The sequence below is a fragment of the Vicugna pacos genome, chromosome 2 (genome assembly GCF_048564905.1).
Source record: "Vicugna pacos chromosome 2, VicPac4, whole genome shotgun sequence".
NCBI classification, from domain to species: Eukaryota; Metazoa; Chordata; class Mammalia; order Artiodactyla; family Camelidae; genus Vicugna; species Vicugna pacos.
The window spans coordinates 99,971,020-100,259,377 of record NC_132988.1 but is presented as its reverse complement, the minus strand read 5'-3'; the positions used below and the strand labels follow the sequence as shown (position 1 = coordinate 100,259,377).

At 34.7% G+C, this 288,358-nt stretch overlaps 2 long non-coding RNA genes across 4 annotated transcripts; both read right to left on the bottom strand.

The window, feature by feature from the left end:
• Window positions 1–100,279: 100,279 nt before the first annotated feature.
• LOC116284031 (uncharacterized) lies at window positions 100,280–103,828 on the bottom strand. Its single transcript, XR_012078883.1, has 3 exons — window positions 103,769–103,828; window positions 101,740–101,789; window positions 100,280–100,444 (listed from the first exon to the last, which is right to left on the bottom strand). It is a non-coding gene; the product is annotated as an uncharacterized lncRNA (long non-coding RNA).
• An 18,210-nt stretch (window positions 103,829–122,038) lies between these two features.
• On the bottom strand, window positions 122,039–287,532 carry LOC140700471 (uncharacterized). 3 transcript variants are annotated; one of them, XR_012078872.1, is made up of 5 exons: window positions 287,391–287,532; window positions 277,797–277,910; window positions 206,969–207,003; window positions 187,644–187,746; window positions 122,039–122,441 (listed from the first exon to the last, which is right to left on the bottom strand). It is a non-coding gene; the product is annotated as an uncharacterized lncRNA (long non-coding RNA). The 3 variants fall into 3 exon arrangements; XR_012078878.1 differs by lacking the exon at window positions 122,039–122,441 and adding an exon at window positions 161,114–162,204; XR_012078881.1 differs by lacking the exon at window positions 187,644–187,746.
• Between the last annotated feature and the right edge of the window lie 826 nt (window positions 287,533–288,358).

The window sequence follows — 288,358 nt, the reverse complement described above, 5'->3', positions numbered from 1 at the left end:
AAAAGTATATGATGAAATAGTTTCCAGGAGATGTACCCAAATTGTAAAACAGCTGGAAAGATTAAATATTAGAGGAACAATTCGGCAGTGAATGTAGTGCGACCACCCCCACTGCAGGATGGAGCACACTTGGATGCCTAAAGGAAATACGCATTCAGAGTATTATCGCACACTTCCTGATTTCAAAATGGTCAGTCTTTAAAAAAAAAAAATGCATGTGTAACTAAGAAAAATCCGTAAGTCATACCTGTGGGCAAGCCCATCTTACCAGGAATACTTTTACCCTTTTCATGAAAATGTTTAAAACAGGAGATCAATGTGTATTGTGTCCACTTTGGAGTTTGCCTCCCAATTTACTAAATATTTTCCTAAACTATATTTACTTTAGATTATTCTAGTGGCAGGCATATTTCCATATAATTTATATTAAAAATGAAATGAAACAATAAAAAATGGTATCATTTTGAAGCGCCTCTGAATGCTCTTCTACCATTTGAGAAAGACTTAACTCCATTTAGTCTCACAATAAATCCATTAAGTAGATGCATTTTCCACTTTATATTATAGATGGGTTACACTGTCCAAGTTTAAAGAGCTAGGAAGTTGTGATCTGTAATTCAAATACACATATTCTGTTCCAAAGCCCCCTTCAAACCACTGCTCTACATTGCTATCCAAATATAATACTTGAGTTATTAATGATCGCAGTGATAATACTTGTGCACACACACACACACATACTCATAGCTTATTTTTCTTCAAATTTCTCTTTTCTTTCTTTCCTAAAGGATTTTCCACTTCTCTTCCCATTTATGGATACCCAGATATGTTCATGTTCTCCCGACTTTACCTAAGGCTACTTTATATTAGTATTGAAATAATAAGATAAATAATACATGAAAACAATCAACAGAATGAATATATAAGATAAAATTTAAGTAATAAAACAAATACTTTTGAACTTTTCACCCAACAGGAATTATATTCATATTTTCTAATCTGTCCAGCTACCTCCCACTATTATACAAATAACTCATCAAAGAATTGCATATTTTTGCATTGTACAATAAATATATGATATTCACATATATTCCTAAAATATATACCCTCATTTTGCTAGTCAATAAATTAGAGCTTCATAAAATACAGTATCATATTCTAGTCGCTATCATGTTTCTGAGATTCATTCATGTTGCTTCACGGTTCTTTCTTTTCACTTCTGTGTACTATTCCATTAGGCCAGGAATTAGCAAGTTTTTCTGTAAATAGGCAGAAAATAAATTGTTTGGCTTTATAGGCATATGGTCTCTGTTGCAACTACCCACTCTGCTGTCATACAGAAAAAACATCTTAACCCAATTTATAAACCAATGAGTGTGGCTGTGTTCCAAAAAAACGCCATTTACTAAAATAGGAGGCTTGCCTGCTTTGGCTTGTGGTCCATAGTTTGCAAATTCCTACATTGCATGAATATGGCCAAATGTAGTTATCCCTCCTCCTGCCTGTAGATACTTCTGTTGTTTCTAGTTAGCTATTATGAATGATTCTTGCTATGAACATTTTAGCATAAGTTTCCTGGCACATATGTGTATGCTTAGAAATGCAATTCCTAGATTTTAGTCATGCATATTTGTCAGGATAAAGCCATATTTTTTCTCAGAGTGATTTTTAGTAATTTTCCATATCACTAGAGTGTATAAAAGTCCCTGTTGATCCCCACCCTTGCCAAAATGTGGTATTGTCAGATTTCTTCATTCGCTCCTGTCTAGTGAATATAAAATTGTATCATATTGTGGTGTGAATATTCATTTCCATGAATGAATAGCTCATATTTTTATTTATTTGTAGACATTTTTTTCTTTAAAATAATTATAGATGTCCTTTGACTGTTTTTGTACTTGATTTTTCTATTTTTCCCACTGAATAAAAATATTATAGAAGTAATTCCTTTCCCAGTTATGTTTCAAATATCTTGTTTTGGGTTGTGGCTTATCTTTTTATTTTCCATATAACTTATTTCCATAAGCAGCTCCTGGTATTTCAGTTTATCCAGGCAATGTCTTTTGTATTTTCATTGTATACTTTGTGAAAACACAGCTGTTAAGGTAGTCATTACTGGCTTCAAATTTGCTTTAAATCTTTAATCCATCTGGAATTATCGTTTCCAAAAATAAGTAGTTTTCTTTGTTAAACTGAAGTTTCATCTTTTCTGTTTCATGTATTATTGGTTTTATTTTCATTATCTTCTGTTCTCTACTCTTAGTCTATTGCTATTTCTAACTTCTTTTTTTTTTAATATAAGATTTAAGGCTTCTTCAGATTTCAGTTTCAAGTTGGCTCAGGTCAGTCTGAGTCCTCAAAAAACATGGGCCTTGACTTTTTACTTAATTGGATCCCCTTTTTATATATGCCCATGTTTACTTTCAAAGTAATATGAAAATTCTTTTTTAACATATTTATCAATACATAAAATTTTGTGCTATGTAAGAGGGGTTTCTATATACAACATCTTGGATGGAGTTTGCACCATAATTTCAAGAGAAATTATTTGAAAAAATAAACTTTAGTACTGTTCATTTTACCCTAGCTCTCTCAGAATCTTTGATAATATTCCACAACACCAAAGAAATATCGGACATTTGTACCTATGTGTGACACTCTGAATGTCTGCATTCTCCTCAAACTTGTACATTGAAACCTTACCCCTCAATGTGATGATAGTAAGAGGTGGGGTCTTCAGAAGGTAATTAGATTTAAATCAGGTCATAAGGTGGAAACTTAATGATGGTGTTTGTGTCCTACACTCCCTCACACCATACATAAAAATAAACTCTGAATGGCTTAAAGACTTAAACAGAAGACAAGATACAATAAATCTCCTAGAAGAAAACATAGGCAAAACATTCTCTGACATAAATCCAAGCAATGTTTTCCTAGGGAAAGCTATGCAGGCAATAGAAATAAAAGCAGAAATTAACAAATGGGACCTAATTAAACTTACAAGCTTTTACACAACAAAGCAAACCATAAGCAAAACAAAACGACAGCCTACAGAATGGGAGAAAATATTTGTAAATGATGCGACTAGCAAAGGTTTAATTTCCAGAATATATAAATAGCTCACACAACTTAATGAGAAAAAAACAAACAACCCAATCCAAAAATGGGCAGAAGACCTTAACAAACAATTCTCTAATGAAGACATACAAATGGCCAATAGGCACATGAAAAAATGCTCAATATTGGTAATTATCAGAAAAATGTAAATCAAATGAGGTATCACCTCATACCAGTCAGAATAGCCATCATTCAAAAAATGCTGGAGAGGCTGTGGAGAAAGGGGAACCCTCCTACACTGTTGGTGGTAATGTAGTTTGATGCAACCATTAAGGAAAACAGTTTGGAGATTCCTCAAAAACCTAAACCTAGACTTACCATATGATCCAGCAATCCCACTCCTGGGCATATATCTGGAGAGAATACTAATTCAAAAAGATACATGCACCCCAATGTTCATAGCAGCACTATTTACAATAGCCAAGACATGGAAACAACCTAAATGTCCATCAACAGATGAATGGATAAAGCAGCTGTGGTATATTTATACAATGGAATACTACTCAGCAATAAAAAAGAATAAAATAATGCCATTTGTAGCAACATGGATTCACCTAGAGATCATCCTTCTAACTGAAGTAAGCCAGAAAGAGAAAGAAAAAATGCTATGATATTACTCATGTGTTATCTAAAAAAAAAAAAAAAAAAAAGGAAAAAAGAAGACACTAATGAATTCATCTATGGAGTAGAAACAGACTCGCAGACATAGTAAACAATCTTGTGGTTTCCAGGGGAAGGGGGATGATAAGAGATAAATTTGGGAGTTTGAGATTTGCAAATGTTAGCCACTGTATATAAAAATAGATTTTAAAAAATTCCTCTCTATAGCACTGGGAACTATATTCAATACCTTATAATAACCTTTAATGAAAAAGAATATGAAAATAAATACATGTATGTATGTGCATGACTTTGACATTGTGCTGTACACCAGAGGCTGACACATTGTAGCTGACTATACTTCAATTAAAAAAAAAAAAAGAGGAAGCGATACCAGGGCTCCCTTTCTCTGCTATGTGAGGATACAGTGAGAGAGCAGTTGTGTGTAAGCTGGAAAGAGGATACTCGCCAACAACAAATCTGTATACATCTTGATTCTGAACTTCCCAGCCTCCATAACTGTGAGAAATAAGTTTCTGTTGTTTAAGCCACTCAGCCTTATGTTTTGTTTTGTTTTGTTTTTTATCATAAAAGCCCAAGCTAAGAAACCAGACATTTTCGTGTGGGAACGTTTCTACTCTCATTGATGATAGACTTGATCCCCTAAAAGCCCCTGTGGGTGACCAATGTCAGAACTTCTGTACATAATATGAGCTCACTGGATTCAAGATAATTTTAAAAAATGCATCTTATATACCAACAATTACAGTACATATACACATATGTTGTTACTATTATTTATTGATGATTAAAGACAAATTTGCTCTGGAGAAAAATATTTCCTTCTTTCAGTAACTTAGCAGATCTGAGCCTAAAACAGAACAGACTAATTTTACCAATTGGTTTTCAGAGGCCTTCCCTTTCTTACAGGGACAATCCTCCAACCAGAGTGCATCTTTTGTTGCATAGTCACATAGCTCCCGGTCCACCATCAATACAGAAACTCGACTTGGTCATGGTCTACATCTGTCAATAGTCTTTGCCCAGCCTAAACTGTGATAGGCTGAGAATTTGGGTGATTGTGCCCACTCTGGTTTTTTTGCTTATCAGTTTTTTCAGAATATATGTGGTTTGCATAACACATGCAAGAAGAAAACATTTAATGGCATAGATAAATCTTTAAAATATGTCATACGTGGTAGCTTAATTTAAAATATAATACACTGATGCACATGGATGCAGATAAATATTTATATCTGGATAATTCCATATCAAATGTTAAAAGTGGTTTTTTTGTGTGATTTTGTGTATTTTCCAAATATTTCTCTGATTGAAAACTTAGTGCTTTATCTATAATAAAAATAAACAAGTATGTGCATTTTATAACAAATTATATAGTCAAATAGTCCCAATTTAGTATTCTACCTTCTCAAAGTCAACTCTTCATAAGTGATTGGATTCTAGAAGTTTCAAATATTTTGCTAGTAGGAAGATACGTGTCATAACTCTTAAATATCCTAGTGGATATTTTTATTGGCTCAGGACTGACCATTTCAGAACCTGAGGACGTTTGGCATCTCAGGGTTTCCCTCAAGAGAATGACATAAGAGCTTATTGACATATATTTTCAAATATTTCCTGGTGGTCAGTTATGTCCCATCCAAACTGCATCAGTGAGTCACATTTTACAAGGAGTCTGTAGACAAACAAGTGCAATACTTTTTGAAATATCTTACCATTTTTTTTATGTTCTCATCACCATAATATCACTGATGTTCACTCAATAAAATAGGAAAGGGACCTTGAAATGTTGCAGTGTTTAGCCTGCCTCAATACTCTGTGATCAACTTTGCCATATCACAATTTGCAGACCTCTAAGTAGGTCATATCTCTAAATAATTTCTTGATATGCCCCTGACAAGCACTGCCACTGTTAAATTACATAAATTTTCTGTAACATAGAGAAAATATACATTTAAAAAACTTTTCCCATGTATTCACTTTCTCTCAAGAGCCCATATGTGACTGCAGTCAAAAATGTGTTTAGATTGGAGCTAAGATATCCTAAGGCATTTAACTGAGATGAGAAGAAACATTGTCTCGATGTGATTGATACTACATAAGCCCATGTTTCTTAAGATACCCTATTTATAGGAAAATAAATTCACTGTATATAAAACCATGGTTTAAGTGTATGGGCAGAGGCAGGGATGGCAGTTGCCACAAATTGGAGCAGCCATTTTCATTTTTTAACCTGTTCTAAAATTCTAAAATCAAGACTTTGATTTGTTTTGGTCTGCAAGCATGTCTCCCCTCCAAAGTAATAACTGTAACATAATCACCACAGCTCTAGATCTAGACATATGAAGTGTTCACTGTAGTACTGCAAAGTATTTTATGTATTAATTAATATGTAGAAAAATATTACTTTTTGAGTACTATTAAATTAAGGTATAATAAATAATAATTTTAGTAAGTGGTGGGAGTTTGTTACTAATATGATAGTGATTTAACTTGGAATCAATCATTTAGACATTTCACACTGTAATAGGGAAGAACAAACAAATCTGACTTCATATTAGATTTGTTTCTCTAACTTTTGTGTTTTATTGCCTTTGCTACAAGTTAATCATTCAAGGGATGTTGTCTATAGCTTAAAGTATACATAATGGGCCATCTCTGGGAACCCTGCCTCCCATGCCTGAGCATTAAGCTAAAATACCTTTGTTTAGCTCACAGGAAACATCTTGACCTGACCCACCTGCAAATGGCTGTAGAAGGAAGAAATTAACACATCCCCTCTGGAGTCAGTTCAGAGCATGATGCTAAATATTTTCTTAAATGTTTTTAAGAAAATCATGGAGATTTTGATAGATTAAATGTTGAGCTTGAAATAACAAGATTCAAAAATTGACTCCTTGGTTACTGGATAAAGAAGCTGTGGTATGTATGTGTGTAGATGGAATGGAATAGAATACTGCTAAGCCATAAAAAGAATAAGATAATGCCATTTGCAGCAACATGAATGGACCTGGAGATCATTCTAAGTGAAGTAAGCCAGAAAGGAAAGGAAAAAATCATATGATATTACTTACATGTGGAATCTAAAGAAAAAATAACAAATTTGTTTACAAAACAGAAACATACATAGTAAACAATCTTATGCTTACCAGGAGGAAAGAGAATGGGAAGGAATAAACTGGGAGTTTAAGCTTTGCAAATATGATCTAGTATCTATAAAATTGATAAACAAGTTTCTACGGTATAGCACAGGGAACAATATTCAATATCTTGCTGTAACCTATAATGAAAAAGAATGTGAAAACAAATATATGTTTGTATATATATGACTGAAACATTATGCTGTACACCAGAAATTGACACATTGTGAACTGACTACACTTCAATAAAACAAGAACCGCCCCCCCCAAAAAAGACCCCAACAAAATTGACTCCTTGCAATTTGATGGAAGCCCAAAACCTACACAACTTGGGGGATGACGCTGGCAACAACTGAGTTAAGGCAGGCAGCGAGAGAAACACGTGTAGAAGGAAGATCAGGAATTATATTGGGGATGTAATGACTGAGAGGATTATTAGACATGCCTTAGACAGTTTGCTATCTGAGTTGAGAGTTCAGGACAATGCCTGGGCTGGACTTCATCAGAGGACGCGGAAGCTCCCTAACAAAAGGTAGAGGAAAAAGGAGCCTGAGGAGCACATTAGTGCCATCACTGCTACATAATCACAGTTGACCGCTGGCCTTATAAATCTAAGTACATTATACGAATCTCCTCTGCTGTCTTCTGCAAATGGAAGTTTCTCCAGGAGGATCGGCCTTTCTCCAAATAAAAAAGGTGATGCTGGAGAGCAGGTGCTTAGTAAATTTACATTTCCATAACTAAGAACTGTCAATTGGTTACATTTCCATAATAAAGAAATCAATTGATTTCTGTCAAAAAGATACAAAATTTGCTCCAAGGAGATTTGATGTTTCTTTGAAAATGTTAAAAAGCAATACTCTTTCCATATCTGGCCTCTGCAGCCAATATCGACCTTGAAAGGTTAAAGTACATACAGACATATTAACATGTATAAGTAAAGATACATATGTATGGTGTGAGATGTGCATATATTTACACATGAACATATATATATATATACATACATATACACAGAAGTACATAAATGTTCACAATTAAGAGTTGAAACCTAATTATTTACATGTGCATACTCAAATCAGCGAGTAAAATCAGCTAGTGGGTGAAATCCAAATATTGTCTTTATTTTCTAATTAATTTTGGCACCTTTAGATGACTTCCTCATTCCTCAACATTTTTCAACAGTTAGCTTATAATTTTATAACTACAGTGTTAACTCATTAGAGAAAATGAGTGAAGGTGATTGCATTACAGAAATGGTCAGAAATTAAACCAAATATGACTATATAGACGGGGACATTCAGATGTTACGAAAGCATTATATGTGATAAAAATAGTTCTTTTACTTAAACTTTCTTGTATACTGTAGATAATCTTACTGAAGTCTGAAACAGTTTTCTGAACAGTCAATTTTTTAGTATAAAATTACTACTGTTTTAAAGTATAGTTTCTTTAGAATTATGTGACTTTATGATAAATCTTTGAAATCTGTGCTCAGATGAAACCAGTTGATTGCAATTAGAAGAAGATTTGTTATTTTTGCTATAAGTTTAGAATTATTGGCATTCGTAGTAAAAACTCAAAACATGCTCAGACCTACTATAGATTTAAATGAAAATATGACTATCTCTGGTCAAGAGAAGCCAATAGATTTGCAAAAATTTAGCAATCAAGTTAGTAAACAGTGAAAACACTGAAGAATTATTGGGTGATAGTTGCTTTTCAACATAGCAAGTTATTTTTAACAGATTTGTTTATGAGATAAAATTTACATAGAATGAATGATATAGATACAACTAAAATTTTTTGACAAATGTTTACACCTATTTAACCAACATCCCAATAGGACAGGGTACGTTTCCATCCATACAAAGAATTCATTCACACTTGGCTCACAAAAGTTAATCACTTTTCTAATTTCTAGCACCAGAGGTTAGTTTTGCTTATTTTGAGTTTATATGAAAGAAATTATACTGTATGTACCTTGGATTCTTTAATTAACAGAATGTTTTTGAGAATATTTTTATCTTCATTGCACTGTAGAAATTATAAATTTACTTTTTATTGTTAATTAGTATTCCACTATATGAATATTCTACAGTTCATCACTTGTCCTGAAGATAGGCATTGGGATTATTTCTGGATTTTGGCAACAATAAGTAGAAATGTTATGAACATACATAGGTAGTCTTTTCTGGATAGATATTATGACTTCTGTTCAGTAAATACCTAGGAGTAGAAATTCTGAGCCCCAAAATAAGTGTATATTTAACTTAATAAGAAAATGCCTAAGAGTTTTCCAGAGTGTTGTCTAAATTTACATTCCTTCCAGAATTATATGAGAATACATTTTGTTCCACATCTTTCTCAATACTTGATTTTTTCACTCTTTAGAATTGTCTTCTATTTTTAAAATTGTAATTATTCTAATGGATGTACTATGTATCCATTATAGTTTTAATTTTCATCTCTCCAATGATTAAACATATTGACCACCATTTATTTACTTACTTGACATTTGTAAATCTCCCTTGATAATCTTTATGTGCAAGTCTTTTGCTCACTTAAAAAAAAAAAAAAGCTAATTTCCTTGTCTTTTTAGTTTTCAACTGTAAAATTTATTTATATTTTCTTAATAGAAACCATTTCAGATATATGCATTACAAATATTTTCTTCCATATGTAGCTGTCTTTTCATTTTCTTATGATCTTTTTAGATACATAGACATTTTCCACTTGGGTGATATACAATTTAATTTTTTCTCTTATGATTAGTTCTTTTTGCATCCTCTGTCAGAAATTTTTTCCCATTATGAGACGGAGAAAATATTCTCCTCATATTCTTTTATTTCTAGATACGTTATAGATTTGTTTTTATCTTTAGGCCTGTGAAATAATCTCAAACTGATTTTGATGTATGTTATGAGATAGGGGTTGAGGCTTTTTTTATTCTAGGTAAGTATGTACTTGTTGCAGTATAACTTGTGGAAAAAAAAAAAAAACCTTTCTCTATTTCATTCCTTTTCCTTAGCCCTAACATACAGGCTGAATCTATTTCTGGATACTCTATTCTCTTCCACTGAGCTATTCATCTGTAATTATGCCAATGACATGTTACCTGGAACACTGTAATTGTATAGTAAATTGTGAAATCAGCTAGTGTGAGTATTCCAACTAGTGTCTTTATTTTCTAGATAATTTTGGCAATTCTAGATTATTTCCTCATTTCCCTACAATTTTGCAATCAGCTTAGAAATTTCTATAAAAACAATTATTGAGGTTTAAATGCATATGTGTAAATATATTTAACTATAATTATGTACAAATATGTTTAGATATAGATGCAGAGCTCTCTTTTTATATCTATCTAAGAAAGATATATCTAAGATTTATTTCTGAGATAATATTATATTGTTAGCAAAATGGAAAAAGAAAGGAAAAATGTTATTATTCACAGATGATAGAAATTTTGATCAGAAATTGGGCTGTTTAAATTACCCTTTTTTATAGATCATAAAACTGAAGCAAACTAGGTAAATTATTTTGTTGTTTTCTTCTTTCAGCTTCTCAGCATAACTTGAGGTTACAGCATGGAGGTACTTTTCGGTCACAGGGATGGCTAATGGGGGAATGTTTTCTTAACCCCATCTGGTGTTCTTTCAAATTATTTGCACATGATATCTCAAGTCCAGGTTGCTGGAATATCATAACTCCAAAATCAATATGACACATTTGGAAAAGAATTCGTAATGAAGGAGGATTAATAAAATGGCCTCACTTAGGCTAACAGATTGCTTATTCTTATGCTTGCCCTTAAAACGTCGACTGACCTGACTGACCGGTTGCTACTCACGGTTCCATGCCCACTGTTGAAACTAAAGCTACTGATCTTACTGTTTCTACTTTATTCCAGTAATTGAAAGTAATAATCATGCTTGGTCTCTGAGTCCTTCTCCAAGGAGAAGGTCACAGGACTATAACCTTACAAAACAGCCTGAATTGCCCAGAAGACCAAGCTTAGAGTACATACAAGATAAAGAGATCTAACTGCTGGCCTCTATAGAACTGGCCTCCTGGAGGCATCATGATGCCATTCTGTCTTCTGATGAGAAAATGATTCTGTTGACTGTTATCGATGCTTCATTGTTCGAGCTACGGCTGTATAACTGCTCCACTTCATCTCCAAGGTGGGTTCGCAGTTTTGAAGGCACTAGCCTGCTGTGGGTCCCCTTTGCCCGGCAAAGCAATAAAAAAAACTGCCTCTTTTTTTCTAAGCTCCAAGACCTTGTCTCTGAGTTATCTGGCTCGTCAGGGAGAGGGTCCGATCTTTCAGCAACAGTAATATTCCAATTAGTATATTCTACTCCCAGAAAATGGTGTGTTCTATGTCTACTGTTCAGTATCCTCTCTCTTTCTTATACTTTTTCCTATTCTATGTGTCTGAGTCATTACCATCCTTCAAGTCAAGTTTAAAATTCTCAATGATTTTTTTTTTAACTTGGTGTTTGTTATTGACATTTGTTAGGCAATGATTTGTATGCATCTTTCATTTTTAGCAACAAGAGTCCTGTGTACGGCAGGGAAACAAGAGCAATGTCTTAAGGAATTATCACCCTCACATATCACCAGCAAAACCTCATATCTGGATACCTGGAAAATAAATATTGATTAGATAATAGTAACGATGTAACCATGGCTAACATTTATGGTTTCTCCACTATTTCCAGACATTTTGCTAAATTTCTCTTTCAGTTTATGACTCAGGTACTTTTATTGTGCACATTTTTAAAGTGAGAACACTGTTCAGGTTCAAGAATTTGCCCAGTCCCTAACTCTGATAGTGGAGGAGTTGGGAACAAGCTTAGTCAATTTGACTTCAGGATTTTATGCTTAGAACACTAGACTATAGAGCGTCTCATGATAAAGTGTATCATTTCTTTTAAATTTTGGCTAAAAAGGACTGCAAATTTTGTTTTTATTTGGATGTATACTTTTATATACCTCCCTTTTTAATGTCAAGCAAAATTGAAATCTCCTCATGTTAATTATACTAAAAGTACAGCCTAAAAGTTAAGAGTCATGTTTTATTTGGCGGACTCAAACCCCTTCGAGCCCAGGATGACAGCCTCTCAGGAGGAGCTAGGATATATAGGAGCTTTACAGCACAGACCAGGTAATTGAAACATTAAAAGATTACTTGTTAACTAAAGAAAACCAGGCATCTCAAGTTAAAGAATTTAGTGCTTTTCTATGTATGGGAGGAAGCAAACCTTTGGGCTCATTGAATTTATTCCTTTGACAAGCCCCTAGCTATCTAGGGCCAGTATCCTGTCCTTTCTTATTCTGAGTCCCCTCAGGGTGCACTATTATGAGTGGCTGCAGAGGCCGGGCTGCAGGCTTGTCTTCCCTGGGGGGTGAAGCGGCTGCCACTGTTGACTTGATGGCTTCAGCATTCTTTGTTTACTGATGTGGTTTGCAGTATTTCATTCACAATCTTTCTGACTAGTAATTTTCATTTCTAACTTATATTGGGAGAAAGAAGGTGGCATTACCATTTTTAGTATGAGCCTACACTTAGGTGGTTTAGACTGTTGGATTTCTGTTTGCTGAAAATATAAAAGGGAAAAATATTCAGATAACCTTCAAGGTTTAATAAAATATTGCTACCTTTTTAATGTTGATATTGGTGATTTAACATAGTAATAGATTTGTTGAATTTTTTAAAATAGCATAAACAATGCAATTTTTTGTTTGTTTATTTCTAAATTTTAACCTTGAGGGTTTTTTGGGGGGAGGCATGTAATTAGGTTTATTTGTTCATTTATTTATTAATGGAGGTATTTAGGGTTGAACCCAGGACCTCATGCATGCTAAGCGTACACTCTACCACTAAGCTATACCCTCCCTGCTGTCCATTTATTTTCAGAAACCCCTGCATGCATAGCCAAATACCCTGCCTTCCTTCCAATAAAAATGCCTGAACTGTCGGTACCTCTCTCTGTGGACGACTCTTCTCCTTGGGCCCAGGATCGCAACCCCTCTTGGCTGATCAAGAACGTCTCTCCAGGTATTTCTCCTCTCTCTTCCACATCACCGTCTTCTTTCCATTCTCATAAAATTCTGCCTCGTCTTAGACACATGCTGATATTTAATTCCAAACATAACCACATCCCTCCTCAAACTCCTCAAACGCTTCCCACCTGTCTTCGTTTCCTGCGGCTTATGTAACAAGTTACCACCAATGTGGTTTTTTAAAAAAAGCAAACAACAACAACAACAAAAAATGTATTCTCTTAAAGCCTGCAAGTCAAAAGCCCCAAATCACTTCACTGCGCTAAAATCCAGGAGTTAACAGGAGGCCCGTGGGCAGTATCCCTTCCCTAGCCTTCTCAAGTTACTAGAGCCACATTCCTGACATTTCATGGCTTGTAGCCCTTTAACTACATCAATAAAGCCCACAGCAAAGAGTCTTATTTCAGGTGTCACAGTGCTTTCTTCCTCTGCGTCAAAGTACCCCCTGCCTCCCTCTTCTGAAGACCTTTGTGGTTACATTTAGGGCCAGTGTGGCCAATCCAGGATAATCGCCTCATGTCAATATCCTTAATTTAATCACATCTGGAAAGGTCCTTTTGCCATATAAAGCAACATTCATGGGTTCCAGGGATTAGGACCTTGATATTGGGGGTTGGGGGGTTGGTGCATTATTCAGTCTTCTCTCAAATATTAAAGAAATGTTAAAGAAAATATCCTTTTCTGACCTCCAACACCTTCTCTGACCTCATGTGCTACCGCTCTGAGATTTTGTCACTGTCCTCTGAGTGCACCAACTTCCAGGAAGTTCCCATTGCATACCTTCTGTGCTTCTACTTCAGGGCCTTGGCATATGCTGCTTCCTCTGCTCTGAATGCTCTCTTAGGTAACCACTGGGTAATTTCTTCAATTTCCATAGATCTCTTCCACAGTGTTGGATGAGCACAGATTTCCCACGCCAAATAACAGTATAATAACATCTCCCCCATCCCCATTATTTCCCTGACCTGGCTTCTTCTTTCTTCTATATCATGATCATCCCTCAACATATAAATACTTCTTGTTTGTCTCTCCCCACTAGACTAGCAGCTCCCTGAGGGCAAGGATAGTATTGGTGTTTCTGCTATGTCTCCAGTGCCTAGAAGAGAGCTGACTTGTTGAGTCAATATTTTCAAGTTCACAGCTCCTGGAGTTGCAATTCATATTCCTCATTCTACAAGAAAAACATGAGCATTATGGGTCAACATAACTAAACTGACAGATAAGTAATTTATTTTGGGTCAAAGGGAAGTCCAAAAAAAAAAAAATCACAAAATGGATAAATCACTCTGTTCACTCATAAATCATACAAATGTTTAGATTATAATTTACCTCTAGGAAGCATATGAAAAACGTAAAGAAAAACTGTGGTTACATATTAATTACTCAAAACATTAACTCATGACACAGAACCCTGAGGACATAAGTACTTTATTGCAATTACCATTTTATTCCAATAGGATTATAAATATAGTGATGAATTCTAGCTTTATATGCAACATAAACTTGAAAGGAAAAAACTTTTGGAATAAGCAGCATAGTATTTGGATTCAGATCATTCAGTTTAGGTAAAAGCTCTATCATTTATTGGTTATTTGAGCTCTTCTGCAAGTATTCTAGGGGGAAAAAAAATCTCTTTAAGCTGTTAGCCCATTTCCTCAACTGAAAAATGATAATAAAACACCTTATTGGTCATGAGATGAAGTTAAATCTCATACATGAAACTGATTTGTAAGCTGTAAATTCCAACACTGGTATTTTTACTAAAGAAATAATGCATTTCTATTCTTAATGTTTCTCATGGGTTTATTGATTTTACTTATTCAAAACATAATCTTATTCAAAGACTGATTTTATAAACTACAGAAAAAAATGAGTTTTTAGAAAATCTCTCAGATTGAATCTAAGAGGTGGTAACCAATAATATTGGTTATTTAGATGTTCTGAATACTATTATATTGCTTTGTGTATGTTATCCTTTATCCTGAAAATTAGCCAGTTTTATAAAAACAATGGAAATCTATAGGTACTTTATTTTCCCAAAGACACAGCAATAATTATAGATTAAATCTGTGAAGTTGAGCAAATCAACTTGTTTGACCCACAACTTATATTCCTCCCCACCCCAATTATTAGTTAGGTTTCCTGAGATACTGGTGGTCTAAGCATTTCTATATAACAACAAACTTATCAATATTTTTTCCCTTTACAGTTCCCAAATACAACTTAGAAATATTAAGTTAATTGCAATCTGTCTATATTTTCTCCAATGCCCATTTTTTTACTTACACAAATACATAGTTCGGAATATTCACTTTTTCCACATGCTTGTGCAGAAACTGTTGTGTTATAGATGTTGTCTTCCTCTCTCATTGCAATGCCGTCACTTAGAACTGTAGTAAAATTCTCCATGTATGCACATCTGTGTGTTTGCATGTGCATGTGTGTGTGTACACATGTGTGCGTGCACACGTGTGCAAGCATTTGGGAGGAAGAATTTCTTAAACTTAATAAAGTGAGAATAATCATTCATAATCCTTAAAATAACTGAATCTAAGAATAAGTGTTGCCAAAGAGTCAGATGAGACATAGGATCAAGGAAGCTCCACTGGATAGATGTTAGTTTCAGGTAAATTCATTCTCCAAATTTTAAATTTTTAAAAATAAGGGAAGGATATGGCTTAAAACTAATTGTTGAGACTACTAATATTTTTGAAAACCAATAGATGAGCAATGCTTCTTAAGCTTAACCCCTTAGAATAAAGCAAAGTTTGAAACTGTAACAGTTTCCTCACCTTTTACTAACTTGGCTCTAGGAAGATGTTTTACGATGTGCTCCATAGCATTTTTCAAATATGAGGAGAAAAGTTGTTATAATCACTATTTTTAATGAAGCAATCCATTTATTATTACCATTCTCCTACTATGATTGTTATCATAATTATTAATTCTATCTAAAAACACAGAAATATAGCAAACATAAGTGGCTCTAAAAGAATTTCTGGGGAAATTCCATATTATCAATAAGTAGCTCTTGGAAATTTTGGGGGAAATCCCTTATTATCTATTTATTCTTCAGTACAGATTTAGTGATTTATAGAAAGATATACAAATGTAGATTTTAATTGTTAGGAAATATTAGAAAAATCATAACACATTTTGAAACTGATTAACCATAATTATCAATTTTTTAATGAGGATCATCTTTTCTTCAGATTTTCATATAGACCCCTTATTTAAAAAAAAGAGTTCTCACCATTGCCCATGGTCTATAGATCATTAGTAAAGAACTTCCTGGAGAAATATATACACTACATTTTCTCTGCCTTTTCATAGTATCACTTGAGAGATACAGAAGTCCCAAGTCTTCTTTTTTTAATTTTTTTTAATTGAAGTAGAGTCGATTTACAATGTTGTATTAATTTCAGGTGTCCAGCATAGTGATTCATTTATTCATATATATATTTAGTCCCTTTTCATCTTCTTTTTCATTATAGGCTATTACAAGGTATTGAATATAGTTCCCTGTGCTGTACAGTAGGACCTTGTTGTTTAGCTAGTTTACCTACTTTATATACAGTTATTGGCATTTACAAATCTCAAACTCCCAACTTATCCCTCCCCTCCCCTTTTCCCTGGTAAGCTTACAAAGTCTCATTTTGAAGTAAGTTTGGAGTAATGCTTGCAGAAAATGCTATGGTTTGATTTAATTTAGCAGAAAAAAATTTTTAATGTCAAATCTAGTTTTCAGAGGACTATTTTCCATAAGAATTAACAACTAAAGCACCCTGACAGAGACTAAAAATTTTGACTTAGTTGACCTACTTCTTGCCAAACTATTTTTGGGCGTGTGTGTGTGTGTTTTATTTAACTAGGAGATTTTATATATTAAATTGAAGATAATAGAATCATGTAGTAGTCCAAATTTTCACATAATCCCAAGTACTAACTATAAGGGAAACTGTATCTAGATCAAGGGAATATAAAAAATTTCATGATCTATCTGAGGGCCTGGACAATTTCATACCCTCTCTGTTTTTCATAATGTCTATAATATAGAGCATCATAATACATGTTAAATAATATGCATGAAACTGAGTAAAGTGTGGGTCCTGAGTTAACTTGTTTTAGTATCTGTTCTTATAATAACATAACATTAATATTTGGTGTATACAATCACCAGTAAAATGTTATGTGTAAAAGTTATGTAGAAATACTGGAGTATATTTTTTGAAAAAAGGCTGCCCACAGAAAGGCTTCTTGTACTATACTGCAGTTAGCTTCTGAACTTCAGAAACCCTAGGCAGGGAAAATTTGTGTCAAGTGATGGATAGTGACACACGTGGTGAAAATCAGCTACAGTGCAGTGTGTAGTCTGTATCACACTTTGATTGCCCTGTCACCTCCCACCTGCACAATCCCAACACACAAGGCAAGAAGGGTTTTTTTTTTTTCTTTTTGGACCTTCAAGAATTAGGTTAGGCAAGGAAAGTTCCAGATTTTGAGGGGAAAAGGCAGTAAATGTTAGAAGCTAGCCTCCTAATATTCCTGATGCCCATCTTCTGGGAGGTTGTTTGGATACTTAAGTGTTGATCACAGGCTACCAGGAGGGTAGCCAACATTTAATTCTGCTCTCTCTCCCCACAGTTAAGAGCGGTGTCCAAGGACACATCAAATCATAAAAGGTTACCTCCTGAGCCCCTTGTGTAATCCTCTCTCTAGAAACATTTATGCGACCCCTCAAAATCCTAGGGCCCCTATGCATAAATTCAGTGTTTGGGCTTAGGCTCTCCAAACTAGGGAGCTTAATCAGCAAGACTTGCGTCATTATTCAGACACTCTTCCCTCCGCTCTTTTCATGCTCCACTGTGAACTGAATCTCTGACATCGTGTTTCACCCATACCCCAATCCCCAGCTTCAGTAATTGAGGTTCAGTTTATCTTCACGCAACAACATGACATCAGACAAAAGCACTACTTTCTTGCTTCGCTTGCTTCTGTTCGGGTTGCTCTTGTTCTCCACTCATCCCAGAGGAGGTGGTCTCCCTCCCCAGGATGTGGCCACAGAAACAAGTCACAAGAACACAACACCAGTTGCACAGAATTATTATAGGCACTAATTTCAAAAAGAGTAATCAGATTTCTCACATGAATGGTGTGATTTCTTGATCTCTAAAAACAAACAAATAAACATATAATGTGTACTCATACTAGAGAAGAGCCTTCTCCAACCTATTTGGGGACAAGAGCAGGTTTAGAGAATAGATTTCAGAAGATGTCAACAGGTAGTTTCCCACCCTCCATATACAGGTGAGTACTTCATTTGCATCCTGCCAAACTTAAGAGAAGATGGAGAGTTTTTTGGTTTTTTGTTTTAAGCCAGGAAAAACGTTTTAAAATGCCTGTGAGACATTCCTAATTCCTTATGGAATAGTCATTTTTTTCAGATGTGATTCTCTTTAAAATCTAGAGACATAAACCTAGTCTACATTAATCTGTGGGGCATTTTAAGATCTAGAGATTTCCTGAGAGCTTTCAGACTGCAAGGCTTAGAGAAAATAAGTTTTATATTGCTTTCTTGTGGTAAATTTTGCCATCCTGTAGATCATATATTAATCTCAATCTTTTGTCTTATAATAATTGTGAAATTATAGATAAAATATAAGAAGGATTGAACAATGTAATATCATTTTAAAAAGATATCTATGATTAATTACCTATAACTAGGATGACCAGAGAAACCATAAAGCCTGGTGTACCTGGGAAAATCCTGTGGTTCTGGCTTAGTTATTAATAATACCCTCTTTCTTTCTCAAAGTCATGGTTAGGGTGATAAATTGTATAGCCATTCTGCCTGTAACTCATTAAAACAAGTGTTCTCAGCCTCTATTCTCCATTATTTTTATTTTGGTTTTCTTCAGGAGTGAATTATCTTTTCTTTGTTTCTCTTTTGTCAGGTTTTTTTTTTCAGAAATATTAAAAGAGTTATTTAGTAATATTGCTGTTGAAATAAATTTATAGTCTTTGCTCTTTGAATTACTAGCATAGGCCTATCATTTATATTCTAGTTTAGTAAAGAAACAAATGCTGAGCTGAAGATTACAATACAAATATTTAGTTTAGGCCAACTTGGCTTAATGTGAAAAATTAAGAAAATGTATTAATGTTTTTCACTACATATGTGTGTGTGTATATATACACACACACACAAATGTATGTGTGTGTGTGTGGAGAGATAGAGACAGAGAGACAAAGAAACAGAGACTGAGAGACAGAAAGATAGAGAGAAAAAGACCAGGATACAAATATACTCACATATATATCCTAGAGGGAGTGGGAAAATATTGGTCTATATCTAAAAACATTTAGCACTACCTCTAAAAATATTTTCTTTTTTTCTTAATATTAAGAAGGCTCTTGGAATAAACAGCTTCAAAGCACAGCTTGAAATGGATCAATTGTAAGGAACAGAGTAGCACACTTATGTTACCACGCACAACTGTGAATAAGCTTCCAGACAGCTAAAATGTGTCATTTAGAAGGAATGTGTCTCATTTATCCATTGTTTGGAGTGATTGAAATACATTGCTCTCACCCAGCTCCTTGGCAAGTGTTTCAATTAAGTGGGTACAAAATTTATCCTAGTGCAGTGTTCTATTATTCTGCTCTGTAGTATATAATTGTATGTGACTTTGGACTTGTAGAGGCCCTCCTGTTGTGGGAAAAATAAAATAACACATCTCTTCTAAGGTAATAACCGTAACTTTTCTCAGTGGAAACTCTTGTTTGGTAAAAAGCCACTGATGCTGGAACCACAGGGCAATTATTTTCACCAATGTATTAGAAAATAATGGGAAATGTATTCAGCTAGTGAAATTTGTAATCAGCAAAATATTAGTCTGTGCAAAACAGAAGCAAAATCACATGGAAGATGGCGCTATCTGATATTTTTGGCATATAAATGATGTCTTTGTATTGGAGATGAATCAGAGGTAGACTAAAGATTATCTAGTACTCACAACTCCCACTGGCCTTGAAGTAGTAAGAATTTAAACTAAAAAAAAAAAAAAAAAGATTTATCTTGTTTTTTTCCACGCTGTACAGTAACATAAATTTTGTGATGCACTCTAGTGTCCTGGGAGCCATTCAAACGAGGTTATAAGTTTACTGCTTCACTGGATGTTTTCAACCTATTACTTATGCTCCCTAAGTTTCTTATTTTCTTAACATGAGGAACTTAGAATGTTGGAGTAATGTGTGGTCAATTTTTAAAATCTAATTTATATTCTTTTAAAACTCATACCACACAAACACATACATACACACACACACAAGCAGGCACATGTACACACATGCACAGATCTTGGAAGCAGATCATGCAGTTTCATATGTATGAAAATATATCTTGCAGAAGGTAATAGTAGAAGGACGTTACACTGGAAATCAGCCTTGTCAACAGGCCAGCTTGTACTTGACTAACTCGGCTTCTTTTCTGAATCTTTATTTCCTCCCCATTAAAAAGAAAGAGTTTGTAAACATCTAAGTATTCTTCAATCTTTCTATTTGATCTAGGAATGATTTACATTTGAAAATAATGTATCACGTTAGGGTAACTCCTCTTGTTTCAGAACTTCTGATAAGTTTTGTCCATGGTATGTCTCACTTTTTTTTTTTTAATGCTTTTCAAGAAAATATCATGAAAGTTAACAGATTTTTGCAAAACTCAAACTTGAGTTTCACAGTACTATACTTTCCATGGGCAGGATGGTAAATCACTAACCAAATATTTTTACATTGTAATGATTATTCCTGGTAGTAAAATGGGAACTTACGAGCTCACCTAAATGAGATCTGAGGGTGAAACAGGGCACACGAAACAAGAAGCTGACACAACAGGAAGTCTTAGGGTCTGGTCCTCACTTTAAAAAGCAACTTCCACCACACTGCCAGCTGCTTTTGCTGGACATTTCTATAGCAAGCACTATTTATTATCAATAATTTATATTCTAAATTTAACTTCCATTTCACCATGTAGACTAAAAGTATCCTTATCATGGACTTCTAATTTTTATGATAGCTCTTATAAACTATCCTTTCCCACAAGCCTAGACATTTTCAGACTCAGATCGGATCAGGTATGAATTTTCTATTTGTTTCAGGGGAAAACAAAATCTTTGTGGGATTGTTGGCCAAAGTCACGTAACACAACTTACAGAGTCAGAATGCCAACAATTGTTTTCAGTGATTTCAGAGCTGAGCCCACACTTTGGGCAGCTCTTATTTTTTAGTGCTTTGGCACTTTTCATATTAAATTTGAATACTTTGTTACTTTTCATATTGAGAGTATCCTTTAGAGATGCGAGAGTTTCTGTAAATTACAATATAATGGCCCAAATTCTTTATTCTTCTCTGTAGCTACACCCTTTAGAATCTGACTTTAAATCTTCTCCCATGCAGAGTCTATTTCTCCTCCGCCTGAATTTGGGTTGGCCGTGTGCTTTACTTTGGTCAATAGAATTTAAAGGAAGTAATGCCACGCTGCTTCCTAGGACTCAAAATGACTTACATGCTTCTGCTCAGTGTCTTGGAAACCTGAATTGCTGCCGTGGAAACAAGCTTGCACAAGCAAGCTGGAGGATGAGCGTCCTCTTGAAGCAGAGGCCAAGCTAGACCAGCCCGCACCCAGCCCACCCAGCCCAGCAAACATTAGAAGACATGCCTAGCTGTTCCCACATCCTCCCCTCCAAATTTCCTCCCCTTAGAATAGTAGTTATTTTAAGTCACTAAGGATTAGAGTGCTGTGTTACATAGCAAATGCTCACTGGTTTTGGTTCAAGAAGATACATCGTTTCACTGGAAAACTTTGGGGGACATTAGCATACCTGATTTTACTTGTTTAATACGTGGAAATCTCTGCCTTTGATGGAATGGTGCTATAGAAAGGAGCCAAGATGTCAGAGGCAAAATCTTTGTATCCTGTGATGAGTGAAAATAGCTGAAATTGTTTGAGAAGGATTTTAGCCGTATCGGCATTGCGTTTAATGGTAGCATTCGGTAACTCCAGTAGCAGTGCAGGCATTTTTCAATGGAAAGGTAAGTTATTCTGAGTCTAGTGAGTATGCTTGTAGGTTTCCAGTTTACAGGATGGGAGGTTAAAAAAAAAAGACAATGGGGGCAGCATTCTTGCCATTCAAGAGAGTAATGGGTCAAAATTCATCAATATAAGGGAGATTTGCCAGGAATTTTCAGTGTTCTAAGGGGATCTTTATAATTCCTCTGTAAATCCCTACCGAACAAATCTATACTAGTTCTCTGCAAGACCTGTGGTAGGTTTCTACAATGCTCTTAAATGTCAATTTGGCATTGGAAACTGCTGTTTCACAGCAGAAATGGAAAGCGACCATCATAGTTATGTTGAGAAAAGTAATAATTTGCAATTCAAGGGAAGCTTAGACTTAAAAAAAAAAAAGACTTTCTCATGAGGTTTTAATTCAGATATCATTATTAAGGAGAATAGAGTATGCGCTGTAATAGAATTCAACAGCTTTCTCACTGAGCACTGCTTTCAAGTGTTCCAGCAAATGGATACAGTCATTATTCTATCAAAATAAACATTCATTGACTAATTATACAGTTCAGGACATAGCCCTGAGCTACTTTGCATAGTATAAAGTTAGCTTCTTTGAAGTCTCAAAAATATTTGCTTTGTTTCAGACCTTCTGTGCTTATGTCGGTGAGTCACTAACTCTGGTTCTGGCTGAACATGATAAATTTCAGCTGGAAAAAGGCATAAGCAAGAATGTATCATGGATGCTCTTCGTGACATTAGAGACATTGCCATTACTACTATGTTTCTCATGTTAGTTTCTTAGAAATATTTGAAGTCTATTGAATATTTGAAACCTATTTGAAGTCTCCAAATGATTGTCCATTTCCATGATATTCTGTTCATTCAGAATTTATTCATACTACAATGCTCAATATCTAGAGAGAAAGCCCCACATGTAAATCTATATATATATTCATTTATAAACAAATATATAAGTGTTTGTTTATAAATCAAATGTGCTCCTAGTGTCTCACTGAAATTAATTCCAATATTAGCACATTTAGATTTAATAAAACATTACTGTGAGTTCTTGATAAATGTTTTTCACTAATTCATTTTGAGAACATTGGTATTTAGTTAAGTACACAAAATAAGATTTTTTATAAAATATGTAAAATATATGAAAACACACAATACTAGTTTTTCAGGAGAGTTTGAAAATAATCTTATAATGGTACCAACTGTTAGTATTATCCATTGGTAAGGTAAATTAATTCAGCATTTTGTGTCCATTTTTGTTCACAAATACATAAGCAGAACAATTTATGTACTTATTCATACTAAATTAGCTTCTCATATCATATTATTTTCCTTACATGATATTCATGGCATTTAAATTAGCTCTTTTTAACAGTAATAGCCATTAATATGAAAGTATTTCTTCTTTTAAATCAATTATGAATCCTTATAGTATGTTAGCTGAGTCAAATTAAAACACACACCCATAAACACACACATTTAAAACACACACCCACATACACACACGCGAAATGATTCAATTCAATATCCTTTCATAGCTCGATCTGCTCCATGTATAGGACCTGGAAAAGTGATATTTTGAATGTATCAGGGTATCTATTTCCCCATATCTCTTTTCTCTCACTAGAGCATTTTTGTTCTTGCATGGACATCCAAATACTATACTAAATAATTTAAAATATCTTGGGGACAAGAACTAACAGATACAGAACAAAAAAAGGAGGCAAGAAGATGTTCCTGCATTAGCTGGAGGCCACATCCATGAGGCTTGCAGAGGTCATTGTCAGCGATGTTCTGAGAAAGCAGGAGAAGGGAGGAGGCATGGAGGAAAACATGAAAAGCTGAAGTATATTTGGTGACAAAGAGAAAGCTAGAGAACAGTTACCTCATTCACTTCTTTTTTTTTTTAATTTTATTTTGAGTTATAGGTCAGTTTACAATGTTGTGTCAATTTCCAGTGTAGAGCACAGTTTTTCAGTTATACATGAACATACATATATTCATTGTTGCATACTTTTTCACCATGAGCTATCACAAGATCTTGTATATTTTTCCCTGTGCTGTACAGTATAATCTTGTTTATCTATTCTATATATACGTGTCAGTGTATACAAATTTCGAACTCTCAGTCTGTCCCTTCCCATCCCCCTCACCCTGGCAACCAAGTTTGTATTCTATGTCTATGAGTCTGTTTCTGTTTTGTATTTATGTTCATTTGTCTTTTTCTTTTTTTTCTTTTTTCCCTCATCCATTTCTCATTGTCTATACTATAGCTCTTCTTCCTGTAAGGACCAGCTGAGTTTTGTAACCATTCAATAACAAAACTATTCAAATAAACTATTTGAAGCAGCCAATCTTCTGAAACTAGTGTGAAAAAAAAGGTAGCTTTTAACAGATAGTCAGATTTTATTGTAAGTGGGTCATTTTGTTGAAAAATGGTTGATTTAAATATATGTATGTGTATATATATCAAGAAAAATATATATTCACAAACAAGAAGTAATTGATTGGATAATTCTCTGCATATTTGAATTATCTATAGCAATGCCCCCTCTACTTTAATGTCAGTTATCGAGTGTTGATTCCATTTTCAGACAGTAAACAATTTTGACAATGCTATCTATGATGGAATGTAGAAATGAATCAATACTTTTCAAAGGAAAAAATCTCATTGTTAGCAAAACAAGCTTATTAAGCCTAAGGTTATTTCCTGTTGCTTTCAACTTTTGAAAAATGCTAACACTGCCAACTAGACCTTCCTGTAAAATTGGAAACAGACTGGTTATAGATATATAAGCCGGTGTTACTGTGTCAGCAATTTCTAAATCTGTATGGGTGCTTTCATTCCAAGTATAATCAAGGCCAATCCTGTACCAGCCAACACATCTCGGAAATGTTGTACAAAAAAACTTATGGGTATATCGATAATGATTTGCCCGTGCCCTTTACAGTACAAAGAATCTCTTAGGAAGCAAAATGTACAGCTGCTTCAGTGAGAGGATACAGGATTATTCAATCCAAAGTACTCATTTATAAAGTGCAATTCTAGACTGAAAATACAGATACAAGAAAGTGGTCATCATCTAGTTGTATGTTAATTCATTTATTTATCTTTGTAATTATGAGTAAGAAGCAAGATATCTATTAAGTGCTTACTGTTTGTAAAGTATTCTTAAAAGGAAATTCTATCATTAAAGCTTTCTAGTCTACTAGGAAAAACCTTATAAATACATAAATAAATATAATTTATATTAGATAATTTAAGTCATCTAAGAGGGATACAGTGAAATAAACATTATGTTAAGCTAGATTGTATGGTGGTAATAAATTACTTGAAATCTAAGTTATATAAAACAACAAAGATTCTCATTTCCCCTGAGGGCCAGCTGGGAGCTATTTTTAATCCAATTCCAGGAGCCAGGCTTACAGAAAACCTACCCTTAGCACCATTACCTGTGGTAACCAAAAAGAAAGAAAAGAAAAGAAAAGAAAAGAAAAGAAAAGAAAAGAAAAGAAAAGAAAAGAAAAGAAAAGAAAAGAAAAGAAAAGAAAAGAAGGAAGGAAAGAAAGGAAGAAAGAAAGAAAGAGAGAAAACAAACTGTGGAAATTACTGAGTTGTTGCTAAATAATCTGCCCCAGAAAAGAAACAGTCTCTTTTGTGGATCTTGCCCTCAAATAGTCACAGGAACTCTTGTAACCACAGAGCTACAGAAACAGAAAGTTCAGGCTTTCGTGCACTGGGAGGCTAATAGAATTAATTATTAAACATAAACAACTAAGCAGAAATGCAACGACAAGTTGCACTTGATCTGATCTTCAAAGGTGAACAAGAATTTGCACACATGGATTTGGAGAAAAAGCTTTTCCAGGCAGAATGTACATCATGGGTACAGGAGGCATACTGTGTTCCGAGAACTTCTGAGAGCATCACTCAACCAGTTACATGTCTGATGCTAAAGAAAAATTGCACTGGACATTTGTGAAAGTTGGCAGGGTAGATTTCATTCAAACCACTGCAGTAAGGGAGAGATTCCGCTATAATATGAGCTCAGCTCAACTAAGACAAGATGACTTAAGGGAAAACATAGAGGCCACAAAAGGGGCTACAGGGAAAATGGAAAATTACAGAGGGGTGATAATGGAAAACTAGTGCAAATGGTTTGGCATTAGGGGTTGGGACAATGTGCATTTGGTGGTTTGTCAGCATTGCATCATTTTGAGCAAAAACTCAGCACTGGGGCTGGGGTCATCTTTAGGGACACAGGCTAGTGCAGGCGGAGGCCAGGCTAAATTTGGTGAAGTCTCAGCTCAGTGTTTGAACAAATTCTCTAGGCCATGAGGGAGTTTATAGCTCACTCTGATAAGGACAAAAAGCCTGCAAAATGTAGGGATCAGATCATAAAGTAACGGTGCCTATTTAATACTTGAGGACTTTCATAAAAATTTGGAGGAGAGGAGAGTCATGGGGTTTGAATTTGGATTTAGGAAGGTTGATATGATGACTTTCATGTGATGAGTTAGAAGAGAAATGAAACCAGAAGGAGAACGACCAATTTGGATGTTAATAAAATCTATGGGAGGGATTATTAGGAAACGAATGGGATACTGTCTTAGGAAAAACCCGTTGCTCACTGCTTTCCTTTACTCTCACACACAACACTTTTGACACCAGAGATGTAGGGTTTTTCCCACACAGACCAATTCTCCAATACCAGCCGGATACCCCACAATTCAATTCAGTTCTGACACTAAGCAGAGTAAGCACAGGCAGACTCCACAGATTAAAAGCCCCATCCCACAAGACTGCCCCCACTCCAGACTTAATCACAAACAGTAAGTCCTCATCTTACCCATAGGTTCTGTCAGATGTGGGTAAAAAGCGCATGTTTCCACATTCCCCAACACGGGTTCAATAATTTGCTATAGAGTAGATCACAGAACACAGGAAAATGGTTTACATACAATTGCTAATGTATTACACAGGATATTTTAAAGACACAAATGAACAGCCAAATGAAGAGATACACAGGGTGACGTCCAGAGCCTCTTTTTCCCTTCGAGTTGACATATGCCATCCTCTAGACAATCAGCAACAGAAGCTCTCCAAAGCCTGCACTTGAGGGATTTTAATGACGGTTTCATCACATAGGCATGATCAATTATTAAATCTTTTTCCAGCCCTCTACCCTTCTCTGGAAGATGAGGGCTAGGGCTGAAAAGTTCTAAGTTTCTAAAGATGGCTGGTCTTTCTAGTGGTGAATCGCTCCCCTATTCAGAAGCCACCATGAGTCACCTCATTAAGACAAAGATGCTCTAATCATCCAGAAAGTCCATGGCATTTAGGAGCTCCGTGTCCGAAACTAGGGCCAAAGATCAAATATGAGTAGGAATTAGTGGCAGATATTTTTTAATTTTTAGCAGGTAAAAAACCTGAGATATCATGTAATTAAAATGATAATGATTTGGGGGACGAGGGAAAGGGGACAAATCAAGGAGAACTTGAAATTTCTGAGCCTGCATAATTGGTAGAAATGGTTGTAATATCATCATGAGAACTAAGGAAAAGAGCAAGAGGCTCAGGTGTGAAAGTAATTTCTGTGCTGTGAATTAATTTTAAACTTTCTGCCTTTCCTCGTTTCTTTGTGATCAGAGCCGCCCGTTTTTGTTTCCTTGCTCTGTGCAGTATTACAGAAGAAATGACTGATATCCTCAGGTCTGTGGGCACTGTCTCCAGCTGTACCTCATCTGTGGATTCAGCTCCCACCACACAGACCTGTGGGATTCCAGCTCTGGGTGGGTGAGTCCATCCCCTGGGCCCTGGTACCACCGCTTCTTCCCCTTGTCTCTCCAGCCTGGTGGTTCTAGTGCCTCCTGGGGTTGGCATGTAATCAGCAGATCGCTTCCTTGTTCCTTGTTGGCTTCTCAGCTCGCTCCTGCGCTTTGTGAAAATTTCACTTCATTAAATTCCCCCAGTTTGAAATGACAGGCTGGTTTCTGTCTTCCTGGTTGGACTTTGAAATTCCACCTCTAAACAAGCTCTGAAAACGAAACCATAGACTGTAACAGTGGTTCATAATATATATGTGTGTGTGTGTGTGTGGGTGTGCGTATGTGTATCAGAGATGGGAGAAGAAGGGACTGAACAGAGGAGACCACAGATCCATTTTGGAGTCTGAGGGCAGCTCTAGACCCCTCCATTAGCTGGCGTGGGGTCCATAGCTGTTTATATATGAATATATATGAATACACATACACACACAGATAGACTGACAGACATATACTCACAACAGTTTTCAACATAATTAGAAAGTCTCACTGAATGGTGATCCACGCACCTCTACTTAATAGTCCTTGTAATTATTAAGAAAGATTTAAATATCTTGAAAATAAGTCTATATTTTATTATGTTAAACATATTAAAATACATATTATAAAATAACAATAATGCTATTATATGTATTATAAAACTTATAGGATTTTAATATTACCATTACAAGATCACAGAAACACAAAATATCAACATGCAGAAGGAAAAGTCAAGATCACCCAGTCCAACTTCATTTTTCAGAAGAGAAAATGATGTCCACATTTGTGAAAAGACATGCCGTAACTCCTGAGTGGGTTAGTGAATGAGAGAGACGTAGCTGATGCCAAGATCTTTAAATTTCTCATGAACATTTCCAGGTCAAAATATGGCAGCTAATGGCTTCTTGTTTTAGAAATATAACAGTGCAAAGAGCTCTCAGTGTCCTGGCAGAGTTGATGGAGACACACAAGGGCATGAAGGGATCCTTGACATTTTGCAGATTCTTAGGTCAAGATAACAGTGCACACCTGTAGCACAGTGTCATCTGCTGCTCCCCCAGTGTGGAAGAACACTTACTCTTTGCTCTATGAAATTATCTCCCCAGAGGCTGCCTTCTCTCAAGGTCTTCTCTTGAGGCACAAAAGTAATGAAAGAACAACTGATTCCATGTATCAGGGTGGGTGGTCGAGGGGAGAGAGGAGAAAGAATTGTACAAAAGGGAACAGATTTTGTCACGGGTCTCCTACATACAAGGGGAGAAATTAAAATTGCCACTGACTATTGCAGGTTTTAGTCCTAATTTATTTAATTTGATAGCTGCTTTAGTTATCCACACTGTTTAAATTTACTAGGTAATGTGGCATGAGAATCTAACACTGGACCAGAGGTTCAAATATGTGGTTATATGTGAGATTACTGAATTACTGAATTATTCTAAGTTAAATTCATGCTATTACCTCTTCTTCACCTCATCTTCTCGATGAACTCTTACTCAGTCTTTAAAATCCAGCTTAATTCTCATCTCAACTAAGATACATGCCTTGACGTTTGGTGCTGAGCTCTGCTCCCTTCTTTCACACCCGCACAATGCCTTGTGTGCACCTCTGCTCTTGCACTCATGACAGAGTTCCGTGGTCACCACCTCCTTGTCTGTTTTCCTTACCATGATGTAAGTCACACCGGTTTGGGGCTAAGTTTTATTCATATCTGTGTCCCCAACATATTACGTAGTGTTTTTCACACAGTGAACTTCAGTAAGTACATATTAAGTGACTTAATAAAATGATAAAAGGATAATTGAAGGGCTTTGAGCAGAGGAATAGAGTAGCCTAATATGGTTCTTCAATTTTATTATTGAAATTAGCCTACTGTTTACTTTGACAATGTACATTCATACTGATCCATTTTCTCCCTTTTATACAGGGCCCATGTATGTCTACCATCATACGGTATTTCTTCAAAGGTTTTAAATCTATTCCATCAAATATTATTTTAAAATATCCCAGGATATTTTTTATATCTTTTTGCCATTTTTCTCATTTAGGTTCATCCCAGGGAGCAGCCTGATCACTATAGGGGCTACAATTAATAACATAGCAAGTAGTTCGATGTGAAAGAAGAGACATTCTTCCTAATGATACTGTTTTTTTTTTTAACTTCAAGCACTAATCACAGTAGTTTGTTTTTGAAGACTCTTTTATCATGTTCTTCATTAAGATTTCAGTCCTTAACATCAGCCCTAAATTCTAGACCTCCATTTGTGCACGTACAAGTCTAACTTCCACCTGCTTGTCTGTCTCTTCTGGTCTCACTACCATGTATCATTGGCCAGTAAGTGTGTGTCTCCTGTTCTGCCCTCTTCTCTCTCTTCCTCCCTCTCTCTCTCTGTCTCTCTCTCCCTCTTTCTCTCTCTCTACCTATTCCCCACTTCTCTCTCTCCTCTCATATCTCTAGAGAGATATCTATCTATCTATCTATCTATCTATCTATCTATCCAGTCAGCCTTTCATATGACCAGGTTCTACATCCGCAGATCAAAAATATTTACAATAAAAACTTCCAGAAAATTCCAGAAAGTAAAATATGAATGTGCCCTGCTTGGACAACTGTTTACACAGCATTTACATTGTATTTACAACTGTTTACATAGCATTTACATTGTATTAAGTATCATAAGTAATCTAGAGATGATTTAAGGTGTATGAGAGGATGTGTGTAGGTTACGTGCAAATACTATGCCAATTTATGTAAGGGACTTGAGCTTTTGAGGATTTTGGTGCCCACAGGAATCCTGGTACCAATAACTTCCCTACAGATATTGAAGGACACCAGTATATAGAGGTATATAAAGAGATTATGTATCTATCCAGAGAATCCTTTGTTTCTGTATATATAGGAGAAATAGAAGGAGAGAAAGAGGGAGAGACAAAGAGAGAGAGAGCCACAGAGAGAGATACAGAGACAGAGAGCAACATATCTTTCTATTTACCCTTCTTTCTATTTTTAATCTCTCATTTTCCAGTAGAAGAAAAGTGTGCATATATACACATTGATTCAGAGGATGTAATAAAGCTGAGGGGATGATGGTGATATGTAAAGCAGTAGGTATGTCTTTGATGAAACGTGAATGAGGGAGTAAAAGAAATAAGACTCAGTAGGGCTCAGTATAGATCACTAGTCAAGAGAGTGAAAGAATATGTAAGGATTCAGGTAAATATGCAGATATAATGGCATAAAGTTGTGGGGAAGCAGTGTTTTTGAGGACTTTTCTGTTTGTGTGTCACTCCCCCGTAATGGTCTTTCTATGAGACCTTTACTCTACAGAGAAGAGTAATGTACTCTGTAGAAGCTCCACCACTCAGCATCATGTCGTTCAAGGGGACTCACCTGAACCTCCACTCCAGGGCAATGTTGCATCAAGTCCCATCACCTTTCCCGTGATTTCTTTTTCTACTCTGTCTGTGGACTTGGGTTCTAGGGGAAGATGTCGAATTTTGAGGGAGCTTCTACCAGTTCAATCCTCTTTTTATAAAATCTTTGATATTCACAAAAATGGGAATTCTGGCTTAAGTATATCATACATTAATTAATTTTATGGGCTTTCTGGTCAGTGTGAATATTGTGAAATCTATGAAAGTCTGAATTATTTATAGATCCTTTACCACAGTCAGTGCATTCATAGGATGTTTTCTGTCATCGTTTCACTAAGGAAACTGAATACAAAGCCCTCTGGCTTTCACTTCAGGGGTAAAAATTGGAGCATAATTAAAGAGAAATAGAGGCATCAATCTGTATGTTTCAGGTTTTCAAATGTTTTCCTGGGTCAAAACAAGGTTTCATTAGGCTTTGTTCCACTAATAAACAGGGAGGTGCAATAAATCTGAGCTGCTGTATTTCACCCTGACTCTTGGCTAATTCTCTGAGGAAGGGGTTACAGAGGGTGGTCTTCTCTTCCAGGAGCATCTCCAGTCTCCAGCACTTCTTGCTTTCTACCTTGGAATTTAATTTTTATATACACTGTTTCCCAAGGTGTACTGTTTTTCTGGGATGAAGGGATAAATGATGCTGACTTGTAACAGTGTACCCAACACTTTAGATCACTATCGTCTTCAGTATGTTCATTGAGGTATGATCAAGCTATTTCCCTTCACTTTAACTGACACTCTCTGCATGTTCGTCCAAATCATCCTCACCAACAGTTGGGTCTGCAGCTTCAACATGTGGAAATGAAGAACACATCTGGCACTGAGTAAGCCAGTATTCTAGCAAATTCTAATGTATTAGCTATTAGTGCTATCACTGTCTGTCAAGGCAGAAGCGAAGGTCCCCAAATATTTAACTTTTCATTAGCAAGGTATTTTGTGTAATCATTGTTTTAATCACATAACACTACTTATTGCTTATGCATGATATACCAACATCATGGAAGACATCTTTCTAAGGACTAGAGGTGTATAATATAAAATAAGAGTGTGCTTTATTTCAAGGAGTTAACAATTACATATCAATGACTTTAACTCTAGTGTATATTTGTCTCTCTTACTGGCCTTGAATTTTTATGTTAATGTTGCCTATTTGTCATTTTGGGAGCCAACTCAGATGAAAGACAATTACAGCTCAAGAAAATTACCTATACACACTGACACAATTTTTTTTTAATCAAGAAACAACTCCATCACTGTCTTCCATGTTTATGTAAATTGGCTAACCACACAGTGAGCTTACGGGGCCTATCACTCCGATGATCACTTAAGAAATTGTCATGGATACATTTGGCAGAATAGAACCATCCATATTATCACATTTATACCATTGATGTTTTCACTGTTTCTGCCTTTGTTGCTTGGTTCTTAAATCATAGTTAAATAATGACAAAGTCCACAGCCATACTACTTTTTATGTGTTTCCTTAAAACAGAGAACACATTATTTGTACTCTTGTAAATATTTTTAAATACAAGATCTAAAAAGAAAAACAGATCTGGTATTTCAATCAGTATAAAACACAGATTCATTTTGTGTCTGTTAGCTATGGGTCTGCAACCAAACACCCCAAACCTTAGAGGCTTGTAAAGATAAGTATTCTTACTTACTGACTAATTGTTCAGCTGGGGTTCTACCTCAAACTGCTGACTCACTGGGCCAGCTCTGCTCAGACCCCTGCTGGCCTCGCTTAGGTTTAGTTCCAGGCCATGGGTTCGGTTCAGGTCTAATCTTAAGTGCCTTTGATCTTTTTGAGACCAATCATGCTGCTTAGCATGTCCTCACCATAGAGGCAGAGTGCAAGAGAGAAAGCTCAGTGCATAAGCACATTTCAAGCCTTGGCTTGCATCACATCACATCTGCTGATAGCCCACAGGCCAAAGCAAGTTACAAGTTCAAGCCCAAAAGTGAGGAGAAGATAAATGCTCCTCATGTGGAAATAGCATGCCAAAGGACATTCTAATACACACCGTAATCTTCTCTGAATTCCACTCAAAATTTCCCCACTAAAAATTAGAAGCTTAAGTTAATTATAATGGTTAGCAATAAAAAAGAAATGGCCTTTTGAGTGGCCTCACTGACTTTTAACACAGTGCTGGTCACGTATTAGGCATTCTCTAAATGTTTACTGGCCAGCTGGTTGGATGACCTGGTGTAAGACACATAGATATGTCATCAATATAATAATGTCCAACTAAAAGAAAGTTACATTCTTGTACCAAGAACTGGGTTGTTTTTTCCACACAGTTTTAAAAAGAAATATGCATATAAAATATAATATATACTATAATTCACTCAATTCACAATATGAAACACAGCAATGAAGGTAATATTCCCACTGGACATTCCCTATTGACATTCTCTAATGTATTAACTCTCCTGGAAGGAGTTGCATTGATTCTTAGATATTTAATTAGATTTTCACTAATGGTATAAACACAATATGAAAATTCACTTTGATTTGCATTGTCATTTAGAATCACTAATCAACTGAGAGGTATGAATAATCATGGCAGGGGACTGAGATTTGAGCAATGAGGGGTTTTTAAAATATACTTGGTATCATTAGATGAATATATAGTCTCAATTACAGAATATGAAATTCCATTAAATTATCCCACATGAGTCAATGCCCAGAGGAACATTTTTGATCAGGGTAGAATAACTCATTCTTGAGGACCTTAGGATGGCAAATTTCACATTGTAATGGAAAGTCACTTCATGAATACTCCTTATTCCCTCACTGTAAAAGGCAGGATCTGTTATTCGCCTTCACTGAGAATAAAACTTGAAAAAATAAAAAGACTTTGGATTTAACAACTTGAAAAATCCTGTACTTTTTGCTTGCTTTGCCAATGTTTTTATTTATAATTATTAGTAGTAAAAATCACAAAGTCACTTGGGATCTATGTCGCTTTTTGGGGGGGGGGTATCAGCTAAATGAGCTAAGTATGCCAATAATATGAATCTTTGCCCACAACACACACATGTGTGTGTGCCCACACAAACACAACACAATATATCCACATATCCTCTTTACTACTATCTATCATAGTATAAAATCTCCCAAGTTTAGGACCAAAGTCATTGTTTTGAACTCTATGTCTCTGATGAAGCCACAGAAATGATTTCTTCACTGCCTCTCCTATGAAACATTCATTGTCAAATACTCACACCGCTCTGTAATTACCGACTACGTGTCTTTCACTGTCTTAATAAGACCACATATGCCAACATCAGGCACTGTGGTTTGAATCTCAGTCTGTGTACCATGTCCATACCAAGTACTAACTCAGGTTTGTTTAAAATCTATTTTCTGCAATAGGGCCATAGATTTGATTGGAATAGTCTCTTGCAAAGTCTCCTTTGATTTTTGTTTAAAATGAATTTCTGATTTCTCAGTTGCATTAGTTATGATTAGGTTTGCAAACCCAAATGGATTTGGAACACACCATAGTCAACATTTGTATAACTGAATCATAGAAATATGTGCGCAATTGGTAAAATATGTACCACAGTGGATGGGGTAAGTATTCAGTTGTATTATAAAAAACAATAATAAGATAAAACAGGCACATGAAAAGTTTAGTAAATTATACAAAAATTTTATTTATGATCTATATAATTTTTCTTACTTTACCTGAATAATTTTCTTTTTTCATTTATCAAATGATGGGATTAAGAAAGATAATTCTGAAATTTCTCTTCACTTCCAAGAAAAATATAGTAGAACTTTAAAAATCTATACATTAATGGCATTTGCTTTTTTGCATACTCACTTCCTACATGTTTCTGGCCAGAAGTAGAAATGACTGCCTTAAATGTGTGTTAGTTTCCAGTGTTCATTGAAGTAAATAAGTATTAAAAATAATAACTATTAAAAACTAAAGGCACTGAATTTTCTTCCAACTAATTTTATCAGAGCAGCAGTTACATAAGATTCAAAGCTATATGTATAATTTTCTTGGTGGTACATGCACTTCAGAATTCCATGTAATAGAATTTGTAAGCTATCCACCTCTTTGTCTGTATATGTCACAAACATTAAACTATTAACATATCATCTTAGAAGTCACAAGTAAGGATTCAGTTAACAGATGATTATTGAATTTTTTTTTGTCAAATGTGTGTACTGCACTGTATAAATTTGAAATCTATAATCATAGACTATGGAATAAGCAGATATAGACATGACAAGTTAGGCCCACACTGTTTCAAGAGGTCTCTGTTTTTAAAAGTTATTAAATATTTATTTTCAGAGGTTGATTTGTTTAGGTGAACCATTTTAAAATACATTGTCACAATTACTTTGAAAACAATGATATTTATTATTATTCTGATTTTCAGTGTATATTCACATGTAATTCCCACAACTATGACATTGAGTGGCTGAAGCAAAATCAAACATTTTAGAAATAAAGAAATTAAAGGGCAGGAAAAGTAACTGACTTGCAGCACTGTTTTTGCACTGTCATCTTGGCTAAGCTAGAATAGTTTACAAGAATCCTCTATTCTATGCGATACTTTGTTAACTGGCCCAAACAAGAATTATTTTTCACAAATTTTGGAAGGGGAAAGTAAAGCAGCTCGTCTGAAATCTGTTATTTCAGAGGTACGAGTAACAGATAAAGAGATACAGGTGGATTCTAGCTAGTTCTTGCTGTCTTTGACTCCACACCCACCTCATCTTCCCAAATGGAAATCCTCCTGGCCAAGAGCCACTGAGGCCCAGCAGATCTGAGGAGACAGCAGCTTTCCATGATCTTTTTCACCAGGTCTCCTTTGCAGGCCCACTAGGGCAGCCCAGACTGCTTTATTGCAAAGGATTGGTTATTGATTTTTCTCTGATCCTCCAATTCTCCCTTTTAGAATTCTATGACCCCAGCAATACACACAGTTTGGGGAAGTGCTATCACATATTTAACCCCTTTTTACATAATACTCGTACTTGTTTTCATTTTCAGATTGAATCTGACTGAGACAGAACTTTGATGAGATCACACTGCTATTCAATGTCAGTTTTGAAAATCAAATATTTCTTACTATTACTCAATCTTGAAAGAAAGAGTATTTCCAAAAAAAAAAAAAAAAGAGGAGTTGTGAAGGTATGTATTTACTAAAAAAGAAGTTGGGAGCAAGGAATAAGAGGCTTCAAGAGAGACAGAAGTGAGAAAAAAGCAGATAATCTAGCAGAAGAGAATGATTCATGCTTAAGAATGTTTTCATGGAGCCAGTGCTGACTACCAGGTGGCTGGTTATATCAGAAACTACTGTTTATAATTGATACCATGGAAAACTTTCAAAGCTTCATGCCCTTAACATTCATTGAAGAGAAAAATGTCCTCATTTTGTATATAGGCTATATATTCTCATATATATCCCCTGAATTTCAGTGGATTAAACAATAAAGATTTAGAATTTACTCTAGCAAAGTCTGTAGCCAGATAAGAAGATGAACTGTCCCACAACCAGCAACTCAGGGATTCAGAGCAAGGAAAGTACTGCCATCTTGAAGCAGCATCACATGGAGCTTACTGCCTCCCTGATGGGCACCTCAGAAAAAGAGGCACCTGCCAGGCCACTGCTGGTGTTTCCATGCTTTGTGCCAAAATTTATACATGCAAATTCCATTCATGCCACTGGACAAAGCTAATCACATGGCCTTAATGATCTTCAAGTGGATAAATAATGTACTCTTATTGGTGCACAGAAAGGAAGACAATGAGATACTGGTGAACACTCATAATATTCTTTCCATAGAGCTTAATATTTGAGATAATTTTCTCATTAATAAAATGGAAGGCAATAATATTCACCTAATAGAACAATTAGGGGATCAAATGCAGGCATATCGCACTCAATAATAATAGACATTATCAAAGTCATCATCATTATCATCATCACTGTTCTCTATATCTCTAGTCTTTGATAACATGTATCACTAAGGCTGATAGATTTTGACAAAAAACATAGAATATTAGAGCTGGAAAGGATTTTAGAAATTACTTACTCTAGTCCTATCCTTTCATTTATGAGAATAGAGAGGCCCATCAGTTAAGCGACCTACCTGGGCCCAAATCTCCTTAGCAGCAAAATTGGGAACAAATATCTAAGTCCAGTGTCCTTTGTTCTCAAGACAGGGAAATTACAACATTCTATCACGCATAGACTGAAGACGTCCCACTATCTTTCCTATACTGCTAAACCTGTTCCATGTTACCTCTGCTTATTGCACTCCATTCATTAATTGACATTTTGTAATTAATTAAAGTCTTCCCAAAGGTGCCAGCTTAATGATTGTATGAGCATGGGAGAAATATGTTGCTATAGTAAAGCCCTTATTGCCTGAGCAAATATATTTTCCAATTCCTAAGAACTAGCCACCTAAAGAAATTTTGCTTACTGTGCCAAAAATTAGGGATTTTGATGGGGGAAAATGAATTAGAAAAAAATTAAAAAGTGAAACTGTTAATAGATCAATAATGACTTAAAATTGTCATTATTGAAAGAAGGTAGTGTTTGACTTATAATGATACAAATGATTTTTTATTCTCCCATTTCCCCAAAAATAGCAAAAAAAAAAAAAAAAGATGCTATTAGAATTATATGGCTCAAAAAAAGCTTACAGAACTCAAAATCAAGAACATAACTAACAATCCTGCCATTATGAACTTTCTTTGGGGAAGAAATTTGTACCATCTGGACATACATGATTAAGATCGAAAAGGTCAGGCAACCAAAGCACATTAACTTGCTTAATAAATGGATAAAACATAAAATGCTAAATGCCAAAATGTCAAAATTCCACTTCAAGTTTAGAAATGCTATTTTAAAAGACTTTCCAAAGCATTTTACCACTTTTTCTATGAAATCAAAAATTTCTTTTTAATTAATCACCTACAGAGAAATAAGAACCTCATTCAGATTCACAAAAAGACCAACCAAGAAATTATGTTTGCTATATCCATGGCATGTTGCTGACACAATTGAGAAAAAAGAGACAGTGATGAGAGAGAGAGAGAGTGTGTGTGTGTGTGTGTGTGTGTATGCATGTGTTTGGGGAGGGGCAGGAGGTTAGAAGGTGAAGTAGACATCGAACAAAGAGTCTTTGTTTATGGTGTTTTAAGCTTAACAGATAATAAAAACACTGATGTAAATTTATTTACACTTGCTCTTAGCCAAAAGGCCAAGAAGCGATGATGTAAATTTATTTAAATCTGAAATGTTTCATTATTACAAAAGAATGGAAATCAAAATGCATTAAGGTTAAAGAAACTTAGATGCTCAAAATAGAAAGATGTGTTACATAAATGAACTGCATCTAAAAACTGTTATTCTCATTAATGTGCATTAAGAATCACAATTTCAATTTGTCAGTTATTCCTCAATGAAGTCAAAAATGAAATTAAAAAGTCACAATACACTATGCTCTATCTTATAGAACAGAATGGGTCTTTAAGCAGAACAACCTTCCAGCAATGAATGGGGGAAGTACACAAGGCAGAAGTCAGACTAGTTAGGAAACCACTGTAGTTGACCAGGAGAGAATGTAAAGGGTTCTAAATGGTGGGTTTATTCAAGAATTATGAAGGAGATAGAATTGACTGGGCTAATGTCCTATTTAAAAGTAGGACATGAAGTTGAGAAATACAGATTGACTTCCATTCAAGATTCTTGCTGGTGTAACTGAGTCAAAAGAGTGACTTACACCAAAAGGGAGAGTAGGGAAGAGATAAGAAGACAGGGAAATGCACCAAGTGTACCGACTTCAGCGGTAGACATGCTGGGTAATCTGTGCCTGGTTTAGAAGGCACGTGCGATTTGGGTATATAAATGAGTACTAGTTTAAATCACAGCTTTTGATATTATTCCAAAAATATGTGTAAGGTCGATCCGTAAGAAGACCATCATTTTAGGCATTACAGGGGATGGTAAACCCAAATTATTAGGGACCCTTAAAGAATCATAAAAAAGATGGAAGATCCTGGAAAGAATAGTGAATTTGACAGAGAAAAGGAAAGGTAATGTAGTAATAGACAAGGCCTGCAAAGGACCACAAAGCAAGCGGCTTAGACGGCAGCAATGGATTGTTCTGGAGGCTAAACGTCTGAGATCTGGGTGTTGGGGGGCCGGTTCCTTCTGGGGCTTCTCCTCTAGTTTCTGGTGGCTTTCTGGCAGTCCTTAGCATTCCTTGGTGTGAAGTAGCATTGCCCCGATCTCTACCCTCATTTTCACGTGGCATTCTCCCTGTGTCCATGTGTGTCTGTGCTCAAACGTGCCCTTTTCACAAAGACTCCTCTCATGTTAGGTTCGAGACCCACACTGGTCCAGCATGATTTCATCTTCACTAATCACACCTGCAACAGCTCTGTTCCTCACATTCTGAGGTAGCCAAGTTTAAGACTTCAACCTACAAATTATACAGGGACACAATTCATTCCATAACAAGATTCTAGAAAAGGCAGCTGTCGAATAAAAAAAAAAATTCAGAGATCTAAAGCACAGGGCAAATTAAAAATGTCCATTAAATATGAGAACTAGTGGGGAGGGTATATAGCTCAGTGGTAGAGCGCATGCTTAGTATACACTGGGTCCTGGGTTCAGTCCCCAGTATCTTCACTGAAATAAATAAATAAATACATACATACATACATACCTCCCCCCATTAAAACAAAACTAAAAAAATACGACCACTAGGAAAGTCATTTTTACTAGCCAGTTTCAATTGGTGGTAGAGGCCGATGTTGAAAATCATTTATTTAGTTTAAATGATAAACTTGAGACAATGAATTTAAACTCTTGTTTAAAAAGTTACTTGAATTTGAAGTGAAGGTCAAATATGAAGCTGCAGTTAGAAGAGACAGTTTGATCTTGCATCAAATATGGGAAAAAAATAGGTGTATCGATCTTTTATTTAATTTGGCCTACCTTGAAGTCTCTTTTGAGAAAGAGTCTCGTGGAGATAGACCTGGCCTGCCTGGATCTATTTCTGGAAGTAACATGGTCTAGTAGAAGGAGCAAGAGATTTGGAGTCACAAGATTCCCTGTGTGGTTCTGGATCTGAAATCTAAGCTGTGCAAATTTGAACATGTTTATTGATCTCTCTTGGACTCACTTCTCTTAAATTGTAGATAATAGCATTCCTGCACCACAATGTTATGAAAAATCAAATATGATTATGTTAGCTAAATATACTTTTTATCAAAATATTATATGTTGTATATTATTTTTTATATTGTCAGCATCATTTTATTCTAAGTCTTATGTTCCCTCATATTAAAATTATTTGTGGCAACTATAAAGCATTTATAGACATTTAGAAAATGCAGAATTTGACTTCCTCTGATTGCCAGAGCATAGGAAGTATTGTTAGAAACATAACCATCTTTCCAAAATACTACATCTTTCTGTCTTAATACTAAAGTAATGTTTTACCATAAAAATGTGTTGTATTGTGACAATGGCAGAAACAAATCGTAAGAAACCTTTATGAACATCACTCAAGACACAGAATGTGCCAACCAAATGGATGGTAAAGCAGAAACATTTTTGTATTTAATAAAATAGTACAATCAAATTCTGTCACATGGACACTAACCCTCAGGAAATATTAATAGCTATTATACTCAATTTGTAATTCAATAAAATGTAATTTTATATCCTTTTTAAAATCAGAAAATTCTAATAAGAAGGATTGATTAAATTAGATGTGAGCAATGACAATGATGACATAGAGTAAATGGGAAACCACAATGGTGTTTCAATCACAAAAGCCCTCAGTATTTACTTCCCCAAATTGAAAGCAGATACGCCATTTAAAGATTGACATGAAATTTTTGGAATTGTGATTTTTCTCATCTTAAAATGCTCCATTTGTTCCATACAGTGAATTAAAATGTGTTAAATTTATATTGTTTTCCTACGACATCAGTTTGTCTGACAGACTATAACACTGCATAATTAGTCAAAAGTTTTATTGAATTAAACGCAGCATCTAAGGATATATATATATTATGACTTACTAAAAAGTAGCTTATTTTTATTTGTTGGGTATACTTTGTAAGGAAAGTAATAACCTATCAAGTCGTATTCCAGAACATTCTGTGCCTACCACCCTCTACAGCCACCCACAGGTGGTGTGATTGCCCTGATCACCTACTCCGATTACCCTGCAAGCACTCTGCGTGTAAGGAGCATCACCTCAGTGTTTTGTGTACGAAAGGGAAACAAATCTTCTTAGTGCTGTGCTTAGACATTTACTCTGAATCTGCCATTCTACCCAGTGGCAGAATTCTCCAGCTGAGCATGCTGTGGAGTTTCCTATGGAAACCCTCATCTCCACCCAGCATCTTCTTTATGTGTGCATGTTAGTGATCAAAATGCTCAGGTATGCTTCTGCCCGTAAGTACATGTATTGAGGAACACATGAAAGAGGAAGTACCCTCAACTCACTTGTTTTATTGATTGAGTATATTTACAACTTGTCTCTTTCCCAAAAAAGGTGGAGACGTTTCCCTCTGTTTTCACTTTAAATGCAAGTTACTAAGGATTTATCTCCTGGAAAATGGGAAGAATGCATTACTCATCTCTACACTAAAGTGTATAGTATAGTATAATAGAATATAACATTATATATAGCATATATGATGCGGCATGTATAACATAACATATACTGTATGTGGCATGTGTTTGTGTGGTGAAACTGTTCATGCTGGTTGTTGAAGTACTTGTCATCTTTTGATTTTACTATGGGCATCTGGGGGTCTGAAACATGTCATAATTTCATCTATATTTTGTTCTTTCCTAAAGGAATTATCAGGACTAACAGAGATCTTGATATGTATTAAGTCAAATCAACATTTATTCAATGAAGAGCATCATCCAAATATATTTAAAATTAAAATACAGCTACCTGTCCCATGCTCTAAGCACAGCCTCAAAGGAATGAAAAATAATTATAACAATCACATAACATCCCGAGGGCCTTCAGTGTCGAGGACTGAGCAGTGTCTAAAGTTTCTTCAGAACACACTCCAACTCTTTCACAATAGATCAACTTTGCTTTTGGCATCTGAGAAATATTTTCTCCTCTGAGTGAGCAGCTGACTTACTGAGAGCAAGTGACGTGAGAGCAGAGGAAGGCAGGACACAAATGCCTACGCTCGGTTCTGAAACTCATTTTTCTTTACTGTGAGACAAGGGTTGAGAGTCATAAAACTACAGGTTTTTAAGAGGATTTACACTGACTCTTTATTAAAGCAGATGTGAAAGAGACTGCCAGTTATCTATCACTTGATGTCCACCGCTCCTTTCCTGGGTAGAAATGATACTTGTGCTTATCTGGGAACATTTCCCAGCGTGCTTTGCAGCTAGATTTAGTGACTGAATTGTAGTCAGTCACATGTAAAAGTAACTGTTATCTTGTTCTTTGAGAGCAGTTTTAAAGGGTTTTGATGCCTTTCTTCATTCTTCTTTTCAGTTGCCCAGGACACGTATGCACTGGCTTGAGGAATCAGCACATTGAAAGAACTTGGAAGTGGAAGCCCACCTCCATCCCGCTGTCCTTCTCAACAGCAGCGCAGTAGGACTGGCTCCTGACACTGTGCTGGCTGTGGGGCTGTCATTACAGCTTAACCACCCCCCTCGCCAGAGAACGCGACCTACCTCGTCACAGGACTTCACACTGTTTAGGATGATGACACGCATTCCGAGCCAACTTTAGGATTCCTTTTTTGGCGATCTCCTACTGCTGAAAAGTGAAATGTTCACATCCCAACTGTTGTCTGCTGACTTTGGCTATTCTAAGTGCCCACTACCAGATTGCCATGCTCTTCTCTCATTTCACATGTTCTGCTCTGAATGAATATCCATCCCTTTGTCATCATTTTGTCTAGTTTTGCAATACTTTAACTGTTTTCTTAATTTTTAGTTCCACCTCCTGTATACAAGGAACATTATCCTGGAAGACGCTTCCCTGAAACCTCAATTTCAACAGGCATCTTTGGACAAGGGTTCTGCCCATACAGTGAGAATAAGCAATTATAACCTTAAAAGAACATGGGAATTCCAATGTCACCGATGTCACCCCATGATTCTTCTGTTTCAGTCAATAAATAACATGTACCTTTGATGATGACTACATGACCAGGCCACTCAAGATGTCTCTCTCTTGCTCTCTGTCCATCTCCTGCTTGACTGGTGCCTGCTTCACCTACACCTGACCCATGTGACTGATCTTCCTTCATAATTGCCCCAGGCCCCAGCTAATGACTGTTCTAGATTTAGATCAGAACTCTCCACCGCGCTTATCAAAGGGGTGGTGAAGGACACGACTCTCTGCTGATTACCCTGGTAACCGATGAGTCGACCTGACATCAAGTCCCCTGTAACTGGTAACTTCTTCCCCTCCCAGGAGCAAAGACTGCCACCACGTTCTGCCCTCCGTCCCCCCCACACGGCGGGATGTTGCTCCAGGACCTTGCTTCAGATGTGTAAGATCACCCTATCCACTAAACTGTTGATTGTCTCTGTTGCTGACTCTGGGCTCTTAGGTCTTGGAGCAGGGCTTGCAAACCTGCAGGGTGCTGTTCAACGGCGACATAGCTAATTAATACCCTCAAGTAAAACACTTTGTTTATATAAACATAATGTAGCTAGCAGCCAAGTTGGGTTCAAAAGAATAGGAATGTATGAAGACCAGAAGCAACCTTAGCTCTAGGGTCCTCGGAAAGCCCAGATTCAGTGGAGTACTGTGGTACAGCACAGGCTTGTGGGGAGAACTAAACAGCAGACAGAGCTTTGCCCATCTTTTACCTAATTCTCAATAATTCCCTCTGATATTGGACCAACCTGGCATGTGACCATGTCCATTCAAATACTATCTCTTTCTGAAACTTTTGTGAGCGTTTCAGTGCACACTCACGTTAATTATGATGTTTCACTCATGATGCCACTTACACCTATCTTCATCTTGCATTGCTTCAAAATACTGAACGTCTGTAATTACTCTAATTATTTGTGTTGCACTATTTCAGTTGTGATGGTTATATGTTTTCCCAGGTTTATCTTCTTCTCTTTTAAAAATGTCTGCTCAAGCAAAATGGATCTACCCAGTGCTTCACAACGATACCCTGTGCACTTTGCCTTCCAGGAATGTTACTTTAAATATTCTATTTGAAGAGTTTTCTCTCTCTTCTCACTCTGTGTGAATAGTGTTCATCCTTCAAAAGCCAGTCAATGCCAGCGACTTTGAAAGAGTCATTCCTCTCACAAAAGAGTATCTGACCTTGTGAGTATGCTATTTCTCAGAAAGAAAAAAAAAAAACCATGAATTTGCATAATTTGTTTGGAAGTTTCTATATGCAGGCATATCTCATTTTATTGCGCTTCACTTTACTGTACTTTGCAGATACTGAGTTTTTTGTTTACACATTGAAAGTTTGTGGCAACCCTGTCTCCAGCAAATCTACCAGCACCATTTTTCCATGTTGTGTCCCTCTGTCACATTTTGATAATTCTCTCAATATTTCACATTTTTTCACTATTATTGTATTTGTTATGGTGACCTGTGATCTTTGATGTTACTATTGTAATTGCTTCGGGGTGCCACAAACCCCGCCCACACGAGATGAAAACCTGATTCACAGATGCTGTGTGACTGACTGTCCCCCATCTCCCTTTCTTTTCTTGGGCCTCCCTATTCCCTGAGACACAACACTATTTAAATTAGACCAATCGATTGCCCTACAATGGCCTCTAAGTGTTCAAGTGAAAGGAGGAATCAATCAGTATTTTACTATCAATTGTTATTTATTGTTATTTTAAGAAATTGCCGCAGACATCCCAACTTTCCGCCACTGCCAGCCTGATCTGTCAGCATGGAGGCAAGACCCTCCACCAGTAAAAAGCATTGTGACTTCCTGAAGGCGCAGATGATGGCTAACACTTATTAAAGTATTTTTAATTAAGGTATGTGTATTGCTTTTTTAGATATAATGCTATAGCAAGCTAAATAGACTACAGTGTAGTGTAAACATAAATTTTATATGCACTTAGAAACAAAAAATCACGTGGCTCATTTTATTGCAATATGTGCTTTATTGAGGTGGTCTGGAATTGAACCTGCAATATCGTTGGGGTATGCCTGTGTAGCTTCTATCATCTATTTAATTGTGTCCCCAGAATCTGTTTTCATATCTACCCATGTATCACTTAGTTTGTAAATGCTAAGAAAATTAATTAAATTTGAGGTACCACTTCACACTTACCAGGATGGCTATCATAAAAAAAAAAAAAAAAAAGAAAAAGATGGAGCATGGACGGGAGGATGCCAGAGCCTGTCCAGAGCGTGTGGAAGCTGGGCAGGAGTGGGTTCCCCTGGACCAGCACCCCGAAGAGGAAGATGGCCTCCAGAGGGGGCGGCCGCCTCCGCTGCTGCCACTGGGCAGGTGAGCCTGCCTGGCGAGTGGAGGCTGCCCGGGACCCTGGACATCGGCTCCGCGCCTGCCTTCCGGGTCACAGGCGACCTGGGGCGGAATAACGGCGGTGGGGGGGGGGGGTGAGGCCTGGGCCTTTGGGAGCTTGTGGGCCTGACCTGGAGATCAAAATCTTCCAGCGACCACAGCAGCGAGAAAAGACAGATGTGATGCAAAGCCTGGAGAACTAGACATCCAAGTGCTCCAGGACCGTGGTGCTCATCATCCTCCCAGATGGCCTCCTCCTGCCCCCGGCGCCCTTCACCAAACTGTCCATCGTCAGGCTTCCAGTGGGTCCAAGGAGGTGTGTGTAAAGTTCAGCTGACGGTATATCACCCAGTGCCATTTGAACTCCATGTGGAAAACATGGCTACCACACCACGGTCTTCAGTGTCTTCAGTGACTGTGCCCTGGACCACCTCCCGGGAAAAAAGTTGAGCAGCTGCACATGGAGGTCATCCCTGCTCTGCCCAGACCGCGGATCAGCACCTCTCTGCCCAGGGCTGCACACTCACTTCCTCTGGTGGTGAAACATCTACCAGCATGTCAGTGCCGCTTTGCAGCAGAGAAACTCAGCACCTGCTCGTTAAACTGGAAAACACCGGGATGGAACCCCTGGAGGAGCTGGAAGTCACCTCAGAAATTCTCACCAGCAACAGATGATGTCACAGTACTTTTACTTGCTGTAAGTGAAAACAAAGAGCAAATGGCAGAACTTCCAGCGAAGAAAGAGGCAAATATACCTGCAGTCGATAAGCTGAAAAGAACCTTCATGTTTGCTGTAAATTATGAATCGCCACATATGGTCAGGTGTCTTCTTCAGCAAGGTTCTGATGTCTTTTCTCAAGATATGTATGGATGCACTGCAGAAGAATACACTCTTACTAGTGGTTTTAATATTAATCGCCAACTGACTGCTGACTATAAAGAAGAAGCGACACCTAAAACTCCTTCTCAAAATAGCAACCCAGCGAATGAGATGATTCCTTAAGCAGCCTTTGCAACAAACCTGATGTTGATGATTCATGGCCTTCAACAGATGATAAAGTCTCAGATTTTGATACCAAGAACATCCTGAAACCAAGCTTAGCAAAGCGAATTTATGCATCTCAGCAGTCCGGGAAAAACAATATGATGTCAGCATTGAAACTAGAAGAGCAAGATACAGAATCTCTCTGGGATTCTGAGCATCTTCTCCCAGGAGCACACTGACAGCTCTGTCATCTTGCATCTAACGCATCCCCGGGATGGGCCTCCAGGAAGAGGCCCTGCAGGCACCATGGCAGGCTGGTCTTCTCTCTTCCACACTCCTCTAGCAGCTCCCCGTCCTTGGGCATCATGCAGTAGTGGCTGAAGTCCAGAACTTGAACTTGACTGGGAAAACCACGTCCATTCCAAAATGCAGCATTTTCATCTTTTGGTTGGGTGAATATTGGTCCCCCATAGATAGGAGTGATAACTACAAGATTCAGAAGTGGAAAGAGTTATCCATAGTCTCAAATAATTTAGTTCACATGTTCAATTTCAAAAGCAGGAGCTCAGGTATGTAAGTAAATAAATCACATGGAATAAAAATGTGGTTCTAAACAGGATAGAATGGGGAGATTGTCAGAAAGCTGCCTTTTGCTGAAGTTCAGTGCTAACACTGTCTTTCTCAAACTATAAACTCAGTAGGAACTAATAATCATTTCACGTGGAAAAATCAGCTATCCAAAGTAGCTTGTACAGTAAATGCCTGTTTTACACGTTCAACACTTAATTGGAGGAAAAAGCAATGCAAGTTGATTCAGTGTAGTTTTTTAAAATCTCAACACATATTTCATTGTCACAAAATAAGTATTAATGCATTCCCCTAAGTAAAAAAAAAAAAAAAAGATAAGCAATAACAGGAAAGAATGTGAAGAAACTGAAACCTTCATACATTGCTTGGAGTCGGGGGGGGGGAACGTAAAATAATGAAGCCACTTTGTAAGCTAGTTCTTCAAAAAGTTAAATAGAATTATCACATGATCCAGCAATTCCACTGTTAGGAATATGCCCAAGAAAATTCTTAAATTATGTCTAAAAATTTGTACACAAATATTCACAGCAGCATTATTCATGATAGCCCCATGAATAATGGAAAGAAGCCAAAGTTTATCAACAAATAATTGGGTAAATAAAATACGGCATACCATAGAATACAATATTATTTGGCCATAAAAAAGAATGAAGTGCTGATTATGCCAAGTGAAAGAAGTCAGACACAAAAAGCCACATACTGGATTATTCCATTTATATGAAATGTTTAGAAGAGCTAGGACAATAGAGACAGAAGGTAGGTCAGTTATAGTCAGGGGCAATAATCAACTAACATATGGTTGAATGGAGGACTGACTGAAATACAAATAAAGGGATACTTTGAAACAATCCAATCCAATTTTCCTCTTTTTTGTTTATTATTTTTGCTGGCCTTTTTTTTTTAGTTTTTTTTTTTATTATTATTATTGAAGTAAAGTCAGTTTACAATGTTGTCTCCATTTCTGGTGCACAGCATAATGTTTCAGTCATATATGTATACATACATGTATTTGTTTTCATATTCTTTTCCATTACAGGTTACTACAAAATACTGAATATAGTTCCTTGTGCTATACAGAAGAAACCTGTTCCTTATCTATTTTATATATAGTAGTATATATAGCTACAAACTCCTGATTTATTCATTCCCACCTCCTTTCCCCCTAGTAACCGTAAGTTTATTTTTTTCTGTCTGTGAGTCTGTTTCTGTTTTATAAATAACTTCATTTGTGCCTTTATTTTTTATTGTTTTTAGATTCCACATATGAGTGATATCATATAGTATTCTTTTTTTTTCTTTCTGGCTTACTTCACTTAGAATGACAATCTCCAGGTCCATCCATGTTGCTGCAAATGACATTCTTTCATTCTTTTTGTGGCTGAGTAGTATTCATTGTATAAATATACCACAGGTTCTTTATCCAGTCATCTGTTGATGGACACTTAGGGTGCTTCCATGTCTTGGCTATTGTATATAGTGCTGCTGTGAACATTGGGGTGCATGTAGCTTTTTGAATTAGAGTTCTTTCCAGATATATGCCCAGGAGTGGGATTGCTGGATCATACAGTAAGTCTAGTTTTAGTTTTTTAAGGAATCTCCATACTGTTTTCCATAATATCTGCACCAAACTACATTCCCACCAGCAGTGTAGGAGGGTTCCCTTTTCTCCACACCCTCTCCAGCATTTATCATTCATGGACTTTTTAATGATTGATTTTGATTGTGTGGCCATTTTAACAATATTAATTCCGCCAATCCAAAAGCATGAGATATCTTTCTATTTCTTTGAGTTATCTTTAATTTCCTTAATTAATGTTTTATAGTTCTCGTGATATAAGTCTTTCACCTCCTTGGTCAGATTTATTCCTAAGTATTTTGGTGTTTTTGATGAGATATTAAAAGAGATTGTTTCTTTACTTTCCTTTTCTGATATTTCATTGTTAGTGTAAAGAAATGCAACTGATTTGTCTATGTTAATCTTGTATCCTGCTATCTTTCCAAATTGTTTTATCAGCTTTACTAGTTTTTGTGTGGAGCCTTTAGGGTTTTCTATATAAAATACCATGTAATCCACATTTAGTGACAATTTTACTTTTCTTTGAATTTGGATTCCTTTTATTTCTTTTTCTTGTCTGATTGCTGTGGCCAGGACTGCCAATACTCTGTTGAATAGAAGTAATGAGTGTGGGCATTCTTGCCTTGTTCCAGATTTTAGGGGGAAGGCTTTCAACTTTTCACTGTTGAGTATTATGCTGGCTGTGGGTTTGTCATAAATAGCTTTCATTATGTTGAGATAAGTTCCTTCTATGCCCACTTAGGTAAGAGTTTTTATCATAAATGAGTTTTGAATTTTATCAGATCTTTTTCTGCATCTACTGAGATGATCATGTGATTTTTGTCCTTTCTTTTGTTGATGTGGTGTATCACATTTATGGATTTGTGTATTTTGAACCATCCCTGGGATGAATCCCCCTTGATCATGGTGTATGACCTTTTTTATGTGCTGTTGGAGTCTGTTGGCTAATATTTTGTGGAGGATTTTTGCATCTATGTTCATCAACAATATTGGCCTATAATTTTCTTTTTCGGTAGTGTCTTTGCCTGGTTTTGGTATCAGAGTGATGGTGACTTTGTAGAATGAGTTTGGGAGTATTCCTTCCTCTTCGGTCTTTTGGGGGTATTCCCTCCTCTTCAGTCTTTTGGAAGAGTTTGAGAAGGATCAGTATGAGTTCTTCCTTGTATGTTTGATAGAATTCCCCAGTGAAATCAAATGTAAATTTTCTTTGCATTCTTTGTAGGATGTGTTACAGCCTATATGACTACTATTCTAAAGCAAATAGATACAGTAATGGGTTAGCATACTTAAAAAATAGGGTAACCACAAATCAAAAGCAGGGTACACAGACCTGCTGTTGATGCCAAACCCACCCCAATGTGCACCAGATCTCCGCTCATTTGTCTTAGAGGCACAGGTCCACAAAGGCACCAAGAGAGCAAATCCACCACCCCTGCCTGGGAGTAGAATCACATCAGTCCCACCTGTGATGTTGCAGGGCCTGAGCAGGGGTTCATGTTTCAGCCCCTCCTCTGCCCAGGAGCCAAGCACCAGCAATGGTGTCCCTCCAGAGGAAGCGGAGAAGACGGCTGTGACTGAACCCCATCTCTCTTCTCACAATAATGCTCACCAACACTGGTGCAGAGCCAACACCCGCTGCGTTAGTGGAAATGGCAGCCATGGCCAGGCTGCAATGCACCCCTCGTCCCAAATGCAATGGCGCTTTCTATGGAGGGACCCAGACTGATCTGCACTCTCTTCGAGCCACAGCCCACACCACACTCCAGCCTCCTGAGGCTGCCTCTGTGCAGTCAACCCCAGTCGTCTCCCCAGGCTCGTCCATGGAAGCCCGAGCTCCAGCAGCCCAGCCCAGCCTGTCCCCACCGGCGTGCGTCTCCGGCTGGGGATCACAGTGACCCTCTCCGCTGCTTTCTCTCAGTTCTGTCTGCCAAGCTGCTGCTGCTGTCTCCGCTAAGCCTCTGAAGCTCCCTTTCTGTCCCCGTGGATCTCGCTGCTGGAGAGGGGGCTTCCCAGGGTGAGCGCGCTTTTCCTTCTATGCTGCTCTCTCTCTGTGGGACACATCATGCACCAATTTCCATTTGCTTTCTTCCCTTCGCTCCCCACCGACCTGGTTTTGTGAAGCTTTTCTTGTATTTCCAAAGTAAGAGACATTATGCCAAAGTTAGGGAGTTACTCTGTGCGAATTGTTCTGTATTTATATATAATTTTTGGTGTGTTCATGGGAAAGGGTGAGCTATGTGTCCTTCTACTCCGCCATTATGGCAATCCCTTTGCTGGACTAATTGACATATATTTTCTTAACAAATAACACCCACTGTAAGTGCACAGCAGTGATACGACTGTCCACTGCTATGCTTCCCTAAAGAGTCATAAAGAATGTGAATGAATCTGCACTTAAGAGTGCAAGTTTTCAGTCTTTGATCTCAATTTCTCAGAGGCATTCCCTGCAGTTGCAGTCAGGGCCTTGGCCGTGTGGCCGTCTTTAAAACTGCATAGATCCAATCAGTGAGTTTATCGATGTTGAACAACAAGAACCTGTAAACAGAGACGGTTGAAGCTGTCAGTTTACTGATAAAATCTTGCATGAGTAAGCAATTGAAAGTCTCCTGCAGTCAGCCTTGAAGAGCAATCTCTGGTAAAATGGCAGAACTTCTTAACCTTTTTCTCCCCGTTTTCAGCCCTAAAGAAGTCAAATACAATGCCTGGGTTTGATTCACTTCAGTTATTCACAAGAAATATCCGTGCACAAAATTTTGCAAATGATGACTCAGGATTAATATAAATTAAACAGAAACAAAATATGAGGTCAGGCTACGGCCAAAGATGCTATTTTAGATACCGAAAGCTAAAATTTAATACAGAAATATCCTATCGTTTGTTTCTAAAGTTAGTAAATGGAAATAATTCACCTTATCCCACAGGAAAACCACAGCATTTAGATATGAAGATACAAAGATATCTGAACCCTTTTTAAGACTCGAATAAGCTGAATCATCCATAGAAGCAAGTAACAATATTGCCAAGTACTACACTTCTTTCCATTAAAGGCTTTTTTTAATTTGCTCATGACAGGTAGCTGAAGTATATTTTAAATTAGTGTGTTATTTTTTCTTTCTACTTTGTTGGTAGAGATTTCATATCCTTTCACTCATATCAATGTTTATTGAACATGCAAAAGCATTGCAGGGAAATGAGCAAACTGCATAAATGATGGTCATTTATTGAGATGGCCAAACTCCCTTAGCCAAGAACTTCCTTTAGCATAGTTTAATTTAGTATAGTTTAATTTTGTACAGAGAAACAAAGCTGACCTCATGCTTGCGTTTTAGGATTTGCACGTATACAAGTTTAATAAAACAGCATAATCCTATTTGTATTATACTATCACAGCCTTTCAAAAGTATATCTCAAAAAAGTAACTATTTTTATTATTAAGAGATGTCCCAACAAGATTGATAAAAAATGACGTCTAGAACAGACTGTGAAATAAACATTTTAAGGAACAATTAGGCCCTTTGTCCCATTCAATTCCCCGTTGATTAATTTTAACTACCATTAATTGAATTTCTCTTCAGCATACTGGGTAGAAAATATCTTAAAATAAAGTCTTTTGTACAGACATTCTGTTTTCTATTTTTCCTGTTACAATGGCAGAGTAAAGAGACATTACATCCTGAGTGTTTGCTGGTGATTATTACAGTTACAGGAAAGTAGGTAAATGATAAAAATAAATAGCAGTAAATATTTGTTTAGTCAGTCTATGTTTAAGCAAAGAGTGTTGTCCAGATGTAATCAAAAGTCAATGGTTTAAAATCTTGGTTCTTCCTTCATTATTTATGTGTTCACGGAATATTTATTTGATCTTTCTAAACCTTGATGCTTTCACCTTGAAAAAAAAAAAGCTAAACTAAATTCTGGGGATAATAGAACCAGCGTTGGAGAATTAAGGAAAGAATTTATTTTAGGGCCTGACACACAACAGTTTGTCTACAAATCCTCCCTTCCTTCCCTTCTTTTTCTCTTTTGCTCCCTCTCTCCTTTCCTCCCTCCCTCTCTTTCCTGCTTTCTTCTAATTCCTTCCTGATTTTAATAATCTGATTTACTAGCCAGTAGGACCATTTTACCACCTCAGTAGATCTAGTCATCCACAATTATAGCCATCTTATTCTACATTACATTAATGTGACAAGCACACATACAGATTACTTTTATCAAATATGTAATTTATTATAGTTTTGATTTTAAGTTAATTGGCCATTTAATTCAGATTGTCCATCATTTCTTAGAAGTCACTGAGTATTCTCCCCAACACTTAAATGAGATATGTAACCAATGGAATTTTTTCAACAGAATAGGGAAATTGAGTTTTAGAGTGTCATGCAATACTTTTGTGGATATTTATTGATAGAATTTTGTAAGATCCTTGTTATGTAATGTATACAGTATACATAATTTTTTTTCACCTGTCAAAGAACTCCAGGCTTTGAAAAGAAATGTTCAAATGGATCATGTATTAAACTGCATTGGCTGCTTGATCCTTATGAGAGCATGTTAAGTCATTGCTGCTTATGGTTTTACCAAAAAAAATCTGATAAATTTAATTGTGATAGGTAACAACTAATTGATAGATTATGTGTTATCACATAACATAGAATGAATAATGCAAAAAATTCAATATGACTACTTTTACTCTACTGAAGGGTTCATACTGACAACTACCTTCTACTTACACAATGGTTGCATTTAGTTAACTTGGAAAACATCATTTGGAAAACTCAAGGTCCTCGGGTGCCAGCACCTTTATGCACAATTCATTTTCATAATTCATGATTCAAAGAAAGTTGCTCCAAGTCGAGATGAGAGAATCTGTTAATCAAACTTGACAGAGAGCTAGAGGGAGGCATTGCTTCCAGGTACTTTTCTTTCTCCAAAGACACACAGGCATTTTGTGAACGAGATACTTCTGTTGTTTTTGTTTTCGAGTTAAGATTTTATTGCTGAATTCTAATCAAAATGCTTTATTCATTTTAAATTTGTACTGAATGAAGGGAAAGTCTGCACAAGATGGATTGGTTAGATTGAACCCTGTATTCTCTTTTGACAAGTGTATGTCCCTATACTTTTGCATATAGATCAAGAACAATACTTCAAGACATTCTCACCAACAGCACGCAGTTCTCCGATTTGGAGTGCCTTGTTTTGCTTTTAATTTGCATTTAGAGTGTATCTTATTCTAGCTGGGAAGTTGCAGTCTCACTTCAGTAAGTGGAATAGTGAAACTGCTTATACGTCTGAAATCGTTACATGTTGGTATTACTGTGTCTGTTGGGGAATGGGAAATAAGTAAGCTTAATAAATTGATTCAATTTTGAGTGTTTCTGAATTTAATGAAACTTAAATTGTACCAAATGATTCTCGACATTTTAATTAGAGGCTAATTTCAGGTCACTGAATTGTTTTACTTATATCAGGGCATCACAGATAGGATAGAATGATATGTTGTAATGTTCTGGATACAGTTATTTTAGTTTTCACACTAGTTAAAAAGTTTTATCTCCATCTCCACCAAGGACAGAGGGACAAGAATCCAGTTGTTTAGAAAATGATACATTTGTTGACCATCTGCTCTCGTGCATAGAACTGCATGATCCTTTGCTTATAAAAAGGAATTATGCTCCTTTTTTTTTTTCTGTGCAGATTAAGGACAAGTCAGTAGAGAAAAATATTAATGCAGACAATTAGAGGGCAAAAGCAATATGATTTGTTAATTACTACAAGAATGTAAAATAAAGGTGAAAAAGTACATCAGTGAAGGTTAACCTAAATCTTGAATTGCGAAACAAGCTATAACCATGTAATTAAGCTGAACTACTTACAATTGTTCAAATGCTTTGAATTTTTTTATCTCAAATCCATTGCTCAGAATGTTCTTCCCTGTGTCCTATTAGGTTGTTATTTATTTTGAAGGTTTTTCAGAATTTCTCTGTGTTATCTGTCTGTAAGTCTCCTCTGAACTGCCCTCAGCAGAATTAAATGTTCCCTCCATTGTGCTCCATCAGAAGCTAGTACATAATTTTATTACATAAAACTGTTCAGATACTTGTTTATCTCTTCAGTTTGACCTTAATCCCCTAGAAGCAAAGCTTTGTTCTGTTTTTTTCTGGATCTCCATTTCCCAGTGCATGCTCCCAGATTTTATTCCTCTACTCAAACCTTACTGTTGAATCTAGACGGGAAGTATCTTCTCTAGACATTCTTTGGGAGAACCTGTTTCTATGACTTATAACTGCAGCCCAAGGCACCTCTCATTATACCTTCAACTCCAATCTGGTCACCTCCTCTAAAGTTTGACTTATATTCAACTATCTACCTGACATCTCTGCTGGAGTGCCAAATAAATGTCTCTAACACGTTTTGTAAACTCATCTCACTTTTTCCATAAACCATGTCCCCTATCTGTTTTGCTGCTTAAGCTCAGATTTTAGGGGTCTTCCTTGATACTTCTCTATTCCTTGTTCTTCACGTAAAATATACCACCAATTCCTGATATTATACTTCCAAAAACCACCTTCTTGATCTTCAGCATCATGGCCACCACCCAGCATCTTCTAATATCTTTCTCTCCTTTTTTCACTGAATCTCATTTGCACTGGACTCTGGTGTACTGAAGACTGTGACTTTTATCCATCCCAGTACTTGTATGTGATGCTATTCTGTCAGAAAAACACGAATCTGAATTCTTGGGCAAGGCTATTTCCTTCTCTTCCCTCAGCTCTCAGGTTGCTTTGCTTCTCTAAGGACAATACTGGGCTGCCCATTCTATATTAGAATCCGCTACCCAGATTGTTTTCTTACAGAGCATTTGTCTCTTTCTTAGCACTTAAAATCTCATAATTTTGTATTCATGTCTGCCTTTATTATATAATATTCATTTCCCCATTATAATTTAAGAACCATGAAGACAGTAATCATATCACCATTAGGTACCAAACATGCAGCACAAAGCCAAGCACATAAGAACACTATAAATATTTGTTAGATGAATGCATAGATTGAGAAAGAATGAAGAGAAACACTATAATCAGAAGAATAGAGGATGCCAGAATGCAAGCTCTGTGGAGGCCAGATTATTTTGCTTTAATCATTATATCCCTTTGTCTAAGGGCATTCTGACATGTTATATGTGGTTCAATATTTGTTGAATAAATGGAAGAATTTAGAAGACAATGCTTAAAGCCATTTTGAATGACAGCATCAATGTCAGGATACAGGTCCAAGAAAAATAAAATTAAATTCTTTCACATACTTGAGACACTTCAGTGTTTACAAAATTTCTGCTAAGTATATTCACTGCCTTATCAATCAGTGAATAAAAGGGGTAGGAGCAGTTTTTTGGGTCACTGTATACGATAATGTAATCAAGATAATGAAGACGCAGAAATAACTTAAAAATCAAGGAACAAAGTAATAAATGGACTATCAGAACGGCTTTCATGGAGAAGGGAAAAAAAACAAAAAGCACTTGTTTCAAACTTTGATCTGTAACAAAAGCAAAAACAAGAATTTCAAAAAAAATTGAGGTATACATTTGATATAAAACTTTCATAAAGATTGGTTTTCTGTCACTTCATACAATAGTTATCCAACTACAAAACTGTACAACAGTTTTTGCATTTATTTCTTCTCAAAGTCTGTGCTGTAGGCTAACTTCTATCCCATTTCTGTTTCTTTTCACTCTCTCCATAAGACGACGGAAAAGACTTCTAAATAACCACCGCATTCAGTCAGTTCACAGTGGAGAAAACAAAAAAGTGCACAGCATAAGGAACTAAATCAGCATCTATACTTTGTGGTAACTTTCAGATGGTAAGCAACCCTCAATCTATTTTAGATTCTATTTTAGGAAAAATGAGAGGAGTAAATCTGATATAATTAAATGTCCCTCCAACTAACTTTCAGAAAGACACATAAATAGATTTTTGAAAAAATTAACATAAAAGCATAATTTAAATTATAACTTTAAAAAGGCTAAATTTAATCCTAATTAAGCTACACATATCTTAGTATAATGTTCAGTGAGGATTTCATTAAATAAGTAATTTCTTCTAAGTCTTCTCAAAAAGCCAGGGCATTATATTGCTTTTCATATGTTTAATGATACTTGTTTTGTGGTGTACTCTGACAGACACTTAAAAAAAATTCCCCTTATGGGCCCCAAGATCCCTGACATCACCAGGAAACGATTCATTTACAACTTGGGTAACAGACGAGCTTTGTAAGCAGTGATTTGAGGCTATTGTTAATAACAAGGTGCATGAAAGTTTCTTTATAAAACTAAAATTGTATAATAAGGGAGGCTTTATTATAGTAAATGGTAAATGTATTATATAAATTGTTTCTCGGAATCCCACAGTGGGGACCTGGGCCTATTGTTTCCCTTTAAATAACAGATACTTCCCTAAGTCGTTTGAAATCTGTTGCCTGTAAATTTTAAATAGGACAGCATTATTCTGTTATAATAGAGTAGTTTGAATTTAAGCACAACCATTCTGTTTCAATTATAAAAGTGTCATTGGGATTTAATTACACAATTTGAAAGACTGAGAATAAAAACTACCTGCATGTTCCTGATCTGGGAGGGAGGGCCTGGCTCCTCTAGACCAGGGTTTCTGGACTTTGGCATTACTGCCGTTTTGGATGGGATTGTGTGTGTGTGTGTGTGTGTGTGTGTGTGTGTGTGTGTGTGTGTGTGGTGGGGGAGGGGAGTGAGAAGGGATACTGACTTGTACATTTTAGGACATTTAGCAGCATCTTAGACTAGATCTCAATAGCATTGCACCCCTAGTGCGGCAATCAGAAATCTTTCCAGATCTTACCAAATGTCCCATGGGAGACATACCCCAGGTAGAGACCTATTGCTTTAAAAAAAAAAAAAAATCCCTGAGCAACCCACCTAAAACCCACTTAAAAGCATAATCCTTCAGCCTCTCTTTCTTGGAAACCTGGTGGAAACAGATGATGCTTTCTCACCAGTGCCACAGCTGTCACCCATCCTGGACACCGCCGCCTTTGTCTGCAGTAGCAAAGCTGAGATATTGAGCTCAGGAACTCACTGCCAAGCAGTGACCAGTCTCTCCTCTCTACAAATATCATGGACTCAAGTCAGGAGACCTTTATCCTTTACCCTCTTCCTCCACCCTCTAAAGTAGATGGACGTAGTAACACATGTGCTTTATTCAATCCATGTTTTCTGTTAATAGCTACGTTAGAGAAATGAAGCTGCTCCTGTTGGCTCAAAACCTGATCCCCATCCATACATGGAGGGCAAAGAGAGACCAAGAAACAGGCAAGACACTCCAGACTGGTAGGAGGCAGGTGTGATAAGCAAGGGAAGTAAGTTACACACGAGGCTTGTCTGGGGCGGCTGCGAGACAAACAGATTTCTGAACCTGCCTGCCAGAATCTTAAAAGTTTATTTAGAGGCCTTAACTGGATCCAGTCACATGTAGTTTCCAGATGGGCTCAGTGACACATTGCTCTCTCAAGGCTGTGTCCTTGAAAACAGCTCCAGCTGTGGGAGAGGTGGTCAGAAGGTACATCGCAAGGGCAGGCGAGGGCGTGAGGAGCCTCTGATTGGTGGGTCCAGCTCGTGAGTCAACTGAAGTCACATCCTCTCGGTGACGACCTCCAACAGCTCTTAGTTTCCTTTTTGAAGCTCAAGATCAATCTTTACCTACGCCTCTATTAAAGACCCGTGTGTGTTAATGAGCCAGGCCTGCTGACATTTTATATCTGTTTAAAAGGCCGTGGTGAGGTGTCCTTCCATGGGCCAAATGATGCCTGCGGATTGTGATCACACATCACCATAGGTCCACAGTTTCTGCTCTGGAGAAAATAATAAGTGGGAACAGTGCAGAATCCCACCTTTAGATGAGCTGCCACCTTCAGATGTGGCTGACAGGGGACAAGGTCAACAAGCAGGCTAGTCCACTCTCATCCATCCTCACTACTAAAGAAGCAACCGCAACTCAGGGTCTTAGAATTTCTAGATGGGTGAAGGAAGCCACATTCTGGCTGGGGGGCATGAACAGTGAAATTAATATCTAGATACCATTTGATATTTAATTTGTTAGGGAAAACGTATTGAAATAACTTTGTCTAACTCCTGTTGGTCAGTGTTGTATCAGTTATTCTGTGTTGAATAAAAGAAACACCTGGAAACTTAACAACTTAAAAAGATAACCAGTACTTCTGCCAGTTCTCCAGGTCAAAGGAAGTCACAGGCAAGCTCAGATTCACAGGAGTGAGATGCAGATTCCACCTCTTGATAGGAAGTGCTATAAAATATGCTAGTCATGTTTTTGGTCATTTTCTTAGATGTTCTGAATTTCATTCATTTTGCAGTTAAAACAATTAAATGAGGTGTTTTGCAGAGTAAGAAAATACCCTTAATTTGAGCAGGAGCTATGAAATGTACGATACAGAGGTGCACATTGTTTATAAATGATTCTATTTGAAGAGCAGGCATGGTGCCAAAGCCAGGAAGAAGGTACTGCTTCTAGGGAAATTGACTGCAAGCCTTTTTTATACTTATTTCTTTTTCTTCCTTTATTATCCCCACCCAAATTCTTGACACTTGAATGTCTTTGGGTGGTAGAACAGAAGTAGTATTTTTTTTAAATAAAATTGAATAAATATTTTACTATGTCCTCTTACACAGTTCTTTGTAATAGTCATCTATAGATTCATTTCCTTTTAGAGGAAACCATGATTCAATTAATACGCCCAGGATCTTTTTAAAAATGTTTTTGGTTCATATTCAGGTAACAGATGCTTAAGTCTGTGTAAACTACATAATTTTCTCTCTGCCATGCCAACAATTATAAGCACTTTGCTTCTGGCTTATTTCCATAGCTTTTAAGATATAAAAAAATCTATATTATATCTTTTTATATATGGTGTGTGCATATTTGCAAACATACTCTTCACATGGAGATTTTGCTTGTAAGCTTAAAAATGACCAAAATATTTGTATAAAATTATAGACTTAGGAGTCCTATAAAGTTTGCTATTCTATGATTATATATATATTACATATTGTTCTCTTGAAGAGATAAGATATATTTACAGAAGTACTATAAGACTGTAGATCAAAGAAGAAAGGCTTATGTCACAAAGAAACAAAGCACAATAGGATAAAAGGACACGAAGAAGGGACATACGGAAGACTGAAGCCATGAAGAAAAAACAAGAAGAGTAGAAAAGAGGATGAGGAGGGGAGTGATATAGAGTAGTAAAAAAAAATAACAAAAAAAGCAATGTATTGTTTTCTTTCCTCTTTTTCATAATTTTGTGTGATTTTACTCTTTCCAGAGCAAGCCACACAGTAACAGATACCCACATTCAATTGCTGAATCCTCAAGCATGTTCTGAAAGAAGCCATAGTTTAAACTGTGGGGGACAACAGCATGATTCTGTGGACTTGAGCTCAGGTCTGGTCCTAACCCGACATTTACCATCTGAGATGAGTTAGGGAAGCCTCCCTGATGCTCATTTTCTTCAAGAGGAAATTGAACAGGGTAATAGCTCCCTGTTAGTGTCAGTGTAAAATTTGAATTTCTTTTTTTTTTTTTAACTCAATCTTTTTTGAGGGGAGTGGGGGCTGAGGTAATTTGGTTGGGTTATTTATTTATTTAATGGAGGTTCTGGGGATTGAACCCAGGACCTCGTGCATGCTGAGCACACACTCTACCACTGAGCTCTACCCTCCATTCTCAAATCTGAATTTCTTGAAAAATTAAAATACGTACAGAACAGTATAATGGTCCAATAAATGGTAGATGTTTTACAAATATACACCAACATATTTTTGAGGAACCACTTTCTATTCTGTTTCTGGTATACATGAAATTTTTGTATTTGTAGCAAATAAAATATATGTAGATACTTGAGAAGTCAACCTCTCAGTTGTTTTCTTTGAGCAAACAGGGCAAGACTGTTTAAAACTTCAGGGATGCCAATAAATTTCAGTTTCATCTTGCTGATACTTATGTTTTTTGACAAAATCAAGAGTTCAAGAAATGTTAGTGTAAAGTTGACTCACCAGTACTTAAATACTTAAAAAGTACTTTTTTCCTCTTGCTCATCTGGATTGGAACCACCTCCTTTCCACTCCTTTATCTCAAAGCCTTCATAATTCAGTTCTCACATTGATTCCTTTGGATATCTTTCTCTGACCTCATCAAGTACGTAGTGTCCTATCCCTGTGTCCAGACAGCTTGTTCATAAGACACACAATGTTGGAGTAGTGTGTGTGTGTTTATGTAAGTGAGGGTGTGTATGTAAATTGTTTTAGAAATTATCTAATAGATAATATCACTGCCTTAGAGAAAATGCTCTACTGGACATCAGTTACAAGTAGAAGAAAACCTAAGACATTTTCATGGCTAACTTAAGCCCATATTATTCCTTCTCACTCACACCATAAAGCCTGTCATGGTTTTCTTCAATCCCACTAACATTTTCTCTTCTTTTTCTCTCTTCCTTTCTTCCTCTCTCTCTCCCTCTTCCTTCGTTCCTTTTCTTATTCAATTCTTTGGAAACCTCAAGCCACTATCCTCTTTGGAAATTAAGCCTGACACTTTCTTTCCCAATATCCTGTCATTGCTGAGTGTCCATGAGTCACACCCCAGCTTGAAATGTAACTCCCTAAGAGAAGCCATTTGGAACACTTGCTCTACAGTAGCCATGAAAACGTCCTCACTCTATACCTCTGCCCCCTTATTTCTTCTTTACTTTTTTTTTTTTTTGCGTTCTGAAATTACTTTACTCATTTTATTTCATTTAGAGTATCTCTGCCAGTTAGAATGTAAGTTCTTAGAACGCAAAAATTCCACAGCCCTTTAGTATAGAGAAAATGCTTGATGAATACATAATATATATATTTGAATGACTAAACTTTTAATCAATAGATGAACAAATATATTCATGTGGGCTGGAGAGGGGACAGGGAGACACACTCTGACTTGCTTCATTCATAATTTTTTCTTAAAGAATGGGTGAGTTGTTTATCTCCTGGAACACATCTAAGTCAGTGTTACACTCCTGTGTGTGCGTGGGAAGGAAGTTTATTATCACTTCACTGAATGGCTCACTCGAGTCTCCTTTTATCCTGAAAATGTTTAGATAGCTGCTGTGCTACAGAGAGAACGCGATAGAGAAAACTGCCCACCACTTGGTTTATTGCCTTCCAACTCCGTTATATTTTTCAATTTAAATCTGAGAGATAATCAATACACTGGGATGCGTTCCAGATGTGTTTTTAAGACCATAAAGTGTAAATGTGATATGACCTGAGGTTGGGGGAAAAAAAAACAAAAACAAAAAACCTGTGTAGGGAGGTGTCAGTGAATTTCAGTGGCATCACTGAGCAGAAGTAGCAAGGAGGATTTTGAAAGTGGAGAATGCAGCTTTTTCCTCGGGGCGTTCTAAGCTTTAGGCAGTTTCTGCTTTTTTTCTCTTCCAAAAATATTAAAGGATCTTACCAATGTTATTCATCATTCTTAGAGTAATTTTATTTTCCTTATTTACCATGGCTGATTCTACTAGAACCTGAGCTAACCCACTACAAGGCAATCATTCTGAACAGAGACACAGTAAATTACCACAAGGTATGGGTCAAAGCAGTTTTGAAAAAAAGTATCTATTTTATTTGGGAAACACCTCAAAGCCAAATTGGATTAATTTTCTTCAGGAAACAGAAAGTGTTATTTTAGTTACCTGCTTAGACATCAGCCAAATAATGAAATTATAGATAGATATATACGTGTATGTATATAAAGTCCTACTCTTCTTTTCTTCAAATTTCCTAGACTTTCTATGAAGTCTTTTCTATCAGCTTCATTATATTCTCCCTTTTATGCACTTATCTATAAATGAAGTGTTATTAGGAAATTACCAAATGCCAGGCACTGATCTGTAATGGTGAATTCGCAGGTCCCTAGCCTCACAGAGCTTAATTTCTATTGGAAATTATCAGCTGGCTTTTAAGGGCACTCCTGACATTCCAGCATTCTTTCTTGGTGCTTTGGTGGGTATTATGTTGATATCATTCCTCATTTGAAAGACAAAGGGATTAAGCCTCAGAGCCTGTAAATCACCTTTTCAAGATCATCAAACTGGTAAGTGTTAAAAATGAGATTTAACCCCATCCAGGCTGCCCACGCCCAGTGCCTAGCTGCCAAGCTGTTTCTCCTTTTTAGCCTGGACTTGCTCTTCTAATACATACTATCTATGCTACTCACATGCTTCCTTGTGTTTTTAAATAAATTTAATATTTTAATGGTGAGAACAATAAGTAACACAGAAATTTGGAAAATGGAAAAAAATACTCGTATTAACACCATGTTATAACTATTATTCTCTAAATATTCTCATATGTTTTAATCTATAAACACTCGGAATCATAGGACATGAGCAATCTCACCTCCTGCCTTTTCCATTTTATTATAATTTTTCTATTACGTTACATGTAATTCACATACATTTTATTATAATTTTCCCACAATGCCACACAGAGCTCATAGTCATTATTTTTAGAGGCTGCTTAAATGCCTATTGGGTCGATAGAGCATAATGTAATTAATCCCTCATTGGTAGATGGTTTACTTCATTGGAGGGAAGAACCCCATGATTTAATCACATAAAATGGCCTTTGGAACTTCAATTCAAATTAAATTAAACATGTACAATTGTTTGACAACTTTATGGTAGCTAGCCTTCCAGGTACTATGGTCTGTCTCCAAAAATGTACCTCAACAAATATTTCTTGTAGCCTACCTTTCACTACTCCCTGTGATAGGTCTTAAGGATGTTGAATTGGTGGGAAACAGTCTAAATTCAAGAAGCTTCTAATCCAGTCAGAGGTGACAGAAATCCAAAACAGTATGAGCTAGAACATATAAAAATGCACCAAGTCTAGTAATGTGGTGTTGATGAAAATGGATGGCATAGAAAGGGCTTCTGGAAAAGGGGACATTCACACAGAAATCTGAAAGTGGCAGAAATTGGTTGCTTAGTATGGTTCATTTGCTGCTCAGGCTGCTCTAACAAGATACCACAGATTGGGTCGCTTAACCAACAGGCACACTGATTTTCCTGCAGTTATGGAGGATGGCAGTCTGATAGCTAGTTGCCAACAGGTTGGGCTCTGGTGGACCTCTCTTTCTGCCTTGTAGAAGACAACCTTCTCTCTGTGTCCTCACATGTCCTCTTTTTCGTGTGTGCATGGAGAGAGAGACCCGGTATCTTTTCCTCTTTTGATAAAGACACAAGTCCTGTGGGATTAGGGTCCTACCCTAATGACTTAATTACCTCATAAATGTTTTATCTACGGCCACAATCACGTTGCAGGTTAGGACATCATATGACATCATATGAATTTTAGAAAGACACAATTCAGTCTATAACAAATCAGGAGAAGGGTGGAGATGAAGGATGAGATAAGTCCTGAGGAAGAGAAGGGACAGATAGTTAGATAAACAGACAGGTAAAGTTCGTCAACCATATGTTTAGAAAATAGCTTAAAAAACTGAAGATGGGGAGACAAGAAACTACTAAAATAACTGCATACTATCTTAAAGGAGATTAAATTGAAACTTCCAACAAAATTAACAATCACGCTTTGAACAAATCACTTAAAACAAGACAGGAAGTCAATTATTTAACAGCATTTCTAGTTTTTAGATTTGCTTCTAGCCAGGGTCAAATATGAATAATTAACTTACTTGATTACAAATTCATTCTGAATAATCTGCTCATATTTTTTTAAAACTGTAATCATAAAATGTGAGAGAAGAGAATATACAGAGAGAAGAAAGAAGGTTGTTAACAAGAAATATGTACCTCCAACAGAGGTCTCTAAAGAAAATAAACTAAAATTTTGGCAGGGGCAGGAGGCTGGAATAAGATTATAGACTCAGATTCTTCTCTTGACCAATATCTGGACAAACTTGATCAGATTGATAAAGAGAAAAAGATGACACCTGCCTTAAACTTATTATCTAATAATGATGTACAGATGTTTTGAAAGGCTGTCTATATTTTGATATATGAAATCTCTTACTGTATTATGGGAGTTAAGAGTTCAAAAAAGCTTCCTTTGTGGACTTACAATATAGGTTGATATGACAGCTAAATTTTTTACATATTTTTAGAAAATGATTTATTATATACAATTTTAAAGCTTTAATTTATAAAACAGCTGGAGGTGGCAACCCACAATAAATTAATCTATTATGAATTATGAAATTATTAACTAGCTCGACTTAAACATCTGTGGTTCACAGAAATTACATGGAACTACTTATCAGTGCCATTTCTCCTTTCTGCCTTACCTAACTCCATTTAATGAGTGGGACTGGCATATCTTTGTCATTACATAGGGAATAGAGTATGTGCCAAAACATAAGGCTCAGGGTTTAAAAGTTACATTGCATGAATATTTATGAATACACTCTCTAATACACAAAAATTCTAAAATACCTGAATAATTGAGATTTAGTATTCAACTTGATAAAGTGAGAAAATGTTAGCTTTAAATTTAAAATAAAATAACTATCATTTCTTAATCTGTTGGATTGTATTAACAGCTTTACCTCCCCTATTTAATTTAACTGTTCAAAATATTTTATTAAAAATATACTGAAGAATGCATGGAAATTCATACTGCTGGTAAGTTATAAAGCCAGAATTTGAAATCAAGTATGTCTGATTCAAGATGTAAGGCTCATTTTGCTCATCTGCAAAATTGAAAAAAATACACCATGTCCTCCTTAACTCACATTATACTGAGGTTCAAATGTAAGAGTGAAAATATTTTGTAAATTGTGACATTTAGTAGTTGTACAATTATTTTATTTGGGTGATGGGTGATGGCTACTGAGTACAAGCTAATAACATCTTAAAACTCATATGTGCGGATAGTTGAGTTAGAATGAAGTTCTTGAGTGGATTAACGGGAACTACTGAAAACTGGTATTGTGGTTGTTGTTAATTTCATCAAATCATGGAAGAAGCAATGCTTGAAAAATCCTTAAGTTACATAAAGAAGGTAGATGTTTTGTCCAATTCCAAATCAACATCCCATCCTCCTTTTAAAATATATGACTAATTCCCAGCTCACTTTGCCAATTTTTTCCAAATCTCTATGGCATTCTCTTCTGAAGTGTTGCTATATGAAAAGCTTCCTGGATATCTGTTTTCTATTGTTCTAGAACTTATCCAAATATTCATTTTCAATTAACAATTCCTATCTCTATTTCCTAAGGCTGCTCTATATAACTGCATCTATGAAACAAGAGTGATCATGGACTTTGCTTATTTAAGTCACAAAACCCTTCCACTAATTATTCTGCAATTAGCAATGTACGATGAAGAAGTAAGTTCTTAATATTTGGTTGTGGTTGACAATTATGATGACAATGCAACTTACCAGCTCGCTGGGAATATTCAGCCATGGAAATAAGACCCCTGTGTCTGGGGCCTGACGTAATGGACCATATTGCATTCATATCTAACACCATGTGGCGGCCCTCTATAATGTAAGTGGGAAAGTAAGCGGATAACTGATAGAGACTTTATGCGTGGATTAATGTCTTTGAAAAATGTTTATTAGTGTATTTGCACCTACAATATGTCTCAAAAATGTAGGTAATAATCTACTTCCTGGAACAGCACTGAGTACATATATATATGTGTATATATGAATACATTTACTTACTTTCACATCCACACACCCACAAGCAAACACACAAAGTATCCATTATATATATATTTATAAACTTATATAGAGGACTTCCTCTTTTCATATGTGAACTACCCACATGGTGTCCTATTTTTAAAACACATTATGTATATAAGAAGGACTGCATTACACATATCCATATGTGGGAGCCTAAGAGATTACCAATCTTTTTTGAAATAAGACTATTACTCCATGGTCTATTATTTCTAGATCCACACCTCTCTTCTCTACTGTCCTGTGAAGGGGAAAGTGGAGTGTGTGTTGGAGAGCAGAGGTGGATGACAGGCCTTAGTAAATCAAAGAATGAAAACTCATCTTTTTGGTCCTTAGAGATGTGACATACAATTTAACCACATTCATCAAAGAAAAACATTTAGGAAGAATGTTAAGTCCTCTGTAGTTCTGTTGTGATGTAAGTTGAACTTTTTTATTGCTTTATGCTTTTTTTGAAAAATGAATTTTCCTCATAGAAGAAGTCTGCCCTGCCTTGGAAAACAGCTTGCCATCAGGCATGGTCCCAAGATATTTACAAGCATGATACATTAAAGGGAAGAATTGTGTATACAAGTCTTTGCAAATTCTCTCGGATGAAGCGCAAGAAGGGTTTGATTTGTACGAGATTCTACTTGACGGCAAACAGGGCAGAGCTATCGCGTGGTTCCCCGGAGGCTTACACCCAACAGCATGAAAACTTGGGAGTCGGCCTGCATTGCCGTCTCTGATGACTGCAGAGCTCAGTCACATTTAAGATTTGATACCATTGGCAAGATGTCTCCAGCAGCCATTGACTAATATGGAGTAAAAATGTCTTAATCTCCAAAAGATTGCTCCCTTGTGAAGTACATTACTCTAGTTGCATTAACAAGCTAACTAGGTACAAGGTGAGAATATAAGATCTTAGAACTAAACTCTGGTTCATGTATATTCAAAAGGTAACAGGATAAAAGCAATGTATAGACTAAGAAGAAACAGGGAGAGAGTTGCCATGTTTGGACACCTAAAGAAGACTGAAATTTAAGAGAAAGAAGTATCAACCCAGTGTAAAAAGCCAGGGCTCGTTTGGCTTTAATACTAAGTTTGTCATTTGTAAGTACTGTGATCTTGGACAAGTAAATTAAATTCTTAATGTGTGTTTCCTTGATTGTAAAATTGGGTTAATAATGATACCTAACTCATGGAATTACCAGGGAGGCTTAAAAGGATAAAATATATAAAATCATTAGAAAAGCATGTAGACTTTTATACTATAGTTTTATGTTATTATCATTATCAAAGTCATTAAAATTAAGACTTAAAAGTGATCATTTTCTTTACTTTTCTATGTATAACTTTTGCTGTTATCACAATTTATTTCTTAACATCTACATTCAGTTCAGGCTCTAAAGAGAAAAGACTAAAATTTTTCTATTATTTTAAAGGATTAATAACACATTCTTTAGAATGGAGAAAACCCCGGTGAAACAAAGTCTCTTATCCTTTATCCTAAAATGACCCACTAACATAGTAACCTATGAGTTATAGAGAATTTGGTAAATCTAAAAACTCACCCTGCTATTTATTTTAACAACATTAAATTAAGATGAATGCAAAGATTTTCTAATTTGGAGATAAAGATGAGAGATGCATCAGCATATGTTTGGTCATTGAAGCCAAAAAATTAGTCATTTTGGACATTAGGAAATTTAAATCCTAGGACATTACCTAACATACAACTGCTAAACTGACACTAAAATGCAAACACTGTATGAAGACTATCAACTGTAAAGCTAGTATTCATAAATACTAAGGACTTCTCTCACAATAATTCAGTATTTTTTTCCCCAAAGTGTCATGAAGGATAGAGCATTTATCAAGACTTAATTGTAGTGAGTATCAGGATTATGTGTTTTTGTGAAATCCATTAATGAAATATAATGAGATAATCTATAACCACTGATTTATTACTTCTCCTGTTATTTGATTGTGAATATGGGGGATAGAGAATAAAAGTTAATAAAATTTCATTCATGTAGATGCAACAGCATTCAATCTCAATATCCCAAACAAGTGGTTCAAATCAGACTGTCATATAGCAGATCACTGATGTGCTCATCCAGGTCAGTGACCTCAGCCTTTGTCGCCTTGGCAGTCGTAAAAACCCTCAAGCCCTTGAGAGGCAGATATGTCCAAAGGCCTGTCTCATATAGGTTGATTTAAAATCTCATGTATCTAGAATCAATTGGAGAATTTTCAATAAAACTAAAATTATATAGCAGTTTTAAAAGGAATTTTGTTATCAGAGGAAACATAGCACTAATGAGACAGAAAAAAAAATAGTAATAAAAAGAATGCCCTGCATTTACTTGGCATTTGTTTTGGCTATTTAGATTCTGCTTTCAAAGGATGTCCATGATGATTATTTTTCTTTATTTGTTTTTGTTCAAATAGGCTCTTCATTTGAAAAACTCTCGCAATAACTGTGCAAGCTCTATGTTTTAAATGTGCGCCTCACTGACAACAGCAAAAGAGGAAGAAATGGTCACTTAACTTGAAATTCCACAATAACATAGCACATCCATATACAGATGATTTTAAGAGCTGAATATACGTTGTTCTGTTTGAAAATTATTGTACTGACAGAATTTTAATAATAATATTTTAATTAATGTGTGATGAGAAGGAAGTCTGCATTTATGGTACTTGTACAATATTCACTTTGATTTCATGTCTTTTAAAAATATATTTTCTACAATAACATATTTGGTTCATCGACAGTCATTTACATTACTCATTAGATAATAAGACATGAATAAAATTGTAGTTAAATGCATAAAATATCACTACATGAGGCAAAAATTCTAAGATGAATGTATTAAAGGTGTCTGCCATTCTGTAAGATACTCCAACATCTCTGATATTTTGGGTTACCATGACAACATGAAATTTGTATACTACCTAGCATTTAAGAATTTATTTTTTATCCTTATTTGATTTTTAACGTATTAAATGATAATTATCCATATTTATCTGTTATATATCAAAATAACAAAACATTTGAGCACTTTAAAATGTTCTAATAAATTATTACATATAAATATTATTGTGATAAATTATATAGTCACTGTTTATGAAATTATAATAAATTATATAATTAATAAAACATACAGGTATATAGTTTTCTGACAAATCATTAAAATGCTATAATAAAAGACACAAAAAATGTATGGCAAATGCTTTACCCTTATAGAATACTTCTTTATTCTTAATAATACAAATAATTCTCAGAATTGACAACAGCCTTGATATTCAACAATTTAGTCCATGCACACACATACAGACATACACACGCACACACTAACAAACAAAAAACATACACTGGCCAACATTAAGTGCTCCTTCTTAAAAAGACAGTGTCATATCTAACACTTGTTTTGTTGTTCTGTTGGTTGAAACTCTCCCATTAGGGACTTTGCTTTATTGGTAACCCTCTTTTCCCAAAACACCTTCACAAGAAAATGGCTGATTCAACTGTAGTTAAAGAATTTATGAGTCATGTGTACATACTTGTTTCTATTTTTCATTTTGTGCAGATCAATGGAAGTCAGCAGTTATGATACTTAAAAATCTAAAAAGCATTAAGTGCACTACCACATAGTAGGTCCAGAAGTGTTTCCATGTGTGTTTATCAGCTCTACTTATACAAAAACCTACAGCAAAACCATTCCAAAGAAGGGCTCCATTTTACCTCCTGCTCCTGGGAAGGGGGTGGGGGCATTTAGCTTGGGGGGCAAGTCAGATTAAAATAAAAGGTAAAGAAATGGAGCACAGTCTTCCACAATGCCAGAAATAATATAGCCCTTGTTTAGAACTACTACTTCTTAAAGGCTGTGTGAAAAGCAAGAACAACAACAAACAAAAACTATTTGATCCCAACAGCTTGCCTTTCACTCTTACTTGTCTGCTAAAAACCACAAATGAATTGTAATAAGGATAGATAATCAGTGTTTTTAGGTGACACCTTAAACTCAGAAAATGACCCATATTCAGTCCAATGTGCTTAGTTTGCTAGACATTGGCTTTGAAGAGACCATAAGAGAAAATACTTGGTGTTTCAGGGAACATTATTCCTTCCTGACGAAAGGGAGAGTAGTAAGAAAGGTCTCCTCCACACACTTCTTCCTTGCTGCTTTCAGATGTTGTTGACTGAGGATGTGATACTGAAACTCCAGTGCCATCTGATGAATGGAGGAGCAGCCAGGATACTCAGCAGAATGCTTGGAAAGGATTCTATCATTCCATCACCGGAGCACCCTTTGCGGTATTCCCTACTTCTAGAATTTCTATTAAAGGAAAGCATGCAAGTGCCTACAATTGAAGCCAAAATTATTCAGATATTCTGCAACTCGAAGGCAACACATCCTCACTGAGTCAGATGCCCACTTGGAAATCAGATTCAAGATTACACATGTTTGTTGCTTTTCTCCATTCTCTTATTCCACCAGGAAGCAGCTTTGGTTAATTTGTAAAATCAGAAAGAGTTTGAAGCCATAGGAAATATATAAATGATGATGGTTATGAAGATTGCTTGCCCTTGTTATGCCTGTTTGTAATTTTATCTGGTACCCTTCTTTTCTCTATTTCACTTACTTTTACTGCTTCATTTTCATGTGCTTTATACTATCAATTAACAGCAATTCATATTACCATATTTTGTTGGACAAGATAAGAAATTACCCATGCTAATCCAAATAGCATAAAATTCAACTATCATTGAGAACACATGTATAGCATATAATTTTTTGCCTTATGTTTAATCTTTGAAATTATGCTCTATTTACCATGATATTAACATTACTTGGATTCCTTTACTGGTGCCAGTTGAGGACAGAGAAAAGACAAAGGTAGAGAGAAAACATTTAGAGGAAAGTCAGAGCATATCACAAAAATGCAACAAATTAGAAAGCTAGAAGGTTAACGGTAACTACTTAATACAATTTCATTCATGAGAAAGCTAAGGATGAGAGACATAAAGCAGTGTCAATACCTGGTGGTGGTATAGTCAAGAAATGAATCCAGGTTCCTACTTATTGACATGGTCCTCTCTTGCATTACATGGCTTGCTTTCAAATGGAGCATCTTGGATGTAACTTGATTTGCCCTGTTGATAAGCCAAGGCAAGTTAGCCTTACCCATGTAAAATATTAAATGAAGAGATGGATGCAGAAATGAGCTGAAAAAAAAAAGAGGGAAACTAAAATAGCGATTTTATTCAAAACAGTACAGATAGATTTTCTTTTTAATCCTCTCTTCTCCCAATTCTCCTATTTATGTATTACCTCTGGGCATTATCTTATTTAATTATAATTACTTGTTGATGTCTTCTTTTGTCTCTGTGTATTTTTTTAACCCTGGTCTTTATATTCATGTATTAATTTACCAAGAATATAGGCCAGGCATTTTTCTAGGAAGACTGCCGTAAATAAACTGACATGTTGTTCCTTCTTTCACTCTAATGGGAGAAATAAATAAATATATAACCAAACAAATAACAAATAAATATATAACCAAACATTGGGTATTTTCTATGTGTCAGGCACTGTTCTAAGCCCTTTAGATAAAGTAACATTATCGCTATCAAGGATTTTTATGGGTGATGAAAAAATTTTGAGGAACTCTGAGCAAGTAAGTGGCACATTCAGATTAAAAGGATTAGTTTGACTAATAGCCTCGAAAATAGCATAAAAGGCACTAAAAGTGAAAGAAGAAGAATCAATAAAGATTTGGGCTTTAACAGCAGAGGTGGTGAATGGTGGTCAGTTTTTTTTATATATGTATCACAATTTCCTAGACACTGGATGTGAGGGTTGGAAATAGCCTAGAGTCAAGGCTGACTTCAAGTTTTTTGACCTTAACCCATAGGTAAATGAGAGTGCCAGGTACTGCAATCAGGAAGCTTAGGAAAGAAACAGATTTGAGGATAGGATAAACATGCAATTTGTGAATCTGTAACTTTGAGACACCTGTTTTTCCTACATTGTCTTATGCAGTAGCCTCTAGTACTTAGTAGAGACCAAATTTTATATTTTATTTAATCTATTGAATTTAAACTTAAATTTAAAGCTGCTACTCAACCCACTGAAAATTTTTCTTTGTATTTGGATCAGCTTGGTTTGTGACTCTACTTTCTGAACTATAAATTTTATAAAATCCAAATACAGATCAAGTAATTGATGAAAATTTAGTATCTGAATTGGGATATCTTTTAAGTGTAAAATAACACACTGGTTTTCAAAGGTTTGAGTTGAGTAGACCATAAAATATATTGTCTTCCATTCATCAGAGAGACTGAGATTGGAGATACACATTTTGAAAGCATCAGTAAAAGCATGGTGTTAAAGCTTTGGAAATTAATCATTTGATTAAAGAGTGTGTTTGGTCAGCAAGGAGTAACATCTTCCTGTGGGTTGACGATGTGATCGTGGAGAGCACCTGGCTTTTTCAGATGAGGTTTGGTTTGCTTATTATTGGGGGATGGGTGGAGAAGGAAGGGAGAGGAAGGAGAGCTTTTATCCTCTTCGATTTCATACAATCTTCGAAAAATAGCTAGATGCTTGGATTTTAGTCCTTTTCACCCACCACTCTTCAGTACGTCAAGACCAATTCTGACAAGATAAAACCAACACTCAAATCATTTAGCTAATTTTCAAAAATTTTCCCAGATGAGTAGTGATTAATTAAGATTAGGATTTATATACATTTCAATGTATAATTTAGCAATGATTCCATTATCCTCGGGGTGACCAGATGTACAGGTTTTCACAAGCCTGCTCTAGTTAGCATCTTCTTGTTCAGTTTAATTATCAATAGTATTCCTTTTCACCCTAAACTGTTTCCTGATTCAGATGATAAATTATGTATTCACCCAAATTATTCTACTGTTTTTCTTTAGTCTGATGAACCAAGGGTTTTTTTGTTAGTTTATTTCATCTGGCTTTCTGTTTTTGCTAGTATTTAGTTTTTTGGTTTTACTTTGTTTTATTTTATATTATTTTATATTTCCTACTACCTGTCATATTGTTTTCTGTTCATCTCCACCACATTACTTTAATTACATCAATTCTTACTTGGACTATGCAATCAGATTCTCAACCAGCATTCCTGCTTCCCCATCTCACCACTCTAATCCAGTCAACACTGCAGGACTGATCTTTCTAAAACATTATAAAGGAAATAAATGTGAAGGATTTGGAATGGCAGGAAAAGAAGAGATTCAATGTAAGGCAGTGGTGGAGGTGACACCAGCCTCATAATACTCTGACATTTAAATTTGACCTTGATAAAGAGACAGACGTTTCCCTATGGGGGAAAAAAGGAAAAGAAAAGGCAGAGATTCTGATAAAGAAGAAAAGAAAGTAAAACTAGGAGAAGGTTGTAGACCTCCCTGACATACGACTGTTCAGTTAACGCTTTTCTGCTACAAAGCTCTTGAACATTTTTTTAATCTCTTCTCAGAAAATGATTAACTTTTTTTGCAGAATAATGTTTATTTTCACCTAAATGCATACTGAATGCACTATAAAATGTGATAATTCAACAATATGATTCCAAACAAAGACACACTTAAAAATGAAAAGAGGTTTCTAGTGACAAGGTATTTAGCTTGTACAATGTCACATGGGGCATCTTTGAGTTACCTGCCATGTTTCGATGAACCCGAAGCAATTTACTTTCCTCTACCTATGCCAACTGAGACAGGTAAAAATGTAGCATTTTCTGCAACTCCTCTATCTGTTTTGCATATGCAATATTTTCAACTATTTTTAAAATCCTCTCTAATATAGCCTGTATTTTTTCCTAAGCAAGTTTTCTGTGTTGTAACAATATTTAAGGGCTGCTTGCTTGTTTGTTTGCCAGAACAACTGACACACTAAAAGACTGGACACATAAACAAGGAATAATGTAACTTTCTAAGAATGATCCCTTTGCTGCTTTTATCCACCAACCATGAGTCATTTATTCTTTTTTAGTGAGGATGTCATACCTTCAGTAGAATACATGTTATGAAAATAAGTTTCTAATTAATAATTTGAGGGACCAGAGATTCTTAGCATGTAAAAATACTAAATGTAGCCACTCCTTCCAAAAATACACACCAGACTCATGGCATCATTGAGGTCACCTTCACTACGGCATGGGTGTAATGAGGTAGGCAGAGTAATTTGGAACTGGGAGATCAGAAACGGAATCTCACTTCTGCTAAGAAGATCCCCAGAATAGGGACTTTCTTTTATTTGCTGCTGTGTTCTAGCATCTAGACCAAAGCCTGACTTTAATTAGCACTAAATAAACCCTGATGAATGAACTCAAGGATACCAAGCACAACAGTTCTTCAGTTTTTTCATCTCACGTTAAGGGGTCATAGCAAAGAATTCTGATGTTCCAACTGCATCCTATATTCTATAGTTCAGCTAACAAAACAATGTTAAATGTTATTTTTGTTGCCTATCATTTTTCCCATACCATTCTTCTTTCCTTCCTTCCTTTCCTTTCTTTCCTTCTCTTCTCTTTGCTTATTTCTTTTATCCTCTCCATCTTTGTCTTTTTTTTTCTTTTTCTTTCTTATTAATACCTTAAAGAAAGTAGCACTGAATCTTTTCAAGTTTAAATGGCATGAGTGATCTTTGCTTAGAAGCAGATGATAAGCAGTGGTCCAGAAAAAAGGAAACATGGAGCCCTTCTCTGCCTTTCAGAGAAAGCACAGAACACAGAAAACACTTCTTTTCACATAGAAAAGGAAAGGCTATCAGCCCTGAGACACAGGGAGGCACTGAGATACAGGTACCCTTCTGCTTTTCGAAAGTTTGCTTTATGCCACTGAGACAGGAAGGGGGCAAGTCACAGCCATTCCAGGAATGATACAGCAATTAACATCAAAATGGTGGACGGTTCAACCTCCAGTAGGCCCTGAGGCTCAAGATTTGACTTCTAGTAGACCTTGAGCTCAATATACACTCATGGTAATACATTAGCATGGTAAATAACATGCCCACAGGCACCATGGCAGTCCCAAGGCTAGCCACGGAAGGTCAAAGAGTGGGAAATGACCGACTTCCCAGGAATCCCAGCCCCTTCCCCAGGCTACTTAGACTGGCCCTTCCACTTTTTAGCATATGGAGGCACCAAGCCCATAAAAACTGGCAACACGGTGCTTCACAGCCACTGCCCCCTCTCTCTGCCTCTTCGAGACGGCCCACACTCTGTCTCTGGGATATGTACCTACTTTTAATCTGAGCACACAACCCCCACACCTCGTGGCCTTTCTCTTATCTTTCAATGCATCTCTCTGAATAAATCTACCTTTACTCAACTGTGGCTCGCTCTTGAATTCTGTCCTGCACGAAGCCAAGGACCCGCACTTGGCGGGGCACGTCCCAGGGGCTCAGCCGAGACCTGGGACACGGCCTTCCTCACACCCCACACCTGTTTTCCCGCATCACCACTTTCACTTTCACGGAAGGCCTGCCTTAGTACCCGTTTTCCCCAGCCAAAAGAAATTTGAAGAGGATTTTTGCTTTTCGTAAAAAGGCAAAAGTTGAAAATAGTGTTCAGCATTTGCTTTGCAGGGAGCCGGTACAGAGGCAGCGTACACTCCGCAGAGAGGGGCACAGCCAAGCTTCTTCCCTGGGACCCACACTCAGCATCTCAGCATCAAGCCGCCATAGCTTTGAACTGTGTCTGAGCGCATATGTGTTCTATCTGGATTTATTTTGTGCATCCCTTAGCGAGATGTGTCCTAAGGTAATTTGTTTGCTTTATGCCATTTCAGCTTAGGAAGGTTTCAAAGGAACACTTTATTTTAGACAGTGGGGGAAACCTGTATTACTTTCTTATATTTTTATGTTACCTATTTTTGTTCTAAAAATCTCTGGCAAATTTTAGGTCTCTGCCATGAATGCAGACTCTTTCCTGACACATTTTCTGTCTTTGATTCATTCTATTACTACAAAACCATTTACTTTATAGAGAACCCTGCATTTGGGTTCCAGATTATCTTCCTATTTTAGTTTTTATCTAGAATGGAATTTATAGCACATTTCTGTACCTGTTTCCCTTGCCCACTTAAAAGTCAAGCAGTTGATGGCATGTATACTTATAATAGGCATTCAATTTATAGCAATGTGGTGAAAAATAATAACTGAAAGAAATTCATTGTTAACAACTGAGTTTTAAATTTTTCATTATTTCTAATTTGGGGAGGTATTTTGGGAGTATACATTGTATCCCTGAAATCACACTGTATAGTAAAGGTGTGCCTCTTTGTTTCCTAAAAATGAGTATTGTTTCTGCCCAAATCAGATATGTGGACCAGTTTTTGGCTGCAACAGCATCTGATTTCTCTTCTATTCATCTTGTTATAATTATACCTACCAACTTATCTGTGCCTTTTAGTGCACTTAATACCATAGCATACCAACTTAGAAACAGCAAAAACAACAAAATGTTTGAACAGAAGGGCAGACAGGCAGTTGATGTGTAAAGGAAGACTTTAAAAACTCAAATGATGTCTCAGAATAATGGCAAAATAATTCCTTGTAAGTGACTACATGTGACTGACAAGCTCTACACCCATTAATTTCCTGCTCTTTTCTGTAATTTTGAAAAATTGTATGCTTTTTATCCTTACTTCCATTTTTTATTTCAGTAGAAAGTTTCTTTACTGTTTTCTTAGCAATAATTTATACATATAAATCACCACAAAAGATGACTCCTCTGCTCTTTTATGTCATTTAAAAATATATATTCATTTATTCAATGTCTTAATGGTCACTATTGCCCGACCCCTAACATTATCAACTTGCAGCTAAGTCATGTTATTTCCTATTAGCTGTTTTTTCTTTTTTTTATTCCTGTTTCTTTTAGTCTGTTCAGATCCCTATCATCATAATTTACTCAATTGTAATAAATTCCTAGGTGTCTTCCTCTCTCTAGTATTCCATATTTTCACTCCATCTTGCAGTCTCCCTCTAAATTCACCTCTTCCCAAAGCCATTCATATTATATCACATTCTAAATTATTTTATTCTTATGCACTGAATAAAGTCCAAATTCTCAGATTGTGTGATATTGATTAAAGCTATATTCCCAATCTCTCTTATTCAGTATTCTCAGCAGAGGACCTTGAAACAAAAAGATCCAAGTGCAATGCTTAGGAACTGGTCAAATTAACAAGAGTAGAGAATGAGATGTGGATTCAAATGGAAGGCAGCCAATAAAGTACACATTATCCAGCAAGTTGCCACTGTGTGCACTGGGGCTTATTAATCCATGTGGAGGTCTTTGGGGATGAGTGTAGGATATTTCTCTCTGTGTGTTTCCATATAAGGGGCAAGAGATGTGATCTTTATCCATCCAATGGATGTAATAAAAATAATGATAAATTTAGTGAGTCTTTATCTCCAGTAAATAGAAAGTAAAAAGTACATACAAACAGTGTGGAGATTTCTCACAAAACTATAAACAAAACTACCATATAACTCAGCAATTCCACTCCTGGGTATATATTCAAAAACAAAAACAAAAGTGCTAATTCAAAAGATACACACATCCCAATATTCATAGCAACGTTATTTACAATTGCCATGGTATGGAAGCAACCTAAATGTCCATCAACAAGTATTTGGATAATGAAGATGTGTTACACACACACACACACACACACACACAATGGAATACTACTCAGTTATAAGAAAGACCGAAATTTTGCCATTTGCAGCAGCATGGATGGACTTGGTGGACAATATGCTAAATGAAATAAGTCAAAGACAAATACTATATGACATCACTTTTATGTGGAATCTAAAAAATAAAACAAACTGGTGAATAAAACAGAAAAGAATATATATATTTCACAGATATAGAGAATGAACTAGTGGTTACTGTTGGGGAGAGGGAAGTGGGGAGGGGCAATATAGGAGTAGGGGCTTTTAAAAAAAGACTTATCATGGTATTATATGGACTCATGGTGTGAAACTTTTGAAAATTTTAAAACACTATAGAATTTAAAGAATCATTTAGTTACAATTAAGTTAAAAATAAAAACTAATAATAAATTAAATTTGTTTTCTTGCAAAAAAAGATAAATTTAGTAGGTATTTAACTTTTTTTAGGCTCTGTGTTAGGTACAGTCATATGCATTAGTTAATTTAATATCACAGAAAGCCTGTGAAGCTGGTATTGTTATTTCTGTCCCCATTTCACAATGTTTACAGGTATTAGGTGATGTTCAAAGTTCAGGCACACATTCAAAATTTAAACTCAGATGTCTGTCAACAATCATGTCAATATTTCATCACTGTTCGCTGTGCACTGCTTTTGATAATGGGCTTTAGCTCTTCACCAGAATCATAGAAAGTACCAGAAGTTTTATGACTTCATGTAACATTCGGTGGCTATGCATGTGATCAAGCAGATGACTTACTGTCTCCTCGATTTCTGGAATTAGTTCATCAGTCTTGGTTTTGTCTATGTGTATTGCAAGCTTCCTTAGGACAGTGGCAATTTTTGCATATTATTGACAAGGTTCAACAGTTTAATATATAATTGGTTTCTAAAATGTTGTTCTATGATATTAATGATAATTTCATATTTCATATGTTACTGAAAAGTTGCATCTAAACCTTTTATATCTGCCACTTTTAATGCAATTTTTTCTAATATTACTATGTCTACTATAACTTTTTGAAATTTCATATCTATTGGATTACATATTTTTTATAACAGTTTTCAACTCAGTGACCCTACACTGTATGTGCACATAAAAATACATGCATCTATAATGTTATGCATCTATTTTATTAAATATATGAAAATTAAATTAGAGTGCCTTCTTAAAAATGCTTATTTTTAAAAAAATTTTTGAAAGCTTTACTAAAGTATACTAATAAAAATATACTATAATAATTCTATGTTAAGGAAGTTCATATTTTATTTTTGGCAGCAATAATTCGCTATGTATCTTTGTAGCAGTCATTTATTTTCTATACATATAAAGAAGCAATACAGCAAGAGCATGAAAAGACACAATTGAATGATTAATAGATATGTACAAAATTTTTTATGAACTTGGCTTCCTTCCTCTGTTTAACAATGCTTATGTTATTTATAAGATAATGCAAATATTCCCACATTAATTCACCACACTATCCTTTAAAATATGAGAAATTGTTAAATGGGGTGAAAAATGCACGACATTTTAAAATTAAGCTATTATGCTAAGTTTATGCAAATATGAATATTACTAGCTAAAATAATAATTTTAAAATATTGCTTTTGAAATGTTCATTTCATTAGCATGCATATTCCTCTAAAAATCCTGCACTTAATATTGTTATTTGGAGATAATACAGTGATTTTTATATATATGCAGTAAATGCTTCATTTAAGTTGCACTTTAGCACATGAGACAAAAGGGAAAGGTTCTCAGATTTGGAGGCATTTTCAAGTAGAAATAAAATATCCATAATATAATTTTCTTTTGTATTTGTTCAGTTTGGATGGTCAGAAAATATTGTGATTTAAATCCTGAAAATAGCAAATAGTGTGGGCTCTCTGGTTTAAATCTATTTTCAAGAAGAAATATTTTAAAGAAAAGTACTCACAGTTAATTGCAATGCAGTTGGTATAATATCATTTTACTCCCATCCCCAAATCCTGTTCAGACAGCACAATGATATCACCATAGTGCTGGAGAGAGAGCTAAAATGTTATCACTGTCAGACCAGGGATTTTACCTAGTTTGTTCAATGTTGTCTGCTTAATGTCTAAAATACCGCCTGGAATACACTAAGTGCCAAATAAATGTTAGTGACTTCTAATTTATTTGAAAAGATACACTCAAATGTATGCTTGATTAATACCACTGGATACATCTGCTTTTAAAACTGATCCTGTTGCTAAACCCTTTGAGACCATTTTTTCCCTCTGCATTCATGCATTTTGAAGCAAATATATTGAACATTTACTTCATGAAATGCACTATTACAAGGCCTGGAAGTATAACATATTGTTACATTGACAAATATCCGAGTTTAAAATCCATTGAAAGTGCATAGAAAACAAAAACAAAAAACCAAAAAAATGGTGATAATACATCTAGGAAGAAAAATAAATCAGAGAAAGAGAGTTCCAGGGACAGGAGGTTCCATGTAAGGATCTTTGGAAGGCTAGACAAAGTTTCACGAAAAAGGTGAGCACTGAGTAAGTACCTAAATGAAATAGATCGATCCACAGTAATATCTTAGCCAAGAGCATTCTAGACAAAGAGAAACAGAAAAATACCAAACTCTCAGGTAGAAACATGTCTAATGTGTTCAGGGATCAACCTGAAAACTCCAATGGCTGGACTAGAATGAAAGGGTTCCGGAAATAGAAGATGACAATTGACTAAGGGTTATATCCTTAACACCAGCTACTGACTTTGGAATTTTAAAAGAATAGGCAATTTAATATGCTTAAGTCTTCAAAAGAGAGAATACCTGTTTGCTTCGCAAGGTGCCATTAGGTCCAGATGAATACCTGCATACATGAAGAAACTTGAAGCGGCAGAGTTGCAATGGCGATCAGGACTACAGACTTTGAAATCTCAGCCATGCTAGCTGGTAGTTGTGTGACCCTGAGTAAGTGATTTAACCTCTCTGGGCTTTAGTTTTCTCAATCCGAAAATGGGGACGATGGCCATGCCTCATAGATTGTTGGAGCATGAAATGAAATATGCACATGCTCTCAACACTGGTAAAGAAATGCTCAACACTGGTCTGGTAAAGAAATGCTCTAAAAATATGTGAGGTTTTGTATTGTTTTAGATTTTAAAAGTGACAATAATACAGTAGTAGTTCTGGTAGCATATGATTACAGAATCAGAATGGCGGTTTTAAGAGTCACAAAAACGATGAAGATGTAAGTCATTTATGCAAATATTCTCTTAGTATTCAGAAAAAACAATATAAGTGAATCCCATTAACTACACCTGGAGAAGCATGTTAATGATATACAGGGGGTGTGGGCTTTTGAAAGAGACGACAGCGACTCCTAGGCAATGGCAAGGACTGAGGGAGAACAAGCTATGCTAAATGAACCACATAATGGAATTATTTATTACAGAGAAAGTTCTAAGAGATGCTGTAAGAATTGCGTATCTTAATTTTATTTAAGTGTTAACAGATCTTTCATAGTATTATCTTTATGAGTGGACAATGTTAGCCTATGAGGAGACTAAGAGTCACAGAGTTGTTTTAGCTTGGATTATCCCGGAAGCATTCTGAGACAGAGATTTCAGCGCAGGTGATTTCCTGCGGAGTGTTCAGGGAGAGAAACTGCTGCAGAGAGTGGAGCCAGCAGGGGCCAGTGGAGGAGGGGGCAGAATTCTGGTAGAGTCGCGCTGGGGGCCTCAGCCTATTTCCACAGGGAGCTCTCAAGCTAGGACGGACATTCAGGATTGATCTGGCTTGAGACGAGAGGGCCAGGCCTTTTTAATCCCACATCAGCCAGCCATGGGTGTGGGCTGCTCAGGAGGGAAGGTCCTAACCCTAGGCCAGGCAGCTCCTTTGGGCAAAGGCAATTCCCAGAGAGAATTAGCTCAGTCTGCAGCTGAAAGTCCTGGAAGCTGAGAGAGGAGGGGCTGGTGAGCGCTCAGGTCCTGAAGAGCTTATAGAAGAGACAATCTCTCCACATCCTCCATTTGGCCTCCTGGATTCTGTCCGGGCCTTTTTCCAACATCTCATTTGGAAAACATTCTGATAATGCAGAATTCAGATAATTAATTAATTAATCAATCCTGGACTTACTGGATAATATTACAAGAAAGCAATTATCTTAGCAGTAAGCTGCTGAAATTAGTCATGTAACCATAAATATGAATGCGAGATATAACATATAGATTGAAAAACTAAATGACAAAAATAAGATAGCTTGATGGCAAAATATACAACAAACCAAAGCAAATCTCCTGTAGAAGTAAGTATAGGATACCAAAATTCCAGACTACAAATTTACAATGCATAATAGCAATATAGCATCCTTGTTAAAGAATGCTCCTCTGCTTATACACCCTGCCCTCGTCAGAGCACATGGAAAAGCCTGTGCGGTTCAGAAGGAATCGGATCCGAAACTGGAAAAGTCACTCCAGCGCCTGCACACTTAACCCAGACCACACAGCCTTCTCAGTGTGAACAATCCAAATCTGTAAACTTTGCCGATATAACCTTGACCAAATTACCTAAGAACCGGTTTGAGATGTCCTTAAAATTTCTGTTTGTATTCTACCATACTTGTATTTCTTATTTTGATGAAACAATATATGCACTTTAAGTATATTAAGATTATGTTACTTTTATTTTATATTATAATCCCTATTATGCTAGCAGAGTATAATATAAAGAATATGTGACTATGTTATTATTAAATTTGGAGGTGAGTACATACGTTTTCCTTTTGTAATTGTTCGACAGACCATACATGTACATTTTAACTTCTTTTTCATATGAATACTATGTTTAATAATAAAAGAAAATAAAAGAAATACGAACAAGTAAAACAAAGAGCATGTAATTTCCCATAACCCCAGGCTGTAGAGATAATCATCACTGGCACTTTGGAATAAATCTTTGTATGTGTGTATCAAAAAATGTGCAGTATTTAGACTTTATAATCTGCTTTTCTTTTTTTTTCCACTTTGCATGTCACGATCCTGTTCTTATGCCAGTGAACATTTGCTAACAGCCTTATCTTAATGACTGAAGCGTATTCTACTCTATGAATTTACCATAATATATTCAATAATGGATGTGCCATTTATTCATTCTGCTGGACATTCAACTTATTTCAATTTTTATGTCCACTATAATGCTTTAAGAAGCAATCTTAAATTTAAAGATTTTTGTGCATCCCTACTATTTTCTTAGGATACACTTCTAGGTATGTAATTGTTGAGTCAAAGTGGATCAATGTTTTCAGGGCTTCTTTTTAACATCTGTAATTGCTGGTGTTGTTAGTAAAGTCTGATCACTCCTGCATCTCTGTCAGCATTTTAACTCACTCTTACCTAATAGAAGTCCACTTGAACTAGGAGTAAAATAGCAATCCCTAATATGAAACAACTAATATTCATTGAATTCTGTAGTTGGTTGTGTGTAGCATCTCCAAGAACTTCCTCCAGGACTTCAGGATTTTTTCCCTGGCTGCTGGGAATGTTGCTAGTAACATCTCACAGCGATCAGCCTGTTCTGGAAATTGGTGGTGCTGAAGGCTCTCTTTCCTCAATGTCGTATCTGTGTCCCAGGAAGAGCTAACCCCTGAGGACTAGCTGATGTTGGAGTATAAAATACCAGTCCTTACTAGCGTGATACACTGAGACCCTTTCTGACTAAAAACGCTTCTCTCACTTCTCCCCTATGTGTTCATCCTCATAGTACTTACTACCCGTCCTGCACATAGTACTTACTACATGTCCTGGATGCTAACCCCTGTCTCAGAGCTGGCTTTCTTGTGAATGCGCCTTGAATCACGGACCTACCATGGGCAGGTACAGTGTTGCGTTTCATATCCACTTTCTCATTTAATCTATTCAATAATAGATAGACGGTATGATAGGTGAAATCGGCAGTATGATTACAATGTTCACTTTACAGGTGAAATAATCTCCAGCTGTTTAAACAGCTTGTCCTAGGACAAGCCATCCAGCTAGTGAAGCCAGGATTCAACACCAGGTATCTGACCCCAAAGCCCATGTACTTCACGGTACTTCCTCTGAACTCACACTGAACAACACAAATTGATAATCTTAGTACTTCAAGAACAGTGAATAATGTTTGTGCTCCATTGTCCTCCAGGCTAATTTGGAGTCTTTCCTTGCTTTTACATCTCCTCATTTTGATTTACATTTAACTCTTTAAATACCAATCACTCTCACTAAATAGTAAGTTCCCTAAGGGCAGTTAGTAACATCACTCATAATACAGTGTGCTCTATGAGTAAACTGCATTTGAATAAAAGAGTGAATGTATTTGCCCATATTCATTTAGATTTATTTATGCTAAATCAGGTCTACAATCTGGTCTAGACAGATTTCTATCTGATCTGGCCACCAAAGAACAGGCTGTTAAATAATTCTTCCTTGATCTCAGCTCAGATAAAAAGTATAATTATCCTACAACTGGAAAAAAAATAATGGATAATTAACTTTATTGTGTTACTAAGTCTTGTGTAGATTAATATTCCACCTTTTCCCTAAACTTTCCACTCTCTAATGTCAATGTAGAGTTCTTTATAAAAATTGGTGCATACTGTCTTATCATTTTCCACTTCATATACTTTGATCACATGCCTTTTCAGCTTTTGTCTTTTATCTCAAACATACAACAAATAGATTCCAGCTGTCTGGAAATTGCCAGGCACTACACAAACTAATGGGAAATTCAAAATTGTAAAAATTTTACCATTACTATAAAATATGTTATATTTTCTCTTTAGATTTTCACTTTTTATTCAAATGATTATAAATCTACCTTTGCAATAGAATATCATGCCCTATGTGTTGTTTCTGATTTGCCACCAAATTTTATTTTGGCGATACTTAGAATATAATTGCTATATTTTCAACAGTACATTTTAAAAATATTATTTTATAGAAACATATAATGATAAGTTAGTCTCACTTTGGTAATATTACTAATTTACTCATAAGACTTTAAAATAACATTAACATTTTTCTGAATGAGTAACTGCTACTCAAAATTTGTAATGACTGCTCAATTGAGGGTGTTTATATATGAAAAAATTATTATTTGACTATCAAGTACAATTTGATTATAAATAAGATTTCATTTATAAGAGAATTTGAATGTGAGTTTGAGGTAACAGGATTTGAAGCAGGAACAAACTAAGAAGAGACAAAGAATCCAATGCAAATCAGTTATCCAGCAATGGGAGTAGGTCATTAGAATTGACCTTGATGGTGAACACTCTTCCAGTTGCATGGCTGGAAACAGTGCTGCCATTTCCACAAGGATTTGGTTGCTCAACTTTTCTCTTGATGCCTGATCTCATGACAGAGATTCCACTTTTCCTTATATCCACGTCTATTTTTCTAATAAATGCCCTGTTAGTTTTGGTAATTTTAGCACTCTATGTTCCCTGCAATCAAAACAGCCCTACAGAAGAATGCATGTCATAGCAAGTGTATTATTAACAGCTATCACTTTAGAATGTGATCTTTTATTGCAACAGTAGATTTTGCATATAAATTATGCTGCAATAGTGGCAATGGTTGCATGCATATTTTCCACCAAAGGATAAATCTATGTATATGTAAAGTTGGATTCTAATTGGAATCACACTAATTTAACAGCTATAGAGTTATTAGCAATCACGGCTGATGAAGAGCAGTGTATCAGCTTCTTGAGGCTGCTGTAACAAATTACTACAACCTGAGTGTCTTAAAGTAACATTAATGTATTCTTCCACAGTTTTGGAGGCCAGAAGTCTGGAATCAAGGTGTCTGCAGTGTCACGCTCCCTCCATAGTTTCTAAGAGGGCATCCTTGAATCTTCCAGCTTCTAGTGATGGCAGATGTTTCTTGTTTTGTGGCCATCTCTTTGAAATCCTTGGCTCCATGGCCACATTGCCTCTCTTCTCTCCAAAATTAACTCTGTCCCTTTATTTATAAAGATGCCTATAATTATATTAGAGCCCGGCTAGATATACAGAATAAATTGTTCCTCTCAAGACCCTAAACTTAACTCATGTCTTTTGCCATAAGTGATGTGTAAAGTTCACTCTTTTAACAGATAAAATAATATTCACAGGTTCCAGGGATTAAGATGTTGGACCTCTTCTCTTTAGGGGCCACTTTTCAGAAATAATAAAAATATCACTTCCATTTAAACTTTGAAGTTATTTTGATCAATGTGATTTGAAAACCTTGTCTCTTGGCAATGTTAACTAAATCACAAAGCTAATTCTGAAAGATGCATGAAGGTTTGTCCACTCACTGCTCAAATCCTTTATTCTCTCCATTTCATGCTACACTTGGACTAAATCCATTAAGCTAAATGACCATAAACTATCTTAGGTTTGAAATATTAATTTGTGATTTATACTCTCTTTGATATGAAGGATTTCTTCCTAAAGTTAAAATGAACATTTAGAAATATATATTTAGTAATATTGAAGAAATTATTAAAAATACAAAGTGGTATGTCATGATTTATTAATTACTTTTATATTAGCAAAACTTTAATGTACTGGTCTTAAGATTTTATTTAAAAGATGAGAATTTAAATGCTTACTTTTATTTAAAAATTTTTTTTGATAAAACAACATGATGTTGAACATGATATTGATGATAACCAACATTTATGGAGTGAAAATAAAGATATTGTTACATATCTGGCTAAAGAATTAAATCCTCACAGCAATTAAGATAGTTACATCCTATGGTTTTCACCATTTTACACACACACAAAAAATACAGAATAGCGCAATTAAATTATTTGCTAAAGGCTGTGAAGTAGTAAAGTCGTTTGGCGGGGATTTGAAGTCAAATAGTCTGTTTCTAGTGTCTGTGCTTTTAGCTACTATGTTATGCTGTAAACTGATTTGTTTTCAGATATCTGTACTTGCAGTTCATTTCAATATTCCAGAATTGGTATAGGAAAGTTCATGTGAAAATGAGTATTTATTCTTCACAAACGGATTCATCCTAGAGCATAAATAAGATATATTAGATATTTTACATATTAATATATATCTGGAACTGATAGCTGGTGTGCGTGCATGTGTGTGTATGCATATAAGTGTGTAAGGAAACCGTAACTGTGTTAAACACTTATGTTTATCCCTAGAAATCAATTCATGGCTATTTCACCATAGACCATAGCCAGAATAAATCCTAAATCTTTTAAGTAAACTGCTATACATGTATGTATCATTGTTGAGTTTTCAACTGGCCAAACCACATATTGACAAGAAGTTTAATTTTTTTACTTTATGATATATAAGAAATTCTGTTGTATAATTTTATTAATAGCTTATAATTCAATAAATCTAATAAATATGGACCTTTTATATAATGAATTATAAATGTAAGGAGAACATATTGATTCATTATTAATTCTTGCCAAACCAAGGAGATGCTTTTATGTGAAGAATATCGATAATGTAAAAAAATCAACTTGTGTAGTAGGAAGCAAATATAAAATGATCAGAATAAATAAAAAATTAACATTATCATTGAGAATTTCTCCTTTTTTATATTCCCCACTCTTTACATTGGTTTTATATCTGTATCTTGATCACATTCTCCATTCAGTTTTTACTTAAATAAAAATTTTATTAAGTTTAAAAATAAAAAAATAAAAATAGGAAAAAAGTAATTAGTATTAGAAATCTACAGAATGTTATTAGAAATCATTTGCTACATTTATTTAAGAAGACACAATCTAATTTCACTTATCCTCAGTGTTAATTTAGTAAATTAATAAAATTATAAAAGCCCCTTTTCTATGTTAAAAATCAATCAAGGTATCAATTTATCAAAGAAAGGTTAAATAACAAACATTACATTGTGCAGAAAACTACTTGATCTCAAATCCATTTTTCAGATCTCAGCTGCTGCAAAAAATTATTTTTCAGTCTCTCGAGGAAAATATAGAAAAGTTAATTGTGGTGGTTAGTTACTGCATTACAGTTTTGAGTACAACTTGAGGTCAATGAGTAACAATTTCCCAGAAAGATAAATTTCATACTCTTGTTAACAAAAGGATATGTAATATTCCTAAAGTTCTTATGAGAAATATTTGTCCAAAAGTCCTAGCTGTTTAATGTAAGAACAAGAAACAGAGGCAATCAGCCCTTTGAACCCACTGCAATTAATAAGGGAAGCATGCTCTACCTCAGGAAGGCCTGTAAAAGAAATAAACCACTGCCTCACGTGAAGTTAGCCCTTTGATGGAAATGCAGATTAACCTTGTTTTTTATATCCTCCAAAGTGGCAAGGGGTCATTCGATGTTGTGAGCCATTTGTAAAAAAGAAATCTCACAATAAAAGGGGTGAAACAGTTATAGCATCATCTGAATATTCTAGTCCTTGGATGTTTTAAATAGAGAAAAGAAAAAGAAAAGTAAGTATCAGAATGACTTGATACCATCTCAAAGTTTCTACGGTAGTAGAATATTAAATTTGCTGTTTAAAAAATATACATCAATAAAACAAGCCTAACCCAATTAGCTAATACACAAAAAATGTAACATTATTAAAAAATAAAATATTTACAAAAATATAATTACTTGGCAGTTACTGTATCCCAGGAACATGTGTTATCCTGTATTCCTACAACAAACTTCTGAGAAGAGCAGTATTCTTGCTCCGACTTTGTAGCTATAAATCCAGGCACTGTATGATTCATTACTTGCCCAGACTCACTTATTCATTAAATGGGGAAGGTTTTGGGTGGGTGTGCAGAATGTGAACAGACACATCCTATCAATGCACCTGTGCTTTTAACCACTGCATCCTCCAGCAAATGAAAAATAGCCTTACATGCAGATAACACAGAATACATAGAGGCTGCTGTTGGCTCCCAAAAGTTAGAGGACAAAGAGTTTATTGAAGGCAGCTTTATTACATGTTGCTTTTTTTCTCATGCCTTTTTTTTTTAAAGAATTATTTTTGTAACTTATAGAATTATTAATTTCAAACTTCTTATGTGGCTTTTTTTTTAACCAAAGGTGCATAATATGTGTCTCCAGTAAATAACACTATTTTTGGAGATTTGAGATGCCTACTGAATTCCATTTTCAGGTTTGTTTTGGGGAGGTAGGGTGATGACAGGTCCTTTGAGGCAGGAAGCAAAGGTTACATTAATCCTAGTTCTACAAACTGTGAAATTAGAAATACCTAATTTTTCAGAATATGTTCTTCAAAATTGTTGAACACTGAGACTAAACTGTTACTCTGTTTATGATTCTACCAAATGGAGGTCTTACTGATCATTCTTCACTTTTAACCAATACCATTTCAATTGATGTCCATATTTACAATCAAGATGAGCTGTAGGACACTGGCACTCATGCTCCCCATCATTAAGGACTGAGTTCTCAGTATGGTTAGATGGGAAACACAAGTTATTGTGATATAAGAAGTAAAAGTGAAAAAATTACATATGACTTTATTGGTTAGACCAAAGACCTCATACATTTTCAAGCTTCATGACTAAATTTTAGCAGTTATTGGCATTGTCTTAAATAATATACTATTTATCTTAGGCTGATATCTCTGACTGTTAATCCTGGGAAGATGTGTGCGGGAGAATTACTGTAGAGTGCTTTGTGGAAAGAAACCTAAAGGAGAGCAAGGGAAGCAGAACTGAGCTAGGGAAGTGGGGGTTGGATTTGAACCTCACTGAAGTTACAAGGGAGATCTCAGCCAATCCCATCAGATTTGTTCTGAATTGATGCTTTGACAGTGCCTTTTTAGCCAGTATGGACCCAGTCACTGAATGTGAGCTAACCCCAGGGCCAGGAAATAGATGAATTGGAGTTGTCAACTACCAACACTCCTGGCAGCTGGAAAAACGAGAGCATGAGTCTTAAAAAGGAAATCTGGGCAGCACCCAGCAGCATCCACTACTACATTATGTTTTCTTTTAAATCCCCCAAAGATTTTGTAAACATTTTTATGGACAGGGGCAGCCATATTTCTTTGTCTATAGAACCCAAGAATATGTTAATTTCTAATTACTTCAGTGGGTGTTAGATGGCAGTTAGGAGGAGGTGGGTTGTGAGACGTGGACAGTGCTCAAGACCATGGCCAATTCAAGCAACGAGGAAACTAAACAAATCCTATCCACTAAATACTATACATTCAATGATCTTACAATGCTTGACTTACAATCCATATGTAATGTATGTCCTAGTAGTTTTTGTTTTTAATTAAAAATTAAAGTTATCTAATCCAGCACTCACCTTTCTACATGGAGAAAACTGAGACATGGAGAAACTGAGTCATTTGCCCAAGACCACACTATTGATTGTTGCTAGTGGCAGAAATGGTATCAGACTCTCTAGAACTTCCTAAGTGTGGTCATCACAAACATCCCCCCCAGTTTTTCTTTGTCAGTTTTTTTCTGCTTGTGGCAAAATATATCTTCTTAAAAATACAGAGTGAGGCCAGAGAGATCATATAACTTCCTCAGTCATTAATTTACGAACTTGAAAACTTTATGTCAATACATTTAAGAAACAAGTGAAGAAACCTGTCTTAGAGGATAAAGGCAGCCATTAATTACAGGGTTTCTTTTAATGTCAGTGTGAAAACATCCATTTAAATCTCAACCTCTCTCTCTCTCTTTCATATATGTATGTACATATATGTACACTGGTGTACATACATAGTATATATGTATACACATAAAGTAATATATGTAGTGCACTATAATACAAAATATGGAAAATAACAAATGTTGGCAAGAATGTAGAGAAACTGGAACCCTCATACATTGCTGGTGGAAATGTTAAATGGTGCCTCCCCTATGGAAAGCAGATTGGCAGGTCTTCAGAATATTAACACTAGCATTACCAAATGATCTGATAATTCCACTCCTAAGTATATACCCAAAATAATACAAAATATGTACTCAGATACTTACACACCAATGTTCATTGCTCCATTACTCACAATATCCAAAGGTGGAAGAAACTCAAGGGGCCATTGACAGATGACTAGGTAAACAAAATCTGGTATATACATACAATGGAATATTATTCAGCCATATGAAAGACTGTAATTCTGATACATGTTGCAACATGGACTTTGAAAACATTATGCCTAGAGAAATAAGCCACACAAAATAGGACTAATATTATGTGATTCCACTTACATAAAAGATCTAGAATAGGTAAATTCATAGAAATGGAAAGTAGATTAGAAGTTTTTAGGGAGAGAGGGTATGTGGGAGTTATTGATTAACGAGCAGAGTTTTTGTTTGGGGTTATGAAGTTCTGGAAATAGATAGTGGAGATAGTTGCATAACATTTTAAATGTAAATAATGCCACTGAACTGTATGCTTAAAAGTAGTTAAAATGGGAAATACTGTTATGTGTATTTACCACAATAAAAAAGTAACTGTGACTTGCTTTTGAAAGTAGTATATAAGATCCTGAAATTTCTGAGACCGCATGCTTGGTATTTAATGTAATAAAAACCTTCCATTATAATTAGATTTGACCCTTTAGTCATTTTGACCCTTTAGTAATTCAGTAAAGTATCACATCCTCAGTATATTTTTCTCCTTAATGATGACTATTTTTCTTTATTTTTTTCTCTTTTGTGAATAGGGTCTTAAGAATGCCTTATTGTAAGTACATTATAACGTATCAGGTTTTAAATGTTGTATATACATAAATTTTCTGTCCTAGAACTTCAAATTACAGGCATAAATTGCTGAATACACTTAATATGTGGAAATGTTTTATTTAAAGAGAAACCAAGAAGTAGAAAAGCCTAATTTATTTTACAAACTCTGGATATTAGATTTTTCCCCTTCTCCTTGCACAGTCTCTGACCAGTCTCTAATCCTACTGTAGATCTTATTTATCCTCTAGCTTTCCCACAATTCTATTCATCCATCGCCACACATCAGACTTGAAGCTTTCTTGGGCAGCCTTACTGCAGAAGACTTGTCCAGGTCTCCTGCTCCAGAGCTTTCTCCCCTATGCTCCACTTATAACTCCATAACTTCTAGTTACACACAGCAATTAGGCAATCCTTTCTTAAATAAAATTTTAGAGTGTCTCCAATGTTCTGAAAACCTCTTAGGTTTTCCTGTTGCCTCTAGGATTAGATTTCAACTACATAAATTGAAATACAAATCCTTTAGACTCTTAACTAACACTCCAGTCTCATTTCTCTTCCAGCTTCCCGTTAAGTGAGACACTCAGCTGTTTTCAGTACTTGAATGATGTCAAGCTCATTCTCTTCAACAGTCATACTATTCGCTCTCATTAAATACCTTCTCCTAGGGCATTCTTCACATCTCAGGTTAAATAGCTCATCCTCTTAGGTAACTGTGATGCCTGATAGACGGCAGTACGTGTTTCTGCTTTGCGTTCCCATTTATATTCAATTTTATTGCAATTATAAGTTTAATTGTTTTTCTGATCACTAGGTGGTAAGGTATGTTAGGCCAGATACATAGGCCTAAGTGTATCCCATGTCTCTTGTTAACCTTTTATACCCATGGCATATAACTCAGTAATTGGGAAATACTGTGTTCAATGAATCTTTGTTTAATGAGAGATTGACAACAGGCAGGCTGGTTTCATACAAATTGGCTTGGTATATTTGACTGAATGATATAAAATTTTAAAATCCTTATAATCCAAAGTTTGTGTCCCCCCTCCCCCCAAAATTCATGCCTTGAATTTCTACTGCCAAGGTGATGGTATCAGGAGGTTGGGTCTTTGGTAGGGCATGAGGGTAAAGCCCTTACGAATGAAATTAATGTCATTATAAAAGAGACCCTGCAGAGCTCTCTAGCTCCTTCCGCATGTGAAGACCCAAGGAGAAGGAGAAGTCTACAACATGGAAGAGGGCCCTCACTTGACCCTGATCTTGAACTTCCAGCCTCCAGAATTGTGAGAAATAGACATTCCTACTGTTTATAAGCCACCCAGGCTGTGATACTTCATTATAGCAATCCAAACAAAGACAATTTTTAACAGTTTTTGGTTCACAATGAATCTATTTCCATGGTCTGGTACCTGCCTTCTCTTACCTCACTACAACTTCACTACATATCTGTATCCAGGCATACTACAATTATTTCAGGTCTTTCATGGGGCCACATTCACTCTTGACCCCAGGCTCTCCCATAGGCAAATTTTTATACATAGCATGTTCTTCAGTTTCTTTGCTCCTCCAATCTTTTAGCTCTAAAGCATCATTATTTGTCAAGTTCTTAATACTGAACACACTTATAACCACTAGGATACCATATGTCTTCCCATTTATATTGCAGTGCTTACCTATTTTGCTTACCAATATATTTAGTGCCTTCTAACATAGTGGATGGTAGAGAGTAAGACCCCAATGATTATGTATTGATTGGAAGAGAATGAAAAGAATCCTTGAGATAACTATATCCAAAATGTAGAGAGTGATGGACAGCATAGGATGTATATTTTACATGATGGAAAATAAAGACTGTACCACCATGTGGTATCAGTCTCTAATCCCTTCTCACTAAAGACACAGTAATACTGTTTGATAAGTGCAGTTAAGGGCTGATCTCTATAATTAGTTCCAGAGATTCTTTCTAACATTTCTATTTTCCTTTGTGCTATATTGACTGGTATGGTAGGGAACAATTTCTTCCTAATTTGTAGCTCTTGTTATCAATTATATATAATTCTATATCTTTCCCTTGAGCCCTCAGAATAGTTGTATAATACTCAATTTCTTTTTAAATGGTATAGAATATATTTATATATGTTCAGGGGGTAATTAATTTCCTTCTCAGGATGCTCTAAAATTTTAATGTTGTTTTTGGTGGTATTATTACAGATTTTTTTTTTTTGTGGTAGGGGAAGACCCTGTTCTTCACACTGCCTGACTTAAAAAATAATGGATTTGCCATTTTTCCAGATTCATTATAATTCTTATTTACTGCCACTAATTTATTAAGTATTCATTTAATTCATAATGTATTGAATTGACTAACTTTTAAAACCGTTCATTTACTAATTATAAATTTACTAATAGTTTCAAACCAACATAGCAATAACTATTATTTGTTTAGCCTTTTATGTGGAAGCAACATGCTAACTGCTTTACAGCATTATCTTGTTTGTCATCAAATCCAAGTGTCAGATACTATTAATTGTGATATATTACTGATGAGGAACTCCCAATGAAGTGATGCAGTGGAAACAAGACTAAAATCCGGATATGCTCATCCTTTTAATCATTGTACTACATTGTCTCAAAATTAAAGGAAAAATTAATGAAAAAATGTTAATTGTTAAAATAAGATAGATTTGCAAATGTAGTCCTTTCTAAAGTATACAGAACACGTGCTCTGGGCAAGAAAAATCAGGGTCATGCAGATAGAATAAGAGGGCCCCAATGACTAGAAACTCTAGATATGCATTGAAAGCAATTTATTCTCATAAAATCTTCCTGTTCCTCATATACTGTCAACCTTACGGTGGTTTTTGAATATACATTTTAATAATTGCAAGTAACATATAATTCACTAGGCTTTGAAGCATACAAAGCATATAGTTGGTTTACATTTGCTAAGTATTTTTTTTACAGATTAATTTACCATAAGAGAAATAAATATATTAAGTTCTAAATAAAGTATGACCCTATTTGGATATTCCTTAACTTTTCAATATAATGAATTTCAAAGATCTTTACTCCTCTCGAATTAACTTACTACATTAAAATCTACTGTTTGTGCTGAAATATTTAGCTTTTCAAATCTCCATCTGTATCTAAGATTCTTAACAATGATGCTTTTGGTAAGAGTAATTATGCATAGTCAAGACAGGAGACCCAAAATCATAAACCAAAGCACATATCCATGCGATACGGATTTATTTGTTAATGTTCTAGACAGGTTGAGGGCAAGTAACACCAAATGGGCTTTGGCTTGGAAGGCAGATTCTGAATTGAGATGAGTGAAACGATGGCTGGGTTTTAAAACGGAACTTATTAGCTAATGCATACTAACCCACCTAGAATGCTGCCCCATTTCTGATAATGGCTCTGGAAAAATTGCTAGAAGTGTCTTTAATGTTTATGAAAAACATTTTCCTTGTTACTGTCATAAAAATCAATATCTTCATTGATAATATTTCTAATGATGTCAAACAATAAATACAAAGATATTGAAAGATTAAAATGATAAACGTAAGACTTTAGAACTTCCTTTAAAATAACATTTGGTCTCAACTATCAACTTTTGTACTTCAGTAGCTTAAAATATATACTCAAACAGGAAAACCTACACTGGATTTGGTATAGAACATAAAGGATATAGGAAAACTCAACCGGGATATTTGACACAGCATTATGGAAATGCTAGAGTTCTTTACTTCATTGTTTCCTTTGATTTTTATTATTTTCCTTTTGTATTCATTTGCTTTTGATGTACTTGGTGTTTTTTTTTTTTACTGTTCTGACTAGCTTAAGTGACCTTGTCAACAGTTCAGTTGTTGAATAAGGCAAAGTGTTAGTTATAGTGTGAAAATCTGGTGTGCTGTCAGAGAAGGGCAAGCCATTAACTTTCAAATTTCAACTTCCCGTGTTCCATTGCTCAATGATGGCTGAAAAGCCTCTCATGTGAATTACTATTAAGGGTAACATGGCATATGCATTTACGAAGCTTTGTAATTATGCATGATACAAACCTTCATCATGCAAAATCACGCCTTCTGTTTGTGGTGGTGTTTTTTTTCTTTTAAAAAATATCAAACGCCCTGTTAATTATAAAGTATATGTTATTTTCAGAGATATAATGCAGGACAGGAATGCATCCTATAAGAAATGACCTAAAAATCCCAAGTCAAAGAAGGCTATTTTCAAATTTTTGAAGTTGGGAACAATCAGAGTAAATTATGTTACTGATACAATCCATCTATGTCAAAACCTTTGTATAAACAAAATACTGGCGTGTATGGAGGTTCACAACCTTGCTTCAGAGTAGAGTGGCTGAAAACAGCATTGCAGTAGTCATGCAAAATATTATGTAAAGACAGAGTGATTATGTGTTATTGTTCTGTCTGTCGAACCAAAGCATTCTCATTAGATTCCGTGGTTATAGGGAAAGTATTCTAAGTGCTCTTAGAAACTTTGCAACATCTGTGGAATGTGTAATTTCTGTCATTTTAGGACACTTAGGTATCAAATGTTATGTAGTTTTCAGGATTATTTTGAGATCCTATTTACATAATATGAGAAGGTATGGAAATAAGATTTTTTCCCAAAGAGTTTCGAGTAGAGAAACATAACAATATATAAGTTTTGAATTTAGTATTAGTGGCCTAATGCTGTGTTTCTCAACCTTGGGACTGTTGACATTTTGTGCAGCAAAATTCTTTTTTGTGGGGGCTGTTCTGTGCATTGTAATATTTAGTAGCATCCCAGAAATTCATTTACTAGGACAAGTAGTACTGTTCCCTTACAGTTGTGGCAATGATAAATGTCTCTAGACACTGCCAAATGTCCCACTGGGATCAAACGATGTCAGATGAGAACCACTGGACTAAAGCAATGTGGGATAATTTTGTCTGTAAAGCTGAAAAAGATGTAAAGGAATCTCGATTCTCGTTAACATATGTTCAGATACGATCTCTTTGTTTTTCTCTCTCTTCTGTCTCTCTTTTTGTTGCTTCACCTGGAAGATAGTAACACTGAACTAGAGAATAGTACTGAACATCAACCTGTGTTCTTCATATGTTTAAGGTTCCCACAAATGTGATTCAAATTTTTAATATTCTTTAAGTAATACTAAAAGTGTAAAAGCAAAAAGTTTAGAAGTTTCTGCTCAACTCTGATATGTACCAAATACTGACATTTTGTAAACACTCACTTATGCCATCATTTTTGTGCTGACTTGAGAAATTAGGCTTCTTCTCCTGATAACTCTGTGCATGTGATACAACTTCTTATAAACATGTAACTGAAAAGAAAGGGTAACATTCTATATTTGGCTTTTTTATAAAGACAGGTGCATGTAGGCCCAATTATATACACTTGCACTGATCAGCTCAGTACGAAGCACATGAGACCTGGCTAAACTCAATGGCAGTTAATTCTCAGGGATCTGTGCTCTTTGCCACCTAACTGTTAGCTGAAATTAAGAATTTTCTTCACTCTTTTTCTATTAATAATATTAAAATATAATTGGTGTGCTTATTTGTCAGCTTTGAGAATTTTCTGTTATGACTGACCAGGCATGAGAGAAGTTATTGAATCTTGAAATCGAATACAAAAATCTCCTACTTCCATTTCAAACTTCTCTGTTTGTTTAAGTCTACAGTGCCTCGAGGGTGCCAAAGGTCCTATGAGAATGATTTCCATTTGCTTTCATTTATCTATGTGGATTCCTATTTTTCAATATTGTGTAACTGGAAAAATAAGAAATAAACTGGATACTGAAACTGATGGAAAGCTACAATTGTCTGCCATAACAACCACGGTTAACATGTATTCACCAAAACGAGCTCACTGTTTTCAAGGATTGATTTCATATGCATATAGTTTAAACTTGAACTTGTAAAGTAAACTGATTCTAATGAAGCACCCACTTACCTGTTTTTTGATATTAGAGGACTACTTAAGTTTAATGTGAAAAGTTGTTCCACTTTTAAAAGTATTTGAAATTCACATCTTTAGACTGAAAAAGTTCTAAGTTTCTATTATTTCTGTGCCAGGAGTTTATAAACTCTGAAAGGCATTTGAAGAACAAAAATGGTTTTCTAAGATCTTGGTTCTTATATAACTATTTTATTAAAATAACTATCAAGCCATTCATCTGAAATTTTGTGTTGTTGTTTTAAAAAAAAATGGTAAGGAGTACAGATATTGCATTTTTATTCAATCCAGGGTAATGGGTTTTGGGGCATGACTGATACCAGATGGACCAGTGACTTAGGTTATCTTCTCCTTTGCCACAACCTGTAAATACTGACTGTGTGTTCAGAACTTAACTCCCAATTGTAAATAGATGCCAAAATAAACCATTGTCACATGTTATATTTATAAAAGCTCTAGCCTATAGCCAAGGATGGTGAGAATTATTTTTCTGCAGGTGTCTTAGCAAGTACAGATGGTGAAATCTACAACTTGCTCCTTACCACTTTCTTTCAAGGGAAACACACCCTAGTGAAGTTTTCACTTTAAGACGTCCTTTAGGAATTGAGTAAGTTGAAACCGCCTGAGGGAATGGATTATTGAATGTTTTCTTCACAAGATATTAAAAACAAAAAGAGGGAGTCCTTTCAAGACGCTGCAGTAAACAGTTTTGGTCTCTTAATGGAACACCTATTTGCAGCTGTTATCCCTTGCTTTCCTGCAAAAGACACAGGAAAATAAAGAATAGAAGCAGTACAAAAATAGACATATGTGTATGACACGAGGAAATCACTGTGAGCTGCCTGGAAAATAATGTAGGTCCCATTGTGTGCAATGGTTTAGTGTCTAGGCTTTAGAATTAGACAGATCTGATTTTGGATTCTAGATTTGTTTCTGCTAAACAAGAATAGTGTTATCTGCTTTCTCTGCTGAGTTGTTAATATATGATTGCTAAATTTTTTGAATTTCCTCATTTACCCATACACTCACCAATACCATCGGTGTTATTACTGCCATTTTACAGATGGTGAATCTGAACGAGCCTCAGAGAGGCTGCCTAACATCACAAAACTAGTTAATGGAAAATCTCGGTTAAAGGTTAGCTTTGTTACTTTCCCTTTCCCAAGACTTAAGCAAAGAAAGAGGAAAACAATTGGAAGAACAAAGCACAAAAAGTTTTATGGTGCAAGCCCCCATTCTGGGGGCACATCCAGCTGTCTGGTACCCTCCCTCCCCACTTCACCTCAACATTTTATTTTAAGGCTTGATCTTTTACCTGTTTAATGTACCTCTACTCAAATAATCCCTTTCTAGCATTGCTTTCACTAATTAATTTATTTTAAAAGGCACCACCACCATCGAAGCTTTCCAAATGCTCCATTCCCAAAACCTTAATCAGTTTTAGTGTTTTTTCCCACAGGAATTTTCACTCCACAGGGAAAAAAATATTTTGTGCCATTTTACTAACACCTAGAACAGTTCCTTCACCGTTGTTGGTGTGCAATCAATATTTGCAGAATCAACTCTGAGTTCTAAGAATAGTGTGTTCTCGCTATCTCAGAGATCATGCTCATATAAACCATTCAGAATCAACACAGCTAATCGGAGTGCTTTCATTCTACTTAAAAAGAGAATGGGAAGAGTCACGTGGAAGCTGTTTAGTGGGTACAGTATCCCTGGAAAGAAAGAGGTAAGCTGGAGACTGCTTTACTCCCTTAAAGCCAACAGAGTAAAACCTTTAAGAGAATCACTTGTAAAGATTAGTTGTACTTGTAAGAATTAAGGACCAAAGACTGGTATTTGGCTCCTATGTTGTTTATCTATTTAGCCAACAGCCCTTCTGATGTGTCCCTGTAAAATCTATGGAACCCGAGACAAGTGGGGAGACATGCTGGGGCTGACAGGGTGGCAGAGCTGAGCCGCCGTGAGGAAGATGATTGGCCACCAACACTGGCTGGGAAATTGTAGGCAGGCGTGGGAATTCAGTGTAGTAGTGCTGAGTTCCAAAATGCAGGGAAACTTACGATGGGAGGGGGCCTACAGAGCCTCTCTGAACCACCCATGCACGTACCATCAAAGAGCTGGCATTTGGGCATTTCTGCCAGGAAGGAAACTGAGTACCAGGGATGATCAAGCAGGAGAGAGCTGTCACTTGAACTTGTTTAGTAAAGAAACGTTTGCATTTTACATTGTTCCTTCTCCACGTCACAATCAATGGAGGAGCCAGAGATTAGAAGAGGGAGTAAAGTCTGTTTTACAGCCCAAGGATCCCTTCTTTCCTCCATTCCAAACAGCAAGGACTTCCACTTTAGGCTTTAGTTGGGGGAGAGAAGGAAATAAAACTTTAGAGATTGAGACTGAAATTAAAAACAAAACACATTTAAATAAGAGGGGTGGGTCTTAATCATCATACTGAGATTTGCGAATTCAATTCAGATGTCATTATAAAGCCACCAAGTGTTGCTTTACTAAGGATAGTTGTGATAATGATGGCTATTAGAAGAAATAGACCCTCAATATTTAAAAACTACTGAGTTTAATATTATAGCTACAATGAGATCAACATATTAGTTAGACACCATCTCTCTCAGTAATAAAACAGTTCCTTGCATCTTTGGCAGATATTTTGTTTTGTTTTGTTTTGTTTTGTTTGTCTTTCAAAGGAGATCTAAAATCACAGCCTGAAACATTGGTTAGAGGTCCGGTCTATTTTATCTCCTTAAAAAGAGAGTAGCATGATCAACACTAGAAATAACTAAGAATTTGTTTTCAATAAACCAGGCTATCACTGTAAAAAAAAAAAAAAAGAGAGAGAGAGAGTGGCCATTTTAATGTTGACGGATAAAAGAAGTTATTTCTTTGTTAGTATGCCTTAGAGGATATAACAAATCGAAAAAAAATCGAATAAAAAATTCAAATACAAGTTGATTCTTCTATGAGCCATGTTGCATTTTAAGATCTGTTATAACTATATTGATGATTTGTATAGATGCAGAAAGACAATTTTATGGGGTATCTCAGTAAATTTTTCTTGAATGAAAGACAGTTCTCCATACCTTTGCATTCTTAATAAAGCAAGAACTGCTTTAATTGAAGAAAAAGAAAAACAAAAAAAGCATTGATTTTAGGCTTTATGTTGTCCTATGATTAACATTACTGCCTGCGGTCTCTTTGTCTGCCACTGAGGTTGCTTAAGCCATCAGAATTAGCCCAGAACACCTGGACAGCATGAGGAATGGCCATCCCATCACATTTAAAATGTTTTTTAAAATACAGCAATCATTTAAATGGACACTTTACCCAAAGAATAATTTTAATGCATTAAAAAATAAAATGGGTAGGGAGGAGGAAGTTCTGAGTAGTGGTAAGTGGAATGAACTTTTTCTCTTGCATTTATGTGTAACTATCTGACATTTCAGTTTTGAAGTTTCAAAGTGCATGCCTTCTTTCTAACCAAATACTGTTTCTGTTTGAAACAGTAGTGATAATTTCAAAGTTATAAAGTTATTCTTTCATGATGGACATCTTATAATCAATGTGTAGTTAATAATAATATTTTATACTTGGCAATATTTATCATAAATCATCAAAGTGGTTTAAAGACTTACTTATAACATTGAGGGGCAATGGTTGGCATTATAATTCTTTTTTCTTTAACCTGTGGGGAAAAAATTGAAGTTGAAAGATGTTAAATCTTTTTTAGCTTCACAGAAGAAAGGTGGCACGTAAATACAAATTATCAGTGAGTGATTTATTTTTAATTCACAAAATGAATCAGTAGGGAACAGCTGTTAATAGAAATAAAATATTTGACTCAACTCTCCTTACTTTTACAAAATGAGTTGTTCATAGTTATTTCTTTAGTGGCAGGGGTGGTGACAGTGGGAGAGTTGTTCCAATTTGGCAAAGTCAACACTCATAAAAGAAAACATCAACTTCTTTCTCTTCATTTCAATGAGACATCAGTTTCTCAAAGAAACTCAGAGTATTTAGAAAATTTAAATTAGGTTAAATGTTACAGATTTAGTTTCTTTATTCATAATACTAATTTTATAATAGTAAATTTGCATGTTTTAATAAACACATTGCTAAGTTCTAAATTTAATTAGTATTGAGTATAATTAGAATGGGCCTTTTAAAATATATTTATAGGTCATTTTATCCCAACTATCTCCCATTTTGCTAGAAATCATACATTTTGAACCCTTCATTAAGCTTTTGAAGTTTTATTTATTTTTCTAGATTTTTACATTTCAGTAGAATTATACCAAGAATATATTTGATAATAAAAGCTAGAGTTAATTCTCAAATTAGGTGAATTATTGTCATCTAAAGTTGACAAAGGGAAAGAGACTTGTGGGGACATCAGTGAAACTTGAAATGGTGGAAGGGTTCTGAAAGGGAAAAAAGTACATTTCTGTGACAAATTTGCCTAAACTCAATTGTAGACTCTAAAGGACATCAGACAATCTTTCTTATTCCCTACTCTGTTTGTAGCAATTAGTAAAATATCTGTCACCAAATAAATATTTGTTGTGTAAACTACAAGTGAATTCATACATACACTTTGCAATCAGGTCAGTCTCAGTATATGATTTCTTCCTCTAAGTTGTTTATTAAGTCCACAGGGGAATTAAATTTAGTTTAGCATCTAGCTTTATAACTATGTTGAAGTAATCTAATAATGCTAGAACTCAGTTTCTTTATGTCTAACTCTTAATATTCAGAATCTTTGATTCACAAAGAAGATATTAGCACTCCTGTTTGTAAAGCACACATAGTTCAAATACACATGAAACTTATAGACACTGTAATGTATTCATAGCAGGTTTACTCTTTGGTTAATCTATTTAGAACTCTAGAATATAGGAGAATAGACAATGCTATTTCCATTTTTAAAAAAATTAGATACAGTGAAATTGAAAAACATGTTGATTCAGAAAACTTTTTATTTCTTATTTTTAGTTTACATTTTGAGATTGAAATTTGTAGTAATACATTTCACAAATTTCCATTTAGTGACAAGGAATTTAAAATTAGTGCAAGGAGCAGATAAAGTTACCAAATCTAGAAAACATTATAGGGAATGGATACCCCAAACAGAAAACAGTTCAAGGAATAGAGGCAATTAACATTTACTGCATGAGTATAGTATTTAAGAAGGCTTCACTAACAGGAATAATTAGGTATGTGATGGATCCAACATACTTCCATGAATCAAAATGAGCATCAGAGATTCTACTGTTACAAATAGAATAAATTCCAAAAATAATATTCAATCTTATTTATCCAGAGTTTCTAAAAATTAGTTATTCCATACAATGAATATTCAGTATAACTGAAGAAATTCATTTAAAGGACTAAGGAAACTGTTTTGTAGTAGGTAGAATAATGTTCCCACCCAACTTCATTGACTCCAAAGTAGAGATCCTAATCCATGGACCTGCGAATCTGTTATGGTACATAATGGAAGGGACCTTCAAGATGCTACTAAACTTAAGGACATTGAGAAGAGAAAAACTATAATGGATTATCTGGGAGGGACCAACCTACTCACATGAGTTCTTAAGAGAGAACTCATTTCTGGATGTAGTCAAAGGAAAAGATGTGACTATAGAAAAAAGGTTAGGGGCTTACAGTGTTGCTGGTTTGAAGATGCACGATGAGCTCCATGAGTCAAGGAATGCAGGCTGGCTCTAGAAAAAGGAAAAGACGAGAAAACAAACTGTCCCCTAGGGCCCACAGAAAGGAACACAGAACATCTTGATCTTAGCCTGGAAAGATCTGTATCAGATCTCTGACCTACCAAATGGTAAAGTAATAAATTTGTGTTTTTCTAAGCCACTAAGTTTGTGGTACTTTGTTACAGCTGCAACAGAAATTTAACACAAATTCCAAAATGGACTGCATAAGTTCTTGCTAGTTATTGATCATTGTTTAATCATTTTGTCAAAGATTCAAGGTCTAATCCATGCTTAGTAATTAAAGCACTAAATAAAAATGTAAGAACAGTTTTTTTTTCCTTATAGTTGGTGATACTAGATGGTATCCCTTATGAAATTAAAAAAAAAGGGGAAAACTTTCATAGTATTTCCTGCTATTTGTTAAACTAAGTACTTGTCAAATGCTACATCATTAAGTGCCATAATGGTATTATGGTTTTCCATTAAACAAATGAGAAAAATAAGTCTTGAAACATTAAGGCCAATTCCCAATCTCCAGAAGATTATTTGTGATACAATTTATATTCTAAGGCAGGTTTCAAACTTACCACCTCATGGCTCTGTAATAATTGCCATTCTGAATGTATTTCTTGAATTCCTTCCTCCCCACTCAATTTGCTGCTTCTAATCATCTATGGAACAGGGGAATCAGAAGAACTAATTTTCTTAGAGTTGGATATGAAAATAGAAGAGTGATAATGAGGACATGAAGGTCAATCTGAGAATGAAATTCATGAGCTTCAGTGGATGAACTTTTTATATCCATATGCATGATATGAGGACTATGCCAGTTCTTAGACTTACGTGCACTATTGCACTATTACTAGTGCACCTGTAATGGCAGAGACAAGTCTGCTGAATAGGCTAAAGGTATGGTGTAATGGGCTTCATGATTTTTCCCCTCTAGATGCATATGTTGAAATCCTAACTTTCAATATGATGGTATGAGGAGGTGGGGCCTTTGGGAGATATTTAGAATGGAGCCCTCATGAATGGGATTAGTGCCCTTGTAAGAAGAAACGTAAGACCTTGCTCTCTTTCTCTCTGATCTCTGCTGTGAAGACACAACAAGAAGACTCATCTGCAAATCAGGAAGAGTGCCCTCACCAGACATAACATATGTCAGCTCCTTAATCTTGGACTTCCCAGACATCAGAATTGTAAGAAATGAATATTTGTTGTTTAAGCCACCCAGTCTTTGGTATTTTTGTTACAGAAGCCCAAACTGACTAAGATAGTCATCAAGCTCAAGATAGAGTGTGTATTAATAAAGCCGTGCACATTGCCTGGTTGTAGCCAAAGGTTGTTTAGTTTCTTAAGGTTGTCATAACAAGGTACCATAAGCTGGGAAACTTAAAACAACAGAAATTTATTGTATCACATTTCTGCAGGCTAGAAGTCCAATATCAAGGTACTGGCTAACCACACTTCTGAAACCTGTAGGGAAGAATCCTTCCTTGCCTCTTCCACCTTCTTGTGGCCCCCGTTTTTCTACTTCTTGTGGCAGTGTAACTCCAATCTCTGCCTCCATCTTCACATGGCCATCTTCCCTGTGTGTGCGTGTTTCCACACAGCATTCTCCTCTCTGTGTATATTTGTGCCCAGTTATGCCTCTTCTTATGAGGACACTTGCCATAGTGGATTAGGGCCCACTCTGATGGTCATATCTTAACTTGATTACATCTGCAAAAAGCTTAGTTTTGAATAAGATCACATGCACAAGTATGAAAGTTAGGACTTCAACATACCATCTTGGGGGACACAATTCAATCCACAGAAAGAGTGATGGACAAGTTCCAGGGAAAACTGAGAAGAAATATTCTTAATGTACAACAGATTCCAAATGACCAATTCCTGAGCAAGAGTTTTGGAAAAGGAATTCCAAAAGAAACCCTTTGGATGGTGTTTGGATATGGTGCTCACCATGGCTCCTAGATTCCTGATGGTAGATGTCTGAATGAAAACTTTGGCAGCTCATTTGTATTTTGTATTTTGATGCTGTCCTAGTTTTTGATAGTTGGTTTCATGATCTCTAGATAAGTGAGAATGACATGTATTTCACTATAACAATAAGAGAAGGATGAGTACACATTGAACTCAGCTCTAAAAAGAACTTCACAGTTTTAAGGGCTGAGGTTATAATTAGAAAAAGAAGGATGGTCACAGGTGAAAAACAGGAAGAGTGTATGTATCTTAAGCAAAAAATAAACTCTAAGCAGAGTGAAAGGACCAGAGGCAGACATAAAAAATGAAGCTTAGGCAAAAACTGTAAGTAAAATCCTACTTTTTAACTTCAACAATAAATTCATAGATTTTTCACAGAGCACAAATTGTATCTAAGATAATCAGGTATTTAACTACATGATTATGAAAACATCACTCTGAATTCTTAGGCCATTATCTCAGCATGAAATATAATCCCAGAAAGCTATCAAGAATTTATGTACATTTGTCATCTTCAAATCAATAATGATTTCCTAGTGGGTTTTATTTTTTATCAATAAAAGGTGTGTGAAAAAAATCATGGGAGTAAATAAATTCAGAAAAAGAGAAATAAGTGAGTAAGATTTTATGTGTAAACCTTGATCAATATTTAGAATACAAAGGAAGTGATACACAAAAGAATTATTTTGTGATTTTATTTGTAATCCTTAAACAAACAAGTCTAACAAGTATATTTTTTCTGTAGAGAAACCTCTCAGAAAATAATCAGAATGTTGGCCTCTGGAAAATTCTAAATATTTTTTTCACCTATGAAATTTGCTTCTACAATTAAACATGAGAATTTAGGAGTTACTTATTTCTACATGCTACTAACTATGCACTTGCAAATTCGTTGTTCCCAAATTGCACTATCCTTATCAGAAATTTGGAAATTTACAAATTTCCTTTCATATACAGTTTCATAAGATTCAGTAAATCTTGTATTTTCTATTTAGCATAGTAGTTAAAAGCTTAGTAACCAAAGTCAGACTGCAGAGTTTCCATTTGACTTCAGAACCTGTGTTTTCCTGCTATGGAAGAGGATAACAACGTTGCTGAACTCACAGGACCCTGGTAAGGACTCAATGAGGTAATACATACGAGGCATGTGTACCAGTGCTTATCATATAATCAGCAGAAAATAAATGTCACATATTAAAATTATTGTTAAATACATTTTCAGAATCAATCAAAACTTCAGTTTTAGAATTTATGTTTGAGAAAAACAAAATAAATAAGAGACCAACAGAAGGAAGGCAAAAATAGATGGAAGAGAATGAGAAAGATTTTTGCAATGGACCATGGTTACTTCCATCATGAGCAACAGCTCTTGCTTCCTCTGGAATACCCTCATGTGATACACGTACTTGAATAGACACAGCCCTACAAACAAAACACTTTTTAAAATAACTCTTGTTGGCTTATTTTACTCCATAAATGTAGTACATAGTAATATTTCTTAAAACTCGTCTTTTTCTCTATCATCTATTTCCTGCACCTGCAACAGCTATACATACACCTCTTTCTTCAAAAACGATCTCACAACATCCTTACTCATATAGTTGAATAGCTCGAGTCCTGCTTTTATCACGATAAGAAATTAGCTGGCAATAAACAAATCCCCTAGAGGTCAGGGGAGTGGAAGAAACCCAACTGGCTGAGCCAGAAGTCCCTTTATTCCACAGTGAAAACAGAAGATAGACTGAAAACATTACTCATTTTATTCATACTGCATTCAAAAAAAGTTTAGAGTGAGGAAGTAAGTGTTTAGGTTGCTGTGTTAATTGGTCTAACTAGATAACGGAAACTTCCTGAACACAGAGAATTGGTTCTACAAGTGACAGAAAAGATACAGATCTAAATTAGGAGAGTGGAACAGCCCAGAAATCAGCAATATCAAGTAGCTGCTATCACCTCTCTGCTGGAGACACAAGAGAGGAAGGTTATCTTGTGGGGGGAGGGGGAATCTGGACCCAGGGTAGACGGAGGAGGTAGAATACATAGTGAGTTTACCTGGGAGAAGTTGCATCCACAGAGGAAAGAGAACCACTCCCTCATAATCCAAGATAAAATAAATTCCATCTATTCATTTCCTGCCCTTGGCTATCTCCCAACAACACCTTCCAAGAGTCATAGCCGGACGTCAGCTGATTAGAATCCTTAGAAAATATGGCACCAGTCACCCCATGATGCATGGCAGAGTAAAGAAAAGAACAAGGGTAGATGCAGAGATTCAAGGACAATCAAATGCTGGAAAAGCACAGTAAATGTTAAGGAGATTGATCATGTGGGTTGAGGAAAAAAAACAATTAAACTATATTATACCAAAATCTTGGATTGAAGGATGGATGAATGGATGGATAGATTAGAGGAGAGAGAGAGAACAGGGCAAGAACGGAAAGAGAAGAGAGAGAAACAACAAACCCAAATCTATCTTGGGTGATAACTAGCAACCATCAATGTAAGGTTCAAGGAGGAGTTTATTTGCTTTGATGCGGGTTTGGTGACTGTAACTGTTATGTTAATTTATAAATGATAAATATCCATTCATTTCATGACATTTGTGTTTTTACCATTACTTCCTGAAAATTTTTTGATAAAGAATATTAAGCAGCATAACACTTTTCACCCCATTTTGGGATGACTTTAGAATTATAGCTATTCTTTCAAGTTTTGTAATGTCTTCTTTTGCAAAAATTGTGGTGTCTTTAAAAATGAACAGTAGCATCGGCTGCAGATCTTTGGCTCACTTTTAGTTAAAGACCCAATTTGTAATCTATGTTGTTTCATTACAGTGAATGATGTGTATTCTTTGTTTACTTGTGGAAGAACATATTCCTGCTTCTCAGTTATTCATTGGACAGCCAGCCCCATTTCCCTTCACACATACATTGTTTATTTATAGCTTTGAAAAGGATTTTTACAAACTGGACATTGTCATTATCTTTTCTCATAAAGGAACTAGGAAGCCAGCTCAGTATCTCTGCTCTATCTAAATGTATGTTTGACTGGGTCAAAGTCATTGGGAGTCCATCCCAACATTTCGGGATCTCAAACTAATTTTCAAGGTGGTTTTCAAGGTGAAAATAAATGTTCTTTTCAGAGAATATCCTTAGTCCAGCTTGGTCACACAGTAAATAATCCAAACCAATATAAACTATTCTTTTAGCCATTGTCAGCCTCAGTTTTCTCATTTGTAAGGTCATTACGGTCAATATTAAATATAACACAATACATACATGCTCAATCAAGACTCGCATCTGCAGAGTCTATCTTTATTAACATTTTCTTAAAGGCTCTGCGTTCTGTTGTGGTTTTGATTCTCTTCTTGGACTGTCAGACTTTCATAGCCTCTCTCTACTTTCAACTTATTCTTTCAATTCTATATTGGATTGTGAAATAATTTAAGCATGACAAAAACATCTAAATAACAGTAGGTTGGTTCTGCCTGAGGAATAAGGTGTTTAAAAAAGAATGTTTAATGTGTATCAGCTTTACTTCATTGGACTTTACGACATTACTTTTAGCTGGTTAGACTCCATTTTTTTACCTTTCTTTTACTTGGCTGAAGATTGCATAGTTCAGGTTGTCAAATTAATGATCTCAGTATGTGACAAAATATTGTATTTTCTTTATTATTGCTAAGAAATAATAAAAGTGATTCCATTTCCACACTTGGAAAATAATTTAATTATTAAGATTTTTCTCCTGTTTACACACACTTATTTATAATGGTTCTTTGAATAATTCATGTAGTCCTTAATGATGACTTCCTATAGTTGTATAAATAGTAACAATGCAATTGGAGAGAATGAAGTAAGCATTTAATTATTCTCTCTATTGGTCAGATAATAAGTTTGGGGAAGCTATGAGCAATTCTAAATCTGGACATTTACATAGGAAAGATGGAGCAAATTAGAAATTATTAAAAACCAATTCCCTGTCCCCTCACAGTATAATCATAAGAATTGCTCCTCTTTCATAATATAAACTTATTTATTGGCTTTAAATAATGTTTATACACACCAATAAATGCATGATTTAATTACTGCACTCCTTAAATGTTCGGTTGGTGTTATAGCCATGATATTTTCTTACTATATAATCATAATGTGTCAATCTCTGAAAGCAAGAAATAAAAATAAATGCATGATGTTAAAAATGAGGATGAGGATGATTACAGTTGTGGATTTCACAATTTCTCCCATGGTACCAAGCACTGACTGGGGACAAGTAGGGGTGATTTTTAAAGTATAATAAAGAGTTGTCTACAATAATAGAATGATTTTTTTAAACCTGCATTATTCATTGCTTCATTTTACTTCTGTTCAAATACTCTATTTGTTCAGCTGAATGAAATGATCATACAATGCTAATCACCTATCATGTGCAAGGTGTTTGGAGAATAAAAAAGATAAATGATGTTTATAGTAATACTGTTCATAGTAACACTGCAGCCTTACTTAAAAAAAAAACAGGCAGATATAGCAGACTATAATACATTGTAGAATTGTAAAATATTTATTGATTTTCAAAATCTGTGATGGAAGCATATGAGAAAAAAAATAATTTATTTTAACATTGGGAAAATTTCATGGAGGAGAGAGTAATTGTTTTAAGTGTTTCAGGTGAACAATTTAAAGAACCAGAAAATGAGAAACCAGATATTCTCAGACTGAAAGATAAGCATGGGTAAAGATACGGGGTGGGAACAAGACTTTAGAAAGCAGAAAATAACTGAAATATTGGAGAAAAATGCTCGAGGGCAATGAATAATGAGGCTGGAAAAGCAGTTTGGGACAAAGTCATCGAGAGGCTGGCATACCACTGAAAGGGATCTCATCGGTGTTCTCAACTTCTTGCTACCCAGCACGTAGCTATGTGCGTAGGAAAGGCTGGCTCTAAGTCTAAGCTATGTAAAGTCAAACTGGGTTCTCAAATTTGTAGCATGATTTGTAAGTGCCCAGATAGAGCTCCTCTGAAGATACGTTTCAACTACAGAAGCGTAGTTACATTTTTTCACTTTTGCATCTTTTTTTAATCTATGAAAATTGTCAAATGTCGTGGAAGAGTCAAAATTTAATTCATTATTAACAAATGCCTCGATAAATTAATAATAGCTTGAATGTCTAATAGACATCTCATATTAAGGTGTCAAATGCAACTCCAGTTCTCTTCTCTCCCAAATCTGCTTACCTAGTTACTATGGCAAAGCAGTTCATGTCAACTCCATTCTTCCATTTTTTAAAAATAAAAACTTTGGCATTGTCCTTGACTTCTTTAGTACTTTTTCAACCCATATCCAAATTCTGTTGGCTCTGTCAATAGATTCAAAATCCATTAAGATTCTTATTACTTCTTACTAGCTCTACAGCTGCCATCCTTGGATTTTTCCTTGGATTTTTTACCTCCCTCCTAAAAGGCCTCCCTGCATCTACCCATACATTTCAGTCATTCTCAACACATCACTAGATCATTTTTTAGCACAGGTGAATCATGCTTTGTTACACCTTGGTCAAAGCCCTGAAAAAGGTTTCTGATAGTTAATTATCTATCAACTTGCCTAGGCCATGAGGTGCCTAGACTTTTGGTCAAACATTATTCTAAATGTGTCTGTGAGGGATCTTCTAGACAAAATTAACATTTAAACTGGTAGACTAAGTAAAGAAGAATGCCCTCCCTAATGTGGGAAAGCCTCATCCAATCAATTGAAGACCTAAATAGGAGACAAAGGCTGAATAGGAGGAAATTCTCCTGCCTGACTGCTTGCTTGGAGACATTGGTATTTTTCAAGCTTTTACACTCAAATTGAAAATAAGCTCTCCTTGGTTCTCCAGCCTATAGGCTTTCAGACTTGAATTTACGCCATTGATTCTCCTGGTTCAGAAGACTCTGGACTCAGAATAGATCTATCCCATTAGCTCTCCTGGTTTGCAGCTGGCCAACTGCAGATCTTGGGACTTTGCCACCTCTAGCATCTCATGAACCAATTCCTATTTTTATATATATGTACACATATACACACACACACACGTATATAAAATTAGGAATATATATATATACACATATATATATATATATATATATATATATAATTTCATGAATACAAAGCATTTAAACAATGCACTGGAAAACTTAATCAGGCTATATTTCAAAGTCTAATCTAAATTAATTTTTATCTCCTGTATGTAAGTTTGGATTAACATTAGAAAAGATATTAACATTATTCTTCCATAAAGTGATTAAAGAGAAAAAATGTGTTCAAGTGAATAAAAATAGATAAAGCAAATATAGCCCATGGAATTATTTTTTTACTTGAAGAGAACAATAATATTTATTCCAGGATTGTTTATAATAGGAAGGAACTCATAACAGCCAAAAAGTTTCTAAAATAAAAGAATGGGCAAAGCAATTCTATATTTATACATTAGAATTAATTACAGGAGTATAAATGAATGAGCCATGGTCAGTCAAATCAAATATATCAGTCTCAGAAATATATGTGACTTAGCAACAGCACCAAAAAAACTGCCTCAGGTATGGCATCCATTACATAAGAACAAAAGTATACAAAAACTAAGGATACATATATATGTATTTAACAAAACTTCTAAATGTCCATCGACAGATGACTGGATAAAGAAGGTGTGGTATATTTATATGATGGAATACTACTCAGCCATAAAAAAGAATAAAATAATGCCATTTGCAGCAACGTGGGTGGACCTGGCGATTGTCATACAAAATGAAGCAAGCCAGAAAGAGAAAGAAAAATATCATATGATATCACTTACATGTGGAATCTTAAAAAATGACATAAATGAACTTATTTACAAAACAGAAAGAGACTCACAGACATAGAAAACAAACTTATGGTTACCAGGGGTAAAAGAGTTGGGTGCAGGGATAAACTGGGAGTTCAGGATTTGCAGATACTAACTACAATATATAAAACAGATAAACAACAAGGACCTACTGTATAGCACAGGAAACTATAGTCAGTACTTGTAATAGCCTATAATGATAAAGAATATGAAAAGGAGTACACACACACACACACACACACACACACACACATATATATAAAACTGAATCACTATGCTATACACCAGAAATTAACACAACATTGGAAACTGATTATACTTCAATTAAAAAAAAAGGGTCATAGAGGGAATTTTAACTGTACTGGTAACACTCCTCGATTGCTCATTTTATTATTGTTTTACTATTTATGTCCTATAACATTTATATAACATATAGAATTATATTTATGAGGCATTTCATAATAATAAAAGTATTTTAAAAGCTCAGTCTGCTTTTGTTCAGTGCTGGCTGGGGTCAGTTAACTATGGTTCATGGGTATAGCCACATTCATGTTTCTTTTAGAGCATGATAGTCAAACTATGGCTCATGAACCAAATCTATCTGTTTTTACAAAGTCTTATTAGAGCATAGCCTGCCCATTTGTTTATGTATTTTCTGTGGCTGCTATTGGGCTACAAAAGCAGAATTAAGTAGTTGCAAGGGATACCGTATAGCTTGCAAAGCCTACCATATTTATTGTTTGGCCCTTTACCAAAAATTTTGCAAACCTCTAATTCAGTGCAACATCTTAATACCCACCCTAACTGGTAAGAACAGCTCAGAAGTCATGGCCACAATGAGCTATGGAGAAAAAGCCTAGAAGAAATTTTTTTGTATATGTAACAAAGTGGCATAAGCGTTTGAGATTCTGAGACAGCCATTATACAGCAGGTGTGGGGGATGGGAGCAACATGCCAGCAAACAGAATTAAAACTAAGCCAACAAAAACACTTGCAAACAGTAACTCGTGCAGTCCTCTCAATCCCCATGGAAACCATCCGAGGCACAGACAGATTAAGGAAACCACCCATGTTCACAGATGTTGGATGTAGGGAACCCAGAATTCCATACAAACTGACTCCTTGTATAGAATAATCCATACTCAGAACTGCCATCCTCTATGATCAAGGTGATCCCCATGGTAAACTATATGCTGCGAGAAAACTCTTCTTTCAATATCTCAAAGCTTCTGTAAGTTGTGTTATTTTGGAGAGTGAAGGAGGCAGTGACATATTCAGTATACCTCTTGGGTGGGAATGGAAAGATTCAGTGGACTCCAGACATTTGGAATAAAGAGAAATTTAAGTCTCTTGGTCATCTATAAATTTAGGAGGTACTGGGTTTCCAACCATATGTAATATGGAGATTTGATATTTAATATTTACATACTGAAGGACAGGGAATTTGCACATAAAGGAATTGAAATCACCAAATTGGCAGATATCCTGGTTATGTTTTACGAATACAACAAATACTTGTTTTGTTTTGTAATTAGTCAGTTTACAAAAAATGAGGATGTCATGTTGGGAACATATCTTATATTTGTTTGTCTGTCTTTAAAGTAGCCATGCAGAATGATCTTCACATGGTGAATTGCCACTGACTACAAGGATCAACCCAGTGTGTGGCTCTTAGAAGAGGGGAAAAAAGAAAAATGGCTGTTGAATTCAGTTACCAACAATGAAGTAAGTAAGATGGGTATTTCCCTGTGTTTTTGTTTAAAATAATTACACACTTATTAGAAAATAAGAATTTATTGAAAAATTTTCAAGATAACTATAATATCAAAAAGTATTTTTGAAGTATATTGAGATAATGTAATAAATGCTGTTTCATATAATATGCAAATATAAGATCTTTTTAAAATTATTTTTTAGTTTAATTGTATGCTATATAAAATCAATTTTGCCCTACTACAAGTGCAAGTTCATGGGAAAGATTGTAAGTAATCAGAAAAAAACTTTTTTATAATTTTATTTTCTTAGTGTCCATAGATCAAAAAAATATAGGCCATAGAGAGATTTGAGAATTAGGTTAAAAGCCTTCTGTGCCCCCAGATATAATTGATGCTGCACAGCAATTAAAGAAAATTACCTAGAATTCTTATGTATAATGGCTTAATTTATTTTTATCATTATGCTTTTATGTGGAGCAACACATTTATCATACAGACTTGAAGAATTCTGATTTGGATTGAATGAAGCACATATATTACATTGACTCTTTTTTAAATTATCTGAAATTGGAAAACAAAAGCAATTGTTATAGGCTTACACTTTGAAAATATTATTTTAGCAATATGACATTTAATGTTTCATTTAAATTCAATTAAGCTTTGATCTATGGTTTCTGAAAGATATAAAGTCAAAGCAATTTACATAATTTGGATATTTTAATGTAATATATCTTGTTACTTACCGCAGAGGTTGTCACATTTATCATCCCATTAATTCCTATGTCCTTATATAACCCTTTTAGGATTTCTTGTAGGCAGGGATCTTTCCTTTGTCCCTCACATTTCAGCGTGTGCTTTTCAGAGCCCATTCACGACATCTGTGTCTGGTACTCATTCCCTATCTTATTAGGATAATGGGCCAGGACTCCATTGCAAAGCTCTGCTTTGCAGGTCGAAGAAGACTCTTGGTCACTTGCTGTGTGATCGTTCTTACTTCTTTAGGGAAGCCCACATTCCTCCTACTGCTGAACTGTCAGTAGGTAAGCATGCTACGTATAGGATTGGGCCCAAGAGACCATTAACATTTTACAAAATACAAAACAGAAAGTCATGAGAAAATTAGCAGGCCTTATTTTCCATCTATTTCAATGACAAGTCAATAAACATCTACTGAGGATTCCCTAGGAAACAGGAAAAATTGCATTTGGAGGTCAGCGCTGGACAGGATGCAAAAGAAAACTCCTGTACATACAGGCTTTCAGTAGTGTGGTGGTGAGGTGTGAGGGGGGGAAGTGTTCTACAGTGCTGTGATTAGGTCTCAGTCACTCGGTGAGCCTGTGCATCTGGACTGTGAATTTCACATGTGTCTCTCAGGTTTTTTCCCTCCACACTTAGGTGGAACAAGATGGCTAGAGCTGGCTGGAGGTGAGTATTTCTCTTCCCCCAGGTCAGTCAGGACCTGACAATACCCCAGCAGATTACACTCTGGTTAACTAGTTTCTCTTACGGGCAGGACTTGTTAAGAAAAGAGTGTACAGTTGACCCTTGGGTTTGAACATCAGTTTGTACCTCACAGATCCATTTTTATGCAGATTTTCTTCAATAAATTAATAGATATACTGTAAATGTATTTTCTTTTCCTTTGATTTTCTTAATAACGGTTTCTTTTCTCTAGCCTAGTTTACTGTAAGAATATAATGTATTACATACATAATACACAAAATATGTGTTAATCGACCCTTTATGTTATTGATACAGCTTCTGGTCAACAGTAAGTTATAAATAGTTAAGTTTTTGGAAAGTCAAGAGTTATACTCAGATTTTTGAGTGTGCGGGAGGTTTGGTTCCCCTTATCCCCTCATTGTTCAAAGGTCAACTGTATTTCAGATGGGTTCCTTTTCCTCCTCTGCAGGAAGCTGGAGGAGATTTTTCTCTGATATTCACCAGATTAAACTCCTGGAGGAAGCACTCACAAAACTGTGGGGGCATTTCTATGATTGGGGTCACCCAGGAGTTGTTAGCTCTCAGACTTGTCTGCACTGAGCCTCTACCAATTCATCAATTATAGTTCTGGTTCTCTGAGAGGTTTCTGCTTGTGGGCTCCTGCTCCAGTAAGCTAATGACCTGTATTCAGCTGTTGGTCTCTCCAATTTGAGGGGAGCTATTTGATCTGTGCCCTCTCTCCTCGTACAGATCCTGGAAGGGTTGTTGATTTTTTGGTCTGTTCAGCTTTTTACTTGTTAGAACAAAGTGATGACTTCCAAGTTCCTTACATGTGGAATCTGAGATGGGTAGTCAAGGTCATTATTCTAATTTTTTTTCAGTAAAAGAGGGAGAAATATAATTTCAACCCAGAGCATATGAGGGCCAGATCACATCACAGAAATTAACCATAAATCAATCTCTTATGACCTCCCCTGAGATAGCATGTGTATTGTGAGTGCGTTTGGGGGAGGAGTGGCAGTAAGGTAGGCAGGGCTTTTCACTCCTTCAGATCATGGAAGAAATTCTAAAAGAAACCTCACAACACAGTGCATGTGAAGGGGAAATAATAAAGTGGTCATATTTAGGCTAACAGATTGCTTATTCTTATGTGTGCCCTTAAAACGGTCAACAAACCTGACAGACAGGTTATTGCTCACAGCTCCAGGCCCCTTGTTAAAACTAAAGCTATTGATCTTACTGTTTCTACTTTATTACAGTAATTGAAAGTTATAATCATGCTTGGCTTCTGAGTTGTTCTCCAGGAAGAAGGTCACAGAACTGTAACCCTACAAAACAGGCTAAATTATCATAAAGAATCACGCCGCAGGTGTTTGCAAGATGAAAGGACTGAAAAAGTAACAATTGCTAGTCTCTCCAGTATTGGTCTTCTGGAGACACCATGATACCATTCTAAAACTTGTGACAAGGAAATGATTTTGCTGATTGTTACTGGTGTTTTATTGTTAAAGCTATGACTATGTAATCACCCTACCCCAACCCCAAGGTGGAGTCACAATTTTGAAGGCACTAGCCTGTTGTAGGTCCCCTTTGCCTAGCAAAGCAATAAAGCTGTCTCTTTTCTTCTAAGCTCCAAGACCCTGTCTATGAGTTATCTGACTTGTCAGGGACAGGGGCCGATCTTTCAGCAACACATGTCATACCTAAGTTTGACTTAAAAGTGTTTTGACTAGAATGAGAAAGGGACATTTTTGAAAAACATTTAAAAAATGTTTGGTGTTCTAATTCTTCAGCTTCCAAAACAACGCAATTAATTAATATAGAACATGATGACAGAAATCAATCTCCAAAACATCAACAAGGATTCCACTAAATCTAGAGATAATGGCCAAGTTTACTATTATTCCCAAGATAGTTTCTGGTGGAACGAGTACACTAAAAAAACAAAACAAAACTGTAGGTTAAGGATAAATATTCGTAGCATATGAAGTTGTTCAAATTGCTAATGCCCTGCCTGTATCCCCACGCCCTTCCCCCACTGCCCTGCTCTTTCTTCTAACGTTCAAACCATCGCAACATTCGAATAGCTGCTGTTGTAAGAAAAGGATGATCTCATCTCATTGGCTTTACTTCTTCATTTGACATTCACACTCAAGCCAGTGAAATCTCGTTTCATCCTCTACTGCTCAAACTATCACTAGTGTCCTAGTTAAATCTGGTGGATTCTTCACAGAACATTTCTTACCACTGCAGCGTTTGATGTTGAAGGCAATTTTCTCCATAGTTTGCATTCTTGAAACTTCTTCCTTGATTTCTGTGACACAAATTTCTCCAGGTGTTTTCTTATCTTTCTAGTTGCTCTTTTATTCTTAAGTGAGCTTTTCCCCCGTCACAGCTCCTAAATTTTGGTGTTCCGCAGAAACCGTGTTTAACCTGGGGAAAACTTCATTTTTTCCCTATGGTATCTCAGTCGCTCTAACAGCTTTATCTATATAGTGAGGACGGACTTTTCGCTTGAGCTCTGTATTTATCAGTAAACCCAAATTGCCTTCTAATTATTTCCACATAGGAATTGGTCCATTCCATAGAACAACTGTCAGTTTTTAACTCGGCTTGTTATACCCCTAGCAAACATAGATCTATTTTCTCCGTCTTAGAAAGTGGCACTCTTAATCTCCTCCTCCCTGACCCATCATACACTTCTTAGTTGTACTTGTCCCTGCTGGGGTCAGCAAGGGCTAAAATTGCTTTTTCATTGAAAAGCAATCAAAGTAGAAATCTACCGAATTTGCTAAAATCACAAGCGAATTTATAAAGCTTCAGGGCCAAGAAAATGAGTTCTAAATCTTCTAGTCTGGCACCAGTTAGCAATGATGACGGTCAGACAAGAGAGATTTCATTTAAACTGATCACCCCGTTTGTTTGGAATAGCTATTACCTGTGCATGTGGAGACAGAATAAAGCAGTACCACCTGGGAGAGTCCTGGACGCACCGCTGCTTGTATCGGAAGCCTCTGTGGCCCCACCTCAAGTATCACATTGGACTGCAGCAGCAGCAGCAGCGCTGGTGGACAGCTCCGTGCCGCAGTTGTTCAATCAGTTCCCTGTATTACACTCTCTCTGTTACAATAGCAGGTGTGGTTTCTGTTTTCCTGCCTGAGCCTAACTGATGCAACCAGCAAAGATGGAGAATAAAGACCTACCCAAGACCAGGGATCTATGCTAGAATGCACACCTCTGTCTCCTTGGGGCCGTCTTACTTCTCACAGGGGCACACCTGAAGTGCAGAGGCCAGCCGTGTACGTGGCATACGGAGTCCATCAAGTGTAAGAGAATGAAGACAGGTTCACTCTTTACCATGTATCATTCAGGGGCGGGGGGTGGGGATACGTGTCAGCACGTGAAGATCCACGTTATTACCATGTAAGAAGTTTCTCACTCTGCACCGTTAAATAATCAGGTCCAACTTCTTGTAGCTTTAACGGATCTCTCTTGAAATATTTATATGTCAGGCTTGGCCATCCATGACCAACCTCAGCCTGTGTGGTCTGGTCCGATTTTTGTTTTTTGTTGGTTTTTTTTTTTTCTTCTGACCTGATACCATCCTCTCTCAAATAGTTTAGCAATAAAGCTTTATGACTATTCTTCAAGCACACAGCAGTTTTTCCTGCATTAGAGCTTTTACCCAAGCAATTTTCTATACCCAAAGTCAACTGCTCTTCCCCCCGATGCCTTTCATAGTGGTGATCCCTAACTTTTTCCTACCTGGATAACTCACACTTACTTTTCAGGAAACGTTTCTTCAGGGCAGTATTTTCTCGTCACCACTCTCTCCCACTAGTCTAGATTGATTTTTTCTTTTTTCTGGCTTAGACTCTACCACTTTATAGGTCATCATATCCTGTACATCATTGTCAGAAATAACAGAAGTAAAACCGATGAATCACAGAAGGAGCAATTAGTAAAAGTTTATTGTTCAGACAAAGAAAAGACAGTTTGTGAACTGGGAGAACTCAAACCAAAACACAGAATGAGGCTCAAGGATGTATTGGTGTAAAACAGCTTATATGGTGAGAGAGTAATGACTATTTGTCACAGTGATTGGTTATACTACTAGAATTTTCTTAAGTGATAGGGAATTGGTTAGTGGTTACCTCATATCATCCTTGGGAAAAGGTTTAGGTTTTGCCTGTGATTTCAGGAGGGATAAATAAGAAATGACTTAAGTCCACTCAGTCTTGCATAATAAGCTAAATTAAGCTTTACTTTTATGACTAAACCGGTGTTTCTGCTAAAGGAATTTTCAAGGCTGGTCTTCATTTGCTTTTGATTTTAACAGCATACAGTTTTGGTTGGTTAATATTTTATTTCTGTCTCAGTTTTGAGAAGGTAAGCCTGATGAAAGCAGGCACTATTCATTTTACCCATTTCCATACCCTTGGAACTAGAGACAGTGCCTGATACACGACAAGTATTCATTAAAATATCAGTTAATGGCCACATAAATGGATAAATGATGATTGAATGTTATTGTCTATATCCGTCCCTTCCAATATAACTTTTTGTGATTTCAGAAATGTTGTATGCCTGAATTATCCAGTATGGAAGACGACAGACACACGTGGCTGTTGAACACTCAAAATGTGGCTAGTGTGACTAAAAGAACTGGAACTTTAATTTTATTTAATTTTAATTAAATTTAATTTTAGATAGCTGCATATGTGGATAGTTGCTAACACATTGGGCAGTGTTAAGTCTATGAGACAGAATTTGTAGAGGGATGTTTAATGAAAATGTGATTGAAAATATTTGTAAGCAAGAGATACATTTGGAGGAATCATAAATCTTAGGCTGAGATTCATATATGGAAAAAAACTAAGGTTTTTGATCAGGGAACATGAGAACATAGAACACAGAGAGGACTCTGGTTCAGAACAGAACTCTTCTCTAACATATTAAAGTGCAAGTTTCTTGTACTTGTTAAACTAGAGACATAATGCAACCAGTATTTGAAAACAAATAAATTATGTTCTACCTTTTCAGAAAAATACAGAAAGACTAAATCTCATTAAATGTGTATCTCTTAAGTGTGAATATGATCCAGCTTCAGTCTTCTATTAAAGTTTTATGTAGTATCTATGAAGTCAACAAAAATGAAAAATTTGGATATATATTTAGTGTAATAATGACTATGGAAGCACTTTGCCCATGTTGGCTGCATAGTGAAATGAGATAGCCTATTGATTATATTATTAGAAGATATTCATATTCAGATTTTATGATCAAAATTTTACAGTTTGAATACTCTACATATGTTCATATATACTACACACATTTCATTGTGTTAGTTGATTTCCTTCTTATGATAAATTTCATTCATGACATGTATGTAAATTTGACCATTTTTATTAATTTCTTGAACTATTCTTATTAGAATAATATATAGCTGTCCTTTGTAATTGTATACTTATCATTTGAATAGAGAGACTATCAAAGGTTAAGAATGGATGAGACATTGTTAATACCTATTTGTATATCCAAATATAAGCCAAATTGATATTTTCATGTAAATATGAATGTATTCTCATAAACTTGAAAATATCCTACACTTTATCTGTAGAATCAGCTTTAAAAAATATTTTTCTAACTCTAATTCTCTTGAGCCATACAAATGGTCCTAAGTTCTCTGAATGTTCTGTTCTGCTTGATTTGATTTTGTTTTTGTGGAGGCTAAACTCATATAATTCCATCTGAATTCAGAGTTACTACTTGAAAATTAAATTGCAGATTCCAGATAATATTTATCCCAGATCTATGTTTCCTCTGCTTTGGGAGCAGTGATGATTTTATTCATTTCTGGTAAGGCAGTACAATCTTCGTTAAAGATGCTTTTGACTTATTTTTAATTTCAAGCCATGTATTCACAAAACACTACCTCTAGTCACTTCATACCATCCTCATCACCCTAGAGATCTTCTCAAACACAATCCAATAAAAAATAAACTCCACTATCTATAAAATGGCAAAAATATTTTATACTAAATATAACATTCTAAAATTAGACCAGTAATTTGTCTTAGAATCCACTTGTGGCCAAATGAAGCATTTAACCATGTTCTTGGGTCCTATTTTCTTCTGAAGACAGACTTCTAGCTCTAGAATAATAACATATACATTTTCAATAGTATAGAGAAGAGTGAGGAGTATTCTGAAACCATCTCAGCCTCTCAGAGGGCATTTCGTCATAACTCTCTTCATTTCCCACATGCACAAAAACGCAAATAAATAGCACCAAGATCTTTTCTCAAGGCAGGCAAGGAGTACAACTCAGCAGTAAGGAGCCAACTCTGCTGTCCTTCCAGACATTCTCCCCCACTCACCTTTCCATTCCTGAACCATCACAGCAATGAGGGCTTTCCCTTGCACCAGGATGTTTTCCCACGTAGCCTCCCATGAAACGTTTACCACCTGAGCAGCACCTTCTGTCAGGGTCTATTTGTGCCCCACCTACCACACAGGATGAAGCCCATTTCAGCTGCCGGGGGTAATGAGCCAGTTCCATCTTACCACGTGTTTTCTCAGATCATTCCCAGTGCATCAGACTGCGATGCAAGTCTCTCACCTGTGGAAGGAGAGAGGTAAGGAAGAACGATTAGATAAGGAAAGTATTAGACTGCAGCAAGTTCCAAGAAAGGTGAGACCAGTCCAATGGGCTGTCCTTGGATGAAAGGTGCCTGTTGGAGGAATTCCACATCTCACATGAATAGGCTTTCCTTCTTTTTTTGAGGAGGGAAGTAATTAGGTTTATTTATTTATTTATTTATTAATAGCAGTACTGAGGAGTGAACCCTGGACCTTGTGCATGCTAAGCATGCACCCTCCTACTGAGCTATGCCCTTCTCCCTTGAATAGACTTTCTTTATTACCCTGACACGCTCAGTTACTGGCTACGAGAACCCCACAGCAAGCATGGCCCTAGTGTAAACACAGTAGTGAATGCAAAGGGTACTTGTAGCTGCCAAACACATTCCTGCAAGAGCAAATCTGTGAAATGCATTTTCACAGCCTCCGCACTACTCTAACTGCAGTCTGTCCCAGTCACTCCACAAAAGCAACACTGGAGGTCACCTATAACTTCCATGTTCTTATAACCAATGGTTATTTTTCAGTCCTTCTCTTACTTTGCCATTCAGCCATGCATGGACTAGTCCCAACTATTAGAGTCAGTTAGTTCCTTGAAAAGCTCTGTCTTTGACTTCATTGACACCACCCTTTTCTGAAGGCCCACCTTCCTCTCTGGTTGCTCAGCACATGTCTCATTTGCATGCTTATTTATCCTCTTCTGCTAAGCTACTAGATATTTTCAGTTTCCCAAACACAGGTCGATATGCTTTTTCTCATCACACTGTGTACTCCTTCCATGGTTTACCTCATTTATATTAAAGCCCTCAGTTTCTACTTAAATGCAGGTGACTCTCAAGTTTATATATACCCAGCTTAGATATATCCCCTGAACTTTAGACTCAGATATCCAATTAGTTTTTGACATGTCACTGATGTTAAAACACATACCGAAGCCAATAAATAAAAACTAAATTCATGGACTTCAGCCCCTTCAAAACTAGTAAGTTACTTCTTCCACAATAACCTGTTACAACAAATGGCATCACCATCCTTCCAGTAACATAAGCAATAAAACTCCAAGTTATCCTTGTCACATCCTTCTTTCTCACACCCTCATATCCATCTCTCACTCAGTGCTGTGTTATTTACCACATACGTGCCCTTAGAATCTGTCTACAGTCTTCTTCTCTTCACCTGGGTAATGTCGTTTAATTCCTCAGACCTCAGTACAAACATGATTAGCTCACAGAAGCCTTCTCTAATGTCCTAAACTAAATGAAAACTCACTAGTGAATCTTCAAAATACTCCTTACATATTCAATTAGACTGACTTTTATAATTAGTTGACTAACGTCTATCTTTCCCATTCTAAGCAAATATCCATAAGCTCAGATAACCTGTCAGGATTTTCCTCATGTACCTAACATTTATCTTTAAGATATAACTGTTGAGATTTATAATGCTAAACCTGATCCTAAAGAAGCAAAATGTATTTATTAATATTCAATATTAAAAATCACCAAACTATATAAACAAACATATAAATATGACTGAAAAGTAAAATAATCTGTTTACCTTTAGTACATATTATGAAAACTTCAAAACTTTACATTTTCACTATGTTGGATGTTTCCTTTTGTATAATATGAAAATTGCACTGAATACAATAACTAAACCATATGGATAAGACAAATGAGAACTTTTGTAAACTTTAATATACAGACATCAGCAATATTAAGTTGGTTAGCTATTTTGTGTGGGGTGGGGAGGGGAGATAGTCCATTTACACTGTAACCAGAATCAAATAGTTTTCTTTATTGTATTTAGGTGGTCCAATAAATACTTTGCTCTTGAGCGTAATACTAAATTATAGCTTAAGAAGGTCTGGGGCAATAGCTAGCTTCTCAGAAGCTTATTACAAGTTAACTAGAATAAGAGTCTTCAGAGCTACATCTAATCCCACAGCCTACAGTTTTGTCACAGGATGCTAAGCTGGAGCTGCTCTGAGATAAAACACTCTTTCTTAGAGGTCCTTCTCCACCTTGTTGTGACACATAACGCATATTTCCTCTGTCACTTCATTCTCTATATGTCTCCTACTAGTTGTGTAGGAGGAGAAGATTGTCTGGGCTGGTATTTGGGGTGGAAATAGCTTCATGAGTTATTTGAGCCTGTAAAAGAAGCAAGGTTTCCTAAGAAAAGATAAATCGAACTTCACACGTATAGAAGCAATAATCTAAAGTGATGAAATAAGGACTGGTTTCCCCAAATATCTCCCCTTTCTTTTGAATGACAGCAGCATATCATTTTGCCATATTATTTTTCCCATTGAAATAGGAAATGCGTCAGTAATAGCAAGTACAGTTCAACTGGATTTCCCACACTGCACCTGGAAATATGGTAGATCAGTTCTCACGAAAGGTGGGGGAATTGACAATACATATTTACAGTATTATTTAGTTTGTGAAGCCTCTAAACTCCCAAGATGGAAATTTTGTAACTATAACATACCAATGTAACAAATTGAAGAGTATTACATTCAGGTGGTTTTTAGGCAGGGAGGAGGCGTGAAGTAATTATATTTATTTACTTATTTTTAATGGTGGTACTGGGGATTGAACCCAGGACCCTGTGGATGCTAGGCATACACTCTACCACTGAGCTATGCCCTCCCTCTGAAAAGTATTACATTCAGTCTAAAGAGGTATTTGGCAATATTTTGACAATAACAGTTTGCCTGAATTCAACTTTATTTTACTGATCTAAGTATGACAGGTTTTGTGTGTTCGGATGGACTGCCAATATATAATTATGGAAGATTTTGTGTCAACCAGAAACTTACTGATATGTGATTCTATTTTATATTATGAATTGAAAATCACTTCTGCACAAGATCTTTTAGAGATAACTATAGCTTACCCTTCCTAAAGGGAACTACTTTCTTCATGGTCAGAAATGATCTCTCAGTAAATGACTTAAATGATTGTATTCAGTCTTTACTAACCTGACTATCCTGCAGTATAAGATGCAGTTGACCTCTCCCTTCTAACTGAAAAACAACCAAGAGACTTTGGTTTCTATGAACTGGCAGTCCCTTGATTTTCCTTTGGCACTACTTGGCCTCCACTGAAACTTGTTTTTCCCTGCCTGGTCCTTTTACGCAGGTTTCTCTCAGGATTCTGTGATCTGTGCTCTGTTCCATTATCACCTTTTGTGTTCTGCTTGAGCAATAAAATTTATTGTGATCTTTCTAAGTACCTCTATATATTTATGACTTGAAAAGCCTGGATTAATCAGGATTCTCTAGAAAAACAGAATCAACAGAATTTATATAGATACGTAGAAAAATACATATATTATGAGGGATTGGCTCACACAATTATGAAAGCAAAGAAATTCCACAATCTGCTTCCTGTAAGCTAGAGGCCCAGGAAAAGCTGTGGTGTAGTTCCAGTCTAAACCAGAAAACCTGAGGATCAAGGGAGCCAGTGATGTAAGTCCTAGTTCAAGTCTGAAGGCCTGAGAACAAGGAGTGCTGATGTACTGAGGCAAGACAAGATGCAGGACCCAGCCCAAGCAATGAACAAATTAGCCCTTTCATCACCTTTTGGTTCTATTCAAGCCCTCAGTGGATTAGATGATTCCCATGCACATTGGTGAGGGAAATCTTTACTTAATCTGTCAATTCATATGCTAATCTTTCCTAGAAACACACACACACACATACACACAGAAATATGTCTTACCAGCTATTATACCTTAGTCTTGTCAAGTTGACACATAAAATTAACTATCGCAAGCTATAGTACTACCTTAGTAATCATTTCAGAATATATAGATGTAAAATTAAATTTTTACATCTATATATTCCACTGCAGATGATACCAGTTGTGCTTCAAGTTGACATAGGCAACATAGGCCCAATTTGAAAATATAATATTTTCAAAATATACTTTACATCCTAAAACATTTATTTTTATTGAGATAGAATATATCTACAATAAAGTATACAAAAGTTACGTAAAAAGCTTGCTAAATTTTTGCTATGTACTTGATATAAATGCCTCAAAGATGAATATACAACAGATTTCCAAATTCCTAAATGTGGATTTACGATCCTAAAGATTCCTAAAGGATCCTCCCTGTTCCTTCCCAGCCAGTACTCCTCAAGGAAGCCATTAGTTAGACTTCTGTCTACATATATAAGTTTTGTTTAATATTTTTAAACATGATATAGAAAGAACCCTATAATATATGTTCTTTTGAGCTTGATTTCTTTTGTTCATTATTGGACCAGAGATGCACCTGTATTGTTTTGTGTAGCAACACTTCATTCTTTTGTATTGCTAGATTCATTGTACAAATAGAACAGATTTTATATATCCATTCTCCCATTGGTGGTCATTTGGTTTATATATGAGTTATCAGTTGCTGCGTAACAAATTTTCCTAAAACATAGCCACTTAAAACAACATTTGTTATCTCACAGTGTCAGTGGGACAGGAATCCAGGAGTGGTTTAGATGCAGTTTGGCTCAGGTCTCTCATGAGCTTGCCATCAAGCTGTTAACCAGGACTTCAGTCATCTCAAGATTCACTGGGAACAAAGGACCCACATTCAAGTTCACTCATGCGGTAATTGGCCGACCTTGTTTTGTCACTGGCTGTTGGCTGGAGACTCCAGTTTTATATATTTCTTTCATCATGTCATACATAGATGTCTATAATTTTATCCGTTATTCCTTACTAGGTGCTATACAAATATCTTTACATTCTTTTTTCTTATCAGAAAGTTTTTAAGAAATGGATCTGCTCCCTGCTTGATTCTTCTATAGCCTCCTCTCTAATTTCTATCTTTCATGCTCAGTTATTCCAGTTACCTGAAGTTGTGAAGGCCCAGCCTATAACTTTCCTTGATATCATTTATTGCTTTTAGTGTTGTATTCTGTGTATAACAGATGCTCAGTATATTAATTTTGAAAAAAATAATAAATGGCCCTAAGACTTTGATATTTTCAACTCCTCTGTGATAATGACCATGAAATATGAACATCCCCCTCGTATATGCACCTCGTAATCAAGTAAATATGTGATTTGCTGTGACTAACAGCTTACCAGTTCTGATTTTCTGCCTTCCAATGACCAGGATCCCAAGACAGACCAAGTTAATCTAGTGCTTTAGTATAATGTCTAGTGTTTTAATACAGTTTTCAAGAAGTGTAAGTTAAATAAAGCTTGTAACTTTAGTGAATTTAATTACAAAGATGCATGGTTATTAACCTATTCAAAATGGTAAAACTCCAATAATTATTAAGTTGATGCTAATAAGTCAATTCAAACTCATTGTTTACTTTGATAGCATTTCAGACATTTTAAACTTCCTAAAACTTTCTGTATGCTCACTTTTCTTTTATACCACTAAGATCAGACTTGCCCATCTTAAAATATCATTTTCTGAAGAGAAATTTTAAAATTGAGAAAATTCAGTGTGCTATTTCAGTAACGTAACTGTGGCAATAGAAAAACAAGTGACAATGAGATTATAGAGATTACCTGGCATAAAATATACTATTTGTATCCAATGTGTATCAAGCAAACAAACAAAAGTTTATATAGTAGGATTTTCTATATAAACAAAGTTTTAAGATATATTTTTTCGTATAATTGTCACACAGAAAGGAAAAAAAATACATAAGCAGAAATTATATTCCTAAATGTGAATCCTAGGGCCAAGTAAATTAAGTAAAACATCAATGATTATTATTGGATTAATACAGAAATGGTGACGTTATTTCTACAGGGATAAAGAAAGATTTTCATTGTTCTTTGCATATAGATAATATTTTACAAATCCCTTTTCTATTGTGTTTTTTAAAGAAGTTGATATTGTCAGTATACTTATAAATAAAGAATGTGTTATCCAAACAACCACAGTATTTCTACATATTTTAATATTAATTATGGTATAATTCCTACATAACGATTTTCTTCTTACTCTCTAAGGGAACTCTTCTACTACTGTCATGTTAAAACTAGGTCCAAGTTTGTTAATTTAAATTTGAAGAGGTTTTAAAAATTCAACAGTATTGAGTAGTGTGTGGCCTGAACACTAGGTTGATGCATCAGACATTGTTTACCTGATATAGAGATTAATACTTATTCATTTTTAGAAATATAAATAATAGATATTTTAAAATAAATAAACAAATAATGTCACCTAAGACCAGGTGCTATAGAACATTATCAAACACCATTAGTAAGAGCCAACATTACTAACTGCAAACTATTATTTTTTTAATTCATAAACTTTGTATATTGTATGACTCTCCTTTTAATCCACATATTCATAGAACTCTGCGTCATCTCACAATCAACTGCTTTTACTGAAAGCTTTTTTCTTGCAGAATTTTTGCTGTCCTAGAGAAAATGTACTTCAACTACTCTAATCTCTTTACCTTCTTTATTTTATTTCCATATGGGGAGAATCAGAAATTTCAGTGAGACAATTTTAGTGTATCATTCTGTGATGGCAAGACTAATTCCTTTCCCACATCAGATGAAACGATTTTTTTGAACAAAGTAGCTGGGTTACTAGCTCTGTGAAACTTCATTATCAAATCAGATGTGGAAGAGACATTCAACAATATATAGACTGATATTTATTGTACATATAAGAAAACTGAGACCCAGAGATTTTAAATGATTCACTTTAAATCACAAGGTCAACCAGTGATAAAGCTGTGACTGGAATCCAAGACGAAACACTTCTTTTTAAGAATTCTCCCAGTACTTTTCCATTTGCTTACATGTGGAAAATTTTTGCTTTATTGCCTTGGCTATTCCTTTTTAAGCTGAAATATTTTACTAAATTTACATAAAGATGAAGCATAGAACTGTAATTCAGGATAAGCTGTGGAGAACATCTAGTACAGTTTTCACAATGCCCTTTTGGTTTTTCAGTAATTTCAGTCAGACTTCCTTCAAAGAGCTCTAAGTGTTTGCAGGTGTGCTATACTACAGAGTCTTTCCAACTTAGATAGGGGAACCATTCACCCGTGATAAAAAATATGAACTATTGCAACTACTTTGTGTTGAGCATGATAATCTAACTAAATTTAAAATGAACATACCAGTACTTCTAATTCTAGATGTTTATCAGACTTGCAAAAAAGTATAATAAAAGAAACAGAAGTAGCTTATATATATGAGACTTATAAAATACAAATGAAATAAATTATAAAGTAGCATGGTACATTTGATAAATAGAATACTATACAATTATTAAACACAAAGAAGCTGTTCTAAGTGCCAATTTCAAAAGACTGGATTTAAGTGAAAAAATGAAAAGTGTAGAATATGTATAGCATAATCTTATTTAAAATTACAATGTATATAGTATGTTGTATTATGTATATATAAACTATATGTATATTTATCTATGTAAAGACTTTTGTAATGTTGGAAATAAGATTATCCTTATAGTTATCTCTGAATTAGGAAGTGGTTTGGGGACTAGAGGAAGTGAGATTTAAATTTTTAGCAGTTGTAGGTTCATAGCAAAATGAAGCAGAAACTACAGAGAGGACCCAGATATTTCTGAGATTTAAATTTTAGCTTTTACTTTTTTAAGATGTATTAATTTACATTTTTACTATGTGCATAAAACTTTTTTCTTAAAATCTGGTTGAAAGATGAAAAAGTTTAAAAATATGATTAATGGGTATCAATTAAAATTCAACTAAAATGTATACAATTAAAGGGCACCAGCATCAATTAAAACAGAATCAATGCATATATCCTGTTTTGTTTGCTTTATGTATGATATTTGAATCATTATTTTTTGGTAAAAATTCACTGTATTGTCCTTATTTCTATTTCCTCTTCCTATTTGTTTCTACCTCTTATTATTTAAGTTTTACATGTACAAGCACAAAAACCCTTTGATTAAAAAAAAAATGAAGCGGATGTCACATAACTTCCCAGAGTAGTGATGATGGTGAAGGTAAGGGGGTGCATGGATTAGAATTAAATATCCCAATACATAAGTATTATGCTCAAAATGCGGGTTTGATGAGTTCCATTCAGCCGAGCTAACTTTTTAATGTAAACTTGCATTCACTTCTAAGATTCATTTCAAATACCACCCTCTCAGTGATGTGTGATCCATTACCTGTGGACAAACTTTACTCACTGCTCTCTAATTCTCAGGGCATTTATAATCTCTATCAAAATGTGCTACTTATCTGCTGTTTCTTATTTTTTTTCCTCTGGCTATTTCCTAAGTGTAAGCTCAACTATATTTGAAGTTTTCTTCTTCAGTACAGAAATCAGGACTTATATAATTTTCCTCAATATTGTTAACATTACTATCTTGACTTCCAAAATCAACTCTTGTTTTCTGAGAATGTCATCTGTATTTCCTCTTGCCGATCTTCCTGCTTCCCTGTAACCTGTTATTACCTGTAGTCTAAATGGGAACTACACTTAACTTGCATGCTCTTCTCCTGTGGTCATCAGAATATATCGAAAGGTGGACATCTGTCTCAAGCTTTATGCCATGGACAAGTACAGGTTTCAGCATGTAGCTGCACCCATGCCAAGTAAAGACCGCATCTAATGCTTTTGAACTGAATTTGTTAAACCTACAGAAATGGTAACCAAGAATTTAATGTTAAAAAAAAAAAAAGGCATTGGTGGGGGGGATAAAAAACACTTAAAAAGAAGGAGTTATAAGTAGAAAGAGAGGCTAATGATGGCTAACTATTCAGATATAGTCCCTGAAATTCCGAGGATTATCTTCCTCAGGCTTCTACCAACTTAGTTGATTGGTTTGCCCTTCAATTCTTTGAATTGCTCCAGTATCTTTCAAACTAATATCTTTTATATTTCCTTCAGTAGTTTAAGTTAGATTTTTGTCACTCTGGCCAAATTTGTTCAGTAATGATGTTGCCTAATTCAGAACATACACTGCATGACAACAAATGAATTTTCTTTCCTTTTTACTCTTTCATTCATCATAAATGATGTCCTATGAAAGAATACACATTCTTCAAATGTCATTAAAAGAAATCACTTGGAAATTTTTGGTGCATCAATTCAAGTGTAAGTTAGAAGTTATTGCCAAAAAAAAAAAAGAAGTATTTTGACACATCGAGGAATTTGATTTGAGGCTATACATACTTTTTAACAAAGAAATTAATTGCAATACCCTCTTAACTAAAGAGGTTTTTTCCTAGGTAATTTAAAATATATTTTGATCCACTGTTAATATATTAACACAATACTAGACCTGAAAAGTAATATCAAGTTATTTTTAGTTACACTTACTTTCTTTTTAAATGGAACTATTTTCAACAGATTTAGCATTATCAAATAGCAAAATTTATCATAAATTAAGATAACTTTTTCTTTTCACTTCTGTTTTTCTCAAAGTTCTATAGCATGTCAATACATACATTTGAAATACTGTTTTTACATAATGGACAAATTGTATTACATCTACCCTTTTGCCTAGCAGTATCTTTGAATCAATACCATAGTGATTCCTTCTAAGTAAACATAACTAAGTAGCAGTTTTTGAACATTTTCCTTAACATACACACACACAAAATGATACACTAATTTGACTTTCTTTAATATCTTTCTGAAACATGATATAAACACGATATAAATATAGACCACAATGGCTAGTGAGTTTTATACTATTGTTTTTGTACTTTGATTTGGTTTTTATAATTAATATAGAAAGGAGCATGACAAGACATTAGTAATTTTGAATATAACTTTATATATTTTGACTGTGGAAAAAATTCCAAGGAATCATAACTTTCTATTTTACTTTGCGAAGGCATAAAATTTGTATTGCTTGATGTTTATTATTTTCATTGATTTTATTCATATTGTTTATAAACTGACATTGAGATGTAAACTTTATAAGTCTCTTTGTCAAGACAGAAACAGTCAGGATTAGAATTAGGGTAAATCAAAAAATATCACTTGGTGTAATACCCAGAATCTAGCTCCTTTTTCCCTCAAATGTCTAAAACCAAGTGACTTGTACTGTCTGTGATGTAGACTAGAGAATTCTTGAATGTCCTTATGAAAGCAAACAAACAGATAAAAAGTATAAATTGTAAAACCACAGAGAAGTGATGATGAAATATTATTATAACATAAGAAAAAATCTCAAAGATTTCGTGAACAACAAGAAAGAATTATCCTGTTCACTTTCATTTAAATTCTGATTGAGACTAATTATTATTGTTGCTTTGCAATATTAAGGAATTGAATTGAAAAGAACACTTTATTTTTTAAACTTAGATATTAATTTGAACATTCTTTAGCTTCTCCATGTAATCTTATATTCTATCATATTTATTATAGAAAGGTATATATTTAAATGTTGTAAACAGATATTATGAATTTCTTTATTCCCCTAATTATGACAGTTTAAGGTTATATCTTGAAAGTATTTTGTGATCATATATTTGAAAATTCACAAGTAATCTCTGCAAAATATAAAATTGTTTCTCTTGTGTTTAGTAAAGTTTGAAAATGAGTAGTTAATGTGGGCACTTGAGTAAAGTTAAAGTTTGGAAACCTGTGGATAAAACCAACTGATGGCAGGCAAGTTACTTGGGTAGTTTAATGATGTAGCCTAATGTTCCAATTTTGTGATTTTGTACATCTTCTGAATACTTAACTCTTTTGAATGACATCTTCCTAGTTCTAGCATGACAACGGAAGCAAAATGAGGCTATTTTGGTTGTAGCACAATTTGTCTTTTGCCAGAAAAGGGAAGAGTAAGTTCTCCTGCTAGCATCATGAGCACAGTATGTGAATGTTTCAGTATAATTAATACAATTTTGCAATTCTGTATCAATTCAAGTAATAGAAATAATGACCCACTAGAGTCAAAATCCTAATGACAAAATTTGTTTTTATTAAAGATATTTTTATTTAATTCTATTGAATGAATGTAGGGAACATTGTTTCAGTTAAGCATTTTGGTTTAACTAAATATTAAATATAAATATAACATGGAACTTCCTAAGGTTCTACCTACTTGACTAAAAGAGCCAAACTCATCTTTTTCATATTCTTATCTAAGATTAAAAACACATACAACTTACAGATTTGCTATAGCATTTTTTTTTTGTAATAGTTACATCTTCCTCACCACCATTGCAGAATCATAGATATGTTAGGGATTTAGAGACAATTTTATACAATTTCAAAGCAAATTTAAACACACACACATACACATACATACACACATTTCTGTTAATTCCTTAAGAGCTGATAAGAACTGCTTGATCAATTCTAGTCATGAATAGCCTCCTATTTTTAGACAATGAATTGCATTCTTAAGAATATCTAATTATTTGAAATTATATACTTACACTGATTAAATATTTGTCTCCCTGTAAATAGTATATTGTTGATTCTAGTCTATGTATGTAGGGAAGAAGAAATAGAGACTTCTTTCACATGAGATATCTTTAAATATTTTAAGACAACAGTTTTGCTCATTAGGTCTTTATTCAGGTTAAATATCCCCCATCATTAACCCTTGCTATACTGAAAGTACAGTCTGTGGATCAGAAGTATTACTAGTATGATCAAGGAGCTTGATAAAAAGGCAAAAAGACCCCACCTCAGAAATACAAATTAGAATCCACATATCAAGATCTCCAGGTGGTTTATATGTACACTCATAGTTTGAGAACCATGATCCTAAATTAATCTTCATATGTATGTCAGAGTCTTTTGAATTTTCTAAATTCCAGTTAGAGACACACAAATTCCTTTTTTAAAATTTGCATTTGGTATAATTTTCATATGGTTACACGCACAGATCTCAAGTGCACAGTAAAATCAGTTTTGATAAATCCATACGCCAATGAAACCCAAGCTTCCACATTCCATATATAGAATGATTCCATCACCGGGCAAAGATCTCCCACTCCGCAGGTGACCACTGCACTGAACTGTCACTAAAAGCTAAGTTTTGACTGTGATAAACTTCATGTAAATGAAATCATTCGGTAATTGGTGCTAGTCTTATTTTTACCCAGCATAATGTTTTGATATTCATCCATGTTGATACACAGATGAGTAGTTTGATCATTTGTTTCTATTGCTCAGTGGTGTTTCATTATGTCAGTATGACACAATTTGTTTATGCATTCACCTGTTGATGGATACCTGGGCTGTTTTTTCTTGTCTATTATGAATAAGGCTGCTATAAATATTCTTGTGCAGCATTCTTGGTGAACATATGTTTTCATTTCTCTTAGGTAAATAACTAGGAAGAGAATCACTGTGGCAGTGTAAATGTATGTTTAATTTTTTCAACATGTTATTATGAAAATATTCAAGTATACAGCAAATTTGAAAAAGAATCTGCAGTGAACAACAATACCCACCACCTAGATTCTAAATTAATATTTAAAAATACTTGCTTTATCACATATTTCTCCATTTAGGTATGTTCCTATCCAAGCATCAGTTCATTTAAATTTTTAATAAATTTCAAAGTAAATTGCAGACATAAATTCAGTTCTCCTTCAAAACTCAGCATACAAATCACTAAATAAAGTCCTTATTTACATTCATTTCTTTTGATATAAAATTTACTCACAATGAAACGTGCATGTACATTTGTTGTGTTTTGACATGTCCAACTATCTATGTGACCCAAACCCTTGTGACATTAATATTGCTCCAGAAAATATTCTCATTCTTCTTTCCAATCAAACTTCTTTGGCATCCTAGCAAATGCCAAAGAAGTTTTTTTTTTTTTTTCATAGCATCAATTAGATTTTCCAGTTCTGGAAATTCGTATTAAGTGAAACCTTACTGTTACGTCACTATTTTGTGACTGGCTTTATTTATTTTCATTTCATCCATTTCAAGATTCCCCTATAGTGTGTTTGTTCCTTTTTATGGCTAATTTTTTTTATACGAATAACCATAGATTTTTAGTCATTCTTCTACTGATGGAAACCTAGGTTATTTCCAGTTTTTAGCTATTATGAATAAAGTTACTAAACTTATCCATGTACTAGTTTTTTTCATTAGCATGTTTTCATTTTTCCTGAGATAAGAATTCTTAAGTCAAAGTTAGATGTATGCTTAGTTTTTATTAGAAGCTGCTAGAATTTATTTGAAAGCAGTTGCAACATTTTACTTTCTGAAAAACAATTTGAGGGATCAGTTGCTCTACATCCTTACTAACATTTGGTGTTGTCAGTCTCTTTTCTTTTTTGAGTCTGATGTGAACCATGGGTTGAGGTTCAATTCCTTTCAAAATGAATATCCAGTTTTTCTAGCACCATTTGTTGAAGGGTTTTTTTTTTTTTTTCACTCACTCTTGGACTGCTTTGGCTCCTTTGTTGAAAATCAATTGAACATATAAATGCATGACATCATCTTGGTTAATTAATAGGCATGTTAAAATAGTCATTGGTAACGGCAACATAACAAACAACCACTACCACAGTAAATATAGTAGAAAGTAAATACTTACTAGATTTTTCTTAGTCATCTTCTTATCTTTTAAAACCTCATAATTGTAACAAGTAGGTGCTATTTTTACCACCATGTATTATGTGATTTTTGCATTATGACTCCTATGGGTTGGTTAAAATAAAAAAAACACACAGTCTTGGAATCTGAACATTATTTTCCAAACACTGCAGGCCACTTGTTTGTGATACGGAAGAGATATGGAAGAGAATAAAGGAAGAGAACACAGGCAGACTCAGAGGTATTGCAGGTTCGGTTCACGACCACTTCAATAAAGTGAATATCAAAATAAAGTGAGTCACACACATTTTATGGTTTCCCAGTGTATATAAAAGTAATGGTTACACTGTTCTGTAGTCTATTAAATGTGTGATAATAGCATTATGTGTTAAAACACAATGTATGTACCTTAATTTAAAAAATACATTATTGCCAAAAAATGCTTACCATCATCTGAGCAACTCAGTGACTGGTAATCTTTCTGCTAGTGGAGGGTCTTGCCTCAATGTGGATAGCTACTGACTGATAAGATGGTGGCTACCAAAGGCTGGAGTGCCTGGGGCAGTTTCTTAAAATAAGACAGCAATGAATTTTGCTGCGGTGATTGACTCTTCCTCTGACTAATGGTTTCTCTGTATCATGTAATGCTATTTGATAGCATTTTACCCAGAGTAGAACTTTTCTCAAAATTGGAGTCAGTTCTCTCAGATCCTGTCACTGCTTTATCAACTAAATTTTTATAATATTCTACATCCCTTGTTGCCATTTCAACAATCTTCACAGCATCTTCATCAGCAGTAGATTTCATCTCAAGAAACCACTTCCTTTGCTTGTCCATAAGAAGCAACTCTTCAGCCATTAAAGTTCTATAATGAGACTATAGAAATCAGTTACATTTTCAGATTTCACTTTTAATTTTGGTTCTCTTGCTATTTCTACCACATCTGCACTCACTTCCTCCACTGAAGTCTTGAATTCCTCAAAGTCATTCATGAGGGTTGGAATCAGCTTCTTCCAAACTCCTGTTAATGTTGATACTTTGACCTCTTCCCACGGATCACATAAGAACAGTGGATCCTTTCCAGAAGGTTTCAATTGATTTTGCCCAGATAGATCCATGAGAGGAACCATTATCTATGGTAGGTACAGCCTTATGAAATGTATTTCTTGAATAATAAGACTTGAAAGTTGAAATGACTCCTGGACCCATGGGCTGCAGAATGGATGCTGTGTGAGCAGGCATGAAAACATTAATCTCGTTGTACATCTCCATCAGAACTCTTGGGTCACCAGGTGTATTGTCAATGAGCAGTCACATTTTGACAGGGATCTTTGTTTCTGAGCAGTAACTCTCAAAAGTGGTCTTAAAATATTCAGTAAATCATGTTGTAAACTGATGTGCTGTCATCAGGGCTTTGTTGTTCCATTTACAGAACATAGGCAGAGTATTTATCATAATTCTGAAGGGCCCTAGGATTTTCACAATGGTAAATGAGCACTGGCTTCAACTTAAAGTCACCAGCTGCATTAGTCCATAACAAGAGAGTTGTTTGTCCTCTGAAGCTTTGAAGCCAGACATCGACTTCTCCTCTCTAGTTATGAAAGTCCTAGATGGCATCTTCTTCTCATATCTTGTCTTGGTATCAAAGTTTTACTTGCTTTGTAAAATAAACTCCATAGTATTACCTCTTTTTTCAATAAACTGGAATAGTTTATATTTTAGAGAATATATTTTCTTTAAAGATTTAGACAAGATAATTATTAAAATTATCTGACTCTAATGATTTGTAAAGGAAATGCTGATAGATTTTCATTTTCCATGGTTATTATTTAATTTTATTCAATTATTTATAATTTGTAAGGAAAAAAACAAGGTGTTCAAATTGGTTTCTTATTAAATTAATCATTGATTTTTCTTTTAAAAAACCTCTTTTGATATTACATTCCTTTGATCTGATTTCAGGTTTTTTTTATTGATTTGTTTTAGTTTCAGTCTTTTCACCACTTCAGGTGTTTATTTATGCATATACGTATGTATTTATTTATTTTAGTAATAAGAATTGCCTGAAGTTTGCCTATTTTAACTTTTTAACAATTAGGACTTTTTAATATTAAATTATTTCAATAATGCTATTTTATTAATATTTCATAAATTAGTATTTTGTGTTATTGCTTTTAATTTTTATTTTGAATTTAGTTAACCATGCATTTTGCATAATTACTTCATCTTAATTATTTTTATGAATAACCTAGCATGCTTCTCCGTTACTTCTATTTGCTTGCCCTTTTCTTCTTAATGCTGGATAATCTTTTTATGTTTATATGCCGAGTCCTTATTAAATATTCTGCAGGATTATTGCTGTTTCCATTAGTTATTTTTAAATCTATGCTTAACCTAATCCATTTTAATATTACTCTTTTGAGTTTTTTCTCATCCTTTTTTTTTTTTCCATGGCTTCCTCCTGTTTTAAAGACACCATTTCCCCTCACATCTATTTCAGACACTAAGCAATATACTTTTTCCCCCCTATTTTATATAATATCTATTTTGTTGTTATAGGTGTTGTTTAGGTGTTTAGAATTGCTTTGCTTTTTCTTAGTGCTGCAGTATACTTTTTTAATATGCCTTAGATAGCTCATTATATATTTGAATATATATTGATATAATATATAATGGAGGTATCTGATCTGACCCAGTCTTCCTAGAGTGTGAGGATTGCTCTCACTCTGTGCTTGGTGTTAGTCAAATGCTCTTTCTCAGATCAGTAACTCTGGAGATGTGGGAGCGTGCAGGCCCCAAAGCAATAACTGGCTCCAGTCTCTCTATAGTGTTGGTACCTTTCATTTCACTCTTTTAAAAAAGTGGTGATCATCTTTCTGCTTTCGTTCTTTTGGCAAATCCTTATTCATTTTTCAAGTACCTTTTTTTTTTTGAATAATTATTTACCAACATTGGTGAGGCACCCAGTTGTAATATATGTCCCTTCACAGTCCCTTTGTACTTTTTTAAAAATTAGTTTTCACTAGTTTTCAAGTAAAGAATATAATTATTTGTATGTTCCCCAGACTGACCATGAGCAATCTGAAGAGCAGGCCTAATCCAGTTCAACAGGCAAGGTCCAGTAGCAAACAGAATGTATGACTTAAGCAGCAGCTCACTTGTATAGATGAGATTTCAGGAGGGGCCCTGGGTCCTGGAAAGATGTGTTTCAATCACAAATGGAAGTGTGTGAGAAACCTATCAGGAAACAGAATGAAGACACAAACTACACTGAGGGGCTATGAAGGATGAGTTAGGATTTAATGGTCTAGTTATAGACAACCTCCTATATGCCTAAAGGATATTCACATGATTGTCTGTAAACTACTGTACTGAAATGCTCCTCACTGTATAAACAGTCTGAGTTCTATAAACATAATTCTTTGAAATTCCTTACTCTCTTTCTCCATCATTTTTTCTCTTTAATGGCAAGAAGAAATTTTTCTTCTTACTTTACTTCATGCTCTGAATATAAAACAAAATAGACAAAGGGCTCTGGGACACTGGCAAGAAAATGAGATTAGGTATTACCATTTTACCTTTACTCAATTACATTATGAATTGCTGTGTCGGAAGTAATCTGAACAGGTCTGCTATTTATAAATGCATATTTCATGAACATTACTTGTTCAAGTTAAATTAATTATTCACAACAATATTTAAAAATAATATTTTGACAGGGATTGCAAATGCACTACCTTGTGAACTGTGGAGAATCTATTTCAGTTTTCATAACTATTCTAATGAGAATTATTATAATGGAGTTAACTCCTGGAAGAATTAGATGTGAAAACTTGCCAACACTGCATCAATCACAATTTTAACTTTAAGCCTGTAAAATTCTGTTTAAAATATATAACAATGAAACTTCTTTAGCTCTAGGGTTGAAAATGAACTCTGGCTGCTAAGCCATAGAGCTTAAATTGAAAACAAGATTTAACCATAATTAGCAAATTCCAGATTTGTTTCAAAGCTATTTTGCATGACTTGAAGAAAGAACCATTGTGTGGTGACTCTCTACACTCCCTTTTATTACCCAGATGGATTGCATAATTATCCCACTCTCTACTTGATTGAGTCCTTCTAGTCATTGAACAATCAAGTAAAAACAATCCAGCTATTTGCATTACGGCCTGTATTTAGAGCTAGAAGTGCCAGGAGGCAACAGACAAAATAAACATTGTTACTAGAAAAGTGAAGGGAAATAGCAGAAAAGATAGCGAGTACTCTATTTAAAAACCATCTTATCATTGCCTACACCTTAATTTAGATTTTATTAAAAATTGAGGGCAGGTTTTTAATTTTTATGGATTGCTTGTCATCCTGATTTTTAATACTATGTATTGTGTATCATTCTAGACATTCCAAATACAGGGAAAAAAAGAATTAGGTATAATTCATGCTCCACAGTACAGATTTTAGAGAGGGAAGAAAACATGTAATCAAATAAATACAAAACAAAATGCCATGTTCTAGAATCAAAAGGTAAAGTCTGGCATGGGAATTACAGAATAGAGGTCAAGTAAATATGGCTATGTAGTTGGGCTGTCTTCAAAGCAAAAGTGAAATAAAACTTCATTCTAAGTGAAGTAACCCAGAAAGAGAAAGAAAAATGCCATATGATATCACTAATATATGGAATCTTAAAAAAAAAAAAAAAGACAAACAGACTTATTTATATAAAGAAGGCTCACAGACATAGAAAACAAACTTATGGTTACCAGGGGTAAAAGGGGTGGGAAGGCATAAATTGTGAGTTGGAGATTTGCAGATACTAATTAATATATATAAAATAGATAAACAACAAGTTCATACTGTATAGCACAGGAAACTATATTCAATATCATATAGTAACTTATGGTAAAAAAGAATATGTAAACAAATATACGTGTGTTCATGTATGACTGAACTATTGTGCTGTACACCAGAAATCGGCACGTTGTAAACTGACTATACTTCACTAAATATATATATATATACATATATGTGCACACACACACGTACCAAAACAAAAACAAAAACAAAAATTTAATGAGTAGAATGTATTTAGTGGTTCATAGATAGAATCAACAGCATGTAAACTTTCAGAGGTTAGTGATTAGAAAAATAACTCATCACCAGAAATTGGCACAACATTGTAAACTGATTATATTTCAATAAAAAAAAATAATACACACAACAAAAAAAAAAACTCATTATTTTAAGGGAAAACTAGAGAGGGAAACACAGATTTCAGTTTAGTTTTGTTTTGTTAGATTAAATTTCCAGAGTACTACCTCTAAAAAACCCTACACCCAAGTATACCAGAAGCATTAGCCAGGTGAGGAGTGGGAGTGACAGCATTCCAAACAGAGGGAATAGCAGAGGTGGCCACAAATGATGGCAGTACTGGCTTCATTGTAACAACTTTCCAAGGACACACTAAAGGATTCTTCTCCAGTATGTATAGGAATGATTTTTCCATGGAGTTTATGTGATATAATATTCATAAGTCTTTCTTCTTATTAAAATGCATTAGCATTGTAGGGGGAAAACTTGAAGCTCATTCAAAAAACTGTAAAATAGGTTGCACTTAGAAGGCATTTTTGGACTTTCAGAAATTATTTTAAAGTTGCAGTCTTTAAAATCCTCTTTTTTATGAATGTTTTAGTCACTACGCATTAAATGACCAACTACCTTCTGGTTATAACTAACAAAACAGGGAATTAGAATTTTAAAAAATAACAACACTCAATGACTTTTATAACTAAAGACACACTATGACAATTATTCATCTTGTTGAAGTACTGGCATACTCTTTTTTAAAATTTACAAGAAAAATAATAGTCTCATTAGAGGCTGGACTTTGATACCTAGCCTGCTCCATGCTCAGTCCCAGCTATTAATACACCTGCTGCTATAAACTGAAGATTTAGAGTTAGGCATAGACATGATAAAATAAAACTTAGCCTGTGGTGCCCATAATGAGTAAGAAGTCCTTAGCCACATAATTCTGTTTACTGTTTAATAGTGTGAGTTAAAATCATCTTTTGTTCTAATTTCTATAAGCATTCATCTCTGTTAAGGCCATCTAGGTTTAAAAATAATAGCTGTCTTGTTCTCTTTTCTGTATTTGTCTTGGTTTTCTACTCTTTATATAAGCCAAAAATAAGTAATATCTCATGTGATCCTTGTACCTTCCTGCTTTTATGTTTCCATCCTCTACTGTGTAAATGAACTCTAGGCCATTCTAAGGAAATCTGAGTTCCAGAAACTGTAAACCAGAGGCACCTTCAATGTTTTCTAGGAGGTAATGTTGGTCCCTGATTTCTGTTGGGTCTGTTTCAAAAACTATCTTAAAAATAGTTGATTCTCATTATCTGCAGATTACATAATTGTGGATTTGCCTTCTGGAGAAAATTTATTTGTAGCCCCAAGATCAATTCTCAAGGACTTTCACAGACATTCACAAAGGGACGAAAAATTAGAGCCACCCATGTCCATAGCTGAGGTCAAACAAGGCTAAGCTCTGCCTTCTTATTTCAGGTCTCATCTTGTAAATGAGTATTTTTTCAGCATCTGGTTAATGTCACATTTTTTGCATTCTGGTCCTTTTTGTCAGCAAATTTGTTGTTTAAAATGGCCCCCAAGGATAATGCTGAAGTGCTGTTTATTGTTTCTAAGCCCAAGAAGGCTGTGATGTGACTTCTGGAGAAAATACAAGTGATAAGATGCATTCAGGCATGAATTGTGCTATCTGAGTTCAATGTTAATGAATCAACAATATGGTGTATCTGGAGAAAGGAAGAGGACTTTAAATAAGACTGCTTTGAAAAGTGTTAAATTAACATGTATAGTTTCTGATGAAGCTATGGAAAAGATGGACACGTGGCTAAATTTGTGGATTCATGAGATAATAACTGATTAAATAAGCGTAGCAGACAGCCCTGTGTGAGTTGAAAAGCCAAATATATTTGTGACCATGTTATCCAGGATCTGTTGAACTGTTAAACTCTTTTCAGCTAATGTTTCCTCACAAAGAAACACAGCACATAATTAATCATTTCTTTGAGATGTGTATTAGGTTTGTTATGCGTAACTAAAGCACACACAAGCAAGCTTATGTTTGATTGGTTGATGAACATCTGATGAGAGGCTCTCAAGAACCTCACCCCGTATCTCTGCTAGGTACAGTGGCTCTGGATTCGCTAAGCCAGCACTTGCTGATACTTAATAAACGTAACTACCAAGGAAAAAGAGGATCAACTGTATAGAAAATGTGGTCAATTTCATTTTTATGGACAGAAAATTTTAGTTTCTTTACAGTTTCTTCCCTAACACTCCTCTATATAATCAATATTCAAGTATGAAAGAATCTGAAATCATGTAACAGAAAACGGAAGATATGAGATCAAATGAAGTTCTACTCCATGTTCGTAAAACAGGACTTCTAGAAATAGATGTCATTTGCGTGTTTTTAAACTTAGAGAAAATATATTTATCTGTAACAGTATTCATAGTTGACAGATGATAAGATTTCCTTCTTTAATAGATTATTTTACAACTCAGGAAATTCAAAAAGGAATATGATGTAAAAAATGATAAACTGAATAGACATAAATATGAGAAAAAATGGTATGAATGAAATGACACAGAAAAGTAATAGGCCATTTCTTAAAATTAACTTGTTTGGATAAAAATGTGTGCTTATTTCAATTCATGAAGGCAAACATTTTAAACTCTATGAGAACATATACCTTGTACTTTTTTTTTTCATGGCCCACGTCACTATGCTAAATTTCATTCAGAACAACAATACATGTATACACATTTGAAGAAAGCCAAATAGTTTCCATCTAACTACTGCTTTCATTACCAACTTTCTTTTTCAATGGTAGTTCTTTGAATTCAAATAAATTATTTTAAAATAGGTGGAAAACATTTAAGCTATTTTCAGAGGTATTTAATGCTCATTTATATGAAGAAATCCTGTGCTTTGTAACTATGTTTTAGAAAGAACCAAAACGTAGCCTAAAAACAATAAGAAAACAATGTCAAATATTATTTTATGGAACCTAATGCATATTTTCCTACCCTAACTCATGCTTAATATGTTCTTCAACATATCTCTTTGGGGTCTGTTCCTTATATGAAATTTTGTAGAGATGAAAGGAGAAAGAATGACCTATATTGCTTTAAAGTGGTAACTCGTTTTTTTTAAATTTCAAAGTATGTATCTCTTTTACACAAAAATGTATGAAAATGATTTGCCTCCAGGCAGGGACATCATAAGTCAAGGTTTTGCCATTATGAAATTTTTGCTTTTGAGTTACAAACCTATACAAAAGCTATAAACCCTGAAATGCGACAGACTTCATAAGTGTAGAACAGGTGGTGCTGTCATACTATAGCAGGCATTTTAGAAGGTACTGTAAAACTAAATTACAGATGCATGTTATTTTCAGTAAATACAATTTCAACAGGAACCATATCCAAAATAGTAATTTTAAATAACTCAACTAAAAAACATACAGCTGAATTTTGTCTCTCTTAAATAATCTTAGAAGAATAAATATTTCCAGAAGCAATACCCATGAGCAAATCTGCTATTATGTCTGGATCACTCGATGGTACCCAAAAACTAAATGAGAATGTTTCACAACTCCACTTTTTTTTTAATATGGCTAATGCAAAAGTAAAAGGCTCCCATTTTTAAAATTTAATTTCAAGTTAATTAAAGTTAAACTCTTACCTTTAGTGAGGAATTTGTTCACTTTAGTATAACAAAGTTAGTTATAAACTCCCCAAAATGGTGTATCTATCTTTCTAGTAATTTGTTTATTCACAAAAGCAGGTGTGTGTGTGTTTTCTCTAACACCTAGAGTACTGCAGATTATAGGATACAACTTGAGAAGCTTTTACATAAAAATATTTGATACATTCCAAATGACCATAGAGTGTTTTTTTTTTCTAATTTTTTTTTTGTGGAATATTTGAATATAATACCTGAGGAAGTTAGGATGAGTTCATTCAAATAAATGTTTTTAGGAAAATCTGTATTGCAATTTCTTTTGTAAACATTTTGATTTCTTGGTATAAAAAGAAGAAAAAAATGAAATAAGATATCTAGGATGTATTTGGTGATGAAATTCCCAGTGTGTTGTATAAATATGGATATTGCCTCAAACTGCTTAGAATTGAGAACTAGTATGGCTGGTAGTAACAGAAAAATGCTTGGCACAACATGTTAGTATTCAGTCATCATAAATGATAAATGTTTCTGGTCAGCAAACTCTATGACCATGAGACTTCATTCATTTCATGGCCTATACAAGTAACTTATAGCACAAACTCCATCTCAAAACACAAAGTGTCTAAAAATTATTCTGCTTTCAAGGCACCATTGGTACTGATTGGGATTAGGGTAATATCCATTTGTAACAGGAAACAAAACATTGAATACTATTTCTGAGTTATCAGTATTCACTGAACTAATTTCCAGAAATTTGCACATACATGCTTCATATAAAAATGTGACAGTTTACTGGTAAATATGTAAAAGTATATGTTAACAATACTATTTTATAATTTTATCTGAGAAAGATTACATGTAAGAGTCTGCATTGATTTCATTAATTTAAATTCTATTTCAGAGTTAATGTTAATCTAAATACATAGAATGTGTGATAATTTTTTTGGATTCTATGTATACTGTTTGGTCTCAGATCAACTGGAAGTCCATGGAATGATGTGGGTTTTGAGTATGAAATTTTGGTGTCTGTTAAATTAGCCTTGAAATGAAATTGCAGACTCTGAGTACTAACATCTAACACTTTAGCCCTACACATTAAATAACACAGGTTCAACATTTTGAAGAAGGCTCAGTCTTTTAATAAAGATCTTTATGCAGAGTGAGGAGACTGATCACTAACCAGAACTCAGGTTCGGTCAAAACTAAGTTTTTCACACGTTGACGTTGCAGGCTCACTTGTAAACATCCCCACACCTAACTTCATTTCTCTTTCTAAAACAATAGATTCAGTATGCTGAGGAGACTGATCACTAACCAGAACTCAGGTTCGGTCAAAACTAAGTTTTTCACACGTTGACGTTGCAGGCTCACTTGTAAACATCCCCACACCTAACTTCATTTCTCTTTCTAAAACAATAGATTCAGTATGCTGATGACTAGAGACGGCCGTGTATTTTTAGATCAACAAAATTCTTCAAAAGGAAAATAAAAATACCTGAAAATATGGTTTTGAAAAGAAGGAGAGTTAGTAATTGCTCAGAACAAGGGGAGAAAATCATGGAGAATATTTAAAGGTGTCAAGATGACAGTTAAGGGGCTGAAACATTAGGGTATTTATTATGATTTGAATTGTTTAACAATCAGAATATGTGACATGAAGTTCTGCTGATTTCCTCACCCTATTTCAGACCACCAACTCACTCAAGTTCTCTTCGCATGCTCTGCACAAAGGAAGCTCAGGGGCTGATCAACAAGTGTTCTTCCTAAGCAGATGGCCCACCAGGTCACATGATACTGGGTCTCCTTAGTATAGGCACCTCCACTTTCTGCAAGGGATTATTACAAACCATCCCGCAGTGTGGGTAAGGAGCACCAAAGAAAACATGCATACCTCAATCTAAAGACTCTATACACTGAAGTTTCTCCTTGACTTTCTCTGCTCTGCTTAAACCGGCAGGGAGGAAATGGAGGTGGGGCACGGGGAAAGATGCTAATGTGGACCTGTTTGCCCTCTCTTTGTAAGGCCGGTGGCAATTCCTCTTAGGACACAGCAGGTACTAATGAGCTATGTTGTTTAGCTTTGGAGCATTGGCCTCAATTGCAAGGCAACACCTGCCACGTTCCCCAGCACCTGGAAACTAATGACTGACAGTTAACTTGAGATGAAACACATACCCTTTATCATCTCACAGTGTATTAATATTTCTAATACTCTCATTCGGGGACAATTAGTTCAGGTTAATGTATTGTTTCAACAAACTTTTAAAACTTGAAGTAGGTACTTATTTCCTCACTTATTCCTGAAGTTTTTTCTATAAGTGGCAGGTATCACAGTACAATTTTTAAATGATTGCAGATTTTGTGACATGAAGGGTTTTTCCAGGCGTCCAGGAACTATGAGACTTTTTACAGAATTGACCCAGAACTTTCACACCTCAGTTTAGTCTGCAATTCAAAGACTGTGATTCTTGTCATCAGAAAATTTCACTTGTATTCAAGCACTTTAAGATGTATTTTCCTAAGAAACGATAATTGAAAGTTCTTTTAGAATAAGTCAGATCATACTTACAGAGGATTTGATTTGGAAAGCTGAACAGTCTACTGTTGCTTAAATCCATATTAAGCGATACAGTCACTTCTTGATGAGAAAAATTAAACTCAGCATCAGGTATACACTGTATTTTTTTTAACAAAAACCTTTGAAAACTGATTATTCTGTTTCAGTTTGTTCTCTCTGAACAAAGTTAGTCTCCCAAATTCTATATGAGTAAACAATAAAAAATACAGCAAGTGTAATATTTTAATACAGTACCTAAATTGACCAGTACTTCTGACTATTCTAGTTTCCTAATGCAATTAAAGGACTGTATATTGATATTGTCATCTTCAGTTATATACAAACTATAGCAGCAATATTCACCGTAAGAAAATAAACATCACGTTAAACTCCCAAAGCAGTGATGATTTAGTCAGATTATAAAATTGCACAGGAGCAAGTTTTCAGATATTGCCTGTGTTGATAAGCTCATGTGGAGTTAAGCTTTCTTATAATTGTATCAACTCACTATACTTCAACCATTACTGTTTAATATAAAAGATTTCCAAGAAGATTGAGCCTTATTTATAAAGATGAGTATACACAAAGAAAAATATAAATTCCCTATAATAGAACACACTGCAGTTAATAATAATATATATACATTATGTCTGTTTTTGGTATGTGTACAATCCCAGCCATTAAAGAGTTACAATGTCTCAGCAAAAAGTGAAAATTTCAAATTCTAAGTAAATTTGATTTGTCATGTTTTCACTAGAAAACAAACGCATTTTGCTGTGAATTTATTACAAGAGCACAGCCTATTTGTTTTCAAGTTCATTTCCCCTGGGATAAAGTGGCAGTAAATGGATAATCCATGGCTTGATTTCGCACAGTTAGGCATCCCAGCATGCACCAGGAAGAGAGCAAATGAAAGAACTGGGACATTTATAAGAAAGCTCCCTGCAGACTCATTATTGGCAGTGCCATGAACCATTACAAACCCACAGCCCTGAGAGCTCCAAAATGCATGCTGTGGTATACCACATTCATTGAAATATAGAATAATATATTTTCTAACTCTTTAATTTATATTTAACCTTTCATTTCTACAGCTAGAGTAATTGAGTTTCACATGTAAACAAAATTTAGGTACTTATTATATTTTTGTAAACTAAATCTAGTTGGAAACATGTAATATACACATATATGAATAATTGAAACTTTTAAGAGCCTTTTTATTCCTCCTAATGCCATAATATCTGGTACTTCCAGTTTCCAAAAGCACATTTAATATAAATTTTGGTTTTATTTTTTTTAAAGTCAAAGTAAAATGTTACCAAATTTTATATAATAATCAAAAAGTACATACATTCTATCTTTTTTCACAACAAAATATAATTGATGTTAATATGCAGAAAGTCAGTTCAGAGCAAAATCATTGTCACTTGTCACTTCTCCCGGCCAAATAACATACATTTAATTATTTTACTTGAGGAAAAAAACTCATAAAACACAATGCAAAAAGGTTGGGGCACCAAAAAAAATCTGAGACCCATTTTGAAACATAACTACCATAAATAAGGAAATAGTGCATGGGGATTACGCTTTTTTCAATGATAAAAGAACTGTAACTATCTGCAGGGTCAAAAAATTAAGGTTTGGCATGGTTGACAGTTTATAGCTATCCCTAAAATAAACTGAAAAGCCAGAAGAAACCAACAACTTGAATATTAGAAGAAAGAACAATTTACAACATACACCTACTTATTACCAAGAGATGTCAGAAAACAGATCAACAGATAGATAAGATGACTGTGTGGGTCAGTGTAGATAATCCAAACACTGAGTTCTACAGCTTTTTATGCATATATCTCAGCTCCAGTTTTAAGACTAAATTCACCATGGGTAAGTTCTTCATTGATAATTATAACATTAACAATAATAATCATATCTGCCTTTTAAAAATTATCCATAATGTACCAGGCATTAACTGAGGACTTTTATATAATTAGACAAGTATTCAATATAAATCATTTTAATTTGAAGTCATACAGTTTATACATTGAAGAATGTTTCCTTGATAACTGTTTTCTTTTTCACAGTATTCTGTTAAAAAGGTTAACAGAGTTTTGATAAGTAAAGGAAATACTGGGACACGTTAGCAGATGCAGACTTATTGCCTAGAAGGTATTTTGAACATTATGAATCTCACTTCATGGTGAATGTGTGAAAAAACATTTTCAACATTGAAAATAGTCATATACACACAAAAAAATTCCCAGAGTCTAGATCATCAGTTGGTGGCATATGGCTAGCTCAGCAAATATAGCTGTTGAGATAGTTTTTAGTAAAGACACTCTGAAAAAATCTATGGATAAACGTAGGGATTTATTTCGAGGGAAAAGATTATCAGCCAGCAATGCTGGATTTTTTACGGCTTTTTCATCCTCCAGCTGGTTATGTTCATTTTCTGCATCTTCCTTTAGGGACATCTTTCTAACCAACTTGTTCACTCCCCTAATGCACTCTCTCACTCTCCTATAGTGGGAGTTCCCTCTTCCAGAATCTCTTTTAAGACGTTAACCAGTGGCTAAAGATTTATCTCACCGATAAACTAAGCCTGGAGTGATAATTTTAATACAAGCGTCACCTAATTTTTACCTATTCAAATATTTTATTGACCAAAGGATTGGATTAGGAAATAGGTTTCATAATGAGACTTACAAATCCTGCCAGGCCCCACAGAGTTCCTTCCCCCTACTGCCTTCGCTCCAAACTTACCTCATATGCCCTCTGCAAGGGCCGTGCTGGCTTCTTGTTCCTGGAATGTGCCAGCCATGCTGGATTTTAAAGTCTTGATATTTGTTTTTCTTTTTGCCTGGGATACATTTCCTCGATACAGTCACACCCCTTAGGTTTTATTCATGAGTCACTTAGGTGCCCCTCCTGACCAGCTCTGGCCACTGAGATAGGTAGATGACTGTACGTTTAAAGCTTTCTACCACAAGCTTTCTGCTTTTCTGCTTGAAATACCTATTTCTATCACCTTTAATCCCAACTGAAACAAACTGGAGGGTAGTACCTCTGATAAATAAAAACCTAACTACCTCCGTCCCCCTCCCCAAATACATGTATGTTAAAAAAGAAAGAAATTGGGGTAAATCACTTTGTAGAAATTTTCTATTTTGTATTTCAATTAGAAAATTTCTTAATTTCCATTGATATTCTGATAGAAATTATTGCTATCAATCAAATATTTCCACATCTTTAATTATCCTATTGATAAAAAGCACTGCACCCCAATTCAACCAGCTTTGAATCTCCTTCATGGCACGGATCATGACCACTTTCTTTTTCCTAGTATGTCTATGTATTCCACCCATTACTCATCTTCTCTGTGCTGGGTTTGGGGTGTACAGGCATGGTGAGTGGACCAGTGCTTTTGAAGAAGGCTGTGTTTATAGAAATAGATTTGTGTTTGTAGTACAACTCTCAACTCAAAAATAATTAAATGCTACATAGCATACGAACTGCAGGTTACATAAGTTACATAGCTGTTAGTAAGGACATTACCATTTCTTTATTTGATAAATATCACTTTGAAATTTTGAACATATATATGTGGAGACTGAGCCTTTGATTAAAGCTTGAGTGCCCAAACTACTTTGTTTTAACCTGAAATCACTTAAGCATAGCTTTTATGCCTTTACAATTTCTAGTGTGCACAGTGAAGAAAATAAAAAGAACCCTGCACAGTTTTACATGTAAATCAAGTCAACCTAGCCGATCCCTGACTAACCAGAAGCTAATGAAATGAAGAACACTGATATCCTAATGACCCCTACTAAGCCCTGATGCAAGTTACGTCTTCTGGTCAGAATTCAAAGACATTGCATAAGACTTATATCTAAGCTAAATTTTGTTTAGAAGTGTTAAAAAAGCAGTTGCTCAAAATTCACCTTAAAGGAAAAATTTAAAAATCGAGGAAACTGGATCAGAATGATCTACTTTCACACAGCCTTGCTGTTTCCGTATTGTTTGTAACTTTCTGGCAGGAGTCATTTTATGACTTAGTGTCTGTTTATAGAAAATTAGAAGGAACCTCCATCACCTGTGTCTATTCTCTTAGAAGCTTGACTGAAGGAGAAACTACTGGAAACCCCTGTGGCCTGGGCTCAGTAAAGTCATCATTAGTTGATTGCGTAGCTAAGGAGTTTTACAGTCATCTAATTTTAAAACATGTAAATAATGTCCATTATGTGACAGACACTCAGTATTTGAGTATGAGGTCTTAAAGATAAGTATCATCAAAGACCCTCACAGAGAATTCCCTCTCTCATGCAAATTCACACTCAAAAAAAACTACAGGATGTATTAGTTTCTACTATGTCTTTAGATCATACAATATTAATTATATTAACTTCTTCCCTTTACTGTAAACTCAAAACTAAAGTCATATATTTCATGTTTTACACATTCATATAAATTAAATTATATTATTACTATAAGATACACCTAAGAAAATATGTAAACACCTCAGTATTGTGTCATTAAATAAAACTGTATTTAAAAGGTTTATCAAGATGGAAATGGCCTAAATGTCCATCAACAGATGACTGGATAAAGAAGATGTGGTATATTTATACAATGGAATACTGCTCAGCCATAAAAACTGACAACATAATGCCATTTGCAGCAACATGGATGTTCTTGGAGAATGTCATTCTAAGTGAAGCAAGTCAGAAAGAGAAAGAAAAATACCATATGAGATCACTCATACGTGGCATCTGGAAAAACAAACAAACAAAAGAACATAAATACAAACCAGAAACAGACTCATAGACATAGAATAGAAGCTTGTGGTTGTCAAGGGGCAGGGGATTGGAAGGGACAGAATGGGATTTCAAAATTTGTAGAAACTGACAGGCATATGTATAATAGATAAACAGGATTACACTGTATAGCACAGTGAAAAAAAAATGTGACAATGAATATATGCATGTTCATGTATAACTGAAAAATTGTGCTCTACACTGGAATTTGACACAACATTGTAAAATTACTATAACTCAATTAAAAAATGTTAAAAATAAATAAATAAATGTTTATCAAGGTTTATTTTCAATAATTTTTTTATTTACTGATTTATTAATGCTTAATTGTTGTTACCTAACTTTTTTTCATTAAGAGACTATTTGAAAAAGAAAAATGTTAAGATTTTATTAGAAAAATAAGTAAATTCTCATCAGGCTATTTCTTCATGTTTCTATTTGGTCATAAAACGCCTCTGGCTGGAGAATTTCTGTCTTTTTCTTTAGAGACAGGGATAATAAAACAGAAATCAAGAAAGGTAATGAAAACCTGTAGACTTGGACAAGGGTATCTCCATGAAGAAAACTGAAAATGTGAGGTGTTTACTTGCATATATTTAACTACTACTACTACAAAAAAAAAAAGATGAGCCTAAAAAACAAACAAACAAAACAGGGAATTTATATTCAGAATTTAGAGGATTAGGACTTTCTAACTTAGAAAACAAATCTATTTCTTACCTCTAACTTCCCTAGCCAGTAGAAGATTCTCAACTTAGGACACAGCTCAAGGCCAAAGAAAATTCAGATAAGACACAGACTCAGAATAAAGGTCAAATCTGTAATATGGCTGCAACACTCTTTGTTATGACCTCTGAAAAGAACATGGTTGTGTGGTCTAGAAAAACTTACAAGTTAGAAAATGGGTTCTAGAAAACATAAGGGAAAGATGTTTGCTATGTTCAAAGCATCAGTAATCCAATCAAAAGAAAAGACCATCTTAAAAATGTGTGGTGTAGCTGTTTGCAGAGATAGTAGCTACAAATTGGAATCAAATACATAGAAAGCCCAAAATGTGTTTGAGAGAGCTTCATTAGCAAGAGCACTGTCAGTCTGCACTGCCTGAAATTCAGACTTTATAAAAAGACTTTTAGGACACTAACCTTCCAGAGGCAATGAGATTTGATCAGCTGCCAAAAGAACATATATATCAATGCCCTTTTCTGAATTAGCCAGGGTGAAGGGTAGAAAAAGAAAAACAAACACGGCATGATATCACTTATATGTGGAATCTAAAACTTACAACAACTAGTGAATATAGCAAAAAAGCAGCAGACTCACAGATATGGAGAACAAACTAACGGTTACCAGTGGTGAGAGGGAAGGGGCAATTACAGTGGTAGGGGAATAAGAGGTACAACCTATTCTGTATAAAATAAGCTACAAGGATATATTATATAACACAAGGGATTACAAACAATATTTTATAGTAACTATAAATGACGTATAAACTTTAATAACTGTGAATCACTATATTGTATACCTACAACTGATACACTATTGTACATCAACTATCTTTCAATAAAAAAAAAGAAAAAGAAGAAGGTTCTAGAGTGTGTAACTCACATCCAAGCAAACAAAAGTCCAGGAAACCCTCTCAGGGAGCAGAACCAGGATCTACTTAAGGAGCACCCTTTACCCAACAAGTGTGTGGAATTGGCAAAACATGCCCAGTGGAATATCAAAGTTCACATGTATCAATGAGTATATTTATCGACGGACAGTACAGTTTCCACTGAGACATTAAAACTCATTTCAAGGGGAAATCATCAGATATGCAAAAAGTGTCATGTGACATGTTACAACAACAGTGCCCTGTAAACTAATGGAGGCAAAGAAGGAAGGAAGGATGAGAAAGCAATGACAAGGGAAGACTATCCTGCAGTATGCAGGCCCAGGAATGGCTGTGTAGGACCTCATCCACTAGGCTTAACCAGAATTGCTGTGAACAGTTGGCCAAGAAAAACTAGTGAAAGATAAGGAAAGAGGGCAAGTTAGAAATGAAGCAAGGAAAGGAAGGCAAAAAACTAAGGGCACAACTATTAAACACTTAATATATGAAACCTACATGCTCATTTTTTAATATAGAGTTATACATAGGTATCAAATGTCCCTAGTCACATGGTGTATATCACTTATATATGCCAGACACTTATGTTCTAAGTACATTATGAATATTAAATCAATTAATAATTACAACAATTATTTGAGGAAGGACCTATGTAATCCCCATTTTTCAGAGGAGACCCTGATGCCAGAGAGGCTTATTAACTTTTTGATGTTCACTCAGCTAGTAAATGACAAAGCTGCTATATGAGCACATCATCTTATTTTATCTTCTCCATTATCCTTTGCCAAAATGTATTACTATTGTTTTACAGTTAAGAAAACTGATGCCCAGGGAATTTAAATAATTTATGTGAGGAGGTAACTAGAATTCATTGTAGCTTATATTTGAAGCCAAGTACAGCTAGCTCAGGTACCAATGCTCTTACCATTACATCACTTTCTCTTTGCTTATATAAAGAAAAGAATCAGACAGTGTGTGAGGGAGTGAGAAATGAGTCAAATACAAGGACTGCACTTTATTGAGCAAGAAGTGCAGAATCACAAAGAACAAACTAGAGGTTACCAGTGGGGAGAGGAAAGGAGAGAGGGTATTGTAGTGGTAGGTGAGAAAGGGTAATGAACTCTCAGGTATAAATGAAGCTATAAGGATATATTGTACAACAATGGGACTATAGCCAATGCTGAATAATAATATAAACGGAGCAAAACCTGTGAAAATTGTGAATCACTATATTGTACACCTGTAACTTATACAGTACAAGTTTAAAAAGAAAAAAAAGAAATAAATAGGAAGTACTTAGGCAAGTCTTAGACATCCAATTTTTTGTTAAATACATCAAATTATAGTTTAAAAAAGAAATTAAGAAACTTTATAACCTCGATATCCAGGTAATATAATGAATTTTTTGTAAAAGTCAGCCTCATTAGCACAAAACGATGTTAACTTCAAGCAATGGGAGGGGTGGGATGAGAAAAGTATGACATTAGACACTTGAGATAATGAAAAAGCAACTGCAAATGCCAAAATTCTATTAAGAACCAGGACACATCTTGAGTAGGTTAAATTTTTGTTAATGAGAATCATTCAATTTTTTAAGAGGTTAAGCAAAAGTGTGTGTGGTAGCCATGAAATAGAGACTAGACAGAGTGAATGACAGACAGAGAGAGATACACAGATAAACTGAGAAAAAGAAATACAGACAGAGACACAGACAGAAAGAGACAGAGATACAGAGAGAATGAAAAAGAGGGAGAATTCAGATGGTAAAAAACGTCATAAGCAGAATCTCTAATTGCCAGATCTTTGTGTTAAGAATATTAACAGAAATGATAGTTTTAAAAATGTCCTTATTTTATCCTTTTAATTGATGTATCCTTGACATTTTTCCTTATAATAAAAGTTACTGTTTTAGTATATCTTTATGTATAAAATAGTTTGAATGAAATAAAGTCCTTGACAAGATGTTATTAATCTGAATATATTTTAAATCAATTTACAATGGTAACAGAACTCTGAAGGATGTTCAAGATTTTAAAATAACTGACACCTTGAAATCCTACTTAGAACCCGTTCCAGAATGAATTGAAATGTTTTAAATAATCAACAATACACTGAAACTGTCAATATGATGCTAACACAGATACCAAGTCAAATTGTTTCTTCTTAAATTTTGTTCTCTAATGAGTAAACAAACAACAAAAATAGATCAAGGAACATTTAAGAAATTGATAGAAAAATGCTTTAGGACAGTATTATAGTCTGAATATTTTGTCCTCCTAGAAATTCATATATTGAAACTCTAAACCCCAAAGAGGATGACATTAGGAGGGAGAGTGTTTGGGAAGTGCTTTAAGCCATGAGGGTGGAGCCCTCATGGATGGAATCAGTGCCTTGCAAAAGAGGCTCCAGAAAGCTCCCGACACCCCCTGACCTTGAGAGGACACAGAGAGTATCCAAGAGAGGGCCTTCACAAGAACATAACCAGGCTGGCACCATGATCTTGGATTTCTCGGCTTCCAGAAATGTGAGAAATACTTTCCTGTTGTTTATAAACTACTCAAGCTACCCAGGCTGGTATTCTGATATAGCAGCCTGAATGGACTAAGGCAGACTAATGCCAGTGAAATAAAATTGCTTACTTTCAAAGTTAGCTTTTAACCTTGATACACACACATACACACACACATGCACACACACACACACTGCATACTGACAGTCATATATATATACAAAACACTGAGGATATCCAGGTCTAGAATACGAACATCAACAGACCTTACAAAATGGCTTCTAGACCAAGGGAGCATGGTATTGGTAAAGTGATGGAGGGAGGGAGGGAGGGTTGTCCCACTGGCTTCTCTGATACGATAAACTCAAGTAAATTTTGTTCTTAAATCTTTTAGAAATATAGATCAATATATCATTCTTCATTTATTCTTTTGGAAATATGATAGTTGTAATAAAGTAAAAATCAATTTGTCAAGCAAATCTTGATTGCATTATCCTCAAAGGAAAATGCAAGTCAGCAATAAAATATCCTGACGAGAAAATAGTAATAAGCTTAAAGCCTCATCTCATGCTTGTTATCCTGACAGCAATATCTCTGGAATATTCTCTTGACAGGAAAATTCCATTTCATTATCTTCAAAAAGAACTATCCAGAAATTTTTCCTTCCAAGAAAATAGTTATTATGCTGACAGAAACATTTCAGTTTCAATGTCCTGAAAGCAGCATCAGTCTTAACCTGGAATAGAAAGGATTTCAATGAAGGGCAGCTTGTTCCTTTGACTGCTGGAGATATGGTATATATTTACTTAAAAGGAAATAAGAAAGACATAAAAGTATCAAATCAAAACACAAATTCAGCTTGTCATTTTATAATATGATTGGCATATTAAAATTTTAAAGAGACACACAAATAGAGGCATATATTGATCTACCACTTTCAAGCACTCACCTGTTTTTGTATGGCAACATCATATACCTGATAGCTATACTATACAAATAGTGTGGTTGGACAAGGAAGGAGATTCTATATGCAGGAAGGGTTGAGTGGAGGCTGACATACAGTTTCCTTCCATTCCTGGGCATCAAAAGATCTTCTGTAGACTTGCTTACTACATTACTCAATCTTGTGACATAGCCCATGAGCAACTATCACGATTCTAATTCCAGCTAAATCTCATCCTATGTGTGTGATCTTGGAGCAGTTCATTTAGAGATATGAGCCTAATTCGTAAAGTGAGGATAATCAAACTCTTAAACATTTTATTATTTTCCCTAAGGATAGAGCTATAAGAAGCGTGGCGACTGATAACATGGAAACATCTAAAAGAGCAAGATGTGACATATCCCACCTCCCACCAAAACCCAAAAGAAGATTAAAAAAAAGTAGTAAAACTTCAAATGATAGTGAAGAAAATGATATATTCTTTAACTTTTGCAAATTATTTGGGCGCAGTAACAAAAACACACACTAATCATAGCCTATCTTATGTGTCTAAATAGTACCTAAGATAAGAGAAGGCTTCTGACTCAGCACTGCTGTCTATTTCATCTTTGGGTTGATGGTTAGAGATAGTACCTCCTCTCAAATTTAATAGTTAGACCAAATTAATTAGGAAAATTTATTTCACAATGAGACTCGTGAGTTTTAACTGGATATTATTTACCTGCATCTGTTACTGCATTCATAATATATATTACTTATATTTTGTGGTTTGTTTAATTATATCACAGACAAGTGCATTTTAAACACAAACCTAAAATGAGAAACCTAAAAATGACATTGACTGCTAAAAATAGAAACTAGTGCCCAATCCCACTTACAAAGAGAAATGCAAAATTCTTAAATAAAAGAAGAGCAAGTTAGTTTGTAGAAAGTTCTCCACCATAATCATATTTGATTTTGTTTTTATTTCATTACTGTGAGGATAGATGAGTGTATTGGAACCAATTTATATTGCACAGACGTATATATATATATATATATACACACATATATACAGATAAATATATATAAACATATAAAATCTCAACTGCTACCCAATAAATTCAACAAAATCTCATATTAAAAAAATAAAATGATATAGCCTTAAAAAGTTACTGCAGAGAACCTATACTATCATGAAGCAAACATTTACTCTACAATAATAACAATTATTAAACTTAGTGTGTATATATATATAACTGAATCACTATGCTATACACCAGAAACTAACACAATGTTGTAAATCAGCTATATGTCAATTAAAAAATAAAACTTAAGGATAAATCTCTGACAACTTATCCTAAAAAATTAAGAAAAATCACTAAGAGGAACTAATCTCTACCATAAGTATTTTAGGATGCAATTGTTTATTCAAAATATTTGAGACAAAACTATTTGAAATGAGGGGAAATAATTTTGTTGACAGACATATGGATTAATATATATACATATATTAGATATATATTATATATACAGTGGCCACTTTGTCACCATAGAGAAATCCAGTCTCTGGATGAAATTGACAGTCTGGCAAGGGGAAGAAACTGGATTTGTAATGACATTATAGTGTCTCTGAATTAAAATCAACTTTTAATCACTTTTCTCTAGAATTTCAGATGCTACTGTTTTAGAGTTTGAGTTGAGTATTTGTTACCTAAAACTAAAGCTTTCTCATTAATATAATAAATTTCATTAAATCTGAGCATTTTTCTTGGGTTTTTAGGGATAGATAGGTAGATAGACAGAAAAATGATAGATACAGAGATTGACATTGATATACATATATGTCATGCTATACACATGAGGTCAAAAGAAAGGAAAATGACGCTCTGCCAGGTTCCAGTCATATTATACTACTAGTTAGGACATGGGAACCATAATAATTGAAAAACAAGTATACATACAGAATGACTTCAACTTTATCGAACTATATGCACATGAATAGAAATAAGTAACTCTTTTTTGTTTACTGTATGGATAGTGGCATAATTTGTACTTTATAAAGTTGTAGATTTTTTTTAATTGCCTATATAGATATAGATTAGGAAGAAAACTAGGGTTACTTCAATATATTAAAAATATACACATATAGTTTATATTTGCTGTATAAACATATACATATATAAAAACACTAAGAGATAGATGTGTGTTAGTATGCATACATATATTCCTTTTAGTATTAAATAAAAATAATGAGATATACATAATATATTTATGTGTAGAAAATGTATGTATGGATAGACAGTAGATGGTAGATAGACAGATACAATAATTTACCAGCAGATGTTGTTTAAACAAATCATGCAACCATACTACTGTTAAACATTATTCTTTTAGATACTGGAACAGATATAAAGAAAGTCAAATAAAAATATCAATTGTCTATGTAACAATACAATAATAAATATAACAGCATGACATTTTGAATAAATAAATCACTCAAATCAAGCAAAATGCTTAATTTTTGTTAAGGAAGATACATGTGTTACTTCCTTTCAAATGAATTCATTTTAAAGAAAATATAAGAAAAAACAGGACAGCTAACAAATCCTTAATTTTTTTTCTATATTGAACTAATATGAAAAGTAATGTTTCATAATGCCATGTAATAGCTTCAGTAACACTGGGAATATGTGAATGAACCAAAAAAAAAAAAAGTGTGTGTCTGTACTTATATGAAGCACAACAGAATAAAGATTCAAAGGTTAGACTGTATACATAGAACAACATTACTGAAAATTTTAGGTTTTGGCATATTTAAGAAGTGGAATTTTCCAGTACTATTATCTTCTCTTAAACTGAAACTGGCTAAGCATTTATAATTTCAGTACAAGTATCATGTTTCTGGCATTAGTAGGCCTCCATTTGGAAAACAATGTCATAGGGTTCTTGTAGACAGATGGATAAATGAACAAAAGCAAAATAACATCCTAAGTTTTCTCCCTTTTATTTGATCTTCTGCCAAATGGAACTATATTTCTGTACAAAACAAAAAAAATATATCCTGGCATAAATTTAACTCTTCCTATGTCAGTTTTCTCTCAGAATTTATCTTCCCTGGCATATCTCCATTTAATAGAACGATTATATTAAAAACTTGTTCAGAGTGAACATTTCACCACATTCTCTCAGTGTATAAATAGTCCTTGGAATAGTTAAATCTGTATTTAACTACGACATTATTTGTTGGTATGGGCTGAATTGGGTTCCCCCAAGCTTTCTATGCTGAAGAACCTCATGACGTGCCTATACTTGGAGATAAATTGAGATCATTAGGGAAAGCCCTAATCCAATCTGAATGGCGTCCTTGCAAGAAGAGAAGATTAGGACACAGGCACCTACAGAGGGAAGACCACGTGGAGACACCGGGAGGAGAAGGCCATGTCCAAGCCAAGGAGAGAGGCCTCAGAAGAAACCAGGTCTAAAGATATTTTGATCTCAGACTTTCTAGCCTCCAGAATTATGAGAAAATATACTTCTGTTGTGTAAACCAACCAGTCTGAGGCACTTTGTTATGGTACCTTAGGAAATTCACGTATCTATGACAAAGTAAGTTTGCTATTTTGAGCCTTTCTGGTAGCTGTTTTCAATGTGATCGGTCCACTTACCTGTGTGTACTCCTAAACTATGAAGTTTCAGTAACTAGGTCAGCAGTATACCAGTGTTTAGTTAGTTGTATAGACAAAGACACGCTCAGGGTAAAAGAGACAAACCGATCAGTTGAAAGTTATAAGACTTTTTATTCCATGAATTAAAAGTACAGTACTTCACCATCACATCAAAAAAACTGATTCTCATATATAACAAAAAAATAAATTCATTCTTTTTTGTAAACCAATAGAAATGATACCTACTTCATGAGATTATTGTGAAAATGAAACAAGGTATTTGTGCAAATGTCTAGAAGATTACTGACCACATAATCAGTATCATACTGAATTGATTTGAAAAAGATATTTTCCTATTACCCAGACTACTTAATCAGTAAATGGAAGCTATCAAGAGGGGGATGTTATGAACAGATTCTCTTATACAGGAAATTCACTGAACAATAGCATAGAAAATAGGGTGGAGGAAGTCGATACCAGAACACAAAACCCTAACCCTAACCCTAACCCTGTATAATAAAGGTTGCACTCATAATATGTCCAGGGAGCAGTAAGAGACCTTTATTCTTAGACTGAGAGCCATGTGTTGGGTACTGTTAGGACCTATGGACTAGGTGGTTAGAAGCTAAATTGCAAAGGCAGAAATAGAAGGATTTAGAAACCGTGTGGGAGTGCTGAGAAACAAGCCACTGGAAAACAAGCAACTAGAAAACAAGCTGCACCCAAATTTCCATGAGCTTAAAATATTATATTCACACTTACTTGCTTAAAATGCACCTGCTTGCTTTGTTTTAATGTTTTACGCAGCAGATGACCTATAACGTGTATTATGTTAAGAAATTTCGTTAAGGGGCAATCCTGAGATTGACCATAAGGGCACGAAGGAGGGCAGATATTTCCTTAGGGTAAAACAATGGATGGTCCTGGAAAGCCAGACCATCCATTAACAGAACTTTGTTCTGGCATGAAAGCATGCGATTTAACCCAGGGGAGATATTTGCTATCTCAAGATGTTCCGGAGGCAATAACAGGATAGACTTAGAAATTTTGCATACCCCGAGGAGGGTGATTGTTCCTGGAAGGGATAGGCCTGAAATTAATCAGTTAATCAGCAAGCAGAACTTAGTGCTTATTGCGTGGAATATCTAAAGCCCCACCTCTTTGATCACATTCTTTTCTGAGCTGTAGACTTCCAATAAATATGATGTTGACCAGGCTTTCGGCACTCTAGATCCACGAGACCTTGAGTCCCCTGGTCCCATCTTTGCTCTTTACTTTGTCTCTTTGGTTTCTTAAGTCTTGCGTTGCCAGTCCTCAGACAGAGTTCCGATCTGCACTGGACGCAGCATGGGAGAAAATACTGGGAGAAAATACGAAGGCTCCTGAAAAAGGGAATACGTGTTGAACGTAGTGCTTAAAAAAGATTTGTCTGACAACGCAGGCTCTGCATTTCCTTGATATTTTAGTTCAATGCTTGTAAATCAAGGATAATGAAATACGACTTATGGGGAAATTGGGAGGATTAATTACAGATGCTAATGTTTGTAAAGAGCTTTAAGAAATGCTGCATTCAAAGTCCTGTTGCATCTCAGTTCAGAGCATTTGCATTCTTCCCGTTGTAAATTTCTGTTCACATTGTCTGAAGCTGCTGTAGACTGAGCTCTAATAAAAGTAGTTTCTGAGAGCATTTAATGAAAAAGGCACCCGCGAAGAGCAACTGGCAGGGTCAGACCACCCCAAGCAGCGTAAGAAAGGCCAGGTTCCCAAGATGGGAGGTCACTAGGAAGAATTTCTAAGAGAAGCAGACAGCCTTCCGCAGACAGCCTTCCACTGTTTTTCTCATTACTCATTCATCCTCTAACTTTTTTCCTCGGATTTTGAGAATCTCAAGTCACTCCATATGATAATTAACAGTTAACCACAGGGATAATCTATAACTGATATCAAAAATTTTCATTAAGCCTTTTCTATAAATTTGATTATAGTCAAAAGTTATACATTCTTTTGTAGTGACCAAATCATTTCTACAAAGCAATTTAGAAATGTGTGATATGATAAGGTGTCCACATGAAAAATTCTTTATATACAAAACACATGAGGCCCTAGAAAATCACTACTTATTATTCCTTAGATTTTTGCTTCACTGTCATAGATCATATTTACCAAGAAAATGTTCTCTGGGAGTGCAGAAACTTAAATCCCAGCTCTGCCATTTAATTATTGCTATAATAATACTACCAATAATGAAATTCCTTTAGGCAACTAATATTATGAACATATAGCATTTGTTAGGCAGTATTCTTGGCATGTCTGATAGTGAGTGGATAAGTGAGACTAAACCGGAAATTAAAATTTTTTTCATTTGTACACACGTTTCTTATTTTTTATGTAATATGTTTCTATTACATTTATGACAAAAGCGTTAAACCTGAATTCAATACTCATCATTCTTGGCCTCATTAAGCCATTTTTCTTGGAATTATCCCCTTCTTTCATATCATGGACTCTTCCAACCAAACTACCCCAAAGTATTTATTCTCTTAACTCTTGCCTTTTCATCATTAGCATGTCTCAAAAAGTCATCCTTCTGGCTCTGTCCTATCTCCCACTAATGTAATCAAGGCCCTAAATCAGGCATGACTATGTCAAATGGCTTGGTGAGAGAGCTGTCAACTTTATTTTCTTTCCTTTATTTCTCATTCTACCCAGTCTGCGTCACTGTGCGCTTTGCTAAATGTAAATAGCAGTGGCATGATGACATTCGATTCCAGGTGTCAGCTCTATCACTTACTGTTTTTGTGACCTTGCTAATGGCACCTAAAAACACTAAGCTTTAGTGTCATCAGCATGAAACGGTAGAGCTATTACCAAGATACCATTATCTTCTCTCTTACTATAAACATTTTTGAAGTCAATTTTTTAAAATATCTAGACTGAATTCACCACATTATTGCCTCTGCTTCTTTCCCACCACTGCTCCATTACTGTGTGCTTTGTGCTAAGAGCTCCTTCCCCGTAAGTCTTTCCTCTAGGTAGGTATTTATATATATATACATACATAATATATATATATTATATATATATACATACATAATATATATATATTATATATATAATATATATATATAAATATATAAATAAAACCTCAAGTTCCAACACAATTTTGGCTTTTTCCTTATAGTCTTCTACAGTGATTCAGATCATCGTTCTCTCTTTAAGAACAAGTATTTTTTCCCCCTTAAACCTCTAATTAGAATTCAGCCATAGTGAAAAGTGCAGTGCATTCCCATTTCAAAACTACTGAGATGGAGAATGGAATCATCTGGATGTCTGTACTAAGCTTGATTCATAATACTGGGCTAAGGAGGGACACAGCTTCCCCTAAAGCGCAAGATTACTGAGTACCTAAAAGCAAGTATGTGATGTTCTACTAAGGAGGAAGGCGAGGGGATTCAGAATAGGAGTAATACGATGTGTTTATATGGCATGAGATGCTATGTACCACAAGCAGGATCCCAAACACTGTTTTCAAAATTCTAGGGAGCCAGAGGGGAGAAATTGAATTTATATCTGCACAACTGCTTAGTGCAAGGAAAGTTGGGCTACATATAAAAGTAAAGGGCTTTGTTTCTGACTCTGTACCTAATGCCTGTCTACAGTATCACTGCATCTCTTTTGGTGTAGTTTCCTTGTGTATTAATAAAGGTCTTGAGGAAAGGGAATTTAGTAACGCACAGGTTTCTGATTTGAGTGTCTGTAGGAGGAGTGAGACTATTCTTCAAGATAGAAAATATCATGGGAAGGTAAATTTTGGGAGACAAATGAATATGTGAAGAACTACTGGATGTGAAGAACCTGCTCAAATGAGAGATTCAGTAGACTTGATTGGCCTATGCCAATACTGCCTGGCATAGATACATCTGAAAAGGAAATATTTGGAAGTCATTTATTATATATTACAGATATATAATATTTGAAGCTACAGGGGTGAGGTATTAGTCCCTTAACTAATTAATCCCTTAAGAGATTGAATACAGAGCTCCAGCTAACACCAACATAGAGCCGTGGGCATAGTTAATGAAGACTACAGACTTTTTGTTGACTATATTATATATATAGTCAACGATTTTGATATTTTTAACTGTGTTTAATCTTTTTGTTTTATTCATCTCTTGACAGGGGTACACAACTGATATTTGGAGAAATGTTTTATCCTTAATAAATGCCAGAAATGTTTTTGAAAAAAACACTTACATGTCAACAATTTTGCCAATTACATTTCTTAATGTAAATGATCTTTTGATTGTATCTCATATTTTGCTTGTTTTTAGTTTGTGATTCCAGCATCCTTTATTTGAGGTTTCAGTTGCAAAATGTAATAAAGACAATTACACAGTCAGATAATTTTATTGTCACTGAAATAGGCGGCCGCTACAGTACGTAGAATTAGGGGGAAAATGAGTATGAAGACAAATCAAGTAGTTTATAGTGACTGTTATAAATTAAATAACAAAACTAGAATAAAATTTTGAATTCTATGACTGAAAGAAAATTCCAAAATGTCTACTACTAAATTTTATGGGAAATAAATAGTTATGAGTTAATGATTTCATATTCTAAGTTTGAGCTTTCCTGTCATTACCCCTTCATTATTGGAAATACAAAATTTTGTTAAATTACAACAACAAAAAAATCCACTTTTCTTCTCTGTAGTGACTAAAAAAAATAAAACATTCCATATTCATGAAGAAAGATACTAGGTAGTAGAAATTTGCTAATTAATTCATCCATCTCTCTGGATATTTATTCAAAAACATTATTACAAGTTTACAAGTATCAGGGAGGTGAATGTGTTTGTTTTTTCTTTTATTAAAGAATTTTCCAGGAGTCTACTTAACATATAGTTCATACAATAAATGCTTATAGAGTGGAAGAATCAATAAAAATGATAATTAAGAATAAATACACTTTTACACTATTAACTATAATGTAATGTGATCAATAATAAATGTTATAATAAATTACTATGAAAATACTGTTGGTTATAAGGAGGCTTCACAGGAGGATATGACTGCTAAAAGATCAAAAAGTCATAAAAGGAATACGTTATTTAAAGATGTGAACAAGAGTAAATATGATGAATTAGTAACTGGATATTGTTAATATTTGATTCAAAATGGTTTGAATAAGAAGTTTTTTTGTATCAACTTTTTATTTTTTAAATGTATATCTGCTTCAATTTTATAAGTCTTGCATTTCATGAAAAAATCATGAAATGTTTATTAGTCAACAAATTCACTTGGAGAGAAATCTACAACAAATAAAATAGATTTCCTATAAAGGAAAGAATCCAATAAATGTTTCCAACAATACAAAGCACTTTGTAAAACATAGATGTGTTGCGTAAACAGGAAATAGCATTCATTACTCAAAGGAAATAAATACTTGGAAAATCTTACTACAAGAGGAAGGAAAACCTCTTACTCATCTCATGAATATGCAAATTATCCTTGCAGATACTTGAGTACTGGTGTGGAGGCCTCCCCTTCGTTTTCCTTACTTTTAAAAATCTGAGTTGATATTCCTTTGTGTTGTGACTGTACATAAGATATCAACTCACCAACTATGCTTGGATATCATTAAGTAGATTAAATTGAATGATGAAAGCTCTTTATCATAAAATGAATGTGGTCTCTTTCTTGTTAATTGTATTAAACAAAATCCTCTTTTGGGATTGAGTCATTAAATTTATCCTCTCAACCTATAAAATAGAGCCATTAGACATTCAACTTGATCAATATAAACGTCCAATTAAGGCAATTCAGAACTAAATACTTTTCCTGTTCAAATGCTATTTGGTTTATTTCATCTACCAAGACAGCCATAACAAGAATGGGCACATACTATTTTGCTTTGTATGCACTGCAAAGAGAAGCAAAAGTAAGACTCATAACTATTTCTTAATCCTATTTTGACCTATTTTATTGACATATAACACTATATTAGTTTCAGTTGCACAACATGAGTCAGTATTTGTACAAACTGTGCAGAGATCACCACAATAAGCCTAGTTAAAAATCCGTTACCACACATAGTTACAATTTTGTTTTCTTGTGATGAGAACTTTTTAAGATTTACCCTCTTAGCAACTTTGAAGTGTACAACACAGTATCATTAACTACAGTCACCATAGTGTATATTACAGCCTCAGAGCATATTTATTTCATAACTAGAGGTTTCTGTCTTTGAGTACCTACACCCATTTCGCCCACCCCTACCTCCCACCTCTGGCAACCACTAATCTGTTCTCTGTATCTTTGTGTTCATTTTGTTTGTTGGTCGGTTTGGTTTTTAGATTTCTTATATGAGTGAGATCATATGGTATTTGTCTTCCTCTGTCTGAATTACTTCACTTACCATAATGTCCTCAAGGTCCATCCATGTATTCATGAGTGGGAGGACTTCCTTATTTTTTATAAATAAATAATAATAATAGATATGAAAACATTTTCTTTATCCATTCATCCATCAATGGAAACCTATGTTGCTTTTATGTATTTTGACTTACTTTACTTTCCCAAGATGGATACAATTGAATGCCTAATCCCTAAGGAACTTAAATAATACTGAATGATGATAAGAAAAAATGCAAATATCTACAATCCAGGTAGATAAAATATAAGGTTATAAAGGCTCTGGTGGATCAAAGGAGTGAGTTTTTTTGGGGGGACTGTTTTTTTTGGTGAAAGCAGGGAGAACATGCAAATTGATGGAAGTCACTGTTCAAACCTTTACAAAGCATAGCTATTAAAACATGTCTTTGTCCAGTTTTTTTTTTTTAAAGAAGAAACTCTATTGTTCCCCATTAACCTCATAACTGAGTGAAAAGCATTTTTAAAAGACATAAATCTGGTGAAAGTTTTCTCAGGCAGGAAAATCTTCCAAGAAAAAGAATCAGGAATGTAGTATTAAATGAGTGATGAATTTTATGCTATTTCAAAGGTAAATCAAAGTGCTTGAAACATTTTTAAAATGTTAGATCACTGCATATGTAAGAAATGCACAACAGTAAACTTCCTTCCCTGTGTGCTGTTGTTGCCAGTCATTTTACTTCTACATATTGTCATTAAGACCCACAATACAACTGGTCTTTTTATAATTAAGCAGTAAAGTAAAATTTAAATAAAAATTTCCAATGAGGAAAAAAATTAAATAAATCCACATAGATACCAGTTCTAGGGCTCTCCATTCCTTTTTGTAGATCAAAATTTCTATCTGAAATGATTTGCCCTCAGCCTGAAAAATATCTTTAAACAGTGTTTGCAGTTTAGTATTGAAAAAAAATCTTTCTTTGGTTGTATTCTATTTTCCACTAATTTTTGAAGTATATTTTGAGCAGATATAGAATTCTCATTAACAGGTTTTTCTTCAGCACTTTAAATGTGCCATTAGATTGTCTTCTGGTATGCATTTTTTGGAGGCAAGGAATCCACACTGATTTGTTTTTATTTCCCTCTATATAATGTGTAATCATCTATAATTTATTTCCCTCTATATAATGTGTAATGTAACTATGATTCCTTTCATTGCTGTCTTTTTAGTGACTTATTATGTGTTTTGTGTAGTTTTCATGAAATTTGGGAAAAATTGTGATCATTATTTCTTCAAAACTTTTTCTCCCTAATTTCTTTGTAATTCTGAAACTCGTATTACTCACATACCAAATAACCTGACATTTTCCCATATGTGTCTTCATCTTTATTCATTTTATTAATCCATTTCTACTCTCACTGTTCCTGAGTTTGCAGTTTCTACTGCTGTCTTCTCAAATCCGCTGAACTTCCTACCAAGTGTCTAATCTTCTCTTCAGCCCAACTGGGTGTTTTTTTATTGCAGGTATTTCATTTTTATTTTCAAAATATTTATCCAATGACCTAAAAAAAATCTTTGTAATTGACATTAAAAAAAAAAAAACTTGTCGGATTATTCTTTTATTTTTCTCAGTTCTAGATCCTTCAAACTGATTGATTCTTCTTTTGGTGATAGGTCATACCTTTTGCTTGTCATGTTTAATGATATATAATTGAATGCTATACTTCATAAATATTTTACTTCCAATGTCTGGATTTTTGTTGAAAGAGTGTCGGGTTTGGTCTTTTTGTTTTTAAACCAAATTTCCTAACAGATTGGACGAATCTTTTAAAATGATGTTTTTGTGAGTCTAAAGTAGATTTTAATCTAGACACTCAGGATACATAAACCTTTCTCTTAAGCTGTGGCTTAACTGATGTATCTACTGAATGCATGAGGTGAATCCTTAAGACTTTCCGCTTGTGTAGGTCAGAAATGAAATGTCTCTCGAGCTTGTATCCGCTCCCCAGTAGTCCTTTCCCTGGTAGCTGTCTTTTGCCAAGCTTTATGGAGTCTTAGCTATACACACACATCTTTGTATTCATCCAAGAACACCAAAGGACACTTACACAGATTTACAAGGTTTTTTCATTGTTTTTTCTGACTAGAGCCCTTATTTCCTGAAACTCTAAATCTTTGATTTATCTTTACATAGCTCAGGAAGGTCATGTTCTTAATTAAATATGCATTAATGGATATATTTACTTTTCCAATGAAATTTATTCTTTCCTATGTGTTCTTGTTACTAAATAGTGTCCTTTCTTTTCAGCTTAAAAGAAGTGTCTTTAACAAAACAGAAACAGACTCATAGATATAATAGAAAACAAACTTAAGGTTACTAGTAGGGGAAGGGGGTGGGAAGGGATAAATTGCAAGTTCGATATTTGCAGACACTAAATACTATATATAAAATAGATAAACAAGTTTCTATAGCACAGGGAACTAAATTCAATATCTTGCAGTAACCTATAATGAAAGAGAACATGAAAACGAATAGATGTATGCATACTAATAACTGAAACATCATGCTGTACATCAGAAATTGACACAACACTGTAAACTGACTATATTTCAATAAATTTTTTTTAAAAGAAGTACCTTAGTGATGATGAACTTTAGCTTTTGTTTGTCTGGAAAATTATCTTTCTTTTAATTATGAATGATAACTCTGCAGGCAGAATATTCTTGGTTGGAAGTTGTTTGTATGTTTGTTTTTCCAGCACTTTGAATATATTATGCCACTCCTTTCTGGCCCACAAAGCTTGTGCTAAAAAATCTGCTGGGTGTATAGGGGTTCCCTTCTATATAACAAGTTGTTTTTCTCTTGCTGCTTCTAATGTTATCTGCTTGTCTTTAATTTTGCTATTTTAATCATAATATATCTTGGTGTGAACGTCTTTGAGCTCTTTTTTTTTTTTTTTTTTTTTTTTAATTCTTTGAGCTTCCCAGGTCTAGAAGTTTGTTTCTTTCTCCAAGTCAGGGAGTTTTTCGGTCATTTTTTTCACATACAATTTCTGCCCCTTAGTCTCTTTCTTCTACTTTTGGGAGTCCTGTTATTCTGCATCATTTAAGTGATGCTTAGCTTCCTAGAAAGATGTCAATGATTGTGATGAAAATATGTTGAAGGACATACATCCAAAATGAATGCAAAATTTAAAGTTCTGAGAATGTGGTAAAAATTAGGTGATGTGTGTTTGCCATTTTTGAAGTATATGCTAAAGTGAAGGTTGTTGTTCAATTTCATTTTTGACATTTTACACACAATAATACAGACTCAGAACATCCAACCTGTATTTTTTTAACATCCTGTTCATAATGTGAAGAAATTTGATGTTATAAATCAAAATTAGTATTCTCTCTTCCATTTGTTTCCAGAAAAGCGTTTAGCTAAAAACATACTATGTTTTCTTTTTCACTTACAAACTAAAAATAAACAGTTTCACTTATTATTCTTAAAACGAAGAATATTACCAGTTTAACTTTGCCTAACCTAGCCTAATATTCAAGACTGTCCCAGATATATCATTTAACTGTTGATATTCACAAGCCCATGTTTCACTTGTATGTATTTTTATTTATTTAACAAACACATACTACATATGCCAACTGATGACATAGACACTATTATTTTCCACAATTTCAATGTGAGGAAACTAAGGCATGAAAAGTGACATGCTTGCCCAAGGTCACACAGGTAGTAGTTGGTAGAGTTAGCAGCTGCATCCCAGCAATCTGGCTGTAAATTAAATCCCCTCAACTACTACACCACACAGGTATGAACTGTCAATCAACCTCTCAAAGCAATCTTTGGTTACACAGACACACTCTGACTACGTTCGCATATGGAAGAGAAAAATGAGTAAAAAAGCTGGATGAGTAGTGTTCTCAAAACTTTTTCTAGATTAGATGTGTGTGTGTGCTGACCATTCAAGGAACTTTCACAGACATACTGTGGTGTGTTTCAGAAGATGTAAGTTCAGACGTCCATTTATTTCTTAAAAAATGTATTGAATTCTATCTCTAAAGATATATTCTCTTGCAACGTTTTTTCTTCTCTTCTCTGAGGACTACAAATATTTGTACCTGCTATTCACTTTGTCTATTTTCTCTATATATAGATGTTTATTTTACATATTTCCTTTTACTCTCTAGACATTATTTGCATATTTATTGTTTTGGGGCAAGGTTAGGCTTTTAAAATGAGTTTTAATATTTATTTGCCCTACTGGCTATCATATATCTTATTTATTAACAACAAAGTAAAGTATTTGGTGAATTTAAATCTCACAAGTCTCATTTCTGGGCAATTAAAATTTAATAAAACAAATATTGAAGTACATTTCAACTTAGTCAAAGGTGATTTTAAAACCTTATTTATATTTTGGAAAGTCAATGCATGCTGTTCTATGTAATAGTGTTTATAAATTTGGATTCTCTTTTTATATGATTAATAATCATTCAATCTTTTTCTTATACAGAGCTAAACTGGAGGGACTATTTGAGAAGTAGTATTCAAGATAATTTTATTTTATCAATTTTACGAAATATTTAAAATTATAAATACTAGATATTTTCTGAATTTATAATACTCAAAGCTTTCATTTTATTTTTATTCAAAATTAATTGATTACAATACTTACTTATTCAAAATCAATATTCTCTAATTTCCACCTTGTTTTTCATATCTACTTCATATATATATATATATATATATATATATATATATATATTAGTCTTTCCTCATTAATCTGTGACTTTAAATTTATAGTCATTTACGTTGCCTATTACTTCACCCAATTTGTCATCAACCTTCTGTCATCTCTGATGGATATAAGTGTTTTATTTAAAGTGGTGAATTTTAAAGAAAAAGACTAAATGGTGTAAAAAGGTTCTGCCATAAAATTTTGTTGACGTTTTTCCCCTTGTTATTTCGTAGTTGTGTAGTTTTTTTTTTTTGCTAACTTAACATGCAATATAAGTCTCAACTTCTGTTTCAATTTAACATTCAGGATCACTGATATTCTTTCAAATACTCATACTGATAATGTTGGAATTTCAAAAATATTTTTTACATGTTAGCAATATATCTTCTATAAATGGTAACAATGAAGCATATACTATGTGCATAGGGTTTAAACTTTGCATATGCAGAGCTTACAAGTGAAAAATTAATGTCATGTATGGAAGTAAGTAGCAGAATTAATAAGTTTCATCAGAAATATTAAAAAAAGAATCTCAGATTAGAAGTCTCCATGACCTTTAGTCAAAACACCCTACTAATTTAGGCCTCTGCTCGAATACTACTTTTGCTGAGAAGCCGATTGCCTCTTTACCGACTTTTCCTTGACCAGCTTTCAAGAAAATGGTCATGGAGCAATACTGTCAAAATGGCAATGAACAGGATTCAGAACTACAAAGACTATCAAGAGCCAAAGCTTGGAAAGCCGACTTTTATCTCTGGATCAATTGTTCATTAGCAAATGTGTCAGAAAACATCCCTCCACCGGATAAAGCTCTTCAGTGAAATTGTCTGCCAGGAAATTCTCACTGTGTTTTTATTGTAGTCATCCATTCTTATCACCCTTGGTTTATTTCTCTTGAAACAATGATTTAAAACTCATGTAGCAGTGTCTTCAATTGAAAAGGTCTTCATTCCCCTTGGGACCAAAAATAGGACCTCAGACCATGTCAGGCTAAATTATGTAGTCACACTATTAAACATCCCAGAATGACCATTGTGAAACATAATTTGACTTGATTAAGCATAAATATCAAAGTTGTGCACAGATATCAACTCTTACAGGGAAAGCCTTATTTACAATTTTTTCTAACCAATCATCAAACAGCAGAATCTCACAAAAACCTTCAGTATACAATCCCTTTTATTATCAAATTCTCCAGATTAATCTAACAAAATTACTTTTCCCATTGCCCTATCTTACATTTGTTCAATTGTTGTCTTGAACTGTTTATGACAAAAGCTGAAGGTATCTGATCTCTTATTTTAATCATTTTATTTTTTTAACTAATTTTATTTTCAAATTCCACAGAAACACAAAGACCATAAGGAAGTATCAAGAACAAAAAAGTTCACTAGCAAATTGCAAAATCAATAGTTCAAGAAGTTACTGGTTTTTTTTTTCTTTTCTCATAATGTAGTCATTGCATATGTAAATTGTCTGCAGATGCGCTCCTCTCTGAAAAATGGTAACGCTAAAATTTTTAAATATGTGTTTTGGATGGAATTACGATCTTGAAAGGTCCTTTGTGAATATCAAGTGTCTAGCTTGCTGAATGTAAATCCATAGGAGTAGTTTTTGAGGATTACTGTGAAACACACAAACTGAAAATGAGGTTTACGTTTATTTATTTTACATTACTTAAAAAAAAAGTTTGGCAAGTGAGTATGTTAAAAGGATGTGTTGTGGGTCTGGTGAGAAGAGAGAAGAAAGGTCAGAACCAGATGGATTCAGTCACAAGGAGCAAGTAGCACATCTTTAGTTGTCATATGGTAATTCAACTTTTTTACTACTATAGGCAAGAGAGGATAACCTGGATATTTTCTCACATTATTTTACCAGTCTAAATTACTACACTGTGACAGGTCTTACAACTAGTCAGGTACCTGTGCAGGAATTGATCATGCGGCCCCTACTCCTTGTGTGCACAGCCTTCTCCCCACAATAAAAGACCCTTGGTGCTCACCCAGGCACCTCTCGCCTATGTGGCCTATAGCAGCGTACCTATTAAACTTTCCTAAACTCTTAAAAAATAAATATAAATAAATAAATGACCACACTGTGTTACTTACTCAGTCACAGTGCTTTTGACAGCAACAAGGCTCTACCACTTACTTTTGAATAGAACACTTTGTAATCCAGAACTGTTAGCAAAGGGCATAGTAACAGACCAAAGCTTCATTTTAAATCAGCTCCTTTTGTAATGTTTCTACAGTTAATTATCATCTAAATAAATTTGGACAAAGAAATCCATATTTCCAACATGGCTAAATCTTAATCATTGGCTAAAAACCATATTATTAATAGATATATATGACAGAGGAAAACAGTAGCTGAAGAAAACAATAAAAATTATTGTTGGTAAAATGAATCCAAATAAATATTTGATTCAGAATATTATCAGTAATTCAATAGGAAATGTTTGATTTATATCAGTAGTTACAAAAGGTGAATTGCATCTAAGATTCTTCTAAACAGACCAACAATTATTTTCAATTAGGTTATGGTTACATGAGAGGCTGTAATAATAAAAATAAAAATATGAGATTTCCACTTATTTTTATCTGAGCTGTTAAAATGCTCCATTATTTAAATTTAAATCAAAATTTTACAATTGGGTGAATATTTTATTCGAAAGACTGTGATAGTAAAAATAATCAGACAGTTTTGTGGAGGTTTAAATATTAGAACTGCAGCTTATATAGCAAAATCTATCCAATACATTCTTGTATCATAGTAGATCATGCATTCAATGAGTTTTATTTCAGAATTAAAGTATTTTAACTTAAAATGAAGTATCCATAATTATTTGTATCTTTATTCACAAATATCCCACATAAATTTCTTATGAAATGACTCGTGTCCCCTCTAAATTTATATATTGAAGCCCTAACCTCCAATGTGGCTGTATTTGGAGACAGTGCCTACAGAGAGGTAATTAAGGTTAAAAGAGGTCATAAGAGTGGATCCTTAATCCAATATGATTGGTGTCCTTCTAAGAAGATAAGAAGAGGAAGAAACACCAGGAATGTGTGACAGAGGAAAGACCAATTGAAGACATAATGAGAAGGTGGTCATCTCTCTGTCATGGAGGGAGCCCTCCTGACACCTTTATCTTGGACTTTCAGCCCCAGAACTGGGAGAAAATAAATTTCCATCATTTAAGCCACTCAGTTCATAGTATTCTGTCACAGCAATGCTAGAAAGCAAATACAAAATTCTAAAGGCAAGTTTTGTAACTTTGCTAAATAAGTTTTGGGACAAGGCAAACAATACTATAGAAATCTGTAATTTCGTACTTTCGCCTGAAAGTTCAAAACATGTATTTACCTGAAACCTTAATTGGATTAAATTTAATTCAAAATAAATGGCTGAGATGGGGAAGCCTGATGTTTTGATTCATTCTTCAAAAATGCAGCAGGCTGAGGTATGGGAAATACTGGACAATAACAGAGTTCTATACGTATTATCAGGGTTGGAAAGTAGAATGCAGGAAAACTTAAAATCACGTGTATGTAGTTCTGAGAGATATCCGTTCCTGTTAGGACAGCGACTGGTTTGTATGTAAGGAGGAGAACTGGTCTGGGAAAACATAAGCAGCTAAACAGGATATCAGTAATTTAGATAAACTAATCAGAAACAGACCTCAGGGCCAAGCAGCACAGGAGGCTTTGCAGTAAGCTGGGTTGGGCCAGGTTGAACAGCAGGATCCATTCCTACTACCTTAGGGTGCTTTTCTGCACTGCAAGAGCAGAATGCTGAATACTTTTCCAACATTTCCATGCTCATACTGGATGCAAATCAGGTCCTATCAGTTAGATGTACTTATATAAGTCTTTTTAAGGGGATGATTGAAAGGAGGCCTTTCTGCTAATGTTTGCTGGTTTGCTGTTATTGTAATCAAGTTGTGAGGTTGTGATTTTGTTCTGTGGCTTTGTTCTTAGAATCCATTTAACAGCTTCATTGGCATTTAAGTAGAGTTTTGGGGTGGCAGCTCCTTCCCGATTCATCAAGACAGTATGCCAGACTCAGTGGTTCAGTGGTGGCCTCCTAATTTTTCACTTTTCTGATTGTGTCAGAGGTCAACCCTTGGTTGATCAATTTGGTATGTAACGGGTCTACAGTATAGCTCAGAGCCTACTCTTACAATATTTCTCTGGATTAAATCCCATTCTGCTCCTAATATTTAGTGCATTCTGAGTGTTAGAGAAACCAAGAATAAACCACCAATTTTCTGTACTGAATTAATTTTATTGTTGTTTGAAAGTAGTATGCTATCCAAACTCTAAATCTGATTTAATAGAAAATGTATACAATTGTAGCCCATAGATATCTCCAAATGTACATATGAGTAGGTCAACATAACTATCCCTCAAACATGAAAATGCCTCTAATTTCACACTTTAGGTTTCTTTTTTCCTTAATCTACAGATACTTTCTTACTTTTACTCCACCTTCTCAATGTCATATACATTTATTGGATTATCATGATTAATAATCTAGCAGAAACAAAAACTATTTTGTCAACAAAGGGATATCATTGATTTCATTACCAATGAGACAAAAATTGAGTCAGCACATAACCACAAATGTACATACACAGAAGGTATTAAAACTTATTTTCGCATACCTAGTAACAATAGGAAAAGTTTATGAAAGAAAAGTTATACTATTCTTTGAGAATTTTATTCAATTTGATTACCTCCCTTCTTTCCTCAGAGCCTAAAACTACATTGAGCTACAAACCCTTGGCCTAAGAATATTTACCTGAGCTATATCTTAAGAAATCTTTTAAACAACGTTTCTTAAAATTATTTTATTTAACGGGAAGGGTACTGACAGGGAGAGAGGAAAAACTTGAGTTTTCATGGCTGTAGCATTAACTAATGAAGAGCATTTCATTAGATCCCTCTGGGACTTAGGTTACAACCAATTAAAAATCAGAGGTGAATGATACAAATTCTATTTACAAACCAAAAACAGACTCACGGACATAGAAAACAAATGATGGTTACCAAAGGGGAAAGGGTGGAGAGGGATAAATTAGGGGTTGGGGACTAACAGACACACATTACTATACACAAAACAGATAAACAACAAGGACCTACTGTATAGCACAGGGAACTATATTCAATGTCTTGTAATAACATATAATGGAAAGGAATTTGAAAAGAAAAAAATATATATATATATGTATGTATCTGTATAACTGAATCACTTTGCTATACAACTGAAACTAACATCATAAATCAACTACACTTCAATAATTTTTTTTTTAAATCAGGGGTGACCTAAATAATCCCTACAACTTCCTCTAGGTCTAAGATACGAGGTTTCCCTTCTGGCTATACTATTCCATGAAGAAGTATTTAAACAGAGTGTTTAAAATGGACTGTTAAATTACAGAAGGAAAAACGCTAAATTAGAACCTATTAATTAAATACATAGAGAAGATATAAGGTATTTCCCAAAGGAGAATCCATAATTTAAAGCATATTTAATTAACATAATACCACAAACCATCAATAAATATTATGAAAGGTACGTCTCTCTCCAGCATGCCTACTACCCTCACATATGGCTTGCTACAGTCCCCTGGGAGAAATGCTAGCACATATTGTCCTAAATCTTAAAAATATACTTATCTAGAAGGTTGTGGGTGTTTTTTTTTCTCTCTTAAAAGAGAAAAAAGTGAAAACATCTGGAAGTTATAATTTTCAAGGTGATTTTTAGAGAAGCACAAGAATGAAGAAATTTTGCCTGTTCAAAGGTATGATCTTTGTGATAGCAAATTATCCCTAGGATATTTACTTTTATTAAAACCTGTAGCTTCACTTTCTTAATATCTGGAGGGCTAAGACTGTTAGATGGTAGGAGAAGACAGCAATGGCAAGAACATCTTAGAATTTATCATCATTTTATCTAAAAGGCCTTTATTTTCCTTGAATTTATTGCACACATGAAACAGGAAAGAAAAAGTCTATGAGAAAAGCCTTACAGTTCAAATTTCATGATACAATTTACAAATTAATTTCTTTAATTACCAGAATCCATCTATTACTGTAACTCGGTTCTCTCAAGTGCATTGAACAGTGCATGGAAAGGTGTCTTACCAATAGGATGTGATGGTTTCTTCCTTAGGCTAGGCTATACACAAATTCTTCATGAAAAGAACAATTTTAGGTATATTTGTAAATGTCTGGAATTTGAGAAAAATAGTTCTTTAAACATTGTTTACACTGAAATCAGTTTGACCACTTGTCTAATAACCACCCTAGTCAACTGGGGCATTGAATACAATGATTGATACAATGACTTGACCAGCTGTGTGACTGTAACTGAACTAACCGAAAAAAAATAATTGACTTAATGTGACATATGTGCTGTCTCACTGCTGTGGAATTAAAAGTTCCACTATTTTCTTAATGCTCTGAGAAGTCTCTGACCTCCTCTGCTCTACAAGACAGCACCCTCAACAACGAAAGAGGCTAGATGCATCATAATGTTGGAAAACTCAAATACATCAGTGCACTGTCAACACAAACAAATACTTACAGAGAAGTAGAACTGACAAATCCAGCTTCCTGCAACTTTCTATAATGAAAACTAGGGGAAATTCCAAAGAAACTGGAAAACAGGTCGTGGGTTAATGATTCAGAGTTAATTATTTTCTTTGCACAAAGACTATCTACATAGTATGGTACTTTTGAATACTAGGGAGCTGAAAGACAGAGTTTCCAAGCCAAGAAGGTTTTTAAATACAAGGAGTGTAGAGGTATTGGATAGCCTTGTTAGTATTTGCCTTGTGTAGCGATAAATCACACACACACACTCAGCAGCACAGAGGAAAGCACACTGGCTTCGGGTCTAACAGAGCCCCTCATCACATTTCAACCTTTTTTTTACTGCAATTTGACCCCATAACAAATCATGTGTGGTATAAAGGTAGGATGTCTTCCTCACATGAGATAAGGAAACTCACACACAGAATAAACAAGTGACTTGCCAATGATCACATAAGTAATAAATATCAGAGTTAGGACTAGTACCCAGATGTTCTTACTCTTAATTCATTGCTTTTATTTCTATTACACAATATTAAATCTTACATATTTCAGTTGCAAATGACCAAAGTGTCAACGGTAACAAAAATAAGCCCCATGCCCCAGATGAAGGTAAATGGAAGACTTATTGGTTTTACACCATCAGGAGGTCCAGAGGTAGAGAGAGGTGACTTCAGGTATTGCTGGGTCCAAAAATTCAAAACAATAATCTGCTTGGGTATACAACCTCTCTCTGACTCACTCCCTCTCTCATCATATTTACTGGCTCTTCCTCCTTTCTTTCTTCCTCTGATTCTGTCCCTATATTGGCTTCATTCTTTCTTACTTCAGATAAGGTCTCTTTATCTTCCTACAATGATAATAATTTCAAAGTAATATTTTATTCTTTCCAGGTCTGTGATTCTCCTCCATTTCTTCTTCTTTCTCCTTCTTCTCTGTCACTGTTTCTGATCCCTGACTTGGATCACAGATCAATCTGCAGACTCATCATTGCTTCCAGGGCTCTGAGGCACTTTTATTTCCCAGACCTGAGTCATATTTAATCTCCCAGCTGAAGATAATTTGACCAGCAGTCTTTTGGAAATTACATGAGGAGGTTAGGTGACTCTGTCCAGTCTGAGGCTATCTAAGGTCTTGGTCTCTCTTCAGCAAGGACTCTGTTAGGTCAGTTTAGCAAGAGCTCTCTACCCTTGATGACTCCTCTTAGAAGTTTTCCATCATCTGACCCCTTCACTCTGCTCTTTGGCTATAAATCACCACTTGTCTTTGCCGTATTTGGAATTGAGCCTGATCTCTCTCCCTTATTGCAACAGTCTTGAATAAAGTCTAAATTTACCATTTTAGCAAGTGTAACACACAGTCATATAGAAACAATCATATATAAAACAAAATCCTAACTGCAACACTTAAGAATCATCTTGTTTTCATTCACTAATTTAAAACATCTGAATCTCTTCCACCATTCATTCCAATCACTCACTTACACTCTAGTTACTGCAAGCTGCTTAAGACATCACCATGTGTCCTATTTTTTGCAGTACCCAGAAAGGCAGTGCAGGAGATTTAACAACACAAACACACTGGACAAACAATCATATATAAAACCAAATCCCTGCCCTTGAGGAGCTTACACTGTTACAAAGGAGACTGGAAATAAATAAACGTACAGGTACTACAGTGTCAAGTGGAAACGAGCGCTATAATCAAAATAAAGCATGCTAGAGAGAGAGAGCATTGGGAGTGTGAGTATATCTCGGAAACATTGGGGAGAGCCTTCTGAAAAGCTGACATATAAGCAGAAACTTGTCTGAAATGAGAAGAGCAAAAATTGTAAATATTTCAGGAAATAAAGTCCAAGGCTTAGTATCAAAATTGGCAAGGCCTTGAGGTGGGTGAGTACCACAGAAGTTCAAAGGGTAGCAAGAAGATCAGTGTGGCTGCAGTGGAGTGAGCAAAGAAGTCAAGAGAAGATGAAAAACAGAAATGTAGACAGAAGCAGGTGACACAAGGTATTTTCAGTTAAAGGAAGGACTTTGAACATAGTGCATGTGCTTTGTGAAACCATTAGCATGTATGAGGATGTTCTGGTGGGATGAGATGTCATCAAGAATTCACAATCCTCATGTCACACTGGACAAACTGTGTGGGGCCAAGAGTTGAAACGAGAAGCGTTGTGTGAAAGGGGAGCAGTCAGAAAGTTGCTGCAACACTCCAGGCAGGAAAAGAGGGTGACATGAACTAGTGAAGCAACACAGGGCTAGTTAAAAAGGTCCAATTCAAGAGTTTTACAACTCAGAAGCAGTAATATTGGTTGATAGATTGTATGAGGGGCATAAACAGATTGTGTCTGTTAAATGTGATTCCAGGTTTTGGTCGGAATTACTGAAGTATAATGTGGCCTCATTCACTAAAATGGTGATTGACAGAGAAGATTTTGGAAAAAAAAGTCAAGATTAAGAAGACACAAAATGCTGTTACTATTTTAAAAAGATCGATTTCCATAGGCAACTTTGTGTGTATTGGAAACAGCAGCACACCCTCTGGGAAGGCTCAGTTCCCACACTAGGCTACCAAGCGGAGCTAAAAGAATTCCAGCTGAATTGTAGCTCCCAGAAACCCCTTTGCCTGAGCTCCTTTGTGTAGCACCTGAGCTGCACAATCATAGAAGACAACCCTGCAGGTCTCTACCCAAAATTAGACAAAAAATTAACATCCTCGGTGTGACCATCATTACTGATAAAGCAGAAACAGTATTCCTCCCATGAAGTAAATAATAAACGTAAGAGATTAATGTAAATATGAAATTCATCTGATCCATTGAAAAATTACACATTTCCCCTGCTTTTAATAACATTTGGTATTTTGGAAAAAAATAAACTATAGCTCTTTGTGTTTACTTGGATAATCTTAGTATGCAAATATCTGAATGTTCCTGTATTACCTGGTTCAGTCAGAAAATTTGAGTTGTGTGATGTGGTCACTTTGGGTATTATTTTTGTTGAAAATAAAATTTAAAAAATTTTTAATCCAGTATATCATTGGACTTAAAAGGAATTGAAACTTGCTTAATGTTTAGAGATAAGTAGCAAAACTTTCTTGTGCACACTCTAATAATGGAACTCTGTTATGCACTTGGACAGTTACAAATTATAATAATTATGTTATTTTGCCTGAATTGATACAAGGTAATATAAAATGAATTTTTGTTAAAGTAATATTCAGGTTTATGTGGCCTTAACCAAAGTTTTAAAAATATTTTTATATATAGTAAGCAGCCTTAAATATTTTTATACACAGAAGTAACCTTATTCCAGGCAACAACTGCTACCTACAACAAATATGTTAGTTTCTAGTTTTACCGTATTTTTGCTGTTCCAATATGGGGGCAGTTGATTCACTTCTGATGTGGCAACTTTATGTATAATAGATTATGCAAAGCAAGATCTATTTCTGATGAAAGAACAAGAAAAACACTCCAAGAAGATGATATTTAGTAAAACTTTTGTTCAAATGAACATGCTTTAAGAGGAAATTTCATTTTTAGTTTCCCTGAATCAAGATGGATGATGGAAAAGGATAGAAAGAAAGATAGATGACAGATGATAGATGATAGATAGATAGATAGATGATAGACAGACAGATAGATAGATAGAAAGAAAGAAAGGAAGAAAGAAAGACAGAAAGAAAGAAAGAAGATAAGCCAAGGGCTCAGTCATTCCTCCACAAGAAGCTACTATGTGGAGCTCCTAAAAAAATGTTCAACTCATTTATTTAAGGAGGAGGCTCTGACAGTTTCGGGTTCCTGCCCAAGGCCCAGGATATAGATGGGCACTTAGTGCAGAACACTGGTTAGGGACCTTTGTGTGTGTAAAGTGTTGCCATTGATCCCTATTCCATCCACTTTGATAAACAGATTTCTCGCCTGAGAAGTAATTGTTAATAGCTCTTAACTTGAACTGCCACATAGAAGAGTACTGATATATATTGATATACTATATATTGATATATATTAGGCCCCCTGTGCCCCACCGACTGCTTTATTTCTCAACTTAACTCAAAACTAACTTATAACAGCAAGTATCAGAACAATCTGAAGTACCAACCTGATTTTGAGTCATATCTCCAGATACGTTGTAAAAATTAAAGATAATGCATGTGAAGTTTTTGACTTGGGCCCAGACACATAGTAAGCACTCAATAAGTTAAAATTTTCATTTTAGCTACTAATCATTAAAAAACTATTTGTCATTTTTGTCCTTCCAGAGACATTAATTTCTTATAAGATTTTCAGATACAGCATTTATAATTTAAAGGTCTACTCAATATTTCACAATAGTAGTATTTCCATAGTTGCAATATTCATCCTATTCTGTATTAAAACTTTTGCTACAACTAAGGGCTTTTACTACACCCAGTGAACAGTTAGTTAATCCAAGAATGAATCACACAAATCTGAACTTTTTTGAAGCTTTTTAGCCAAATCTTCAGTAACCTTAATGGTTCATCAAGATATCAGTTAACCATAGTTGGATGAAATGCTTACTTCTGATGAACAGGCAGAAAACAAGCAACCCAAGGAATATAGTCTAAATCTTAATATTTCTTTCAGCTGAGAAAAAAAAATACTCTGCAGTCAATAGAGCATAAATATATAAAAATTCAGGCATAAAGTTTTAGGGTAGGCTTAGAAGATCTGTGCTTCTTTGTTCTGAACAATTTCCCAAATGGAAATATATATATTCTCTCTCTCCCTCTCTCCCTCTCTCCCTCACTCTCTCTCCCCCCCCCCCCTCTCTCTCTATATATATATAGTATACACACACACACACACACACACACACACACACACATTTGCTGAACAGGAATGACCCTAACTTTTAAAATCACAAATGCAACAATTGGGACCCATGGGGAAATGATGGTTCCTAACTTAGGAATACCCTCTTGAAGAGGAGAGACATAAGTCTACCACTCAGGAGGAAGATTCGATAATCTGGGTACAAAGATGTTCTATAACTGCCAATCAGTCATCATTGTTTGACGCTGGAGGACAAAGATGTAGCAGCAAGTTTTCTCCATCAAAGGGTCAGGGAAAGCTAGGACACTGGTCAAAAGCATTAATAAGAATAGCAAATATTGTCTCAATGAGAGACCTAACAAAAAGTGTTACATTCGACTCAACAGACTGAGAAGCTTGATATCTACCCAGGGGCAGTGGAGTCTGGGCAAACAGCGGGCCCAAAGTTGAACGTTCAGAATTCTATGATGGAGCAGAATATCTGTGGACAGTTCAACAGCTTCCCCAATTCCATCCACTTCACCGCTTAAGACTCCTGATGTGTATATTGAAAATGTACGTGTGCTGGGAAGGAGGTGTACACTAAGTACCACATGGAGCTAGAAAGACACAGCAGCTGGAGTTAAGAGGAAAAAAGCATACAAATGATAAACGCTGGAGAGGATATGGATAAAAGGGAACTCTCATATACTATTGGTGGGAATGTAAATCAGTGCAGCCACTCTGGAAAACAGTATGGTGGTTCCTTAAAAAACTAAAAACAGAGTTGCCATATGATCCAGCAATCCCACTCCAGGGCATAAATCCAGACTAATTCAAAAAGGTACATGAAGCCCAATGTTCATAGCAGTGTTCTTTACAATAGCCAAGATGTCCATGGATAACTGGATAAAGATGTGCTATATATTTATATATACACACAGTAATTTGTATATATCACTAGCCATTAAAAAGGATGAAGCAATGCCATTTGCAGCAACATGGATGGATCCAGAGATTATCATATCAAATGAAGTAAGTCAGACAGAGAAAGACAAATACCAGAGGGTATTACTTATATGTGTAATCTGAAATATGATATGAATGAACTTACTTACAAAACAGAAACAGACTCACAGATACAGAGAACAAATGTATGGGAACCAAAGGGGAAGTAGGTGGGGGAAAGAAATCAGGAGGTTGGGATTAGCAGATATAAACTACTATATATAAAACAGATAAACAACACAAGGTCCTACTGCATAACAAAGGGAACTATATTCAATATCTTGTAATAAACCATAATGAAAAAAAATAAATAAAATATTGTATTTCTTAATCTCTCCCTTAAGTGACAGTTATTCAGCCTTTTGTTGTCTTCATGATCTACATATTTTCAAAGAGTACTGGGCAGTTATTTTACAGGATGTCCCTCAATTTTTAAATTGTCTGACATTTTCTCATCATTAGGCTGATGTTATATATTTTGTGGCAAGGATACCACAGAACAAATGCTGTGTATTTCTCAGTGTATCATAAGAGGGGGACTGTGATGTCAATATATGCTATTACTGGTGGTGTTAATTACTTGGTTAAGGAGGTATCTGCTGGGCTTCTCCATTATAAAGTTACTCTTTTTCCCTCTTAATTCTTAAGTATCTTGGCATAAATTAATTTGAGACTATGCAAATATCCTGCTCCTCTTCAAAATTTGGTCCAACAATTTTGGTATCTATTGATGGATCCTGTTTATAACAATTTTTTTCCTATAGTATTCCAGTGGTGATTTTTTTTCTCTGTTCCTTCTGCATTTATGAATTGTAGTTATTCTGATAAGAGGAGCTATCTCCTTACTTCCACTTATTTATGTGTTCCATTATATTTATATTATTAAGTGCACATGGATATTTATTTTATTCTATGGTTTCTAATGCCAAATTATTATTATTTATTGTATTCTTTAAAATGTTCTAGCTTTGGCCATTAAGAGCTATTTCAGAGTGGCTCCTATAACCTTTTGAAATGTGTCTTTCCTTTTTGAGCACTGTCTTATGCTCTGGCGCTACACAGTACTCCAGACTCATCTTGTATTTCTTATGCTGAAGCTCTGGAATCAACAATTTCTTCAAAAAGGCCTTCCTTGTTACTTTTATTGGACAATTATATTTATAAACCAATATCTGGTATTTAGAAATATAACTAACAAGATGCCCTTGCTTCTAGGTCTTCTAAACAGATAGCTCTTGGAGAATATAAATATTTATTTCTGTATGTGGTTAGATGGATACAGGGATAAACATTTGTATCTATATCTATATATACCATGAGCTTATAGGATATATTTAATTCTAATCAAACACCATGGAATTCATTCTGAATTAAAAACCTGTCTATAATTTTCTACAATGTATTTACTTATTTGTACTACACTAGTAAACACAATTTCAGCATTGATGATACAAATCCTTGGGAGAAACAGATTTATTATATAGTATAGTAATTTTTATCCTTTTGATATCCAGTCAGAACACTATTTTCCAAAGTAATGTAGCTCATTCTGTATTTCTCTATATTTTCCAATATGGTACATCATTCACATGTAGTCCAGATGGCCTCATATGTTACATTTTAGCTTCCTCTCACATGTTGCTCTATTTACATACCTACAGAGTATGGCTTATAATAATGTCAAATTATGTTTATAAAAGATGGATGGATGGATGGATGGATGGATGGGTAGATGAATGGATGGATTAATACATAATTTTCTTTCAGGAAAGTTTCTCTGGTCTCTCAGATAATATACTTATTTTTGTGATTAACAGATGTGGTTTGTTATATACTTTGAACATCACTGGTCATGCAACCTCTCAGTTGTGTGTGTGTGTGTGAAAGAGAGAGAAAGAATGACAGAAAAAGACACAGACAGAGAGAAAGTCAGAGACCAAGACATAGATCAAAATGTCACAAGAGACAGTGGGAGAAGAAATACTTCAGATTCTGGTGATTTTCTCACTCACTGCAGCCTCTGGCCTAGTGTCTCCAGAGTCTCTTTACTGCCTGCTTCTCAAGAGCATTTAAAGTTTTCTCAGATGGTCTAACAGTTTATCTGTACTTTTTTACAGAGTCATACTCTAGAGAGTTGATTGTTACCAGGTACCTTGCCCTGTTATCCATAATAAACTTCCTACTAAGGTTAGTAATATATACTTCTGAAACTAAATTACAACATTCAATGACTTCAGCTGCTAGCAAAGATAACGTCTTGAGTGTAAAATCCTGACTAAGTAAACAAAAGATTAATTTTGCTACTTCATGGCTTAGACATCTAAAGTTTGCCAGGAGAGTAAGAATTTAGATCCGGCAATACTAATATGAGGAGGGTGAGGCACTTGCCTTGGGCATAAAATTTAAGGAAGAAACAAAAATACTCAGTAATTGAGGTAAATGCTTTAATGTAATATCACTGTCATTTGCCTCAGGCTCAAATAGGGTTTATCAAGTTAGAGTTGCTGGTCCTGCCTGAATTTAAAATGTTGATACTTTGTTCATCATTACCTATTTGCATTAATTTTCTTCTTAAAACATGCATTCAATAATATTTATCTTGATTACTGAGTTTTGGGGATGCATCCTTAAATTTTGCCCCTGAGGTAAGTTCCTACCCACCTTACCCACCTCACTGTAACTCAGCTCTGCTCAGTCTCCATTTTTGTCTGGATTCAAGATAGTAAATGTGAACATAAATTATAGGTAATCCAGAAAATATACAGGAGTGTTTGCGTGTGTGTATGTGTGTGCAAATATATACATGCACATATAATATTCAAGAGTAACAGTATCACCATAAACCAAAATAAACTGTTTTTCTCCTAATAATCTGCTTCCTCTTAGAGAATATGTCAGGATATCAAATATTCACAAAATATTTGAGTTAATTCTTCCCACAACAGCAAACGGCAAAATCACAGTCTCTCAAATCAAACAATAATCGTAAAAGAAAATTTATGAGGCTTTTGTAACTTAGCTGACAGGAACATATGAGAATTCTATTATAGAAGTGAAGACATTAATTATAGATTTCCTGTCAGGAGAGATGAATGTATGTCTAACCATGATATAAGAGAGGTTCTGCATCAGACACATTCCTTCATCCTCTCAAGCAGGGATTTTCTATTAAGTTTTACATTATTAGATATAAAAAGAATACAAATCCCTCACTGCCCAGATTGCTAAATCTTACTTTAAATACCACCAGATATTTTGAAATCTCAAGTGTCTTATGATTAATATACTTCTCAGGTATAGTAAATTAAGAAGTTGATACTGACCCATTCTGCTGTGTGATGTCCCAGCTTCCCTCTTTTCACAATCCAACAATCTTGTCTTAAATGAAATCATATTTACTCTACTAAATTGGTTGCCTAAAAATACCTACAGAGAGGGGGAAAAAAGCATTTTCTTCTGATCCTGTTGTCAATCACATCTCATATAGCTGAAAAAGCATTTACTCTGAGTTTCAAATCCAATATCAAAGACTCCCATTTTCAATTTAGAAATGAATTAAAATGAAAGTAATTTTTTTTAATTCCCAAATTAATTCTAAAAGAGAGTAGTTCAAAATCAAAATTACTTGACACCTGGACATCACAGAAGATGGCAACCTAGGAAGCTCCAAGGGTTGGTACCTCCACTGAGCTATGTGAAGTGACTATTTGAGAATGCTGGAATCTAGTCAAATACTTGCAGCATTCAGGGACGTGCTTAGTGAAGAAAGACTCACACATTTCTGTAAATTTTGAGTTCCCTTTTGCAGCTTTGATTCCTCAGCCCCCATCTCCTGTCCTGTGGGTACATCAGGCAACAGTGCTGGTGAGATTTCCTGGAACCAGAACGGGAAGTAGGAATCTTCTCCTCTAAAAATCTGCCTTTTTCTCTGTGATTGTGGCTATTGATACTGAGGAGCTAGCACAGAGGTAGGACGTTGTTTTAATACACATGAGCCAATGGTGAGGTTAAATCTAAAGGGAACAGACTTTTAATTGTTTTTTGTTTCCTTTTTTATTGGAACCAGGCATTTAAGGAAATTTCCATTAAGTTATTGACTAAATAGAAAGATAATGGAACAGAGACCTCAGTGACCACACACAACAAGGAACATAATCATTGTAAAAGGTAGTCTGGAAAAGTCACTGAACAAACTGATGACTGTAGCCTTCATCAGGTAACAGTAGCAATCCCAGGGGACAGAAGGGGTGTGATGTCCAGAGGTGCCTTATCACAATATTCAAAATGTCCGGTTCTCAACAAAAAAAATTACAAAGCACATAAAAAACATGAAAGTATGACCCAGTCATAGAACACAAAGAAACTGACAGAAACTATACATGAGGAAGCCTAGACATTGGACTTACGAGGCAAAGATTTTTAACTTAACAGTTTAAATGTGTTCGAAGATCTGAAGGAAACCACGGAAAAAGAAGTAAAGAAAATCAAGAGAGCAATGAATGGACATCTGTGGAATGTCAATAAGTAGATACTATAGAAAGAAACCAAACAGAAATTCTAGAGCTGAAAAGTAAAAGAGCTTAAATAAAAATTTCACTGATGGGATTAAAAAAAAAGACTTGGGCAGACAGAATACAGAAGCAGAGAACTTAAATACAGGACAATAGAAATTAATAATCTGAGGAGAAGAAAGAAAATGAGTGATGAACAGGTACCTACAGAATACTACCAACTGTACAATCACAAGCATCATGGAAATCCCAGAAAGATAAGAAAGATAAATAGAGTCAGAAATGGTGGTCACCAGCATGCCTCAGGAGAAGCCCCAGCGGACTCTAGCTCTAGCCTCTGCGGTTCAGCCCCACCCTCCACCAAGAAAGCAGCCCTTGCATGCCCCAGGGAAAACCTTAGCATTTGCCAGGCTCCAGCTCTAGCCCTCTGGCTTTAGCACAACTCCCTGGCATGGTGACACCTGCCAATATGCCCTGGAAGAAGCTCCAGCCTGCACCACACTCCAGCTCTAACCACCCATCTCCTAGAATCAGCCTCCATCCCTGCCAAAGCAATAACCCCAGGATGCCCTCCAAAAAGCCCTAGCATCTACTTGCTTCAGGTCCAGACCTCTCACCAAAGCCACTAGGCATATGCGGACTACATAGGGATGCTTCTATACAAAGACACACCTTTATGACTGGGAAAGATAACTGCTTCAACTAATTTCACAGAGACAAAAAGAGAAATTCAAATAAAATGAGAAGGCAAATAAATAGTTTTGTTCTTGGTTTTGCTACTTACTCTGCCCTTGGCTTTCTCTACCTTGAACAGAGCTTATGATGTCTTTGATGGACTTTGATCTCCTCTGAGAAAAGATGATGGAGGAGGCATCATTTTCCTCAGTTCTAGTAGACACTTGACAGCAAGAGCTATCAATTTCTCATATGAAGTATTAGAGTATCCTTTTCTGGAAATCTTAACAATTGACTGGTCAAATCATAAGAGAATATTGTGAGAGAAATTGAAAGAAACAGTTCTGTGCCTTTGGGAAATTAGATTGACAGCAGTGGCAGACCTTTGAGGTTTATTATATTCTTTGTTTTAGTAGTGCTACAATTTTTAACACACTTTTTTCTTTTAAAAATATTTTAAAATAATTTGAAAGAAACAGCATCTGTTACTTTTCTCAGAAACCTATCTTTCCAAATTTATAGTGCATGCTGTGATTTTTTTTTTTCTTCGTGAACAGCCACTTTCCTTAGATTCTTGCAAGCTTTTATGAGCACCACCAATTCAGTTTCCTTGGGGTTCTGATCTCAATTTTCCCTCTATCTTCTGTGATGTACTGGATACTACAATTGCAACTTCTACAACATGTGTGTGTCTGTGTATGTGTGATCAAATGTACTACATCACAATTCCTATACTTTATGGTACTAAATATTTATATAATAAAATCAAATGGCTTGTATATTTTAACATTAATTTAAAATTAATACTTTAAATGGAAGATTATATAATGTTATAAGACACGATCAGTATTATGTGAATAAACATGACATTTCTTTTAGCTCAAATTAGTATGTCTGGGGAAAATCAAAACCTTACTTCAGATTATCTGTGAATATATAAACAAAGGAAAATTCTCAAAATGTGCTTCATGTTTATTATACTACAATAATATTAGTGTTTCCATGAATAGCTACTCCTAATTGAATTTTCAACATAAACAGATACTAAACCTGTGAGGTTTTGGAAAAAAGACAAATTTATTTGGAGATACTTCATAAGTAATGTTATAAAACCCCTGGTGCCAAAACTATTCAAGATGCTTATTGTTTCTTAATCTTTTAAATTGACATGATTTTTAAATATTTTGCTGAATGGTTGTTTTTAAATGAAAAAAGTTTTTTTGATTAAAAAAATGGTCACTTAAAGAGCTTCTAAAATAAACTAATTATATATTTTTTAATGAAGGAATCATAAAGTCTTCTTTTATATTTAAATGATCAATATTTGAATGCTGTGCCATTGATACTACCGATACAAAAATTCTGTTTTTATAACAATGAAAATTGTATTCCTAAATTATTATTTATTCAATTAAAAATATAATTTCCAATCAAAAGCATAAATTTACATGTGTAAATTTAAATGGAACTAGTAGAAACAATTTGAAAGCAGCGGAAGAAGACAGTGTGGACTTTTCAATGTATTAGAGTATGGTCATATCAAATATGCAACATTTTTATATTTATAATCTATCAGTCCTGGGATATTTATTCAGCATTGTGACGGTTCACTGTATGTGTCAACTTGGAGGGTGTCTCTGGATAAGATTAATGTTTAAATGAGTACATTTAGGGTAAAGCAGATTGTCCTGCATAATGTAGGTGGGCTTCATCCAATCAACTGAAGGCCTGAGTTGAACGAAAAGGTCTGCCTTCCAGAGCAGATAAGAGTTCTCCAGCAAGCACCTTCAGACTTCTTCATTTGCACCGTTGGCTCTCCTGGGCTTCCAGCTTGCTAGCTTACACTGAAGACTTGGAACTTCCCAGTCTTCATAATCATGTAACCCAATTTCCTGTAATAAATCTTTTTCTCCATACGTACTACTGGTTCTCTTTGCCTGGAGAACCCTGACTAATCCAAATGTTGACTGTTATCACTAATTAAAGTGTCATTTGGGCATCTTACAAGAACTGGCCAGGAAGAGATCTGGTGGACACCATCAGGTCTATGCTTTGAACTATGGCATACACTATAGTGATTAAAAAAAATTAAATTCCTGTTGTGAGATTCATATTTAAAGAAAGTAAGAGACTGTCAGAAATAGATAGCAATAGAGTCAGATCCATTTCCCTTGTGTTTACAAACCTCCTTGGCATTGAGCAGACTACCCTCTCCCGGTTTTCTGCTTGCCTTTAGATGTGACACTTTGCTCCTTCAGATGTGATACTTCTAGGTCCCCTGGGTCAGCAGAACCCTCTGCTAATCAGAGAGAGCTCCACAGGCCTCTCTTGTGAAGATCAGGACAAAATGAGAGGAGAAGCCCGCCTTTCCTCTCTCTTGAATATGACACCACCTGAATCCCAGTGTACAGAGCTCATATTTGGAGTGACTCTGCATATATTTCAGGTCATCAGGAGTCTTCATCTATGATATTATGCAATGAATTAGTAAAAGTGAAAGTGTAAAAAATTATAACATTTTTTGCTTTCTTGTGGCAACATTCTTCTTAATTCCCCAATTCTAAAATACCTCCCTTTGGTGGGAAAAAGAGGATTTTGAGATATAAACATCCAAGTGCATACGCAGCCAAAGTTTTACATGTTAAGAGAGATGTTCCTTGATTCATAGTAACTAAAATCCATTCTCTTCTTTCATACTTTTGCCCTAAAGGGTATAAACTTCCAGATATAAAATGAGTAAGTTCTGGGATATAAGCATGGCTTCAAGAATATGGCCAATTCAGTAACCATGTGAAGTCACTATTCCTATCTCCAAGTTATCCCGGGACTCTTTGTTATGAATTCTAGTGTATCTGACCCTTTCCAGTTGTCCTCTCTACAACTAGAGAGGAAGGAAAACATTTATTCTGTCATAACATAAAACATCTAACCATATTGTCCTATTTCTAAGGGAGAAACCTCTTGCTCTCTCTTAAAATGAAAGTAAACCTTTTTTAATATCAACAACACAAAGCAACAACAACGAAAAACTAGACAAGGTTGAGTTCAGTAGTGTCCAAAACAGAACTATACTGGGACTTTTCTTAAAGATCATTAGTGTGTGATCTCCACTGCCCAGAAAGCTCTCATTGGTACAAACACAGTTCTGGAATAGACAGACCTTCCTGACCTTCCCTCACTTGTTAAATGTGTATTTTTTTTTTCAGAGTTTTTGGTTTCAGGTAAAAACCTACATGAGAACATCTTACAAAAACATAATTTTCAGGTTAATATTGCAAGTATGTTGAACAAAGATTTAAATAAGTTAGTAGGCATATTTTATACATTCATAAGAATATATTCTCAAAGTTGATTTTATTATATGCTAAAATAGAAATATACATTCTAGAAATAATGTTTGTTCATGAATTGCGGGTATTCCCTAAAAGTGGAGGTCTGAACCACATTCTAGGGTGCAGTAGTTCTGGTCAATTAAATGGCTCTATAGTAAAATTTCAAGTCACTTTTAATTCATCAGTGTTCAAAACAAACCTATAAAATGCATTTCGTTTCCATATGGCATTATCTTGGTCACAAATAGTAAGAAAATTTTTAAAAACATGAGTGACTCAAAATGCAAGGGATAATGACTTTAAAATGCATAATGTTAAGTTTCTGCATTGTAGATTTCTCCATACTTTGTTTCTACCTGCATTTACTATTAAAATCAGTTTGTAATTCCTAAACATACAATAATAGGTGCAGGCAGGCAGAGGGTCCAGAGATTCGTAGAAGAAATATTCCCTGAATTAAAAACAGACTAAAATAGATCAGTGCAGCCAAATTCTCGCAAGGATAATTAGGAATGAGCAAGATATAAAGCACACAGTAAAGAAAATCTATATAGGATCCATTTCCATTTAAATTAGTTGTTTTCTCTTCTAATGGGAAGCAGTAATAACGATGAAGACAGTAATGATAAGGGGAGTAATTGTACTATTAATGGCAACTAGCACTGAATTAAATGATCACTCTGCAAATAGTATCTCATTTAATTCTCTTTGCAACTAGTATCTCATTTAATTCTCATAAGACTCCTACATAGATGTATTATAACTTCTATTTAAGAAGAGAACAGTTTTAAGTATATTAAGATATTTTTTCTGGGTAATATATTTAGAATATGGCAGAACTAGGTTCATACACAGATCTCTGTGAGTCCAGAGCCTAAACTTTCAGTGACTGTATAATAACAAGTAGTGCTCACATCCAGATTTATTTGACAGCTTGTTTTCTTACTGTTTACTTGTTTCTCTGTGGATAATACCAAAGAAGTAGTCACGCATCTTTAGAAAGTAAGGACTAGAAATTTGAAAGTATTTTTCCAACTATCTCAATGAGATGGCATTTGCAAAGGTTTTATATCATTTCATTTTAGTGTCTCAGGAAGACACTGGTTGAAATTCTGAGAATTTGGTCAACAGCTAGGACATCTGGCAATGTTCTAATCTTGCTTGCATTTACTTGGAAAACTGTGTTTTCTTAAACATAGGATGATAAATTATTTGTGTAATTTCTGCAGGATAAAGTGTTACTTTGGGCATTTGATGCAGCAGGAGTGACTTTTCTAAAACCTAAATGTGATTATATTAATCCTCAATTTAAAATACTTCAATGCCTTCCTATTAGTTATAAAATGCAATCAAGACTTTTAGCATTGAATATGTGATCTTGCATTAGTCAATAAACATCTATTGATATCTAGTATATTAATTGTTATGGTTTAAGGAGCAAATATTTATTGATTTCCTATACAAGAAAGTCCAGAAGTAGGCTTCTCTGGGGGCTGGTGCAGTGGCTCAATGACATCATCAGACAAGATTCCAGGTTTTTTCATCTTTCAGGTCTGTTCAGTATATGGTCCTCTGTCCTCATGCTTATCATCTCATGGTTACAGGATGACCATTTTTCTCCAGGCTCATGCCTTCACAACAATTAATTAGCATTGGGGCTGGCTGAAAAGGGGAAGCTATGCTTATACAAGGAAAAAATATAGGCAGACTATATATTTCATGAATTGCCTGTAGTTTCAAGGCAGGGAGCTGGAAAATAGACTTTTGGCCAGACACACTGGGAACCCCAAATTAATTAAGGTTTGTATCTTTAAGGAAAAATAGTAAAACCGACATCGGGCTGGTGTCCATCAGTACCTGATTATTATGAAAAAGAAAAGTGTGTTGGTCATTTGGGTTAGAAATTATTACAGTTGCTCCTGCTTAGAGTACTTCATATAATCTAGCCTATTTCAACGATCAACAAAGAGCTATCTCTAGTCCTGATCTACCTCTTTGTTTACTCTGGACTCTATTTCAGCTGACCCACCAATTCCTTGAATTGTCCGTGCACTTCCCCTGTTATCTTATCTTAGCAGTTTCTGTAACTTTGATTTGCAAAGTCTGTCTTCTTGACATATCTGCTGAGTTTCTGTTTTACCAAGATGTCAATTTAAGCATTTTCTACTGGCTCAAGCATTCTCATATTCTCTTAAATGCCCATTAAAATACAATCTTCTGTGTCACATCCACTGTGAACATTTGTATATACTTACATGATTATGAACAAGTGATTAACAGATCTGAGAATTTACAATAGATTCAGTCTGTGGCCATAGGAAAGAATTGACAAAATTTGTTTTCAAATGTTTAAGTTATAATGTGACATATATCATTCAACATTTGCAAGCAAGTTTTGTCAACTTTATCCTTGTGGCCACGAGGATATAAATACATATACATATATAGTTCTGTGCTGGAAGTTTATTCTTAATGAAAAGAAAGTGCTTTGCTCAGCTAAATTACTAAACTTCAGCCATAGTAGAAGAGATAGTAATGGAGATGTGAATAAATAATCTAGATGTTGTCATGTGCTATGGTGACACACATTAGTGACCAAGTAATGTTGGATAACTGTCTATAATTTTGAATATATCATTCAGTAAATAACATTAGTATAGCACTTTAGTGTTTCCAGTTTGCTTTTATATCCTATCTTAGTTGATCTTTAAAAAAATCTGGTAAGGTAGAGATGATAAATATCATTATCTCTCTTTTACAGAACAGGTATGTGTGTGGTTCAGAGAGGTTCACAGATGTGCCAAGGATCAAATCGTGAGTGGTAAAATTGGAAATTAAATGCAGATCTTTTTATTCCAAATTTAATGTTTAGTTAACTATATAATTCTGACTTTTGTTGTGAATATGATTATATAAAGATTATGTACTTTTGTTCTCCTGAGTGTTTTCTATTTGTATATTTATTAGTAACTAATGATATTGAGTTATAATTATTTTTAAAATGTTATATAAACCCTAAACATCTTGAACACAACTTACTTTTCTATATCGCTCATTATTGGAAGTCTAAGTTGCCAATCCTTGGAAAAGTAAACAACTTGTCAAGGTTTGCCAAGGACTTTTCTGTTTTTAAAACTAAAAAGTCCCAAGTCCCAGTAACCTCCTCAGTCCTGGCAAAATCAGAACACTTGGTCACCCTCCTGACAGTGGGGAAAACATAAAATGCTAAGCTCTATATTCTTTTGAGCAGTCTTAGAATTATTGATGCTTCAATCAATAATTTAATAAGGAATCTTGAAAGATGGGAAGTTGTTGACAGTTTAACAAAGAGTTCAACTAGTCATTATATCTCATTAGTCACACAAATTTTAATATTCATATTCTATGAATTATTAGTTAATTTTACATATCTTATCAAAGTATCATAGCATTTGACTTTGAAAGAATTTTCATAACTAGTCTAAGCTTGCTGACTTTTATATTTGAGAGTAAAAATATTTGGATTCAAATGTTTTTGAAAGAAATGATGTATCTTCATTTAAAAGGGTAAACTATGTCAATAAGGGAATTAAATTTTACCCATCACTATTAAATGATAAAGCATCATCACTTCATTTACAGAGTAACTATCTTGATCATAAAAATACAAAAGGACATGAAAGAATTGCAAATATAAAGCTCACGGACAGAATAAAAATAATATTTTTCATTAGAATGGATTGGACTATAAAAATATTTAACACATACTGAAGAGAGGACTTCTGCAGCATAGAATAGTAACGGATGATAATAGTAATAGTATGGTAAACTGTATTTAAATAGTTCCAAAGATGAGAAAACCCACCTATTATGGTAAAAATAGCTAGCCATTTCCTTCTTGTAACCAGATGCTTTTTTTTTTAGGAAGACTGGGTATCCGTCCTGATCCAGGAATAGTCTGAGGGAACAGAAACCTATCAAGTCTTTAATAGCTGAGAAGTGGTAAATTCTTGAGTGATAGGATGAAAACTAGTGAAGACCCCAAAAGCTGTTTGCATATATAATATTCGTTGAGTTCCAGAGCTGTGATGGAGGCTAAGGCTCTGAGTTAAATGCTTCTAAATAGAAAATTGAATAAAACAGTCTCCTAATAACTTATAAGACAAAGTTCTGATGGAGTGCATGAGCTTGTCTCAAAAACATGGCCACTTTCCCCTCAAAACATTTGCCAGAGATTAAAGAGTATGGGAGGCAGAGAAGACACAGACCTAAAATAAAAACATGTCAAGAGGGGGACTGAATTTCCCACATGCTTCTGGGACTCAGAAGGCAGAGAACCACCAGATTCTCAGTCAAAACACAGACGAAATTCGAGGATGTGAAACTCCTGGATGAGAAGGGCCGACCCGTGCATTGTACTCAGCTATGTTATATAAGAGAATTGAGCAGCTTCAGAATTTGTTATTTGCTAGGGCTCCAGAAACCCATCCCCCATGGATACCTAGGGATGGCTGTACATAATCTCCTCTGGCATTTAAAAACACCATTCTTACAAAGCAGAAACAGACTCACAGACATAGAAAACAAACTTATAGGTACCAAGGCAGGAGAGGGATAAGTTAGGAGACTGGAATTAGCAGATGCAAGCTACTATATATAAAATAGATAAACAACAAGGTCCTACTGTATAGCACAGGGAAGTATATTCAGTACCTTATAATAATCTGTAATTAAAAATATGAAAAACAATATGTATGAAAAAGAATGTATGTATGACTGAGTCACTATGCTGTACACTAGAAACTAACAGAGCATTGCAAATAACTATACTTCAATAAAAATAAAATAAAATAAAAATAAAAAATAAAAACACCATTCTGTTCTTTTGATCAGAAGAGGCCTGAACCCTACATAAATCTCTTGTTAGTGTGGATAATTTGATTCTCTCATTGTAAGATTCTTAGGAACGCCTCTGTACCCTGTGAATCTTGATACACTCTTCTTGTATATATATATATGCTTGTGGGTCTTTCTTAATATATTTACCACCCCAAGAGGTGGGGCTTTCTATCTGGAAATACTTGTCTTTCTTTAACTTTCAGCAATTTTCTTCTATTTTTCATTTTCCTATTGTCCCTTTGTCCTTTTCAATCAACAAATTATTTTAAAGCATCTGGATTTATTAAATTCTCTCCTACTCTCAATTGCTTGGACCACTCGTGCTACGTTCTTTGTCTCAATCTTCCACTCACTCACTTGATCTTTAGCTGTGTCTATGCTCCAAGCATCTCAACTGTTAGAATTATGCTTTAATAATTTAATATTTCTGATATTTAAGGACTACAATTGCGCCTATTTCACTGTATCTTATTTTTAAAGTATATAGTTGCAAAATCCAATTAAGTCGATGTAAGATTTTGATCACAGTAGAAATAATTTACTACATGTGGTGAATGATTTACCAAAATAGTAGAAATAATTTACCAAAAGTTTAATGAGAGGAAGCAGAGAGTAGACATACTTTAAGGAAAAAGTCATTCATCAGCCATTTCCACAGCAGGGCCAGTACAATAACTGAAGGAGGATTTGCCATTTTGTGTGGATTGTGACCGTGTGCGACCTGCCAGGCTGTGAATGGCCAGTCAGTGCTGGTTGATCCACACAGCTTGGACAGCAGTGCTGATTGTAAGAGGATAATTGAACATGGCTCTATCAAAAAAGATTTCTTGCTGTAAAAATACTATAAATGTCATTGAACCAAGGCAATTTACAACTAGCATGAGGTGTCATAGATGGACATGCTGAAAGAAGTTCGAAAAACAAAGGTGTAACAGATATTATTGCTGGAACTTCGAAAGAGAGATTGTGTCATTTCCTCTTAGATGCTGAGCATGCCATTACTTCAATGACTACAATTTCTCAAGGAAAATGTTTTTGAGCATGGCATTAGAACTAGGAAAATATTTTTGTTACATAAACATTTTAAAAAATGATGTCATGACTTAATATGTTTGGCATATTAGTTCTTATCATTATATATTTAATATTTTATGTTATTTTGGTCATTATTCGGGTTAATTCATGTGATTTTAAACCACACAAAGTGATGTTATATATTTAATGAATGTTTTCATTGGTTTCAACTACATATGTACATAGAGATATACCTTTGATAATACTTTCTTGATTTTTAAAATATAAAATTTCAGGTTAAAAATCTACATATTATCTGTGGTAAAAATTTGTTGCACTTTATTTCTATATTATCACTATATTGTCTGTGAATACACACAGAGGGAACATGAGGAAGACACGCAGCTCAGATCACTCAACCTCTTTTATCCTTACCTACTCTAAGTCAGTAAATCACAGTGGAAAGTCTACAGTGGCATTTGCCCAGGCTCCCTTGAAGCCAGGCAGGAGTGGCTTTACAGTGAAATGTCAGCACAGGTCTGATGACACTAACTCCTCCTTCTCTGCTTCCCTCTTCTTTCTTGGAACACACAGACATGCTATTACCAAGAGGATAAGGAGGAAAATAATTGCACAAACTTTGGCAAAGAGTCATTAGTTCAGCAGCTGCCTCTCTCCCAACTTCTTTGTTTGTTTGTTTGTTTAATTGAAGTATAGTTAGTTTACAATGTTGTGTCAATTTCTGGTGTACAGCATAATGCTTCAGTCATATGTATACATACATATATTCCTTTTCATACTCTTTTTCATTATAGGTTACTACAAGATATTGAATATAGTTCCTCATGCTATAGAGTAGAAACTTGTTTATCTATTTTATATATAGTAGTTAGTACCCGCAAATCTCGAACTCACAATTTATCCTTCCCCAGCCTTTTCCCCCCAACTTTTTACTATGAGAGAAAGAAACATTATTCATATGTTTATAACAACAAAAGTCAAGTTTTCTGTTATTTTCAGCTGAAATCTTATTTCACTGACATTAAAAGATTGATTTGTAGACGAAATTGGATTTATACTATCAATGTCATTTGAATCTCCTATATGTTAAACTGAATTTCCTTTAAGAGTTAGTAAAGCAATAAAAATAGAAGTGAAAGGGAAGAAATTACTGAAAAATCAGATCATATTTTTACAAACGATATGTTTGTAAAAGTGATACCAAATTTAAGAAATATGTTAAGAATAATTATGCTGTTAGAGACGTTATTTTAACAATTTAAGCTTCTTAATATTCTACTGACTCTCCTCTGTGAAAAATGAGGAAGCTGCTATACTGGGCATCCCTGCTGACTCCCATTCTTCTCTCTCATTGTTTTGTTAATTGAGTTATTATTTTACAGTGATAAGATTTATAATATTCACATTTTATCAATATTTTGAAATAGTAGGTTTCTTTATTTTTTTAAGAGACATAATGCCCACATCTTACTTCTCCATTCCTGCTTTCTGCAATTATTTGGCTGAATATTTGGCTATATTTTGCTAAGGACCTCAAATATGTTTTTCCCTAAGATTCTGGCAGAATGAAAAATTTTTGTCTGTTGCCTTTGTAATTGAAGGAAATTTAGCCTTGTATGAATTACTGAGCCGCTTTTTGTTTTTCAAGAACTACACAGATATTACTCAATTGTAATTTTAAAACAATCTTTATTTCAGGAAAATTTTTCTTTCCATCACACCTAAATCCTCATATCCCATTTAGTTCTTTGTCAGAAGCCACAATTTTGCTTATGTTATTCTTCTTAAGAATATTGCATATTCCAAATCCTTTATCTTCTCAAAAGTCATCCATTAATCACTTTACATTTCAATATTTTATTATCCATTATGAGATGATCACTCATAATCATGGTAAGATTTTGAGTTGCATTTGTTTTTATGTCCCTTGCTTCTAATATGAAGATATCTTTTTCTGGCCTATTATTTTCTGCTAGATGCTTTTCACCTCTTTCACATTTCTATAATCTATTCTTCAATCATATCTACCTAATCCTGGAGCTTCTTTGAAGCTATGTTTCTTACAAATGTTACTTGTTTTCTTAGATAAATGCTCTTGGAACATAGCGTCTTCACTGCTTCAGCCTTGTGTGCTTCCTCTTTTTTAGTGGACAGGTCACGTCTTGTGTCTTTCCTGCTTATCACTCATCCTTTAGTGGAGTCAACTGTTTGTTAGCAAAGATTATGGAAATTAGAGAGTGCAATAAGATGGGGCAGCTCTCAGCTTCAGTTACGGTATGTCGTATCAAAATAACATTTGTTTTGTTCAAAGGAAGAAAAACATTTCTGCATTTTTGCTGTTTAAAATCTGTGAATCACAGATAAGCCCTTTATAGCTCAGGCTCTCTGTGTTGATAGTTTTCTTAGCTTTTCTTCCATCACCCTGCCTTACATCTGTTCATCTCCCTCGGTAAAAGTTGGACTGTAGTATTTATCAATACAGATTTTCATTTGAGTCCACCTTTCAGTCCATTGTGCAGAACCTAAGTAGGTCATTCCTAGGACACAGTTCTAGAGTTTATCACTCTCACCACTAGTCAATTTCATATCACTTTCAAAACTATGATATTTATTTTAGGGGGAAATTTAACTTTTGTTTTAAAGAGTAATAAGCTACAGAAGACCCCCAGAAATAATAGCCTTAAATTTTGGGTGAGACTTGACTTTACCATGTAAATAAAGTAATGGCAATTGCCTACCATGTTTAAACAAACTGTGTTCATTCTCTGAAATACAGAATGCCTGTCTACAAAAGGAAGAGATCATACAAGCTGAAAATCTCCTATTAAAAGTCCTTCTTGGTTTAGAATTTATTTATTTACTTCTGATGGCTCTATTAAAATTTGATGTGGGTTTGGCAAGAAAAGCAGTCCCTCGTTGTCTTCAATGAGCTAAGACATTTTATGTTTGACTATCACACAGGGTCCATGGCTTGTGCCTCTAGGAAAGCAGTTCAAGCCAGAACCTCTGTTCTCCACATGTGTTCTCCTGGAGGGACTTGCTGAGGACTGGCTCTACATCACAGGAAATATCTCTGCCATCTTCCCCCACTATTGAAGCTCCCATGTTTACTGCCTTTTAGACAGGCGAATAATCAAACCAAATTATCAGAGAGAGGGCAGAAGTATGGCAGGTAATATCTGGGCATTACTAGGGTCTTTGATGTAAATTGCTTGAAATTTATACATAATGGGATATCCTTATTAATTCTAGCTATATGCTACTTTAAAAAACTACCCTGGTGGTTGAACTTTTTATCTAGGGAGTCTGTTATGGTATTAAGCAAATTCCAACTTCTGTCATAACTATTCGTATGCTTTGTTATTTTTGCTACTATATAGATAACACCGTAAAGGCAAATACTGCTATACTTCAGCTTGTGGTCATTCCTGTAAAATCTTCATCCTAATTACTCAATAAAAGTTTGATGAATAAATGAAATTGTTTTCAAAAAGACAACATATTTCTAACAAAAGGAAACTATAAGCCAAGCTGTAATTATTGGATGACAGGGGTAAAAAAATGTACCATAAAATATAGCTGAAAAAAAGAGAATAAGTATATTTACATAAACTCTATTTTTATGGCAAGATACATGTTCTATTTTGTTTGAACATAGAGACTTGAGGAGTATTATTAAGAAGCCTATGTTAAACCACAGTGGCAAATCAATCATAGAGTTTTAATCATTTAACACACAAGTATTTTTATTTCTATCTCTCAACATATAGCTAATGTTGGTCAGGATAGGAGAAAGTTTCTCTGTTCACACCTTCACTCACAGACCCAGGCTGATTGAGCCTCTACCATCTGACAATTACAAAGGGACCTTGTGACCTCCTTTTTCATTCTAATGAGTGAAAAGAGGGCATAGCACACTTGCTACCTTACACTTCATTCCTTTACTTCAGAGATGAATACCTTCTGCTTAGAACCCATTGGCTAAAAGAAGCCACGTCACCTCTCCTGAATGCACAGAGGCTGTAAAATATGGGGGGCCATACAGCTATTTTGATAACAGTAATTATTTTTCCTGTGGGAGAAGAGAGATAAAGCCCAATTAAATATATTTTGTGGTGTGTGTGTGTGTGTGTGTGTGTTTGTGTAAAGTTTAAGTGCATCAGTCAACAAACATATTCTAACAAATACTGTGTCATCTGTTTGGGAATATAGAATATACTAAAATGTATAAGGCGTGCTACCTGCCTCAAAAAGTCTTCATTCTAATTGTGGACAAATATCTAGTTATTAAATATCCTATCTATACAAATTATCTTGTCATTTAAATATCTGGGGATCTTTTAGTGGGGACCAAAAAGTAAATATACCGGATTTAAATACTGCTTGTTATTAAATAAGCTGTCTGTATTCCTGTCAAAAATCACTATGGCATTCACCAAACCACATGCAAGGTTTAGGAATCACACAAATGCTCTTTTCTAAATACAAACGGGTGGGTCTTAGAAATCTACTGCAGATCCTTTTATCTCATATTATTATTTTGGCTTTTTTTTAATTTTGCTTTGAATATAAAAATTAGAATATTAGATCAAAATTTCATATATTTCTTTGGTAAAATAGCTTAGAAAATCACATCTATGTTTCATCTGTTTACAAAAGAGATTACGTGGCAAGTAAGAATATTTTCAGCAATGTGGAAACTCAAGTCATTTTTCTTCCCTTATTTTACTATTTTCCCAAGAAGAATACAAAATAATACATGGTGAAGCAAATAACTTATGATGTATTGCAGTAATACTCTCACTACAATCACCAAAAAGTTCAAGAACAAAGCGGAAGTTCAAGACATGAGATGCCTGGGTAACTTTGTACTAACTCAATAATACTTAGAAAATAAATAAAACTTTCTGTTTTAGGTTATAGTCCTGACACTTTCTAGTTACCTTTTTTATCTCATGAAGTACGTCTAAAGAAGTTTTCAATAAGTAGATTTAGAAAGCATTAAAGATTAGGTTAATTGAATAAATGCATATATTGATTTGGAGATAATTTATATATTATGACATAATTTCCTCCCATCCAAGAAGATGGGATGACTTTTCTCTCATGCAGATCTCATTTTGTATTTTAATAATGTGCTCTCACTTTGTCTATAGACATTCTTTGTCTTCTTGTGAAACTTATGGATAACTATTTCATAAAGCTTCTTGATTTTGTTTTGTTGAATTTGTTGCTGCTGTTTGTTTTGAATTGATTAATTTTCCCCATTTATTTCTCTAGATATTCAGTGCTAAAGTCAAGACAACCTTCTAATTTTTTTAACTATTAATTTTATATGAAGTCACTAATCAAATTACTTAATTCATTTCAGTAGTTTGAGAATAAAGATAAGGGTTGTAGTTACAAATCTTATCATCACAAGGAAACATAATTTTATGTCTTTTTTTCCAAAATGTCTGATTGATTTTTATGTTCCTATATTTGCTAAAAACTCAAGAAAATGTTACCTAATATGGTAGAAGTTGGGTACACATTAAGTTCTTTATTTTAAATAATTTTAGAATTTTGTCCTATAGGATGTTTGCTAAAGGATTCTAGTAAGTGGTTTTATTAATTTTTTCCTTCTATTCCTGTTATACCCATATTTTTCATTAGGAATGAATTTTGTTATTACTTTATTACTTCCAAATGCCTTATTGGAACCTACCCACAGAATTTTGCGTTTTTTTTTTCTTTTTGAAGATGTGAAGGTAAAAAATACATAAAATTTGTGACACTGAATCACACTTTGGTTAATGGAATAAATCCTGCTTAGTAATTTCACATTATATTCTCATGCATTGATTGCTTGCATCTATTTTTTCATATTTTATGTAGGATATGTTTTATATATTCATAAATAATTTCTTTTTCTATCTCTCTCTCTCAGTCTTTCTCTCTCTTTTCCCTTTTGAGATTGGAAATTTAAATCAAGCTAGTTTCATAAAATAAACTGGAAAATTCTTTCTCTCTTTTTACATGTTGAAATAATTTAAATGGAATGAGAATGAAGTTATCTAATGGTTGATTAAAACTTAGTTGCTCTAGTTTTTAAACACATATTCTCTTCCTTCTGTTGTAATGCATTCTTTCAATTTGTCTACTTCTTGGATCAACTTCAGTAATTTGTATTTGTTAGAAATTATACATTTCCTCTAGGTTTTTCAAATGTGTTCTGTAAAGTTGAATGTGGAATAATGGTTAATGCTGGGCTTTCTCCTATATTATTTCTTCTTTTTCACTCCCATTCATGTATAAGTTTACCTTCTCCCCTTTTAAATAAATTTCATTTGACTTTTAAAAATATGATCTTCTGAATTTATGTATACTTACTACTATTTTTTCTTTTTCTTAACTTTTATTCTACCTTTATTGAATTTATCTTCCTATTTTACTTTGGTTTATGTTATTGAATTACGGTGTTCATTGCCTAATTGTTTAAAAGAAGTAAACATTAAAATTGGGCACTCTTTTTTTTTTATAATGATGGTATGTAAGACTATGAATTTATCCTAGGTTGATAAATTCCTAGGTTGATAAATTCATCCCACAGGTTTTGATATGAAGTGTTCTCATATTTATTGCTTGCGATATATTTTTTTATTTTCAATTGGAATTCCCTGTAGTTCCAAGAGTACTATAAAATTATATTTCTAATTTCAAAAGTACTTAGAATTTTACAATTATCATATTATTTAGTTCTATTTTCTTGGGATGACCAAAAACTGGGACCTAAAGATGTTAAGCTTTATGGGATTTGTAAATAATTGCTTTGGGGACTTATTTACGAGTTCTAGTATGTGAGCTACTTTGTAAATTTTCCACAGACAAAAAAAAAATCATTCTTATGAGATAGCCATGAGTCTATGTATTCCTATTAAATTGATTTTATTAATTGCATTTGTGTTCTGTGTTAATATTTATTGTCTTTGGTATCAATCAAACTTTAAAAAATTATTAAAATCTACAATCCTAAATTTACTATTTTTTTATTTTCATGTTTTTCTTTTATAAATTTGGCTGCTGTTTGCTCTGTAAAGTTTTTCAACTCTTTTATCATCTACATGTTTTCAAATCATCAAAAAATAATCCTGCTTGGAAGATTAATATTATTGAAATGACTATGCTACCCAAAGCAATCTACTGATTTAATGTGATCTCTATCAAATTACCTATGACAGTTTTCACAGAATTAAAATTTATAAGGAACAAATAAAATTTATAAGGAACGACAACAGACCCAGAATTGCCAAACCAATCCTGAGGACAAAGAACAAGGCTGGAGGCATAACCCTCCCAGGCTTCAAACAATACTACAAAGCTACAGTAATCAAAATAGCATGGTGTTGGCACAGAAACAGTCATATGGATCAACGGAACAGAATAGAGAGCCCAGAATAAACCCATACACCTACAGTCAATTAATCTTCGATGAATGAGGCAAGAATAAACAAAGAATATACAATTCAGCAAGTGGTGTTGGTAAAGCTGGACAGCTGCATGTAAATCAATTAGGTTAGAATACTCCTTCACATCATACAAAAAAATAAACTCAAAATGGCTTAAAGACTCAAACATAAGACATGATACTATAAACCTCCTAGAAGAGAATATAGGCAAAACATTCTCTAATATAAATCACAGCAATGTTTTCTTGGATCAGTCTCCCAAGGCAATAGAAACAAAAGCAAAAATAAACAAATGGTACCTAATCAATCTTACAAGATTTGCACAGCAAAGGAAATCATAAATAAAACAAAAAGACAACCTACAGACTGGGAGAAAATATTTGCAAGTGGTGCAAACTATAGGACTTGCTTTTGAAAATATACAAATAGCTCATACAACTCAATATCAAAAAAACCCAAACAACCCAAGCAAAAAATGGGCAGAAAACCTACAGAAACCTTCTTTGTTTCTCCAAAGAAGACATACAGATAGCCAAAAGGCACATGAGAAGATGCTCAACATCACTAATTATCAGATAAATGTAAATCAAAACTACAATAAGGTATCACCTCACACGTCAGAATGGCCATCATCAAAAAGTCTACAAATAAATGCTGGAGAGGGTGTAGAGAAAAGGAAACCCTCCTACACTTTTGATGGGGATGTAAGTTGATGTAGCCATTATGGAGTACAGTATGACGATTCCTTAAAAAAGTAAAATAGACTTACCATACGATCCAGCAATCCCACTCCTGGGCATATATCTGGAAAAGACGAAAAAAATAAAAATAAAAAACCTTTAATTTTAATTTTCCTCTTTTTTTGCTGCTTTTCTTAAAAATATATAACTCAGTAGTATTTTTTGAACTACCTAAGAATCTCTTTTTTTAAAAATGGAAGAATTCAATGTATTCGCAATCAATGATGATGCACAGAAAATTATATTTCTTACATCTCAAATAATTTTAAAAAATTTGTTAGTTGTTTATTTTGTTTTTCTATATTTTGCTGGCCAGATAATTTTCTTAAGGAAAAAACCCTTGTGTTTTAGTCAACTATATTTTGAAGAGGTTGGGAAGTGGTAATAAACAACCTAATATCCCCATGTTTTCTAACAATAAGCAAAAAAAAGTAATATAGTTCATAATTTCATTATACATCATGTTCTTAGTCTCTGTTCCCTGAACCATGTTCAAAGAAAAACATTTAATGAAGGCCATGTTAATCCATTGAAAGGGTTTGCCAGAGCATTGAGGGACTTCCCAATCTAGGCTATTTTTATTTCCATATTATGTTTACATAAGCGAGAGTCTACTGAATATTTAGGACTGCAAAATATGAGTGATTGTTTTCCAACTTCTGATTAACTGCCACCACCAACATTTCGTAGTTTAGTTCTGTTTTTCTTTTTTTAGGAATAATTCTGTTTTACCCAGCCTTGCTGCAGCACAATCACAGATACTCAGTGTTCTCAATAAAAAAACATTTATTTCTCATGCACAACCTACGTGGAAAGTTACACATCAGTTTCAGCAGCTCTACTATATGAGTCTGCTTATATTATTATCCAGGCTGAAGAAATAGCTCTTATTTGGATATGTTATGCTAGTGGCATAAGGACAAAAGCAAAAGAGAGAGCTGAATCTCACCCCGTGCTTAAAGCTTTCATTTCCAAGAGGGTATGTTCTATCTACTTTGATTCCATTGGCCAAAGCTAATCAAATGGTGAAGTAAACGGTCAGTGGGTCAGGGACATAAAAATCTACCTACAGAAGGAACTGCAGGTCACATGGGAATAGGAGGAGATGGTTAATCCTCTTATATTGGATGGAAGGACTGAATACTCAAGGACAATACTATGCTCTATGTCCATCCTTCTTATTAATTCTGAAGACCTCTTTTACTTTATCTTTCCTTCAGTGGCTACCTCCACTCTTAATCACACATACTTTTTTACTAATATTTTGTAACAAGAGAATTATGTCTCTCTGCCCACCACTACCCTCTGTCCCTGATTCAGACTCAAGACAAAACTACCATAAAATATTTGAGACACTTTCTTTTGCTATATAATAGAAACAGTATCATGATAAGATTCTAATTACTTTTTACTAGTTGTCTCTAGATATTAGTCCATTAGTTTTTGGTTTTATGTGCTGCAGTAATTCTATTATGATTCCTTTTCATTTTAGATAGCACACATAGTTCTAGAAGCTTGTAAGAAACTTCCTGTACCTTTAGAGTGGAGAGATTTTATCATGATATGCTTTGTTTTATTTCTTTTCTCAATACTCATTCTTAAAATTCAGTGAACCATTTATTCTGCAGGCTTAAGCCTTTCTTTACATCAAAATAATTTTATTCTAGTATCTTTGATCAAATATTGCTTATTTTCCATCTGCATCTTTTCTCTTATGACTAGCATAATTATGTAGTCCCATTTGCTACACACAGCCCTAGTTTATGCCTGTGGTTTTAGCAAATTTATTAACATCCATCCCTTTTTACTAAGAGAAGTGTCCAACTTTGATAATAAATTATATGGTCATTCTACCTATAAATCTTACTATTTGCATATTGAACTGGAACTATTCTCTAAAAGCCTTGCTTTTCCCTCATAATATTCATATGCAGTTGAACAAACTATTGCCTCCAATACGTAGCTACATTATTTTCCATGCAATTGCAGTTAGCCCACCAGAGGTGGAATAAAATTCCTGTCTCTTGGCTTTGGGCTCAGTTATACACTTCTTTTGTCCAATGGGGTGCCAGCAGATGTGATGAAAGCAAAACATGAAATCTGCTTGTGTCATGGGGCTTGGACTCTTGTTCCTCTTCAATCACTATGAGAAGACTATGTTCCTACTAGCACACTAGTCAAAAGAGAATGAATCACATCAGGATCAAATTTGGACCAATCTGTCATTTGAAGCCAAGTTCAGGTAAGCTCTGTCCACAAGAGTCAACGACTTCCAGGTAACTGACAGATACAGAAACAATACTAAATATCAGCAAAACCAGCAGATATACTCTTTTTATATTTTCACTTTAGAAATATAAACAAAATCTGAACATGGCTAACCTCGCCATGCTTGATGTGGGCTTTCCTGCACCACTCATTCTGCCTCACTTTGCTACGTATTTCCCTTTGGTCTCTTCCATGCAGCTAAGAAATAACCATAAACCTAAATCTGTTTCTTTTTCTTTCTTAATTTACAATGCAACCTGTACTTATTTCTAAGGTATCCGCTAATGTTTCACTTCTTTAAAACAAACAAACAGAAAGTTATTTGTCATACCTGACCAGAATGGCTCAAATGGCTCTCAATGCTTCTTCCCTTCATGTTTCCTTATTTGTTATGAACTAATATATTGTTTGCAAAAATTTATTTAATGTGCATCTAGATAGTCTTAAGTTTCCCTGAAGCAATAAATCATGTATGTTCTATGCAGCTCTATGTTCCTAGTAACAAATATATTCAATAAATATTAATAACTAATTCATATTTGACTACATATGATTCAACATTACAGTATAGATTTGTATTTGTGGGAGAACAATGATACTAGGAAATAAAACATTGTGCTTAATTGTGTTTTTCAGTTCTTCTCCATCAGTTCCTTATTCCTGGCCCACTATTTTATTTGTCTCAGCTGTTCAGTATATGGAAGTAGAGGTTTTTTTCATTTGTTATATATATTGTACACATAATTATCTCAAGCTTAAGTTCTTAAGCAAATGGGTATTAATTTTTTGAAGTTAAAACAACTTTTCAACTCAGGGTGCTTGCACTAAAAATATGGTAGCAGAAAATTTATTTTAGGTATGTCTTCTAATTAGTTTAATTTTCCATATGTCAGGATCATTTTAAAATAAGAAAAGATGGGAAATTTCTTTAGATGTATTCTATTAATGAATTATTTTCTTTATGCTTCAAATCTGGATAATGACTAGGCCATACCAGCACTGAGAAGGCTAAATGAAGAAAATATAAAAATACTTTATGAAATACATAGTACTATTCAATTTGTTATCATTATATTAATATTAGCCCTGTGCAGATAGTGCTAAAATCATACATCTTTATTTTGTCATCTTATTTCAACTAAACATAAAAAAAAGTTCTGCTTATTTTTCTAAAATACTTTTTTGTCTCATAAATAATTATTACCCACAGAGTGCAGGTTATGTTCAAAGTCAGTGTTGTCAGAGAATGAAACTTTATTCAGAATCATTTCCTCATAAGTCAGAATCTAATTGGCTGACAGAATACTTGAACTAGGGATTCTAGCTAATCATAGTTAAAATTTACTATCACTGTAAATCTGTGGGGGAAAAACAGTGCTATGCATTTGAACTAGCAAAATTACATCTCCATTACATGTTCATTTTACAAACTGTTCTTTAGTTAACATTTTTATAAAAAAGATTCTTTCACTCAAGATCCTAATTAGAAACTATGACATTCCACAATCAGATCTGCCACCATTTTTTTAAAGTCACTCTTCCTTTTTTTCCCTGGCATTGGATTTTAATAGTTAGATTCCCCCATACTTTATGATTATGCAGGTAGGCTCTGAGACACACAGTGCTTAAAGTTTCGTACCAAATGAGGCTCTCTATCACACATATCGTTTGTAGGATAAAGAGAATAATAATAGGATGGATGCCTATTTGCTCCAGCAATGAACTGGTCTCTCAATAGCCACATGGTTATATCCTCTTGGAAACTTACAGCTTCAGTAAATTGAGGAACATATTTTAATATTGCCAAATAATACATTTCTTTGCAGCTAACATTTTATATTAGATATATAACTTTTATTATTCCTGTTTGAAAAAATAGAATAACAAATTATAGTTCTCTTATTTAAAATACCGTTTAAAGTCCTATGTAATAAAATCTTAATTATTCAAATTATTCATTATGAGGTACACTAAAATATGCAAGGCATTTTAGTGGTATAAGTTCCAAATCCAACTTTAAAATATTCATTTCCAAGCTATGGATGGTTGTCAGAAAAAGCTGGAAAATAATCAAAACAGTCTTTGCGCTCTTTTAAATTTTACCACTTACAGTATCAAATTAAAACTTACTATTTCTGCACCTTTTCATAGTAAAAATGAATGATTTTGCTTTCATTTACATTCATGCATAAATAATCTCATTCTGCTTACTGTTTTCACTTAGCACTTCGCACAAGAAAATTAAAGACCTTGCTGAACTCCGAGAAGCATTTAGCACAATCAGCCATTTGTTCTTAGGACTACACAGCTATGCTAAGTTGATTTTTACTACTGTTGCATTTTGGAATATAAACATTACTGTATTTCTAGTCTAAAGGCAATGTTAGCTGAAATAAGAAATAAGAATTGTCAAGACAACTGGATTTTTTTATTTTAAAAAGGAAAATGGAAAGTTATAAAAATTTAAATAATGCTAACATAATTGTGGTTGACAGTGCAGGGAAAAAACAAACATTTTCACAAGACGCTTGAATCACAAGATAAATACCACTAAACCCCCCAAATTTATTGAAAATTAGATGCTGTTGAAAAATTCATTGTGTGATAAATAGAAGCAAAATGCTTTGTATAAAAGAAAATCTTAAAGAATGTTTAAAGTCAAAGTGTATAGAATTATACAGAAATTTTCTAAGGTACTATGAAGGACTTCTGTGAATTTGGATTACATATCCAGAGGCATCACATCATGAAGCTGCAAGATAATAGCCCCTTGCTATCCAATTATTTGTACTGCACTGTGAAAACTGCATACAATGTTAGGCACCTCATTTCTAACAAAATATAAAAAGCCAGACAGATTTCTGAAAAAAAAAAGTAAAAAACAAACCAACAGTAATGTTCAGAGATCTGGAGAGAGTATTTTTAATACGATAATGTTCACAGTGGTCTTTTTCTCACGTCTCCAGAACGTGATTAGATGTATGCTCATCATGGATTCTGAGTAAGCACACAGTCTTTTGATACAGAAGAAAAGAAGAAATTTGCTTAAAATAAGATTATTTTTGTAGAATTTTCTAACCAGAAAGAAGCAATAGGATCACCTTATTCAACACCCTTATTTAAAAATGAGGAATTGGGGCCCAAAATTGTCACCCTAAATGAGTCCCTGGAGTCTGGTAGTGTCAGAACCAACATCAAAACCCACATTTATGATCATAAAAAAATTTTCCTAACTTGCCACATACTTTAACAAGCTCTAGTTAGTGCCATTTTACTGAATTAATAGAACCACATTATTATATTTTTCCAAACACATTTTGGGCATTCTTTCTGTTAGAGCATACGGGCTTTGGTATAAGACAAACTAATTTCAGTCCATGTTCTATAACCTAGATGTTTGACCTTGGCCTATTTACTTATGTTTCCATTTTTCTCTTCTATAAAATGGAATTATTAATAGTGGTAACTTTATAGGTTTTTCTTGAGTATCATATGAGAAAATCGAAGTGACATGCTTACCCTAGAATCTGGCACATGATACAGTTTTCATCATTGCTGACTATTTTTATGAACTGTGGAAGAGAAGCTTAAGTAGGTAGGTAAAAAGTATTCTTTACACTTTACAGAAATTCTCCACTAAATAAATACAAAGAAAACCAGAGCTGGGAATATCATAGCAAAGTCATTAAAAACCATGTACAAAATAAACTTTTAAAAACACACTACCTTCACATGAGTAACAAGAAAACTGGCAACTGATTTCTCAATAGAAATCATGGAAGCCTGTTGACATTAAGGTGACATTTTTTAATGCTTAAGAAAAAATTTATTAGCCAGTCTAGAACTCTATACTCAAAAGAAATACTCTTCAAAAATAAGATTAAATTAATAAATTTCCAGACAAGCAAAAACTAAAACAGCTTCTCTTGTTGATCAAAAGTAGATTCTTCAAATAGAAAAAGGTGATCCCCAAAAGATGAACGTGATAAACCAAGCGATGAATTGTAATGGAATACTCGATTATTTGGGAAAATGTAAATGAATAGTGACAGTTTAAGTTTATAACAACAACAAAGTTTTGTGTGATTTAAAAACCATTTAAAATTTAGATATATTGCAATAACAATATAAATGGTGAAAGAATAATAGTAGGGATTATTTATCTTGTATGAACTGTGTGTGTCAGGAAAGAAGTAATTATTCAGAAAAGCATTTTGTAATATTTATAGTAATCCACAAAAGAATAATAAAAGAATGCATAACTAGAAAACAAATACACAGGTAAAGTTAAAAAGGAATTAAAAAACAGAAAAAACAGAAAGCATAAGCTGTACAAGTTATATAAGAGATTTACAGTCAACTAGAGCAATAATTAAATATTAAATATAAATAAACACAAAAGATCAAGCAAAAAGCAAAATTTGTCAGACTGTATACAGAAGTGAAAGTCAAGCATATGCTCCTTGCAATAGACACATCTGAAATATGAGACATAGAAAATTTGAAAATAAAGGTATGCAAATATACATAACATGCAAATAGCAATCAAAGAAAGTTGGCATAGTTATATTTGAATCAGAGAACCAGAGTTAAAGGAAAGATTATTTCTATCAATGTAAATGAATATTGCATAATGGTACAAGAATTCATTCAATAGGAACTACATGTATTCTTAATTTGTATACACATAAAAACACAGCTTCAAAATATTTAAACACTGACATAAATAATAAATAGTTACAACTATAGTCAAAATAGATATTTTAGCAAAATTTCCTCAGTAAATGATGGAGCAAGCAGACAAAACCATTAAGAACTATAAACTTCAAACAGCATGATTAACAAATTTGTCAAATTGAGATTCATAGAATACTTCCTCCACATTGTTTATAGGTATATATGGATCATTTTCCAAACTGCCATAAAACAAATGCCAACAAATTTCAAATGATAGAGATTATTTAGTTTGTTTTCTGCCTACGGAAGAACTAAGCTAGAAAACCAATAAAAGAAGAATGCTAGAAAATCCCGGAATACTAGAAAAGAAAGCAGTGCACATCTAAATAGTCCATAAGTCATAGGCAATTAGCAAAGAGGAAATTTTCTATACTAAATGATAATAATATTACATCAAAATGTGTGATGAAGCTAAACACATCGGAAGACTGAAAACCAAGGATTCAAGTATCCATCTCAATAAACTAGAAAAATAAAGAAGGGATTGATAAGGTAAAAACAGAAATCACTGACACAGGAAACAGAAAATAATAGAAGATGATAGAAAAATCAATAAAACCAAAAGTTGGTTGTATAAAAAGATGAATTAGGAAAAAAAAACATGACTTATTATGAAAAAATTATAAATTATTAATATGAATGAAAAACATAACTCTAGATCCTATAGATATTGTAAGAGATATTAAAGTAATACCAACAACATTTAAACATTAATTTGAAATTTTAGATGACATAGATAAAAATTTTGAAAGGCACAACTCATAAAACTTACACAAGAATAAATAGAAAATCTGAATTCTTCTATTTCTATATATAAATTAAATCTGTAACTAAAAACCCAATCAGAAAGAAATTTCCTGAGCCAAACAAATTTTCCTGTGAATTACTTTAAACTCTATGGAATAATCTGCAGCAATTCTAAATATTTCCAGATATTATAAAGAATCTGAGAAGTCCACAATTCATTTTATGAGATCAGCATAAATATAATTTAAAAATCTATGAAAAATACAAGGAAACTGAGAGATATATAAATGAAAAAAATAATACTTGAACCATCCCCACGATACACACAAAAATGAATTCCTCGTAGAAACTATGTAAAATACTTGTCGGCACTATTTAAAAGATAAATCAATGGAACAGAAGAGTATCTTCCTAACTTTGGTATAAGTCAAAGTCTTAAGAAAGACTTCTGTTATGTTAAGAGACACCATTAAAACAGTGAAAAGGAAGCCCATATTTAATACCAATTACCAATAACAGACTTGAAGCCAGAACATAAAAAAGTATTCCACAATAGGAAAAGACAGACAACTCAGGAAAAAAGTGAAGAAGCCTCTTGCAACAGGTAAAAGAGAATGTTCAAACAGTCAATGAGCAGGTGAAATGCTATACAACCTTATTAGTGATAAGAGAAACACAAAAAAAACCAAAGTGATACTAATACACAGCACCAAAATGGCTAAAATTAAAAAGACTGGCATCACCCACAAATGGTATGGATGCAAGGAACTAGAATGCTTATATGCGCCTGTGGGAGTGTCAATTGTTTTAACCATTTTGGAAAAATATTTGGCAGCGTTTACTAAAATTGAATGCAAGCATTCTAGCATTCCCTATTAATCAGTAATTCTCATATCTGCATCATAGGATACATACAATAATGTTTATAGCAGTACCATTCCTATCAGTGTGAAAATTAATAAAGGGAAACCTCACTTAGAGTGGAGTCAGGAAGCCCTGAAGGGAGATCTCACACTACCACTCTTTGCTGTCTGCTGACCCCCAAAAGGACGAGGTGCACCCTGCATCTCCAACAAGAAGAAGATTTCTACTTTACTACCTCAGAAGGAGCCCAGCAACAGCCCCAGCCACTGACTTACCACCATCGCTTAGCCAATGAGAAACCATCACCACCCACCATTCTTGCTATCATGCTCAGTGGACTTTCCATCAAGGCAGCCCCTCGCAACTTTTTATCTCTTCTCCAGAGAGTAACAGTTTTCTCCTATGTTTGCTGGAATTGCCTATGGTTTTGCCACAGTTTTCATGTCTTGAATTGCAATTCCTGTTATTCCTGAATAAACCCATTTGCCAATAAAATAACTGGCTATTTTATTTTAAAGATTGACATTAGCTACAAATTAAAAACACCCCAAACGCCCAGCATTATGGTTTGATCTTAATAAAGTCATGAAATAGTATGCAATACAGCAAACCACAAAAACATGTTGGAATTAGACTTCATATTGAAAGAAAAACACCAGCACACACACTCAGATGCAAACTGTATAGTCTCTTTGGGTGGGTGGGTGTGTGTGTGTGTGTGTGTGTGTGTGTGTGTGTTTGGGTTGTAAAACAGGCACAATCCCTGAGCAGAATTCAGGGTAGTGATTACCTTTAGGGAGGGGTATCAGAGGGGCTTCTGGGAGCTGGCATTTTTCTAATTTTTGACGTCAGTGGTGGTTGCACAATTGCGATCACACTGAATAAAATTATTGAGCTTTACATTTTATAGTGTATTCTTTTATATGTATATGTGGGTACATTTTCAGAAAAAGGTGTAAAGTATGTGAATACAAGCTCGTGTTATCTCTTGAATGTCCTTTGGATTCTTGCTTCCTAAAAAGCTTGTATTTTCTGTTTTTTTTTTTTTTTCTGGCCTTTTGATATCCCACTTCTCATAGGTTAGTTTATAGTTTTGAGCCTCTCTCTGCCAACTTTTCAGCAGACACTTAAAATATCTATTCAAAGGCTACTGCCAAAGAATTTCTGCTCATGATATTCTACTGAAAACATGATTCTTTTCACTTGCTCTGAAGAATACATCTCCCATCTCATCTGTTCAAAGCTTTTTAAAAATGCTTTTCCAAGGAACTCATGACTAACATCATTATTTTGATGTGAAAACAGCTAACATCTGTGGCTGAGGGAAAAATAATAAAACATGCTCCTGAAAGAACTTGTTCCGTGTACTATACAAGTTCTGTATTATCAGTGCTTGTACTTAGAGTCTGTTCTATTTACTTTTTCCAGCTTGGGCCAAAAAGAAGTGAAAAAAGAAAGTATTAACTCTGCTTATTCATAGTTCGTTTTTGTCACTGATGACAACCGACCTTCAAAAATTGATATTGGTTTATTTGGAATTACTTATCATTTAGTTTTTTGTTTGTTTGTTTTCTGTTTTTTTACTAAAGTCAGCCTCCTGTCAGTCAGGAAGCTGTGTAGTCTTAGATCAAGTGAAGTGTTAGGTAGGATCCATGTGTCTGTATCCTTAATAAATTTTATTTTAGTGTTTTATGTGTTTAATCTATGGCATTTTATGGGCATTTTAATACATAAATGCTTTTAATTTTTTTAATTTAAAGCATTCTTAAGAAATAATTCTCTTCCAAAGTCCATTGGATGCCATGCATATTTTAATTATGTGCTGGGATTTGAGGATAGTACTTTACAATTAGAGGTACGTTATATCATAGAATCTTATGAATGAATTACTGTCATTTCATTGTAGTCAATAGAAAGTGTAAGCCTTATACGTTAGTTTAATTAATCAAGCCATCATAGGATACACTATATAAGCATTTTTCATGAATACTACAGCAAAGACACATCTGAAATTCAAATGACCATTTCTGTTTACCCAGAACTGTATTTGCTATGGGGGCAAGACAATAACTTAACGTTTACCCAAGCTATTTACAGCTGTTAATAATCCATCTATCAAATATACTAAAAGAAATGTATTCGTTATCTTAAACATTATCAGGTAAACCACGTTTTGCTGTCTGGGAGTTAAGTAAGAAGGAAGGCAGAATTAAGTCAGATCAACATCATTTCTCCTCCAAAAGCTTTTTAAAATCATGAAGAGAAAATTATTAAGAAGCTTTTTCTGGTCTGTTAAATAGAGACGCTTCATCACATTTATGGGCCTAGAATGTCATGTCTTTTGACTGAATAGAGATAATTTTAACAAGCTAGAATAGGATTAGAGAGAGTGATGAGAAATCTTTCCTTGGGATTGTGCTGGAAAAAGCTGAGAAGAAATGACTTGTCAGAGGATGTGCTTGCAAGGCTAATTTCTATGGCACATCCACTAAAGAAAGAAAACTAGAAATAAATACTATATAAAGAAATATTTTTATTTTTTGAACAGACTTCTACCAGCCAAATTATTTCAAAATTGAGTATTGCAGGTCTTTTTGATAAAAAGAAATTCATCAATAAATAAATAACCGTGATTTTGTTAAAACCAGTTCAAGGAATATACAGTTTTAGTTCTGAGAGGACTTGAATACAGTGAAAGCCTCCACATCAAGGCATCCTACTCTATTTATTTATTAATAATTGAATGTTGAGTATCTACATTGTCACTGCATATCCTAGACACTTGGGATACAAAGAAACATAAACAGTGGTGTCTGCAATCAGAGACTTTACAAGATTGGCAGAAAGGGGCAAAAAATGTGGATGACAACACAGCAGGATAAGTGAAATAATAAGGATGTGGAAAGAGTATAAGGGGGAATAACAGGGGGGAAATGCTGTTTTATTTGAATCATAAAGAGTTTATTTTCCCGTGTAGAAAAAACTAATGCCACTAGCAGAAAAAGCACACAGAAGAGTGGTGAGATGAGAAGGCAAGGTTCTAGGGAATTACAAACAGTCCAGTCTGGATTGAGCACGTGTTACGAGGGGAAAATGTGAAGGGATGAATTTTGAGAAGGAATTAAAGAAGACATAAGATATCTTTGTAAGTACAGTAACGAGCATAGATTTAATCCCATTTGCAAAAGAGAGAGCCTTTGAAGAAATTCAAGAAGAGTGATTTGTGCCAACTTTTACATTAGAAAGATCAGCTGGGCCACAACGCAGGACATGAATTGGATGACAAGAGAAATAAAAGGGCAAGGCAGCTGTTCGGGAAAATCCAGTGATCTGAGAAATCATTAGATCCTGGACCACAATAGTGGCAATGGAAATAGAAATAGGATGACGGTTCACACTAAAGACTTAGAATCAGCACCACTTAGTAATCATTTGGATGTGCGTGGTGGAGAGAGATGAAAGTCATGGTAATCTACAAGTTGAAAGGGTTGCCAGCTAAGTGGGTAATACTGGTAATGTTCATCAAGAATAAAAAATTTCAGTGAGAAACATGTTTAATGGAAAGTACAAGTTTACTTTGGACCTGCTGAGACTCAGATATAGGTGGCGATGATGCTGAGGTAACAGTGGACTTAGTTTCGGGAACTCAACAAAATGATCTGGACTAGACATGTTAATTAAGGAGTGCCACCAACGTTTCCCATTTTGGCATCACTGAAGTTAGGTGCTATTCCCAGAGGAAGCAGACATGAAAGATTTTAGAACCTTCATGAATACTAAAGCTTTAGGAATGTGAAATGGAAGAGGAAATTATGAAGCATTCAAGAGAAAGCACAACAGGAAAACATAATCCTGTCACAGAATCCAGTGAAGGAGGGAGTTTCTGATGAAAAAATCCAATAAAAATCATGTAGCAGCTACGTTAATAAGATACGAACAAAATGCCTTCAATGAATTTAGCCATAATCAGTTTTTTTGTGAACTTAATGGACAATTTTTTACTGTTATAGAAGTAATGGAAGCCAGATCCCTGTGGGACAAAAAAACCAAAATAGTGAAAATCTGGAAGTAACACATATAAATCACATTTTTCAAAACCTGGCAGGGATGAAAAGACACAAGATAAGTAATGCAATGGTCAGAAGATACTTAATTGTGCTGCAGTAAACAACACTAATATCTCATTGCTTAAAGTGCCAAAAATTTCTTTCTTTGTTAGGCTTCATGCCCATCTCTGGGCAGCAGAGGATTCTGACCCAGATTGTCCTTACTCAGAATCCGAGCTAATGGAACCTTTGAAATTTGGAGTTATTGTGGCAGGGAAAGAAAAAAAGAAAGAAAGAAAGAAACAACAGAAAACTGTGCACTCAATCTTGAAGACTTCTGCTCACATATCAGAACCAAAGCAAGTCACGTGCTCACGTCTGCATTCAAGGAGGTGGAAGTACAATATAGTCTCTTCCCAGAATGACAAAGACAGAAATATTTATGAAAACTGTAAATATGACTGCAATCTATTCTGGTCACCCAATATTCTGTTCACTCTCCTTCCTGAATCCAGGGTTTACTCACCTCAGCCATAAATCCCATTCAATCATGGCATCAAACAAAGTGCCAGTTTTCTCAGTGAAAAGATTTTTTTCTTAGAATGATGGATGAGAGATTTTAGATAAACCATGGCTGTGGCTATTCTTGTTTTGGAGATCTCTGAATTCAGAAAGACATGTTATTTCCTCCCACAAAGACACCTCCATAAATATTAGAAGAACAGGGTCTGGAGAGTCAGAGAAAAGGCTCCTTTTTGGAAAACAAAAGGATGCAACCCAAATCAGAAACCAATTATTCTTTTCCACTATCTTCCTTGGCCAAAACTGAAATGGACATCAGGGAATATACTTTCCTTGGATGCAGCAAATAGTTCTCAGATTACTGCCTGTCCATAGACGGCTGGGGCGAAGAGTCATTTCAAGTCTCAAAACAGCAACAACTCCTATGGTCCAAGCTGGGTTTTTTGTTGGTGGTGTTGTTGTTTGACAGTACATTCTTTTTGAAAACCTAATTAGTTCTTATCAATTTGATTCCAGTGAGCTTTATCTTTATATATCAGTGTTCACAAGTGGATTTCCTTTCTACACTTACATTGCATACATACTGTATTTCTTTCTCTCTGTTCCTCTCCCTCTGTTGCTTTCTCTCAATATCTTGATTTATCAAATACCTGGAGGTTACCAAGCTGGCAATGTTAGGCAGTCATTCAGACATGAGCGGTGAGGCTCAGGACAGTATCAGGGGAGGACCACAGCGAGGTTGGCAAGTGCACACTCTTTTTCTTAGTCTCTGTTTCCTGAGCCATTTTGCCCACTTGAAGATATTTATTGAATGCCGTCACCTTAATTTGGATTTTCTTTCTGGTGGACCTTAAGCCAGGTCGTTTTAAGTATGACTGTCACACACATTTCCTTAATTTGATTTTTGCTCAGAGGCAAATTAATTGGTTGAAAATTGTCCATATATATATTTTTTTTATTTGCCAAACTGAGTTTAAATCCACATTTCATTTATTCTTCTAAAGTTTCCTCAGTTTTTTCCTCTACTGTTTGGGTCTAAAAATAGTTGTCTTTTTAATAATACAAAGCTTCAAATTTCTGGAAATGGTTTTTTCCCTTTTATTCTTTCTTGAAAACTGGCCGATTTATTTCCAGATCCTACTTTTCCTGTAATGCCTTGCTGAATATACTGAATACACGCCACTTCCTCCTGTTTTTCAACCTTTTCCATTAACACTTCACATCCACTACTCGCATGGTCTACTTTCTAAATTATCACCAACAATATTTTCATCAAAAGCTTTGTGATTGTATAACATAGTAGTACTTTTTTTTTTTTTAGCTTTAAATAATAGTTTTCTCTTTGCTGACCACATGGGCAGTGAGACATTATCTTATATTTTAGGTTTTTGTTATGTTATCACCCAAATTCTAGAAATCACTTTCTGTATTAAGCAGGATAAGAGAGATTATGCTTTGGAAAGAGCAAACCCCAAATCTCAGGGCTTAAAAATAAAGACTTATTTCCTACATTATTTTTATCTCAAGTCAGCAAGGGTATGTACTCAACATTATGATCACTGGGAGACCTAGCTGATAACCAGCTGCCTCCTGGACTGTCCCCTGTTGCATGGAAGAGGTATGGAAATACGGAGAATCTTGAGCTGGCTCATAAGGCTTACTCAAAAGTAAGGGACATCAAATTTCACTGGCAATCTTATCACTTGCCTGGTCAGAGAAGAATCTTAATGTAGGTGAACTGCCCTATTGGCTAGCATAGGCAATGCCTAGGGAGGTTAAGTGGAATTAAAATACAAACTTTTACTTTTATTTTTAAAGGATAACTGATAAAACATGTTTATTTGCTGAGGAAGAAATTATGAACACTGGAAAGAACAGCAATTATTGTTGGAGCACTGTTGCTGCAGATGTTAAGAAGACAGGGTCTGTGTAGAGGTGAAGTCATTATTCCTAAAAAGGAAATGACCATTTTTCTGCCCTTTGAAAATCAGAGAAAGAAAATCACATGAATGCAGACAAAAGGTAAATTTGAAGGTGAGGAAAAATCATACCTGAGAACCTCAAGGAAGATAAAAGTCAATGCAAAGAAACCAAAGTGCGTAGAGTCTATCCCAAATGCCTTCTGCAGTCTAGGGTGATCTAAAGATACACAACAGGAGAACATTTTACCTGAAGTAGTTTCTATTTTGTAGTATAAGCAGGTATTTTATCTCAGAGCTAAAACTCAGAAGATGAAAATACACACAGTATTGGACTTCTTGGCCTAAGCAGACACGTAACCAGCAGAGGACCTGTTTACAAAGAGCCTCTCACTTCCCTGCTAGGCTCCCCAGGAGAGATATGCCTACAATAATTCTCCTTCGTATATTAAAGAGTGAGGAAAAGAGAAGAAGATGGCAAATAAAAGAGAGAAGAATTTACTTGACCAAATGGAACCCATGGACTTGCCCACTCCCCAACCCTGACAACTTAAAATAGTTAATACAGCCCAATGTAAATTAAAACAGAGGCTTTAAGAATCGAAACACATTATACAAGACCTGTTTAGAGAATGGACTATTATGCCCGCTGCTTCTACATTTAACAGCCCAGTTTAAGTTGTTCTTAAACTTGGAAAGCATGAGCCATGCTGAATTACTGCTACCTTAGTGCTATGCCCCAACCATTAAGACCTCATACCCCAATATTATGGAAATCACTGACTCCATCCAATCAGCAACTGATAAATATTTTACTACTATAGACTTGGCTAATATAATTTGTTCAATGTCTTTTTCAACAGCCTCTCAATTGCAGTTTGCTTTCACCTCTGAAGGAACATAGTACACTTTTACCAAGCTGCCCACAAAATAATAGCTGGGCATCGCACACAATCTTCGCAGGCAAAACCTCAACCATGTCTTATGTTCTCCAGGAGAACAGGTATGACATCAACTTAGTAATATTCTCCTTCAATGAGATTCACTTGACACATTCATACAGAACATACAAATATTCACAAAGGAATCACAAAAGGGGAGTTGCCCACCCATAGTGCAAGGCTGTGCCAGCTGTTACCTTTCTGAAAATTATTTGGTAAACTAAGGGCCACTCCATCCCTGAAACTGTAGAAACAGCAATTGATCCTCTCAGCTCCCACAACTTAAGTTCCAGATGTAATATATTCCTCATTTACATATTTTACTTGAGCCCATTCTTGGTGTATTTGCAAATTGGCTTATTTTGAATGGTACCCTTTCTAATAAAACATTCTCGAGTCTGTCCAAATTATAATACAACAAGCATTCCCATTGGTGTTCCCCAGAGATTTCTTCCCTGTAGAGGTTTTAGCAACCTCCTTTCATATTTTCTGAAGCTTCTGGACCATCTGTGATGCCCATAAGTGGCTCTTAAGTTTCTGACACATGAAACTGCTCTCCTCAGCCCCTCATTACATTCCATTAGAGTGAAAACTGCTGGTTGCATACTGGGCTCTCTCAGAAATAGAGGTTCTCACAGGTCCTAGGCCTGTGACCCTCCAAACCCAGGTGCTCATCATGCTCTGGGTCATCGAAGCAGCACCGTCTAAGCACCACCTTGGCACAGACACCCCAGGATGTCTACAGGATAGAGTAAACCTAGACCTTCTAATGCATCCCATGGGCAGGAAGTCTTGCCTCAGTCACTTGTTAGATGTCACAGTACTGAAGGAGATCATTCCTCTCCCAGACCGCTTGGCTTCTGAGAGCCTTCTGGGATTAACAGAGTAGATAACAATGAAAATCCTTATTTTACATAATTGCCACAATCACCCGGGTTGGAGCTCAGTGGAATGTGGCTTCTTTCCATCCCTGATCTAAGAACCCCGATGAAGGACAGGAATCAAACTCAGCACAACTGACTGCACTTCGGGCAGCCATCTTAGTACTGGCAGCCCTGGTCCACAATCTTCCCACCTGCACATTTTTACAAACCCTTGAGCAAGTGTAATTAGCCAGCCAATAACAGCAATGGCAGTTACTTATCTAAGATTGTCTCTTTGGGATAAGGAACTCTAGGAATCTCTGACCTCACCAGTACCCAAAATATAAAATCAAGGTTATACACATCTCTGTATCTACAAAAGCCATAATGGAAGGCCTTGCCATGACGCTCTTGATCCACTCCAAGTCTGAGATACCACTGACAGTGACCAAGGCAACCACTTCTCTTCTCAGAATGTGAATACACAATGCTGGGCTTGTGCACCAGGTATTTGATGGAACATTTGCCTCTCTCACCAGCTTCAGCTGCTGCCCTCATAAGTCACCATAATAATTTACTTAAACAGCTACAAATTCAATTAAATGAAAAATGATCAATTTCAGTCACTAAACATCAGAAGTGTTCCTGACTCCATTTTTTGTTGGAGCTTTTAAGCCTCCATTAAAAAGCTGTTGATGACAGCTTTTAAGCCTTACCCTGAACTTTTCCCCTCCACTCCACATCCGGTAAGAAAGGAACTGATAAGAAAGATGGTAAGAAAATGCTGACATCCCCACCTTTGGACCTTATGTAAGATTCAAGCCACACCAGTCCTTCTTTGTGTGGGAACCCTCATCCTGACCCTACATTCTGACCATGATAAAAACCCCAAGCCATTCTTCTTTTCCTAAGATCTCAAGGTATGTTTAAACCAAGTTTGGAGGTGACCTGCTGTTTCAAGAAAATTTCATCATGTGACTAAGAATCTTTTCATCCCCTCTTAGGGTGTGTGTGTGTGTGTGTGTGTGATATCAAGAATCCCAAAATCGGAACCAAATTTTGGGTGGGGCTTCATCCCACTTCTGTGCTCACAACAGATAGATAGGTAGGCAGACAGGTAGTTAGAGAAGAGACAGAGACTAAAGTTGAAGCTAACCCACACCACTCTAAAGATGGTGAATGAAAAATTAATCAATTGATCTAAGAAAGAAATGCAAAATTTTATTCAAGTCGAATTTGAGGTTTATAACCCAGGAAAAGCATCTCAGAAAGCTCTGAGAACTATCCCACCAGTCAGAAATCAAGGCACAGTTTTAAAAGTTATTTGAGACAAGAGGGTCCTACATCAAATGACGTATTATTGACAGTTTACATAATTCAGGTCTAAGCATCATCCTGGTAGGTCATGTGATCCCTTACAAGATCAAGAAGGAAGGTTATCTTTTAAGGAGTTGTGTTGATGCCAGGAGAATGTTGCTCTTTATGGTTGGGCAGGTATTCCTGCCAATGAGGAGGTTTGGTGGATGAATAATGCAGATACACAATGCGCAGTGAGGGGAGAGGAGGCCGAAGGGCAGAGAAGAATTTTTTTATGTTTATATTTTTCTTGGTTTGCTATAAAATACAACTTTTATTTCACAAGATAATGAGGAAATCCCATCCTGAACTTCATAGTTTGTGTTTTAGAATTGAAATACAATGTATTATTGACTTACTTTAGATCAGCACTTCTCCATTCTATTGTGCATAAGAATCACCCAGAAATCTTGTTAAAATGTAGATTTAGATTCAGGAAAGGTAGAGTGAGCCCTAAGATTCCGTGTTTCTAACAAGCTTTCATTAGGTTTCTAGTCCTTGATTAAGGCGTATGGTAGGTATTCTGAGTTACAGTTCTATCAACATCATAGACACAGACAGAGAGGTAGCTTTCCCCATAAAGTTGGGAATTGTAGACAAAGTTAAAAAAAAAAGAGAGAGAGAGACAGGATACAAGAATGGATGCTGTGCACAAAATGACTAATACTTCTTGTATTTGGAGAGTGAGTTTTTTCAGCTGAGCAGTGCTTTAGTGAACCGATTTATTTCCCCCCGAATCTCCATTTTCCTCACTTGATAGCAGTTACCCTTTCAATACTCAAAGCTCATGCTTACTACTACCAGTGTTGAGAAAAACTAGACCAGAGTATCTAGATGGTCCAGTGTAACAGAGCTTGTCTGTCACGTCACACAGACGAGCCAAGAAATAACACCTGAAAGCTGGGAGCGCACGTGTGTGGGTGATTGTTTTGGTGTTTGTCAGTTTCAGTTTACCTTTCTTGGTGATCTTTCCTTAAAAATTTCAACTTCTATCTGCCTCAGCCTATACTTCTTGTCAAACTTTCAATATCCCAAAGTCAGTTAGTATCTCTGAGAAAATGATCACAGACACAGGTACACGGTAGCATGCATATATGAGATCTATTCTTATTTGCAACTGTATAAGCAACATCAATACAAACCATCTGATTTTGCTGACAGTCACAGAAGTTTCTCTTCTGCCTCTAACTTACTAAAACAGGTGGATTTTTTTTTTATTAACGTTTTGTTGTTCCACTCATCACATTTTTCCTCTGCTGTTGCCATTGTTGGTACTTTCACCATTGGTTATTCGAGTTCCCCATTTTGATCCACACTGAACAACTGTCTACTTCTAGATCAGGCTTTTGCTCTCTGCTGTGTCCAGATTGGTAGGGTAGCATTTTTAATGAAGTTGCTTCCTGTTTACTTTTACTTTATGCCAAATGATGAGGCTTCATTATAGCAATTCCCTCGCCTGCCTTAAATCCTGTCATCCTGCACAGCCTGTGTGCTTGCTGGACCACAAGACTTTCCCCAATTGTCACAAACTTGAAATTACATGGTTTGTTTATTCAAGTTGCTGGGTCTTTGTTCATCTTTGAGCTGGTTTCTGGCTATTGGCATTATTCATTCTGTTGGAGCTCTTCATCTATACATGCTTTTAAGTGCAAGTTTCCAGAAGGGTTCTCAACAGACTGATACTAGAAAGGCACTACTTTGATTTACTTCATAGGCCTTCACTTTCTGATTTGCACATTTTCTTCTCTCTACGGCATGAAGTTCATGGTTAATAAGTCATCCTTACTTGATGACATAACTGTATGTGGAGACACAGGGCGGCTTGTTGTCTTTCAGACCTGGCTAAGTGCCTATAACTGTCACTTCAAAATTACAGACAAACTCAAAGTATTTGTTTTTCCTTGTGTATCTATTAAGAAGGAAACTGGTGATTCTCATTGTTTTATTCAGGACAGATTTCTCTGTTGTAATAGTAAAATAAAGAGGATGGTATCTCTTTGTTAATTCCATCTAAAACTGACAGTAAGCATCTGCCTATAGATGTTTCCTTGATATTATTCATTTAAATATTTCCTGGCCATTAAAACTCATGCTGTAGAATAGAAAGAATCTAGTCTTGGATTTTGTCTTGTTTCTTTCATACATTTTTATTTCTAACACTTAATTTTCCTCTGTTCCATTTTAAAATCCTATTAAGTGTTAAACTCAACAATGGCCACTATTAGTGAAGCCAATGAATTGGGAATACTGAGATGTAGACTGAGAAGAGAAACTGGTTACATAATCTCACCTCTGCATGCTGACGCTATGCCTGGTCATAGAGCATTGCTTGTTATTAGTCTTCAGAGGATGGGATATTACAAGAATCTCTGTGAGGGAAAAACATCCTTTAGAGCATGCATTTGTGCTAGCCCTCCTCTGTAATCAAAGGAGAAGAAATCTCTACATTTTCAAGTTAGAAAGAAAATCCACATAACAACTTGAATTTTCTTAATGTACCCATATGTAAAAATATAGTGAATCTGTCTCATGGCTAGGACTCCAAAAATGAGGTCTCGTATCTAATAAAACTTGGTAGAAGTTACGGTAATCCATCACTTACTCTTCCTCTATTCTGGATTCTAACTCTTGGAAGATTCAAATACACAGCCAACTAATAATCAAAACATCAGTCTAATTAGTAACATTAGTAGGTAAAATAATAGTTCATCTAAACAGTCAATATGGAGAGCTTTCTGAAAAATTCTGGATGAAACAGTACTGCTTAGCCTCCTTTCACTACACTAAATACATCCAAGAATCTAAGAGTCAACCTCATTTCACCCATCCATGTGAAGCAGAAAAAATCCTACCTAGTAGCCTTTTACAGGAAAACAGGAACTGTTAGAATTCACGGTCCCTGGGCTCAGGCAGGTCCAGCTGAAAACAAGAGCTGAGTTAGTAGAGAGCTAAAGTCAATACGTCTTGTCAGTGCATGAATATTGACCTTTCACTTATAAACCCAACTGAGTAGAGAAAGGGAGCCAAGAGTATGTCAGTTTTCCAACAATTAGGAGGAAAAATCATTACTTCTCCCTTGGTGTCCTCACAAAATATAGATGGGTCAAAACACTGGGAGAATTTTCACTCTTCACCAAGGGAGAGACATCAGTGGAGAAACAGATGGGGGTGACCCTCAACAACACCCTTTTTTTTTCCTTAATTTAAAAGTACAACATAAAAATTTTTTTTCTTTAATTTGTTTTTATTGATGCTGTCTCTCTCAGAGTTTCATTTGAAACTACATAATGCTCATTGTATGTAAGGCACAATTCTAGGTGGTGCAGATACAGCAGCAAATGAAACCGAAGAGTACTTGTCTTCTTGGAGCTTCCATCTTAAATCGATAACTTATATGCCACTTTTTTTTTAGTCTTTCAGAATCCCAGGGCTTCAGCTCAGAAAAGTCTAAAGGCCAAGCTATTAGAAGTGATCTAATGCAATCTTGCCATTTAAAATACAAAGAAACCAAGCCATAAACCACTAGCTGGGTGTTTTCTTCAATTTGTTTTTAATTGTTATTTATTCTGCAAGTCTGACAACCTCAAAGAGAGTGGTCTTCTATTTTTTATTCTGCAATATCCCTACAACAGTTTGCGGCATCTTAAAATACACTAATTATGTTGATGTAAGACTGATATGAACCAGCTTTCCAATCCAAATGGAATTATAACTCATGTAATGTCACTGCTGTTGGTTCCTGGACCACACTTTAAGAACTAGCAAGACTTTCAAGTTTAAAAGAAGGCCTGGATCTTTCACAGGAAGAGGAATATTATGAGATGAAGAGGAAAAGGATGGGTACAGGTGAAATCTGGACTATATAGATTTGGTGACGGGAAGATAGAGAAATTCCAATTTGTATCTTCTGACTTGTCAGCACAGGTGAGGCAAAACCACTTGGGAGGAGAGAGGAGTGGGAAGGATAGACTTAAGAACAAACTAAGCTATTTTCTAAGCAGGGTTAGATTCCATGTAGAGTTAATATTCACTAATTTTCAGGACAGCCAATCAGCCTCATCCATTTGATATACTGCATCAGTTTTCTGCTGCTTCTCTTCAGGAACAGAGAAGGCATTTCTTAGTTTAAACAAGGGTTTGAGTTTTGTCAAGTGTATATGATACAGGAAGAAAGAGAATAGTGAGGAGATGATGTTGGGACAGGAATGAGTAATAATAATGAACCATGAGATCCAAGCTGCATAAAAAGCAAATGAAGGGAAGTAGTGGGGTAGTAAAAAAAAAAATGACCTATATAGACTTCTCAAGAAGTCAAAGAATTGTAGGGCTGGAAGTTCAACAGTAATAGAGGAGCAAGAATAAGAGTTTCAGGTAAAGACCATATGTTTTACTTTGTTCGTACATATATTATTTGGATACAGGGCCAAGAATTCAGATTTAAAAAAAAATGCTTCATTCCCATTAGTCAGTAAGAAAGTGCCTTTAGATAAAATGATTGAATACTATGAATTCTGAATCACATCTATGTTGTTATTACAGATAAGTAATAGATGGGTACTAATTACCACTCCTCCAACTAAAAGCGGCTAATTCAAGATGAACACACTATTGTAGTAAGAGCTAGCGGTTTATAAGTATCTGGTCTGGGGACTCTTGACACTTTCAACATATTATTTTCTAGCACTCTAGATATTTCACTAATAAACAAATAGCTACTGAGTGCCTAATCTATGCCAGATACCATCCTTGGCACCAGCACTATTACCACATTTTATCTGCATATGAAAACAGAAACCCAGAGAATTTTCAGTTTTGATTCAAAGTACATATTTTATGTGGTTTTTATTATGCCATTCTGTAGCCATTTAAGGGCTACGGTTGTTTCTCAGGATAATAATGGGATTTCTACAGCTCATGTAGTTCATGTTTTATGCATTTTATGGCAGTATTCTTTAAAAATATATTATTTGAGCATATCTATGTACACCTTATTTTGTTGTCACAGAATGAATGTATTAACATTAAAAAACTCTAAGTGCAGTAATAAAGTGGTCTTCTTTCTTCTTTTTTTAATTTTTAAAAATTATTTATTTATTTATTTACTTGGGAGGGAGATAATTAAGTTTATCTACTCATTTATTTTTTTGTAATGGAGGTACTGGGGCCTGAACCCAGGATCTCCTGCATACTAAGCATGCACTCTACCACTGAGCTATACCCTCCCCCCGGTCTTCTTCCTTCTTAAGAACCTTTAAGTAACGTGCAACTTTCTTGACGTGCCTGTAGTCCTACTTGCCTTGTCCATGCCCCTGCTACAGAGCTCTCCTTCAGAGACTCTGCTGGAGGGAAGGGAGTTAGACCCAAATCAGTTCATTCAGATTTTAAAGTTGCTAAAGGAGTAAAAGTCTGGTCAAAAAATGGTCCAAGTAGGGCTAAGCAAAAATGCTACGATTCCTTGAAAATGATATATATACCAGGATGTTGTTGCCACATTATTTGCAATGGCAAAGAAAGAAAGGAAGAAAGGAAGCCAGCCTCAGGGGTGCTCATCTATAAAAAGCTATTTGAACTAAAAATGTTATGCTCAAATAGGAAATATTGTTCGAATTTTAAAATAATTAGGCAGAATTCTATATATTGGTACAGAATAATGCCTATGATAGACCACAAACTGGGGAAAAATAAGACAAAATAATACATATGATAAAATCTGGTGGGTGAACATAAGTGTTAATAATGGTGGGCAAAGAGTGAAGGAAAAATAGTTCTGTCAGTTACACAGTCATTCTGTCAGTCAATCAATAAACATTACTTTCTGAGTACCTGGCACCTCTATTTAAAATGCATACATTGTTATCAATGATCAATTCAGACAAAAACCCCAAAAAATAAATACACAAAAATACCTTCCCAACCTATTCCTGTCAAATGTATGGTGAATTTTATTTTACACATGACTGCATTTTTTTCCACATATTACTTATGCAAATCACATGACTCCAATGGCCCCCAGGACCTAAACGTGTCACACTGACCGACCCTACTCACTGCACAGCTATGTGCCTAATTTACATTAACAGGGATGACAAAGAAGATGACTCATAGTAAAGAACAAAGTTTTTGAATATCTCTTCTTTCATTTGGGTGGGAATCTTAATGTAATTCCCAAAGTAATTCCAGTATCATTTCAGACAATAATGTGTTTTTTGATTATGTCACATTTAGCTGATCTCAGAGAAATTCTGGTTTGTGGATTTTATTTTCTCATATTGAACACAAACAGCATACACTTAGCAGTAGAAAAGGAATTTCAATAAAAAGTCCTACCCAAATATGGGATCTTTATGTCTTTTCGTCTTAAAAATATCAGCAGATAGAGAAAAACACTCTTCTCAGTAATCAAGTCAAAACTGCTTAGTAAAATTTAATTAATATGCCATGCTTGGTGATATAACTTTGATCGGCTACACTTCATTGGTAACACAGCAGTCACAGACATGCCAAAGGTTTAACTTGGTCAATTATTTGAGAAATTAGATATCAAGTTTATTATGATCGAGTGGCAAATTGATTTTCTATGATATATGCAGGAGTGGGTTAGTTTCATAGGAAAACAGCTGGAATCATTGTAGAAATTAGCATTCTTTTTAAGATTTGTTTTTTTCTACATGCCTCTAAAAGAAGTTAATGCTTATCAAGTAAAGCCTTAGATTGTAGATGGAGGAATTTGATATTTACTGGGATATTTACTGTTCTACCCAGTAATAATTTCATGCTTCTCTTTGACTGATTCAGAGTACTGTATAGCAGTTAAGATACTATTTAATCTTAATATAACATAAAATCTTTTTTGGATCAGAAAAAAAAATGTGACTTTAAAAGAAAAGGGTGAAAGTTTATGATAAAAAGCATATTTACAAAGTATAAGATGCTCATGTTTGAAATAAGACTAAAATTGGAATTCAGACTGTAGTCTAATGGTTATGACTTTACCCATACCATTTAACCAGTGCTAGCTTCGATTCCCTCATCTGTAATGTAAGACTGAAATACATGAGATTAAATATATAATGTATTTAGGGAGAAGACTAAAATATTATAATAAAAATCACTAACAAATAAAGACTACTGACTTGTCTCAGGAAATGTTCTAAGGACTTTCTACATATTACCGCTAGAGTATATATATATATCTACTCCTATCTATCATATCCATATATATGTATGTATATATTCTCATTTTACAGATGAGGAAACTCAGGAACAGAGAGGTTAACATATCAGACCAAGGTTACACAGCTAAGAAATCAGAAAACCAGATCTGACTTTATAGAGTCAAGAATAGTACATTGCCTCTGAAAGAAGTCAGTGATCAGTAACTATTTAATTATCATCTTTGTGAAACTAAAAGACTATCTTCCTATAAATTAATCACAGAATTATAATATTAAAAAGCCATTTCTGATTTCTTTTTTTTCTGATTTCTTTTTCAGATGGCACTATTCTGGGTATATCCAGTTGCCAAATAAGAATTTATTTTTTTCTTCTAACACAGAAACCAAGACTTGGCAGTTATTTGCGAAATCTGTGCAATACAAGATGGGAGGAAAGGAAAAAAAAAAGGTAAATATTAATAATGTTTTTGAACACATTGTTTTATAAATCCTTCAAGTCTACCATCTTTTATCGATGGAACACTAAGATATTCTTATCTTACAAAATGCCACTTTAATCAACATTACTCACATTATTTTCTACTCAGCTCAAAGAACTGTCTTCCTAATTTGACTGTTTGAACCCATGAAAATCATTAATTAATTATCATACAGCCTTCTCTCTTTCAAGGTCTAGAATTCCTCTTCTCTTCTTTTCTTCAGTTCTCATTATAGATGAATTAATTGCATGCCATCGCTTTGATTTCTTTCCAAGTCTTTTCCAGCTATCATTATTGGTCGTGTCCCATACTGGACACAGAACAAATGAAAAAGAATGCTTTTGCTATAGAATCAGGAGATGATTTCAAGAAGCAAATCGGACTGGATTATTAAACCATAAAGGCTCTTGTAAACAACAAATACCCTCATCTCCATCTGCCATCTTCTTCATAGTGTTTTCTTGCTCCGGTTTTGATATTCAAAGAATCTTTGCTCGTATATTTATTTATTCACTTACACATTACTCACAGTAGATAGAGAATATTTATCATATATCAAGCACTGTCTTAGATCTGGGGTCACAGAGAAGTAACTGAAGGAGTTCCTGACCCTGAGGAACTTGGAATTCAGTGCAAGAGAAAGATGGGTAGGAGATGATGTTTGTCTGATGACATATAAACCTCCATACTCCCCATCTCTTATTCCCCAAGGGAGTTAATAATGTGTGCTCTCTAATTGCAAATGCTCAATTCAAAAGAGTTCAGAGAATCCATAAATGTACTTTCTGACTCTCTTATTGGGTAGCTTGTAGTACTATCACTATTCTGTTCATAGAATGTCTATTTTCCTACTTAATTGAATTTGATGGCTATTTTTTTTTAACATTTTACTTCTTTAACAAATTCCAGTTAACCAGATGAAATACTTATTTTCAATTATCTGCCCTAATATTTATGATAAATGGCTTCACAACATAAACTCTGATAACCTGGTCATATATGAAGTCATTTTGTTTTTAAATTATGAACTTAGTGAACAAAGCATTTTGATTTATATAAATTTGCCAAACAAACATTTTAGAAATTAAAATACCTGGGTATATGCCAAAAATAATTTTACTTTTTAGTCTGATTATAAATTTTCTCACTAAAAATAATATATAAACCAAACATGATATAAATTTAAAAATATAAAACCCATAAAAACTAAAATATTGATGTATCTGCATTTTCTAATTTAAAAAGTATCCATAAATGTACCCAGATACTCTTTTATATATATATATATATATATATATATATATATATATATATATATATATATATATATAAGTGTGAAGATAGTCTAAACACTTTTTAGTGACCTGCTTTTTTCATTAAATGGTATGTAATTGATATAGTTTCATTAATAATGAAATGTAGTTAATAATGCCAATAAATAAAGGCTTTGTTTTATAGTATTCTATTATATGGATGCATGTAATTTATAATCCTTAGTGGATTGGCAATTACTTTGTTTTTAGAGTTTTCCTATGCACAAATAACTTTCCTAAGGGGTAACTCCTTGCATTAAAATTGCTTTGAAATCTTTATCATGCACATTGATAAACTGTTCTCTTAAACAGCTATACCAACTTATAATTCCAGCTGCAGGTTTTTGATTGTTCTTCGTGTTTGATTAATAAGCATACAAGGACATACACACACGTATTCAGTGACTACTTATATGAAAATAAAATGCATATGTTTATGAATTGTTAAAACTTCCAGCACAATAGTGAATGGGTAAGATTGGTTTTGTTTCTTGACTAGTCGTATAAAGTCTACATTAGACAACAGAATAAAATGGATCATGTACATGAAGTTACCAAAACAAAATTGTCTCCTTCTTTCAGAAACATGTACTACACTATTAATACGAAATTTTAAGAAAATGGAAGTAAATAAAGTCTAATCCCAGAATCATTTTTTTCTATCAAATAGCATTCAATTACTCTATGTGTCTTTAAGCAGCTCCAATTTAAAATAAAATCCATTTGTTTTCCTATGAGGGAAATAGAGACTAGTGTATCCATCATACAACTGCTTCTTCTTATTCTAAAATATAGACTCTATTTCAAATCCCTCTTAATTCATATTCTTCATGTTACTTTATTCATGGCTGCAAGAACATGTACCAAGAAAGAGAGAGCGGGCCCTTGTAAACAAAAACAAATTCATTAAACGCACTGCTTCAGTGTAAGGGAGCACCGTTGTTAGGCAACTAACTTCTAAAAAATTCGTAAAATAAAAGGACATCACCTTAGGAGATGATTTAAGTCGTCATAGAAACTACTATTTTAAAACCAAGGTTAGTGCCCAGTGTTTCCTTTCTTCCTCCTGATTTAAGATTTGTAAAATCTTGTTCTCTTTCCACAGCTTTTATTTTTATATCATAAAACTATAAATTTTAGGTGTGCCAAGCTGTCTCCAGTAGTCTTCCTGGCAATAGACAGATATCACCATCATGAGGATGATGCTGATGGCATTATTTCCTCACAGATTTTGCAACCAGTACATTTAATATTTATTTGCAACTGAAAAGGTGCTTTGGAAATATCAGCTACCACAATAGAAATGGTGAAATATCTTTGAGAAGTTTAAGATTTTTAGTAGTTAGATGCTGGTTTTTTGTAAAGCCAGATTTATTGCTAATAATAATTTCAGCATTTGGTTTTCTGAGATTTAATTTTTTCCTTCCTCTTCCTTCTTCTTCTTCTTCTTTTTTTTTTTTAACAGTTTGTCTGCAGCAAATATTTCATGCTTTTCTGAGATTTTTATTCCTAATCTTAAAACAACAGTGATCCGTTAGTTACATACTGTGCTCTATCTAGCAGGAGTTCAACCCCACTCAATATCCCTGACCCATTAAACCCCTCTAATAAATGAAGCTGAGGTCAAAAATATAGTTTCAATGCTCTACAGTGAATTTTTTCTTCAGAGAGGTAAAAAAAAGTTAAAGTATATTTTGTGATTTCTCTTTCTTGACTTTTGGTATCTTCCTTAGATTGCATTTCACTGGTCTGATCTATTAGGACCCTATTGCTTAACATCTGGAGTCTCCCTCATCCCTCACAGGACTACAAGGGACAAGGGAAGGAATAGAAGAAGAAATGAAGTAAATAAATTAGTGTAACTACTCTGCATCTCAGGGAGAAGGACTTTTCCCATGTTTCACTATCCTAAGATTTGCCTCTCTACACCCCTGTACATGTCACAGAGTGAATAACAGGGGGGAACTTCACCCACGTGCTGATTCCTTTTCTTCCACGACTCTGCCCCTCTCCCTTTTGGCAGGAGGGTGCCAGTTAAGTATTGAACAAGGAAGTGCAATCCTAGATATTTTAATAAGCTTCAGCAAAGTCTTCAGGCATGGATTGGGCATTACTTTCATTAGAGGATCTCTGAGGGATGATTTCGAAGGAGGAGACATGGTGTGCAATGCTCGCTCATGGGGCTACTGATGGACTGAAGCACTGGCTTAGGTCCTTTCCTGAGTGTTTCCCAGGTGGCAGAACGCACTGTGACAGGCAGTCAGGACATGGTGCAATGCATCTCCATCTCTTCAATATGGTGGCCCGGGTCTGAATCCTTCATGTTGGATCCAACTGATAACATCATTTTGGGTTCTAACAACTATCCTACTACCCTTTCCTAGTCGTTTCCTCTATTTTTCCAGGTAAGGTCACTCTATCTAGTCTTCTCTGGGGTCCAGATAGGTCTGGATCTTTTCATGACTACAGGACTTTTAATCTCATTCTGTACCACTATTCCATTTGGGGCTTTGCTTTTATTCTTTTGGGATTTTGTTTGTTTTGCTTGTTTGTTCTTTGAATCTTTTTGTTTGTTCATTTGTTTCTGAGACTGTTTTTACTTCAAGTCTTAACGTTGCAGAATTTTGTTTTCAAAACTGCTGTGTCTAGGAATGCTTGAAGAGCCTATCGTGGCTATCCTAAAAGCATCCTCATTCTTCAAAGAGAAATGCCTCCATCTGATTCAGGGAACAGTCACTGACACAGAAATGAGCAAAGGAAAAGAATACATGTGGTCATTTAAAATATTATCTTCATATAGTTGCTAAGCAGAGAGGAATCAAGAAGCCTTTTGTCTACAAAGGTCCATGAAATCCTTACAGTTGAGTTAATCCAGCTCAATTCACTGAGATGGGAAACCACTAAGACCAGTGGTTTAGGCTAGTATCTTCTTAAACACTTGTTTCTCAGGACATGATGCTATTTTCAAGTAAAATAAAATAAAAAGCGAAGGTGGTGTTTTGTGAACCAACATTTGAGGAATGCAATGTTAAACAAGGTTTAATAGGTTCCAGTACCTAAGGTGTTAATATAAATAGAAATTTCCATTTATATTATAGATTTAATTAACAGGATTTCCCAAAAGAATTTTCCCAAAGAACCCTATGTTCAGGGTTCATGCCTCTACCTGAGTTGCACCTACATCATGCTTCCATGGAAGAAAGATTAAGGTATTAAACAGATATAAAATAGGAGCTGTCACTTTGAGACATGCTGTTGTAAACTAATGAACAATGGACAATTTCCAGAACATTTCCTCTTCATGTCTTTGTTGGTAATTTGTACTCATGATCTCTTGGCTAAAGGTACAGAAATGTGGAATCCTTGCCCTGTCTTCATTATTCTACGTACCCACACATTTACTTAATGCTTAAATGAAAAGAAAAAAATTGAATATTAAATAGATATTAAATTGCAACATTAATATTAGTTGTTATGTAATCTGAAAAGTATTAACATGAAAATTATATAAAAAGATGTATGAATTTTGTTTCTATTTTGATGGAATAAACCCAAATCTATAGGATCTTATATGAAAAACACAAACTAAATAAACAATACAAAATATTTCACTCTTACTCTTCACCCCCTTAAGGCAATGATTTTACTGTGTTTAATATGCAAATACCTCTCATTTTTATGAATGCCTGCAAAATAGGTATGTGTATATAACAATTAAGGTGCAAGTATTATGTGTATATAATAATCTTAATAATTTATTAAAATATATACAAAATATTACTAATTAAGAAATGCTGAATTGTTTTCCCATATGAAGAGAGTTTTTATATCACTGTCTTTTATGAACCTTTTCTAATTTTGCTAATAACAGAAATTAAGAAATACTGTTTTCTTTAATTCCATTTCTCTGATTACTAATTATTTGGACTATCTCTTAACATAATTGTTAGTTTTTGTATTTCCTTGTTTGTAAATTGCCTGTTCATAATTTTTTTCTATTTGTCCACTGAGACTGGTATCTTTTTAACTTTTATTTGCAGGAATAAATTGTTGATTCCAGATATTAATTCTTTCTTGGTTTCAAACATTGCAAATATTTTTTCCCACTCTGTAGCCCACCTATTATCTTTGTCTACAATATTCTTCATTTAGCAACAGTGATTAATCATATGAGATAATTTAACCATTTTTTGCTTTGTGGCTTTTGTACATAAATTTTTTTAGATACTTTCCACCCCTAGGTCACAGAGATACTCTGCAATATTTCTTTTATAAACTATGCATTTTATTTTTCACCATTTTGTGTTTAATTCATTCTAGGTCTACCTTTGTGTGAGATATTATGTGATGATTAAAATGTAATGTTTACATTTAACTGGTGCTGAGAGTCTATTAGAATGTGATGTTTTCTAAACACTGTTTTCAATTCACTTACAGCCTTGCAACAGCGTACACAGAGAACTTGACCTCCAGAGAAGATCACTTTTAAAAGTCCTCTTCTTCCATATGTCAAAATTATTTTAATTAATAAACTAAACAAGGACAATAACTATTTCCTTGATTCATTCAATGAACAATTAATAATTTTCAAAGAATAAATCTGTTTTTAAAATATTGTTCAAATTTAGTGAAATATTGCTTGCATGAACTACAATTTGACATACCAAACAAAAATACCACACCATATATTTTGTATTCTGTTTTTCTGAGTTAAAATTTAAACACAAATAAAAACTTCAAGAGGTCACACAGAAAGATTAAATTAAAATAAGAGAAGTTCTGTTTCTTCGTCATTATTTTTCCTGGCTATCAGATTATTTTGAAGCTGCTGTCTAAACACAGAAATGGGATGCAGCACAGAGAGTGGAGACAAGACTGACATCCAATGCAAGTGCAAACGATTCCAAACTGTTACTGAGTCTTTAAATAAATGTATGTAACTGAGTCCCAGAGTGTCACAAGCCAACTGTGTAACTGGAGGTTCTTTGTATTAACTTCCATGCATCATCCAATGTCAACTAAAGAGTGAGTAACAAAACATAGACTGATTTGATGTTTACATAAATACTGAAATTCACAATAACCACAGCAAATGTTTACAGCTCAGCCCAAGAAAATATTTTTAGGAGACATACTTTATCACTGATATTATTCTGGATTACTGGTGCATGGTAATGGAACACAGCAGGACAACATTTAGAGGGTTCGATTACAGCTTTTGAATTCTAACAGATAATAACTGTACCTACATGTTAGGAGCACTTGTGGACAGTACCCCCCTGCCATGACTTGGCACAGCAGTGCTTCGAGATTAGAATCTGAGGTGCCAGTTCCAGGCCAAAGCATCATCCTATGTATGTCCCTATGGTTCCCAAGTTTAATTTCATGTTGATTGTGGAAGGTTTTGATCAGCAGTAAATTCTGTTTGTGACTCCAGTAAGATGACTCTCCCTGCTTCGGGATCTGTACGATTGGGAAGAGGCAAGGAAAGTAGACACCTCCACTCATCTCTATCTGGAAAGTTGCACCCCAAAATAGGAGTGTCACTTCATCTGTGATGATGTTGCAGTCTAGCCTGGCTCTGTGGTGGGACTTCACAAGTTAAAAAGCCACAGAACATCTGGGTTGGCTTGAGCATGAACAAGCAAAGGACCCCTGTCTAATGGAATGATTAAAAGTTTAAAGTGCTGTTTTAATTCAATCAATTAAAAGCACAAACAGCATGGGTCTGATTGAATCAATTTGAAAAATTACACAGCAGTCAATGTGCTCATCAGCAGGAGTGCAAAATTCATGTATCACCTACAAACAGCTTGAAATCTGTATCCTTCAATTAGACGTAGCAAATAATCTTTTAGCACATTTCAGAAAGGTGACTGTTTTTGCAGAAGCAAAGGAAGGTGCTACACCAGAGGAATATGCTATTAGTTACCGCTAGCCCAGCTGGCATCCAGTTTGAACTATTTAACACACAAATACCATATCTTGGTTATGAATAACTTTGTGCCCTTCATATTCCTCCAAATTTGATCTGAAGCATGCAAATGTATTTCTATTACTTTTATGTAAAAAAATAGTATTTGAATATCAAGATGTAGTCTAAAAATACAATAACATGAAATAATAGCTGAAGGCAATGATAGTTTAAGATAATCATAAAACCACTGAGGTAATTGTTGTATACCTGCTCACTATAGCAAGAATTTGCTAAAATGGATATTAATATTTATAGCTATAGCCAAATAAAGCTCACAGAGCCAGTGATAAAATTCAGCTTCCTAAAAAAGTTAATAAATATTCCATATTTCTAATGCACTCCTTTTTTAACAATTCTGGGGTCTGACTATGATTAATAGAATTGTTTGGAGAGGAAGAGATGGTTTCTATATAATTCTTACCACTTTAATTGAGCCAAGAACATCATACACTCAGTTGGGGAGGTCTGTTGGGGGGCAAGAGGGGAAACTAGTATGCACGCATTTTCAAGTGAAAAATATAAAATAAAATAAATCACACTAACCTGAGCACTTCCATTACACCAGCACAAAGCTTTATATATTCTGATTTCAAGGTGTGTAACAGTTTGTGTTCCCTTAACCATATCTGATTTAAAAAGCTTTAGAATGTAGGTACAAGTAAAGAAATGTTGGGTTCTTCTCTCCCTGTATTAAGTAAGACTATGCCAGTCTTCACCCTCAGTTTTATTCAGGATGCAAACAGAAACCGTGATCCCAGCTGGACTGCCAGGAGAAAAGTCTGTCCTAGAGTAAGAGCTCGGCTAATGTTAGAATGTTAGTTACTATCTTTCAGACTTAATATCAAATTAATTTAGGATCATTAATTTCATTATTACAAGTCCATAATAATTTATTGCAAACCCCTAGGGGTCCTATAAGTATTTATTTATTCCAAGTATCTGGGGGAGTTGGATTTTATGAATTTTGGATTTCAGAAAGCTAATGAAGTCTGTGTGTGTGTGTGTGTGTGTGTGTGTGTGTGTGTGTGTGTACATATATGCTATAAACTGTAACATCTGCTTCATGCAGAGGTAGGGTGTAACATCCTAAAATCAAACAGACTGATGCTTCTGAAAAAAGAACATGTTAATAGTCAATCTATTTAGAATAATTTGTTTTTGTCACAAACTAAGTTGAATTTTTTTTTTTGAATTTTGAGAACATTTTGTGTTCTAGAGATATGGATCTATACTCATGACAACCTTTTAAGTTAAAATGATTCCACACGTACTGGAGCAATGCAGAAACAGGTCTGGAGAGGTGAAATAAAATCACTCAGCTGAGTAGTAATGAAGACAGGATTCGAATCCAAGCCAATTGGCTCCAAAGCCCACATATTTCTCCCTCCTCACTCCTTCCCTCTCTGTGCTTAATACTACCACGATCATTTCACCTCTATGGTCACCCAATCTCAGGCTTTTCTGACCGTAGGGGGAGGTGTTGTTTCACAACATAAGTAGGAAAGAACAGGCAGCAGTGCGTGCGGCATGTGCCCCAGCACGGGGCTCCTCCCAATGATGCTCCTGCTGCACACGGTCTCACAGGGTGTTCTCTCAGATCTGCACCAGAACTTCATTCAGTTACCAATCATGGATTAAATGCACTGTTTGTGCCAGAAATGAGTGTCATATTTCAAAACACAAATGCTGGGATAATGTGTTCATGTCTCATTTATACCAGCAGCACTTAGTCTGCTGCATTGACCTGGACGAGAGGACACACTAGAGGGCACAAGTGAGTGCCCATCAACAGGAAGAAGCAGGTAAATGAGCTCTGAGATATGAATCTCTTCATCTGTGGGACCTGCTAATTGAAGCAAGGCTGTAGGAGCTGTGGTCAAATCTGATGACCTGTAATGTATATGGTTAGAAATCAATGACTTGCAATGTATGACAATGCTGAATCTTACTGTTTATTTGAAGTAAATGATAGGGGGAAAAAAAAACACATGTAAATCTTCAAGAAAATAGTGTCAAGTAATTTAGAAGTACTTCACATCTTGTCACTCAGGATACTTTTGAATCGTAATGCTACAAATTATAATTATATATTATGCAGCTAGTGAAAGCAGTTTTATTTAAACCCATGCCACTACACTACTTAGAACAGCAAAAGGCCCTCCCATCCAAGATACAAAATAAAAATCATCAAATATCTATGCATACTGAAGTATTCCCATCAAGTTATTTAGAACAAAGATCATCGCTGAAAACAATGTAAGTGTAAATAATATTTTAACAATAGAATGCAATTATTAATGAACAGAACATAAATTTCTGCCAAGACATTCCACCATAAACAGGGTATGAATTAGGCTTTTGTAAGTAAGAAAGGGTCTACAAGCACCACTAAAGATCTTGCTTCAAACATTTTGAAACCACATTTCTCAAAAGTGCTATGAGTTAAAAGACTATTTATTCCTACTGTGTTGGGTGTTTAGTGTACTTTCTGGTTTAACTGACTACTGAATAAGATTTTATTCTTAGTATAGGTAATCTTTTTATCAATAACCTCTCATAGCATCAAATAATAGAAAGCTGGGCCATTCAGAGATAATTAAACACTTCATATTAATTGAATACAATAGATGTAATTATACGTGGGACAATAAAAATTTTTTACATCACTGTGCAGTCGAATCAGAATGAATGAGTTGATTGTGCTTAAGTGTTATTCTTTTTCACCTATGTAAGACACAATACAAAGGAATCTTACTATCCTCTAGGGGTTTTATTCATTGTATCTTATAATCAAAGGGGGCTGTCTCCTACCATGGTACTTTTGAGAGGCCAGAAGGTATGTTTATTGAACATATGAATTAATTCACTATTGTTCTTATTGATATGGTTCTGTTTAGTCATGATAGCTCTTGGATTAGTTTTCATAGATGACTAATCATCAAAGGTTTAGATGGTAAGAGTTACCTACTCTTCACATTTTCAATAGCATGATACAACGAGAGCACAATCAGTATTTTTTAAACAAATAATTAGCAAATCAGGCACAGAGAAGAGCATACAATTTGTTCCGTGAAGTTTTAGTTCTCTGAATTTTTAAGTTCCAGCCACACCTTGACAGAAAAGTTCACACAAGGCAAATGCTGTAACATTCCAGAGGAAGGAATCTCTATCTTCTAGTCTGTATCAAGAAATGTAAATTCTTCTAAATCAATGGCTGGACACGGCTAGAGTTAGGTAATAAACTTTGGATTACACCCCTAAGATTGAAGGTTACTAACCTTTTTTCAATCCTTCTCATGAAAGATTAACTTTTTTTTTTAACTTAGTAAGTCATTAGTTTAAAAAAAAATCCATTTTTTGACATTTAGCATGCAAAAGAGTAAAATGTTAGTGGTGTTGGATATCTACACAGTACCTGCTGGGGGATGGGGCCCTTTCTGATATGATATCCACTGACAACCTCTTCACTGTTCTTCTTTATTAGGAACCAGTTATGACTTGGCCTAAGTAACGCACATAACGTTTTACTCCATATACTCTGATATCATTCAAAGTAAGTTACAGACAATATAGGATCCATATGATACTCTTTTTAATGAAGCTTATAATATGTACCTAGATAAGTGAAGTACTTCTGGAATGGAGGTGTGATTTGCTCCCCAGAAAATCAACCGTAACTTGTGAAAATTATAAAAATCAACGATTAAAATCTCTGGGAACTTCCCTAAGGGCATACAGCAGAGACATGTTTATGCAAGAAAGCTACTAAGTGTCTGGAAGAACAGAGACTTGGTGGCATTCAAGCCATGGCCCACTCTCTTTACCAGCTCCCTCAGGTCAGTGTGATGAGAGTTCTACTGTGGGTAGTGAGCACAAGAAGATGGGGATCTTTCTCTCCCACTTCCTGCTAGAGCGACAGTTTCCCCCTAGAAAGGGCAGGCAACTGCATTTTCACTGCCCCCAGCATTATGCTGTAGAAGCTCTATTCCAGGCAAGCACAACTGAAAGATCCAGGGCTCCTTTCTGATGCGCCATATCCACTTGTAGGGTGGAAGCTCTAGTCCAGCCATGGGAGGGCAAGGATACTAGGCCCCAGTCTGCCTTTCCCTGATTGTTCACAGCATAGATATTCCACACCGGGAGATACAAGCCAAGAAGACAAGAGGTTAGCACGTCCCCGCACTGCCCTGTGTTTAGAGGAGAGTTGTCACTCTAAGCAAAGCAGGCCTGTGACTCTGAAACACTGCCACAGAGATTCTATCCAGGGAAGCAAGCAAGTTCTAAGGACAGAAAGCTCTGCAGTTCTCCCAAAGAAGACTGATTTTATTTAGAACAGAGTGTGAGAAGTTTCACCCTAATGATTCTTTCAGAAACAATGACGATTTTGGTGGTGAACAATTAAGAGGAGACTAGTAGTTCCATGTTATCAAGAAGTGAAACAGTTGACCAAAAATACATTTCATAGAGAAAAGCAGGAAAAGAGACAGCTAAGACAGCTAAGAAGAACCCTCCTGTGGTCGGAGAACACTGCAAAGACTGGGTACGAAAACCACCTCTGCAAAGAGCTTAGACTTTAATTGGGCTAGACCATAGGGCAATTTCCACCACAGGTCATTACTGGAAACAATAAAGCAGCCAACCACCACTCAGTGCATGCTAGCAGCTTGGTGTGATGTCAGTGAAAGTTGGCCAGCTGAGGCTTAATAGAGAAATCAGAGAAAGAGATAAAGGGAGCCCAGCTGAAATCTCTCATTCCTCTGAGGTAAGGTGAGGAGGGGAAAGATGATTAAGATCACTGTGTGCATGCTAAGGCAGTGCCCTTTGACAAGTGATATCGGAAGCTGCACATTGCAGAGGAAATAGACTGCATTGAGCATGTCAAGCCAACACAAGCCAACGTAAGCAAACTAATGAATGACAAATTCAAGCCTCAGAGGGGGAATCACTATCTAGAATTGAAATAATGTATTACTCAAATGTTCAATTGTATACAAGAAATACAAGTCATGTAAAGAAAAATGACATTGTGACACATACATAAGAAAAAAAAGGGTTTGAGAGAAACTGCCTTTGAGAAGGCCCAGGTAGTAGACTTAGCAGACAAAAACTTCAAAGCAGCCATTATTAAATGTGTTCAATTAATTAAAGGAAACAATGCTTTAAAAATTAAAGAAAGTTACAATGATGTCTCATCAACTAGAGAATATCAATAAAGGGAAACAAATTATTTTAAAAATCAAATAGAAGTTATGGAGATGAAAAGTACAATAAAAAGAACAAAAAATTCACTAGAGGGGCTCAATAGTATATTTGAACTGGAAGATGGAAGAATCAGCAAACTTGAGTATAGACTGATAGAAATTACGCAATTTGGAGAACAGGGAGAAAAGAAGGGAGAAAAATGATCAAGCTTCAGAGAAATGCAGGACACCATTAATTGTCAAAATGTATATATAATAGGAATAGCAAAATGGAAAAATGGAAAAATATTTTAAGAAATAATTGCCAAAATTTCCCAAATTTGATGAAAAATATTAGCCTATACATCGAGGCAGCATAATGAAATCCAAGTAGGCTAAATACAAAGAGATCCACACCCAGTCACATCATAGTCAAAATGCTGAAAAGACAGAGAAAATCTTTAAAGCAGCAAGAAAAACGGAACTCATCAATGACAGGGGACCTCAAGTAAAATTGACAGCTGACTTTTCATCAGAAACAGCTAAGATCAAATATAATAATATACTCACAACAGGGAAAACAATTGTTAACAAAGAATCATATCCAGGCACTTTATCTTTTAAAATTAAAGGTGAAATGAAGATTCCTACATAAACAGTAAGTGAGAGAATTCATTGTTAGCAGACCAACTTTATAAGAAGTGCTTTTTTTTTTTCTTGAAGGAAGCTTTTTAGACTGAAAGCAAATGACATCACAGTAATTCGACTTACACACACACAAAAGAGAATTAGCAAAGGTAATGATGAAGGTAATGGTAAAAGACTGTAGCATTGTATATTTCTCCTCTTTTCTGTAAATAATTTAAAAATAACTATTATAAAGCAACATAAATATAACTGTATTGTTGGGCCTATAATATAGACAAATATATATATCTATACATATATTTGACAATAACAATATAATATATCTGACAATAACAAAATAAGATGGCAGGTGGAGCAAAGCTCTATGGTTTAAGAAAATGATAACCAGACAGTAACTCAAATCTACAAGAACAAGTGAAGAGAATAAGAAATTGAAACAAGCAAGTAGATATTAATGTCTCTCTGTGTGTGTGTGTGTGTGTGTGTGTTTGTGTGTGTGTGTGTGTGTATTTGGTCTCCCTTCTTCTCTAAGCTTCATTAAAAGGTATAAAATGTATATACATAAATTAATTATAACAGTATATTCAGGGGTTTGTAAAATAGATACAGGTGAAAGGTGTAATAATAGCACAAACGCAGGAGGAGGACATAGAGTTACATAGGGGTTACATTTCTAAATCTCACTGAAATTAAGTCAGTATATATTTGAAGTAATTTCTGACATGTTAGGATGAACACTGTAAACCTTAGAGCAACCAGAAAGAAAATAACTAAAAAAAAGTAGCAAAAAATACTGAAGGAATTAAAATGTTACATTAAAGAAGATTTACCTGAAGCAAAAGACATCAGTTAAAAAGGAAAAAAAAAAAAAGAAATGGAGAGAAAAATTCAACCATAACAATAATAATATTAGATGAGAATGAATTAAATGATATAATAAAAAGGCAGAGATTGTTAGACTGGATGTGTAAACAAGATATAATTATATGCTTCGTGCAGGAGACACACTTTACATTACATTTACAATGATAATAATAAAAAGTTCTACCTATCAGATGGAAATAACAATGATAAATATATATAAATCTAATAACCAGGCCACAAAATACATGGTACAAAACTGGACGAATTAAAAGGAAATACAGACAGTTCAGAAATAATAGTCAATATCCCACTTTCAACAATGGATAGAACAAATAGCAGATGATCAACAGGGATATAGAAGACTTGAGCAACATTATAAACCAACTAGTTCTTTCTGACGTCTACAGAATACTCGACCCAAATGGCTGAACACAGTGTTTTTCTCATGCATGCCTGAAACATACTCAAAAGTAGACCACTTGCTAGGTTTCATGAAACATTTAAAGATACTTAAATCAAAAAAGTGGGTTCTTTTAACAATAATTGAAATTACTTAAAAATATATAAAAGAAGAAAATTTTTGAAAATTCACAAATATGAGAATACAAAACAATACACTCCTAAGTAATAACTGATTCAAAGAAGAAATCACAAGGGAAATTATAAAATACAATGAGATGAGTGAAAATGAAAACACAGTATACCAAAAGTTAAAGAATGCAGTTTAAGCTGTTCTTGTAAATTTATAACTGTAAAAGCAGCTATTAAAAAAATGAAAAAAAAGAAAGACCTCAGATCAGTAACTTAAACTTCTCCCTTAAGATGCCATATAAAAAGAAAGGCAAACTAAACCTATGACAAGCAGAAGGAAGGAAATAATTTTAAAAAATAGAACACAAATTAATGATATTGAGAACAGAAAAGCAATAGGGAAAATCAATGAATATAAAAGATGGTTCTTTGAAAAGATCAACAAATTAAAGAATAAAAAAGATTATAAGGGAGTATCATGAATATATATATGCCAACAAAGCAGATATCTTAGATGAAAGGAGGATTTCTATAAAAATGCAGATTACTAAAACTGACACAAGAAGAAATAGAAAAGCTGAATAGATCGATAAGTAAAGTGATTGGATTAGTAATTTAAAAAAACTTATTCTAAATAAATAATAAATAAGTAGCCCAGGCCCAAACTGCTTCACTGGTGAATTCTACAAAACGTCCATAAAATAATCAGTATCGATCCTTTACAAATTCTTTCAAACATAGAACCAGAAGGAACACTCTGAACCTATTTAGAATTATAGCGACAACAAAACCAAAGATATCACAATAAAAGAAATATTCAGACCAATAACCTTTAGGAATGTAGATTTTTAAATCCTGGATGTAATGCTACCACTGTGAATCCAGCATCATATAAAAAATATTTAACAGAGAAGAACAAACCTGACTCCATAATGAACCTGTTCCTTTAGCTCTAATCTTTGTGCTCTGTCGCCTGTGCTTAGACATGCTGGCTCTGCACCTTTGTCTCCTCAATCAGTAAAAGAATGTTGCCTATAGCCTGCAATATACATAATAGTTCTTTCTCAAGACTCTGCCCCCCAGGCTTGACCTTTGAAGCCATAACACTTTTTATTCATATAGAGATCAAAAGCTGCAGTTCAGAAAATAACATTTGTCTTCTTAAAGGTTGTAAGGAACCTCTGCGAATAGCTGCAAGAACAAAGAATTATCACATACAGAGTCTAGCCAGCACCAAGAGGTCTGCAACAATCAGCCACACTCCCTTCCTTTTTAATGTGAAAGAAGCCCACATTCTAACTCGGGTAAGATGGTTCTCTGGGAAATTACTCCCCTGTCTTCTTGCTCTGCTGGCATTCTGAATAAAAGTGATATTCCTTGACCCAATACCTTATTTCTCAATTTACTGGTATGTCATGCCACAAGTAGTCCAAGCTTGGACATGGTAATAGTATTACACACAGTGTCCTAATAGGATTTATCCCGTGGATGCAAATTTGGTTTAACATCTGAAAGTGAGTTAATGTAATATGGTACCTTAAAGACTCTTATGCTGCACAGATTCATCCCTCTTTCCCACTAAACTCTGGCAACCACTGCTCTTTTTCCTGTCTTCATAGTTTTGCCTTTTCCAGAATGGCATACAGTTGGAATCACACAGTAGGTAGCCTTTTCAGAATTTTTTTCTAACTTAGCAATATGCATTTGTGGCATCTCAATGTCTTTTTCGTTGATAATTCACTTTCAGGGCTGAGAATTTCATTATATGGATGCACCACAGTTTGTTTATCCATTTCCCTATTGGAGGATGTCTTGGTTGTTTCCAATTTTTGGAAATTATGAAGAAAGCTCCTTTAAAGATTCATGCTCAGGTTTTTATATGGATATACAGTTTCAATTCATTTGAGTAAATACCAAGGAGTACAAATGCTGGGTCATAAAGTAAGAGTACTTTTAGTTTTGTAGAAACAACTCAATTGTCCTTCAAGCTGACTGGACCATTTTGCATCCCTAGCGGCAATGAGACGTAGTGTTGCTTGCCAGTGTTGCCACTGTTTTGGATTTTAGACATCCTAAGAAGTCTGTACACTTTTGATATTCACCATTAGGTCTTAATATCTTATTTAGCAGAAAATGTTAAAATTCTAGGGGGAGTTTTAGTAGGTGCTTGGTACTTTTTTGATAAAAATATTATTCTCAGCTCCTAGTGTATACATTGAATAAATGAAAGAGACTGAAAAACTTATTTAAAATATCCTTGATATTTCAATCTGATGTTTAACATCTTTCATTGCAAGAGAAAAAAAAAACAAACATGTATCACAATCTTGAAAATCGTTGCTTAAACCAAACTTTTCCTCTTCAACACTAAAGAAACAAAAAATATTGATTTTATTTTTATTTCCTATTTTCTCTTTTTCAGATCATTGAAGAGAGTCCATAACCTAACATTTGGATATCTTCTATTCTACTGTTTTTTTTTTTTGGAGGGGAGAGACTAATAAAGATAAATGACTCTCTCTCTTATGACTATTTACATTCTTAAATATGCTTTCCTTACGATAAATAACACTCTGCATGCCTTTCCAAAGGATTTTTCAACAAATATGCAGGTGTTAGGGAAAACTTCAGTCTGTAATTGGAATCTGTCATGCTGTATCTATAAGAATTACTAAGAATATGTTATATATACCTTCTAAAGCAAAATCTTCCTAAGTGCAGGACATCTTAAAGTTTGCAACACTAAACTTCATAATGATTTCTTAGATTCCAAGATTTTCACTAACAAATCATGCAAATCAAAGCAAACCATAACCTACCTTGATTGAATTCACTGTTGTGTCTTAATTGTGAGCAAAAATATTTTAGTTTCAAAGCTTTGGTCAGTTACCCTTGCAAACTACACATTTCCATAAACGTGGCACTTTTAATTTAATTATGTTCAAGATCAAAGAAAAGCCTAATTTAGTAACTTCTGTTACACAGACATCATGTTTATATTTTTTTCCTGGACAGCAATCGCCACATAGCTACTTAGTATTAAGTATGACAGGTTACTTCTTACACCTGTATACTGAGGTAAGGTTTCTTTTCTAGTATTTTTTAAGGTAAGCAGCTGCCTAACAGATATTATGAGAACACAGATATATTTTAAATTAATCTGGAGGTATTAGTTCTTTATGTGTATAATTTAATGTAATTAAAAACTATATACATATATACACGTAAGTATTCATCAATAATATATACAAATTTATATGAATAAATTATAGACATTAATAAAAACTCCTATATATACATTCTTCAATCTAATTGATTTTTAAATTCTCTGAAAGCATAATTATTTGTTTTGGTGAATGGTTTTGCTTCTTGAAGTGGCCAATTGATGTGTAAAAATCTATAATGAGTTTACAGAACCTGCCCTGAAAGGTGAGAGGTTGGGTACAAACGAAAAAGAGATGGTTTCAAACTGATAAATTTAGTGTTGACTGAATATTTAATACTCTAGAGTAAAATGAAAACAAGTATAATATATTTTAAAATCTTATAATCAAAGTGCTAAAATATTCAAACTGTTAAACCCTAAAATACCAAACCGAAGAACTTCATGCACCACATCCTCTGGGGAGAAAACTGACTCCATCAGACTGTGGGAGCCACTTCAGATCACCAAATTAGATACAGACAGGTGTGAGTACGTCATTCTCACAGATGGAGAAATTCAGACACAGAAGGATTAAGGAATTGTTTAGGAATCCACAGCTGTTCAAGTCAGTGCAGACATGATGAGAACCCAAGGCGAATGGGATCGAATTCTGGGGTTTGTTTGCTTGATTGACCTGCCTTTTATTTGGTTGCTTTAGATTCATATTTTTGACTTCTTGTTAGTAAAATGCTATAAACAAGTTTGGCATATAAACAAATAGGATTTCAAATTAATAGGTATCTATAAAATCAAGAACTTTACCTAGATTCATTTTTGTCTTCATGGGAAACTAATTACTAAGCTACCAGATCAATTTACCTATTTAGTTATAAATAGAATGCTTTTCTCCTTCATACGTAAATTTTCATCCCATTTCTCTTATCATATAACCAGTCTTGGAATTGCAGTCTCCCTCCTCCTGCCAACTAACTTCCAGGTGAGCAGAGCACAGGACCAAGAGAGGTACATTTGCCTAATCCTGGCCCAGATCTCAGTCAATTATGGTTCAAAAAATGTACCACTACCCTCTGTCTTTCCTCCTTCTCCACCTCAGCAGATTGTAATTATAATTAATATAGTGTAATTTGTTTAACATCTGCACCCTCTGCTAATAGACTGATAGGAGCTGAGTCTGCAGCTAGCATAATACTTGGCATTAAATAAACTAAACTTTATTAGCTAAGATGACCAGAATTTTATTAAATCATCACATTCTGTTCTTATGCTCCTTCCATTTTACCTCCTTCCAAACTCAACTAGCATGGCTTACATTTTATGTTATTGGAGCAAGGGGATAGTGTAATTAAACTATGCTTTTAGGAATTTATTCTGAGAAACATTAGGTTATTGTCCAGTAAATTACGTTAGCCTAGCCAGGTGCTTCCTGAGAAAAATACATATCTAGACTAAAGCTCAACAGAATATTTTCTGTATAAAAACTTGAACATTCTGTGTTGGCCTCTGACTACATTCTAAAACGAAACATAGATGATTTTATTGTTTCTTTACTATGTAATATGCATTCTACTCACTCCCTGGAGATAGTCCAGTGTTGACTATTCCTTCCTTTGGACTTGAGAAAAGGCATTCAGGGGATTCAGTCCAAACTAATTTTTGCACTGATTAACTTCACTGGCATTTCTCTCCACCTGATTCAAAATATATATGATATTTAAGTTAACTGAATAATGGGTTTATAATCCTCTATGAGTATAACACAATGGCTTTTGTAACTTTTATTTCATTGTGAAAATAAATGTACTGTTTTCATCATTTTTATTCTACAATTCTACTGAATCTCTTCCCTTGGAACTTGGTATTGCTCTGAAAATACTGACTGACATCACTTAATCCTATAGCGAAAACAGAAAAACACACAAAAGTATACCTCAGAAACAGCTAAAAGAATATATAAAAGACATAAATTTGGTTATTGCCTCTGGGTAAGGAAGCAGAGTAGGGGCTGTGAGGAAGAGAGATTTTCTTTTTGATGCTATTCCTTGACATACAACATTCTGAGTATCTGAAACTTCCATGCGTGTATGTGTGTGTTTGTGTATGTGTGTGTGTGTGTGTGTGTGTATATATATATATATATATATACAGAGAGAGAGAGAGAGAGAGAGAGAGAGAGAAAGTGTACTGTAGTAGTCCACTCAGGCTGCCATAATAAAATATCACAGACTGACAGATTGGGTGTCTTATACAACAGAAATTTATTTTTCAGAGTTCGGGAGGCAGGGAAGTCCAAGATCAAGGCTCCAGCTAGGTAGGACATTGAACTTTATTGAATAATGAAGCCTCTTCTTTTGGCTTCTAGATGGTATCCTTCTTGCTGCTTACATGATCTTTACTTTGTCCACACGTGGGAAGAGAGAGAGAAAACAAGCTCTCTGGTGTCTCTTTTTACAGGGACACTAATCCTAACAGATAAAACCTGCAGTCTTATGATTTCATTTTACCTTAATTACTTCTTTAGAGATCCCATTTTCAAATATAGCCACACTTGGGTTTAGAGCTTCAGCACAAGAATTTTGGGGAGAACACAAGCATTCAGAGAGAGACATATATATATACATACATGCACCCACACACATACATATACACACACATAACACATATACACATATATATATATATATGAATCTATATATGTATATATATTCACACACATATATTCAGTCATATATACAATACAATTATATATTTATGTAGTTTTTATGTGGCCATACATAGTAACATTGATATAGTTATAGAGTTAAACAACATTTTTTTAAGCTATCATATAGTTAGGCACCCATATAAATATACAGAACTATACCATAGGACCTAACTCAAGAGTGAGTAACACCACTTAGGAACACTTCTAAGTAACTTCTCCCTGGAGCTGTTTACAGCAATTGAGCTCTCAGCATAAATGTGAATCCTCTCCTCTAAAGTTTCCAGTGGGCAGTAGAGGCATTGTTCCCTGACAGGGTAAGATAATGGAGAGGGAAAAGAATAGATATAGTATTGCTACGACAAGCACAGAAATAATAATACTCTCTTCCTCAACTAAACTTACTGAAGAAATTTTAGGGGAGCATGTTCTTGGGCCAAGAGTAGGCTAGACGGGTGATTGCACAGACAGGAAATCCCATCAATTTCCAAAAGGCAGAAATTAAAGAGAATAAACATTCAAATAAACAGAAAGTAGCAAAAACAGTTACAACGACAAGTGATAGTGTCAGGGAGAATGGGATGAAAAGATTCTTCCCTCTTTTTTCAAGAATATTCAATCCCAACATTCTAGTGCCAGGAAGCAGAAGATCCAGAATTGTGAAAAGATGGTAATTGCCATATTAATTACTTCCAAATTAACTCTGAAGAAAATGTACAGGAATTGATGTTCTATAAAAGTTCAACTGACCCTTAGAAAGACATGAAAGAAAAACAAACAAATGCAAAAAATGGTAGAAGTTAGAATCTCTGTGGGATGAGGCCAGTTGGAATGAGTGTTACTGCTATACACAATCTATATGATCATAAAGTGTTCTTACCCCAAAAAGCAAAAATTAAAAACAAACAAACCAAAGAGACTCAGAGAAACTTGGGGAGTGTTGACTATGGCTATTTTGATCCTGGGGATGGTATCATAGATATTGATGTATGTCCAAACTCATCAAATTATATACATTTAATATGTACAGTTCTTCACATATCAATTATACCTGAATTGAGCTGCTAAATAAAACTATTAAAAGACCCTAGGCATGCAGAGACTGATATACCCACCAACCCCCTTCCCACCATGATTTTCACATTTGCCCATGACTACATAACAAAAAGATTTCACATCTCATTCCCCACAGGTTTGTGATTTTCATAATTGTCATGTTATATATTAAGAGCCTTCAGTAAGGTAACTTTTCCAAAGCCATATAACTAGTAACTGAAGAATTCCATTCCATAATTAATGACTTCCAGGTTCAGGTCTCTTTTACTTTATCAAAGATACCGTTAGTATCTTTGTACAAATCCAGAGTAGGAACAAACCAAAAGCTTTTTTAAATAAATAAAGTTTTAAAAGAGTCAAAGTAATAATAACAGTAAACATGAAATAAGACTGGTATTTGTGAAATCAGAGAGCCAAAACCTCTTGTAGGCTTGGAGCAGGGATGCCTGTTTCTATCAGTGAGAAGGGGTAACACTACACATGGGCCCTAATGGCCAGTGAGAAGTGCCCAAGGTACTAAGGAGACTGAATTGTACCTTTATTCCTGGCCTGACAAATGCCATTCTTGAGCAACCAATATTTTAAGAGTTCAAGCCGTAACTTCATATATTCTATTACTTACCAAATTCCCACCACAGAGTCAATTTTAAAAAATAAAGAGGGGAAGGGCTTTAATTTTGAAAACAAGAAACACAGGTAGGCTTACCTCAACATTAATTGAAGCACATAAGTTGTAGAGTGTTGCAGGTTCTGGGAGAGAATAATTAGTATGCACGACTACTGTCAGGATTACAACTTGGGGGAGAGGTGAAGGAAGCAGGGTTGGGTGCTCAGGCTGTGATGCAGTCCAGCAAGGTCTCGACTTTCCCTGCAGGAGACGCTGGAATGGCCCAAGTTGGGATAAAGGCTTTGAGTAGCTATACCCTCCTGTGTCTCAGACATTAGATGCAATATGCCTCTTGGAAGAAATGTGACCTTAGTTAGATGTGTCGATTCTCTTCAGCCAAGTGCCGTTGTGGGGTGGGCTGGCATAGGAGACTGCCAAAGTAGTGAAAGAACTCCTTCAGTCATTGAGGGGGGTCTGTGACGTGCAGCACAGTATCTACTACACAGTGGCTCCACTTATTGAACACCTATTAAATGCCAGGTGATTTACTTCCATTATATCTGAATTTTACAAGTTCTCAAGAGAGACATTTTCTCAGTATGCAAAGTTCTCAAAGACATACAGCTAATAAAAGTCCAGTTAATCCTGGACTCCAAGCCCTTAGTTTAGACCAGCCACAGTCAGGGCAGAATGCCCAAGGAGAGGCAGACCATGCCTCTGAAAAGGGAGACAATCAGCAGTCAGCAGCCTTAGGCAGCCCTTCCAAAGCCCGTGGTTCTTCTCTCATGTTCCACACAAGGCAACAGCCTAGGAACCAGATCTCTCCCACTGCCCAACGTTTCATAAGGAGGAAGAAGTTGGAATGATAGCCTTCTTCCTCAAAAGAGCTCATTTTTTTCTTCTTCTGTTTTTTTTTTTTTTCAATCTTTATTAGCCCTCCAAACCAGGTCAGTTGAAGGGGAATGATAAACTATATTACATGGAGGAAAGTCTCATCCAGATAAACTTATAAGTGCCAAAAGCAAACAAACAGAAAATGCTGAAATTGCAAGACAGATAGAAATCATTTTTCCTGATAAGAAATTGCTCAAAGTGAAGGTAAACGTTATTTAGACAACTCCTATATACATTTTAACAAGATATCTGTTTCCCACTGTGACATCAGCAAATACTTTGGAAGACAATGGCTGTTTCCTCCTTGATATTGAACTCATATGGTCAGAGATGTAAAACTAAAACTTTTTTTTAAGGTTCTATTATTTCTTAACCTGCCCAGACATTTCTTGTCTTAGCATATTTTTTAGCAAAACCAAAAGAGGTTGAAAACACATTTCAATTTCAAATATATGAAGTGTTATGAGAATCTACATAACAGAAGGCAGTGGCTGTTTTGTAGGTAATTGGGAACAGCTTAAACCATGTGACTTTTTATTAACGGTTCAGGTTGTTCTTAACTGAATGAGCTAGAATAGGTAATTTGCATTTTCTTTTCTTTCTTTCTTTTACATAGTCATAATTTGGTCAGTCCATCTCGTAAGTCTGCTTCATCCAACAAGCTAACATATATGAAAATATGGTGATGATCATAAAGTTCTTATAATAGCATTTAAAAAATGGCAACCTTGGTGAATCTACCTATTGCTTATTGTCTATTCACTACGTATCAATTTATGAAAATGTTAGTATGCTGTCTTCTCCAAGTCTGAGAGGAAACTTAGTGTGGTGGTAAGAGCATGGGCTCTGGAACAGACTGACTGCATCCAGATCTTATTATTAATACAAACTTGAGCCAGTTATTTAACCTCCCCATGCCTCAGTTGCCCTTGCTGTAAAATGGGGGGACTGCCTCACAGAGCTGTAAGCTTAATGAATTAAATACATGTAAACAACTTGGTGTATAACTAATAATAAAATATCCATAAATGTGAAGTATTATTATCATTCACATATTTCATATTGCATGTTAAATACCTGGAGACTCTATTAAGCATTTTGGACATTAAAAACGTTCATACTTAATAAACTCTTATTTATCAAAATTACATTTTCTTATGCTATTGAGAATTCTTTGGGTGCCAGGCAATAGCTAGAAAATGCCAGCTCTCTTTTTTTGCTTCCTATTTTTGTTGTTTGCACAGGATTGTTTCAAACAATTTCCTTCACAATGTTTTTCACGTTATGGAAGGTTCCAATTGTTACTTTAAACTTAAAGAGAGTGAAGAAATTAAAATGTGACTAAAGGTAACATGATAGAACATAGTCTATAATAAATATTAGACATCGTGAATGACCAACTTATTATAAAACATATATTCTTCTTCAGTAAAGAAAAATACATACTTTACTACACTTACTTTGTTTAAAAAAGGTTCAACTAAAACTGATAATGTCAAGTTGTAAATTGAAGGTATTAATTGGGAAAGTTATTTTCTACTTAAAATATCAATATGTGGTCCAACATTTAAAATACGTGTCTATTTGCAAGGCAGGTTTTGATCATTTTTCAGAATTTCTACTTGAGACTGACTTGACTGATATCAGGGATTCATAGGGCACCTTACTTTTAAACTTTCCATTGTTTTCCTGCACTATCCGAATCTAATCTACAGCTATTCTTCTGAATGCTTTAGAATTATGGTTCTGTTTTACTTGAAAGATGTTAATTTAGAGTTGACAAATCATTTGAATTTTAAGGCATAAATTTGAGTCCCCAGTAAACTCTATAAGAAAATCACTGTTCTAACCACATAAAATGCTTTTAAGAAAGTCATTTTCCACGTGGAATAGCTTCTATTGTATGACTGGCACCAAATTAGGATTTCAGAATTCATAAATTGATAATATATGGCCTGAAATTGCAATGTAAGGGGGATGGCTTTTGCCAGGGTACAAAACACAGTTAGCTTGATGCCTGGTGAGTAGCATTTTAAATTCAAGCTGGAGAACATCTTTGATTTTTCCCGTATGAATATCTCCTCTTTCCCACAGTATGAACAAGACTCTGTAGAGTAGCTACACTCGGACCCAGGTGAAAGGAACTTTTTAGCCTAGCAAAGGTAATTTTTCCCAAGATGTAGTAGTATTCAGCAACTGTCATCTAGGGAAATGGTAGGGATAGCTAGTGACAACTGCAGTGGCATCCAGTGGGGGTGGTCTCCAGCAGTAGTGACTTGGTCCACCTGGACATGCTCCCTGTGATAAAAGATGCTCATTTTTTTTCTTAACTCTGTGGAGCTGCTTTGATTCTTGCAAGATTTCCAAATCCAATTCTCTAGGCAGTTATTAATTTGTTAAGTCACTGTTTCTCTTTCATCCCATTCTACTTAAGATAACAATAGTCAGCTTCTGTTGCTTATATCAAGATTTCTAAATGATACAATATTAATGAAACATCAAAGTGCAGTGAAAGAAGATCAAGACTTGGAGTTACCCAGATCATGCGTCTTGGTTGCACTATTTACTACCAATAAATATTAGATTACTTGACCTCTCTGTGTCTCATTCTCCTCATTTACAAAATTGGATTTATATCTTTTAGACTGCAGGGTTGTTGTAGGGGTTGAAATAATGCTAGCACCTAACACAGTTTTTAGAAGTTTGCTAAAGGTAACCAAAAAGTGATATTCAAACTCCTTTTGATCATTTCTGTTTGCATGTGACCCTTCAATCACTGGAGGAATTCACCCTGAACTTTATTCTGAACATTTATTTGACAACATACATTGTGGTGTAGAATCTAAAGTCTTCCTAAAGAAAAGTTAAATTATTTGTATTGCTTGTCTTTTTCACACTTGAAGATACCTTGAACTCTCCAAGTATGAATCAGAGCTTATGCTGGGTAAAAACATAATCAGCTTACTGTTGGAAGGCAACGTCTTTTATTCCATCCCTGGCTTTCACGAGGAGGAATTTCTTTTCCCTTAGCATTTCTCTCCCTACTTAATACCTGCTTTTCTGCCTTTTGCTTCCTATATGGAGCAAATGTCTCCTCACCCCCACCCCCATCCCCACAGTAAAAAGCTGCTCCAGCTCAGTCTTGCCTAGAACTGAGTGAGCAAGTCTCCCTAAATCTGACACTCATATAGGAAGCCAATCTATCGTTTATCCTAGTGATTTATCCATTTACCTAGCCTTGCCGGTAGCAAATGTAATGTTTAAGGCTCCTTACCACTCTCCTTTGTTTTATGTTATGTTATTTTTTTATTTTAAAAATATCAAAATTGTAGAATAGATAAACAAGATTACACTGTATAGCACAGGGAAATATACACAAAATGTTATGATAAATCACAGAGAAAAAAATGTGACAATGAGTGTGTATATGTCCATGAATGACTGAAAAATTGTGCTGAACACTGGAATTTGACACAACACTGTAAAATGATTATGAATCAATAAAAAATGTTAAAAAAAATAAATAAAAATATGCTTTTCAGGAAAGTTTAATAATACAACAAATTCTTAAGTTAACATCAATTCTTAAAAGTTGCACCAAAATATAAATACAATATAAACTTATTTTCTAAAATATAAGTGGCACTCATTCAAATAAACATAGTAAATAACTGGAAAGAAGTATACCAAAATATTAAAACAGATTATACTCCACAAAAAAAATTGCAGTGGCTTTCTCGGGTTTTCTCTACACTTTTCTGTATTTTCTAGAGTTTTGAGAGTAAGTATGTATTTGAAGAATCTTTACCATAAAACTTGCTTTTTTCTGTGTTAAGTGAAAAAAGTCAGATGTAAAACTGGCATACTGTATGAACCTAATTATACAGCAAAAGATTGGAAATACTAGTAAAGAATTATTATTAATGATTTTAATTGTGTTTTAACTTTTCTATATTCACAGAAATAAATAGGGAAACTTTATTTTCTTTAATTGATTGATCTATTATCTCTTCTAACATAGAAAGGTGTTTACAATATATTATTTTTATTGAGGTATGGTTGATTTACATTATTGTAATAATTTCAAGTGTACAACATAGTGATTCAAAATTTTTATAGCTTATACTCCATTTAAAGTTATTGCGAAATATTAGCTATATTACATTTGCTGTATAATATATCCTTGTAGCTTATTTTATATATAGTACTTTCATACCTTTTAATCCCCTACCCCTGTGTTGCCCCTCTCCGTTCCCTCTCCCCACTGGTACCATTAGTTTATTCTCTATATCTATGAGTCTGTTTCTGTTTTGCTATATTCATTCATTTGCTTTATGTTTTAGATTCCACATATAAGTTACAACATACAGTATTTGTCTTTCTCTTATTTATTTCACTAAGCATAATAGCCTCCAGGTCTATCCATGTTGTTGCAAATGGCAAAATCTCATTCTTTTTTGTGGCTGAGTAATAATATTCCATTGTGTGTGTGTGTGTGTGTGTGTGTGTATGTTTCTGTCTCACATTTTATCTATCCATCTGCTGATGAACACTTAGGTTGCTTCCTCATCTTGCCTATTATAAATAATTCTGCTATCAGCACTGGGGTATATGTATCTTTTTAAATTAGTGGTTTTGTGTTTTTTCAGATAGACACTCTTTTTTTTTTTTTCCCCCTCAAACTGCTCAGAACCATGGTGGGAAAGAGAGAGACTATTTCTTAGGGGGTCCCTCAGGAGTCTAAAACCTCAAAAAGAGGCAAAAGAGTGTCTGATTTGCTTAAAGATTCAATTGTCCTAAACTGATCTACTCAAACCTGATGGACTATATTTAGAAGACTCCATAAACTCAGAGTTGCTTCTAAAGCAAAGAGTAAAGATGACTTTGACTGTGTACTTCTGAGGGGAGTGTGGCTGGCAGGTGATTCTTTGTGGATAACTCCACAGTGAATTTATAGAAAATAAATTCTGCATTATTTATCAGGAATTGCACTTTTAATACTCCCAAACAATATGTCATGAGAAAATAACAAAATTAAAGGAACTGAACTTTTCGAGTACCTAGCATGTGATAAGTCCTTAGCAAGAAAAGTGCCATTTGAGAGATGAGGAAACTGGGCCTCAGAAGAGTTAAATAAACTGTGCAAAGATAAATATCAAGGAATCAGTGGAATGAGGATTAAAGCATAAGGTTTTTGCTCCAAAATGTGTTCTCTTTATGGCATATACATAACTTTTGTAACCCTGATAATGTTCATCCTAATTGGAAAGATAAGATTTAGAGTTTCAGATGCATATGCATAATTGTCCATCTTTCCCACTTCCTAAGAAGAATGATTTTTTTAATGTGTATCAAAATAGTTCAGACTCAAGGAGCTTAAGTTATAGAAAAAAAAATGAATAAGGCTAGTTAGGGATTAGATAAAAAAATAAGAAAAATTATATACAAATGTATAAATATAGACACATATATGTGTGTACACATATATATATACATATATTTTTTTTTACATTCCCCTCTCAATAGACAGAACTTCCATTAACTTGAGTAGGCAGCTGCTTGAATTGTACCCATTATCTGTATAAATATATAATGTCCCAAGTGTGCAATTATGTTATTTCACAGTGAAAAATGACTTGGTTTTAAAATCTGTGTGCTGGGAACCTGCCTGAGTCTGAAATATTTGCATTTGAAAGGATAGAGACTCTTCACAGAAATTGTCAGTAGCTTGATGCATCCTATTAGTACACATTTTATACCAAAGAGAGAGCATTATGGCTGGGGATTCTCTCTTTTCCCAGCCAGAGTGATACACTTTTCTTATCACAGTTTGTTGAGTCTGGGGTTAGTTGGTTCATTGTCCATTCCTTCAATGCAGAACACTCTTTCTGTGCACATTTGGGCTTGTAATATGTAAGTCTATATTTGAAACATAATATGGGCAGTCCATTTGCTATTCAATCAATACTATCAGTCACAGAGCTAAATATACATGTTTATTATTTCATCACAACTGCATTACTGTCATTAAAAACCTTCCACAATCTTTTTTGTGAGTGCTTGACTAGACACAAAATGATCAAATATTTCTTAGGAAGTTAAAAATCTAAATAAAATTGCAAATCTTGTAAATGCAATGTATTACTCTGTATATAAGAGAAATGATCTGTTCAATTTTAAATTTAACACGTTTTATATAATCTTATCGTTAATATTTTCCATTGGAAAATGCATCTTGAATGAAAAGGATAACCCATTAATGAAAGAATTACTATTCCCTCAACACCTACTGAATTCTGCTAAGCAAAACTAAGTCATTTATTCACATTATTATGCTAACTATTATACCCTAAGGCAAATTCTAAAAATGTTGGAAAGATAGGACACCTTTACATATGAAAATTAACTAATAGTATAAGGCACTGTATGGTAAACATGTTTTTAAGTGGTAGTTGAAGTGAACTAAGGGAATTCTGAGAAATAATTGATCACAGCAGATTAAACTGAACATGGAATATTGCATACAGGAGTTAAATCAGTCCTTGAACATGTGAAGAGGAAAGTAATGCGAAATCCCCAGACCCTAGAGAGAAGGCTCATGTTTATGCTGCAAAATAGACCTGAGGACGTTAACAAATGAAACATGCCTCGCAGAACAAAGGAAGCTGGTTTCAAGAAGTAAAGAATTTGAAGTTGGGTTGCACCTTGGCTTCTAGCATTCTCTGTGCTATGTCATACATCTGAATGGGATAAAAAAAAGAAAAAACAGTGTGAGTGTGGACTCATTCTCAGACGTCAGGAGGGAATTATATGCACACAGCCAAACAGCTACAAGAGAAGGGAGCTTAAGAAAATGGAAAGCAAAGGTACCACTGCCAGTATGGAAGTTCCATCTGGCAAGGGGTTCAAGTAGTATTTTTTAGGGTGAAAGAAGTTGGGGTTCCATAAAATTGTTATTCTTTTGAGTTTGTGGGATCGTCAGGCATTCACCAAATATTTATAAACAATATACTACATATTTGGTATTCTGCAAGATAGTGAGAAAATAAAGATAAGTGGAATATAGTACTGCTTTCTAGGAGGTGTAAATTCTAACAGGAGATGACAGATTGGATGGCTGGGTAGATAAACAGACAGATAGACAGGAGAAGTAGCAGCCTAATGGGTAGAATAATAGAGTAGGGGAAGGTGCTTTTAAAGGAGTGAGTGCCTTACTCTGCTAGAGAAATACGGATGGCACTTGAATAGATTCAAAGTATCTGAAGTATGAGTCCCTAAAGCCAATTCGTAGTCCAACTAGGTTGTCTCTTATTACCTGCGCTTTGGACGACTGCTGCACAAAACACCTGTGCTGACCACCTTGGCCATCTTATACTTTGCCGTGATGGTCAGGCTCTCAGTTTTTGACACTCCAAAATGTAAATACAACTTCTTCCCCTTAATTCTCTTAGGCAGAGATAATACAGGACCACATTCATTTTCTTCTTTCTCAAAGCCTTGAAAGCAGTAGGGGGAAATATAATATAGTAAAGAAAAACATAGAGTTGGCACGATCAGACTTTGCTTTTAGAGCCCAGTGAATATGCTTCCTACTGGATATATTTCTCCTTAGCTCCAACAGACATCTATATGGCAAAAATGCCTCATTTTTCCAGGCAGAAATTAACTTTTCTTTCTCTAGCTTTACTGCTACCAAGCTATTTGTCTTTATTGCTAGCCAGTGAGAGTTAACGTGAGTTGACAATAATATATTACTCCCTTCAGACTATAATCTGGGCTAACGTGCTGAAGCCAGATTTCCTGTGTTTCCGTTCTGTCTTTGCCATTTACAAGCTGGGTGATGTTTGGGGAATACTTAACCTCCCTATGCCTCAGTTTTATGAGTAAAATGAAGTTAATAATAGTATTTTTCTCATAGGGTGGCTATGAGAATTAAGTGATTATAATGTTAATTATAAATTCCCTAGCCGATAATGTTCAATAGATGTTTAAAATATCATTACTATTACTCAAAATTATCCAATGCATATTCACTAAGATATCTTTCCTGGATCAACTCTTTAAAAACAATGGTTTAGAACCTATTTACAATTGTTTAACTAAAGGATCTGCTCTAGAATAATGGGTTTCTGCCTCAAATGTATGCAGTAACTTAACTCCAGTAGCTTAAAAAGCTGATAAATTACAAGCAACCAGACATTTGCAATTTGGTCTTTGTTTTGATTTTAATGTGAAGGACTCTTCATCAGGCTCTCCTCTACATTAGAAAAGTGAAACAAGGCTATGATCTGAGAACATGCAGAAGACCATAATGTTGTAGTCTGTGATGAATATGAAGACACTTTTATAAAGTAAAAATGTTCTCAGAACCTCACAAGTTAAAACTTCATACTCTCAGAATTTGAATGTAAAATGCATAATAACAACACACTACTTTGCAAAGCTTTTAAAGACTCTGTATTTTATTAATTACAACTATGCATCCAAAGTCGGATTTCCTCTGCCTCAGAAACCAAAATGTCAAGGGATGCCCAGCCAGAAAGTAATAAAGCTGGGCAAGCACGTTCACTGTTGATTGTTGTCTCCTGTTTCAAATGTGTCCTCAGCCCCACCAAGGACCCCTATTTGAAACTGAAAAATAGCTCACTCTGCCACCTGTCTCACAATCATTCACTCTCAACTATGCTCAAACCTCCAGCTCTCCATGGCTTCTCCTTCCACTCGCTCTTTCTGACCTCAAATCCTAATTTCTGGAGAAAATAGAAGCCATCAAACAGAAAATATCTCATTTTGCTGATATGAAAAAATATAAACCTATGTAGATCTACACCCATTTATCTTCCACCTGCATAGTTACAAGTAGACATATATATATTCGTTTTAAGGACAGTGTCTCCAACTATGTTTCGGAGGCCATCCTAGTCTCAATTTTCTAATATTACAATATTTGGCAACATAGATAAATAGAATTTTTCTTTCTCCCCTTTGTATAAAAGTCTCACTCAACTGAGGCTTTCCTATGGCTTTTCTCTTTTTTTTTTTAAATTGAGGTATAATTGACATATAACAATATACTAGTTTCAGGTGTACAACATAATAATTTGATATTTGTATATATTGCAAAATAATCACCATAAGTGAAGTTAATGTTCATCACTACACACAGTTACAAATATTTTTCTTTGTGATGAGAATTTTGAAGATCTACTCTTAGTAAATTTTAGATATAAAATATAGTATTACTAACTATAGTCACAAAGCTGAACATTACTTCCCCAGGACTCACTGATTTTATGATTGGAAGTTTGTACTCTTTGATCACCTTCACCCATTTCCCCCAACCCTCATTCCTCCACCTCTGGGAACCACTGATCTGTTCTTTGTATTTAGAAGTTAGTTGTTGTTTCTTTATTTTAGGTTCCACATATGAGTGTGATCAGAGTATTTGTCTTTTTCTGTCTGACTAATTTTACTTAGAATAATGCCCTCAAGATCCATCCATGTTGTCACGAACGACAAGATTTTCTTCTTTTTTTATGACAGTAATCTCCTACAGCTTTTCAATGTGGTCAAGTGTCTCCTAGCATAAAAAAAAAAATCCCTTCAAACCCCAGCTCAAGCTACTTCTTTCTCTTTCTTCCCTTCCTCAGGCAGTTTTGTTAATATTTATTTTATTCATTTCTACATTCTCCATTCATTCTTCAAGCCACTTTAATATGGCTTTTTTCCTTTCATTTAAAATACAATACTGCTAAATTTGTCTAAAGACTTTTCTTTAAGTCTTTAGAGGAGGAGTTATCCATAATTTAAATATTTTGTATAACTTCCTCCTAAAATCATTTGGCATTGGTGCTATTTACCGAGTAGATTCAAAACTTTTTTGTTTGTTTTTGGTTTTTATTTGGGGGGGAGAGGTAATTAGGCTTATTTATTTATTTATTTTTAGAGGAGGTACTGGGGATTGAACCCAGGAACTCATGGATGCTAAGCATGCGCTCCACCGCTTGAGCTATACCCTCCCCAACAAAACTTTAAAATGATTACTGAATGATTAATTTTTTTGTGTCTTCTTGAATGAATGTTGGCAGGCAAGTATCTTTATCCGTCCTTTTGTTTTCTTTGGGTTCATTTTCCTATTTTTCTTTAAGTTTTAAGATGAACGCTTACCTCATTGATTTTTAGCCTTTCTTTTTTTCATAAACAAGCATTTAGCTCAATTTGAATATAGAATACTTTCATTATTTTTTCATTCATATTTAAACATGTTGTATTTTCTTCTTTGACTATTATTTAGAAGTACAATATCTAATTTACAAATATATTTTAAATTATCTTTTCATTATATTTATTTTTAATTTGATAGCACCATAGTAATTTTATATAATTTGCTTGTTATCAATTATTTGGAGTTTGATTAGATTTGCACTACAGTTTATTTCAAAGTCAATTTTATGTATATCTTTTGTGTGCTTGAAAAAAATGATTTGGTCTTTAATTTTGGGATTTGGAGTTCAATGTACATTCATGAGAACAAGCTTATTAACTCTATTGTTCAAATCTTCCATATCTTTACTAAGTTTAGGTTTTGGATCTCATAATAGCAAGGTGAATGACATCTCCCTGCATGACAGTAGATTTATGATGTTCCACCCGCCATCTGATAATTTTTTTTCTTTATAGTACATCTTTGGTTATGTTACTATGTGCAAAAAAGTGTAAAACTTCTCTATATTCCTCATATTAACTGAAAGCTTTTATCCTAAATAATGATTTTTGTTCTAAGGTCTATTTTGTCTGATATTGTAAGAACTTTAATAGTTTTATCTTAGTTGGTATTTCTATGCTTTTTATTTCAACCTCCCTTGGTCTTTATGCTTTGTATGAATCTCTTATGAATTACATATAGATTAATTTTTTTAAAATAAAATCTGATAATCCCTACCAGTGTTTTTCAACACATTCTATGCTTTTTAGTACTACTAATTTATATTTTTCTCAAATTGATAGTTAATCTTAATATTTTAAATTGATATTTTTCCATTTATCTCACATGCATTTTGATATCGAATGATTTAATTGTATATTTTAATGGTTAGATTTAAATTTAATACACTAAATAAATCATAAAGGAAGAGAATATATGTCTCCCCCAAACAAACAAAATTTTAGTATGTTTTAACTATGATCACAAAGTACCCAACACAGCTAAACATGTATTCTTTGTCAAATATTTCAGTTCTATATTAGTGGAAGTTTCCTTTATTTTGACTTATTTAACAATTATAAAATGTTAACCATGTTCATAGTATGACATGAAATACCTTAGAACTATTATCTTTTTAATCCTCAAAATAATTTTATGAGAATATTATCCCTTTGTTTCAACATTTCTGTTTTAGTTTTTATTTCTGCATGTTTACCATTTTATTTTGTTTATCATATATTTCTAGATTGAAGTCTTTTTTCTGTATTCAATTTATTTGTTCCTGAAATACATCATTTAGAAGTTCTTCTAGTGAGAATACATTACTGATAAATTTTCTACAACTTATCTAAAAAAATGACTATATCCTATGCTTGTTTGTAAATGATGGTTTCCCTACCTAAAAAATCATAATTTGAAGCTTATTTAAATTAACTCTTTTTTTCTACTTTCTATACAATTTTCTAAATTCATTTGGTGCTCAAAAGAATTCTGCTGTTGGTGTCATTGCTTTTTCTTTATGCATAATTTTTGTTTCACTTTGGATGCTTTTAAGGTCTTCTCTTTATCTTTGAAAATTTAAAACTTTACCAATATTTGTTTAAATGTGGATTGTTTGTTTATCAAGTTTATTTTACTGTGTTTCCTAAATCTGAGCATTTCTTTCATATTCTAGAAAAGTCTAATAAATTATCCCTTTAAATATTGCTTATCCAAAATCTTCTGAGTTTCTTCCTTTGGGATTCCAATTAAATATATCAATCTTTCCTTTATCTACCATCTATATAACTACTGTTCTTTCATTCTCTTTTTCTTCATGCATTTCATTATTTATCAGTTTCAGACAAGCCATTCTCTCGAGCTAGTTACAATATAATTTTGACCCTTTCCTTGAGTTTTTAATTGAATTATTTCTATTTTGTGTTTTATAAGGTTTATTTTGTTCTTTTCTAAACTTGCCTGTTTACTCTTGCTTTTCTATTGTTCCTTTCTCACATTAATAATGTCCTCTTTCACTTCCTTAAACATTATATATATAATTATTTTATAGTCTCTACCTAACCATTCCAATATCTTTTGTCTTTGAGGGTTTAAAATTGCTGTTTATTGTTTTGCTCTATTTCACGGTGGCCTGTGTCCTCATGCGTGATGTGCTCTTTGGAATTACGAGCTAGTATTTGAGTAAGCGTAATATGTAAGAATTCTGAGAGACTTATTCAAGTTGTTTCTTTCCAAAAAGGATTGGCACTGATGCTGTGTATTGTCCCAAAGTGCTTGTGATCATATTAAGTAGAACTTCTTGGCCAGAAGTTTTGCAGACTCCAAAAGAAATATTCAAACTCCTGATATAAATGAGAGCAGAACTCTGGTTATTGATTCTCAGTACAGAGTTTATTTTTCCAACAAGATCAGAGAGTAACAGGGCAAATACCTTGTTGTCTCTCTTTTCTGGAGAGCAGGATTTTTGTTTGTTTTGTCTTCACTGGTGTAGTCACTTGAAAGTCTGGCCTTTATTACAGGATCTCAGTTCCAACTCTCCACTTTGCATATATCCAAAGCCTTATCTTCTATAACCAGCCTTGCTATTAAAGTCCAAAGTTTTAAGTTCAAAGAAAAGAAATCTTCTCACAAACTTCATCATTAATTCAGGTTCACCTTGAAGGTTTTAAGCTTCTCAAGTCCCTCCGAAATGTGGCTCCTGGCAGTTGTCTTACTTCCTTCTGGACTTAGTTACGTCTTATTGTACTTATATAGTAGTATTAAGATTTATTTTAGTGTATGTGTTGTGTGTGCATGTGTGTTTAATAGTCATTTAACTTCAACAAAAATAGCTCAAATCAACAATAATCTCCATGTCTTTATAACTAGGGCATAGTAGATTAATTCTTCTACAATCCAACTTCCCTTTCAACAGCGCTGAATACTCTGTGGACTTATAATCCTTATATGGGCTGCCTTCCAATATTCTGCCACACTCCTGTTTTCTCCTATCTTGCTGGGTTTTCCTTCTGACTCCTTCATATCACATGTTCCTTTAATAGACATTAAACAATAAAATTATCTAAGCTTTACCCCAGGTCCTCTCTTCTTCAACTATACTCTCTTTATGACAGTTTCCGCCACTTTTGCTATGAATAATTACCAACAGAGATTGCTTTAAAGTATAAATCTGATTAGCTCACCCCCACTGCTTATACTTATTCAGTGATTTTTTGTAACACTATAAGAAGAAAGATAATTTTCATTAGCATGATCTACAAAGGTATCCAGAAAGAGCTCTCCCCACCTCCCTGCCTCTCCAGTGCCAAGCTTTCTCTTCTCCTTCCTGTCACCACGAGCCTTCTTTACTTTGTATTTACTATGTTTACTTCTAACACAGGGCTTTCACGTAACATTTCCCTTTTGTACCATCTCTTTTCATCTAAATAATGCCTATCCATTTTTCAGAAAATACAAGCCAGTTATCTCAGAGCTGTTCTTACTAATTGCCTTGAATATCTCAAATTTATCTTTTATTTTCTCTCACTCATTCATTTAATACATATTATTAAGAAACTACTATGTGCCAGAAACTGGCCTATATGTACGAATATATTTAGCAGCAAATAAAATAGACTAACTCTCATTCCATATAGTTGGGAGAGGCAACAGGGGAAAATGATAAGCAAATAGGCAAATACAGAGTATTCAGAAAATGTCTGTTAACTGAGAAATGGGGAGTCCTGCTTAGTATTTGCCACAGTTACTAGTTCACATTTATGTCTGTGTTTATTTAAATCAATGACACATGGTCTACACAAATTTTTGCTCATTACTAGACCCTCAGTATTTCCCATGATGCCTATCACACCATAAATTTTCATTAAAATTTTATATCTATATCATACTTAAGTGCAAGGAGATATTTTGTGTTGCATTTGCAGACATCTTGGTACAAGAGCATTCTTTTCATTACACAGCAATTAATTGTTAATTAGTTTAAGTGTAATCCTATGTGTCCTGCACTATACACGATAATGAAGTTTGTATTCTGAGTTAGGAAATGAAACAATAAACAGATTAACAAAAAATAAATATGAATTCTCAAATCCATCACAGTAATTTTATATCTTTTAAAAAAGGGGCATCAGTCATCAGTTGGAGAACATGAGTATTGTGATTTTAAACTCTGAAAATCATATCACCACAGCTTTGCATTAAAAACTGATTCGTCCAGAGCCAAAGCTAGCATGTGTCCTCGCAACCATTCAAACTAGGTCTTTTTGCACCATAGTTTGTTATGTCTTTCGTGCATAATGTATCCAAGGATAATCATGTTTAACCAAAAAGGATTATTCTAGGGTTAAAATTCGCATTGCATAAGCAAAGTACCTAGCACAGTACTTAGCATGATGCAAATATGTGTTCAAACAGCATTGGGCCCCTTAGCACAAGTACGAGAGTATCCAAACAGATCCCACTTCCTCTGCCTTTTTTTTTATTATTAGGTGGGGATGAGGGATGGAGGTTTGATTCAGAATGTATTCCAATGTTTTTCCAATTGGCCATAGGAAAAGGGACAAAAATGATAAAACGTATCTTAGGAGCTCGTTACAAAAGTATAATTGAGTAATTTCTAATCTTTTCCCAGCATCTGTTTCTCAGGAGTGTTACTGTCCTCATACTGACTTCCCTTGCCCAGGGTCTTCCAGTGCATATTCTACATGAGGTATCCACTGAAGTTGGAATGAATGGATATTTGTTCTACTCCCCAAATGAGACCAACAGAAATAAACAAATAAGCAAACAAAGAAAAAAAAACAAAGAAGGAAATATACATATGGGTAATAAAAAGCAAAGTAACAAAATACAATATACTCTGAAATACAAGCACCAGAAACCATACAATTTAGAATTAAATCAAGTGGTACCTCATGACTCTATATGCCTCTCCCCTGTCAGGAGAACAGCACACATGGGAGTAGAGAGTCCAACAGCTCTTACTTAAAGAGAAAAGGAGGGGAACAACAACAACAACAACAAAACAGAGGAGCAAGAGAAGGGCACAAAAAATCGCAGAGCGAAAACAAAGCAAACGGAAGGAGGAGCGGAAGTAAATGGATTTCATTTTTTCTCAATCACTTCCTAACTGTGAGGAAAGAATGAAGGGAATTGAGTTCAAGCAGAGGCAGGAATTACTCATCCGGGAACATGACTTAGAGCAGCTGAGCAAATACAAGGCAGGAGAAATAAAGGACAATCCATCAATAAAAGAGCCCTTTGATGCAAGAGTCTTTACCGTGACCTAGACTCCTGCTGGGTGACATATACTCAGCCTAAAGCAAGGAAAATAGACATCCACAAGCCCCTTTAACCTCTCCCCCTCTTGGGAAAAGGCTGGGATTCACCAGAGTGCAGGGGAAGTGCTGTCTGATGTACCCCTCTGGATCCTCTGAAATACAGGATTAATTGTAAGCTCATAAATGAGAAGCGTGCAGTTCCCAGCCCACATGCTAAAGCGATGCTTTAAACAGCACCCAGATAAGCAGTTGGAGTGAAGAAAGAAAACAAAAAAGTGGAGGAAAATGGCCTAAATCATTCTACCCTTTTATAGATGAGAATCAAAAAGAGGCGCAAAAACCAGAGAAATGAAAAGCACCTAACTTGGGGACCATTTTCACAGCAGACTACTTGAATACTGAAGTTGAAGAACTAAGAAATGAGATTAGTCATATGATTGAGTGTTATGGAGATAATTATAACCAAATACTGCCTTTAAGGCATGTAGATTATCATAACAGATGCTCACATCTACTATCTCACAGATCCCCAGGGTCAGGGGTCTGGCTACAGCACACTGGGGCGCCCTCTGCACAGGGTCTCAAGGTTGGTGGAAGAGGTACGATCTCATCTGTGGCTCTGGGTGCCAAGCTACTAGTGGAGCTTTTTCCAGGCTCCCTGGTGGTTGGTTGAATTCAGCTCCTTGCAGTTGTAGGAGTGAGGCCCTCAGCTACTAGAAGCTGCCCACAGTTCCTTGCCATCTGGCCCTCACAACATAGCAATTTGTTCTTCAAACCAATAGGCTAGTGTCTGCTGCTGTTTCAAGTGTCCTTTAAAGGGCTTGTCTGATTGGATCAGGTCCACCCAGAATGATCTCTCTTTTGATTAAGTTAGAATTAATTGATTGTGGTCTTTGATGATGCTTGCAAAACCCCTGGACCTTTACCATTCTGGACCCCAGTACCCAGATGCTGTCAGTGCTTGAGATCCTTTGGCCATGTGAGTGCACACAGTTCCTGGCACATGTGCTTTTTTTTTTTTCTTTTTCTCAAAGGCCTGTATTTGTAGGTCTTCCTCAGTGGGCTCCCCTCAGGCTGATGAGAGAGCCCACTCAACCTGCAGACACAGGGATTCATGGCTCCCGGTCTCAGTTCTTAACTCACGATTGACAGCTGTGAAGGACAGGGAGCTTAATACTCGGCTCTCTTGTTCCCACGTGGGACAACTATCGGTGTGAGCTTTGCTGCGGTGCTGTCTCTGTGCGCCGTGGCCTGGTACTGCAGCCTTGCTTGGTTTTCCTTCCCTTCTCCCTCTCACTCCCCTAGTCTTTTTCCTGGGAAAACATCCTCATAAACTTTTTTTTTTTTACTTTCACGTGAATCCTCTTCTTAGGGCTGCTTCTGGAAATCTTAGCCCAAATCACCACATTAGAAGATCTTTTAAGTATCCACTCAACTTGAAATTCAGTCATCTTTATAATCTTATTTGTGCTAAAGTATTAGAGACTGCTAACGGGTTATTACTTCCAGATAAGTTATTTGTGTGTTTATATCGTGGCATTCTGTAAACAAAGCCTCAGTATGAAGGAAAAAAACTGTTGGTTATTTCAGGCATCCATAGCAAGCAAGCCAAAATAGAAACACACACACACACACACACACACACACACACACACACACAAACACAAAGATTGATTTCTTAAAAATGTCTCATAGGACAGAGTTACCTTTATTATTCAGTTTTAATTATTTGGTCATAACTCACATTAAGAGCCTTCAGTGACTGCTACTGGATCAGAGCATAGCTGTTTCTATTTCATTCATATGAGCATCAGGTGAGTACTGAAGACAGGTTTCAGCATGGGGATGGAGGGATGGAGAGGATGAAGAAACAACAGAACCCTATTTCAGTTCCTTAGTACAGCACCCATAGCCTAGAGAGGAGTACCAGCAGAGATCCAAGATGTATCCCCAGTCCACCCAGGCATCTCGACTGTGGCCACCTAAGCCAGCCCAGCAGCACTTCGAAATACATTCCAAATTGGTCTCGTTTCCTGTCTTGAAACACAGCAAGCTATTTTCTACATATTAACTAAGGGAAGCTGCTTTAATCATAAATTACATTATACACTTCACCATTTAGAATCTCGCAGTGGCTTCTCACTGCAGGAAGAAAAAAAATCAGTTTTTTTAAACAATGGCCTGCAGGGTTTCAAACCGAGCCCTGCTGACCTCCAGTGCTAACCAGTTAAAGGCAATACACTCCAGCCACACAGATGTCATTTCAGGTCCCTCATTCCTAACTCAGGGCGATTTCAAGATTTTGACAGTCTTGTTCATTGCTTTTTCCTCTATCTCTTAATAGTGACAAGGAATCTGTAAAGACTAAAATATAAATGAACGAATGAAGGCACAAATTAAAGAATCAATAGAAAGAATTTTTCGTTTCCTCTCTTCTATTGGTGGGAGTTGCACAATTTACATCCAAGTCCCAGTTAGAAACTTCTTGATATTTTGACCTGCCAGCAGCTGGTGTCATGATTTAACCAGGTTAAAACCAGTCAGATACAATATTCTTCCAGCAAATTGGCAAAGATGAAATGAAATTACATTATGAATATACAGGAATTTTTGAGAATGTAAGTGTACTTTGAGTACAGCAAGTGAGTAACAATTTGATTGGGCATATTACAAATAAGTTTTTAAGTAAAATGCCCTACCTTGGCATAGCAATTCTCTGTTAAGATATTTAGCCTAAGAAAATGGTGTATGTGTCAATACACATTTCAGCATTAAACCACTGGGCTAATCAGTACAGAGATACACAAAGGAACCATATTTGACTAGTAAAAATGCTAAAGGCAAATATTTATTAGAATGAAAAATATTCCTAATAATATTGTTATGTCAAAAAAAGCAGTTACAATAAATATTCAATACTTCTCAATTTTTATAAAATAATATGTGTGAGCAGGTATGTACCCAATAAATAATCTGAGAAGATGTATAAGATACATCAATGGTAGCTAACTCCAGAAGATGAAATTTTAAGTTTATTTAATTTTCTTCATTTTGTTGATTTATATCTATACTGCATTTGTTTTCTTTAAAAATACATATTTTACATTTTTTTTAAAAACGTAGTCACAGATATCCTAATACTGAATCCTCTGCATGCAGACAGAATAATGCACCACCCAAATATGTTCATATCCTAATTGCCAGAACTTGCGAAGATGTCATATTACATGGCCAAAAGGACATTGCAGATGTGATTAAGTTAAAAATCTGGACATGAGAAGATTATTCTGCCCATTAAATTGTTGAGCTGAATGTAATTGTCATTAACAAAGGTTCTTACAAGAGGGATGAAGTAGGGTCAGATTAATAAAGAAGGAAATATGAGGAAAAAGCAGAGGTTGGGACACAAACTAAGGATATATTTGTGAGCAGTTCCTAGAAGTTGGAGAAGGCAAGAAAAACGATTCCTCCCTAATGCTTCCAGAAGGAACACAGAGCCCTGCCAACCCATTCTAGACTTCTGACATCCAGAAATGTAGAATAATGTGTGAGGTTTTTTTTTTAAGTCACTGGGTTTGGGATAATTTATTAGTACACCAATAGGAAACAAATGCACCCAGCCATACAAACGTTAAGACAAATTAAAAGAATATTTAGCACAATAAAAATATTCATAGAGATCCATACGGACAAGGGTACTAAAATCACGTCTTGTTGATATTCAAATGCAAATTTTTGAGCCTATTTCTTCAGGTATCCAATACTCACACCAAGATTTATACAGAGATATCCCAGAAATAGTACTGAAGCACCCATGTCAATAACAAAAACATTTGCACTACTCAGACACAGATATGAGCACTCTAGAGCATCCTCTACCACATCAGCAGTGCTGTTCCCTTCCAAGCTTTTCCTTCAAGTTTGCTTTACTAGCTTATTTTAATCATTATTTTTAGCTTGAATAAAAATGATAAGGGGGACAAATGAGTAATTTACTCCTGGACCTGCCAAGTAGAAAATGTGGTCATTACCTGCTTTTTTTCAAAACACAAAGGCATGAGTTTGTGATTTGGTAACACTTGTCTCCCCCAAGATATGTAAATCTAATAGCAAGTAAGTGGAAATATTTTTAGCCTACTTCAGAAACGTGGTTGTTTAGAAGTATTCTTCTCCAAACCCTATGATCACGGAAAGCTTAGGGATTTTTTTTTTCTTTCCACTGCTGGCATGCAGAAACAGCATGCCAACTTTGAAGCAGGAGGAAGTGTATATTTTTCATGTTTTTCTTCTTTCAAAAATTACTCAACTGATTACCCTAATGGCATTAAAAAAATTCTACTTTTGGGCTGAAGTCAAACATTTTAAACTTAACAGTATTAATGTTTGAGTAACTAAAAAGGTTTTGGATAAAGTGCTATTTACTAATCAGCTAATTTTGGATGGTCGTTACTGCTTTCCTTCATTTTATAATCTGTGCTGTCATTCTGGATTCAAAGCTGTGGCAGTTGATGGGGATGTGGTCCAAACTGCAGAGCAGTGCAAAGAACCCTGAACAACTGAAAGGTAGCCTTGGACTAAATTATGAAATTGACAAATGTGTGTTGTTTCCTCCTTATGACCCCCTTGATCTGGTTACTTTGAAGCAACCCAGCACCCACGCTCACATCTCTGCCCTGTGGCTCTCCCACGACCCACACCTTTGTGATCCAAGTGGCTTTCATGCTTTTATCCACAGAGGAGAATGTGCCTTCTTCCTTTCTCACTTAGGACTTTGTCAAGTAATTTGTCTAAAAAGACTGCTGAAACTTCCAATTAAGGTGGTTTTGTGAGCACATACTTTGTCATTCCCCTTTCACAACAAACACTGTTACATGAAATCAGAAGAATCAGCACTGTATAAATTCAAAACAGTGTCTCAGTGCATATGAAGGGGAACAGACGCACAGAGCAGCAAGCGAAGGTTGTAGGACCACAGGACCCGGGTCCAGGATCAGGCAGACCCAGAGTTTATTTCCTTCAAGTTTCCCCATTTGAGGTAAACATTTCAACCGTGTGCGTTGCAGGAAAATAGGTAACACAGATTAGGTCTGTACAAACGGGAAGTCCATCTACACATTTTTATCTTTCTGCTAGGTTAGTATTTTTTGTTTTGTTTTTTATTGAAGTATAGTTGATCTACAATGTTGTGTTAATTTCTCATGTACAGTATAGTGATTCATTTATACATATATATACACATTCCTTTTCATATTCTTTTTCATTATATGCTATTACAAAGTATTGAATATAGTTCTCTGTGCTATACAGTAAGACCTTGCTGTTTTTCTGTTTTATAGATAGTAGTTAGTATTTGCAAATCCCAAACTCTCAATATATTCCTCTCCACTCCCTTTTCCCCCTGCTAACCATAAGTTTGTTTTCTATGTATGTGGCTTGGCTTGTTTGTGCTGTCTAAGAAACCTTACTTTATCCCATGATTACAAAGATTTTCTCTATGTTTATCCATAAATATTACAGTTTTAGCTTTTACACGTAGGTCTATGATTCTTTGGAAATTAATTTTCATGTTTTATGAGCTTTGGCATGAAGTTAATGTTCTTTTGTGTGTTAATCCAGTTTTGGTAGTACAATTTCTTGAAAAGTTTATACTTTTATCTTTAATTAGTACAGTGACTGTCAAAAATCAACTAAATTGCATACATGTGGCTCTATTTCTGGGCTCTCTATTCAGATTTAATGACATTTGTCGTTACACAAATTCCACACTGTATTGCTTAATGTAGCCTGGTAAGTCTTAAAGTCAGGTAGGATAAATCCTCAAATTTTATTATTTTTATCAGAAGTGTTTAGGTATTCTAGATCTTTACATTCCCATATATTTCAGAATTAATTTATTCATTTTTATTAAAAATGTTTCCAGGATTTCGACTGGATTTTTAAAATCTATAGATCAATTTGAGGAGAAATGATAACAATATTGAGACTTCTATAATCTATAAGATATATGTATGTATCTCCAGTTATTTAGAACTTTGATTTCAACAAAGCTTGTATTTTTGTAGTGTGGAAGTTTTGGATGCTATTGTAAATTTTACTGTTTATTTATGTTTCTTTTTTCCAACTGTTGCTATAATAAAAATAAAACTGAATTTTGTATATTGATTTTGTATCCTATAGTCTTGCTAAGTTCACTGATTAGTTCTAGAAATTTAGTACCAGTATTGTAGTGGATTACTTAGAATATTCTATGCAGACTCTCATACTGTCCATGAATAAAGACAATCGTCAACATTTTTTTTTCCTTTCCTTATTGTACCAGCTGGGTCTTCCAATCTCATGTTGAACCAAAATGGTAAGAATTAACATCTCTGCCCATTTTTTTTTTAGAGGAAACATATTCAGTACATCACTATTTAGGATGAGGTTACCATAGACGTTTATAGATGCTATATACGTGGACTTGGTCTCTGTAACAAAGTACCACAGACTGGGTGGCTTAAATAGAAGATCTTTTTTTACTCACAGTTGTGGACGCTGGAAGTCCAAGATCAAGGTGCCAGCAAGGTTGGTTCCTGGTGAAGCCCTTTCCTGGCTTGCAGCTGGCACTTTCTCACTGTGTCCTCACACAGCCGTTCCTCTGTGCAGAGAGGGAGAGAGAGAGAGAGAGAGAGGTCTCTTCCTGGTCTTATAAGGCCAAAAATCCTAACTGATTAAGGCCCCACCCTATGACCTCATCTAGCCTTAATTACCTCCTAATGGCACTTTCTCCAAATACAGTCACATTTGGAGTGAGGACTTCAAAATATGAATTTGGGAGAAAACACAATTCAGTCCATAACAAATGTCCTTTAATACATTGTAAAGATCTCATCAGTTTCTGGGTAGCTGAGGTATTTGATCATGAAAGAATGTAGAATTATGTCAAATAACTTGTTTGTATCTATTCAGATGCAAATTATATTGAGATGGTAAATTACATTGTTTGATTTATGAATATTAAAAGAATTTTGCATTTCTGTGATAAATCCCACCTGTTCATGATGTATTTATTCTTTCATATAGGTTATTGAGCATTTTTGTATCTATGTGGTTGAGCAACAGTGATTTGTAATTTTCTTGTAATGTCAAGAAATATATGGTTTTGTAATATCAGGTATGGCTATCATCATGTGGGTTTATAAAGTAAATTAGAAAAGATTTCGTCCTTCTGAATTTTCTGAAAGACTTTTTATAAGATTGGTATTACTTGTTCCTGAAACTTTTGATAGAATTTATCTGTGAAACCATCATGGCCTGGAGTTTTCTTTATAAGAAAGTTTTCTTAGCAATTTCAATTAGATATAGGGCTTTAGATACAGATATTAGATATATTCATATTTTCAATTTCTTTTTTAGTCAGCTTTAATATAGGTAGACAATGCTAATAAGAAAAACTTAGCAAAGGTACACTCACAGAAACATTAAAAATACATAATTTAAAACAGTATTGCAGGCAAAAGGTTAAGAAGAAGCTAGTGTAACTATATTTGTATCAGTAAGTTAGAATTAAAGAAAGTATTAGTACAAAGATGTAAAATTCATTAGAAAATATAACAATTTTATATTTTTGAGCCTATTATAAGACATTAAAGTATATAAGGTAAATACTAACAGAACTGCAAGGAGAAACTGACACATTTATCATTGTAGTAGATTTCGGCACACCTCTCTCAGAAGTTGATTTATCAATTCAACAAACAAGTAGAAAGATTTTGAATAGCAAACAAGCTTAACCTAATAAATGTATAGGGAATTTGTTTTCAAAAATATAATAATAGAAAATGAGCTTCATGGTACTTTTATATATACTTCAAAGCCTTGCTTTCAAATTTAGATCCTAAAATAATAAAATACAGTTCTACTGTACCTTCACCACAATATGCAACTTTTCAGCAGTCACTATTTTGTTTTCTACTTCTTAGGAAGCAATAAAAATGCCATTGCTAAGAACTGTCTGTAAATTTAACAGCATATTTATAAACATAAATGGAACATTAATGTAGAGAAAGAATACTCATATTTTAAAATTTCATAGTTCATCTAGATTTTGATAAAGTTTTTATCAAAATATATTTTCTGAAAAAAATCAAATAAAACTTTAATGCAGCTAATAAGCAGCACGTAAAAATAACACTGTAATAGAACACATGCCATGGCACTAGAGTTACTCAAATTTAGCTAAGAAAAGAACGATTTTTATTCTATTATAATACTGAGTGTATTTGAAGAGAAAATAACTTATAAAATACTATAATGCAGTGCATTCCAGCAAGAGAGAGCATATTCCTTTGTTTTTAAACAATTTGCAAAAATGTTAGATGTACTGCTTTATACCAGTGAAATATCTTGCTACTATATCAATACAAAATGCTTCTAGTAATGTCCTAAATGATGCACAAGACAGCATATTTATTGGTTGTAAAAGTATGTTCGTAGGCTTAACTGTACCACTTTAATGGAGCAATAATTTACAGGCTGCTACAACCTGAAAAATAACTCGTGGTTTAAACCAGATTAAAGCCACAATTGATACTGAGGACTGCTGGCAAATTTCCCAATCCATTACTGTTTGCAGATATTGAATGGTTGTTGCCAATATTTGTCATAAAGGAGATGCAAAAATATATGGAGCACTGTTCTCTTCATTTTTTGATGTCTGCTTATTGAACAAATGCTGGGAATGTGGGATTGATGTTCTTAACTGAGAAAAGTACATTATCTTAGCATTTGAGAATCAAGTAGGATTTCATTTAATGAAAATAGTATAGCAAGAACCTCATGATTTCTAACTGTTACTCATTAACACTAGTTCCTATCCATATGGATAGCATAGGACTCTGTAGAGTTTATGTCTGCATATTTGCTGCTTCTCTTACCCATCAGTTTCTTTTTCTTTCTAATTTTTAAAAATTTTTATTGGGGGGAGGTAATTAGGTTTATTTCTTTTACTTTTTAATGGAGGTACTGGGAATTGCACCCAGGACCTTGTGCATGCTACCACTGAGTATACCCTCTCCTCCCATCAGTTTCCTTCAAATCTCCAAGCTTTGAGTGAGAAAATGATTTAACTCTGAAACAAGAAGCCAGAGCCGTTCTGCTATGCTGCCCCCACTTCACCTTCTGGAGGGCCTGAAGAATAAAAACTTCCTTCTACCTCTTTCTCATAGGGTGAGACTGTGTCACAGGACCAGCCCTAATTTCAAGGGAAACAGCCTTTTTCAAGTTGCGCACTTAGCAATCCCAAACAATAATCAGTTTCTGCCAATGAAAAAAAGAGCAAATGAATACTGGGTAGGCATCTACCATTATCTGCCTTAGTAATCATGATTTAACATGATTAATATTTGACTTATTGTCTTCTTGTTTCACAACAAAAGTCTCCCCACCCCCCATATCACCTACTCTTCAACCTGGAAAAATTTTGGAAAAGTCAGAGACCTGTCAGCAAGAGGTAAGGGGAGAATCTACCTTAAAATCCTCAGGGCATCTATCTCCAAAGACCCTTTCTTTCCTTAGATCCAAATGATTTTTAAGAGTAGTTTTAGGATTTCTATGTACATGACAGATCAATTACTTGGAGAACTGTGAGAAATAGTTTGTGGTTTTCTCTGAATTTTTATAAAAATAGAAACTAGTTTTATTATTAAGCCATTGTAATACAAAATTCAAATCCACAGCTTTACACTAGATCTGGATTCTTTGTTAAGAGGCAGGGCTTCATTGGTAGTCAATGTCTCTGTTTTGTTCATTTATTTATTGTTTTCATGTGGCTTTTTATTTGTTCTCTTGCATTCAGACATTTCTTGTGAGAAATTAAACTTTACAGCTCATTTGAAGCATCCTTTGTACTCTTTCCTGGTTTCTCCTTTTCTACCTATATATAGACTGGAGCATGAATTTGGAACAATTTTGATGATAAACTGTTGTGATTATTGAATCCCCAGGTTTGGAATGATTTTCACAGGTTTGTGGAATATCCTATATTATGTCCTCATGACTCATACAACTGTAGAAGTTTAAGCTCACTTGCCCAGCCTTCCTTGTCTCTAGGGTCTGTCAGTCAGAAGTAATTCTGTAAAATGGGTTTAAAAGTATGATCAAACAAGTGTTGCAAGAAATACATTCTGGAAAGGGTGCTTAGCAAAATCCAACTTGCAGTGACTGTATCAGGAAAGGTTCCAGCAAGAGCATTGACAGATGACTGGATAAAGAAGTTGTGGTATACAATGGAATACTACTCGGTCATAAAAAAAGAATAAAATAATGCCATTTGCAATAACATAGATGGACCTGGAGATTCTCATTCTAAGTGAAGCAAGCCAGAAAGAGAAATAAAAAATACCATATGTTATCACTTATATGTGGAATCTAAAAAACAAAAGACAAAAATTTACAAAGCAGAAACAGACTCACAGACCTAGAAAACAAACTTATGGTTACCAGGGGGGAAGTGGGTGAGGAGATAAATTGAGAGTTCAAAATTTGCTGATACTAACTAATATATATGTGTGTGTATGTATGTATATATATATATATATATATATATAAAACAAACAAGTTCATATAACACAGGGAATTATTCAATATCTTGTAGTAACTTATGGTGAAAAACAATGAAAACAAATATATGTATGATCATGTATGACTGAAGCATTGTGCTGTACACCAGAAATTGACACAACATTGTAAACTGACTATAATTCAATAAAAATATATAAACAAACAAACAAACAAAAAAGAGCATCGAATTTCCAGCTTCAGCAAGTCAGGAACTTTTTCTCAGTGTTGGTGGCAGTGCCACCTACACTGCATCGTCCTCTAGTGCCCGCAGCCAAGTCTGAATATCTCGACTTTCAGATATTTGTAAATTTCTAATCATCCAAACTAGGATGTTTTTTAGTGAAACAGGAATAATGAGAACTTAGTCCAGACAAATTGGCACATATGGTCACCCTATACAGAAAGCAGTCGTGAATAAAGTGAAGCATAGGAGAAAAATCTAAACAGGGAGATTTTAGGAAGTGGTTATAATTATGGTAATTAAAAATTAGGAGTAGCTTAAAAAATTAGCAAGAAAAATTACCAGTAACAACTAGAAAGAGAGCAATTATTAATATTGGCCTTATTATTGTTCACTCTAGGTTTACAGACTCTTCTAGCCCCAAGTTTGAGGAAGAGAAGAAATTAAATATGGGATAGATTGAGACAGTGTCTCTACAAATGACATTGGTCTTGAGTATAGAGTTAACACCATCTCACATATGTCCCTCATTATCACTAGAGGCTAACCAGGGGGGGAAATGTGTTTCTTTTCTAAACAAACACATGGTCATTGAAAGGAACGGTTGTAAATGGTCCCTTTAAAAAAGAAAACTATCGTCCGAAAGTGCCAGTGACATAAGGACTGCATACTTTACTGAGGGTGAGATCATTAACCAGGACTCCATTTATGGAGCAGCTTTTGTCTGCCTTCTTTTTTTTCCCCCCAGGAGAGCAACAAGTCTGGTCACCATTCACCTGGACCGAATTCAATCCATTAGTCTACAAGCCAAGATTCAGTTTAGTAGCTTGATCCATTGCTAACTAAAATATTAATTCCTTTAAAATATTAAATGACTTGGAAGCTATTGGTTGTGTATGTTAAAAAAGGAAGAGCCCGGGGTGCTGAGGAATGAAGTGAAGACAAAAAGCACAAGATAACATCTCTTTGAGGTTTCCCACCTCATCCTCCCTATGTGACACAAATAGCTGAGCAGGGGAAACAGTAGCTGCTCTTTTTCTCATAGCTTTAAAAAAGCTGACAAACACTTCTCACTGTCGTTCTCTTTTCAAATAATAAATGTTTCACCTGGTGAACCACGAGGAGTATTTGGGGGATCAGATGTCCGGAAGAAAACATCGATACGACAGGGTGACATTTTAGTGTGTGGCCAATTCAGGGTTATTGAACAGAACCCTTCAAATTAAGCACTGCTATAGGATTTTGATTTTTTTTTCAATTTTCAATTAGGGTATAGAAGAAAGGAATTCATAATCTAACAAGTGAAGTAACAGCCAAGCTCTCATGAGGAGGATTGTAAAATTGAGCTAATACTTGAAAATCCGTAGCAGGCACATAAAGCAAGTATAAACTTTGACAACCTCCAGGTAACCTGATATTAACATTAACCTCTGGTAACACCCAAAGTCTTTTGACAGTGCCCAAAGTTCAAGATTATGTTCACCTGTGCTAAAGCAAGAATGAAACATCCAATATATTCTTTTCTCATCTGTTGACTATGGCAGAGACCTTATTTCTTAAGGGTTCTGGAATCAGTGTCTAATCTAGAACTAAGTGGCCCCAGTAGAGCTTGGTACACATTTGGAAACCTTTTGTGGTAACTGTCAATTTTGTGCCCTGCCAGATCATGGAATAACTCAGTCTAACCCTTGTGTCAAACAAGTGGTTGCATTTTATTCAAACCTCTTTTTTCTATTTATGTCCAAGCATATAATTTCTGAAATGACATCGCCCTTAACTATGTGTCTCCCATAATTTTGTCATTAATTTCCCTTTGTTCATTATACCTAAGCCATTTTGGTTGCTATTTCTTGAAGTCACCGTCGCTCTTCCCACCTTAGGGTCTCATATGACATTTCCTTAGTCTAAAATATTCTTCCCTTCTCTCACACACCAGCCCCAGCCCCAGCCCCAAACCTCACTCACATGGCTGATAGCTAAACAACGTTCAGGTTTGAATGTAAAATTTACCTAGTCCCTTCATTACAAGTTCTCATAGCATTCTGTATTTCTCCTTCAAATCACTTGGCAATAATTATAGTTAATGTTCTGTATGCCAATCTTTGTTAAAAGCCTGCCTATTAATATCACTATCTTCTGGACCTAAAAAGAACTGGGCTAATAGTAGGTATGCAAAAACCTACTTGAAAGGGTAAGTGATGTGAGAACTACTTCCTCACAGGTATAAATAAATGTCTGTAGGAAGATCCCTGAGTGTCACCAAGAGAACCTTGATGACAGTGTTGTTCATCAGCATGTTAGCACATTCCCGAAATAATGGGGAAAAACTGGACCACTTTGCAGCTCAACGATGTTCCAGTCTGCTAAATTTCGTGCTATCAAGGATAGCATTAAGTGAAAGATTATTAACTAAAGCCTTTTATTTAAAATCGGCTAAAGACTCAAAACACCAAACTAAGCATAAGGAGACTGGAGTTTAGCTCTTTCGCTCAGGAGTCTCAGGAACAAATCGCATAACTTCTGTTACCCTAAACATTTTCCTCTGCAAACTGGAGAAATCCTCAGTTAAGACTATCAGAGTTAACTCTAGAGGTCAATCACTGCGAAGGTCACTATTGCTGAACATACTACAAATGTGAAGAATTATTATGATGATTGGTTTGATGTCTAATGAATATAGAATTAGAAGGAAGATATATGTACCTCTGACTTATCTGTAGTTTAATAGGTACACAGAGATATGTATGTTCCATGCAGTATAAAAATGCTGTAGATTCAAATGTACTTGTAATTTTTATATTTATGCTTCATGTAAACCCATATTTTCCTTCTCATCCTGCAAAGTAGGTAAGAATATTAATGTGGTGTCCTGAAAAGAAGCCAGACCCAGATTAATACCTGTCTCTCTGACAGGTGTTTATAACTAATTAGCAGTATAAATTTTACATATATTTGAAGTTTTCAAGCATAAATAAATAAATATGCAAACATGATTCAGATATACTGCTTTAATCAAGACTACTAAAGATAAAGTAAGCTTGTACTGATTGAGACAAATTTCTGTTAAAGGTCTTACTAGTACCATTTTGCAAAATTTTGAAGTTTATTACAGCTACAAAGAATGTGTTTGTTTTCTGAGGTGAAACATATTGCTGGCTGAAAAAGCATGCCAATTGCATTTTCTTGGTTCATTAGCTTTGAGTAGAAAATAATGTGAATATCATAATCAAGTGTAAAGAAAGAAATATATTTTGCTGAGTTAAATTGGAATAATGCAAAATTAACATTCATTTTAATTTTATCTTATATTTCATACTCTTTACATTGATAATTTGAGTTTTTCTCATCATAGAAACTTCAGAAAAAAATACAAAATTATATTGAGAAAGTTCATATATGTGTGCCATATGTTCATAAACAGAAATTAACATTTCTTTCTATGACTGTTCTGGGTGTTTCAACCATCTTTCTTTTGGGATTATAATGCTTTTCTTATTGAATCATAAATGTACTTTATTTATGAAAAAAAAAAAACTCTTGACTTGCTTTATTTAGGCAGATATTTTTCCTAGATTTGTTTTTTGACATTCTTATTTATTATGTGTATTGATAAAACAATATTTAAACGTTAAGTCAGACCCACCTCTTCTGTTGTGGATGTTGTTCTCAGTAATTTCTTTCATTGCTTTTATGTATGGAAAGAACTTTCACGTTCCAAGATAAGAGTCATCAACTTTTTAGTTCAGAACTTCTAGGTTTTCAAATTTTACATTTCAGTGTTAATGCTCCTGCAATTTACATCTGCTCCTGCAATTTACATCTGTGAAGTGTGGCTAGAACCTGAGCTTTTCAAATATTTATCATAATTCCAAGTGTCAATTATCAGTCAATCTGGTTTTCCCCCACTGATTTTATGACCACTTTCATCCTATACTCAATGAAATACATGTTAGGCTATGTTTATACATTGTATGTGTGTGTATTTGTGTGTGTGTCTGATAAATTGATTTTTGGTTAAATATATTTTAATATTTACTAGAATAAGTGTCCTTTAAATATCTAAACTATTTATACTTCCAGGTTAACTTTATTTAGTATGACTTCATCATGTCACCAAAAAAATCACATGGGCTTGTGACTAGAAAATTATTAAATTTAAATATTAATTTGAAAAGATTTTAAATCTTTATAATATTCAAAATTTCCATCTAGGAGTTTCTATTTTCCTAGCAAATTTTCAGTTATATCTCTGAAAAAAATTTTTTTTCTTCTTATAAATCCCATAATATTTATTATTACTAAATTCTTGCATATAATTTTGTTTTAGAAGCAGTTGATAATTACATAACATATAACTTATACAACAATAACTGTCCATACTGTATTTAGTAAACTTATGAATGTTTCTCTACGTTTATTTAGTGCCTGGTCACCTTGGTGATAATTTTTAGTACATTAAACATTTCTATCTATTCCTTATGTAAAGTTCCTTAAGTAAAGTTAAGTTACATGTGTTCCTTAAGAAAAGTTAGTATATAAGTGTTCTTCTGATTTTAGTTCTCTACTCCCAATGTTATGAAACACAAATTTAAGATTTCATTCATTTTTAAAAAATTTTTTATTGAAGTATAGTTCTAATTTTTATTTATTTTTTTTTTAGTTTTTTTGGGGGGGTAGTAATTAGGTGTATTTATTTATTTTTAGATGTGGTACTGGGGATTGAACCCAGAACCCTATGCGTTCTAAGCATGCACTCTACCACTTAAGCTATATCCTTCCCTCTCATTCAGTTTTAAAATTCTTATATGAAATATTTCCTCCAGAAGTTCTTCTACCAGTTGTAATCCAAATAAAATGAGTTTGGTAATATAAATTGTATATCTGATTAATGTATTTTTGTTATATTAGCAAGGAGCTTGTTTATAACTGATAGCAGTGTCTATTAGTATAATTACAATAAGCTGATGTGTGTAGCCATCAAAGAAGTTATATTAATAACTACCAAGTAAGTCTTCTAGCATAGCTCTTGATTTGTTCCAACATAATGTCTTATTCTTATGGAGGAATTATACTTGTGGGTCCAAATTCTCAGACCCTAGACCTTGGCTTCATTAGACTTGCCTTCTAATCAACAGAGTTTAACAGATAAATTTAGGATGACAGAGATCAGACTCATTAGAACCGCAGATTAAAAGCCATCTCTCTTAATGCCCTTCCCCAACCTCTAATTCCCATTTTCCATTCTACGTGAAATTTCTTCCCCCAGTAACCTCACTGCTGGGATATACAGCCTTTAGTTACATATTTGTTCTATGTTTGGGTGGGAAATAAACTCACATCTTGGGAGTTTTCTCTCTGTTCCTTGGGTTATATACTTCTTTGGGATTTTGAAAGAGAATTGAAAGATTCTTACTCCTTATCACTCATGGAGATATCTCATATATTTCTGGTTAGACTAGGCAACAACGAATAAACTTGCAGAAATCTGTAAGAGAATGCACCAAAATATTTAATAGGTTAGAAATGAAAGGTTAGGAGTTTCAGTCTTTTAGATGTTTTGAGAAGATGAGATTATGCAGATTTTAAAATGCAATTAAAATTTATCAAGAAATCAGCTATAATTTTTAAATTAAAAGTAACAACTTTTTCAGGCTTTGTTTATTCAAATAACTATAATATTTTTAATTATTAAGTGACTGAGAGAATGATGATCTAACTGTGTGTGAGAATTAAAACTCTTTCTAAAGCATCTAATTCCTATCCAAGCAACATTTCTGGGGTGGGGGGCATTAATTCTGAAGCATTGGCTACCTACGTATTGGTAGGAACAGTGTGCCCTAGGTCTATTAAAGACTTATTAAATGCTTCATTAAATTATTCTTTATTGGAATTATACAAAGTTAACTTTTTTTTTTAATACCATGCATCCGCTATAGAAGTGAGAACTAGTAATCAATGGAGGTGTGAATGCTGAGGATTCCTTAGCTAATGTCAGGGATCATGTTGTAAAGTCAGATTCACACAAATCAGAGGACTTAGTAGCAAGCACTACCAGTAATTTCAGAGATACAAGAGATCGAGGAGCATGGGTAAGTTAGAGATCATGAAAATTTTGTACAACTATGTCCTTTCTGTCAACATGAGGCAGGTACTCCATGACTCAGAGTAATGTAAGGTGTCCCATGAGGTTTATGGGAAACCTTAAAGAGTGAGGAGGATTTAGTTTATGAAAAATCTCCGTTTGATACTCTCAGATAGTTACAGGGCTTACATGACATTTTCTAAGAGGCCATGCCTCATAAACT